Source organism: Biomphalaria glabrata, chromosome 17 (assembly GCF_947242115.1).
Source record: "Biomphalaria glabrata chromosome 17, xgBioGlab47.1, whole genome shotgun sequence".
In the NCBI taxonomy this organism is placed as follows: domain Eukaryota; kingdom Metazoa; phylum Mollusca; class Gastropoda; family Planorbidae; genus Biomphalaria; species Biomphalaria glabrata.
In genome coordinates this window covers 20,548,065-20,836,422 of record NC_074727.1, presented here as the reverse complement: position 1 = coordinate 20,836,422, position 288,358 = coordinate 20,548,065, and the positions used below count along the sequence as shown (strand labels likewise).

Genomic DNA, 288,358 nt, shown 5'->3' with positions numbered 1-288,358 from the left:
TTATCTCCCCTCAGTCTGTTCTCTCACCTAATGCTGGCATGAGACAATCCCAGCAGCCCTCAGTACAGGTAAGTTCAGGCTGGTTTTACTTTGTCTTTTCCTTTTTAGTTCCAGATGTGGACCCCTACAAGAAGACAATGGTGTCCTATATCATATCCATATGTACATTAATTAGTAGCAAATATTTTTCTGAAATTTACATTTACAGTGTACAATTTTAGTTTTACTTGTTAGTGTAAGCAACCAATTAGAATGAGGCAAATCTTGTTGTATTTGTGAAGGCAGAAATATAGTACTTGTAATTTTAATCTCATTTCCTTTATTGTCTTATGTTTAATTTGCAGATTTTGTTAAATATTAAAAAATTTGAGGGCCCACTATCCTAAATCTGGCACTGGCTCTCAGTCTTTGTATTGTATTGTTGCTGAGTGTTTTAGTAGTTTCTTTTTAAAACTAGCATATATTTCTTTGTTATGGATTAATGCTTGAGGTATTTATAATGTATTTATACCTATTAAAGCTCTCTTTTATAGATTTAGAGAATTAGCTTTAAATTGTAAACTAAAATATGTATCTGATCTTAAAGCTATTTTCTTGATTGGATAAGTTGTAAAAATCAAGATGTTATCTGGTAACTTCTATAATTTCTTAACATGTGTTTTTCTAGTATTTCAAAACTCATTTGATCCCACAGGTCAGTCCACAGTATAATCAAGTGCCAATATCTTCTGGGTTTGGTGGTCAGCAGGTCAACATGTCCAATGCACCAGTGCCTTTCCAAAGTGCTAGTGGGGCACCTTCATTCAGTAATAATTCCAGCATGGTTCAGTCCACAGCCAGTGGCCTCCATGAGTTCAGCAGTAATTCCAGCATGGCACAGTCCACAGCCAGTGGCCTTCATGAGTTCAACATGCATGTCATGGACATAAACTTAGAAAGGTCAGTATATAGATACTTCAGTACACATACTAGTTGAGCAGTTTGTCTCATTCTGTCTAGTTCAGAATATAATCAATTCTAGCTGTAATCAAAAATGAATTGAACACATTTTCTTTAATTGTAATAAAATTTAGCGCTTATGGCAAACTCTTTATGATATATAATGTGATTTTCACCAACTTAAAAAAGATATACTTAATTTTGTAAATTTGTTTAAAAGTGAAAACCAGATGGGATTAACTTAAAAAAATAAATAACAGAATTAAAAGTAGATATATTTTCTTTCTTTCTTTTTTTTTTTTTTTTTTTTTTTTAAGTTAAAATTTTACAACAAACTATGAAGAAAAAAAACCTTATCTTACCATTTTTTTTCTTTACTTAGGAGTTGAATATCACTTTTTTTGGACCTGAAATAGAAGTGATTGGATGAAGTTTAAATTTCTCTCTTACATTTATGAAATTAGTCCTAAACTTACAATTTGGTATTTTAAGTCCTTGGTAACACAACACCTCTGATCCATTTCTTCATAATTAACAATGTAATAGTTAGTAGCTTTGCTTTCACAGAATATTTGATATGTAACTTCTTTACAAGAAGAGTTTCATTGTACCCACAGCAACAAGTCTCTGTCTTCTGAGCTTGGACTGGGTGTGGCTGGATCCTCTACTTCTCAGTATGTCAAACAGGAGCTCAGGAACATTTGCAGTGCCAGGTCGGAGAAACAGCAACAGCAGCAGCAACAACAGCAGCAGCAACAGCAGCAGCTCCAGAACATTGACTTTGACAGCTCCTCCAGTGAACTGCCACCTGATATCCTAGAAACAAGTAAGTTTTTGTTTATGGAGGGTAAAACCTTAACCCATTAGCTCTTTCTGCAGTTGGAAACGTTTTCCCATTTTTATCCTAAACCATTGTAGAAAGTTTCTAAAATCAATATACTTGCTTTAAACTTTTTAAAAAAGATTTCTTCTAGTCTCATTGCAAGCGTGATTACACATTATTTTGGAGAATACCGATTTTTTAAAAATAAAATCAGGAATATTTTAAAATAATTTTTCAAATGAACAGGCCCATAGCCACAGTGTATAAGCCTCCGCGTGGGAAAATGGGTATTTTTAAAGCTTTTTTTTATATTCTTATGGTATTAAAAGTATATATTTTTTTAAACTAGACATATCATTGTATTTTTAAAGTTGTTTATTTGTTTATATGTATTAGATCTTAAATTTGATTATTATTTTTAAAAAATATTTTTTAGGATTTTTTTAAAATTTGGAGTTATCCCTCTTTGCTTAGGGCCTGGAGGGGTTTTTGTTAACCGGAAATAGAATCCATTGAGTTAAGAGCTGACTAAAATAAAAACTAAATCTTAGAACATAAATAAAATAGAAATAGATATACACACACTAGTACAAAATTATTATAAATCAATAAGTAAAAAACCCTTTTCAAGCCTTGTAATCTTTGGGGCAGATGATACAAAGATCTTCTGTTTCTGTTGCACACCTTTAATGAAGGTGTCATATGGCCATCACAATGATCAACTGCCTTAACTTTTACCCCAACAAATGTCTGGTAGCCATTCTAGTTGGATGGACTCAGGGGTGCCCTAAAATTCTTTCAAAATGCCAAGATTTGAATGAATCCGAGACCCCTTTGTTTGGAAGCCAAGCACCTTACCACTCAGCCACCATGACCCTTCTAATTCAATAAGTAAATCATAAATATTTCATAAATGTATCTATGCGTGTTACTTGTCTTTTAATTATTTCTTTACCCTCATTTTTTATTCTCACAATTATTTTTTATTTTTATTATTTATACAAATTGATTACAAAGCATACAATGATTTTTTCCAGTTAATGACATGTCAAAGGAGCATGGAGGCCCACTGGGTAATCCTCTGAGCAATCCAATGGGCAATCCCATGGATGAGCAGGATGTGGTCAATCAGTCTAGACGTGAGGCCAAGCAAAGGTACCAGCAGTTTAGGAAACTCTCCATGCAACAGGCAGCACCACCTGGTATGTCTGATTACTGGCAATGTCTGAAAATTATAATGAAATATTAAGTTATGATTGTACCACAGGCAAATTTTTTTTCTTTTTCATTTGTTTGAACTATGATGATTCAGCTGAGATCAACATATTTTTTCACATGGAAGAAACCTTTTGTCTGCTTTGAGGTCCATTAAATGTTAAAACTTTTGAAATAGTTAGATTTGGACTAGTGGTCACAAGCTAATTGAGATGCAAGCCATTGGAATCATTTTGTAGGTAGTGTAGTGCTTATTTCCATTACCCCTTTCCAGCAATGACAACTGTATGGAGCAGAGCTGGCAACCCTTAGGTAGCTTGCAGCAAACAGTGTTACAGAGGCAGGCTATGAGACTGTGAGGCCACTGAGCCCAAACTGTATCAGCTCTTGCTGTTCCTTTTGATAGATCAGCTGCATGGAGGGGGAGGGGGAAAACTGCTGTGTAGGCGACATCATTCTGACCATAGTTAATACCCAGGCATTCATTTCATTTCCATGAGATGATCTAGTTGTTTTGTGACTGAATGAGGCCTTAGAACTACATGGAATAGAAAAGAATTATTGAGAAGTTATGTTATAGTAAAAAAAAATAATTCTATTATGATCGTTGGCATTGATATCTCTTTTATCTAACATGATTTACTTTTGACAACTGATTTAGTACCTTGAGGCTTGGATATACATATTTACAGCTATCGGTTCTGTTCTTCATTTAGTGATTGACCCTACTGATGAAGCTCAGGTCAAGGCCACAAGTTTATTTAGAAACCAGCTCTTGACCCCTGTTCACAACACTTCACCAATGCCTTCATCCGGCAGTAACCAACAAATGCCCCAGTCCACTGGTGCTGCTAAAACTGATGGCTCATCACAGTTGAATATATTACAGTTGGAATCAAGGGTTGGTATTTAACCTTTTTTTTTTTACATTACCAATTATGATTTGAATTCACATAGAGCTGCAATTTCTTTCGCTAGGAGATAATGACAATTCTTTAACTTTTAACCTGTCACAATAATCTTTTAATTGTTCTAAATGAGAAATTGTTTAACTTCACCGGCCCTCAGTTTAATGAGTTAACATTTGTATACATCTTTTTAAAGAAGAATCGAAACAGGATTAGGTAAGACAAGAATTACGTAGAAAATAGATAATTTTTCATTGTCCTTATTTTTTAGGGTTGACTCATACAAATAAAACAATTTATACATTACATTTGGTGGTTAAGTGATAAAGTGCTTGGCTTCTGAATGAGGTGTCCTGGGTTCAAATTTGGGTGAAGACTGGGACATCTGAAATTAGTTGGAGAAAAGTAAAGGCAGTTGTTCATTGTGCTGGCCACATCATACCCCCTGCTAACTGTGGATCACAGAAACAGATGACCTTTGCAACATCTGCCCCATAGAGTGCAACATCTGATGGGGATACTTTAATTAAAAATTAAGATTTAATTTAAATCAATTCTCAAATATTTTTTTTCTTGTTTGAACTTTGATAGTCATAGAGGTGATACAGAAAGCTCATATCTAATTTATTTCCACTTCAGGTTAGGTTCTTGATTAAATACTAAAAAGTTTAATCTATCCTTACAAGTGGACTCAAAGCAAAGATTGTTTTAGTCTTTAAATCAAAACCCATGGACTTCATTTATTGTGTAATTTATGATTTTCATTACGTTTGATACAAAAATCCAAAGAAACTTTCAAAAAATATATAAAAAGCAAAAAAACAACAACATATCAATGCATGCTTCAAGTTACTAGATCTTTACATTTCTGGAAAACCTAGAGTTCCTTAAAATAATTTGTGTGTATGTGCTGTCCCTACAGTTTTATTATGCTGCAAACCTCAAAAAGAAGTTAACTTTTGGTAACCTGCCTTGGCTAACTACACACTTGCCTCTGTTAATCACATATTCTTAAAGGAGACCCATTCCTTTTTATTTTTTTATTTGGCATATGAGAACCGCCAATGCAAAAAAAGTTTCATTATAATTGTCTTAACATTTAATGTTTTTCTTTGTTCTTGTTCTAGACTCCCATTGATGACTTGAGACCCATTGACAACAAAAACAGTCTACTTTGTCAGCTTCTATCAGAATAAGAGCTTCTAGAATTCATTTCTCACCTAAGAATTCTTAAAGAAGGGCTCCAAGACCAATGCTCAAATCCAGTCTCATTGACATCTTCGTCTGTAGGCTCTCTCAGAGATGCCAACTCTAAAAACATTCATAGGTGACTAAAACAGTGCTGAAAGACATTCTTATAATCTTCAGAGTTAAGAAAAAAATGTGTGATTGATGGATATTCCTTAAATTAACCATGACCTAATGGGTCGGTGGAATTAAAAATGTTTTCCACTTAATGCAAGGTCAAATGCATGAACTTTCTTGCATATGGATACATGGATGCTCTACACTCATAGACATAAACAATTATGAATGAGTTTGTTTACATAACCATTGAACACATGGACAAAGAATCGGAAAAACGTATTACATTACCATAAACACATGGGCCCATAAAGGACTTTTCTTTCACACTCCCATGTGACTATTAAACATATCCAGAAAGCTCAGGGAAATTTCAATGAAGAAAACAAATGTATCATTAAAAGCCATAGGGCCAAAATGATGGCATAATGCATTCTTCTTATTTTTTTCTGTTAAAAATGTTTCCTTTTATCTGATGACTTGAAATGACAGTAATTAATATAATCTTCTATAATACTAACACTGATTCATGTGTTTTAACATAAAGATAATTATTATTAATATATTAATGTTCTTTTTTTCCATCTATTCAAAGTTGTGACATAAATTTGCCTTTTTCATTTTAAAGTTGGTAAGCATTTGGGAATGTGTAATGTTGACTTTCAATCTTATAGTTTTTATGCTATCAAGCAGTCTGATTTTACAGCAGTTAGTGATAGATCATCATTTTAAAATAAAATTAGAGAGATCCAATTTTCACTTCTTTCTTTCCTTATAGACTTCCAAAATGTCAATTTGTATACTAGTCTTCACTAGAAAAAACAAAACATTTTGTCTCCTATTTTATCCCTTTTGCACATAGTCAAACATTAAATTTAGGCAAATAAAGTATCTGATTTTCCAATCACAAAAAAAATGGATTAAAATTAGATGGACAAATATCAAACTCTGTAGATCTAGCAAGATAAGATATATAGACTGTGATTTATTTGTATTTACTCAACAGATTACATTACATAATACTCTCTACATATGTATGCTGTATAAACTCTTTATGTCTTATACTGAAAATTTGTTTATATACAATGATATGTTTTGTGAATAAAGTTGGAAATGTAGTATTAATGAAATTTTGTGTAAAATAACAAAATGCTGGCAGATAAAGAAAAATATATTCATTCATTTAAATGTATAAATTGTTAAGACATTAACATTTTTTTGTTTACTTTGATCAGTGTGTGATTGGAGTTGATGAAAACGTTGGGTGTCAGAGGTATATTTGTAATGTTGTCTTAAAGATTCACGGAACACTTTTATTATAACTTGGGTGCAGAATCATAAATTGCGCCCAAATATATATCTATATATATAGTGTGTATAAGTAGTGTACATGTTTTATTTTATTATTAATGGCTTCCTCTTGTGAGATGTATAACCTTAATTATTGTGTTTATGCTGTCAAATAGTGGAGATTTAAATGATAAATTTTTGAAGAATGCTGTGATATGTGGTCTTCTAAAACTTTCTGTCTAAATGAATTCAATAAAGTCTAGACAGAAATGTATACCTCCCCTTCCCCAAGATTTCTAGCAACTATCATCACAATTAAATGTCTTTTAAAAATCATTTTCTTTTAGTCCAACATTGCTAGTTTTTTTTTTTTTTTTTTTTTTAGAGCAAGAGTCACTGAAAAAAAAAAACCTTTGAAATAGCTCTACTGTATTATAGATGTTAAAGCATAATATAAAATTTGAAAATCTGTTTTCTTTTCAGAATTTCTTTTTTGCTGTACATGCTGATTTTATTTAGAACATTGAAGTTGTTTGGCTTATACATTTCATGCCTGCTGATTTGAATGTATTTGTATGAGCTAGTTGATTTGAATCTATCTGTAAGAGTAAATTGACATGATGAGCTTTTGAGGAGAGTTTATAATTTATTTTATGATCTTCTTCTCATAACACTTACATCGCTGACTTCTTATGCTCACCATAAATGTGCTACAATAAACTTTCTGCATCCTAATGAAACATGTTCATCATTTAGAACTCAATGTACATTTGATTATTTCATGTGTGAAAGATTTGTTGATATCCATTTTTACAAATGCTTCTTATGGAATATTTGAGATTTAAGAAACAAACGTAAGAATTCTATTGAATATATAAGAAAAGATTTGTTCAGAGATACACACTAAATGTGAAATATAATTTAGACAAAAGAGATTAATATTAATAGTGTAGAGTTTTAGAAATATAAAATAATCACAAAAGTAAATGGAAAAAAACAATGCCTCAGTTGTAAACAAAGTTATGTTCACAAACATGATACAATGTAGATGGAAGGTTTCTATATCATATAAAAGTTATCAAACATTGTATTCAAACAATAACTATTGACCATTTCAAAAATAATTAAAATTAATGATATTCAAACAAGCAACACCAGTCTTAAAACTAAAATACTGTCATTTTAAATGTTTCAATTCTCTATGGTGTAATGTAGATACAATCATATCTCTTTTTTTTTTAAACAATATGAAGACTAAGCAAAGTTAAACTTTATAGATGCAACAATGAATGCTTAGATAAAATCTAGACTTTCTCCATATCAATAGATCATTGTATACTTTAAACAAATCGAGTTCAATACAAAATGGAGATAGCATGATTTTGTTGAACTATTATCACCTTCTGCAAAATCTATCTTTTCTTTTATGACAGCTGCTATGTACATGTTCCTTTAATTAACAATTTGTGATATGCTTAAAAACAGTATTTTATTACAAGAAATTCTTCATATTTAATAACTAGGGCAACTTGTTATTTTTAAAAAGTCATTTCTTTAGTGATCAACTTTTTTTTTTCAATCTTATTCTGTACAGTAACAAAAACACAATTCTTAAAAAGGCCACTGAAATAAAAAATTTGGTTGGAAAATTGAAAAATTCTAAATGCCATTTTTTTTGCTTGAAATATATTTCTACAAAATTTTGAAATGATCCGTTGAATTAGATTTTTGAAGTAAAACTGAATGCAAGCTTATACGACTTGAGAAAAACCATGATTAAATCAAAACAAAAATTTTTTTTAGAATATTAAAAAAAAATAAAAAATGTTTACATTGCAAAATGAAAAAAAAGTTTAGAAGGGAAGGGAAATATAGATCTACATTGTTGATATAAGTACATATTCAATAGGCATAAAAAAATTCATATTTTCTCTATTAATACTCGAAAATGTCATTTTACCTTTTTCTTTCTCAAATAGACATTTATATATTCTTTTATTATTGACATTTGTAGAGATTAATTTATAAATAAAATAAAATACAAATAAAATCTTGGTCACACCCTGACATACAATTTGTCTAACTTTTGTATAATTTAAACTGTTTTTATGGACTAGAAACATATTGAAACAGTCATTTATAAATCATCCGTTAAAGAATTTAAATAAAAATCTTTATTTTTTTTAATCAGGATTAACTTCTCTGGGATGATTGTCTTGTGCCTTGTCTGTCTTGAATCTTGATGTTACAATTTTCTTATGAGAACAAGTTTTTTTTCTTTATGTGTAAAAATATTCAGTAAAATGAGATTCATTTCAAATAGTTAAAGAGTTTGAATCTTAGGAAATCTACTGTACATACTTAATTTTTTAATAGGAAAAAAAAAATGATTTAAATATCAAATGAAATTGGCATTGGTATTTAGCAATCATATTAAATTTATAACAGAAAAAATAATAGTTTTATTTAAGCATTGCATAATAAATCATCATTATCATAATCTTATTTACTATAAAGAAGTTTTATTTTCTTGCAAAGTTTTTACATCTTTGGTAGTGAGTTCTCATTTTTCCAGCCACAATCCAGTATTGTTTAAAAATGTTAAGTCTGATTTGTATCGCTGACTGTAAATAAGAATCCTATTTGAAAATAAAATATTGAATTAGTTAGTAAATAACTTTACAATGTTATAAACTTGCTTTTTTTTTGTTGTTGTTTCTATATGCCTTTAACAAATAAGAAAAATCCTCTACTTCTTTCAAGGATAGAAACACTTTTTTTATTCATAAAGTTACTAAAAATGTTTCTGAGTAATCTCCCTTTTTAAAATTCCATTAATCTTCTTACTTGAAATAATTTTGTCCTAATAAAAATTGAAACCTGGGGTTGTCATTAAAGAGTCACACTTTCACTATTTGATTATCAAAGCATTTGATTGACAATTCATTCATAATGTCTCACTAACTTGATGAAAATGTCTAACATTTGAAATGAATGTTTTGTTATTCTTTTCCTATCAGTATTCAAGGCAGAAGTAGTAAGTCACAAAGTTAGCAAGTACTAGTGTGTTAATAGTAAAAAAGGCAAACAAACAATATATAGATACCACAAGAATTGAGTCACAAGTACCAAATCTCAGCTTTCCTTTCTTTTCACTCTCATCTTTAGCCTGGATTAATTTACTTCATTAACTTTTACTGTCTTTGTACATCAGGTATATGTACGAATTTATCATGATTTTTACTTATTCATTCTAAAAAAACAAGATCACCTAAAACTGGGGAAAAAATGTTTTACATGCATTTGCAAAGAGATTTATAATTGTAACAGTTTGATACAAGAGGGAGGAATTTGCGACACTGTGGTGTAGATAGGTGATTCCTGTAAATATGATTTGACGTTAAGGATTGTGAGAATGTGAACAAGAGTGAAAGAGGTTTGTGAACAAATAGACACAGATTGATGAATGTAAATCTTCAATGGAATGTCAAAGTGTACAAAGACATACTTTGTTGGTGTATGATTTTATGATGGTAACATTTTGCTTAATGTTTTAAGTTTTTGTATTGGAAAACTTTTGGTTCATATTAGCATATGTAGTCATTTTGTTTTTATTTAGAATTGGGCTGTATACTATGTCATTATCACAGAATACATTGTGTGTGTGTGTGTGCTGTCAAAATACTAACCCATGACAAATGTTATAATTGTGATTCCAGTTCTTTTGGCGATAAATAAATGTGTTGTAGATGATACTTAAAATAAATGTGTTGTAGATAATACTTAAAATAAATGTGTTGTAGATAATACAGTACCTATTCGGATACTTTTGTCTTTTTTTTTAAAGTATAGATCTATGTTAATTTATATATTTTGATTGATTGAGTCAGGTCTGCCTTTACTAATACATAAGCTTTTTTTTTTCATCTTGATGGTCTGAACTTTGCTGGAGAATAAATAAGGCAGTACTGTTTCCTGCTAATCATCTGTATGGTTGCTCCCCCTCCCTTGCTAAATTATAAGTCATGTTGACTCTGGGGCTCTTTCTATTAGATCTATAGAACCACCTATTGTTTGATCATGGTTTGAACTTTTAGGTTAAATGTGTGAACTCTGACCTAACTAATGGAAGTAAAACGGCTAATGTAATATATTTGGCTCTGTGCGTGATTCTCTTTTGGTTATAACGTCTGCTCTGTGAATATTGTAGCATCACAATGAAAAATTCCACATGACTGTTATTACTTATTTTTGTCCATAATATTCTGTCTTCAATGTGTACAGCAGTCGTGACATTGTTTTTAATTCATCAACATACATTTTCATTGTTTTTGTTTGTTCATTTTTATTTTGGTTTGACTTTCCCTTAAAATCTGGCCAACTCAGCTGTAACTTGGTGGAGTGGTTGGTTAATATTGTTGTACTCAATTTGGGAAGGCAATAAAAAAAAAACTAACTTCATAAAATAAAACTTTGCTGATAGTTTTATTATTTTTAACTATAGTACTTTATAATATCATCACTCATAACTTTGTTCTGGCCAATCCTGAATGCCAGTGTGGACAGTTACTTCTAAATTTTCAACACCTTTGCTGGAGAGGACAAAAGTTTTTTTTTTGTTTAATATAAAGAGGCACAAGGTAATGTCCGTTGTAAATGCTTCATAGACTGGCTCAGGTGTCAGCATACAAGAGAACACCTGGCAGTAAATAACTTCTAAAAGAAACAGCTGGAGAACTCTAATTGTCATCATTAGAGCTGAGTCTATGTCTTTTTGGAACTCTAGGCCTAAGGAAGCTTGTCTCCATCTGCCTGTAAACATCTGTCTAGGAAAGATCTAAGCAGATGTAAATTATTACATCCCTATTACCAATGGCTCATATCCCAAGGTACTCGAATAACAAGCGAGGCCAATGGCTGACCACATCAGGGAAACTCCCACTCATTCCTTCTCTGTACCACATCAGCCAAGCATTTGTCTTCCATAAAAAAACAGTCCTTTGAGGAACGGTATGAAGTGGAAATTGATGTTTGTTGGGGATTTCTTCCATCCCTGCCAATGCAATGGACTCAGTCCTTAGGCACCCCAACAGGAGTTTTTTTTTGCTTCCCTATTGGCCTAATTGTCTTCTCTAACCACCGTTTCCACCCAAGCGGCACAGTGAGGTTGAAAAGCACTGCTGGGGCTGGAGAACTCTTACAAAAGCAGTGGGAAGCATACATTAAAGACCAAAATGAAAGCTAGCACCAAATACTGAAGATAGGGAAAAAAATGTGAACTTGAATTGATCCCCAGTTAGTCTGTATTGGATGTGGCAAAATATGTTGGTCTCATCTGGATCTGAAAATCACACTTTTCCTAAAACTTAATTAAATGCCAAACCTAAAAGTCAGCGAAAATACCATTCAAAATTTCTTTTAATTTAGGATAAATAATCTTAATTAGAAATCTAAAATAATAGTTGTTCAAATAACAATTAAAAAAAAAAAATTATTATGTCAAAACTTTAAAGCCATTGTCAGATAATGATTATTGTGTAAAAAAGCAAAAACTCAGAACAATCAAGCAACCCACCATGGCAAATATAATAATTGACTCAAGGGTTATCTTATCTTATATAATACAGACGTTACTTCAAAAAAAAAGATGATTACGTCCTACGCGTCATGCATTTAGTCATGCATATTAACCAATGACTTAAATTCTGCCAAGTCACTGGTTTTCCTGGCTAGCTCAGGCAACCCATTCCATGCTCTAATAGCACTAGGGAAAAAGGAGTATTTGTACAAATTTGTCCTAGCATATGGGATGAGGAATGTGCCTTTATCTTTGTGTCTTTCAGAGTATTTTATTAAATTTTGTTTTTGTATTTGAAGATTATGGTTCAGTGTTTTATGTATAATTGCTACTTTACTTTTGAGTCTTCTGTCCTGAAGGCTTTCTAAATTTAGTGATTTTACTAAAGGTGTTACTCTAGTCAAATGTGAATATTCGTTTGTTATGAATCTCACTGCTCTATTTTGTGTCTGTTCCAGTTTCTTAATGTTTTCTTGAGTTGAGGGGTCCCAAACGGAGGATGCATATTCTATTATTGGCCTAACCAAGGTTATGTTACTCTTGATCCTGGCAACATCATGGCACCTACATGGAAACATTCATTAGAGGTAATAGATAGGCAAACAGGGGAAAGCAACCATAACCTCCAGAGGACTTCCACAGCTCCAGATACATTGCACATGAGGAAGAAATCTTGTCCTACCTGCAATGTTGTATCATGCTGTAGTGATGGTTTTCTCACCATTATTGTGGTGGTACAATATAGGAATATATAGGATTCCATTATGTGGCTCAATCAGTAACCTCTCCATGGTGGAGGTACCATGCAGTTGTTCAATAAGCCATAACCCCCCCCCCCCTCCTCCACAATCCATGTGTTGAAATGATCTGGTAGATGAGGATCTTAACACAGAGTGGTTTGATGGAGAGCCAATCTTTTATTCCTGGCCCCTGAGAAAGAAAAACTTTTTTTCTCAAAGGTTTCAGGCTCAACCCTTTTTTTTTTTTTTTTGGAGGTGCTAAAACATAGAATTGAGTTGCTCAAATAACAGAACAACAAACAAATTTGCTTCCTTTTCAAGACAAAACTGTAAAACTCCGCATACTTGCTGAGACAGTTATAGAAACTTTTCAAAATATTCTATTGTTGATCCACATGGAAACTTGGTAAACAAAAAATACAAAACACATTTTTTTCATGTTTTTTTTTTTAATTTATTATTTATTTAATGGCAACATAGATAAGAAAGTCAACATGTTTAAAACAAAATATTAACAATAAACAGTTTTATTGAAAACTACAAAATAACTTTTTTTCCAGCTTATTTTTGGAGGCATCGTGGCTGAGGGGTAAAGTGCTTGGCTTTCGAACCTGGAATTTTTCATTTCGAGATCTTTTAGGCATCTATGAGTCCACATTATGTAGTATGTGACATTAGTTGGTGAAAAGTAAATGTGCTGGCCACATGACCCCCCCCCCCCTCATAAACAGTGTGCCACAGAAACAGATGACCTTTAATCATCTTCCGTAAAGACCGAATGGGGAACTATACTTTTTTTCTAACTTTTGTAGATAAAAATAAATTTTATAAAACATTGTTTAGTAGATACCTGTACAAAAAAAAAAAAAAAAAAAAAAAAAAAAAAAAAAAAAGGTTCAGTTGTTATGTAATATAAATAGTATCAATCAAGTCTCAAGAAGAGCTAATTATTCTCCTATCAGCAATGTGTGTTATGGAAGCTGTTCAAGGAAAATGTTGGATTCCATCTGCTTTAAAAGATTGACACATTAAATGAACTGTTTCCAATATGTGCTTAGCAGCAGCAGAGCTACAAAAACTTATTTTATAGAAAATACCATAGACATATATAAATAGGAAATCCTGCTGGACCAAAGAAAAAAGGCAGGATGTTTGGGCCAAGAGGCCTTCATCAACAAAGACATTTTCTTTCAACTTATCTGACAGTAAGTTACTCTACTTGTCTTTTGTCTTATGACTTTTATGCATCTGCTATCTTGCATATTGACAGGAGTCCCATTCTCGCTCGGGGGGAGGGGGGCACAGTTCATTTACTACCATAACTCTCATTATTGCAAGGGTTATCTCCCATTAGCTTAGTTCATTTTCCATATAAAACTAAATAAATTAGTTACAACTAATTGATTAACACATTTTTTTTTAATTCATGGGCTGTCAGCGACAAGGAATAATTGTTTCAACTTGATCTGAGAATGATAAGTGAGAGAAATAATGTGTACAAGATTTTGCCCAGACAGACAGACAGACGGAGTGATTTGATATAAGCTTTTTAATAAATAAAAACTGAATGAGATGATGCCATAATGAAGTACAATGTGTCTAATCTACAGGTTCCAAAGACTCACATTATAACATCAAGTAGAATGAAGTTAATAGTTGTAGCTGTATTCTATCACATATAAAGATATGGTCACACTGCTATCAATACATAAACAAGATGAAACAGAAAGTAGTTTAGAGCATAATGCATGGTCCCCAGACATAATGCATTAATTCAAACTCTTAACTTTTGATGTGTTTCAATTACATGGTCCCCAGACATAATGCATTGATTCAAAAAAAAAAACACAATGAACTAAAAAAAAAGTTAAAAGAAATTTTATGGTCAGTGTCACTGAAATAAAAAGAATGTTTTGAATATTTATGAACTAACTAATACACTAAAAATATTTACACACGAAAAAAAAAATATGGATCAAAGCATGTTTGTGGTTTGAGAATAGTTTGTGGCTTGAGAATATGCTCCTCTTGAAATAAGAACATGATTTTTTTAAATATAGAAAAAAGACCACCTAAGATTTAGACATTAAATGTAAATTCTAGTAAATATTTAGATTGAGCTGTAATTTATAAGACAAGATTTTTAAATAGTTTATGATGAACAATCCACTGAGAAGCAAACTAACTGATTATAGAAAAATGTAAATGACAAAATTCTTTCATTTTGTCCTGAAAAGACTATCAAAATCTAGTGGATTTTTCTTGATTCAGACAGTTTAATTTAGCCTGTGAAAGTTTTTAGAAAATATATGGAGCAGTGTTTGATGATACCAGAAGGCAGATACACATGATCAAGGAACAATACCAGCTCTACAACCTTTCCATAGTGCCACAATTTTAAATAAATGATACTAGGATGGTCAGGTTGTAAGAATGTCAAAGAATAAAGAGGTGCCTGTAATTGGGTAGTACCATCCAAAAAAAAAAAAAAAAAAAAAAAAGAAAGATTGTAGTCTCAAGAGATGACTATGAATAAGATGACCCAATGAATGGTCTAATTTAATGTTTAAAATATCAAAGGTTTACTTATATATAACAGTCCAATTCATTTTATTTTTGGTGGGCTAAATATTTAGAATTACTTACTTGTAATACAAACATAGGCAAAATCTTTATAAGTAATAAAAAGTGATACAGAGCAATATCAACTATAAGATTCTCTACCCGATGAGAACCTCAGGCTTTCAAATGCGTTTGGTCCTGAAATAAAAAAAAAATGTAACTTTGACGTTTTAATGACAATATCAAAATTGTACATGAACACCAATGGCTATCAGTCTGATTCTAAGCAAAGTAAAATTTAATTAACATAACTTGACGCATGTTAAAAATTAATTTGTCAAATGTAATGGGTTTTTCAAATCAATTTAAAATTTTCTACAACCTAATCAGCACAATCTAATTCCTTTCAATCTCGTAATTTGTCGTAAATAGAAACAAAATATGTTTATGTTTTTGTTTTCAGACTAAGTCCCTGGCAAGTTCAGGCTATTTTATGTGATAATAGCTTGTTATGTTAATTTATTTTCTTACTCGATCTAGTTCAGGCAAGCTATGGTCTAGTCTTGCTCTAAAAAGCTTGAAACTCTAGTCCTGAGTTTTTATGTTTGTCTCTGAGGTTAAAATTTTGCTTTACAGAAATTTTTTTTTAAACTTTAAGATCCTCATTTAGGTAAAAGTAAGTTCAAGTTTAAAAAAACAACAAAAAAAAAAAAACGATATATATTTTAAACTGAAACTGGCACATTTTGGAAGGATATATTGTTTAGATTTAGTCTAGATTCTACTTTTCTACATGTGCAAAAAATAAATGTATAGTGGCTCAAAATATGAATGCTCTAACCTATATATGTCACAAAGTGTTAAACCTCTGACCTATAAATATAAGAAAAAAACTGTCTACATGCTATAGTTGCAACACATTTTAAAAATTACACAATACAGTTTCACAGGGAAAATATGTGTTATAAAATTGGTTTTAAGCATTAGAAAATTTTAAATTTTCTATAAACCTAAATCACAGATAATACAAAAAAACAGCTTGATATGATACTGTTGATTAGCGGGGTCGGAGGTCAAAGCCCAGAAGATTGTCTGCTATGATGTCACTCAGAGACAGAAGTGTGAACGGCCTGTGTTTGCAGATCTCTTCCGCATGAGGGATGGAGTTGGTGATCCAGAAGTTAGAGAAGGGAGGATCACATTTGATGAAGTTCTTCCAGGACTGGTTGGGAAACACTGGGTGGGTGACATAAGCGCTCACAGATTTGGCCCCTTGCTTGATAAGAACCTGGCCAAGAAGAGAATAAGCATAAGCATAAGTTTACAAAAAGAAAACAAAATCTTAATAAAATACTCAGAAAATTACAAAGATAAAGGCACATTTCTTATTCCATATGCTAGAACAAATTCCTACAAGTGCTCCTTCTTCTCTAGTGCCATTAGAGAATAGAATGTGTTGCCTAAATCAGTCAGGAAAATATAATGATTTAGCAGAGTTTAAGTCATTGATTAACATGCATGACTAAATTGACACATAAAATGCATAAGACATAATAATCTTCTTTTTTGAAGTAATGTCTGTAATCTAAAAGATAAGATAAGCATGTCTAAGAATTTGTGAAGCCAAAGTAGAGTAGTTCATTTAATATAGTTGTATAAGTCTCAAACATTCTTTTTATTATAGATTATAAACTCCAACTGCAATTATACATTGGATTGTTGTCATGGTGGTCCCTGCTCACTATCATTCCCTGACACCCCAACAGGTTTTTGTTAGGATTTAATATTCTTCATATCTGAGGGACTGTCTGAAAATTATTTTTTTTTATTATCACAGGAGGCAGGCAGCTATTTAAACTCAGACCATCTTATTGTCAGACCAAATTGGTTCTTCTTCTTATTCTTCTAGCCAGCTTTATTGCTGCTGAGCTGTGAGCTCTTTGCAGACTGTGCCAAGGAAAAAAAAAGTGTGCTGTTTTGCTGAATAGTCATCCCATATAGGCTGGAATACTAGTGATATTGATCATCTTCTTTAGACCAAATCACAAAGCTGCCAACTCTAAGACCAATAAAATAAAGCTATTTTAGTGACTCATTAAGGCATGCGTATACAAAGAAAATTGAGCAAACTGTAATCTGATGAAACGCTGTCACAGCATTTTCTTTTCTTTTCCAATGTGCTTCTATTTCTCTTATGCTTTCTACATCATCTCTAACATCTTCTGCCATACTGTTGTTTTCATGTAGTGTTGAGAGTTGACAAAGTATCACATGACCCAGTCACATGCACAACCCAAATAACAACAACAGCATTTTAGATCAAGGCCAACTGAATTTTTCTTTGGTCAACTTAAAATAGTTCCACAAAATTAGAATAAATGCAAAACAAATCAAATTAAAAACAAAACAAACGAAAAAAAAAAAAAAAAAGGAGGAGAGATGAGTGATGGGAGCAGGGGGGAATGAAGGAGGGAAGCAGTTCTCAAATGGTGAGCTTCTTAGAACCCTTTGAATGATCAGTAACAAAATAATTTTTAAATCAAGGAGTTGTTTTTTTTCTAGCTAAAGCCTAAAAAAAAAAAAAAAAAAAAAAACATAAACAATATTAAAATTATTTTTTTTTTATATAAATGTATTATTTGAAAAAAAAAAAGAAGACACAAACAAGAAAACAAAATTTTTACTATGAAAATTAGGTTTATGTGAAGCAATGAGAATTGGACACTGACTGCAGAACTAGAGAGGAAAATCCTAGCAAAGGAATTGAGATGCTACAGAAAGATCCTAGGTACCATTGACAAAGACAGCATCACAAAAGAAGATATTAAAGACAGATTTAGTACAGCGATGTGACCCCATGATGACTATTGTTAAAAAAAAAACACAAACTAAACCTTTGTGGCCATATCAAAAGGTCCTCAAGGAAAAAAGAAGAGGAAGACAGAGAAAGTGATGGGAAGACAACATGGATGGGCCTGCCATTGAAAGAGATTCTACCCAAGGCAAAAGACAGAGAGGAATGTAGAAAGATCTTTTGTGGTGCCCCAACAGTCCAACAGACTAAGGGATAGGTGAAGGTGAAGCTATATGTTAAGATTATTAAAGTGTAATGTTCCTTACTTTGGCACATTCTATCAAAGTGCCCCCTGACTGTACCAGATCATCAATGATGACTACATGCCTGCCATTTGGATTCCCTGAAACACACAATTAACAAATACATCATTACTAAATAAACATTTTTACTACATTACTCAAATAGATAGATTATTAGTATTTTTTTAAGGTGAGATCTAAACAAAATATGTGATCAAAAACAGCTAATTGAAGCTGTCCACTTTAGCTCATTTGAGCTGTCCTCATTGGAGATTTACTTGTGAGAGCAAAAAAAGAGACTCCATTTTGCATGTTAAGACATTTGTCTTCTTTCTCCTTGTTCCTCCTCCCCATAAAAATGAAAATCACAAAGCAGACAAAGTGTCAGAAGCAGGAGCAAGCAGAAAGACTAGCTATCTACAGCACTTTAAAGTCTATGTTAAATAGCAATTTAAAAACAAAACAGGCCTTAGGAAAAAGACTGAACTATCTCCAGAGAAACAACCCTGCCCAATAAACTAGCCAATATTAAATTCCTCCACTGGTTGGCATCAGACTATAATTTTCCTAATGAAATGAAACAGGACATACCATTTTAATTTTCATAAAAAGAAAATAACGCTAACACTTCTACCCCACATACCATTTTAATTTTCATAAAAAGAAAATAACGCTAACACTTCTACCCCACAGAAAATGGTGCTCAAACCTTTATGAAACTGTTAAACATCTTCTTTAAGAAAGTCCCAACTTAACCCAGACTGATCCTATTAATAATAATAATAATAATAATCTTTATTGTACGTATGGAAATTTGTCTTACAATTTGTGCATTACACCAAACAAAAAAACATTATAACTATAAGAAACCAAAATGTACATTCACACCAGACTCACTCATAATTTACATGTGACAAAGTTTATATCAGATTGTTCCTATTTAATGATTTGATAGCCAGGGGAACAAAAGAGTGTTTGTGTCTGTTTGTCTTTGCTATCGGTGTCTTGTATTTCTTTTGTGATGGTAAAATCACAAAATCCTGACACAAAGGGTGATTCTTTATTTCTAAGATCTTGTTAGCTTTTTTTATAGATGTTTGTCTCAAACAGCTGCCCAAATGGGGTTTGTTTTTTGCCAATGATTTTACCAGCAGCATTTAGGATTCTATAAAGTTTATTTTTATTTTTAATGCTCAGATTGCCATACCTGGCAGTGATATTGAAACTTAAAATATTGCAGATGTGAGCGTGATAAAACATAGCAAAGGCCTTTTGGCTAACATTAAACGAGGACAGTTTTCTTAGTAATCGTAATCTTTGCTGTCCTTTTTTGTTGATAAAATCAGTATTTGCAGTAAAATTTAGTTTATTGTCTATTACTTTAGCAACACAATATAACCAACATCCTGTATGGCAGTGATGGGCAGCTGAGATGAAATGTATGCTATTTTTCGATGTCACATACTGAAATGGGGGCACAGTGGATGAGTGGTTTAGTGCTTGGCTTCCGATTTTGAATTTCTGGATCTTTAAGGGACTCCTGAGTCCACCCAACTCTAATGGGTACCTCAATTTAGTTGGGGAAAGTTGGTCTTTGTGCTGGCCACATGACACCCTGCTCGTTAAATGTTGGCCAAATAAACAGATGACCTTAACCATTAACATCATTAGCCCTATAGATCACAACATCTAAAAGGGGGAACTTTACTTTATATACTGAAAACGAGCCTACAGCTCTACAACAAAAATCTTCCTAGAAAAGGAAGTCAGGACTATAAAAAAAAGCCTAATTTTTTTGTAAACTATGATGTATTAAATCTCATCCTTCCACTCCTATAGCATAATGTAACCACACACTGCCATCTTAAAATAGAAATATCTGTGGTGCTACCTTGTTCATTACGACTTGGACATAAGTGAACAGAAAAAAAGGTGACTTGCTAACAGTCTTTCATTAGGGACTTAAGATGTTTAAGAGTTCATAGACTGGAAAGATAGGCAGAATATGAGGGCATTACTCATATCCTTTTACTGACCATCTTTAATAGTGACGATTCTTTTGTTTCCTTCGACACGCTTCTTGGCGCAGACTATCAAACGTTCATCGTCAGGAAAATAGGAATGAAACCTTTTGTATGCACCATCATCTGGGAAGGCCAGTGAGAGTTTGTCTTTGTGACGGTGAGCACTAAGCACCCTCTGCAACAATGGAATTGCTGTCTCGAGCCTGAAATATCAAAATTTTATAATCTTATTAATTTTATTTTAATGTTTCCTAGGATCCAATCATTGGCAGTGAACTACAGAAACAAGTTCACTTCACAGGTTTTATTTTTATTGAACCATTCTGGGATAGCGATGTATGTTATTATTCACTCACTCTGTGGTATCTACAACAGGATTCAAAATTTTATATGGCCTCCTTTAGTTATGAAACAACTATGTATCATCTTATGGAAATGAAATGAATGCCTCTGCATTTTCTGTGGTCTTGCCCACACATCAGTTCCCCCGTCTCCACACAACTGATGTATCCAAAGGTGCAACAAGTGCCGATATAGTTTGAGGCCAGCAGCATCGCAGGCTCTGCCAGGGTGTAGCACTGAGTGCTGCAAACTGCCCATCTCAATTGTTTCATTCTCAAACCTAATGAACCAATAACCCTGAGTATTTTCTACTAGGCAAGGAAAGAGCTGCCAATGCCTGATCTTCATTGCTTATCATTATCTACTTTCAAACTTCCTACCTTCAAATTCTGTAAAGATCTCATGAAATATTTGTTTTATTATGAGATTATTACATTCCTTCAGAAATTAGCATGATTAATTCCTAGTCAAAACCTACTGTCAAGACAGCAGGGGATGGAAGTGGTGGGGGAAGGTCTAAATCGAGGCCATTGTCAAGACAGAAGCACATACTACATAAAGAGGCAGCCATCCATTTTAACTAACTAAATGTCATTAGTGCTTTATGAGTCGGAAAAGCAGAAGCCTCATTATGTAGTGGCAGTATCTGAGAACTACTGCTAACTGATGATTTTTTTAAAATGAAGCACTAAAAGAAAAGGAATTCTCTGAAGTCATTTTTTTTTAAAGCACTAAAAAAATGATCTGAGGTCAGGTTTTTAAAAAAATCAAGTATTAAAAAATAGAATTATCAGAGGTCATTTTTTTTTTTTAAAGAAGTGCCAAAAAAATTGTCATAGTTTCATTCCAATTACAATGAATTACAAAAAAAAAATAAAAATAAATGAAGAGTGCTCTACCTTGGTATGACATTATCAGAGAAATAAAACCTCTCCTGTAGTGCATGAATGTCATAGATAATGATTTGTGCTGGTCCTTGAGCACTAAGTGGTATGGATGACAACAGAGTGGCCAGGGTCTTAGGAAACAAGTTTTAAAAAAATTGAATAAATCTTATAGAAGAGTATAATCTTTTATCAATAGATACTACAAGGACTCAAAAAATGACTAAAATACTAAAAACAAAGTACATATGCTGTAGTAATTTTTTATAATATTGTAATATAATTCTCCCAGAAGACAAAAACTGCATCTGCTTTAGATGTGGTAACCATGTAAAGCACAGCTGGGTCTTTGGCGATTTTCCATTATTAAAGGACTTAAGACAATGCCTAACTGTCAGAACAAGAATTAAAAAGTAGCTTTTTTAAAGACACTTTTAAAATGTCTTGACTCTTTCATTGGTCTTGAATAACTGACATGTCGGCATAGTCTGACCTCATTAGGACATTCCCACAATGCACCTTATACATTTCACTTCATTTCGCCTCATGGTTGTTTTATGCATTTTAGTTGTCACGTCAGGAAGATTATTACATCCTAGCCCAAACCTACCACAAAACAATGACAGAAGGTAGTGGGACCAAACAGACAATAGTCCAGAGAGCATACCACATGACCAGGAAACATCCCAACATAGCAGCTATTCCCTATTAAAACTTAAAATATGTTAATTAAAATTAAGCCCATAAGCTTCAGTGTGAAACTATCCCCCACACTCAGTGATGCAGATATATTTCTTATTAATAAAGTATTTGATATTTTCTTTTTCATTCCATTTTTTGTTAAACATAAAAACCATACAAGAAATTTTTTTTCCTTCCTTTTCTCACATATGTTTTGTACCCATCCAGATGTACATTTTCAGGGCAAAAAAAACAACTTGAGAATGATTAATTGAGTTTTGTTTTTAAATTAATAGCAGACAAAGTGTATTGACAAAACATGACTAGAAAGAAAGAGAAAAAAAAAAGAAAAGCTTTAATTATAATTAAATGTTTGTAGAAGATTACAAGCTTAGTGATAGTATAATCCATCACTGATGCTGTCATTAACTTTGTCATGCCTTCTCTTTGTTTATACCTTCTAGCTTAATTTAATTCTAAAAAAAATTATTCAGTTTGAATGTGGGAAATTGGAAAAAGTCTAAAGCAAACAACTAAAAAAACTTAGCATTTGAATTCTGTAGGGATTGCCCTGTTATCAGAGCTTAAATAAAAATCTTGGTTCCACCATCTTATTTAGAATGGGCTCAGGACATTAAAAAAAATCTAGCCAATGTACTTGCTGGCTTATAGTTTTGTATCTACTGTCCCAGAAACACAGGAACCAGAGCAATAAGAATGCTTGCTTTAATGACTTTTTATTGCCATCATATAATACAATCAAAATTATAATAATATAATATAATTATAATATAATATAAATGTATAAAAGTACATGGCTTAGAAACTTCTTTCTTCGTCTCGTTTTTTTTTTCTTTGTGTTTTCCCAATAAAAAAGTTGATAAAAAATTGTTTAGTCTAATGAAAAACATGTGTCATCCGATTGAATGTACAAATATTTGTTGACCTATTTTACTTTCACCAAGAGAATCTAGGCTTAAGAACTGGCCTGTAATTAAGACTGTAGTCTATGGTAGATCTTATCAGATAAACAATAGCCATTGTATGGCGAATGACGTGAGTCAGTGCTGACACAGAGAATAGAGCTGCAAGCTAATTATTAATTGGTCTACTTGTTTTTTCTGAACTCTTCTTCTTCATGGAAAGAGGTCACAAAATTTGTTTTAACAAATGTTCTCAATAATTTTAGAAACCTAACTTAGCCTACATTTCTTTATTCATAAGAAATAAATAAGCTCTCAAAAAAAACTCATGAATCAGTGGTGTAGCCAGGATTGGGGGGGAGGAGGGCCTTAAGAAGGGCTCCCAAATAAGTGTTTGAAATTGTTTTTTGCATTAAAAATGCAGGGGCCCCAAAAAGAGGTCAAGCCCCCCAAATGATGGCTAATTCCTATCTACGCCACGTTCATGAATACATATGAAGATGAAAAGTTCCAAGTCTAATTATTTGTATAAAAAAACACATATTTAAAATTCACTTACTATTCAGCTTACATATTAATCAGCTGTTATTTCAGTACTTATTTCAAAATTTTGTCAGCAATGTATAAACAAAAATCCAAGCACTTCCTAACAATCCAAGTATTCCCAACAATCCAAGCAAGTATCACTAACAATCCAAGTACATTCTCCCTATGCTCAATGCAATAGCTCCATAAAAACTATTGAAACTTGCATATTATATAGGTAAGAAATCTGAAACATCTGTGGGACTGATCTCTCTCTTTTTGTTTTAAAAGTACCTTAACATCTCTGATTGGTCACCACTTGATAGGTTTTTCAAATTCCTTTTTATTATATTTGTTATAATATGTTTAATCATATGTATAGTTCATAAAAAGAAAGACTATAATAATATATAAGAAATGATGAAAAAGTCACTTGGTAAGGTGTGACCTACTTTGGCTGTGGCTATCTGCCCCTCTGTGTCCACTCTTTCCATGGTGCCTGTTGGAAAGTAGGGCAAGATGAAGTGAAAAGACCTAGACAGATACCTGCAGAAGTGTACAAAACAAAGATAGAAATGCTTAGAACAACTAAGTGTAAACTCTGATAATTGAGATGACTTGAAAATAAAAACAAACTGTTGATGACATTTTTTTCTAGCATAATTATAAAGCGAAAAAAAAAAATTTAATTCAGTGGCTCTCAAACTGCATTTCCTAGATTAATGATATTAGCCTTATGACTCATAACCCCATTTAAAGGCTTTTTTTTTTTTTAGCTGCTTTCAATTTTAATTCTCTGAAGCATAAAGTGCATACAAAAAGTTTGGTATCACAACTATAGCTCTTAAATAAGAATAAAAAAAAAAAGTTTCATTTCAGATCTTAAGCCACATTCTTCACATGGTTTGCACTGTGGCATTGATTTCATGACGTAAGACCGCAAAAATGAACAACCCATTGAATTTTCCTCCTTTTCCATTAGAACTGGCTAAACTGGAGTTCAAAGTTCAGGTTTATGCCAGGATTTGTACATAGAGATTTTCAGAGGCAGGGTGTATGCTGTACTACAGTACAGCTGTCACATTCAATGGGCCTTAATGCTTTTTTTTTCTTTGAGGGTTCTTAAATATTTTTTTTTCCGCAGTAATTAAATCAATTATAGACAAAATAAAAACCCAATTTTAACTAAACATTTAAAAAGCAATAGTTCTTATCAGAGTCCAATAGAACAAGATGATTCTTCCTTTACCCAAGCTGAAACATTGAAACAACGTTTTTTCTTTGCAAGGGGTTCCCTGGCATCCAGGATTATGCCTGATAGTACAATATACAAGCTAATGCTCAATTTCTGGTGCGATTCCACAAGGGCTAGTATAACAAGTTGAAATTTTTCATGTTACAGAACATTTGATTTTTCCTGTTGCACCCTGTACTGAGTTGAAATATTTTGTTTTGGTGCTAATGAGATAGTTGTTCAAGGCATAGTTTTTTTATTTAAGTTTTTGATTCACTTGGGATGACACAAAAAAAAAGTTGAATGGTGAATGTCATTGCCTTTTGATGTCAGTGCACAGACAAGAAAACAAAACAAAGACTTGACTCACCTGGGGAAAGCATACAAAACAGAAAGTTGCTCAAAGATTATTTCGGTGGAGTGAAAACTTCCAATGAATATCACTAGGAGAAGAAATTCAAGAACGTTATTCATGAGTGTAAATGTAAATGTCAAGTCAGGACATTGAGATACAAGTACTTTTTTTTTTTCTTATCACTTGCTTCAATTTCAATTACTTTAAAAATTATAGATTTTTTTTTCTTTTTTTAGACTAGGTAAAAAGCTGAGCAATTTTTTTTTTTACAATGGATTATGTCATGGTTTAGCAATCACATTCTTATAATATAAATCTATAACTGCAAAAAGTGCTAACATAAATTTCCATCAATTATTATATTACACAAACATATCATATTACAAAAAAAAAACAACACATCAAACAACATAAACCTTGTGGTGGCACAGATGGGGGTAGTGGTGTGAGTGTAGTCAGCCGACGCAAATCGCCCCAGGCTAGCGCTAGATGAGCGGTCAACCGTGACGAGTTACGACTGTCGGCCGAGACGAGTGTCAACGTCCCGTCTGGTTCTAGAAGGCCATTAAGGACCCTATATAAAGAGCGGAGGTGTTGCAGTCAGAACAGACAGTTCACGACAGAAGGTTCACGAGAGGGGCTCAGAGCACGGTCAACTACAGCACAGTTCAACGGTGTGGTTCTGTACGGAGCATTACGACGGTTCAGTGTGAGTACTGTCAAGTACAGTTGAGACGACTGCCGTCTTGATCTTGGTCTGCGATCGAGTCCGACACAACAAGCCTAGTGTGTGAAGTCAGTCCTGAACTGTTGAACCCAGTGCAAGCCCGGAACGAGACGGAGAGGCCAGTGCAAGAGTCGATACGGTGGTACGTTGTTATCGGAGAGATATTTGTACAGTGTACGTGTTGCCAATTGTACATTATTGGCTGTTATTTATTCAACTATTAAAGTGTTACGTTATTTTGGAGCCCTTAGTTGTCAAGTTCTTTAAGTTGGTGGTGTATGGTGCAGTTTGCAGAGAGCCTGGATAGTGAGATTCGTAACAACTGCTGTCAGAAGTGGGATCAGATCGAATCGGATAGGAACGGATCTACTATGGCTCGTCTGAAACTGCTGTATGAACTCGAATTGAAAGAACTGAAGCAAGAGCTACGTGATCGAGGGCTGAAGACAAGTGGAAACAAGGAAACATTACAAGCACGCCTTTGGGAAGACATAATGGGAGAAGAGGAAGATCCAGACACATATCTTTTTGAAGTAGAACCAGATATGGAAGAGCTCTAGAGCTCAATGCTAGGAAACATCAATTCCAAGATAGATGCAATGAACACCAAGATAGTCGCCATGAACCAACGCATACCTGCTGTGGAGGAGAGAATCATCAATACAGACGTTCATTCAGATGCTAAAACCAGTGAGAGGAGCCTTGGTGGTGATCATGCGAACCCATTGAAACCTGACGAAGCCGTTGAGGGACATATGCAAATCGAGAGATACCAGACAGGTCCGGACCTAACAGACGTTGGTCCAGCTGTGCCAAGACTGGAGAGGAAAGTCCTGATGGTGGTCAAGAGAATCCAAGGCAGCCTGACGTTGACATTGATGGACATTTGCACGATGAAAGTCATTGACCAGGTCAGAAACCAACAGAAAATTGGCCCGCTGCTGAGATAAGAGAGAGAGGTCCTGATGATGAAGAAGAAAGCCGAATGGAGGCTGAGGCAGAAGATGAAGTGGAGTGTTACCAACCTGCCCCAGGAGCATGTCCTCCAGACACGGCTGAAGATGATGACTTGTCCCACCATTCCCTATCCTGTGGATTTGAAACCCATCCCAGTCCTTCTCCGCAAAGCCCTATGAAGTCACCTCTTTGGACAACGATCTTGGTAACCCCAGCCTTTACATCCTATACCTCTCCATGTGTCAAGCCGCTGCCCTCAATACCGAACAAGAGAGCGATGCAACCACAACATCACTGCAGCCACATGAAGACCAACTGGTGGAGAAGAAGAAGGCTGCTTTTGTTGAGTGCAACATGGATGACGATGCGCTCACGACATCAATGCAACCAGATGAAGGCTAACTGGAGGACAAGAAGAAAACGTTTACTAAATTCAATGTGGATGGCGATGAAAGCACGACCTCGAGGCAACCAGGTGAAGGCCAACTGGAAGAGAAGAAGGAAGCTGACTGCAACATGGATGGCTCCATCAAGCTCAAGAGGCAAGCCAATTGCCACCGATCGACCCCCACCTACAGCGATGAAACTTCACAGCCAATGTCATGAGCTTGATTCTGTCTGGGACTGACAGATCTAAGGAGGGGGCAGTGTTATAAACCTGGTGGTGGCACAGATGGGGGTAGTGGTGTGAGTGTAGTCAGCCGACGCAAATCGCCCCAGGCCAGCGCTAGACGAGCGGTCAACCGTGACGAGTTACGACGGTCCGCCGAGACGAGTGTCAACATGACGTTTTGGGAAGGATCGCCGCCGTGAACAGAGCTCAGGAGCGTCATGAGGGATGTAGTCATGTGACGAAGCTAGAAATGTCGAGCGATGTCCCGTCCGGTTCTAGAAGGCCATTAAGGACCCTATACAAAGAGCGGAGGTGTTGCAGTCAGGACAGACAGTTCACGACAGAAGGTTCACGAGAGGGGCTCAGAGCACGGTCAACTACAGCACAGTTCAACAGTGTGGTTCTGTACAGAGCATTTAGACGGTTCAGTGCGGAGTACTGTCAAGTACAATTGAGACGACTGGCGTCTTGATCTTGGTCTGCGATCGAGTCCGACACGAGCCTAGTGTGTGAAGTCAGTCCTGAACTGTTGAACCCAGTGCAAGCCCGGAACAAGACGGAGAGGCCAGTGCAAGAGTCGATACGGCGGTACAGTGTTATCGGAGAAACATTTGTACAGTGTACATGTTGCCAATTGTACAGTATTGGCTGTTATTTATTCAACTATTAAAATGTTACGTTACTTTGGAGCCCTGAGTTGTCAAGTTCTTTAAGTTGGTGGTGTATGGTGCAGTTTGCAAAGAGCCTGGATAGTGAGATTCGTAACAATAAATATCTAAAAACATCACAATATAACATTACACATCATAACATGAAGAACACATAAAATTACCATCTTTTCCAGCCATGTATTTCACATCTTCAATAAATAAGTTAGGATAGCCATCTGCAAATTTATTCCACTTAATAGTGTCTCGAAATTCCACCCTGCGGGGTGGTCTAGTATCCTGAATATCCCTCTGAAATGATAGAATGCACTAAAGAATAAGACAAACTGAAATCAATTGCCAGAAAGACAATCTTTTGCTTCCAAACTTTCTCTGCACACATAACAAGAGTAGGTTTCAATCATGAAGAGCTGAGGACATTATGGATCACAGGTTGAAAGTAGTCTGGCTTAGGATTTTTTTTTAGGAATATTAAGTTTTTTAAAGGTAAAGGATTTCAGGTTTTCTCAAGACCCCTTGTGTTGTTTTTTTTTCTGGTATAATAAAACAGCTGTTGATTCTAATTCACATTCTTTTCATGCAAAAGTAACAAAATCTATTGTCATTGATTCTCAAGTTGTTTTTTAATTAACCATAAAAAATATCGCACTGGGAAAAAAATATTCACATCAATAATCTCTGAGCATGGTGGCTGGTTGGTAAAGTGCTTGGCTTCCGAACCAACGGGTATTAGGTTTGAACATCAGTGAAGACTGGGATTTTGAATTTCAGGACTTTCAGGAGCCCATGAGTCCTCATGGCTCTAATGGCTACCTGAAATTAGTTGTGGAAAGTAAAGGCAGTTTGTCATTAAGCTGGCCACATGACACCCATGGTAACTATTTGCCATAGAAGCAGGTGACCTTTACATCATCTGCCCTATATCAAGGTCTGAAAGGAGTACTTTACAATTATCTACATCTCTAATGAAATAAAGAAACTCTAGCTTATAAACTAAAGACAAGATATTTATTTCAGGTTTGCTGATTTTGCATAGCACAAAAGTAAGAGTTGGGAAATAAATATTATTGTCTTCGTAATATGGATAAAAATGTTCATTCTCTTATTTTATCATATTACTTTATTAACTTAGTATGTCAATAGTATGGTTGTTGGTTTCAATAGACTGAACAAAGTATATAATTTTCAAAGTACTGAAAAAGAACTTACAGTTAACTCTTTGTTCTCTTGGTACATGCATGCTGAGTTATTCTGTACCACTGGTTTGGTTGCAGAATCTGGTAAAGTCTCTCTAGCACCCTTATTGTTTGATGAGTTCTTGTGTTTACTTTTAATGCGTGACTCTTCATTAATGCGATCAGACTGTCCAGGATCGACTTCCTCTTGAAAACCTGTGATATCGGGCAAGACAGGTGACTGCCGTTTCGCAGAATCTGAAGTTTCATCATTAGTATCATCTATCACAGGGACAAAGTTCTTTTTCTGCTTTGAGGCCTTACCTGTATATGGTGATGGAGCATCTTGTAAATCTGATTCATCAGATGTGCCATCCACATTAAATTTGATTATCTTATTTTCTCTTGGATCTGGTTTTGTATCATCAGGAGCTAAAGGGTTAAATCCTAAAATATCATTCATTAGGGATTCATCTAATGCCATGTTGCAGGAAGAAGAGGATGATGAAGAAAGGTTGAAGGAATCACTTGATGACCTTGACCTAGATGTGACAAGCTGGCAGCATTCTGCAATGCGCCTGGCAAGCTTATGCATGCTGGGATGTGCATAGAGTAGCACAACATCGTGACTTGGTCTGTAAATTAAACTCATTGCATCAATAGTTTCTGAAAAAAAATTTTTAATTATGACATCAACCATGATATTGTTTTTGAGCAATATTAATATTAAAAATCATTAGGATATTATAAGCCTCTAGTCAGCTGGTCAAAAAATAAATAAATTTACACTTTTTTTGTGTAGGCCTTTAGGTATTGAGTTTTCAGTTAGAAGTCATGTGACAAAACTTTAAAATGAGGACTTAATAATAAAAATATAGTCATGAGGTATGCATTCTGAACTGCCATCTCAATGGCTCAAACCCTACACCCACCATCCTCTTGGGCTAGGATGTAATAATCTTTAATCCTGAAGGAATATCCAGAAAATATGCCCTTTTATGCTGTAAAACAGAGAGAGTAATTAATGGGTAAAATACACTCTCCCTAGTGACTATAGATTGCCTTTTTTTTTTTTTTAAATAAAAGAGGAAGTTAATTGATGAAGTGACTTCTACATAGATGCTAGGACACATTTGTACAAATGCTCCTTCTTCCCTAGTGCTATTAGACCATACCCTCATGGAATGGGTTGCCTTAGCCTCTGAGGGAACCAGGAAAACCAGTGACTTGGCAGAATTTAAGTCATTGGTTAACATGCATGACTAGATCATGCACATGTATGATGTAGGGCGTAATCATCTTCTTTTTTGAAGTAACGTCTATAATAGTATATTATATAGATTCTAGACATAGATCTAGTCCTAGAGATCCATAGGCATAATGACCATAAATATAATTAATTTAGATCTAGATCTATCAACTATCAATTTATTTAAATTCTAATGAAATCACCAGCCAACCAAGGCTAGTTTGATAAGATCTTAAAAAAACTTAAATCATCTTAATTCTACATCTAGATGTCGACTTAGATCTAGAATCTTATCTAATCTAGAGCTAGAAATAGAATATATAGATCTAGATCTAGTATTCAGTCACTGTTACTGTTAGTGAACTTAGTGTTACCCGACCCGGGCAATTTCCGCAATGAGTCTGATTCACTATCACTATGAATGAGCGTCAATATTTACAAAATTATAATCAAATGGTAACCAAAATTGAATAAAAAAAAAATCTAGATCTACATATAGATCTAAATCATAAATGTAATGTACATAATCAACCTATTTCACTACTATTGTATTCAACATAGAATCTGGATTCTATTTATTTTATTATTGTATGCCTAATAATTGTATCAACTTCTTATTCTACTCTATAAAGCTTACGGAGGGGGTATTATTTGTTTACGTTAGTAAACTACAAAAGCTGGAGCGGATATCAGTGTCTGCTAAATAAACGACACATCTCCCCTTCACCCCCTCCTCTCAATCAAACTATATCTAGGGTAGGGATAGAGTGACAGACGGCTCTCTATGTTTATAGAGGGCCAGGGTGGGGACATTATTAAATTTTTAACAAAACATTATTTGGCCAGTATTCACATCACATAAGTATTTAATTATAATTTAAATTAATTGTTTTAATAAGCTTTTAATTTCTTAGTTCGTGCCCCCCCCCCTTAGCTAGTTAGGAGGTTTGGGGGAGCACCGTAAGCTCTCATCATAATGGGTCAGGGAGGTTTTAAAAATAGAACGAAAAAGAAAAGAAGCTTTAAGATATCTGATAAATACAATGTTCTTTTTTTTTCCTTTGCATTTTTAAAAGTGCAATATGTTAGACTGCATTCATTTTTAATCTCTGTAAGTATATCCATCGCCTTTATGTTTGGAATAGAAATCTACTCTAGAAATTTTAATTAAACTTATTTCGAGTTAGGCCTAGTCAATATAAGTAGGCCTAGTCTTTCATGCAGATCTAGATCTATAACTAAGTATTTTATATACTAGAAAAGTTTCTTTCTAGAGTTAGAACACCCCGCCAGCACCTTCGATCAGAGCAAGCGTTTTCCTGCGTTCTTAGCTTTAGAAATGCATTCTCCTAGTGCCTGCAACGCACATAATATTGTTCTTACAGTAATAACACAGGTCGAAAAATGTCAAACAAAGTTAATGTATGGAGAATGAAACGGACCAACATTGACACTTTTTCCTGCATTTTGATATGCAGAAATACATTCTGTTGGTGTTTAGAGCTAGATCTAGTTTTAAAAAAGGCAGGTCATATAAGGTCAAATAAAGAAGGAAGCAGGACGTGTGGCTTAAACTTTTATGTGATGCACATATCAGGTTGCATACATAATGAACACACATGCCTATAAGGGACATGATCGTTGTAAGATCATTATTTTGTTACGTCTTGTTAAAGACTGTCACGCAGAAGTCGTCAAAAGAACAATGCACGACAGTCGTAAGAAACCTGATCGTTCGAAAGTAGTACAGAATCTCTTTAGCGGGGAGGGGGGGTATTTTAGACTATTATTATTATTCATTGATAATATCGTAAAATGTCTCCAAATAGTGAAACTGCGACCATTGTTTTAAAATGTTTTAAGAATCCAGTCCATTAGCAAACGGATGATAAAACAATTTAATGGGCCTATTACTTATTAAATTGTCTCCTGTTACAAACCTGCCATCTTGAAAGATTGCGCGGGCATTTAATAAGCTTTGTATTATAGATCTCAACTTGTTGGGGAGTCTGGATGATATTCGTCCTTTCGGTTCGTCTGCAAACAAAGAAAAGGTCAAGGATACATCAATAAATTAAACAAACTTTTGTTCCCCAAAGTAGACCTATAGACCTATAATACATGCAAACATTATAATAACAAAGGATGACCACATTATAATAACAAAGGATGACCACGTTATAATAACAAAGGATGACCACATTATAATAACACTGCCTGCACGCGTTTTAACTTCGGCTTGTATAGAGTCAGCGGCTTATATTCATATATTCACGTGTGTCAAGTGAAATTCAATTCATCGCTCTTAATTAGTTAGTCACGCTTTATAGGCCTACTTAAAATTAGAGCAGGGGGTGGTCAACAGTATCTCTGGGAGCCGCATGTCAGGAAAAACAAAACATCGAAAGAGCCGCTAATCAATTGGCTGGTATTGAGTTATGTAACTAGAGGTAAGGGAATTCCTACTCTAATTGTCCAACCCTATGGGAACTTTTGTTAGTGGAAACATATGCTGACAGAAAAGAACAGCACAGCAGGTTACCTCATTACATAACCGCTTTGGAATGAGGATTCAACAAAGACCCTCTAACCAAATCCGAAAGGTCCACCAAACAGGTCCACAAAGGCGCTGTCTCAATAAAATGAGTGGAAAATTGACGATAGATTAACGGGAATATGGAGGAACTCCCGACGGAAGACACAGGAGCAAAGGCGACCAATGTACACCATCTCTAAAAACAATGGTGTTACCTGAAGTTGTAGACTATCGACCACAGAGAAACCTTCAGACAGAAGCAATGGTTAAGAATCTTTGCTTCAATCGTGAGCTCTAGGAAATATTCTTTCACAGTGGCCATAGAGTCTCACGAGACTTGGCGATAACTCCAGTCTTTCAGGGACGTCATCTCAAGTAGACTAACTAGAAGTAAGTTTGAACCTTGGCCGGGGATCTAGGTTAACTTGAACGACCCCTAGAAACATTGAATCTTATTGCGGCACTCACTGGAAATATGTCTAAGTAATGTGAAAGAATACGGTGATGCACAAACAAAGAACCCACAACTCTTTAGTTGGTCAAAGGCCCATTACATCAGTAACTTCATTAACCCTAGCGCCACTACTGGCTATCGCCTGACATTTGCATGTAGGAAATAATGTTTGAAACATAAAGTATAGCTCAAATGTAGCCTGTGTAATTCTCAACATTTTTTGTTACTGTGGTCCGGCTATTTTTATGAATTGAGCTTTCTCTTTGTGAAACATTAATATTTAGTAATAAATGCCTAACAATTTCAACCATTGCGATACACCCTAATGCACTTCTGTGAATGTCATTAAGATATGGGCTTGTTCTGACCTATTAAAGGCCAATGAGCCTAATCACAGAGTTTTGCCCCTTGATAAAGAGTGTACATGTTCACGAATAAAATAGTGCTGCGAGGTGTAAAGTTATTAATAAATGCGATGACGTAAACAACAGATGTAAGAATCATAGCAGACGGCTCCAATACCGATCGTTATAAAACTTGACTAATTGATTTATTTTCAGGTTTTGGTCAAATGGGATAGAAATAAAACATCACATCCTAAGATTAATTGTCATCAAAGTAAAGTAAAGTTCCCCTTTCATACCTTGCGATCTATGAGGCAAATGATGTAAAGGTCATCTGTTTCTGTGGCCCACGGTTAACGAGTGTGTCATGTGGCAAGCACAACGACCAACCGCCATTACTTTCCCCAACTAATGTCAGGTACCCATTAGAGATGGGTGGACTCAGAGGCACCCTTTAAAATCCCGAAATTCAAAATCCCAGTCTTCATCAGGATTCAAACCCGGAACTCTCGATTAGAAAGCCAAGCGCTTTACCACTCAACCACCACTCCTCCATTGTCATCAAATTGACAATAAATTGTTCAGCCCTTATATGATTGTCAAATCCTACACATAAAAGAAACTAATCGAACTACAAGAAAGCAAAGGTTACTTCATTGATCCCTTATTGGAAATATGTTATGATTAAAAGGACTCAAATGAGAACAGACACACCACACAACAGAATAGTTCAATGAATGACTACTACACACGTGCCCCAGTCAACGAGTAGCGCTGATACAGTCTCACTGAGAAAGGAAGAAACGAGTTTTGTGGCGTTAGGTTCTAGCCTTGATGGACAGAAGTCGCCCACTTCGCGAGACTTGATGTAGTTAGGATGGAGCGATTGTATTTTACAAAATTATTTAGATTTTACTGAGACTTCGTTTTGAAAAAAAAAAAAACTCATTCGAATAAGGTAATAATAAAATGTTCATGTATAAAATAGACTACGCAAGAAAATCAAACATATTTTTTTTCCATATACATACTTATTTTTTTTAAATTAACTAATATTGATTACAGTAGAGCGTTTTTTTTTTTTCGGACGTCAGTTATCGGAACCTAAAATACATTTTTGTTTTGTTTTACTGTACGGTATCTAAGTGGTCTTACTGATGTGCAGGAAAAGATCAGCGCTTATTTCTCTCAGTAATGGTAGGCGCCCACGTAAAACACCTTGACTTTGTTTCCTGGAATATTTGACTTGAAATTTATTTGTTTACGAACGCCTCTCTACCCCGTTAGGAATTGTCTTGATATTGTTGGTGAAATGGACCGTTTATAATGTACCGCATTCCAGGGCCGGCCTTAGATAATATGGTGGCCCCAAATAAAATAGAAAACTAAACAGCGAAATAAATTAAATCACACAATTTATTTAAAACCTAGTGTACTCCAACAATAACTCTGGGCACAAGTTAAGCTATTACTTCTAAAAAAATTGTTATGAAGTACTGTCGATGCTCCCACCAATCGTAGGCCCTAGTCAGCTGTCTAGTTTGCCTATGATTAAGGCCGGCCCTGCACATTCTGTTATCCGGACCTGAGATGAACTCCAATTGGTAACAAGGCTGGAAGGATTATTCCTCCCGTAGAACCTTGGAGAGAAACTCTGCTGTTAGGTGTAGTGCCTTTATCCGGACCATTGATTATCCGGACAGACACCGTCCCCAATTAATTCGGATAATCAATGTTCTACTGTACTATACAAAACACAAAGGATAACAAATAAATGTCTTAAAGGCTTCCGACGGTATGGTCATCCTGCTGACTGAATGTTTTTATAAAATACATACTTTTGTTTTGTAAGAGCAGTTTTCGCGCCTTTTAAGCCGCCAGACGGAGATTTTCTTACTAAAGGCTGTTCAAAAGTTGTCTGCTCTTTGTTTACAAATTAGATTTTTAATTTGATTCCACAGTGCTAAAAAAGTGTAATCAGAATGAATAATTAGGCTATACTGGCTATATGGTTTTAAGATATGCCTAGTTTATTAAAATTCTCAATCCCGTATATATAATTTATCAGAAAGCATATACTATGGAAATGTTCAATTAATAAACGTCAATAAATTGAATTTCACTTTTAAGAAATAAAAACAAGAATGAAACAAAATATTCATGTCTTAATAATACATTTTGAAAAAAAATACATCGAAGGAAACTATAAATCTGTGCATCCACTTACATTTAAAAAGACATTCGCTTGCTGAATTCGTTGATCTGACGCTGTTAAACACAAAGACAATACTTCTTCAACTTTTATAATTTCTTATCTCCCTTAGTTATTAGCTAATTCGTTTCATAGACATTGCAAGTGTTTCTTATCTTTGAGAATACAAAAATAACACCCATGACATTTAAAAAAAAAAAAGCAACTGAATGATTATCTACGTGATTAGTATGGTCAAAGAAGCAAACACGGTGTTTGCTTTTATTTGTTTCGTCATTTTGAATCATTATTGCTTTTTATTTGTTTTTGTTCCTTTATGTTATAAGGTTGTTGTTGTTTTTTTGAGCCAAAATTATTGTTTTGCGTTTGTTTCTTTATATTAAATATGAAGAAGTATCATTAAGTCTTCTTGTTCTTCATATGCTATATTATTACTTTTTGTATTTGCCATTCGGCATACATGTTAAAAAAAAAACAACTCATAAAGATTTAAATAAAAATGGCTTGTTGAATGTGAACCCACTTCCAGTATAATCACAAATGAAGTCTCCGGTCCATCCAACGTACAGAAAACAAAAGACTGACAAGATAGGTATTTCCAAAAACATGTTATAATTTTGCTGCACTTTTTAGAATTGCTGAATATAATTGTTTAACTCTTCCGTTTTGGCAACTGAGACCTTTCATTAAGGCGTCCTTGACATTGTGGATTTTGTCTAACTTAAAAATCTCTCCATCTATTCATTCTTCTTACGTTTCTCCATAGGTTCCATTATAGCCCTCACATTTCTCCATACTGCTTTTTCTTCTTCTTTTTACAAAGCTTGTATCAACTCACTCTGTCTGTTTATCTGTCTGTCCGTCTGGTAAAAAGTGTGTACACGTTATTTCTCCCAAACCCATTATCGGATCAAGTTAAAATTTCTCACGATTATTCATTGGCATAGACAATACACGAATCAATAAAAGAAAAAAGTAGCCAATTAGTCAATTAATGACTGTAAATTAATTATTTTGTTTAATACCAACAAGGGAAACTAATCTTTCATTATTCACAGATATGGCAAACTTTTTTGAGTTTATTCCCCTTAAATGATTGTTAACGCTATTTTTCCCTTACGCGTTCTCCCATGAAGTTGATACCTTATTTTACACTCTTCTGTGTGTAAATTCGAAGCTACTAGAAGCCAATTTGTTACTAAAAAAAATAAAAAATCTTCCTGTTTACATTTCTCTGGCAACATCGACGATTAGGCTAGGTGACACTATGCAATACGTTTTGCACCAACTCAGTTTCAGCATCTGTCAGTGGAAATACCCTCGATGTTCCTCTTCAGGGGTCATTGCCAATAGTTCACTCGATAAATAAGTTCCATTCGTAACGAGTAAACATGCTTTACGTCCTTGTATTTTAGGAGTTCACAACACATTTAAACACAGTAATCTTCTTCATTTAGTTTTGTAATTTGAGCAATAAAACTAATTTAGTTAACATATCTCGAATTTCCTTGTCTTCTATTGTAAACCAGTATCGAATCTCCATTTCTGTTCAGTTGTATACCTATATCGAATCCTCTCCTCAAGTCTTATCTGCTGTCAATATCGACCTACAAATTATAAAGGGGGGTAATTCTACCACATTAGTCAAGTACAATTTCTTTCCCTTGTTCAATACCAAACAAAAGAATTAATTACCAAAAGTTAATTAACTAATTTTTTTTTTGTGGCCCCCGAAAGGGGAAAAGACGCTATTACTTTTGTGTGGAATGTCTGTCTGTCCGTCCGTCCCGTTTAGAGCTCGTAAAATAGAAAAGATAGTGAAAATCCGACATCATAATATATAAGACCATTCAAAGTTCTGATGCAATTGCTACTTTTTTCTTTTCTGAAAGCGAAAAATCTAATTTTTTAAATCACTTATGCAAGTAGTTTTTTTTTCATAAAAATACACCACTTTTACAACTATTCATTATTAAAAGTAACAAACAGGTGGGGAGGGGGCTCTTTAATACGGGAGAAGACTCTTTACCATATTTTTAACACATTTATGCAAACGGTTTTAGAATTAATTTTTTTTTACATTTTTATTGCTAAGTTAAGTAAGTTCTGTTATACTAACTACTGCATTTACAAAAAAAAAATGTTTTCTTTTTTTAAAGAGAAAAATCTATTTAGTATGCATATAAGCTGGACATAATTTAAAACAACAATTAATAAGTAGTTTTTCATATTATCGCGTGAACTGCAGCACTACCACATGGTAATAGAACACTTATTTAAAGGAACATTTTTTTTTCTTTTACGGAAATTTAAATTTTTCTCAAGAAATAAACACAAAATATCGTAAATAAAGTAAAGTTACCCTTGCAGATCTTGCAATATACAGGGCCGAAGAAGGACATCTGTTTCTTTAGCCAACGGTTAACGAGCAGGGTGTCACGTATCCAGCACGACCAAATGCCTTTTTTTCCCCAACTAAAGTCAGGCTTAGTCAGGTACTCATTAGAATTGGGTGGACTAAAGGGCGCCTTAATTTTCCGAAATTAAAGATCCCAGTATTCCTCAAGATTCGAACCCCCAGGTTCGAAAGTCAAGCGCTTAACCACGCCGCCACCGCCCAACCCCCCGGTTAAAGAAGGGTATTTTTTTTTATTTCAAGCTACCGTTTTTATATGAACTCACTCTGTCAATTTGGGTGGAGTATTTTACAATTTGGGTGGAGTATTTTACAATTTGGGTGGAGTATTTTACAATTTGGGTGGAGTATTTTACAATTTGGGTGGAGTATTTTACAATGATTTCTGTGTCTCACTTTCCATTCTCGGATCAAGTTGAAACTTTGCACAATTATTCATAGTCTATGACAACACACGAATCAATAAAAAAAATTAGCCAATCAGTAATTAATAAATCAATTAGTTTGAATTCAGACTCGAGCAACTTTAAAAAAATAGCTTTTGAAAAGAGATCACCAATACACACATCCCTCTCCCCCTCCCCCCCCGCCCCCCCCCAAAAAAAAAAACAACAACAAACAAACGGGTCTACAAAAGTGATTAAGCCATAGTGGCATTAAACATTTTATAAACATGAAAGTTGCGTCTAACAAAAACAATTAAAACAAATATTTCCAACCATACCAATCTATTATTGTTAGTTTAGATCTATTTAATAACTAGTTTTACACACCGGCTACAACCGTTGTTTTGTTCCCACCATTTATATTGCTTATTTTTATTATTTATAGCAGCCTCCGATTGATCGTCCCTTTACCACACACTTTTCAGTTTTTAAATTTTTTTTATATATCTATAGCACTGTGCTGGATGTCTCCAAATATGCAGCTAGCTACGTGAAATACTGCACTCATCATTAATCTTCGGACTCGAACAAAAACCTAATAGCATCGTATTGTTAGTCTTACCTTTTTATTTACATGCACATTACGTTATTAAATACGCAGACACATCTTTAGAAGTTTAGACGCAGACACATCTTTAGAAGTTTAGACGCAGACACATCTTTAGAAGTTTAGACGCAGACACATCTTTAGAAGTTTAGACGCAGACACATCTTTAGAAGTTTAGACGCAGACACATCTTTAGAAGTTTAGACGCAGACACATCTTTAGAAGTTTAGACGCAGACACATCTTTAGAAGTTTAGACGCAGACACATCTTTAGAAGTTTAGACGCAGACACATCTTTAGAAGTTTAGACGCAGACACATCTTTAGAAGTTTAGACGCAGACACATCTTTAGAAGTTTAGACGCAGACACATCTTTAGAAGTTTAGACCATCAGTTTCAGGCCTACAGAATAAATCTGTTTGCCGAAAGCCCCATTTGAATGCCCCATTTGAATGCCCCATTTCCTTTCCCCACACACAATTTTGTTTTTGTTTTATATCTTATAAATATATTAATATTTTAAATAAATATTTTATTAATTGTAATTGTTTATTTAATTCCTTTGGAATATAGAAAAATGATAGAGCTACAAAGTATCATACCTTACTCTCTGGAAAAAAAAGAAAAAAGAAAAGAAATAGATTCTAAATCTATCTTTTTTTTTAAATGCTATTAGGATTAATTTTTTATTTGGAGCGCGTCTAAAAGGAAGCGGAAATGACGTAAAGCAAATTAAAAATAAGTTGACCTAGAAGAAAAGAAATGATTTGCTTTAAAAATACGGATTTTCATGCTATTTCTATATATGCTTTTTATACAGGCCTTTAGAGGAAATAACAAAAATAAAATTGAAAAAAAAAAAAAAAGAAATGGTGTAAGGATTATGAATTTGTCAAGACCGTTTCGTGGCTAGCACCAAGGAGGTTGAGGAATTATGTGTACGAAATTTCATGCGAATCCCAAAAGTAGTTTATGAGCGCTCTTAATACTAAGTGAGTCAGTGAGTAGTATTTTAGAAATAAAATATAGATTAATAACATGATTGATTCAAAATAATTGGTGCAATTTCACTCAATATAAGCTTGTTGTTTTTTTGTTTGACTGGTTACTGATCCAGGACATCTCACGTTTGGCTTTTTTGTACCGAATTAAGTTATTGCCCCTGTTTTAATAGGTCAATAAACGTTTCAATTGAAGCTTTATCTCCAAAGCTCATTATCTACCTTTTTACAACAGACAGAGAGAGACCGAGAGAAAGACAGAGAGAGACACACACAAAAAAGAGAGAGAGAGACAGAGAGATGCAGAGAGGGAGAGAGAAACAGAGAGACACACAGAAAGAGATACAGAGAGATACAGACAGAGAGAGGGAGAGAGAGAGAGAGAGAGAGAGACAGTGAAAGAAGGGAAGCGTCGGAAATTGATAGGGCTTACAATCTTTGTCATTGGACTTGTGCTAGCCTACCATTAGCTCCATGAGATAAGCCAACTTTTTAAAAACTACATTTGCAATTCTTGGATTCAACGTTAGGGGAAAAAAAAGATCGTTAGCAATACTTTGTACAAACTGGCAAAACTTTGTGGCGTCATCAATCTCATGGCCACAGACTGAGATGACGCTTTCACCAGGCACACTATGACGTGGCGGGTCAGTTAACTCGGTGGAATTATTGACTCCAGCGGTTCTCAATTGGATGTCATCGTGTAAATGTCTGTTATGTTATTACAGCGCCATGCGCTTACATTATGTTTAACCACTCAAGTTATTAGTATCATTAGTATTCCTTACTTCCGAATGTTCGTGTTTTGTTCTCAATCAACTTCATTCACGTACATTGGAATGTCTATAAGTGTATTATTTATATATCGTATCTATAAGTCTCTTGTCTCTGAGTACGAAAAAAAAAACGCTATAACACAGTGATGCTCAAAATACGGCCCGCGGGCCAGATCCGGCTCGCGACGTCGTTCCATCCGGACCGCCGAAATGTCTTCATGAAGTGAAGAAAATCCCCCCACCCCCCAATTTAATTTTTTTTTTTACCTACGTTAGGGCCCTCGCTGTTTCTCTGATGGAATGGCACCAAGACCTTTAATATTTGTGCGTTTATGAAATGGGACTCTGAATGTAGAATCTACCTGGAAAAATGAACGGATCTTTACTTTTTTGTCGAACATGATAGTAAGCCAACGTAATGAATTTGTAAATAAAGTATGGCCAGTTTTTAAATAAGAACAACGTATAAACGGCATTATGAAACAACTATGACGTCATTCTTGGTTTGAGCTGCAAATAAAAGTTTGTTAAACTACGCCTAGAGATTGGAGGATCGATAGGAATATTTAAAAATAGTAAAGATAAAGATAATCTTTCAATGTCCCATTGTTTCATTTAAGTACTAGATCAACGGATTTCTAATCAAATGGTTTCAAGTCAATTTCATTTCGTTTTTGTACCTATTTGTTGATGCGGCCCGCGACACGAGTGTCGGAAATTAAAATGGCCCGCAGGTCGAATTAGGTTGGGCATCTAGCACAGATAAAACCATTGTCACTTTTGTCAGCCCTGTATCCTTTGGTCTTTGTAAGAGATATTCAGCCATTTCAATATAATGAAAGTGCATACTATTTATAATAGTTACTACATTATTAGTAGTGTATGATTTATATCTACAATTGACATTACAATATGTGTGTAAATATATATAATATATTATAATTTCTTGTGATGAGATCTATAGAATGGTCGGTGTCCAGAACATTTCTAAATGTGATGATAGTCTTTAGTGTAAATACATGTCTAGCCCACGTGTTGGCTTGAGTTAGTCTAAGTCAGTGATTCCCAAAGTGGTCTATATAGACCCCTAGAGGTCTACGAAGACTTCCAAGGGGTCTACGAAAGTGAAAAAGTAAATTGGGGGTCTATGAGATGTCCATGGGGTCTATGACTTAAATTTTCATTTTTTCAAACACTTATAAATGATTTATACCATAGTTATAAATATTAATCTACTCAATCAAAAGTAAAATAGTATGATTTAATTTCAATACTAATCTAAATAGTTAATTTGTCTACATGTAACTAATGTTTAACAAAAAGAAATCTTGATTTTAAAGCGTTGATTATTTATTCCCTTGTTAAATAAGCGATTGTCTATAATAAGAGCCTTTTTATGATCATATGAAACCAATTACCTATAGCCAAATACGGAAACAAACTATAGATAAAACATTGATTTTACCAGCCTTTGGAGTAGTTTTAAAAACTGTTTTACACAAACCTTCATCGGATTTTATGAAACGAATTTCTTTTAGTAACACTACAGTTCAAGGGCACATCCACTGGCGGATCCAGAACTTTTGAGTGGGGGGGGGCGATTTTTTTCCAAACCCTAACCCTAATGCCCAGTAAACCCTAACCCTGTGCATAAAGGTGCGTACAGCATATATATATATATATATATATATATATATATATATATATATATATATATATATATATATATATATATATATATATATATATATGAGAATTTTTAAAAGGCAGCATTTCTCAACCTTTGGCGAAAAACCAAACAACTGAGGATGTGCTATAAGTTTCCCAAGTGGGGTTCGGGGCGAAGCCCCGACGACAAAAGCGTTTTCTTTCTTTTTTCACTGCAGAAAAGTATTCTCCTGACATCTACAACTCATTAATAATCAATGGAGTTCGGGGCGAAGCCCCGACGCCAAAAGCGTTTTCTTGCATTCTTCACTGTAGAAACGCATTCTCCTGACATCTACTACTAATTATTTGTTAATGGAGTTCGGGGCGAAGCCCCGCCGCCAAAAGCATTTTCTTGCATACTTCACAGAAGAAACGTATTCTCCTGACCTAAAACTCATTATTAATCAATGGAGTTCGGGGCGAAGCCCCGCCGCCAAAAGCGTTTTCTTGCATTCTTCACTGTAGAAACGCATTCTCATGACATCTACAGCTAATTATTCATTAATGGAGTTCGGGGCGAAGCCCCGCCGCCAAAAGCATTATCTTGCATACTTCACAGAAGAAACGTATTCTCCTGACCTAAAACTCATTATTAATCAATGGAGTTCGGGGCGAAGCCCCGCCGCCAAAAGCGTTTTCTTGCATTCTTCACTGTAGAAACGCATTCTCATGACATCTACAGCTAATTATTCATCAATGGAGTTCGGGGCGAAGCCCCGCCGCCAAAAGCATTATCTTGCATACTTCACAGAAGAAACGTATTCTCCTGACCTAAAACTCATTATTCATACTATTAAAAAAGGACCTTATGAATAATGTTGTACTTGAAAAATATTCTAACATGAATTTATAGGCCCTTAATACATTGCAAATAAAACTGATTTGTTCCTTGAAAAGATAAGATACCCCACATATTTAGATTTTGGCTTTGAGGATCTCCGCCGAAAAAAAAATATTCGATAAATAATATTCAATAAGATCAAAGTATAATTTGTGAGTTATAGTCCCAAATTTATTTAACTAGAAAAATATCAGATTGAGTAAAGGTTAGAAAAAGGCGACTATGAATACGCCATTTGGGTTTAGAACTCATCTCAATCGTGACTCTTATACTGAAAAATTTCGTTTGAATTCTAACTTTTCGAATGCAAAGTCTTTCTTAAAATAATTATGATAAATTCATGTGAAATTACATAAACTCTGTCTGGAAATGGAAGGGGCGGTAGAGTGAAAACGATTAATCCTCGCTTCTTTAATAATATCTGCTAAAGATTGCATTTGGCATTAAAGAATAGGGGTGGGGCGACTCGATATAAGATTTTAATTTATAGTATATATAAATTATATTAGTGACAGATGTTTTTATTTTGTAATTTCTTAACTGTAATACAAAAAGAAAAAGTATTGGTTTGTCCGATGGGGGAATGGCGATTGCATGTATCCCCCCTCCCACCTGGTACAATCCTTTTTCATTTAAATTTACTAATGATAAAATTTGAGATTAGAGTGTGGTACGACATAATATACAATGGGTTCACATATCAATACGTAGTTTATATTATATAGATATTCAACTAATTTTGTTCACAAACTATGATTCTCCATAAAAATAGTACCACCCCCCACTCAAAGGGCTAGAGTGGGGAGGCCAGTACATGCAATCGCCCCCCCCCCCCAATCTCACCGAAAGGGCCAAGATACCAGAAGGCGAACGACATAATATAAATCTATATATTAATTCAACTAATTTTGTTCACAAACTATGATTTCTCCATTAAAGTAGGACCGCCCCCCCCCCTCAAAAGGTTTAGGTGGGAAGGGCAGTAGAGATAAATCGGCAAACAGGGAACGACATAATACAAAGATCGGTTAAAATATCAATAACAAGTTTTAATGACATATATATTTAATTGATTCTGTTAGCAAGCTGTGATTTCTACAAAGAAATTGGACCGCCCCCCCCCCCCACTCGAAAGTTTATGGGGCGGGGGGGGGGGGGCGGGATTGATACCATCGCCCCCTCCCGACCCCACCAAATTGGCCAACATACTAGAGGGGGGGGCGAAACTATCTAAAAATAGGTTGAAATATAAATAATTAGTATATATTAATAACATCAGTAATGAATTCGTATACAAATTGTGTGAATTCTATACTAAAATTCGTCCGCCCCCCCTTCGGGGGGGGGGGGGTCGGCCGAGTGGGGGGGGGGGGGGGCGATCGCCCCTACCGCCCCCCCCCCCCCCTGGATCCGCCAGTGGGCACATCGGTGGGAATGTGGGATGAGCATTAAAGCTGCATACTACCTAATGGTCTTCAGCTCCATATCTTTTCCCCAGGGCTGATCCACGAAACCTTTCCCATGTTTGGGCATATAGCTGCAAAGCAGCAGAGATTTGTATTCTATTTTCCCTCGGCTAGGTGGGCTGCAAGCCATGGCTAATGAGTCCCTCCTGCTCGAAGCTGGTTTAGGCTCCAGTAACTCACATTTACCCCTTCTCCTGTTAGTGAAAACAGCTCCGCAAGCCCAATATTTGAGCCAAACGTGAAAGATCAACAAATACATGAGAAACTCTTTGCGAAAACTTTTACAATAATACATAATATCCGTAAAAACAGATGATGAACATACAAAAAAAAAAACACAACATTTCCAATGTGCATGGTGATTCCAGAAATACATAGTAATTGTTATTTTAATAGGTTTAAATTTGAATTCTATCAGTAAAAAAAAGATAGATCTCTCTATCTTATGATGTAGCTTTACATTACTTTTTCACTCTTTGACTCACTGCAGTTAGAAATTAGTTTAAAAAGTTAGTTTATGAATGTGCTAAAATGCAATATAAATTTAGCAGGGGGTCTACCGAAAAGCAGAAAACATGGCAAGGGGTCTACGAGACAAAAAAGTTTGGGAACCACTGGTCTAAGTATAGAGCTTTAATCAGAGGCGAGTCATCATAAGTCTTGTGGGGGGATACAGCACGCTTACTCAGATCAGTTGTGTTTGCTGAGAGAGAGAGAGAGAGAGAGAGAGAAAGAGAGAGAGAAAGAGAGAGAGAGAAAGAGAGAGAGAGAGAGAGAGAGAGAAAGAAAGAGAGAAAGAGAGAGAGAGAGAGAAAAAAGAAAAAAGAAACAGAGAGAAAAAGAGAGATTGAGAAAGAGAGAAAAAAGAGAGATTGAGAAAGATATAAAAAGAGAGAGAGAAAGAGGGAGAGAAAGAGAGAGAGAAAGAGGGAGAGAAAAAGAGAGAGAAAAAGAGAGAGAGAGAGAGAGAGAAAGAGAGAAAAAAGAAAAAAGAGAGAGAAAAAGAGAGAGAGAAAGAGAGAAAAAGAGAGATTGAGAAAGAGATAAAAAGAGAGAGAGAAAGAGAAAGAGGTAAAGAGAGAGAGAAAGAGAAAGAGGGAGAGGAAAAGAGAGAGAGAGAGAAAAAGAGGGAGAGAAAGAGGAGGAGAAGAGAGAGTAAGAAAGTACACGAAAGCATGGAACGTGTGCGTCTGAGAAAGAGGGAGAGATCAAAGATTGAGTGATTAGGCAAAGACATAGAGAGAGTGAGAAAAAGAGAGAAAAAGAAAGAGAGAGAGAGAGAACGAGAAAGAGTATGTTTTGAGAGAGAAAGATTACAGAGTACAGGCAGAAAAGGTGAAAAGTGAGATAGGAGGAAAGAGAAAATAAAAGAAACGAAGAGAGAGAGAGAGAGAGAGAGAGATTGTTAAGCCCACCCACTCTGAACTATGCAGAGACGCCTTGAACTCGCGCTAACCAGTAACAACACTCACAGATGTTATACAATACACTACCAGTTATTTTTAATTGCTTTCATCAAAAAACTTTGCTATTTAAGCGTAGGCGGTATATATAAAAAAAAGGGGGATATGTTTAACGCAAAACCCCTGTTTACTTTGTGTTGTTGTGTAGAAAATAAAACTTTATCTTAAGAGAATTACACCAAATTTGAAACAAATATTTTTTGGTTTAAAAAAATCGAATTTCACGCTTTAAGTGGTAAACTTGTAATTCTTTTGTGCTAAACAATTATAAACCATTGAAATATTACTAGACACATTTGTTTGATATAAAAAAATTCTTCAAATCGTAAAACAATATTATATTAACCAAAAAAAAAACGATTTTTAAAACAGCATTAGCTAGTGTTACATTGATTGTACATTTATAACATGAGCACTCCAAATAATACCACCATAGCAACGGCCCGTGCTTTGTTTAGAATACATTTCAACACAGTGGACGGTGACAGGACCAGCATTATCAAGTCTGAAGAAACGGAGGACACTGATCTGGTAAGTTTTTAGGTGTGTGCAGGGGGCGCGGACCGCACCGAGTGACACCGACCCTCGTGACGCTGCTGGTCCACAACCCCATCTTATTTATGGAGAGCCTCTTGCAGAATAGCCCCTATGCATGTGTAAAACTTTTACTTGCATTAGCATAATTTGAAATTCCTAACTCAAGATCAATGTACCGTAAAATGTTTTACATGTTTCGGGTGTTCCTTCAGAGTTCAAGCTAATCTACTTCCTAGTCTGAACCAACTAGAAATTTGACAGGTTACGTACATCTTTGGGGGAAAAAAATACTCGCTAATTACACAGCAAAAACTCTATAATTTTTCAAAATCATCTTAAAATTAATTTTTTCTATTTTAAACACATTTTAGTGGGAATTTCTGCATATATGAATTCAAAGAAACATACCCAGAAACATTTTGCGCACTTTATGTAGAAATCATTCATGCATTATCTGAACTGGTAGAATTAATTTGCTACAATATACTAGAGGCGTAGCTAGCAATGCGCGGGTGGTTCGGGCCGCACGGGGCATCAAGTGTTCCGGAAACATCAAACTAAGGATAACCATTTTTAATAAAAAACAGTACGTTGTACATACATAAACAAAGACCAACTACTCTAATTGAAATGTAACAAAAAAATGTAGCTAGATTGTTACTTTGTTAATCTCCCATGTTGTTCTGTAAATTAAACTTACGCTGTAGACCAGCTTGAATCAGATTGACTAGATTTGTTCAAGTCTCTTAAGGCAATGCACTTTTACTCGCTCACCTTCCTGTAGGGCACATGGTACACGTTGTCACTTCATTGCTCAGTACACTGGATGTATATGAGGGACAAAGTTATGATTGTACGTTGTTCATTGTTCAGTACACTGGATGTATATGAGGGACAAAGTTATGATTGTACGTTGTTACTTCATTGCTCAGTACACTGGATGTATATGAGGGACAAAGTTATGATTGTACGTTGTTACTTCATTGCTCAGTACACTGGATGTATATGAGGGACAAAGTTATGATTGTACGTTGTTACTTCATTGCTCAGTACACTGGATTTATATGAGGGACAAAGTTACGATTGTACGTTGTTACTTCATTGCTCAGTACACTGGATTTATATGAGGGACAAAGTTATGATTGTACGTTGTTACTTCATTGCTCAGTACACTGGATTTATCTGAGGGACAAAGTTATGATTGTACGTTATTCATTGTTCAGTACACTGGATTTATATGAGGGACAAAGTTATGATTGTACGTTGTTCATTGTTCAGTACACTGTTTAATCTAGATCCAGATTTTATAAAATATCTCTAGATCTAGATAATTGTCGTAGAAGTTTATTTTGTATTTAACTATGATTGTTTTTAGTTTTAGTCATTTTGAAAAGAATTCAATAGATCTTGTAAATTTTTATATTGTCGAGACTCAAGAGGCTAAGTATGCTTGAACTTGGCTTGGCTTTGCTACATATGAAGGGGGCTCGAGGTTCGACACCCGACTCGAGCAGAGTTGTGTTTACTGAGCGCCTAAAGGCAGAACGAAAAACTTTCTCCTAGATACCCTCTGCCCACCCTCCCCCCCCAACTGTTACACAAATGAGATTGGACCATAGCGCCCTGAGCATGCAATAAGCATGAAAGTGGCACTATATAAAAGCTTAAATTTTAATTTTTAATGACCACTGAACAAAGAAATTGACCTCAATATTTTGCATTCAAATTATCTTTATTTTTTTAATCACTAACTAGTTCAATTTAATACTGTAATGCAAACAACATTATGGGCGTTGCTCAAGACTGATAAGTCTATGGCTGGTGCGCATAGTTCTTTCTTCGACGAAGACTTTGTCATTTCTTGTTGAAATGGCTGACGGCAGGGATCCAAGGATCCAAATGATAACATTCTGATAATGCTACCTGAAGAGAATCTTGAATATCTTTCTTTTTCTCTCAAAGCACAATCTGGCTCTCGGTGGGCATTGCGAAAGAGTTGAAGAAGAATTGTAAAGACATAATTTAGGTATTTTCTAGGAGTTTGTGAAACTACTAACTATGTACGATCCACTCCTAAGAGAACATGTGCTCCGTACCAAGCTAGTTCTAGTTGACCATATCTCTAGTCGAGACTACTGTTTATTAATGTTTCTACTTCTGGGTCAGTATTTGCTATACTTTGAGTAGATGTATTTTAAAAAAAGGAGGGGGGGGGGATTAGGTTGATGTAAACAAAACATTTTTTTTAAAAATAGCTTATATCAACTTACTCTGCCTGTCTAGTAAACTGTTTACACACGAAATTTTGCACTAATTATTTCTTATACCTTAAAAAAAAAAGAGAGAAATAACAAGGTTACAACGACAGTTTGTGTGGAAACACAAACTCAAAATCGGCCCCCGAAGTGGTCCACCGAGAGTCTTAACCTTGATGATGTCTAAGAGCTGAGCCGAAGGCTCTTCGAGCTCTAAGTTTGAAAAAAAACCTGTTTGGACGCCAAACAGTAAAAAAAAAAAAACCTGTGTGAACACACAGTTCTGTTTGGGAGAGACCCTAGACAATGCCTATGTAAGGCATTGCTGTTGACCGATGCGTTCAGCCCCCGACACATGGACTAGAGACACGGCCGAAGGCCGAGAATGCACCGGGGACTTCTGCCATTTTCCTTCAATGTACCAAGCTAACTGTGCGGGATCCGCCATTTATGTAACGGTCCCTTTGAGGAACAGCGCATGGATTGGTGACGTGTTTGTGGGGACTTTATTACAACCCCGCCCGTGCAATGGGTGGACTCTCGTCTACCCGTGGGCATCCCCACGGGAGTCCTGTGTTGCTACCCATTTAGCCTAGCCAATTCCTCAAATGGCCGTTTCCACGCGGGCGCCACGATGAGGCAGGGCAACGTGCCCGCGAGAGTCTTAACCAGGATTTGAACACGGGACTTACGGTTTCCAAGTGCTTTACCCCTCAGCCACAGCATCTCCATATATTTATTTAGCGTACACTTATAGTTTTTTTTTTTAAATAATAATTATTAACCTAATCCATACATTCAAAGTTAATAACATGTAACATGTAATAAAGAGAAACTAAAAAAGAATAAAAATTAAATAAATTAGCAACACGAAAAAGAAAAGAGAAGACTTTCCTCTCGCAAATAAAAATTAATATCTTCATTGTCATTTGTCATACAAACTAGACATAGATCTAGCTAGATCTAGACCTAGGTTTAGATCTATATAGATTTAGAACTAGATATAGAATCTTGATATAGAATCTATTATATCTAGATTAGAACTCGTATGAATTTACACGTTTAATCTTAAAAATATCAGGTGACCGAGCCTCGCTCGGATGAATAATTTGTTAAGGAAGGATATATACCCGAAGTCATTTTGAGAATATTTTTGTACCAGGTGGCCGAACCTCGCTCTTTTAAATAATTTCGGAAGGTTATATACCCGAAGTCATTTTGGGAATATTCTTGTAATTACGAAAATGAACGATCGGATAAAGACTACTAATCTGAAGAGTTGTTTTAGTGTTCTGTTAGTTCTAATTGTAGGCCTAATTGTACATGTCGATTACAATTAAAGTCTTTTAAGTCCTCCTACAGTCTAGACAAACTACAGCTCACGTCCGTCTTATAGTTTTACAATCCATCTTTTGCGTAAAACTATTGTAGGCTTACTATTATTGGCTTGGAAGAAAGTCTTTGCAATGTAACTTCTCTACGTTATAGGGTAAAACATGCACTTAGTGACAAAGTAAAATGGCGCATTTTTTCTTATTAAACTTAAATCATGGCATTAGTTTTCTAAAGAAACGTTTCCGCGGGGCACCTCTGTTACGCCAAACAATATGCTCGTTACCCATACGGGATACGTGCCCTGCCCAGCCTGACTGTCGGACTATAGGAAGTTCATACCGGCTTTTGCCATCCATCCATCCTAGTGGTGCTATGGCCTGCTTTTACACATCCATCCATTCAGATCTCTCCTTGCCCTAACTCCAAGCTTTTTACCGAGGTTTATAGTTAAATCAAAAGAGGCTGCAGTGTACGCAAACTCGTTGACCGCTAGATGGATATCATGTTTAGTGTGAGCAAGTAAGGCGTAGAGAAGCTGTGTTATGACCATTTCCTTTGTTTTGGTACAGGAGAGGTAGACACTGAAGCATGAACACATGGTAATAATTCACCAGCAAAATAATAATAATAATAAGGCTTGTCTTAGAGTCCGAAAATTAATGAGGATTGCAGCTGTGACCTACATATCTTGCCACATCCAGGGCAAGCATAACCATTGTCCGCGGTGCTCGATTAAGATTTTCTTTTAGCGTCTGCGTCTGTCCTCGGCAGCAAATTTTCTTTTGGTCTCAAATGTGTATCGGCGGCCTTTGTATAGAGGGAATTCTTTAAGTCCGACAGTTACGCTGGACAGAGCAGTATCCTGTATGGGAGACGAATCTCAGACGAACGCATGCCAAAGGCAGTCTTTTTTGGTGAGCTAAAAAGTGGTCGACGTAACACCGAAACCCTTAAAATACCAGCTTATGGCGTAAACTTGACTTAGCTGACATAGAAGAGAGCACATGGTTGCATGCGGCCTCAGAACGAGACAGCTGGAGGTCACCAGCAAAATAAACAATAAAGTAAAAGGTATCTACACCGCTCTACACAATTAAAGTGTAAACAACTTATTAAGCACTTAAAACACAAAAACTAATCATACATCGGCACATTTAATTTCATTACTTTTCTTTTATAGTTCTATAATAAATCAATCTACAGTAAGATGGTGCGCAAATGTTTAATTAGGTCTAATGGTTCTTTAAAACTCGTTCTTGTTTGCAAAGAAATATTTTAGTATACTGCGGTAAGCCTAGTGATGTAAGCAGCGTTTTTCCCGTTTACGTCATGGAAAATTTTCATTCATAAAACATTCTAGCCAAAATTAATTTTTCGATAATGAGGCATTTTCAAACCGATATAACGGTCGACCTCGAGTTTTCCCGATGTGGCCAATGAGTTGAGAATTTTTTTCTCACTAATATGCACATACCTTGAAATTTTAAAGAAAATCGTTAGAGCCGTTTTTGAAATAAAATTTATATATATATATAAATATAAATATATATACATACATACATACATACATACAAGAATTGCTCGCTTAAGAGTAAAAATATCAGGTGACCGAGCCTCGCTCGGATGAATAATTTGTTAAGGAAGGATATATACCCGAAGTCATTTTGAGAATATTTTTGTACCAGGTGGCCGAACCTCGCTCTGTTAAATAATTTCGGAAGGTTATATACCCGAAGTCATTTTGGGAATATTCTTGTAATTACGAAAATGAACGATCGGATAAAGACTACTAATCTGAAGAGTTGTTTTAGTGTTCTGTTAGTTCTAATTGTAGGCCTAATTGTACATGTCGATTACAATTAAAGTCTTTTAAGTCCTCCTACAGTCTAGACAAACTACAGCTCACGTCCGTCTTATAGTTTTACAATCCATCTTTTGCGTAAAACTATTGTAGGCTTACTATTATTGGCTTGGAAGAAAGTCTTTGCAATGTAACTTCTCTACGTTATAGGGTAAAACATGCACTTAGTGACAAAGTAAAATGGCGCATTTTTTCTTATTAAACTTAAATCATGGCATTAGTTTTCTAAAGAAACGTTTCCGCGGGGCACCTCTGTTACGCCAAACAATATGCTCGTTACCCATACGGGATACGTGCCCTGCCCAGCCTGACTGTCGGACTATAGGAAGTTCATACCGGCTTTTGCCATCCATCCATCCTAGTGGTGCTATGGCCTGCTTTTACACATCCATCCATTCAGATCTCTCCTTGCCCTAACTCCAAGCTTTTTACCGAGGTTTATAGTTAAATCAAAAGAGGCTGCAGTGTACGCAAACTCGTTGACCGCTAGATGGATATCATGTTTAGTGTGAGCAAGTAAGGCGTAGAGAAGCTGTGTTATGACCATTTCCTTTGTTTTGGTACAGGAGAGGTAGACACTGAAGCATGAACACATGGTAATAATTCACCAGCAAAATAATAATAATAATAAGGCTTGTCTTAGAGTCCGAAAATTAATGAGGATTGCAGCTGTGACCTACATATCTTGCCACATCCAGGGCAAGCATAACCATTGTCCGCGGTGCTCGATTAAGATTTTCTTTTAGCGTCTGCGTCTGTCCTCGGCAGCAAATTTTCTTTTGGTCTCAAATGTGTATCGGCGGCCTTTGTATAGAGGGAATTCTTTAAGTCCGACAGTTACGCTGGACAGAGCAGTATCCTGTATGGGAGACGAATCTCAGACGAACGCATGCCAAAGGCAGTCTTTTTTGGTGAGCTAAAAAGTGGTCGACGTAACACCGAAACCCTTAAAATACCAGCTTATGGCGTAAACTTGACTTAGCTGACATAGAAGAGAGCACATGGTTGCATGCGGCCTCAGAACGAGACAGCTGGAGGTCACCAGCAAAATAAACAATAAAGTAAAAGGTATCTACACCGCTCTACACAATTAAAGTGTAAACAACTTATTAAGCACTTAAAACACAAAAACTAATCATACATCGGCACATTTAATTTCATTACTTTTCTTTTATAGTTCTATAATAAATCAATCTACAGTAAGATGGTGCGCAAATGTTTAATTAGGTCTAATGGTTCTTTAAAACTCGTTCTTGTTTGCAAAGAAATATTTTAGTATACTGCGGTAAGCCTAGTGATGTAAGCAGCGTTTTTCCCGTTTACGTCATGGAAAATTTTCATTCATAAAACATTCTAGCCAAAATTAATTTTTCGATAATGAGGCATTTTCAAACCGATATAACGGTCGACCTCGAGTTTTCCCGATGTGGCCAATGAGTTGAGAATTTTTTTCTCACTAATATGCACATACCTTGAAATTTTAAAGAAAATCGTTAGAGCCGTTTTTGAAATAAAATTTATATATATATATATATATATATATATATATATAAATATATATACATACATACAAGAATTGCTCGCTTAAGAGTATAGGATATATATATATATATATATATATATATATATATATATATATAAATTTTATTTCGAAAACGTGTGTCAGCTAAGTCAAGTTTGCGCCATAAGCTGGTGTTTTAAGCGTCTCGGTGTTACGTCGCCCACTTTTTAGCTCACCAAAAAAGACTGCCTTTGGCATGCGTTCGTCTGAGATTCGTCTCCCATACAGGATACTGCTCTGTCCAGCGTAACTTTCGGGCTTAAAGAATTCCCTCTATACAAAGGCCGCGGATACACATTTGAGACCAAAAGAAAATTTGCTGCCGTGGACAGACGCAGACGCTAAAAGAAAATCTTAATCGAGCACCGCGGACAATGGTTTTGCTTGCCTTGGATGTGGCAAGATATGTAGGTCACAGCTGCAATCCTCATTAATTTTCGGACTCTAAGACAAGCCTTATTATTATTATTATTTTGCTGGTGAATTATTACCATGTGTTCATGCTTCGGTGTCTACTGTCCTGTACCAAAACAAAGGAAAGGGTCATAACACAGCTTCTCTACGCCTTACTAGCTCACACTAAACATGATATCTAGCGAGCGGTCAACGAGTTTGCTTACGCTGCAGCCTCTTTTGATTTAACTATAAACCTCGGTAAAAAGCTTGGAGTTAGGGCGTGTTGACGGAAAGCCCAGGAGAGATCTGAATGGAGGGATGTGTAAAAGCAGGTCATAGCACCACTGGGATGGATGGATGGCAAAAGCCGGTATGAACTTCTTATAGTCCGACAGTCAGGCTGTGCAGGGCAGGTATCCCGTATGGGTAACGAGCATATTATTCGGCGTAACAGAGATGCCCTACGGAAACGTTTCTTTAAAAAACTAATGCAATGATTTAAGTCTAATAAGAAAAAATGAGCCATTTTACTTTGTCACTAAGTGCATGTTTTACCCTATAACGTAGAGAAGTTACACTGCAAAGACTTCTTCCAAGCCAATAATAGTAAGCCTACAATAGTTTTACCCAAAAGATGGATTGCAAAACTTTAAGACGGACTTGAGCTGTAGTTAGTCTAGACTGTAGGAGGACTTAAAAGACTTTAAATTTAATCGACATGTTCAATTAGGCCTACAATTAGAACTAACAGAACACTAAAACAACTCTTCAGATTAGTAGTCTTTATCCGATCGTTCATTTTCGTAAATACAAGAATATTCCCAAAATGACTTCGGGTATATAACCTTCCGTAATTATTTAACCGAGCGAGGTTCGGCCACCTGGTACAAAAATATTCTCAAAATGACTTCGGGTATATATCCTTCCATAACAAATTATTCATCCGAGCGAGGCTCGGTCACCTGATATTATATAAATATATATACATACATATAAGAATTGCTCGCTTAAGAGTATAGGATTTCTAGACGTAGGCCAATATTATGATCATGAATAGTAGGCCTTTTGTTACCGGGTAATGGCTAATGGTGTACTATGCTGTTCGTATCCGATTCATTTCTTAATGTGATACTATTGTTTACATAATAAATAAATCTGCTCCCATAAGCTGTCAGAAGATAAGTTATTGCCTTAATAATTAAAATTCTGTTCAAATTATCAATACATTTGTAATATATGTATATTATAAATATATCTAGATCTGGGCTCTTTTTAGTCTTATTTAGACTCTCAAGTGTAGGCACCTATAATGAGGATATGTCAAAACTGCGCGCTATAAAAGTAGTTCGTTATTATTTAAACTTATAACTAAAATCTAAGTTCGTATCAAAATTCTTTTTAAAAAACAACATTTGAATCAGTATTCTATTCAATGAGTTAGTTAATAAATGGAAAATATATTTTATAATGATCCATTGGCACTTTTACCATTATGTGACCTTAGATGCAATTTTTTTTTGAACCAATGCGCGAATCTATGAATGAAGCTTGAGTTATTAATGAAGACGTCCATGACCTTTTAAAAAAAAGTTACCTCCCCTGAAGTTTTTCATTGAAAAGTGGTGTAATTTTTTGAAAAATCTGCTTTCATAGATAATTTTAAAAATTAGATGGTTCACTTAAGGAAAAGAAAAAAGTAGCCGTTGCATCAAAACTTTGAATGATCTAAAATATCATGATGTCTAATTTTCATTTTCTCTTCTAGTTTCTGAGATCTAAACAGGACGGACGGACAGACGGACGGACAGACAGGCCAAACAAAACTAATTTCGCCTTTTCCCATTTCGGAGGCCGCTAAAAATAATAAATAACTAAACCAATTAATTAATTAACTATTGATAATAAATTATTGTCTTTCAGTATCGAATAAGAGAAAGAAATTGTACTTGACAGATGTGGTCCTATCAGTTGAATTAGTCCCTTTAATACTTAGTGTAGAGAATATGGTCGCCGCTTAAACGTTTGAAACTAATAAGAAATAACTATAAAACTTTTATTTATTTTATTTTGTTCTTTCTGTTTATGAAAGTGAAACATAGGGCACCAACCAGCTTCCTCTGTTCTAGTAGTCTCCCCAAGTCTTTCCTATTTGCCTGGCAATTGCATCCGAATCTCGGCGCTATGTATTTAACGGTTCTCTTTCCTTGGGTTTTCCAGTTGAGAGATTCTTCTGGATGTTGATGTGGGATAGTCTTGCGAAGGATGTGGTCTATCAGCTGTTGGCGTCTCTAGAGGGAATCCGTTTTCTATATCTTTAAAAACAAAAAAGTGTATACGGTTAATACAGTAATCATTCAAAAAATAAATGTATAGTCCATATTAATCAATCTATATTAATGATTTTCTTTTAATTTTAATGTTAAAATTGTGAAGGCTTTATTATGTCGCTTTGCTATTAGAATATGTCAATGATAATACCTATTATAAGACTTTACAATTATCCATCAATTTTTAAAGGGTCTCTTTAATTCTGTCATTTATCTTTAATTTCCGGATCTTTAAAAAAATCGAAATGCTAACAGATAGATTACTGCCTTAAACCCAAATATTTCAAGGATGATATTTTTAATACCTATTCTATAACATTAAAAAAGCATATAAATATTCACAATAATTTTTTTTTAAGCGTGGATGCTCCGAATAGCAAGATACAAGTTGTTCGTTTCGCATGTATGACACATGTGTCTACAACAGAGAATTATAGATAACCTAATGCTCATCATTTTGAACAATATCTGAATTTTGTTATCCTTAATTGTTGTGAAAACATGAAACTTACTGTTCTGTCTTATATGCTTTTGGCAATGCAATCTTCTACTAAGAAATAAAAATATGTTCAATTTAATAATAGAAAATCCATGTATGTATATATACCTTTCAAACGAGGGAAGGTGTTACGTGGCACGCTTTCGCTCAGGGCACTGTACGATAGGAGCCTAAAGAATCCCGTCAAGATGTCAATAGTAGCAAGAGTACATACGAACTAAATAAGCACAGGATAGTAGCTCCGGCCGAATATTCGGCCTTTTTCACAATCCCGACTTATTCGGTTCCGGCTGAATATCCCTGCTGGATAGTAAAAAGTACACCTTATCCCTATATTTTAATTAATATCAATAAAGTGGACGTCGCTCCATTAATGTCTGCTATGGAATGTATTCAAGTTTATATTTAAAACATGAGAATGTGCTTAAAAAATATATGAACATGCACCGAACGACTTTATTAACTCTTTCTCTCCGTAATTATTTACCACATTCTAGTGGAATCAACGTTGGTACCGTCAGTTAGGAGAGAAAGAGTTAAAAAGACAAGGCTTGTTACTATTAATAGAAATGAAACTTTACGTTGTAAATGCACTTTACATACAAAGCAGCAATGGCTGGGACATTTTTCATTTTGTATGTCCTGACGTTTGAGTGGGTTCGTTAACAGGTTATATTCTTTAATTAAGTCACGCTGTCCAGACGTGTGTCTAGCTGTGTGGGTATATCTCCAGAGGTAGAGATGAACAACTCCCACTCTATTTTAATTAGTCCTTCACATTGAGTGCATTGATAGACAGGTGATCACAAGTCAAATAAGATGGACGTAGTCTTAATGTCAGCATATTGACTATCCATAGAGGTCACTCCTTGCGAGGGAACTGAGTTTGCATACACGGTAGTAGATCAAAATCTTAATCAGGGGGCCATACCTCAAGCCACACCTCTACACGAGTAACAGGGTAATGAACTTGTTTACTTGGAGAAAAATCTCAAATACGGGGCTGGCCTACAGGCCACACCTATACACGGCATGGGCGTAGCCAGGGGGGGGGGGCTCTTGGGGTTCAACCCCCCCCCCCCGAAATGACTGATTTTTGCTTTTATTTTGTTTATTTTAGGTGAGATTTTAATACTAAATCATCACTTACCACAGCACAGCCAAGGCAGTTTTGAGTTAAAAACCCTCTACCAGGGGGTTTTGAGTTTAAATCCCCCTACCAGGGGATTTTGAGGTTTTGGGATTTTAAACCCCAGGGGGTTTTGAGATACAAATCCCTCTACCAGGGGGCTTTGAGTTTAAAACCCCCTACAGGGGGCTTTGAATTTTAAACCCCCTACCAGAGGTTTTTGCAGTTAAATCCCCCTCTTCTATAAAACAAAACAAAAAAATGCAAACAACAATCCCCAAATTCCAACAGCACAGTTGAGGAAGATTTTGATTTTAAAACCCCATCCAAAATTTACGATAACCCCATCTTCAATATACAAAAAGCAAATTACACACTCAAAATTCTATGAGCGTAGCCAAAGGGGTTTTGAGTTTAACCCCCCTCCCCCTTCCAGTTGGGGTTTGAAGCTAAAAAGTACCTCTTCAATATAAAAAAAAGCAAATTACACACTATAAAATCTATGAGCGTAGCCAAAGGGGTTTTGAGTTTAAATCCCCCTCCTCCAGATGGCTTTTTCTTTAAAGTTTAAAACCCCTCCAGATGGTTTTGAGTTTAAAATTCCCCTACAGAGCATTTAGAGTTGAAAACCTCTCTCTTCAATATTATTTAAAAGCAAACTACAGTCACTAAATTTTATGATCGTAGCTAAATGGGGTTTTGAATTAAAAACAAAACAAAACAAAAAACCCAGAGATTATTTAGTTTAAAACCCCTCAACAGATGATTTTGACGATAAAACTTTCCTTTTCTATATAAAATCTAAAGCGAAATACAGGCATGTGATGCCAAGAGCGTAGTCAAGAGAGGTTACAAATTTCTACCAGTGGCTTGGGCTCCATTAATTAAGTGTGAATAGTCTTCTGCCGAAATTGAAAATCATTAAATGTGTCTCAACAAAGATGGCTAAGACAGATTTTAGGAGTCAGTCATAGAGATCGGGTCTAAATCAAATAAATCATATGCCGAACTGGGAGTCGAATCCTTAGTAAGGTTGTGACAGAGCGTCGCATGAGGTTTTGCGGGACATGTTTTCCGACAAAATGAATTACGCAAAATAAGAGTTGCGGAAACAGCTTGCCGGAAAATGCGCCGAACGGCGCGAGAGGGTCTAAGTCAGTAAGAATAGCACATTAGGTTTTTGAAATAAAACTTTTTAATAGCAAGATAATGCACTGTAGATACCTCAGAATATGCATTTTGTTGGCTTTCAATACCAGAAATAGTGCTCGGCGGCGGGGCTTCGCCCCGCGCTGGGGGAGCGCTGCGAACTCCCCCAGATCCCCTTGCTAGCAAGGGCGGGGAGTCTACAATAAACAATAAACGTCTTCCGAAAGGGTCAGAATGTAATAAAGATTAATTATGTACACACACACACACACACATATATTTTTTTTTTGCGGGGGGGGGGGGAAATCCCCTCCCCCAAACCCTCCCCGAAAAGAAATCCTGGCTACGCCCATGATACACGGGTACCGAGTTTGCTTACTTGGAGATAAATCGCAATAAGGAGGCTGGACTATAGAACACAAACCAAATGAATGATCCTTTGGTACACAAACCGCGAGATTTCCTAGCCCAGTAAGCCAGTAACTAGTTTTGATGTACATAAAAGTACAAAGCTCAGATCTCTGTATATTGACGTAATCAGCTCTGATTAGCCAACTAGTGAAGAATTAAGAGGGCTAATAAAAAAAAATGTAAAGGCAGCGGAACCTGATGACATTCCTGCAGGCATTTATATAAGATCAGGAATTTTGTCTTTTCCCCACCATATCAATATATGAAGTCACTTAAGGGAAACCTAAGGGAGTTAAATAACAACTCTAGTTTAAGTGACACAGCTAGGACTATTCCTTTGTTTAACTCTACAGTGACATTTTTTCCCTCCATCAGCACTCACATAGTTCCCGTGACACCCACACACAAATCATACAAAACTCACACACAAGACAAATAAAACCCCTTTTTAAAAAAAAAAAAATATTAAAAGTGCTCCAAACCAGTCCTACCACTGTTGGTTTTGCGTTAAGAAACGCATGCGCAATCCTGTGATCATCGTAGCACGCCGGAAGAGTACCCTGGAGGCCGAATGACCATCGGAAATTTCGGCTTGTCGTTTATTTTTCATTGGAATTTTTTTTTGTCATACGATTTTTTAGACTGTAACAAGCACAATTGTACCCCAAATGGTATACGTTAAAGATACACTGTTTTTTTTTTTTTTTTTTATATCTTATCACAGATTTATTTTACACTAAATAAAATTACATAAAGCTTTTGCTATGTAAATACATCATGGATGTCAGATATACACATGTAAAATTTGATTATAATTTTATAACATTAGCAAAATCACATTAGGGTCTACCTAGGCCTATGAACGAAATAAATTTTACGGTTGGGGGTCACCGCCTAGTGGGGAGTCGCATTAGGGGGTCGCCGGGCTAAAACGATTCAGAACTGCTGCTCTAGTCTAAACAAAAAAAAAAAACATTTTGTGTATACATTGCCAACTTTCGCCGATCAAAAAAATATATCTGTGAAGTCTTAGCTCACTGCCAAATTACACGTTTTTCTCCGTACGGCAAAATTACTGGACGAGGTTTCCCCGTGTCTTTAGGACTTTCGTATTGGGCGGAGTTTCGCCGTACCGTAGGCTATCTAGCTATTTCTCATTCTTCTTTCCTTTCAAATGAGTACTTTGTGATTATTTCATCTATCCCTATTTCTCATTCTTCTTTCCTTTCAAATGAGTACTTTGTGATTATTTCATCTATCCCTATTTCTCATTCTTCTTTCCTTTCAAATGAGTACTTTGTGATTATTTCATCTATCCCTATTTCTCATTCTTCTTTCCTTTCAAATGAGTACTTTGTGATTATTTCATCTATCCCTATTTCTCATTCTTCTTTCCTTTCAAATGAGTACTTTGTGATTATTTCATCTATCCCTATTTCTCATTCTTCTTTCCTTTCAAATGAGTACTTTGTGATTATTTCATCTATCCCTATTTCTCATTCTTCTTTCCTTTCAAATGAGTACTTTGTGATTATTTCATCTATCCCTATTTCTCATTCTTCTTTCCTTTCAAATGAGTACTTTGTGATTATTTCATCTATCCCTATTTCTCATTCTTCTTTCCTTTCAAATGAGTACTTTGTGATTATTTCATCTATCCCTATTTCTCATTCTTCTTTCCTTTCAAATGAGTACTTTGTGATTATTTCATCTATCCCTATTTCTCATTCTTCTTTCCTTTCAAATGAGTACTTTGTGATTATTTCATCTATCCCTATTTCTCATTCTTCTTTCCTTTCAAATGAGTACTTTGTGATTATTTCATCTATCCCTATTTCTCATTCTTCTTTCCTTTCAAATGAGTACTTTGTGATTATTTCATCTATCCCTATTTCTCATTCTTCTTTCCTTTCAAATGAGTACTTTGTGATTATTTCATCTATCCCTATTTCTCATTCTTCTTTCCTTTCAAATGAGTACTTTGTGATTATTTCATCTATCCCTATTTCTCATTCTTCTTTCCTTTCAAATGAGTACTTTGTGATTATTTCATCTATCCCTATTTCTCATTCTTCTTTCCTTTCAAATGAGTACTTTGTGATTATTTCATCTATCCCTATTTCTCATTCTTCTTTCCTTTCAAATGAGTACTTTGTGATTATTTCATCTATCCCTATTTCTCATTCTTCTTTCCTTTCAAATGAGTACTTTGTGATTATTTCATCTATCCCTATTTCTCATTCTTCTTTCCTTTCAAATGAGTACTTTATGATTATTTCATCTATCCCTATTTCTCATTCTTCTTTCCTTTCAAATGAGTACTTTGTGATTATTTCATCTATCCCTAGTCCGTTTGACTAAAAACCGCGTAGTGCACGTCGTACGGCGACCGTGGAGTTCCTTTGTTCTACACTGGGCTGTTTCAAAGCGTCGTACGGCGACCGTGGAGTTCCTTTGTTCTACACTGGGCTGTTTCAAAGCGTCGTACGGCGACCGTGGAGTTCCTTTGTTCTACACTGGGCTGTTTCAAAGCGTCGTACGGCGACCGTGGAGTTCCTTTGTTCTACACTGGGCTGTTTCAAAGCGTCGTACGGCGACCGTGGAGTTCCTTTGTTCTACACTGGGCTGTTTCAAAGCGTCGTACGGCGACCGTGGAGTTCCTTTGTTCTACACTGGGCTGTTTCAAAGCGTCGTACGGCGACCGTGGAGTTCCTTTGTTCTACACTGGGCTGTTTCAAAGCGTCGTACGGCGACCGTGGAGTTCCTTTGTTCTACACTGGGCTGTTTCAAAGCGTCGTACGGCGACCGTGGAGTTCCTTTGTTCTACACTGGGCTGTTTCAAAGCGTCGTACGGCGACCGTGGAGTTCCTTTGTTCTACACTGGGCTGTTTCAAAGCGCCGAACAGCCATTTTACCGTCACGGTAAAATATTCAAGCTCCCATGCCTTTTTGCAAACTCATTAGGTTTTTTCTTGTACAAATGTGTACACGCTATTTCTGCAGCCTCTCATTCTCAGATCAAGTTGAAACTTTGCACAATTAATAGTTGTCCCTGACAACAAATGAGGCTATTTAAAACAAATCGACCATTTGTTTTATCAATTATGCGTAACTAATTAAGAGGAGATAAGCTTACCTTGTGCTAAGAATTAGGTCGTCGCCTAAAAATGTGAAACTAATAATAGATAACTATAAAACCTTCTATTTTTTTTCATTAGTACTTGTCCGCACGGAAGGCTCAAAACTCGGCCTTCTATCATGGAGGCTTTACCCTTCGTGTTGGAATTCAAGTCTAATACCTCCCTCCCAAACTATGATTGGACCATAACGCATTGAGCATTCTAAAATCAGGAAAACGCGCTAAACATAAATTATTGCTAAAAATATTTCCAATGCCACAGATTTATTACACTTAATATAAGTTTTTGTTTTTTTTAAAGTATATTTTTTTAAATTTTAATTGTTTCGCATCTTCAGACGTGCGTTTTTTTTTCTACTTTACGGTGAAATAAGTGTAATGTTCAAAGGACCTTAGATCTACTTCCGCCCGACACTACCCCCTAAAATACCTAAACATGAATATAAATAAAAGGGGGGGGGGAAGACTACTTTATCTTATAAATTAAAGATTAATTCCCCAATAGGTTGGCGCCCTCACATTGCTTACTACCAGATTGACCCTACCCCACCCCATCCAACCCGCTTCACAACATCGCTGTATTGATTGATTCTTCCAACAATACCTATTGACAAAAGATATTGTCACACACACACAAGTCACCGTGGCCGAAAAATCGATTCTGTCACAGTCTCCTGGCGTGGGATCGACTCCATTGTTATTGTATTGTCTTAATTATTAATCGATTACACCCTCAGCGGTCTTTGTTAGTTTGACTTTATTATCAAAATATGAAAAAATATTTTGTCTGTTTTTTATCTATATCTAATCCAAACTTCGAATGAAGGATTAAAACTCATTACGAAATGTTTGGTGCATTTGAACTTTTGGAGAGCTTTTAAAAAGCTGAACTTAAAGTTGTAATTTTTTAAAGAAAACAAAGCACTTTTTTTTCAAAGAGACGAAAAGAAACGAAACAAATGCTAGTTAGTTTTTTTTTATTAAAAAGCCTGCAGGAAATGATTATGAGAAAGTGAAAGTGGTTGTTTGGTTTTGCGTGTGGGAGTAATGGCGGCCCAGTAACTAGACCGAAGATATGCCTTGTAAGAAATGGTCACTTGCTCGGATATTGTTTCACAAACGTGCCAAAGAGAGCCACTGTTGCACTTCGTCCAGTGCCCACGACCAGCTCCCAGTGCTGGACAACGATTTCCCACGTGAAGAGGTATGTGAATTTGTTTCTTTTTTTTTTGTTTTGTTTCACTTTTTTTTTTAATTCTCATTGCTTCCGACTTTTTATTTCTTTACGTTTTCCCCCCGATAACATTTGTTGCCATGGCAATGCACTGCGTAGAGAACACGCATGTAGCAGGCGTGTGCTTGCAATGATTGCCGAGATTATAGACACCCTGTTTTGCATTGACTTTTTTAAATAGCTGCAATCACAGCTATTTGTACAATTATTTTTTTTGTTTCGGAAAACTTTTTAACTTCCGTTTTTGTTGTCAGTCTGTCTTCTACGTTTTTGTCTAGCAACTTGAGGTACAATTGAGAATTTTAATTCTAGAGTAGTCTTAAACAAAAATAATCAAATAATGGGGATCTTCATACTAAAACTTAATCATGCTAACATGCTCTCCATTTCCGCTTTGAATTTCTAAGATCCCACTCAAGTTCTCAAAGAAATAAAATACAGTAAGAGAGAACAAAAAGAGAAAGTGATATGAAAAAATGTTGTGGTGATATAATGAAACCTAAAAAAATCGTTAGAAGATTAAAAGAGGAAGATAGGGAGAGATTTTGAAATACATTAAAAAAAAAAACAATGTCAATGACACCATATTGAAAGATTACAATTGGCAACTAAAAAATAATAATTTATTTGCACCATATGAGTTTATACAATGGACTCTACAGTGCTGAAAAGTGCACGAAATCGTGTATATTGTTAGAGGCCCCGAAAGGGGAATAGCCGCTATTAGTTTTGTGTCGTGTGTCAGTCCGTCCGTCCCGTTTTGATATAAACTAGAAGAGATATTGAAAATTTCGATGTCAAGATATTTTATATCTTTCAAAGTTCTGATGCAGCGGCTACTTTTTTCTGAAATCGCAAATTTTAATTTTTAAAATAAACTATGCAAGCAGTTTGTTTTTTTTTTCATAAAAATACACCATGTTTACAACTATTCCCATTAAAATAAAAACAACATGGAAGACTATTTAGTAAGGAAGGTTAATATGTAACATATCTTTAACACATATACGTAAACGGATTTTGATTTTTTGTCAAATTTTTTTTTCTGTCATTCTAGCTACATAAATTTTTAAACAATTACTTTTTTTTAAGAGAAAAAAATCTATTTAGTATGGATATAAGTCGAATATAATTTAAAACAACAATTAATAATCATTGTTTCCTATTACACGTGAAGAGCATTATCATGTATATATATATATATATATATATATACAACTAACTGAACTAATGCAAAAGTTTCTCTATTGAGACTTTGAATAAGAGATTGGCCCTTTACAAAACAATTGGATAATTCCTCAGTAACATCAGTTAGGACCATAGACTATATATTTAGTCTATGGTTAGGACAGATTCACATTTAACTATATCTTCATAACTATCAGTTCATTGAATACATATGAATATTAAGAATGTAATAATAACAACATTAGTAAATCTCCGTATCCTGCGATATCAAGGGGTTAGTCGAAGTAACAAAACAACAGTATCTGCGACACGAGTACGTCTCTTCTTTTTGTATCGATGGAGATAGGGTTGTAGTTGTTGATAGGGTTGTAGTTATTGATAGTTAGTGGTTCAGAGTTTCGAATGTTCTTTCTGAAAATATTGAAATCTGCCCATTTACCTGCCTGACTGGACCACTTCGGGGGCCGATTTTGAGTTTGTGTCTCCACACAAACTGTCTTTGTAACCTTGTTTTTTAAAATACGTCAATACTTTCGTATTCTGTATTTTTTATTTATTTTTTATTTTTTCGTATTCTGTACACCGGATACACCAAAAAGCTTGCTATTTAAGGATTGCCTCCATGTATGAGATCTCCACTATGTTATAATACTATCAACAGGAAGTTCAGAAATACTTGACGTCGTTGAAGGGCTTTGAAGCAAAGACCAGATCCAGTAAAACAATATGGCGACTGAGAAGGATTTCAGCGTTCAGCATTGAAAAAGGACGTAGTTTCTTCTTGAAGGTTTTTCTTTGGTCGAGATCATTCAGGGTTTCTAAGTAAACATACATTTTGTGCCATAATGTTACAAATCTTATTTTAATTCGATCATACATATTTTTTTTTAGAAAATAATCTAAGAACTCGTAGGAAAAGAGATTGGAGCTATCGTCTGCTCAGATCTAGATCTCTGGTAATACTTAAAAAAAAGGGAAATAACCGCACTATCCATGCCATAACTCGCAATTCTGCAAGACTTAATCTTCCTTTTCCTATAAACAAAAAAACGAATTTAATTAATCACCTCTAATTAATTAACTAATTGTTTTTTTTTCTTTATTGATTAATATATTGACTTCTACAATGAACAAAAAATTTCAACTTTACCCTAGAATGGGAAGTGGGAGAAATAACGTGTGCAAGATTTGTACCAGACAGAGAGAGTGAATAAAAGCTTTGTAAAAATAAAACACACACAAAAAAGAAAAAAGAAAAAAAAAGATCTCGTAATAGATCAAGACTAACAATAATAAATCTGTGAGATTAGAAATATTTTTAACAATTGTTTTTGTTTAGCGCAATTTCATGCTTTTAGCTTTCTCAATGCGCTATAGATCCTATCACTTGTCTAGACCAGTCGGTAAAAGGGGAAAAGGGGGGGGGGGGGCAGCAATGTTACCGTGATCGCTTTTTAAATGCATTAAATAAAAAGATTGTAAGACTTGAATTCGAACTTGAGGGCTCCATTTCTTTCCCTTGTTCGATACCAAACAACATAATTAAGTATCAATAATTCATTAACTCATTTTTTTTTTTTATTAATTGATTCTTGTTTTGTCAGGTGCAAGAAATAATTATGCGAACTTTCAGCTTGATCCGAGATTGGGTGTGGGAGAAATAACGCGTACAAACTTTTTACCAGACAGACAAAAAAAGTGAGTTGATATAAGCTTTGTTTTTTTTTAAAAGCGGCTATGCTATTATTATTATTCATTTTTTAGGTTACATCGTTAGCATATTACAATGCTCGTAATGAGGAATTCGATATCTACGTTTCTCGTGCTAGAACTCGATTACAGATAACGCATATACATTACATCGAAATGCCGAGTATAAATCATTATAGTTAAGTACATTTTCAGGTATCGATCCACTTAGGTGCATGCGCCTACTCAACGCAGACCTCTTCCCTCCCGTACCCATGAGCTTCGATTAGCCTGGAATTTTTTTTTTTCATAAAGGTTAAGTGATCCATTTAAATATCGATGCTGAGAGAATGAAATGGAATTGGGGTAATCGATTTCAAATTTATGAATTGACCATGATTTTTTTTTTCTTGTTTATGTTTTAAAGTACATGTAGCATGTGATGCAAGTAAAAGTGTCCTGTAATCACTGTGTCGTGTAAGTAGCGTGTGATGTAAGTAAATGTGTCATGTAAGTAGTGTGTGATGCAAATAAATGTAATCGCTTGGTCATGTAAGTAGTGTGTGATGTAATCACTGTGTCGTGTAAGTAATGTGTGATGTAATCACTGTGTCCTGTAAGTAATGTATGATGTTATCACTGTGCCGTGTAAGTAATATGTGATGTAATCACTGTGTCATGTAAGTAGTGTGCGATATAAGTAAATGTAATCACTGTATCGTGTAAGTAGTGTGCGATGTAAGTAAATTTAATCACTGTGTCATGTAAGTAATGTGCGATGTAAGTAAATGTAATCACTGTGTCATGTAATTAATGTGTGATGTAAGTAAATGTGTCATATAATCACTATGTCGTGTAAGTAATGTGCAATGTAAGTAAATGTAATCACTGTGTCATGTGGGTAATGTGTGATGTAAGTAAATGTAATCACTGTGTCATGTGGATAATGTGTGATGTAAGTAAATGTGTTATGTAATTACTGGGTCATGTGAGTAATGTGTGATGAAGCTAAATTCATAATTAGTAATTTTAATGTAATTAATTTATAAAGTAAGCAATATGCAGTGCATATGTAATGTGAGTAATGAGTGATGTAATTCATGTGTGATGTAATTAATGTAAGATGTGTGATCACAATATTTTTTTGGATTCAAATAATGTGTGTTGTAAATAATGCGTTATGTAAATAATATGTGTGTAAATAATGTTTGATGTAAATAATATTAGATGTAAAAAATTTGTATTGTAAATAATGTTTTATTTCATAAAAATAAATTTGTGATGTATATGATTTGTAATGTGATTATTGGTCGATTAAAATTAGCTATAAATAAGTTGTGATGTAAATGATATGAATGTAAATAATGTGTGGTGTAAATGATTATATCAAGTCATGTGTAAAGCAAGTGATGTACAAAGTAATTTGAAAGGAACTCTGTTATTTATATTAATATCCAAGAAGCAGCGGCCTTACAGTGAGAGCCTGAATTACTTTCAATTCAAAGGTTATTAAATACACAAACACCACAGCTTCTCAAAGTGCAATCATCCAATGTAATAAAAGTGTATTTATTGAGAGAACTGTTGAACTATCTAAATCTTGAGTTAAACATCGAACCTCCTACCAGCTCGAGAGTTCATCCACAAGCGTCCGGAAGCTACGCAAATTGTTCCGTAAATCCTAAACTGCTACATTTCAATTCATGCTGCTAAATCGAGTATGAAACAATAATTTTTTTTTTAATTAGTTCTGCTCACATGTTAATGAACTAACAAATCGATTTGAACAGCTTTTAAAGTTTGCACAGAAGTATGAGTTTTATTAAGAAGCGTATATCAACTCACTCTGTCTGGTCAAATGTTTGTATACGTTATGTCTCACACACACAATCTCGGATCAATCTGAAATTTTGCACAATAATTTCTTTTACCAGTCAAAACAAGAATCAATAATAAAAATTTTTAGTTAATTAACTATTGGTAATTAATTTTTATTTTTGGTATCTGAAAAAAGGGAAAGAAATTTTACTTGACAGATGTGGTGGTATAAGTTGAATTAGCCCCTTTTATACTTTAGGTTGCTGCTTCAAGTTTGAAGATAAAAGATAACAATACATAACTATAAAAACTTCTATTTTATAAGCGATTTTGCTGGCATAGTGGTTAGTGGATTTGCTTGAGGAGGCTTTATCCCTCGAGTTCGAATTCAGGTCATTCATCAGATCATGGGAGTAGCCAGGGGGGGTTCTTGGGGTTCAAACCCCCCCGAAATGAAATCTTTTATATACAAAACAATTTAAAAAACACAAGGTTCTTTCAGTCTCTTTGAACAGCCTTAAGTCAGGGCGTCCGGGCCGTTTGATTGTCAAAAGAGTTGAGCCGAAGGGGGCGTCCGGGCCGTTTGATTGTCAAAAGAGTTGAGCCGAAGGGGGCGTCCGGGCCGTTTGATTGTCAAAAGAGTTGAGCCGAAGGGGGCGTCCGGGCCGTTTGATTGTCAAAAGAGTTGAGCCGAAGGGGGCGTCCGGGCCATTTGATTGTCAAAAGTGTTGAGCCAAAGGGGGCGTCCGGGCCGTTTGATTGTCAAAAGAGTTGAGCCGAAGGGGGCGTCCGAGCCTGCAGATAGATTGGACAGATAGATTTTAAAGAAATCAACAATATCAAGATAAGATAACCTTCTCACATATTATTTAGAAAAAATATTCCTTGGTTATCTACCCTTCTTGAGGAAAAAAAAAAACCAACATTCAGCAACTATCAAAGGCAGAGTAAAACAATTCATCTCCTTGATTGCTGGATGTATAAATTCACTGTTTTATACACTAAAACATCCTCCATTCTATCAGTCATGCTGGTCATGTTCTTATCTTTAGAGATTCTTACGACCATCAGGTACAAATATTCAACAAGTTCGATAATCGAAGAGTTAGTTCCTCGCACTCTGAAAACATTTTCCTGCATTGCGCAATTTTCGTCTAAAATAGCTGACACGTTATATCACCCTCCCGGATTCCACCCACACCCCTTCCCTACCAACACACGCACATTTTTTTAAAAACATATTGAACGTCGTGGCGGAAGAGAGAAAATGACACATGGTGAAAAAAAAAAAGAACTGTTCGTCAATCTATATTGAATAATCATCCCCTGCCGCGCATAGCAGCGGGCAGGGTTCAAACCCTGGACCATTGAAACGACCAGGCAGGCATCCTGCAATGATGAATAACAGTGAAATGTAAAGGAGTCCAAAGAGGCAGCTATTTCTGGCCATGCTAGAGATAGTATATATATTATTATATATCAATAAAATGTAAAGGAGAACAAAGAGGCAGCTATTTGGCTTGTCGTGCTAGAGATAGAATAGGTAACAGTGCGGGGTCACCTAACAAGAGGTGTCCAATGTAGAGTCAACTAACAAGTGGCGCTCAATATGGAGTCACGTATCAAATGGCGCTCAATGTGGTGTCACGTGACAAAAGGCGCCCAATGTGGGGTCCTCTAACAAGTTGCGCCTAATGTAGATCAATATGGGGTCACGTACCAAGTAACAAGCGGCACCCAACGCGGGGTTAGGTAACACGTGACGCCCAATGTGGGATCATTTCTTACCACCTCGATACTTTTATGTTACTAATAGATAAATATATGAGACACAATGCATTTCGACAGACCGGTAGCTCATAGAATATATATGTCACTATGTAGATTGATATAAGAGAGAGACAGGGAAAGAGAGAGAGTACATTTTGACTTAAAACTGACGGCAGTTCTCTACACCTTGCGTTATCAATACGTAACGCCCGTTGTGCTCCATTTCTGTGGCCAACATTTAGTGAATTCAAATAATAAGAGTCAGCACTTTATAGCCCCATCTCTCCAAGGGGCGCACACGCTGAGACTCTTACATCTCCGGCCATTTTAGAGGCGCAGACATTGAGTCTACATGGCTTGCCGTCCTCATGGGGCGCCTTAGTTTGAAGCCCGCTCGCCTTTCACGCGCTCGGCGTTATCCTGCCCGGGATTGACCTTTACAGTATGCGTTGGATCAGTGACCCAACGTGACGAACCTGGCTTTGGACAGAGTAAAACCGGTAAGTTGAAGCCGGTGATATCATTGTACCCTACCCCCTCCCCCCCTTTTATCCCGTCCTTTGTGTTTCATACTCTCCGGGGATTTCGGGTGTAGAGAGCTTGACCGCTGCGTTTTTGTGCCCAATGCGTTTGGTTTATTAATATGCGTCAATCTTTCTTCGCTCACTGTCACAAACAATCGCACGCGCTCCTACACATACGCGGAGTCAATTAATCTGTCACTTGGGACTTGGGTGGTGGTGGAGAATGGAGTTGGGGGCCTCTCTATATCCCATTGCTATCGCCCATAACTCACCATAAAATCCACGAAGAGGACAACATAAGCTAGCCACTGTCCTTTGGTTACAGAGGATCCTGTAATTTCCCCTTCCGGTGCACCCCTTCCCAATCTATAATATCGGCTTTCATCATTCGACATAATGCACATTGCAGAGAGATGGCTCTCATAAATGAGAAGAGGTAATTCATTAATTTAGTCAAGTGATACCCAATCTACGGTCCGCGGGCCATATCCTGCCCGAGATGTGGTGCTTTTTGGACCATTTGAAAGCCCTGCCCACATTGCAGAAAATGCGAATTAAAGGAAAAAGAGATTACAAAATATTTAAATGTGTTCGTGATGCGTGTTTTGGAAAATATCTTGTGCCCATGCGGACCGAAACTAGTCCAGTGGTGGGCAACTTTTTTCAGACTTTGGGCCTAATTAAATATAAGTGTGATGTGTGGTCGAGATGTAAGTACACATTTTGTCCCCCCGTCGTCTCGTGGGGCTATCAGTATCACTTGCCTTGGCTACCTATCAAGAGGGCTCGTGGTTCGACACCCATTTCGAGCAGGTTTTGTTTTCTGAGCGCCTAAAGGTGGCACAAAAAAACTCCTATATACCCCCCCCCCCACTGGTCCACAAATAGCGCTCTGAGCATGCTACAAGCACGAAAGTTATATAAAAGCTATTAAACAAAAAAGAAAAGTGTCACAGACCGCATCATCACTTAAGTTGTGTCGTCCAATGGAACTAGGCCACTGTGGGCATAACTTTCGAGGGACAGAGGTCACTGTGTCACGGGTCGGATATGGCCCACAGATCATAGTTTGGGCATCACTGATGTAGTTTGTCCTGGAAAGTGGCAGGATGAGACGATTTAGCACCTGAACACGGATCTTTAAAACTATTCATAATATTATTATTATTAATTAGCATTCAGTGGGTATTTAAAAGGCAAGGCGGCATGGGCGTAGCCAGGGGGGGGGTTGGGGTTCAAACCCTCCCTCCCCCCCCGAAAACAAAAATGCAAACGAAAATCTCCTAATTCCAAGAGCACAGTTAAGGGAGATTTTGATTTTAAACCCCCCTCCAAAATTTACGATAAACCCCCTCTTCAATATAAAAAAAAGTTAATTACGCACTCAAATTGTTATGAGCGTAGCTAAATGGGTTTTGACTTAATTTTTAGTTTAATCCCCACTTCAGCGGGGTTTGAAGGTAAAAAATACCTCTTTAATAATAAAAACAAAGCAAATTATACACTCAAAATGTTTTGTGTGTAGTCAAAGGGGTTTTGAGATTAAACTCCACTCCAGTGGAGTTTGAAGCTAAAAAGTACCTCTTCAATATAAATAAAAGCAAATTACTCACACTAAAATCTATGAACGCAGCCAAAGGGGTTTTGAGTTTAAACCCCCCGCCTGGTGAGTTCGAGGCTAAAAAATACATCTTCAGTGTAAGAAAAAAAGCAAATTACGCACTCAAAAATGCTATGAGCGTTGCCAAAAGGGGTTTTGAGTTTAAATCCCCATTCAGAGGGGTTTAATGCTAAAAATGCTTCTTCAATATAAAAAAAAAAGCAAATTACACACTAAAATTATTTGAGCGTAGCCAATCCAATCGGGGGTTTTGAGTTTAAACCCCTCTTCTACAGATGGCGTTTGTTTAAAGTTTAAAACCCCTCCAGATGGTTTTGAGTTTAAGATCCCCCTACAGAGCATTTTGAGATGGAAAACCCCCAACAGATGATTTTGACGATAAAACTTCTCTTTTGGATATAAAATCTAAAGCAAACTACAGTCACTTAATTCCAAGAGCGTATTCAAGAGTGGTTACACATTTTACCAGTGGCAGGGCTCCCTTAATAAACTGGTATAGTGAATAGTCATCTGCCGAAATTGAAAAACACTAAATGTGGCTCAACAAAGATGGCTAAGACAGATTTTAGGAGTCAGTTATAGAGATCGGGTTTAAATCAAGGAAATCCTATGCCGAACTGGGAGTCGACCCTTTAGTAAGATTGTGAGAGAGCGACGCATGAGGTTTGCGGGACACGTTCTCCGACAAAATGGATTACGCATAAGAAGAGTTGCAATGATATTCTAGTACAACTTGACGCCACTCATTCATTGAGGTCCTCATGGCAGGTGGGAAGAGGCTTTAGACATTACCAGTGACAGATTTTTATGGAAACAGCTTGACGTCAAATGCTCCGAACGGCGCGGTAGGGTCTAAGTCAGTAAGAATAGCACATTAGGTTTTTGAAATAAAATTTTTTAATAGCAGGAAAATGCACTGTAGATACCTCAGAATATGCATTTTGTTGGCTTTCAATACCAGAAATAGTGCTTGGCGGCGGGGCTTCAGCTCCTAGCGCTCCCCCAGACCCCCTTGCTAGTATTTGCTGGGAATCTACAATTTTTCCACTAACTCATGGAAGAACCTATTCTAGGGCACAATAAACGTCTTCCGAAAGAATGAAGAGTCAGAATGCAATAAAGATTATGTACACACACACACACACATAAATACATATAAAAAGAAAATTTCGCTGGGGGGGGGGTCGCGGGGGGGGGGGGAAGAAAAAAATCCCCCCAAACCCCCCCCCCCCGAAAAAAAATCCTGGCTACGCCCATGAGGCGAGGTATGTATCATGGAATGTACCAATAAAATATTTTCTATGATTATTGAAATAGATGATCAAATCTTTGGAATTAATATAAAAAAAGTAAAGTTTCCTTTTCCGCCCATGCGATAGAGCAACGGTTAACGAGGGTGTCATGTAGCCAGCACAACGACCAACCGCCTTTACTTTCCACAACTAATGTCAGGTACCCATTTGAGCTGGGTTGACTTAGAGTCTTCAACAGGATTCGAACTCTGGACCAAGCTCTTTACCTCTCAGCCACCTCTCCTGCGGATAGTTTATCATAATGTTTTATATACTAATAAAGAGTGTATTGATTTTTAATACATTCGCCGAAGTTTCTATTAAAATGGAGAGTTCTTATTTTTTAAGGAAAATGTCACATAATGTACAATCTAAAATGAAGCAACTGACGGTTTTGAAAGACAAACTTCTTTTTATTCAAGTTCAAACTATTGTCGGAACTGAAAATGCCTCAGTGGCAACTTGAATCCTCTTTACGATTTCCATCTTTTGGTTATCAACAGTACATTTGTTTAAATTCAATAAATCTATCATTTTAATCGTGCCTTTCATAAATAAACACACTACTCCATCCCCTGGGATTGATACCACGCGGCTAATAGTGTCACCCCACCCCAAAACTTATTCACAAACATTTATTTTTTCCACTTTGATGTCGCAACTTACTGGCTGTCATCAGTTGATATCCGCACCTCTACCATCCCCTAGTGACGCCACTGACTCCATCTAAATCCCCCCCCCCCCCAGAAAGGTTTTTTTATACAACCTTTTCTATCACCCTTTTGATTGCCACAGACCGTTTTTATAGGCGCCCCTGTCCCCTCGTCGCCGCTTGGGGCTATCGGTATCACTTGTCTCCTTATCAGCACACTAAATTATCTGCCCATGTCCAAGCACAAAGGTCCACAACTCTCATGCCCCCTCTTTTTTTTTTCTTGGTCGTTAACCTCCCCTTGTCTTCGAATATGGTCTCCCATGATAATTGCAAATGTATGGAAAAAGCTACGACTCAGCCCAAAATGCTGGTCAGTCCTGGCGTCCCGGATTTATTCACAGTGTCGTGTGATGCTTTCACTTGGATTTATTTCTGTGTTGTTTTTTCTTTCTGTTGGTTAACTAGGTCTATATTTTCCTTACAGTGTGGCTTTATTTTGTTTTATCCCAAACAAATATTTATGTGAAATATGGATAATAAAAAAAACTGGCTATTTGAGTATTATGCATATTTCTATAGATGCCAGTTTGTAATTTCGGCATTATAGGAAATTTTCATACATGGAGACAAATCCATAAATAGCAAGATTTTTGGTGTATCCGGTGTACGCAAAACGGAAGTATTGATAAGCGAAGTCTTTAAAATAAATAGTATTACATTTTTTTTTAAATTTTCAGCCCTAAAAAAATCAAATTATTTCTAAGCTGTTTCGTTTGAAGTACATAATACTTTTTATTGGTAACATTGACGTTTCCATATGGCGACCTTAAGAGTGTTTATTGTGTCTATGTATATCAAAATATCTCCCGTTTTATGTTTTTTTCATTTTCTTACGTTTTTTTAAAGGTTCCATTATATCGTTACCACATTTTTTTTATATCGTTTCGACTTCTTTTTCTTTTTTTTCTCTGACTGAATTTTAATTCCTTAACGAACGTAAGCTGAGCCTTAAAAAAAACAACAACATTGGTTACAAAGACAGAGAAACGGTCCCCGAAGTGGTCCACCCAGTGAAAGGCACATTTGTTGTAGGCCTACTTGTATGTTGATATATTGGTTTCTGTTCTAACGTATTGTTGATATTTTATAACGAGGCCCATAGATTAATCAAATTTGTTCTCGAATTTTCTATCTCTATAAGGGCATGGTGTGGTCAGCACAATGTTTTACTCCTTTACTTGTCCAGAAAAATTCCTTGATCACCCACCAGGGATCGAGCCCCGAACGTTCGGCATTTTGTCTCCAGAGGACTTGTTATTTCCATGCATTGCAATCATATCCTTCCTTGTCTTTCGTTTGGGCAATTAATGCTAAAAATAAATAACTTTCCCATCCACAATCATACCCACAATCCTACAATCCTACAGACAATCATACATGCAACCCTACCAACATCTCAGCCTCATTAGTCATAACCACAATCCTACCCACAGTCATAACCACAATCCTACCCACAGTCATAACCACCATCCTACCCACAGTCATAACCTCAATATTACCAACAATCCTACCCACAGTCATACCCTCAATATTACCAACAATCCTACCCACAGTCATAACCTCAATATTACCAACAATCCTACCCAAAGTCATAACCTCAATATTACCAACAATCCTACCCACAGTCATAACCTCAATATTACCAACAATCCTACCCACAGTCATAACCTCAATATTACCAACAATCCTACCCACAGTCATAACCTCAATATTACCAACAATCCTACCCACAGTCATAACCTCAATATTACCAACAATCCTACCCACAGTCATAACCTCAATATTACCAACAATCCTACCCACAGTCATAACCTCAATATTACCAACAATCCTACCAACAATACTACCTACGATCTTACACACCATCCCAAACTTATTCCTATCCACAATCATATCCACAATCTTAACCACACTAACCACAATCATAACCTTAATCCTAACCACAACCCTTACCATAATGTTAACCCTAGACAGTTTCTTATAGAAGGCCTTAACACTGACCAATAGATCGTTGCCACGTCGTACATGTGACGTGGCAACGAGCTATTGGTCTAAACTGCCCGCAGGTTGTGACGTTGCAGGTCAATGTTCAGGCCTTCTATCAATTGGTCACGCTTAACCTCAATAACCTTAATCCCAAGAAGAAGAAGAACCCTAATCCTAATCACAATCTTAACCACAGTAACCACAATCCCAACCCCAATCCTACCCACAATCGCCTCAGTAAAGAGATAAACGATCATTGAATTGAACTACGATCCTGTCCCCTCCTCGGACTCTCAATGCCAGTATCCTAAGACACTCCACAGCTCTCTTTCCCTGGTCTTTCTTAAGTGCCCTCAGTTTTATCCGATGACAAAACCCCGAAACATAACTTCTTTATTTCTTTTGGCTTTTCGTTTATTCCCCTTTTCGTTGTTTTTTTTTTCTCCCTTTATTGATTTTCTTCTTATCTGGCTTTATTTCCTGAAAAATACCTGGCATATTTTTTCCATCAGTATCTAAGTAGCCTCCCCCTCCCCCCCAACAATAGCCTGCCATTCAAGGGATTTGACTTGCCAGATTGAGAGTGCGAATAACAAAATTCTCCCTGGGTCTTTCCTCCCATTTACTTCTCCCCCACCCCCCCCCCCTCTCCCCAGCGTCCTCGTTTTCCTTCTTCCCAATTATTTCGCGTGGACCAATGGCAGAGGACAATTGACATAATGATGGCTGGACACTCTCTTCATTGAAGTGTCGGGGAACACACGCACACACACACACATATAATTTCATGTGTCAATATTTTCCTATTATTCAAGTGGAATCCTGGTTTAACCGGAGAAGAAACTACAATAAAAAAATTTCTTTCGCGGGACTCTAGTTGTCTCCCAAGTATTTGTCCAAATCTATATTTGAGTTTCTCTCAACTTTGTTGTTAAATGCCAAAGGGTTGTAAAGCTGAATAGTCTTACCGTATTTCTTTTACCTGACAACACAATAATCAACAGAAAAAAAAAAAACAACCAGTTAATTAGCTAATGGTAATTAATTATTTTGTTTAGCATTGGCATCTCGAACAAGGGAAAGAAATTGTACTTGACTGAAGTGGTGGTATAAGTTGTTCGAGATGCCAATGCTAAACAAAATCCACCCACCCACATATCCTTTTCTTTCTCTCCCCCCCCCACCTTTTTTTTCCTAACTGGTCCATACAAGTGATAGGATCATATCATCATAGAGTATTGAGAAAGCTAACAGAATGAAATAGCGCTAAACAAATACAATAGGTAAAAATATTATTAATCGCACACATTTATTGTTGTTAGTCTAGGTATATTACAAACTTAATTACACAACTGATTCAAACTAATTGATATTTGTTTATACTTCTTATAATCTTTTTTTTTTCAAAGTATTTTTTATGTTTTTTCTTGTTTAAAAATCGTACATAAAATTAGCATAGAAATACCGTGAGCAGCCGTTATGGTAAATAATACCTATACTATGTTTAAAAAAAAAAGGGGGAGATTACCGATGCATTTACGATGACAAACGGTATCGGACCCAGATATTTAATTCCAAGAGACAAATCAACTGGCCGTTAAAATTCACTCAAAGGCTTTAGCTCTCTCCTTCAAGTTAGCCCCCCCCCTCTTTGTTTCTCCCATCTCCTTACGGCTGTATTTTATTTTCAAGTCCGGTTTAAAGTGGGAATTAGCTGATGCATTTGAGATGAAAGGAAATGCTCTTATAAATAAAAAAAAAAAAACACCGAAACTTTTAATCCGCTAATAGAAGTCTATTAAATGTCTGTTTAATGTTTCAGTTTTAGAAGTCTATTGAATGTCTGTTTAATGTTTCAGTTTTAGAAGTCTATTGAATGTCTGTTTAATGTTTCAGTTTTAGAAGTCTATTGAATGTCTGTTTAATGTTTCAGTTTTAGAAGTCTATTGAATGTTTCAGTTTTAGAAGTCTATTAAATGTCTGTTTAATGTTTCAGTTTTAGAAGTCTATTGAATGTCTGTTTAATGTTTCAGTTTTAGAAGTCTATTGAATGTCTGTTTAATGTTTCAGTTTTAGAAGTCTATTGAATGTCTGTTTAATGTTTCAGTTTTAGAAGTCTATTAAATGTCTGTTTAATGTTTCAGTTTTAGAAGTCTATTGAATGTCTGTTTAATGTTTCAGTTTTAGAAGTCTATTGAATGTCTGTTTAATGTTTCAGTTTTAGAAGTCTATTGAATGTCTGTTTAATGTTTCAGTTTTAGAAGTCTATTGAATGTCTGTTTAATGTTTCAGTTTTAGAAGTCTATTGAATGTCTGTTTAATGTTTCAGTTTTAGAAGTCTATTGAATGTCTGTTTAATGTTTCAGTTTTAGAAGTCTATTGAATGTTTCAGTTTTAGAAGTCTATTGAATGTCTGTTTAATGTTTCAGTTTTAGAAGTCTATTGAATGTCTTTTAAATGTTTCAGTTTTAGAAGTCTATTGAATGTCTGTTTAATGTTTCAGTTTTAGAAGTCTATTGAATGTCTGTTTAATGTTTCAGTTTTAGAAGTCTATTGAATGTCTGTTTAATGTTTCAGTTTTAGAAGTCTATTAAATGTCTGTTTAATGTTTCAGTTTTAGAAGTCTATTGAATGTCTGTTTGATGTTTCAGTTTTAGAAGTCTATTGAATGTCTGTTTAATGTTTCAGTTTCACATACACATATATTTGGATGCGCCTACATCAACATGTTCTCAATGACCCGAACGTTGTCAGACGTTTGTTTTGAAATAAAGATTGTTACGTCCTAGCCTAGGGCTATTGCAGGAAGACAGGATTGGAGCCTGGGACCATTGAGACGACAGTCCGGAGCGCACACCACCTCAACCAGTCAGCCATTTAGCTTGTCTAACTATACGCTTTAAAGGCTCATTCTGTTCTTCGGACTCATCCTCTTTCTGAGATTTTGTGGTGAAAATAAATGCAGCGTTCACCACTTTCAACTATTATGAAGTCTGATGAACCGTTGGGGCAACACACTTGATCTGTCGAACATCTTTCTCCATTGCTCTCTGTCACGATGTTTGTTTTGTTTGTTTTACTTGATGGTGACACATGCGGATGGGGAGGTGCCGTAATTATAGTTCAAACCTATTTCCAAAAACAATGAAGTGACTCAGTGTTGATACATGTTCTTGAGTTTAACTCTTTTAGACACAGACTAGAAACAATATATATACAGTTTATGTCCAAAGTGGATACAGAATACAATAATGATGATCAATAAACTAAACAGCTTTTTACAGTAAACTAGCGAATTCTGAAATTTAGCTAAGTCGCCGATTAAAAGTTTGAACTAACTATAGAACCTTCTAATTTTATTAGCACTTTGCAGGTACATTGGTAAGTGTGTTGGCTTGAGGAGGCTTGAGCCCTCAAATTCGACTTTAAAAAAATAAATAAAATGCATTTTAAAACCGATCACTGTAACATTAACAGAGATGTCGCTATTTTTCTACCATACCCCCCCCCCTCCCAGACAAGTGAAATGATCATAGCGTACTGAGAAATCTAAAATCATGAAATTGCTCTAAACAAAAACAATTGGCCAAATATTTCTAATCGCACAGATTTTTAATTGTTAGTCTAGTACACATTTATTTAGACGACTGATACAGACGAATTGATAAAACTACGCTTAAAAATACTATTTTTTGTGTTTTTTTTTTAAGTATTTATTTTCTTGTTCATGGCACTGTTCCCCAAGGAGGGTCTTTGCAGTGCAGTATTACGCACATTAATATTGGTTTCCTGAAAATAAGGATAATAAAACTCAGTGGAGTTAGTTTCGAGGGTTCCATGATACTATGATAATGAATGCATTATTTGGGAATGTCTCAACAACATAGTCTAAACAACATATACTTCCCGTTCTGGAGTTAAATATTGTGTAAAATCGAAAGTGTCTAGCAGCGGAAATGGCGCTTTGTTTTGGTTTACTTTGGAATGAATAAAAAAAAATAAAAAATCACACATTTAGTTTGTGCTCCACTCAGCTGGCTAAAGTAGATATGCATCTTTTGTGTCCATCAGGTGGGGGTGGGGCGGTCATTCATGGCTGCTGGTAGTTTGTAGAAACAATCACTAGTTTTTAGGGGGAAAAAAAAGGGGGGTGGGGGAGAGTTGACTTAGGAGGTGGTGGGTTGCAGGCGTCGAGGCAGAGAGAAAGAGGGAGGTTGGAGTGACTTGGAGGAGCGACGGCAGAGTGGTGACTGGTGCTGGAGGGAGGGCCAGTCAGGTGCAGGGCGCCCATAATGACGAAGTTAGTTTTCATTATAATGAAATGTGAGTGTGTGTGTGTGTGGTACCCGTGTGTGAGTGTGTCTGCACGTGTGTTTGGGGTTAAATAAAACATCGTCAGCATCCGGCAAAAGTCCGGTAACTCTAACATCTAGCGACCAACCAACGAATAGTTGGACTTGTGTTTTCCTTTCTGTATTGTGTATCGGTAGGTCTGGCAGAGTTGTGTTGTCACGTGGCTTTACTGCGACTCTAAAACACGAGATATATATGTGCACTAAACTAATCCAGCAACCTGTGTGAGCTAAGTGCGTTACTGATTTGTGAATGTATTCGTAGATTTCGTGGATTATTATATTAATGTATTTAAATATCAATACGAGACTGTTACATACAACTGATTGGATTAGATGTAGATATATATTTAAACAAAATAAGTAAAATTCAATAGTCCTAACTTTATAATTAGAAATAAAGATATCAATGGAATAGATAAACATATAGTCAATATTATATTTCGGATAGTAGGCCTACGGCCATAGTTTGAATAAATATAAAATAATATAAGAACAATCAATATGTTAAACTAGATGGTCAACGGAATGTATGGGGAAGAGTTTAACTTTATATTATTATATTATTATATTGTTATAGGTAAGAAAGATGGGAGGGGTCCATGGCAAAATAAAAAAAATTAAAGCCAGGTAACAAATTAAGTGGGCGAAGCCGGTTGGTATTGCTAGTATATGATATAATATAGTATAGTACAGTGATGCCCAACCTAATTTGACATTACACTAAATGTATTATCAATAAGTTAGTTTGAGAACTAGAACTAAATCCAATCTACTGGGGGTAGCCAACAGTTTTTTTTTATTAAGTACTGAAGAGATAACATTGCCAAGATGTATATTTTCTTTTCTGAGAGAGGCCTGATCAATTCTAAAAAAAACATAGGAAACCTATTAAATATCCCATTCAACTTACAACAAGTATCATTGTCTATGAAATTATGTACGAAGAAAGTAAAGAACATATATTTATTTCTAAATGTGAGTTCTAACATTATTTTGATATTTATTATTTAAAAAGTAATAATAATAAATAATAATAATTAAGGCGTGAACATAGACTTATATATTATATCTAGACTGGAAACCGGAAATACATTCTTATCCGCGACTGATCGCTCGTGAACATTGTGTAGAAAGTTGGATCAAGGCGTTGTTTTGTCAAGTAGTTCAAAGAAGTCAAGTTGTTTTTTTCAACCCTAACCTATGTAACATATAAATTAATTTTTAGATCTAGATCATAGACTTATATATACTATATCTAGACTGTACATTAACTACTTTACAAAACAACGCCTTGATCCAACTTTCTAAAAAATTTTCACGACATTTTTTGTAGTGTTACATAATCTCCATGTCCAGTCTAGATATCTAGATAGTCTATGGGCGTGAATCTTGGCGTACTTGACGTTTTACGATCATAAAGAAGACACCGACCACAAAAGCAGACACAAAACCTCTTCTGTTCCTTTGGCAATGATATCGTAGAACAAAATAAAACTTGCTGTTGTAAATTTCGCATGTAATGTTCAATAGAAACTGAATTAGGAGCGTATACCTTGTGTGCTATCGTACAAATTGTTTGCTATTGTTTTTTTTTTGTTTTTTTTGTATTGCACAATCGTAAAACAGATTTCCTCCGGGGCAAAGTAAAGATTATTATTATTACTATTTGATATCAATACTAAACTAGTACTTGTGCAATTGTGAATAAAGTTAAAGCATTTTTATGAGATGTTTTATACAGAGAGAGACTTCAATATAAACCATTTTAAAAGGACTCTAACGAAGTCTAATTTGGGCTAATGAGTTCCTTTTTCGGGTCATTCTTAATAAACTTTGTTCCGTTTCTATTTAATTCCTCTAATTAAATGAACCTGTCTGCCGTCCGCTTAAATGACAACCTTCAATTTTTGAGACAATGACAATAATTGTGGGCTTAAGTAGTGCTTACAGTAATCAGGCCCGTGCGAGGTGTTTTTACAAAGTTGATATTATCAACTGTGTTTGTCTGGTAAAAAAATTTGAACACGTTATTTCTCCCACACCCGTAAGTTGAAACTTAGCACAATTATTCATTGGCGGTGACAATACACGCATCAATAAACGAAACAATGAATTACTTCAGTATTCACAGATCTGGCTACTTGTCCGAGGAAGGCGCGGTGGCTGAGCAGTAGAGCGTTTGGCTTCCGCACCGGGAGCCCTTGGTGAAGACTAGGATTTTTAATTTCGGGATCTTTGGGCGCCTTTGAGTCCACCCAGCATGGGTACCTGACATAAGTTGGGGAAAAGTCGTCTGTGTCATGGGCGTAGCCAGGGGGGGGGGTTCAATCCCTCCCCCCCCCCCGAAATGAAATCCCTCCCCCGCAGGGGGAGTGGGAACGGAATTAAGTGACTAATTTTTGCTTTCATTTTGTTTATTTTAGGTGAGATTTTGATACTAAATCATCACTTACCACAGCACAGCCGAGGGGGTTTTGAGTCAAATACCCCCTACCAGGGGCTTTGAGTTTAAACCCCCCTACAGGGGTTTTGAGTTTAAAAACCCCTACCAAGGGTTTTGCAGTTAAATCCCCCTCTTCTATAAACAAAACTAAAACAAATGCAAACGACAATTCCAAATTCCAAGAAAACAGCTAAGGAAGATTTTAACTTTAAAACCGCCTCCAAAAATTACGATAAACCCCCTCTCAACATAAAAAAAGCAAATTACACACTCACAATTCTATGAGCGTAGCCAAAGGGGTTTTGAGTTTAACCCCCCCCCCTTTTCCAGTAGGGGTTAGAAGCTAAAAAGTACCTATTTAATATATAAAAAAAATCTAATTACACACTATAAAATCAATGAGCGTAGCCAAAGGGGGTTTGAGTTTAAGTCCCCCTCATCCAAATGGCTCTTTCTTTAAAGTTTAAAACCCCTCCAGAATGGTTTTGGTGTTTAAAATTCCCCCTACAGAGCGTTTCGAGTTGGAAACCTCTCTCTTCAATATTATTTAAAAGCAAACGACAGTCACCAAATTCTATGATCGTAGCTAAATGGGGTTTTAAATTTAAAAAAAAAAAAAAAAACCTCCTGAGATTTTTTAGTTTAAAACCCCTCAACAGATGATTTTGACGATAAAACTTTTCTTTTCTATATAAAATCTAAAGCGAAATACAGGCATGTGATGCCAAGAGCGTAGTCAAGAGAGGTTACAAATTTCTACCAGTGACTTGGGCTCCATTAGTAAAATGTGAATAGTCTTCTGCCGAAATTGAAAAACACTAAATGTGGCTCAACAAAGATGGCCAAGACAGATTTTAGGAGTCAGTTATAGAGATCGGGTCTAAATCAAATAAATCATATGCCGAAAGGGGAGTCGAACCCTTAGTAAGGTTGTGACAGAGCGTCGCATGAGGTTTTGCGGGACATGTTCTCCGACAAAATGAATTACGCATAATAAGAGTTGCGGAAACAGCTTTCCGGAAAATGCGCCGAATAGCGCGAGAGGGTCTAAGCCACTAAGAATAGCACATTAGGTTTTTGAAATAAAACTTTTTAATAGCAAGATAATGCACTGGAGATACCTCAGAATATGCATTTTGTTGGCTTTCAATACCAGAAATAGTGCTCGGTGGCGGGGCTTTGCCCCGCGCTGGGGAAGTGCTGCGAGTTCCCCCAGACCCCCTTGCTAGCAAGGGAGGGGGGAATCTACAAGTTTTCCACTAATTCCAGGAAGAATCTATTCTAGGGCACAATAAACGTCTTCCAGAATGTAATAAAGATTAATTATGTACACACATACACACATATAATATATATATATATATATATATATATATATATATATATAGATAGATAGATAGATAGATAGATAGTTAGATAGATAGATAGATAGATATAGATATAGATATAGATATAGATAGATATATAGATATATACAATTTTTTTCCGCTGGGGGGATTCCCCCCCCCCCCCCGCGAAAAGAAATCCTGGCTACGCCCATGGTCTGTGTACTATGTGCACTATGTGTAATCTGTACAGAAATGTATACTATTAATTTTGTAGAATTAGAATTTTTACCTCTTTAGACCCGCAAACTTTAACAATTTTAGGTCTTTGGACCTTAAGAATTTGTAACCTTTAGGCCTTTAAACCTCCACACCTTTATCCATGGACGTTTGGATCTTTTGATCTTTAGACTTCAAAAATTCTAGAACTTTGAACCTTTGGACCTTTAGTCATTTGCCCTTTAATTTTTTATTTTTTTTACCTTCAAAGTTTGTTTTTTTTAATCTTTAGATTTTTCTTTAATCTTAAGACGTCACAAACGTAGACCTTCAAACCGTTAGGTCTTTTGACTTTCAGTCTTTTGACCTCCGGATCATCTGATCTTTTGACCTATAGAACGCTACATTTTATCCAAAGAAAACACTACTTCTGTTTTTGTTTTTTTAAACCTCTACAGAGAATATCTCTAAATACACGCGCTAATAATGGTGATAGTGTCTCTGACCTGAGTTTGCAATGTGCATGTTATTACCCTGTCCTAACGCAAGGTATCGCGAGACTCGAAAAATTGAGAATCGCTGGTGCAATGTACGTCCCACCATGTAATTGCCTCATAATTTGTGCCTATTATTTCGAAACTTTGTCTGAGACAGTTTTAATGTCACATGACTGTTTTGCAAGCACGTGACAAATGGAACCTTTGTTTTTGTGCCGCGCTGTAGCCAGACGTAGATCTAGATTATATTACTGCGATCATCAGACAATACTGTTTTGACATTGCCAATGATAGTACTGTAGGAGTCCCTCTGTGGTATCTGTGCGAAGTAAGTCTAACTCTCAGTGAAGTTAAACTGTTCCATTCTATTTGTAAGATAAGAGAATCAGTAAGGCCTTTCATTGAATTAACAAGAAAACGTAACAGAAACAAAAAACCGATGGATAAATAAACCAATGGATAAATTAACCTATGGATAAAAAGCAAGAATTAAAAATAGAAATAAATATGTTCAAAATGTACCCTTTTGCTTGCGTAAAAAAAAAATGTGTGTTTTTACACGTTTTATTGAGTTATGTCCCTTGCATTCATAGTAGACAAATTCTCATTTAGTCAGCCCCCCCACACACACACAAAGTAGTAAACGAATATGAAATATTAAAAAATTTCGCTGAAGGAAAATAAAAAAAAAATGTTTAAAAATCTGTTGCAGCTGTTGAGAAAAAAAAAAGACGTTTTTATTAGTCGAAAGGTGCAAATTAAGCATCTGATCGCTTCATTCATTCTTATATTATACTCTCTTTACCTCCTACGCATTTATTGAGAAATTAACCTTTCTAGTGCATACACACTCTAAGAGCAAAACGGTTGCTAACCTTTAGCCTTTGCCTCTTTCCTTATCCTCACCATTCTCCCTTCTCATAGGAAGAAAAGAGTTAACCCATATCGTGTCGTCAACAAATTAACCCCCTCCTGGTGAGTCATACAAAATAGCTTACGCCGCCAGCATGTTAGAAACAAATTAACCCATTAAATCCAGCAACATTCATTAACTTGAACAAGGATCATTCACGGGATAGGCACAATTGAACAGCGGGTTAACAGAGGGATGAATCGAATTTTTGTCAATGTTTTGGCACTGGTTCGGTTCAGTTGAGCAATCGTATTCTGGTTCGGTTTGGTTGACAACTTTGAAATTTGCGGTTGGGTAAACCATTTTTATTTGGAACACAGCCAGCAATAGAACACGCAGTCTGTTTTCAATGTTTCGAATGTTCTTTTAGAATTGAAGAGTATTACATCATACCATAAACCTCCAGCAGGACGATCGTAGCAACGGCGCCTGAAAAAGGGGGGGGGGACAGGGGCGTAGCTAGGGATTTGGGGGCCCTGGGGGATTGACCTCTTTGGGGCCCCTTGCATTTTGACATTCGACATCATGACACGAGATAATGTACCTATAAATACATTAGCCTACATTCAAATTGGTACAGTATATCAGTAAAATTGACAAGAAATAATCATAAAGAATCCTTTAATGAATAATTCTGTTGATTATTGGCGAAATAAAACACAAGTGACAAATCTCCTTTCTGTGCAGCCAAGGCATCTATAACATCATCTATATACTGTCTCGTATTTGTGACTTCACTGACATTAAAGCCATCCTTCTAAGCCTTTCTTGCGTCATTGTGCTCCTGAGATAGTTTTTGATGAACTTGAGCTTTGAGAATAATCTTTCTCATGACGCAATGGAAGTGGCCTGAGTTAGCAGTACTCGGACGGAGGTTGCAAGGTTTGAGTACACATCATTACCATATAAAGCCAGCGTACTCAATATGTTAATTGGTGATTGTGGCACTGCTTTGTTGATGAAAAGTGTTCGTGCACCAAAGACATCATTGAACAAGCGATATGCCTGTATTTCATCTAACAGGAAAAAGCTACACAGTTTTTCATCAGTGTGTCATCATCCATAGACTACAACAGGTGCCTTGGTTCAAGAAGAAACCCAAAGGTGTCTACATGGTTTTCCAGCCTTTGGAATATGCTTCTTGTGGGAAGCGTGGTCGAGAGGCTAAGTGCGCTTGAACTTGGCTTGTCTTGACTACCTAGACACCCGACTCGGGCAGAGTTGCGTTTACTGAGCGCCTAAAGGCAGCACGGAAAACCAACTCCTAGATATCCCCTCATCCCCACTGGTCCACAAATGAGATTGGACCAAAGCGCTCTGAGCATGCTATAAGCATGAAAGTAGCGCTATATAAAAGCTATAATATATGTCCTTCATCTCCATATGAAGTCTGTCCAGCACTTCTGTCGCAACACGTTTGAATTGCAGTTCTATTGACAGTCTTACATCAGAACTCAACTCTCCATCAAGTCTTTTCTTTCTTCTGGTTATTTTTATTACAGTAACTCCATAGCATTCACTACCTTCTTTTGCTTTTTAGATAGGATTGGGTGATCAGTTTAGTCCGTTCCTAATCATTCTGCGGAAAGCATGAAAGGGTTTTAATTTCTTCAGCAGCTTCCCTATTCTCCAGTTCAGACGTTTGTAGTTTCTTCTGAACTAGAAGACAATGCGGAACATTTTGTTTTGAACATTTAAACTCTTTGCGGAAATATTCGAAGATGTTTAGTCCGTTGAAGATAAATATTTTCTCGTTCTGTAGTCAATTTTTTTTTTTTTTAATAACTTTGAAAAGTTAGAACGGTCAAACGGTTTTCCCAGTGTGGCCAATGAGCTAGTAATTCTTTTACCAACGATATACATCCACTGCCAAATTTCTAGGAAAATCGATTGAGCCGTTTTCGAGATCCTTGTCCAGTTTTTCATAGAAGTTTTCATGAAGGTACGAATTTAATATAGGTATTGTAAAAACTAAGATTGAATGCACTTATTCTTTCAAGATGCCTAGACCAGAATCCTGAAACGAAGGGTTACCTGTGTATAAGCACATCTTGACTACCTGTTTGTAAAAGAACATCTTGGCTAGCTGTTTGTAAGCAAATTCTTATTACCTATTTGTAAGCACATCTTGACTACCTGTTTTTAAGCAAATGTTGACTACTTGCTTGTAAACAAATTGGGCTACCTGTTTGTATGCACATCTTGGCTACCTGTTTGTAAACAAAATTGGCTACCTGTTTGTAAGTACATCTTGGCAACCTGTTTTTCAGCTGTAATTGGCTACCTTTTTGTAAGCAAAATGTGGCTACCAGTTTGTAATCACATCTTGCTCAACTACGTCTGGAGTTCTTCTCCTACCCGCTCCCTTATTTTCTCTCTTCATTATTTCTTATGTTTTGTTTTATCGCCTTATTTGTAAACATGACGTCATTGATACACTTTAGTACTTCCATGGACACCCACCCCCCCTCCAACTTCCTCTGTCTTTCCATTTCGACATTCATCCGTGACATCGCCGTAAAACGCGTTTATGATCACGTGGGCGTTGCCGAGCAACCCCCCCCCCTATAAATACTTTCTGGCGGTTGTCTTTCCGAATGCTAGAAATGGTGTCATTGACCTAGGGGTGGTGGGCGGTAGTGGGCTGAGGTCTCATCGTCATTGACCTGGGGGTGGTGGGCGGTAGTGGGCTGAGGTATCCACTCTCATCGTCATGACATGTAGTGAAGGTGGAAGACACACTAAAGCATGTCATCTTGACACACGCGTGACATTAATGACATCAGCCGTGACATGACAGACCCAAAGAACCACACAAAAAAATGATGAGTATCGTCTGAGAGCTCATGATCGATTTGATGGAGCGCTTTGACGCCCCCCCCCCACCACTCTCCCGCCTCTCACCCACGCGCTACCTAAATATTAATGTTAACAAGCAATTATTTGCAATGTGTTTTTATTTTTGAAACAAAGCGCAACACAAAGATGACGGTTTGCCAGGTCTCTGTCTACTCATAGATGTTAGGCCATTTAGTTGCAACGTTAAGTAATATTTACATTATCGTACGACAGTCCTTTATTTTTTTTAGGGCAGGTGGGGAGGGTTAAATATTAGGATGGCAACTTTTTTTTCATTAATATTTTACACGAACTTAAACGATTAGATGCTATTTGTTACTTATCTGTTGTTTTTGTTTGTTTGTTTTTGACGCTTCTCATCTTCATCGTGGCGCCCGGTTGGAATCCTTCGTTAGAGAACACGACTAAGCCAAAAGGTAATCAAATAGATCCCCCCCCCCCCGCTGGAATGTCAAATGGAGCCGAGTTTATTGCATTTGTGGGTATGGAAGGGAACCCCCAACAGCTATGTCATAATTCACACAACGTTCCTCTAGACTACTCTAGAGTGAAAATAGTCGCTTTATGGCGTGCATCCCCATGGTACAGATGTGGCACAGAGAAGAGAAATAAAAGGGTCTCCCTGGGGTGGTCGACCTTAGCCCTCGCTTCAAGCGTCGAAGGATACGAACCTCTGAAAAAAAAAACAAGTATATCGAATTTCATTTACTTGGAACATTTTTAGACAGAAAGATTACTTTTATGCCAGTCAGGTTGAAAGAAGAATCAATTGGCTCAATGCTTCCGGGAGACCTACTCTCAACTGTAATGACAATCAGAAATTTAGTCTTTGGACTGTTCTGTTAACCAATCACATGCCTTGTCTTTTTGTCAAAGGCAGTCTCATTGACCAATCATCTCCCTTGTGTTTGGTCCAGCTGTCTCTTATCATCCTTTGAACTTACGTTATTGGCTAGTTTGTCCACCAGTTTACTATCATCACAAGAATTGTACTCCGTACAGCCCATTTTTCTTAACTTTATTTAGTCCTTCCTATCCTGAACCAATAGGAGTTCACCCCTGGTAGCTCGCGAATGTTATTTTGACCAGTTATCTACGTTCTGACTCCCCCCCCCCACTTCTCCTTAGCGTTTTATCCAGTGTCTCTTCCTTTCTTTGATGTCTTCACGGAAGGTTCTTGTTACGACACAAGACTCTTCACAAATAATAAGACACTCTCAGGTTCTAATAAAAAAAAAACTTTAATATTATCACAAATGACGTAAACATTATATTTTCCAACTCTCTTCATTTCCATCTCTCCCGGCTTCCACTTTTTAACATCCCTTTCATTCAATAACCAAATTCGCACCATTTTCCATTCACACCATGCCGTAACAGTTCTCTCTTCCTTTTTTGACCTGATACTGAATGTAACAACATGCAGATGTGCGATGTGTTGTTATGCCGGGGATTTTACTTGAATTCAATAGTTAACAAAAATGACGATCTAGAATCACAATTAACGATTCTTTGATAAAACAAAACTCTGGAACTTTATTTAAATACAACGTAAGTACAGCTTATGTACAAATTACAAATCAATGAGCATGAAACATATTACAAAGGCTTTTCAAACAGAGCTCTTAGAAACGTGACTGTCTACTAACCAATTATTTTATCGACTGGCGTTACTTTCTTACTCTCGCCAATTCTCTGGCGCTAACTCTTTTAAAAAATGTCTTTATTTATTTTCAAATCAACCAATAGATTTCAAACTTCATAATCACGTCCCTTGGGTAAATCCTGACGTGCTGTCAAGTGTCTAAATTTGAGGGGTAAATCCCGAGGCTCATGTCGAGGGTTTATATTTCTTTTAAAAGTGAAATGTACAAACAATTCTATAATGTAATCTGTGACACTGAACCTTGTAGGAATGTCTCTGCATGTCGGGGGTTTGCAATTATATTGAAGTTCCCCTTCAGACCTTGTGATCTATTGGGCAGATGATGGTCATCTGTTTCTGTGGTCTACGAGGGTCTACGAGGGTGTCATGACGCATGTGGCCAGCACAACCACCAACCACCTTTTCCCCAACTAATGTCAGGTACCCGTTAGAGCCTAGTGGACTCAGAGTCGCATAAAATTAAAAAATCCTAGTTTTCACCAGGATTCAAACCCGGGACCCCGGTTCAGAAGCCAAGTGCTTTAACGCTCGGCCACCACGCCTCAGATTATTATATTATGCTTTCAACAATCACGACACTATAAACTTTGTAATGCATTTTGATGCTTTTCAAGCATCCAATCTTGTAAAGCAACAACAACGACAAAACAACAAAAAATAAATGGAAAATATATTTGAAAATGAGCCATTGATACTAAGCTGCATTTTTTTAATCAATGCACAAATCTATGAATGAAGCTTCATCATCATCATCACTCCTTTGGGTTCCTCATGGAACATAGGGCCTCGACAAAAACACGCCACTCTCCACGGTCTCTTGCTAGCTTTTTGATGGTGTCCCAGCTCTTCCCGGTCTTCTCTGCTTCTTCAAGTACACAGCGTCGCCATGTTCTTTTTGGTCTTCCTCAGCGTCTTGTTCCCTGGGGGTTCCACTCTAAGGCCTGAATGAAGCTTGAGTTATTAATAAAGAAGTATGTGGCCTTTTTTAAAAACTAACCTCATTGAAAAATAATGTAAATTTATTTAAAAAACTGCTTGCATCGTTGATTAAAAAAATTAAATTTTTGGCTTTTAGAAAAGAAAAAAGTAGACGCTGCATCATAATTTTGAAAGCTCTAAAATATCATGATGTCGGATTTTCAATATATTTTTAGTTTACGAGATCTATATAAGACGGACTGACGAACAGACAGACCACACAAAACTAATAGCGGCTATTCTCCTTTCAAGAGACGCTAAAATAAACACACATAAAAAAGAAAACAGCTTTGTTTATTAGTTCCAATGACGACACGCCTCTGATAGCATTCCATTATCTTCCACCAGGGGTGACACTGCTGATTGTGTTAGAAGAAGAATCAATGCAACAGGACTGACACGTCACCCGCAGTTTTTCTACTAGTTCACCGACCCTGCAGCTAAATGTCACGTCCTTGACCTCTGTGGTCTGTGTAACCCTAATCCCCCCCCCCCCCAGTGTAGTCCCATCCACCCAAAACAGCTTCATGTTAAAACAGGTTTTCTCAATCTAAGTTTCTGTTTTGTGTATATGTCAGTGTGTGTGCAAACGCGCGTGCGTGTGTGTGTGTGTGTGTGATCCCAAGGCCAATAAACGGCTCAATTAAGCTCACGACATATGTTTTTTTTTCGTGTCGCCCTGCTGTACGGGTGAGTAGCGCGAGGAGTTCAAAGTGTCGCCGTGTCACCAGATCGCAACAGCTGCTGTGGTAGTTGAACCTGCTGCTATTTATAACTTGTACCTGACTGTCGGAAGGCGAGTGCTTCTTGAACACTGCGCACGCCTCGTGCTTTAGTTCAGCGCTCAACCTTTTTTCCCCCTCCCAAGTACAACTTAGATTGACTTTTTATATCCGAGCACGTACCTGTCGCTCTCCCCCTCCCCCCTTATTCCATTGCAACCCACAATCAATATTGATGTACTTTTGTGTACAAAGACAGACATTTGAAACAATTTGTTTGCCTCGAGCAGCCAAACTTAGCGGTTGAATCCTCCATTCTGTATATCGCATATTCCAAACTGAGTATAGAGTACCACAACCTATTAGTCGAGAACTCCAACCTGTACTTTTAGTACCGGTACTTCAACCTGACAAGAACGCCAACTTTTCTATTGAGAACTCCGAACAATCTGTCGAGGACTCCAACTTCTATGTCTAGTGCTCCAACCTATATGTAGATTAACAAAACTTTCTGCTGTAACCTTTTAGTCATCTGAAAAGAACTCCAAACAACCTGTCGAGGGCTTATACTGTTGGACAAGGAAATTCAACTTTTCTGTTAAGACTTTCAACCTATCAAGAACTCCAACCTAACTTTAACGAACTCTAACCTGTCTGCCAAGAGCTCCAACTTAACTTTAACGAACTCTGCCAAGAGCTCCAACCTAACTTTAACGAACACTAACATGTCTGTCAGAACTCCAACCTAACTTTAACGAACTCTAACCTGTCAGTCAAGAACTCCAACCTAACTTTAACGAACTCTAACCTGTCTGTCAAGAACTCCAACCTAACTTTAACGAACTCTAACCTGTCAGTCAAGAACTCCAACCTAACTTTAACGAACTCTAACCTGTCTGTCAAGAACTCCAACCTAACTTTAACGAACTCTAACCTGTCTGTCAAGAACTCCAACCTAACTTTAACGAACTCTAACCTGTCTGTCAAGAACTCCAACCTAACTTTAACGAACTCTAACCTGTCTGTCAAGAACTACAACTTAACTTTAACGAACTCTAACCTGTCTGCCAAGAACTCCAACCTATCTATTTATCTATACATATAGTACCCCGTCCGTCTGGTATTCCTTGTCAAGTCCTTGTCATACCTACCTGTCGAGTGTCCTCACTCTGTTCACCGAGGGCCTCCAGCGGTAAAGTTTACCGAAAATGAATTTTTATTAGCAATTCCTACAAACGATGTATTCGAAAGCCGACAATTTAATGTATAAGAAAAAACAATAATTCCTTCCGCTTAGCATTTTTTTGGTGCTTAACTTTCTTTCATTCCAATTGGTTGTTTGTGTAGGCCTATATTTCTTCATAGATCTAGAACTTTAATGTAATTCTCTTCTAGGTGTAGATAACTGTCAGAGAGAATGTAAGTGATTATCCTATATAGACTATATGTGATTATCAAATGTGTTTTTACATCTGTATGAAAGTGTGTGAGTGTAGAATAATTTTAAAACGTCTAGATCTAGACCTATAAGTAGTCCTCTATTTTAAAGCAAGCTTTAAAAGTCCTACAAATAGTCGTAATGAATATACGGGCCTATTAAAAGTGTAAGTGTGTGTATATGTTTTTTTTTTTTTGGGGGGGGGGGTGGAGAGGGTTTATAATAATACGCTATGTAAGCAGGGGTTACTCTCAATAATACGCTATGTAAGCAGGGGTTACTCTCAATAATGCGCCCGCTCTAGATCTAGGATTGACAAAATACAAATGTAAAGTGAACTATGAACTACTACTGGCTGTACCACTGCAAGAAGGGAGGGGGGGGGTGTTACATTAAAAAGTGTGTATGTGTTTGGAGACACTATAATGTAAGTAGATAAGAAGACTACAACTGATGGGCCTAAGAAGTGTTTGCGCATACCTTCGTTTATATATATATATAAACACAAAATTTTCCCTAACATTTTTGGAATCTTGTTGTTCCATTGATAAATGTTTGGCTTGTAAATGGCCCATTGCTCTTTAAATCTTTTTTTTGTTGTTTCTTTCGTTTTTAAATGATTCACATTTTTAAATAGTACAAAATAATATGCTAGCTATCAATCTGACCACAACATACACAAGATCGTCCATTATTCAAAAGTCTAAAATCTTAAGAAAACTCTAGTTTAATTTTTTTCACTGTCTAATTGTGTTTTTTTTTAGACATTTGCCTAAAAAAAATTCTCATTTCCTGTTTTCTATTCATGTTTAATCCACACTGCATGCTACACATTCAATAGCCATTTCCGAAGTTATAAATAGAACCACTGACAATTTTCAATCGGAAATGAAAACAAAAAGAGATTTTAAAAAACCCTAGTTATTAACCACTTGAAAAACTTGTCATAAACCAAGCTTTTAATTATTTATAAACGTCCATTTGAAATGGTCGGCTAGTGTCAGCGGGATACCGAACTTCAAGGGACAAATTTAACCCAAGATTTCTTTAACTGGTCGTTTTTGTGAAATTATTATTTTTTTTACAGCAACTATGTTTTTCGTGTGTTGTAAATCTACAAGGCTAATTCCACTTATTAACTAGTAGGTCTATTTCAGGAGTCTTAGGATGTGTTGAACTAAGCAGACGTGTTGAGCTTAGCAGACTATCGCTAAGATTTGAAATTGTTTTACACCTAAAGAGTCGTTCTTAAAAATCTTTAACTCGGTAGTCTGTGAAATCCCAACACACGATCTGAATCTAGATCCATATTTTTATTTTACCAGGTTACACTTCTGAGGCTTAGCAGGCTAGAAAAAAAATCGTTTTTATCGTAAAATCTTTTTTTTTTTTAAATATTATTTTCAACGGGTATCTACTGAATGCTGGTTTGTTTAAATGGACTCGTTTTAATTGCTCAGCATTTTTTTTCTTTGCTTTGTTTTGATAAGTGATGATGTCGGCCAAAGTGGTGGTGATTTTAAAATGTGTTATTAATGTGTATTGTTTCGTTTAAAAGTGAATAGCCGTTTTAATAATATTACTTTTTACATTAGTTTACGTAAGCAACTGATTTGTTTCGCTAACATTTGTAAAACAAGAATTGTTTTCAGAACGTGGGAAGAATAAAAAAAAAAAAAAGAAAGAAAAAAGAAATAAATAAAAAATAAATTACAATGAATTTCATAACACACTAGTTGTGCGCAAATTCAGACGCACGAAAAATGTGTATTTAGTCAAACGAATTCATTAACTGTGTTCTGCAAACATGGTGGCAACGTTTCTTCCGTCAAAATGGTCGAATTCTGTTTAAATCTGAATAACATATTTGAAATACCCTTAGTTGTGAAAGAGTTAACTTTTTGTTTTTGGATCTTTCAGATTTTGTTTAAAAGATTGGTTTTAGAAACAAACTAACATGCTTTTTGATGTTTTCAAGTTATTGGAGATTTACAGAATAAATGTTTTTCCACAGTAATCTGCTTACTATTTTATAATTTTTCTTTTTATTTGGTTCTAAACTGTTAAAAAATGCACACAATTACTTTATGGTTTTAAAAAAGGTTAAAGTTTATCCATAGTTCGGTATTCGTACACCGGATACACCAAAAATCTTGCTATTTATGGATTTGCCCCCATTTTATGAACATTTTAAATAGAACACTAGAATACACACTTGTTGTGCGCAAATTCGAATACACGATAAATGTGTATTCTGGAATCAAACATATTCATTTTCTTTGTATTGTAATTATAATGCATGTGCTGGTTGAGTCAAAACAGTCAGATCTAGTTAAAATCTAATTGCGTGTTAACTAGTGATAGTTTGTTTGAGATATGTATCACACGCCCTTTGAAAACTTCCTTATAGTTCATAACTTAAGCGTTGTAAATGAGTTTAATTCGACTATTGTAAATGAGTTTAATTCGACTATTGTAAATGAGTTTAATTCGACTATTGTAAAAGAGTTTTCTAAATATTGAAATTCAGAGATTTTTTTTTAAATACTGAAATGAAAACTTGATTTCACTCTATTTCAAACGTGTGTTTTTTTATGTTTGACTTTATTCAATACTCATTGTGTTAAAATAAAGGCAACCTTCTAATGCTGTGTTAAAAAACTACAAGTAAAAAGGGAGCGAATTCATGTGTTTCTTGCTGGATAACTCCCACGTTATAATAACAGTACTAAAGAACCAGACTGTGAATGGGAATTATTAAGGACACTGTGCATTGTATTGGTTGAGGTGTTTGACATTGAGGTGTAAGGCGAACTAGACAAACATCAGACGCCGTCATGGCTTCTAGTTCCAGGCAGTCTGGGTTAGAAGTGAGGTCAGAGTCAACTTTCTTTGACCCACTCTTGTCTTCCTGGATGACCCGCGAGCCGGTGCGACGGGAGAGCTACAGCATCTGGGAGGATGATGAGGTATGACTGCCACTAGTTAGATTGTAGCTGTGGTCCCCCTTGTATATATAAAGGTGATGCTGTACAATGTACATTATGTCCTGCATGGGCGTAGCCGGAGGGGAGGGGAGAGGCGGTTTCGTAATTTAACCCTCCCCCCCCCAAAAAAAAAGACCCCCCCCTGTAAGGGGAAGATGGTGGAATTTTTGTAACTTCTTTTTCTTTAATGTTTTTATTGTAGCTAATATTTTAATGTTAAGCCACTACTTGACCAGCGTAGCTATGGGGGCTTTTGAGTTTAAAATCCGCCATCCATGAAGAGCGCAGTCACTAAATTCCACGAAAGTAGCCAAAAGGGTTTTTTGGGTAACCTTCCCCCTCCAGTAATAAACTAAAGCACAAATATAGTTACCAATTTCTACAGTCACTGGACATTATTATGAAAGTGCAGTAAAGAGTAGCACTATAATACACTATAGATGCCTCAGGATATGCATTTTGTTTTAGTTTCAAATACCGAAAATAATGCTTGGCGCGGGGCTTCACCCCGCTCTCCCAGGTCCACTAGATGGCAAGGGTGGGGTTTCTAGTGTCTTTCCATTAACTCTGGGAATAACTTTTCTAGGGTACAAAAAATGTTCGAAAGAATGAAAGATACGAATGCAATGAAGATTGATTACGTATACACACGCACACACACAAAAACACACAAACACCCCCCCCACATATATATATATATATATATATATATATAGGTGTGTATTTGGGAGGGGAACATAATTCACCCCCCCCCCCCTTAAAAAATAGCCTCCCCGAAAGAAAAGCTTTCTTCCAAATACTCACAAGTCGATGAGATTAGACCAAAGTGCACTGAAAATTCCACAGGAGCAGGGAAGCCGCTCTATACAGTAATCATAATATTATTAATACTAACAATAATAATAACCAATTATCTACTACATTGGGATAGACCTATTTTAACTTAATTTTTTAACAAACAAGATTACAAAGAGAGTTTGTGTTACACAAACTCAGAGGCGGCCCCCGTCGAAGTCGGATCCCTGTCGGATCTGCATATTCGCAAATAATATTCAAGAGGTGATTTAATTTTGATGGTCAAAAGTAATAATGTTTCAAAGATTCATTTGCCGTAAATTTAAATTAAATAAAAAATAGTAGATTAGTTTTAGTATATAAAAATATTACAATATTGATCAAAAAGTTTGGAAATGAAAATCTACACTTTTTTTTTACACTTTAAGTTTAGAAATTGAAATTCTACATCTTAATCTAGTCTATTTTAGTCTAAACTAGATCTAGAAATTCTAGACTCTAAAATAATTTTAAAATTAGAATATAAATCCAGATCTAGATATACTGTAATAAAAATCTAGATCTAGTTTTAAAAAATCTAGATTAGATCTAAATCAAGATATCATTCCTTTTTTAAACGCGAGTCACATAACGAGGCTTAATAAACATTACTATACCGAGTTCTTTTTTCATGTCATTTGAAGAATTAATTCCATATAACGTCAGAGGGAAAAAAACACTACGTCACACGGCCTATTTAGACTAAAAATCGCCTTCATTAATAAGAGCCATTTATCGAGTGTTCATAGACTTTGGTGCACCGAGTGCGTTCTTTAAGCATTTCATTTAAAGAATTCATTCCATATGACGTCAAAGGAAAAAAAAAACACTACGTCACACGGCCTAGCTAGAATAAAAATCGCCTTCATCATTACGAGCCATTTATCGAGTGTTCATAGACATTGGTGCACCGAGTGCGTTCTTTTAGCATTTCTTTTAAAGAATTCATTCCATATGACGTCAAAGGTAAAAAAAACACTACGTCACACGGCCTAGCTAGACTAAAAATCACCTTCATCAATACGAGCCATTTATCGAGTGTTCATAGCCATTGGTGCACCGAGTGCGTTCTTTTAGCATTTCATTTAAAGAATTCATTCCATATGACGTCAAAGGAAAAAAAAACACTACGTCACACGGCTTAGTTAGACTAAAATATGTTTTCATTAATACGAACAATTTTTCGAGGGTTAATAGACATTGATGCACCGAGTGCGTTCTTTTAACATTAGCCTACATTTAAAGAGTCCATTCATATGACGTCAAAGAAAAAAAATTCCATTACCTCACAATAGGCTAGTACCGGTACCATATAAAAAAATTTCTTTATTTACACGAGATATTTAACAAGGGTTCATAGACATTGGTGCACTGAGTTCTAATAGAATTTATTTAAAAAGGATCAAAGCCGCATTGTTTTTGCGTTTTGTCTGTCAGTCGGTCCGTCATCTTGATATAAAAAAGAACAACTAAAAGTTATTAAAAATGATTACCCTTTATTTTACGTTTCAAAACATCGCAATAATTTTTAGGTATGAACACAATTGAAAAGTTTATATAATAGATTGTTCCGGATGTTTGTATAAATAGTAAAAGAAAAAGAGAATTTCAGATAAATGTAATACCGTTAATTAAATTTTTTGGATGGTCTCGTATAAAAATTAGATGTACTACAGCCATGTGGAGAGATTTTCATACCTTACTTTGGTGTTTGGATTCTGTTTTCCTTAAAAATCGGAACATAATATTAACGATAATTAGATTTTTTAATGTTTTAGGTAGAAAGTTAAATGTACTGTAAGAGAGTAGTGAGTTAAAATATTTTTCATAAAAATCCGTAAAAACATTATTTCGTAAATGAGAAGATTATTTGTTTATTAATTAGAAGAGGGAGTTCAAACAATTATTTGGCGTTAGTAGATTTTTAAATAAATTCGGAAATTTCTGGCGACGATTTGTAAGAAACAAAATCCGGAACTTTCTTTATCGATTACAAAACTTCTATGTTATGTTTTAGCAAGAAAATTAAATGTCTAAAAAGTAATTTTCAGTAATCAATTCTAGTAAATTACTTTTTTTTTAAAGCCCTGAACAACCTATTGTCGATATTTTTAAAATTTGTTTAAAGATGAAAATACGGAACAATTTGATATTGATGACCAAATTATAGCGACGCATTGTCAAATAATATAAGTGTAATATTAGTAAATTATGCGATTTCAAACAATCATAAGGCATAATTCATGTTTTATAAAACAATATCCGGAACATTTTTACACTTAATGAAATATAAGTCAGTATAGAGATTTTGATTTAGCATTAATATGCTATTTACATAAAAAAACGGAACAACATATTATTGATAATGTGTTTTTGCAACGTTTAAGCATGGAAATTGAATGTAATATAAATTAGAAGAGCAAACAAACATTTGTTGGGGTTGATTAGTTTTGCACAAAAAAATCCGGAACAATCAATTTTTAGATACTTAAAACTATTGAGATGTGTAAATCAGATTTTCAATAGCTTTAAGGGTTCTAGTTTTTTAAATCTAATCGTGACGGACAGACCGACCAACAGACAAAACGCACAAAAATAATCTTCTTTTATTCGGATGGGGGCACTAAACAAAAAATAAATAAAATCTGATTTTTTTTTTAAAGTTTAAGGAATTGGTTTAGTACCTGATCATGTAGCGACGTTACGCTACTGCACGAAAATCGCTGCATATAAAGTCCATTAAAAAAATGTGTGTAGCCTTTATAAACAAACAGAAATGTTTTCTTTTAATTTTAGCAGCTAGTTGACCAGAAAAAACATCTTTAACTATTATTTATATTTGTTGTAAACATTTCCTGTACATTTTAAAAATATATTTGACTTAGTGATATTGAAAATACACAAAAAATGTTCATCTTTGTTAGCATATTGTAACATTGCCTCCCTTACATTTACGTAATTGTTTTAGAATTGGTGTATTTTTATGAAAAAATCGCTTGCATAATTAATTTTATAAATTAAACGGTTTGCTTTTAGAAAACCAAAAGTAGCCGTTGCACCTAAACTTTTGAAGCCGCATTTAATGATGAAATATTATTTTTCATATCTCTTCTAGTTTTCGAGATCTGACTGTGACAGACGGACAGACGGACAGACAGACAGACGGACAGACGGACAGACGGACATTTTGCACAAACCTAAAAGCGGCTTTTTCCCCTTACGGGGGCAGCTAAAAAGAGAAAAATCTGCAACAGTCTCTGGCATAGCAGTACCACTATAACTAATTGTTATATCAACCGAGACTGACCAAGAGATAGTGACCACTATAACTTGTTGTTATATCAACCGAGACTGACCGAGAGATAGTGACCACTATAACTTGTTGTTATATTAACCGAGACTGACCGAGAGATGGTGACCACTATAAATTGTTGTTATATCAACAGAGACTGACCGAGAGATAGTGACCACTATAACTTGTTGTTATATGAACCGAGACTGACCGAGAAATAATGACCACTATAACTTGTTGTTATATCATTATATCAACCGAGACTAACAGAGAAATAGTGACCACTATAACTTGTTGTTATATCATTATATCAACCGAGACTGACCGAGAAATAGTGACCACTATAACTTGTTGTTATATCAACCGAAACTGACCGAGAGATAGTGACCACTATAACTTGTTGTTATATCAACCGAGACTGAACGAGACATAGTGACCACTATAACTTGCTGTTATATCAACCGAGACTGACCGAGAAATAGTGACCACTATAACTTGTTGTTATATCAACCGAGACTGACCGAGAAATAGTGACCACTATAACTTGTTGTTATATCATTATATCAACCGAGACTGACCGAGAAATAGTGACCACTATAACTTGTTGTTATATCAACCGAAACTGACCGAGAGATAGTGACCACTATAACTTGTTGTTATATCAACAGAGACTGACCGAGAGATAGTGACCATTATAACTTGTTGTTATATCAACCGAGACTGACCGAGAGATAGTGACCACTATAACTTGTTGTTATATCAACCGAGACTGACCGAGAAATAGTGACCACTATAACTTGTTGTTATATCATTATATCAACCGAGACTGACCGAGAAATAGTGACCACTATAACTTGTTGTTATATCAACCGAGACTGAACGAGAGATAGTGACCACTATAACTTGCTGTTATATCAACAGAGACTGACCGAGAGATAGTGACCATTATAATTTGTTGTTATATCAACCGAGACTGACCGAGAGATAGTGACCACTATAACTTGTTGTTATATCAACCGAGACTGACCGAGAGATAGTGACCACTATAACTTGTTGTTATATTAACCGAGACTGACCGAGAGATGGTGACCACTATAAATTGTTGTTATATCAACCGAGACTGACCGAGAAATAGTGACCACTATAACTTGTTGTTATATCATTATATCAACCGAGACTGACCGAGAAATAGTGACCACTATAACTTGTTGTTATATCAACCGAAACTGATCGAGAGATAGTGACCACTATAACTTGTTGTTATATCAACCGAGACTGAACGAGACATAGTGACCACTATAACTTGCTGTTATATCAACAGAGACTGACCGAGAGATAGTGACCATTATAATTTGTTGTTATATCAACCGAGACTGACCGAGAGATAGTGACCACTATAACTTGTTGTTATATCAACCGAGACTGACCGAGAGATAGTGACCACTATAACTTGTTGTTATATTAACCGAGACTGACCGAGAGATGGTGACCACTATAAATTGTTGTTATATCAACCGAGACTGACCGAGAAATAGTGACCACTATAACTTGTTGTTATATCATTATATCAACCGAGACTGACCGAGAAATAGTGACCACTATAACTTGTTGTTATATCAACCGAAACTGATCGAGAGATAGTGACCACTATAACTTGTTGTTATATCAACCGAGACTGAACGAGACATAGTGACCACTATAACTTGCTGTTATATCAACCGAGACTGACCGAGAGATAGTGACCACTGACCTTGCAAACACATTTGAGGCCCTAAACATCCCTAAGTACATTCTCGTTATCTGTCAGAGGACAGTATTGCTGCAGACCTGCCGCATCACCAGAAAATTTCCCAGTGGACCACAGTGAATTCTGTTTCCCTTTAACGAAACTCCACCCTGGCAGTGCCAGCGAATGAAAATTAGTTTATTTCTACATACTTATAATAATAATAACAATAATAATAATAATAATAATAAGTACACAAATTTATATAATATTCGTCTTGCTTAGTTAACTGTGAAAGGAGGCTAGGTTTTAAAAAACCCAACCCTAAAAATCCGTCATTTCCCTTGTGTTTCTTGATTTTCTAGCTCTTATATTTGATCTTTACGAGTGACTTTCCAACTTGTAAAAAGCTTAAGAAAAAATAAAGAGAAGCGTTTGGGCCCAGAGAAAAAAACATTATTGGCGCCCCCCCCCCCATTTTCCATGAACATCACATAGAAATACGTACCCCCCTTGCCCACCCTCACTACGCCTTTGGTTAGGGCAAAGTTTTGTTTTTTTCTCTTAACGAGTTACGCTCTAAGAAACAACGAACTTATTAAATTAAACGCATGACAAATACTTCAGCGACTTCATTTGTCTTTAACCTAAGAGCCAGCAACACAGGTGTTGAGTTTAACCACATTTGCCCTTCCTTCGTCAAGTCCTTCCCGAAGAAGCTCATCTTATTTCAAGACAAACGCCGATTTCCCAGAAGAGCTCGAAAGGAATGTGTACGTCATTTCCGTTTCTTGTTTCAAAATCGTCTGGGATATGAACGGAGAGAGGAGCGAGGAAGTAGTAGTCACGAGGGACGCTGGCGGGACAAGTTAGTTGTCACAAATTTGGTGATGTTTAAAACGATGGTAGGGAAGGAGAGAAATATGAGAAAGACGCTTTAATGAGAAGTTGGTGGAGGTGAGTAGAGAAAAGTAAATAATTTAACAGAAAAATAAGACGACACTCTGAGCCTTGAGGTCACGAGTTTCAATCCCGGTCACGAACCTCAATGGCGCCTTAGGAATAGGCAAACTAGGCAGCCTCCGATTGTTGGGGACCTCGCACAAGACTTAAAACATTCTTTTTAGAGAAGAAATAGCGAAACTTGTGCCCAATGTTATAGTACTCTAGGTCTTAAATAAATTGAGTAATTTCATTTTTTCGATATTAATTTTTTATTTTTCTATTTCATTTGGGGCCACCAAATTCACTTTGCCTAGGGCCTCCAATTATCTTAGGCCGGCCCTAGGTACCTAAGTACACCTAATGCAAATGGGTGGATGACATTAGTTGGGGAAAGTAAAAGTCGGTTGATTGACGTGGTCAATAACCTTCGGCTATATGTAAAGATGTGTTTTATACTATCAATCTTATGGACCACTTGGTCTAAAAGCAGTGGCGTAGCTACCAATGTGCGGGTGGTGCGGGCCGCACAGGGCACCAAGTGGAGAGGGGCACCAAAATTCCCCCAGTGTGTATTAATTTCCTATTTCCCTGAGCGTTTCAGTAAAAACGACTATTTGTATGGACACGAACAAACATAAACTACTGTATTTTAAACATGAACTAACGATTTATAAACTAGTCATGTCGCTATTTTGTTTCATCTCCTTGACTATTTCTTCCATACAATGTAAATGTAAGCTCTAGAACAGTTTGAATCTAATTTACTAGATTTATTTCGGACACACGGTACATGTTGTTACTACACTGATCAATGCTCTGTAATATAAAGAAGAAGATAGGCCAACCTTTTTTTTGCTTCATTGTTTAGTCCATTGGTTTAATCTAGATATATAGTTTACAAATATATTTCTAAACTCTAGCTCTAAACAATTGTCTTAGTTTATTCATTTCTTTATGATTCTTTATAGTTTAATTTTGGAAATAATTCTATTGTAATGTCTATATTTTTAAAATAAGCTAACCTTTGTTTTCTACGAGTTTTTTTTTTAACTAACCAGTTAATTTTAATACTGTAACGTAAACAAAATGATGAACAGTGCTCAAGACTGACTAGTCTGGCTGGCACCTCAAAACCCCTTTAAGCTCAGACGGAGAAATCGGCATCTCTGGTTCTGTCCGGTCTGGGTAGACTATAAGGGCCCCATACCCAGATCTTTCGGGGCCCCTCATTACCGACCCATCGGTATAACAGAAAATGGCATCGGATGGGTAGGACTTTAGTGTAGCTGATGCCAAGTTTTGGAGTATGGCAGGTGTTAATCGCCTCTTGGTGGCTCCCTCTTGCCCTATAAGGGACATGTTTATTTGTGAGGCCGGCATTCTCCTCCACGGATGGTAAGTACTAATTCTTCTAATAGGAATTCTATCAGTGGAGAGCCCAGCTGATTTTGACAAATTGGCCGCAAAGTGGAGGAACGATCGCATTTTTATGCGGTTCCTCTTTCTCCACTGTTGCACTAAGATTGTGGTGGGTAGCCTAGAGTCGCCTCTTTTGTAGCGCTCGTAGGCCGTAAGTACCGCCCTCTCCCTCCTTAAATGTAAAGGGGGCACGTTTGTTAAGCTTTCAGTAGCGTTTGTTGGGCTTGTCCGAAAGGTGCCACAAATGAACCTTAGTGCCTGTGATTGTACTCGGTCGAGTGATACGAAGGCAGTTTTACTGGCATATACTTGAACTGTATAGCTGTACTCAATTTGTGATCTGACTGCTCCTAAGAACAATGTGCGTAGCATGTAAGCTTTGGCACCCCACTTTGTGCTGGCCAGCTTTCTTAGTAACGCTAACTTCTCCGAAGCTTTTCTTTCTACTTCCTGGATGTGCTGGAGCATTGACAGTTTTCTATCCAGGGTCACCCCTAGATATTTTGGCGTGTTTTCACGTTGGAGTCACAGCCCACCGAGTTGAACCTCGAATGGAGCCTTAAGAATGTCGATTCCTAGGCTGAACAAAGACCAGGTCGTTTTGGCAACGTTTATCTGAATCTGTCATTTGTCGCAATACGAGGAGATGGTTTGGAGGTCTGCTTGTAATGCCGCCTGTATTTGGTCGGCTTTCTTGCCGGTTGACCAGAGGACAATGTCATCCGCATAAAGCAGTTTCTTTGACCGCAGTGAGGTGCGTTTCTTAAGTCTAAAGAAGCATCGAGACAATTTCAAGTCACATCATTGCCAGAGTCCACCGGCTTCGTGGGAAGCGTGGTGGAGAGGCTAAGTGCGCTTGAACTAGGCTTGTCTTGACTACCTAGAAGGGGGCTCGAGGTTCGACACCCGACTCGGGCAGAGTTGTGTTTATTGAGCGCCTAAAGGCAGCACGGAAAACCAACTCCTAGATACCCCCTCCCCCCACTGGTCCACAAATGAGATTGGACCAAAGCGCTCTGAGCATGCTATAAGCATGAAAGTAGCGCTATATAAAAGCTATAATAATAACTATAGGCGAGCTGTTATTGGGTATGAATTAACTGAACAATTAAAAGCAACAAAGCAAGATGAGACGGTTATCATTGAATCCAAAAAAAAAATGATGAGGCCGACATCCTGGATGATGAAAAAGAAGAAAATACTTCAATACATCAGGTTCTAGAGACTAAAGGACAGCACACAAGCATGTCTTTAGCACACTCCTCAAAAATTCATACTGAAGAAGCTGAACCATCAGACAGTGTAAACAATACTGAAAGCAGGATAATGAACTCTAGACTGAACGACATTGGAGATTGGCCTGATGTCATCACAGATAATATTCGCATACACCATGTTACTCAAGGATCTGAAACAGTTCAGCGTATGGACAGTCAATTCAGAGAGGCGTATAGACATCAAGAATCAGCAAAAGGAAAGGCTAGAAAGCTTTCAAAGGCTTGGTTTTTCCGGCAAATGTCAAACGGCGAGAAAGTTCTTAGAAAGTGGATGTGTTATTCGCCCAAAAAAAAGAATTCTTATTTTGCTTCCCCTGCATACTCTTCTCAACAAGATCAAGTACCAAATCTTCATTTAAATCCAAAGATGGATTCAATGAGTGGTGGAGGTTATCCCCGGAAATAGAAAAACATGAAACCAGCAGAGCTCACATTCAATCATCGCTTGCTTGGAGGGATCTCCTGAGAGTAGGGAACAATATTGACAACAAGGCCCAAGATTTGATTATAGAAGAGACGAAAACCTGGAGAGTTAGTAAAATTACTATCAAAGTACAATCCACTCTTGAGGGAGCATGTGCTTCAAACTAAGCTTTGTTCCAGACCGAATACATACATGTCTCCACAAATACAAAATGAATTTATTACAATATTGGGGGATCACGCTAAAAAACAAATCATACAGCAAGTAAAACAAGCCAAATATTTCTCTATTATTTTTTGACAGTACCTCTGACATCTCAAAGCTGGATCAAACTTCCCAAATTTTAGGGTATGTTGTCATGGATAATGACGGGGTGCAGGTTCGTGAGTGTTTTGTTGACTTCATCGACACAAAGGACAAGCATGCTGCTGGAACCGCTGAGATGATTTTAGAGAAACTGCGTTCGGATGGCTTAGACATAATGGACTGCAAGGGTCTAGGCTATGATAATGCTGCGGTCATGAAAGGTCAAAATTACGGTGCCCAAAAACGTATTCTAGAAGTCACTATTCAATGCCTGCTCAAACCATTCTCTTAATTTAGCAGAAACTCGAGCTGCAGAAGCTGAAGTCAATTCGGTAACTTTTTTTGGTACACTGGACCGTTTACACGCCTTTTACTCAACTTCAACACACCGCTGGGATATCCTCATCAAAATAACCCGAACTAGCCTTAAACGTTTAGTTAAGACCCGCTTGAGCGCCAGAGGAGAAGCCGTCAAGATAGTTAGGGATACATTTTCTAAAATTATAGAAACTCTGGAGACATTAACTAGCAGAGATGGAAATTCATCGACTAGATCTGAAGAAGGTGGATTATTGGTTGCTATTCAGTCTTTTAATTTTCTCACCTATCTTGGACTTTGGGCTCCTGTATTAACTGAAATTAATGATGCGCAAGTCTACCTTCAAAAACAAGGATTGATTGTCTGTCTATTCGAGACTGCTCACTCAAACTAAAAACATTAGAGACATTTTTAAGTAGTAATCGAGAGGACATCGCTGAAGCCAGCATTACCTTAGCCAAAAGTGTGTGTTCAGATCTGAGAATCAGTACAGAACCTCAAAAACGTATTGGCCATAAGAAAAAGATGCCTGGTGAGAAAAGTGACTACTCTGTACTTACACACAAAGAAGAGTTACGAAGGGACATTTATTCTACCTTGGACAGGATTGTTCAAGAAATAATCACCCGATTCGAGCAACTTCATGATGTAGCAGATAGATATGAATTTTTGTCGCCTTCCCAGCTATTAAATCCTCAGGTCGAAATCAATCTCGATTGTACTCCTAGCGACATTGATAAAAACGAATTTCTGCTGGAGCGAAAGAGGCTTCAACGGTTTGTCAAGTTTCACCAGAAGCCTCCGCACTTCCAAAACAAGGACCTGTTGAGCTCTTGTATTTTATTAAAAAATATCAGCTAGATGATTCAGACCCGAATATCGTCACCATGATTCGCATATTTTTTACTATTGTGGTAAGCGTCGCTACATGCGAGAGAAGTTTTTCCCAAATTAAACTGATCAAGAATTACTTGCGATCAACGATGACAAATTTACGACTCACTAATTTGACAATTTTGTCCATTGAACAAGAGCTGGTGGAAAAATTGATTTCGATAAAATTATTGATACTTTTGCCAACAAGAAAGCGCGTAAAATTCATTTGTAGCATGTTTATGTAAAAGTGATTTTTTAAATTAACAATATTTGATTAATGAATACATATTATTTTGAACAAAAAAGTAAGGTTTAGCAATGTTATTAATTAGTTATTTTTTTTTTTTTTTGGGGGGGGGGCATCAAGATGAGGTACCGCACCAGGCATCATATACTCTAGCTACCCCACTGTCTAAAAGTATCATGTACTTTTTTTTTGTTTTAATCTATTTCATAGACATTTCGCTTAACCTTTTATTTATGTCACAAAGTACTAAACAAATCTGCTTTAAATAGTCATAACCATAACCCTAAGCCTAATCCTAATACACTCATCTAGTTCGTCAGCACCCACTTTCTGTCCCAAACGGCAATTGTTATAGTTCTAATACTCAACTTTTCTCAGCCTTTTCGTTCATCATTTGGGATGGGGGGGGGATAGTCAGAGTTTACACAAATTATTGAAGGGGTACTCATATGTTGAAAGTTTGGGAAACACTGGGCTAGACTGAAAGTGGCAGACAGACAGACAGGCAGATAGATAGATAGATAGATAGATAGATAGATAGATAGATAGATAGATAGATAGATAGATAGATAGATAGATAGATAGATAGATAGATAGATAGATAGATAGGTAGATGATGGATGGATGGATGGATAGATAGATAGATAGATAGATGGATGGATGGATGGATGGATGGATGGACGGACGGACGGACGGACGGACAGACAGACAGACAGACAGACAGACAGACAGACAGACAGACAGACAGACAGATAGATAGATAGATAGATAGATAGATAGATAGATAGATAGATAGATAGATAGATAGATAGATAGATAGATAGATAGATAGATAGAAAGACTTTTTTCGTTATATTTTCTCATATCTTATAATTTCCTTACTGTTTCCATCTTCCTTGTCCACTTCGCTAGGTAATGTCTGAGAAAATTGAAATGCTCTAATGTTCAGAAGTCTTGAAGAGACAGCTGCCTTCCTCTCTTTACCCTCCCTAGTAAACAAATTCAAAAAACCACTCGTAGAATAGAAACACTCAGGAACAATTAAAAAAAAAAGGATTGATTGCTCGGTGGGAGGGGAGGGAGGAGAGGGGGGGGGTCCAGTTAGATGTGACTGACGTCTCGGACGTATCTTCAGAAAAGAAGATATATATATAATACGTCCTATTCTAAACCTTCTGCAGGACGGCAAGGGATGTGGCGGCAGGGTTCGAACTAACTTTGAACCCAAATCCATTGAGACTTACTATCAGGCAGCCATCTTACGTCCACATACTTTTAACAATACCTCTATTCAAGTCAGATCTTCACGGAACCAGCAGAAACCTGGATCCAGCAATCTGGACAGCTGATCTCAAAAATGGCTCTAACGATTTTCCTAGAACTTTAACAGCTGGTGTATATCACTGATAAAAATCGTTGACCACACGGAGAAAACTCTAGTTTGACCGTTATAATTTTTCAAATATAAAATAAATAAATGTAAATTTTGCTGGAGAATATATCAAGGCCAACATGGCGTAGTCAGCCGTATTACAGTAATTATGTGAAAACAATACATTTAAAGATGCTTCAATTATATTTCATTTTATAAGTGTTGCTTACATTTTTACGTAAATCTAATATAGACTACATCTAGATTCTAGATCTAGAAGTAGATCAAGACTAGATCTTCAAGAGTTCTCAATTAGAACTTCAGATCTAGTGCTAGATCTAGATATCCATATAATGAACATACCAATAAATCAGTCCTCGCTGGCCGAATCGAAAAATGCGCATGTTCTAACGGCTGACACTGTTACGGATTCGATACTCGAACTGAACAAATACATTTTTACAATAATTTTTAAAAATTATTTTATTGTATTTATAATTTAATAATGGAGGTATTGGCTTAATTTTTTAAAAAGTTTTTCTTGTTATGCAATATGAGTAAACTATAATTTTGTGGTATCATAAATAATAAGATAATAATATAATTTTAACTTGTATTAGTAGTCTTTACGTCTTCTGGTTAATGTAAAAAGAAGAATCGGATTTCTATGAGAATGAAAAGGACATTTAATGGTCATACACTTTTTTTATACAGCCTTTATTATATTTTTTACAAAGCTTATATCCGCTCACCCCGTCTGTCCGTCTGTCTGTCTGGTTCATGACCCGAATAGGGTACCGACTGCCCCTGCCATACTGGTTTGGGCAAGGTTTTTTGTAGTGCTACCTTAATGTTCATTCAATGCACATAGAACATGAAGAGGAAGGCACTGCACAACATCCCACCAGAAAGAAGGAAGAAAGCGATCATTCTATTTGAGCTGCTTCCAAGTGATCAACATTTATCACAGCTTTTGTTTCTGAGGGCTCTAATCCTCGGAGCATGGAGACTCACATTCTCTTTACCGTTACGGCCGTGGGAAGCGCACAGTTTAAAAAAGGAATCCACTGAGAAATGTTGTCAGATTGATGAAGATTTCTATCGTCCCCGTTAAGGGCAATGAACTCGGTTCCATATGATGCCTTTCCCTCAGTGCTTTTTGTGCTGCCTTAGTGGTCTATCCATTTCTTCTCTTTAAGGTTTTCACCAGGGGCTTAGATAGTAGAGAACGTATGAGGGGGCGTTGAGGCTGAGAGATGTTAGGTGCCTTCGCTCTATGTCTCGTCCAAACGGAGGTAACACTCAACACTGGAGTAAGCAAACCGATTAACACAGGCGAAAGGCCAACAATATAAAGCTATTCTACGCTGATGAACGGTGTCGAACAAGAAGTTGAATACGTAATGAAGAGGATCGTCGAATGTAGTATTCTCTAAATTCTACATCAGAAACTATAGCCGACCGTAGTCTAAAGCTGCCTAAATTCTACTGTTTACTTTTTGGTTTACACTTTCCTAAATCCTAGTCTTGTTTTTTAATACTGACGTCACTGACTCTAAGCAAAACTTTTCCTTTTTATGAAACAAATAACTTTTCGCGCCAAAGTCCAAATCATGTCGTAACTGTGGTAAAGCGCTTGGCCTTCGAAACGATGGTCTCGAGTTCAAATCCCGTCGAAGACCTATTTTTCAGGTTTGTCTTATATTATCTTATAAAAATACAGACGTTATTTAGAGAAAGAAGATGATTACGTCAGACGAAGACCTATAAAGAAAACTAATTCAGCTTATACCACCGCTTCAGTCAATTACCATTTTTTCCCCTTGTTCGAGATACCAAACAAAATAATTTATTACTAATAGTTAATTAACTAATAAGTTTTTTTTTTTTTAATTGATTCTTGTGTTGTTAGGTAAAAGAAATAATTGTGCGAAATTTCAGCTTGATTCGAGACTGGGTGTGGGGGAACTCACGTGTACAAACAGACAAAGTGAGTGGATATAAGCTTGTAAAAAAAAGGGTAGAAAACTGTAAATTTAGACCAAAAGTTCTTCATCTTAATCGACGCTGTGTAAGGGTGCAGGGGTGTCGAATATGATTCCAGCTTCTTCTACGTTCTCCCAGAGCGCCGTCGCTGTCGTTAAACCCTCTACTGATAAACTACATCACACGCACATCAAGAGCCGAAGTTATAAAAAAAAGAAAGGAGGGGAGGAGGAAGTATTTTGCCCCCACGAAAGGAGGCAGAGGAAAGAAAATGAAAAGGAGGGAAGGGGAAAACTAAATTGATTCTCTGAATAATTGATACGCCTACCCAGTGTATCAATCAAGGCTGATAATGTCGTGGTCATTACGGTCAGCCGCTCGAGCAATCCGATTGGCCACCACTGGACAGCAGCGCGTGAATACTAAATGACCTCATATGTGCCCAAAAAACCAAACATCATCCCTCTCTGTTTATAAAGGTCTGTAGGGTCACTTGATCGGACAATCGGATGTAAAAGGGACATAAATGCATACATAAAGAGTATAGAGCAAGAAGATTAATCTGTTGTGTGTGTGGGTCAATGATTGAATGGGCAGCTAATAGAGGCAGCTGTGATTCTGGTAGAGCGTGGCTGCTAGGTTATAGTCTTTCTGGGTGTATATCTAGTGAGACAACATGCAAAGCATCATGAGAGATTCCGTATAGGAGTATTCACAATCAGGGTCGTCTTTAGGCCACTGCAACTTATGTGGCCGCAGTGGGCCCCGCACTTTCATAGGTCCCGCACTAATTCTAGTTATAAATTATTAAATTAAACCATTGTAACTTATATATAACATCAGGGTTTGCGCGCCTCCGGATTTTCCAGGGCCTTCTGGAAATCTCCTGAAATTGCAAAATTTACAAGAAAAAATCTCCTGAAATTAATAGAATCTCCTGAAAAATAGACAAATTTGTCATTTTGGGGTGCCTAAAGTACTCGCGATAAAAAAAAAACAAAAATGGCAATTGTCAGCTTTCAATTAATGAAAATTTATTGCAAAGACGAATGTATTTTCTAATACAAAATCTAAATTTTGAAATTATTCTTATCCCTACCCAGACTGGACACCGCGCAAGCCATTTCGCATAGGGCCCGCAATTGTTAGGGCCGGCCCTGTTCACAATACACATGTTGTATTACATTTTGTTTGTTAACAGCGCTTTATAAAAAAAAATATTATTATTATTATTATCCAGTGTTGCAATATTAGTTCTAGTACAAAATATATACATAGGATATACATGTATATGTACACAGAATGCTTCAGATAAAATAATTTCTCCACATTGAATGTATTTAAATTAACAGCAATATACAATTACGGTTGTGCGTTGTAAGCGTGGTTGAGAGGCTAAGTACGCTTGAACTTGACTTGGCTTGGCTACCTATGAATGGGGTTCGAGGTTCGACACCCTAAAGACAGCACGGAAAACCTTCACCCAGATTACCCCTCCCCCCCCACACACACACACACTGGTCCACAACTGAGATTGGACCATAGCGTTCTGAGCATGTTATAAGCATGAAAGTAACACTATATAAAAGCTATAATTAAATTATAATTTTAATTAACTATGCTTTGTTCTTCCTATATATATGTATATATGTAATAGGCGATACTGACTAAACCGAATTTTTTTCACCCTTCGGAATTAAACTTTTGTTATAAATTCTTTTACATTTAGGCTACTAACAAAGCCGCTGCTTGGACTCGCTGCATATGATAGTATATTGTTCCTATTTGGTGTCAAATTTTTCGTAACACGTTGATCTATTTATAAATCAGGAACTATAAATCATAATAAAAAGTTTTTAAAGTAAACAAATATTTAGTATTTCATCACTTAGATCAGTGGGTCATATGCATTACCTGTTACTAGTTGAACACGATGAATCGCTTAAGAAAAAATGGAAACCAATGGAGATGACCTAAAACTACCCAATATGTACCGTAGGCAGATATTTTGTAGGGACCGCTCTGCACCATGTGATGGACCGAATACGTCCTTCGTGTTTTCGAACAAAATGGCGTACAGCAGACGACCAGAAACTTTTTATAAACTAGACTTTTACTGTATCTGCTACTAGACTATTCTACTAAAACATGTCTATTATTGTTTTTGTTTCAGTCAAGAAAAAAAGAAAGAGACTCAGAAACAGGTAAGTTTTTTTTTTTTTTTTTTTTGTTTTTTTTTTTACAAATAATATGTCAGTAAGGTATTTTTTAGTCCAACTTTTACGTCGATAGAAAGAATGTTTCTTTGGTTTAAAAAATACACAGATAAACTTAATTATCGTTAGATTTTTAACCTACAGAAATCTAAATGCACATAAACACGAGTGTTACGTGCGCAGTGTCAATGTGGAATGGTGTTGAAAGGAGAGGGGAACCAATGTGGAATGGTGTTGAAAGGAGAGGGGAACCAATGTGGAATGGTGTTGAAAGGAGAGGGGAACCAATGTGGAATGGTGTTGAAAGGAGAGGGGAACCAATGTGGAATGGTGTTGAAAGGAGAGGGGAACCAATGTGGAATGGTGTTGAAAGGAGAGGGGAACCAATGTGGAATGGTGTTGAAAGGAGAGGGGAACCAATGTGGAATGGTGTTGAAAGGAGAGGGGAACCAATGTGGAATGGTGTTGAAAGGAGAGGGGAACCAATGTGGAATGGTGTTGAAAGGAGAGGGGAACCAATGTGGAATGGTGTTGAAAGGAGAGGGGAACCAATGTGGAATGGTGTTGAAAGGAGAGGGGAACCAATGTGGAATGGTGTTGAAAGGAGAGGGGAACCAATGTGGAATGGTGTTGAAAGGAGAGGGGAACCAATGTGGAATGGTGTTGAAAGGAGAGGGGAACCAATGTGGAATGGTGTTGAAAGGAGAGGGGAACCAATGTGGAATGGTGTTGAAAGGAGAGGGGAACCAATGTGGAATGGTGTTGAAAGGAGAGGGGAACCAATGTGGAATGGTGTTGAAAGGAGAGGGGAACCAATGTGGAATGGTGTTGAAAGGAGAGGGGAACCAATGTGGTATGGTGTTGAAAGGAGAGGGGAACCAATGTGGAATGGTGTTGAAAGGAGAGGGGAACCAATGTGGAATGGTGTTGAAAGGAGAGGGGAACCAATGTGGAATGGTGTTGAAAGGAGAGGGGAACCAATGTGGAATGGTGTTGAAAGGAGAGGGGAACCAATGTGGAATGGTGTTGAAAGGAGAGGGGAACCAATGTGGAATGGTGTTGAAAGGAGAGGGGAACCAATGTGGAATGGTGTTGAAAGGAGAGGGGAACCAATGTGGAATGGTGTTGAAAGGAGAGGGGAACCAATGTGGAATGGTGTTGAAAGGAGAGGGGAACCAATGTGGAATGGTGTTGAAAGGAGAGGGGAACCAATGTGGAATGGTGTTGAAAGGAGAGGGGAACCAATGTGGAATGGTGTTGAAAGGAGAGGGGAACCAAAATGGAGAAATAGAAACAATATAGTGTTTACAGTGTGAATGAAGATTAAATTATGTATAAACTATGAGTTTGTCGTTTTGGTGTTGGTGCTAAAGAGTCTCATCACATAACAAGACGTAACAACGCCCCCCCCCACACACACACATTTCTCTCAAAACCCAACTTATTCCCACACACATTTATCGCATCACACACACCGCATCGGGCACACACACATCTTGTTCGTCCCAAAAACATTGATGTCACATACGACATTACCCCTTTACATGGCCCCCTTACATGGCTCCCTTACATGCCCCCCTTACATGACCCCATTACATGGCCCCCTTACATCCTCAATACTCCCCCCCCCCCCCACGTTTCTCCAAACATCCTTCACATACACACACTCTCACCTCTACTAACCCCTCTTCAGACACACACACACACACCCTTTGCTCAAATACATTACATTCACAGAACTCACTTTCCCCACACATCACACCCACACACACCACACTGACGCGTTTTTCCACACATCCTCGCGCACACACTCTCACACTCATTTCTACCAACCCCTCATTACACAAACACACACACCCTTTGTTCAAATACATTACACCCACAGAACTTACTTTCCTCACACTACTCCCCCCCCCACACACACACCACATTGACACGCTCTTACAGATATTCCCTTTCCTTGTCTCCCCACACACGCGCACGTACATCCCTCACCTGTTGAAAGGGAGGTAATATCTTTTTTGTTCTGTCACCAAATCAAGGGAAACAACTGATAAAAATAGTTGGGTTCCAGCCATACAGTCTGGTATTAGGTACTCGCTTGCTGAACAGTAACTAAAACGGAAAAAAAAGCCCATTCTTTTTTTTTTATAAATATTTTGTGACGATAAATGAGCGCTAGAGACCCAATCTTTATGATATCTAACCATAAACTTTTCAGCAACTCAACAATCAAAGTAAATTTATTCCCTTGGCCTGTTACAGTCTAAATCTCTCCTCCCCCCCTTTTCCTCCTGGAAATGCGTCTGCCGAGTCCGACTTTATTACCAGTTGATTTGCGGCCCCTCCCTTGAGACGGCACGTGCAGTCCGCCGCGCGCGCCTGGTCAAGCGCTGTAAAGATTGGGGGTGAGTGTTGATGCAGGATCAAAGATCATGTGATGAGCGATGACCAATCAAATCGCATTAATCTTTCCCTGTGTTCCGCCCTTGTGCAAATAGAAATACACTAAACATCGTTTCTCTGTACTATTTTTTGTTTCTTGATGTCGTAAAATTGTTTTTTGATTCGTTTGTCACATAAACTGGAAATCGGATAGTCGTAATACCACCCACAATTCCATTTTTATAAAGAGATAGAATATACGCTAAGGGTACAAGAAATGAGGTCAAAGAAACACACGACATTTACATCGTCTGCAAAACAGATCAGATCGCAAGGTTTGAAAGGGAAAATATATAAGCTATACAAGAAAGGAATCAGTGCAAGGGAGTGGCAATGGTGTCAAACCTTCTCAATGCTCCCTACACAATACTACTTTAAACATTGTTTTTAAGATGTCTCACATTTTAATTCCGCCATCTTTGTCAACAATGCGCAGATGTGCAGATCACATGATCTGTGATATAAAACGCAATTGATGAAATGTCAAAATTAATGCAAACTTAATAATTGCGTTCTATGGGGCAGATTATATATTCGTCTTCTGTTTTGTGGCCCACGGTCACCGAGGGTGTCCTGTGTCTAGCACAACGAAAAGCCACCTTTACTTTTACCCAACTAATGTCGGGTAACCATTAGAGATTATCTTCACTGGGATTGGAATCCAAAACTTTCGAAGTTAAGTGCGCTACAACTCAGCCACTACGCTTCCTTACAGTTGTGTACCAATTAGTGAATGTAGATAAATATATCTTTGTATAATATAATGTTCTTTAAAAAAAACCCACAACGACTGATAAGCGGGGAACGACACCAGAAGCTAATCGCACCGGGTTACATCTCTCCTAGTGACGCCTCTGCTTTAGACTATGTCATTGTCACGTCCCTAGTGACACGTCATTGTTCACATCAAGAATTAGAGCAGGGCCTATGAAAGTGCGGGGCCCACTGCGGCCGGCGCGGTAATCCTTTAATAATAAGTTAAAATGGTTTAATTTAATAATTTACATCTAGAATTAGAGCGGGGCCTATGAAAGTGCGGGGCCCACTGCGATCGCATAGTTTGCAGTGGCCTAAGGCCGACCCTGCATGTAAAACCAGGCGTATTCGGTGGATAAAATAAAACAACTGATAATTTAAAAAAAAGAAATTTTAAGAAGATATTTTTAAAAAGTTCCCCTTTCACACCTTTCCATCTGTAGGGCAGATGATGTAAAGGTCATCTGTTTGTGTGGCTCATAGTTAACGAGGGTGTCATGTGGCCAACACAACGACCAACCACCTTTACCTTTCCCCAACTAATGTCAGGTACCCATTAAAGCTGGATAGACTCAGAGGCTTCCAAGGATCCAGGTATAAAAAAATCACAGTCGTCACCAGGATTCGAACCCGGGACCCCCACCCACTCAGCCACCGCGCTTCAAAGATAACATAAACGTAAAGAAAAAATGTGTTAATCATGACTCGCTAGGTACCCAAGGGAGAGGCAGACAGGAGTTAAACAGCAGACATTCAGCATACCAACTCAATAAATAGAACTAAACAGTTTTTCTTAAAACAATTAATCAACAATGACTTTATCAGAAAGATCAACAATAGATGACAAACTCTAGAATCCCGTGGTCTTCATTTACAACAATGTGAACAGAAATACAAATTGATAAAAAAAAACCTGTTTGTATGATCAAAATATAAACACCATATCGTATTTTATAAAGTAGCCTACTCCCTTTCAGACCACCACTTGCTATTGCACAGATTTCTTAAACATTCTGAATCGTATGTTATAAGGTTTTCACTTTTAGATCTTACGATCTATGGGGCAGATGATGTAAGGGTCATCTGTTTCTGTGGTCCACGGCTAACGACTGTGGCATGTGGCCAACACAACGACCAACCGCCTTTACTTTCCCCAAATAATGTCAAAGTTGGATGGACTCGTGGGCGTCCAAATAGTTCCGAAATTCAAAATTACAGCCTTCACCAAGATTCGAACACTAGACCCTTTTGAATGGATGCCAAGCTCTTTACCACTCAGCCAACATGCCCCCCCCCCCGAATCATTGTACGTCATGTTAACACTAAAAGATTAGCATAAGGCTTTTGTGAGATTCAATATTGCAATCCAGAAAGTATCGCCTTGAAAATGCCAGTCCCTGATGTGACCTCTAGCATGGGCAAATAATCTATCCCAATGTATTAATACACCTGATAGAAACTATGACAAAATCAATGCGCAGACTCCGCACTATGGTGACATCACGTTTCGTTGATTCAACTCCAGTGGATCTCACGATACGAAAGAGACACTCAACTTGTAGGTTGCAAGCTCCGTCTGCCACTGTTACAAAGTTGTGGTACAACGGCTATCTTTTATTTTCTGAAAGCGAAACAAATTTTTTTTTTAATTTAATACTTATCTCGTTTATTCCTAATTCCCCCCCCCCCAAAACCAGTGACTCATCTGAGCTCATCCATTGTCTTCCGAGACAGAAGGAGTCATGTAATACAATACATAATTTTTAAAACTATTTACTATTAATAGTAAACTAGTTTGTTTTTTTAAAGGATGACTATATCAAAGAAGGGAAGTAACATCTCATACTACATTTTCATAAAACGGTTTTGCTATTTTCTATAACAGTATTATAACAGTATTATACAATATACTTCTATTACCACCTTTTGTATGTTCTGTGATAAAAATTATGAACAATTTAAGGAATACGTTTCCTTGTTCTTGTTTAGTTACATTCTGCATGTATATAATCCAAATATATTTATTTTAAAACAAAATGCAATGAACACTCTAAAACCTAACCTAGGCATGCACCCGCACTGCTTCATACATTATTCACGCCTGGAATTAAATACTCCCACGACGAACCTAAATAAGGTCGTAGGCCGAGACAATCATTATAGAAGGCCTGAACACTAACCTGCAACGCCACAACCCGTAGGCAGTTTAGACCAATAGCTCGTTGCCACGTCATGGGCTGCTAACTAAACAACAAGAATTACTTTGCGCTACAAACAAATTAATTTAAAAAGGTGATTTAGCAGAGCTAAAAAGAACAAAATAATCGGGCCTTAAACCTTTTAAAATCCTCACAATATCACTTTCCGTAGGCTATACACCAAATAAAGGCTAATTTATAGTTTGTTGCCATTCATAAAAATCTCCAATATTGTAAACCAGTTTTTAAATAATTTATATTCGCTGGCTTGGACATGTTCGCCGGATGGAGGACAAACGCATCCCGATAGTCATCCTCTATGGACAACTCGCGACTGGCTCAAGAAAAACTGGTCGCCCCCACCTCCGTTACATAGATGTAATAAAACGGGACCTCAAATCAATGAACATCAACAGTGACCATTGGGAAGACATAGCTCTAGACCGCTCCAGATGGAGAGAGAACATGGGCCTCAGCCCTGGAAGAAAAAAGGACAATGCGAAAAATGGCCAGCTCCTCTACCATCGAAGCAAAAGCCACCTTAACCTGCGATATTTGTGGACGGGAGTGTCACTCCAAAATAGGGCTCCACAGCCACAAGAGGAAGTGTGCGAGATGAACCATAGTCATTCTACGACTGAAGGAGGCCAATATATTCGTGTTGAATACTGTCAATATCAAGAAACAGTTAATACAGTAAACAAATTGCGGGTAACATTCTTTGAAAAGTATATATTTGTAATTTAGACGATTAGTACCACCACAATTTAATCACAAAGCATTTAAGTATGTGTAAGAAAAAGATGCACTTCTCCATGATATAAGTATAATATCATAGCAGTGATAATGCCAACTGTCATATGCTCAGATCCAAGATTATGGACTAGTTTGTTCGGTTTAATTTTTTTCTTATCAATCGCTATTAGAAGTCTGAAAAACAAACAGCTTGACAGCATTTAAATCCATTTTCAACATCAACAACTAGAATTAACAGAGATCGAAACGCTGGGCAAAAATAGATCGTTCGCTAAGGATAACTCTTGAACCTTTAAGATAAGATAAGAAAGCGATTAATGCCCCTGCTATGTTTTATGTCTTTTTTTTTGTTTGTTTTATTACGATCAATCTTGACATGGATAAAAGATAGTATTACGCAATGAAGGTTTAGAAAAAAAATCCAATGGGTGAATGAGAACTAACATAGCTATTAATGGGCTGAGAACAAATAAAATGGCACCATTTCTTTCAATCTTTGTATAACAATTATTTCCAAACGTCTCCACCACCGCCATTATCTTACAATTAGCCAGGTCAGGAGAAGGTAGCTCATAGCATTACAGAATACGCTGCCAAGCTGGCATCTAGTAATACTATTTAGGCAGTGAATACACTTTCTACCTGGCAATGACAGATTGACCAGCGGTTCTAAAGATGAATCTATATAATTATCCCAGAGCTGCCAATTTGCTTGACGCTTTAATCCTGTCACCACATTAATAAGATAGTGTCTTTTTTTAAAATAAATACGTATATATACAGTGCCGGTACCCAGTGTTGGCTTGCCTAACCTTTAACTACCAGTTCGCACCTCGGTGCAAGGTAAATCACAACTGCATTTTATATTTTAATTCTTATTGCGTGAAATTAAAAAAAAAATCATTCTTAACAAATTAATGATATAGAAATAATAATAATAAACGTTAAAATAGAAGAAAAGAAACAATTTTTCCCCACATCGAAAAAGGTGCTGGTACGCCGTACCATATATTGGCGTATATATCTATATAGTTGAATCGATTTTGTCAGTGTAGGATAGATAAAACGTTTCTAGAACCACTGCAATAGACCCTATATAAAAAGGGAATAGTTGTTGAAATAAATACACGTGACGCAAATAGTTCAATTCTTGAAGAAATACGAATTGTGGATTTTCAAGATCTATTTTCGATTGTAAACAATGTCAAGGATGCTGCTTTAATAAGACCACTGCTAAAAACTAAATAATAGAAATTGGTCTTGTGCTACAAGCGAAAGTACACACAAATCTGTTTTTACAGCTTTAAAAAGGGCACACAAACTAACTTCAACTTTAAAATTAGTAACATACTTTTTTTTTAACAATACCTTTATTCAAATTAGAACTTCATGGAACCTGGAAGGTGGTCGGAAGGTGGAAGATGGAGGTTGGAAATACAGAATTCCGAAAACCACTGTGATACAACTCTAATACATTTAACACATTCAAGTGTCATTTTAAAAAAGATCATGCGGCATAATTATCCAAACAAACAACGAAATAGTTTCTCCCCTGAATTTTTATCTTTATTTTTTTATGTAGTTTTATTTATTTATTTTTTTATACATTGGTAGAAACACATTGAATCTCTGGAACCACTTCAATATTATACTGTGTTTTTAAAAAGATCAAATGATGTAAATAGTAAAACAAATAACGAAATGGTTTCTCCCCTGAATTCTTGTCTTTATTTTGTTGTATGTAGTTGTATTTATTTATACATTAGTACAATGCATTGAATATCTCGAGCCACTTCCGTATCTTGTATTTTGTTTTTTAATAAGATCAAATTATGTAAATAGTAAAACAAATAACGAAATGGGAATGGTTTTTGTCCATGAACATTTAACTGTATTTTTCAAGCGAATTTTTGGTTTGTTTGTGTGCAGGGTAGTGGCAGATTTATAGAATGAAACAAACGGAGGGGGCATATTGATACAACCGAAAGACCGTTGAGAATGTTTAGACACTTGTTAAAACTAGTTTTGTTTGTCTCCCCCTGCCACCCCCCTCCTTTCTCTCCCGACATTTTTCTTCTAATAGTTTTAAACATGCGATTCTGAAGGAGGTTTTCGCAACGTGAGTGAAAAGTCAATACGCGGCCATGACTCAGAGAGAAATCGTTCCATCTCGTTGTGAGCCAATACAAGAAAGAATACACATTGTTGCAGCCCCACACCGCTCACCTTTCATGCACATGCATCGCAACAAAACTTCTTTCCTGCGCCACCCTCACCCCTGTATGTCTTGATCAATTTAATGAGAGACGTGAAAAAAACAAAAAACTGTAATCACCTAGTCCTATGCTAAGAAAAGCAAAGTATTGATACCGCAGGGGAGATCACTCTGACGGAGGGAAACCAAAAGTTCGGATACTTATTTTTCTTTGTGCAAGAGTTACATCCTTTGATAATTGTCAACATAAACTTTTGTTTCTAGACGAGTGTATCGGTGTATCTTTTGTATTTTTTTTTTCTTTTCATTGCATAGGAATTTAATTGTTAGAGTAATCTAGTTAACGTTGCCGTCATGTGACTGCCGTATTAGATTAGATTAAATTAAATTGACTTTTGTTCTTTTTTTTAAATATATAATTTTTTAAAAAAAATTAATATTCTTGTAAACTTAGCAAGCTGACATGAATTTTAAACATGCGAAATCTTTTGGTTAAAAAAAATGCGTTCAAAAATACGAATGTTTATGTGCTGAAATTCTAACTCACATGTTCGCAATTAGTTGCATTAAGATTTTTGTAGCGTCACCTAGTTAGTGGGAACAAATTGGGGGTGGGGAGAGGAGGTTAGATCTCTCTCTCTCTCTCTCTCTCTCTCTCTGCATCCAAACATAACTTATCCAAATATATCTTATTCTTATAGATCTCGAACTGCTCTTAATAAATAGACATATTTATATATGTCTACATCTAAATCTTATCTTTACATTTCACACAAGTTATTAATTATATTTCATTTCTAGATGTTTGATAACTAAACTGCTTGCCAAATATCCTGTGCGATCATTGTATGGTTAGGATTTCTGATTTACCTATTGTACATATTCATTGTCAATTATGGGCACTATTTCTCTCGGTTACACGCCATCTCCCGTGTCAATAGTTCCTCCTACAAGTGATGACGTAAGCGTGAGTCACGTATCACAGGTTGTCGACCCTGTTCTTGTAATTGCCTCACCATTTGTTTCTAAAGTGTCCAGATGTTGCCTAATTGCAATACTGAAAATATACACTATGTTTCAGCCACTCTAATCGTTACAAATATCTTGTAGAATGCAGATATGGTTTTATGTTCCCAGTTTTTTAATGTTCATCCAGAGGTTCTCAGCCTGTGTGAAACATGGTAAAAAGTTGTTGTTTTGTGTGTGTGTGTATGTTTGGGTGTTTTTGAGGGGCTGATTGAAATCCGAAATGAGGCATCGAATTGGAAAACAGAAGGAGGTTAGGAAATAATTCAGTCTTTCATTCAGGCTTTATTTGTGTTAAAACCGTTGATAGGCTCTCTAGTCCACACCTCTATTCGCTAATTTGATTGGACCAGACCGCATTTAGGGTGGCTCAAGGAAAAGTGACTCACCTCAAATATTCAGACGTCTCACTGGAGGCAATTTTGGTTTGAAGTTTCCCCTGACACCAATATCGTTGTCACATGAAGAATGAGCAACTGTCCTGCTAGTCTATAACTTGTTTGACTTACCCACATACTAGAACTGATGCTGGAAGCGATTACCGTCCATGTCTTTGCACTTCCGGGCACGTGACAGGAAATAGGAGGCAGGCTACCTTCACGTGGGTCGTGGTGGTTCCACATACATTTCCATTCCATTAGACATAGTTCATACTAGGCAGCGCTGGTTGCCTGTGAAAATCTAAGTTCAGTAAGTCCCTACTTTAAGCATTTGTGCAAACAGCTCAACAGCCCTAATAAAAGCTGTATGATATGCTGATGCGCCCCTTCTTCAAGTCCCTTAGTCATATCATACAATTTATTAATATACAATATCAATACTACATCTTTAACTAGATCCAGTATTTTAGTGTGTTCCATAATGTTTTGAAGTCTGGATCTATGTCACCAAACTGGTATTTCTAACACTCGAAGCAGATTTATAATTGGGTGTAACCAGAATTTTTTCTTGGGGTGGGGTGCAATTCGGAATTGGGGCGGGGTAATTTTTTTTTTAAATCTATCATTCAGCGTAAAAATTATTATTTTTAAAATCTATCCTTCATTAGTTATTAAGAGCGAAGTAATCGCTGTTACAGAAAGTTATCAGCCTCATAAAGGCGGAATAGTATTTAAAAAAAAAGAAACGAAAACTTGTTTCTGTTAGATGTGCTTTATCTAGAATGTGATTAATCTATGTGCTTTATCTAGAATGTGATTAATCTATGTGCTTTATCTAGAATGTGATTAATCTATGTGCGTTATCTAGAATGTGATTAATCTATGTGCTTTATCTAGAATGTGATTAATCTATGTGCTTTTTCAAGAATGTGATTAATCTATGTGCTTTTTCAAGAATGTGATTAATCTATGTGCTTTATCTAGAATGTGATTAATCTATGTGCTTTTTCAAGAATGTGATTAATCTATGTGCTTTATCTATAACTAGTCAACCGGCTATTTTGCAGGGCCGGCCATAGGCCACAGCAACCTATCCGACCGCAGTGGGCCCCACACTTTCATAGGACCCGCGCTAATTCTATGTGTAAATTATTAAATTAAACCATTTTATAACTTATAACAGATTTTTCGTGGCCGCCTGATTTACCAGGAGCTCCTGGAAATCTCCTGAAATTGCAAAATATATGAAAAAGACCTGGAAATCTCCGGAAATTATTAAAAATCTTTTAAAAACTCATACTAATCTCATGAAATATATAGACAGAAATGGTCATTTTGGAGTGTCATTCAATATGGAAAACGCCAATCCTACGGGCGATAAATAAAAACGGCATTATGCATTAGCTGTAATTGTGTAATCTGGTGAAAGAAGCTTCTCGCGCCTCAAACTAATGAAAAATTAATTTAGTTCAACAATTCTCGTAGATAGATTAAAAATTTTGAAATTGTTGATATTGAGCGTGATCTATGTAGGAAATAAAATTTTCATCATACACTATATGACTTCGCTACACGCAAAGCTCGTAAAGTTCTTGGGATAACTCTTTCCGCAGAAATAAAAGAGTGATCTTTCCTTTACTTCTTCTTCTCGTCCAAACTCTTGAGCGAAGAAGAGAATTATATACATTGATGTAAGAGAAAAAAGCGGTGATTATAAAGCAAAACATTTTTTAAACGTAAGGGCTTCAACAAACATGGACAAATATGTTTGAAAGTGGATTAATGGCGAATATAAATAATAGCTGGATGTAAAAATGACAACAAACCGAAGAAATATCATTTTATGTGCATTGAAGAGAGAATGGGGTAAGACTAATTGTGTTGTCCACCCATGAAGAGTTTGTAAGCTAATAAGAACTGAAGCTGGCTAATGGGAAGAAAAAAAAAGCTTGGGTATTTCATCTTTAAGGCCAACTAGAATTCATGGGCCCAAATGGGTGTTATAATGAGGGCAGTTCCATTAAATAATGCTAAGAAAAGTATATATTTTTGTCATGAAAATAATCGCCACATATCATCTCTCCCTCAAAAGCTACGGTCTGCGGGCTTTTTCAGTTCTCGGGCCAAAGGTATGGAACTCACTCCCCATTGATCTCAGACAGACAACATGCTACACCACTTTTAAGAAGAACATTAAGACCTATCTGTTTAAAACTTTTTTTTAGATTAACTGTCATTTTAGCTGTCGTGTCTGTGTTTGTAATGTTATTACAGCGCCTTGAGCCTACATTTTGTTTGTTAACAGCGCTTTATAAATAAATAAAATTATTATGATTATTATTATTATCTGTTAATAAATAGCTGAGAAAAGGAAAGTATATTGTATATATTACACCACTTTAACCTCATTTTGAGCACCCAAAACCTTTGCCCATGGCATTTTGTAGCTTCAAAATATGTGTTTCTATTTTTAACACCGTTTAAAAGATAGACTAACCGTACTTTTAAGTATGAATATATATTGTCAAATCCCCACCGCGACATATGTAGAAAGGCTAATAATAGATTTGCCGAGACTATTTCAAAAGAGCCTGGTGAAGATGGCTTGCCAGTCAATGAACGCAAGCATTGAGAATGTCGAAGACAACCGCAGTGCTTTTATTTCAGAGAAACTGAAATAGTCTCTGCGCAATGAAATTGATTTCTTGACGATCAAAACTAGAGAGGCTAGAGAGACAGAGAGAGAGAGAGACTAGAGAGAGTGGCTAGAGAGAAACGAGAAAGAGACTATAGAGCAACCGGAGAGAGACTTGAGAGAGAGACTAGAAAGATACTAGAGGGAGACTATAGTGAGACAGAGACAGTGGCTATAAAGAGACTAGAGAGAGAGAGAGACTGAGAGAGGGAAGAGAGAGAGAGAGAGACAGTGGCTATAGAGATAGAGAGACTAGATAGATACTGAAGAGAGTGGCTAGAAAGAGACTATAGAGAGAGAGATTTGCAAATGGAGACAAGAGAGTGATTAAGAGAGAGAGAGAGAGAGAGAGTGATTAGAGAGAGAGAGAAAGAGAGACTAGATACTAGAGAGAGAGAGCATAGTGATAGCTAGAGTGGCTAGAGAGTAGACAATGACTAGTAACCCGCCATGGCAAATATAATAATTGACTCAAGGGTTATCTTATCTTATCTTTTATAATACAGACGTTACTTCAAAAAAGAAGATGATTACGTCCTACGCGTCATGCATTTAGTGATGCATATTAACCAATGACTTATATTCTGCCAAGTCACTGGTTTTCCTGGCTAGCTCAGGCAACCCATTCCATGCTCTAATAGCACTAGGGAAGAAGGAGTATTTGTACAAATTTGTCCTAACATATGGGACGAGGAACGTGCCTATCTTTGTGTCTTTCTGAGTATTTTATTAAATTTTGTTTCTGTATTTGAAGTTTATGGTTCAGTGTTTTATGTATAATTGCTACTTTACTTTTGAGTCTTCTGTCCTGAAGGCTTTTCTAAATTTAGTGATTTTACTAAAGGTGTTACTCTAGTCAAATGTGAATATTCTTTTGTTATGAATCTCACTGCTCTTTTTTGTGTCTGTTTCTTAATGTTTTCTTGAGTTGAGGGGCCCCAAACGGAGGATGCATATTCTATTATTGGCCTAACCAAGGTTAAATAACATTTTAGTTTTATGTTCTTATTTGATTTATAGAAATTTCTTTTAATAAACCCTAACGCTTTGTTTGATTTTTTTTTATAGTTTCATTAATATTTGGATTCCATGACAGTTTTTCATTTATTATAACACCTAGGTATTTTGCGATTTTAGTCTGTGTTACTGGTTTACGATGAATAAGATACATTCGTAATTAAATATATGCGTTTCACAATTCATTCAAAATACACACAATAGGAACTACTACAGAAACATATGTCGTTACCATACTAAACAGTATGAATTGAAAGTCTGAAGTGCCAACCGACACAAATCAAAATGTACTTTAAACAACACTGATACGATTGGACAGTAGATCTAGGAGTAAGAAAGGCATACAAAGAAAACTGAAATGACCACCCACCAATAAGCGAAAAGAAGACAGAGCTGACCATACACCGACATGCAGAGATATCCGAACTGACCACACGCTGACACGCAAAAAAAAAGAGATGTTTTCAAACTTGCTGACCATTTCTATAAACATCTTTCGGTAAAGATAATACTCTAAAATCTAAATCAAAGCTTTCTTTACAACATTGATACCCCACTATCGACATTAGGCATACATTGCGACATCCTTTAAGAAGACTTAGATATACATTATAGCGTTGGAGTGGAAAGGGGAAGTGGGGTTAAATGTCATGTGATGTCGTAATGTACCCTTGCAAGAGTCGGAGGTGCAGCTCTCGTGCTAGTGAGTCAATCATAGCAGAAACGTTCTTTTTGACGCTTGTCACTAATAGATGCTTTTGTATCGATACCAACGATGTATTTACATAATCCAACTACTACCTATCGATATGTCGAAAAAAGCACTAATATAATATAAGTTTTGTATCGATACCAATGATGTATCTACATAACCCAACTACTTCCTATCGATAATATAATATTTGTTTTGTGTCGATACCAACGATGTACTTGATAATTCAACTTCCGATTTGTAAGTTGAGTTATCTCTACAGATCTATCTAAATAGATATTCCACATGTATTACTTATCATTGCTTCTACTATAGCGTTAACGTTATAAGTTTTTTTTTTTTAAGTGCGTATAATTAGAAGTCGAAGTACTTTTTTTTTTCAATGAATAGTTCATTTTAAAAATTATCTCTTTTAAAAATGCCTTTATGTTTTAGACATAATATAAAGAACATTACAGGATTTAACAATCTTTTTTTTTCTATGTGTCAACTTTGTTGTGGTAAATTTTGAGGCAACATAAAATATTTAAAAGTGAAAACTATTTGTAGTATTTGTAGTCTTATAGTTTTGCTGTACTAGCAAAAATATTTAAAAGTTATCGATATTGTCAGATTTCCTGCTTGTAATTTTTTTTCACAAACGTTTCAAGGTGCTAGATGTATATACTACACACGACCTGGCCAGTGATTGATTTACCTCTAATAGGCAACATAAGCTGTAGCATAGGGCCCTCACTTTCTTGCCCCCCCCCCCCCAACAAAAAAAGGTTCTTGGAATATTTTCAATCAAGCAAAGAAATAATTGCCTGATATTGCAAACAGCTGTGTCTTGTTTCTAAAATCTTCTGTCATCAGCAATGTCTTGTTTCAAAAGTTTTCTGCCAGCAGTGTCCTTTTTCTAAAGTCTTCTGTCACCAGCAGAGTCTTGTTTCTCGAGTCTTCTGTCACCAGTATGTGATGTTTCTAGAATCTTCTTTCAACAGCATTCATGATTCTGGCGTCTTCTATCACCAGTAGAGTCAAGTTGTTCTCTCATGCATACTTATAGATAACTGATGTATACCACACACTAAGTTTTTGATTAAGTATTCAGATAACTGATGTAGACCACACAATTAGTTTTTGATTAAGAATTCATCTGCCGGCTTTGTCCTGATCGTTCCATACTAGGTCAGGAGTTAATCTCTGACGTCACAACACTGCGCACTGTCCTTGTGAACTTATGGGACATGTGAATAATGAATTGACTGGCCCGATGTAGATCTACAGACTCACTGAAGCTTAGCTGATTTCAAACATAGATTTATCTCGTCGCTTGAAAAGTGGGCGTTGTGGCCGAGTGTTAAAGGGCTTGGCTTCTGAACCAAGGAGTCTCGGGTTGGAATCCCGGTGAAGATTTTGAATTTCGGGTTTTTTACGGCATACTGAGTAAACCCAACTTTAATGGGTATCTGACATTGGTTGGGTAAAAGTAAAGGCGGTTAGTCCTTCTGCTACAGAAATAGATGACCTGTTTTTTTTTTAATTTTCTGCCTAACATAGCTGAAAAGGGTTATTTACTTTTAGTTCATAGCTAGAGTATTACTTTTAAAAATTGTGTGTAGATCATCGAATAGTTCATATTACAATATTAACAATAAAAAAAACCCCAGAAAACTTCAGAGGTGAAAAGCAATACAGGGTATATTTATATAGACAATACTGCACTTTAACTCTGCATAATTTAAAACACAGCCGTAGAAAGATCGTCTTTTCAATGGGGCAGGTACATACAAAAAGAGATTCGCTTCAAGGCTAAACAACAATGAACTATGCCGGGAAATTTCAGAATCGATGTCAAGTTGTACTTCAAAAATATTCGATTTCTTTCCCTTTTTTTTTATAAAGAGAATTCAATAAAAAGATCAACAAATGAATAGAGGAAACGATTTTCTTGACGACTCTGCACTATCGATACTATAGAAAATCGATTTTTTTTTTCTCTTTTAATTTTTTTTTTTTGCGCATTGCATTCACACATGGAAAAGAATACTACAAGGAAGGTCTATGTTTGTGTCTGTGCGTGCGTGCGTGTGTGTGAGAGGAGAGGGTTAGCAATGGTGGAATGGATATCAAACATTTGAATTGCTCTTGATGCCTTATATGTTCAAGTTCTAGAAACTAGCGTCAGAGTCTTGTGTCTTTGTTAAAGCCTGATGTCTTAGATAGTCAGGTGTCTTTGTTAGGGTTTGGTGTCTTTGTTAGAATCTGTAACATCGAGCTGGTACATGTTTTTACATGTCGGTACACTTATTTCAATCCAAAGGGAAAAAGTTACTTTCAAAAACGCATTCGGCTAAAGATTTGAACAAACTCAAAGAGAAATGTTTCCAAACGAATATTTGTACACAATGGACCTCATTCACGTGATAATATTGATAAAACAATGAAAAAAAACGTATCACGTGACAGCCTTTATGGATTACGTAATTTGTATAGAAGAGATAGAGAATCACGTGGCTAAATGGTGTTTGTTTACGATTGGTGAGTGAGGTCCATTAGTAAAATCAGTACATTTAGAAACTCTTCCTGGCAAAAAGTTTGAAAATATTAATTTTAAACTTTTAGAACAAGGAACGAAACAAAACTGGAGGAGACAAATCTCCCTTTTCTCAGATACAACGTGTCCTTTATATTTATAATGAATAAGTCCAAGAGAGAGAGAATTGGGTGGTGCAAATGGGGTAACCGTTCCAAGGTCAACTTTCGAAAAGGTTTCATACTTCATCCCAGAGGTAGTCTATTTGAGTTTTTGAACTTATATATTGTATTCAGTTCTGATAAAATTAACATTCTTTTTACAAAATCCACTCCGTCTGTCGGGCAGGGTTCTTTTACATATTTTTCTCGCACTTCCCATTCTCATCGACGATGAATAATTGTGCAACATTTTAGCTTCATCCAAAAATAGGAAGTGGGAGAAAAAAAATGTTCAAAATTTGTATTAGACAGACAGACAGACAGACAGGGTTGATATAAGCTTTGGAAAAACAAAAAACATAGTAGATTCTATTTCTTGTAGATTATACGTACACTTTATTATTCAGCATAAAAAGAAAATGGAAACAAACTTTAATTTGATTGAAACCCTCCCCCCCCCATAAACAAAAAAACAGACATTTAGACAAACGTCTACTCGTTCTTTTCAGGTGAGCTGTGTTACTTGGGGACTATAGTTCGACTCATCACTTCCCCGCGGATTAACTTGCGCAGGGATAATAAAATAAACAAATAAATAAATAATAACTACAAAGGGAAACGAAAGTAGGTCGGGAAACTAAAAAAAACCAACAACAACCGAATCTATATTGCGCCCCGAGCTGTTGTCACGTGAGTATAGCAAGGTAGAGGAGAGAGGGGGGGGGGGGGGTTTGAACGAAGGTGGAAATAGAGAGTTACTGGTTTATTAGTGAGAAAGTGGTTGGAAATGAAAAAAGGGGTGGGGGGGGGGGAGAAGTCGATGAAATTGTTAAAAATAGTTGACACGGTAGAAAACCGTACAAATGTGTTGCGCCAGGTAATGTCTTTGTTCCTTATTGGTTCGGCTTGACAGTGCGCGTGGATGCACGTGTTCACGTTGAATTCATTGACTGTCACGTGGGATTGTTTGTGTTCAGTTGCGTGTGAAGTTTTGCATATATGGCCTCGTTCCCACTCCAAGACGTGCAGTTTATTTCACAGTGTGTTTACTAATTGTATTTAGGTAGATCCGTTTATAATTGGAAGGGAGAGATTTTAACATTTCCTTCGGATTTAATTGTTCTAATTAGAAAATCATTGAAATTAATGTAAATATGTAAATATCTTAACGCTTTTTATTTAAGTAATAAATTTAACTTCAGACATTGTTTTAAAAAGATAAGAATTAGCTACATAACATAGTGCATTTTTACGACAGATGTTGCTGATTTTTACTAGTATGATAATCATTTTCTTATGCTCGTATGCACGTATACCAAACATATAGTGTATCCATTTTTATATGTAATTTTTAGTATTTATTTTATCACAATAATCTGCTCTTTGATTACGAAAAGCAAGGTAGACGTATAGCTCGCAGTGCCTAAAGACAGGTGTTAAAGTGAAACCTGAAAAATAACGTAAGATGATTAAGAAAAAAAGGGTGGAAGAGAATTTGAATAAATAGATTGAATATACAATGTCTAGACGTTATTACATTGTTGACAAGTTCATAATAAAATGAAATATCTTCAACAATCTTTAAGACAACTGTATATTTATGTAGTGCCAAAATTTATTTTATATAAATATATATATATATATATATATATATATATATATATATATATATATATATATATATATATATATATATATATATATTAGGGGTGCACCGGATAGTCCCTCCGGCTCCGGCTTCTGCCGAATATCCGGCATTTTTTACTATCCGGTGCTATTCGGCTCCGGTCGGATATCACTACCGGATAGTAAACCGGATAGTAAAAAATACACCTATTTAATATGCATAAAGTGGACCTCGTTCCATTACTGTCTGTTATAGAATGTATTAATGCTTTTATGAAAACAAAATAATGTGCTTAAAAATAGAGCCATTATGAATATGCACCAAACATCGTTTATTATAAAGACAAGGCGTGTTAATAACTTAATATAAATAGAGATGAAACTTTACATCATAAATGCGCTTTACATACAGAGCAGCAATGGCTGGCACTTTTTCAATTTGTCTTGACCTTTGAGTAAGTTAGTTAACATGTTAAAATGCTACATTCCTTGACTACGTCATGCTGACCAGACGTCTGTCTAGCTGTGTGGGTATATCTCCAGAGGTAGAGATGAACAACTCCCACCCCCTTTTATTTGTTTAGTCCATCACATTGAATTTATTTATAGGCAGGTAACCACAAGTTAAATACGATGGACGTAGGTTTAATGTCAGCGTATTGACACTCTCTAGTGGTCACACCTTTCGAGGGAACTGAGTTTGTTTACTTAGTAGTTAATCTTTATTAGGGGGGGACTGGACTACAAGAGCCACACCTCTAAGGTAACCAGGTATATTTCTAGATGAACATCTCCCTCCCCCTTTTATTTGTTTAGCCCATCACATTGAGTTCATTGATTGACAGGTGACCCCAAGTCAGATACGATGGACGTAAGCACTCTCTAGAGGTCACACGAGGGAACTAGGTTTGTTATTGGGGGGGGGGACTAGACTTTACATTATAAATTCGTATTACATACGTAGCAGCGATGTCTGGCACACTTTAAAAGCTTGTCTTGACCTTTGAGTGATCTAGTAACCATGTAATATTTCTTAACTATGTCAAGCTGATTGTCTAGATGTGCGGGTATATCTCCAGAGGTAGAGATGAGCAACCCCCACCTCCTTTTGTTTGTTTAGTCCATAACATTGAGTTCACAGATAGGCAGCTGACCACATTAAGCCAGATGTCAACGTGTTGACACTTTCCAGAGGTCACATCTTATGAGGGAACTGAGTTTGTTTACTTGGAGAAGAATTTTTATTAGGGGCGGGACTACAAGCCAAATCTCCATAAGGTTACTCTGGTATGAGTGTGTTTATTATGAGATAGGTTGTCAATCAAGGGTCTGGACCACAACCCACACCTTTTATACTATTGGCAGGGACAATAAGTTTGTTTACTTAAAGTCTCAATTAGGAGGCTGGACTACAAGCCAAACAGACACTGACCAGGGGTATCTTTAAAGGGAGGGCTCAAGAAACTCAACACGCTCAACTTCTTATTTGTTTAATCCATGACAATGTATTGATAGACATTGACCATTCTTAAGCCAGAATGGATTAACGCAGATTGTTGAGAAACATTGACACTGTCTAGAGGTGACTAGATGATGAGACTAAGTTTGTTTACTTGGAGAGAAATGTCATTTAGGGCGCTGAACACACGTTCGTTGCACAATAAAATAAAACAAATGTGTGCGTGTATGTATTTTTTCCCCTTGTATTAAAACTTTTAGAAAGAAAAATAATTTCATTGTTTTAATCTATTGACTTAATATATTAAGGAAAACCTTACAGTAAAATTTAACATCGCAGAAAATAAATTGATCTAAAACACCACAATTAGATCTAGCAAACAAAGAAAAAATATGCTGGAATATTAAGAAACACTTGACCTCTGTAACTAAGGTACAAATATAATTTATCTATAGGCCTATGCTTGACTGACCATGCCAATGTGTTATCTTTTTTCGCCTGCACACTAAACACTATTGCGAATGCCCAAGAACAAAAACGCGTGATGGTCAACACCATCATCTATACACACTACACTAGGACTACATGCTCACTACGTCTATCTGACCAGATTGTTACTATCAGTCGAACACAGAGTCTATTTATGTTTTTTTTTTGGTACGGAGGTTGTGAATGGATTTTTTTTTCTTCTATAGTTGATTTTCCTGATTTTCTTAGATCTATATAACAGTAGATCTAAACATAGATACCAATAATAGGCCTACAGACTACAATTAAATCTATGCTTCGCAACATTTAAGGCTCAGGCTATGAGTAGGTATAATAGATGTTCCTGCTGTTAATAAAATATCGTTTGCCGCAAATGGATTAATAAATATATGACCTACAACGCTTCAGATTCCAACTATTAACTAACAGCTATCAGTATTAAGCCCTTGAAACCAGAACCAGAAGCAGTCTTTGGACTTAAAATTACAAGTCTGATGACCAGTTGTTGGTCAGAAATTCTTGAACACATACATTCAACCACCATACAAGCCAGATGAGAGATTTACATTAGTAACTAGTTCAATATATACTAACATATTTTACATTGACCCTCCAACACACAGCCTTTATGGTTGGTGGCCTCGTAGATGCTACACAGATTAATTTTTGTTTATAAATACTGTTAAGCTTGAATAAATCAATCAGTAACAGAGTTTAAAACAATAAAGTATATAAAAGGAAAAAAAATAATACCAACAAATATAGGTATGTTATTTAACAGTTTCGTAAAATGCTCAGCAATACAAGCTATTTACAAGACACTTAGGTATTCGGCTCCGGCTCCGGCCCCGGCCGAATATCAAATTTTACTATCCGGTCATATCCGGCTCCGGCCGGATATCAAAAAGTACTATCCGGTGCACCCCTAATATATATATATATATATATATATATATATATATATATATATATACATACATACTTCAAAACGTATCAATACTTCTGTATTCTGTTTCGGATGCACCAAAAGTCTTGCTATTCAGAAATTTGTCTCCATTTTTATCGGCCACCGAAAGGGGGATAGATGCTGTTAGTTTTGTGTGTTCTGTCTGTCCGTACGTCCTTCAATCCGTCCCGTTTAGATCTCATAAGCTAGAAAAGATATTGAAAGAAGAAAAGATATTTGGATATTTCAAAGCTAAATGCAACGGCTACTTTTTTCTTTTCTAGAAGCGAAAAATTAATTTTTTAAAATTAACTATGCAAGCATGTTTTTTTTAAATGAGATACACCATTTTACAAATATTCACGATTAATCTATATATTTATTTCTCTTCATGGCTCAAGAGTTGGGACGTAAGGAAGTAAAGGAAAGATCACTCTTTTATTTCTGCAAGTCTGACGGACTAGAGTTACCCTACGAAAAAAAAGAGGGGGGGGGGGGGAGAACAAGTAGTATTCACCCGTCACAAAATAGCAGGGCCGGACTTAACCGTCGTGACCTAGAAGTCATGGAAAAATCACTCTTTTTTATTTCTACCCCACGTAGTTTTGGAGGTGAAAAAAAAGAGGGGGGGGGGAGAACAATTAATCTACTCTGTATTCACCCGTCACTAAATAGCAGGGCCGGACTCAACCGTTGTGGGGCTCTATGTAAAACGGATTTCACGGGGCCAAGATTGGGTAGGGATACGGATAATAAGTGAAATTTAATTCGTCTTTGCATTTTATTCATTCTTTACTACGTACAAAACTACTTTAAGAGCCTTGCGTGTAGCAAAGTCATACATTATATGATAAAATGTTTATTTCCTACATAGATCACGCTCAATAGCAAGAATTACCAAATGTTTCAATCCATCTTCGAGAATTGTTGACCTCAACTAATTCTTCATTAGTTTCTGGCGCGAGAAGCTTCTTTCACCAGATTCCATAATTACGGGTATTGCATAATGCCTTTTTTTTTCATCGTGCGTAGGATTAGCATTTACCATTTTGAATGACACCCCAAAATGACAATTTTTTTGTCTATATATATTTCAGGAATTTTTTATGTTTTTTTTTTTTTTTTTTTTTGAGTTTTCAATAGATTTTTAATAATTTCCGTATATTACCAGAACTTTTTCGTATATCTTGCAATTTCATGAGATTTCCAGGAGCTCCAGGTAAATCAGGAGTCTGTGGGAATTCTGTTATAAGTTATAAAATGGTTTAATTTAATAGCTTACATCTAGAATTAGCGCGGGTCCTTTGAAAGTGCGGGGCCCACTGCGGTCGCATAGGTTGCATTGGTCTATGGGCTGCCTTGCAAAATAACGGCGTATGCTACGTCGTGGGTCGACAGGTAGTAAAAAAAAAAAAAAACAAGACAGTAGGCTATTTAGTTGGGGAGGTGACCATTTATTCTATTTTTAACACATCTATGCAAACATGTTTACATTGTTTCGTCAAACAAAACGTTTGTTAAAAAATTACTAAATTAAGTATTTTCTGTCAAACCAGCTACTTACATTTTAAACAAATTGTTTACTTTTTTCTAAGAGAAAAATCTATTTAGTATGGATATAAGTTTTTGTTGTGTAGCCTAGTTATGCATTGAAATAAAAATGGTTTACACCACATAGATCTATACTGTGTTAGTCTCATCATATGATCAAATTAAAACTCTCGTTTGACGAACGTTAAAAAATGACATCGAAAACTGTCGCAGGCATTGGGGTGTTAAGGGTTAACATTATACGTATTTATGTATTTAGTTGAAGCTAACGAAATCCTTGTTATGACTGCCTGGGTTCGATTCTCATAGCTATCCACTCTGCCATCCATGAATGGAGTTACTAGCAATAATGGCTTCATGAATGATAGAATTCTTTCAATTTTTGAAAACTATAACTCTAAAACTGCTTATCCCTCGTCCTGTTTTTAGCCCGCAATAAGCGTGTTTTAAATGGTGTATGTGGGAGAGGTATATTAAGGGTTGGTGCTAGATGGCGATTAGTCGATAAAAAAACCTTTTTTTAAGTCGATACTGTAGAAAACAAAACAAAAAAAGCACTACAAAAATATATGTTGTGTCAGGTAGTTTCTTTGTTCTTATGTCTTGGCCTGACAGTGAGCACATAATTTATATATGCACTGTGTTTTGTATTGACGTGCTTTTAGTGGCAGGTGGTGCTGCATTGTACCTTGCAGCTCGCGCATGTCGTCACGTTGATAAAAGAGTAGCTCTTCTTGTAAGGGCTTCAACACTGCGAAAGTTTGGCTCCAGTTCATAAAAACTTTAGCACGAACTTACCTAATTTAGCACAAACTAGCCGAATTTATTTAGCACAACAAGCTGAGTTTAGCACAAACTAGCCAAATTATCTTTGTATACGTATTCTAATGTTTTTAAATGTAATTTCTTTAAATAAATCTATTGGTTATTAGCTGTTCCTAATTTCGATAGTTAGAGAAAACAGTTTTAAAAAACAGCTAATCAAGTTAGGCGATTGTGGTTATAATGTCTGTTTCGTATAGCTTAAAATAAAGTGTTGATTAATAAAACAAAGTGTGGATTAATTAAATTAGGCCTTAACTATTGTTTCATTTAGTTAACGTGTGACAATTATCGAGGACTGGTTATTGTGGAATTCTGTTGGAGTTTACTCGTTGCTATGGGATATATAATCCGTCAACCTTAAACAATATGACTTAACAAATTCAGTTTGAGATTAACTAAAAGTTTACTTTTGGCTTGGAACTCAAACAATTATAAATATATTAATACTTCGTTTTCTTTCGGAGATTACTTCGAAGTGATCCTCATTTTTAATGACTACGTCACTTGGCGAGTCACCAAAATTGGCGAAAGACCGAGATCTCGGGCGAGGGTGGTGCTGCGCTGCCTCCTCGGGTGCTTGAGGGTATGCGCCGACTACCTCTTCGGCTGTGAGGAGGATGAGCAGGGACACAGGAGAGGCAAGGACCAGGAGGATTACGCCAGCAGCCCCACGGTTACTACGCCTTCGGGGTGTAGCATTGAAGATTCGGAGGATACGCCTCTGGTGAGGAATAGCTCAGACTGGCTACCGACCTACAGAGGTAGAGTTTCAACTTGTGCTTTTGTTTGTCTTTAATATATATGCACACACACACATAAAAACACACAAGCACAAATATATATCTATTTATATTTTATATCTATATAGAGTAAAGTGCGAAGTTCGAGCGCATTAAGCCCCCTGGCAGCAATTTTCAAGTTTGGATTTTTATAGCACCGTAACTGTCTGACCTATGAAAAAAACTGATGGTATCTCTGAATTCCTCGTCCTTTTTTCTATAAAAATAGATTGGATTTAATGTATCACTAGGCTTAGTTAAAATTAAATACGAAGTCAAAGAGGTGTAGGGTAAGTATCGCGAAGCGTACTTTTCCTTGAGCGGATTTTTCCCCAGTTAGTAAGCTCGATTGGGTTGTTCGAACAGATCAAAGACATTAAGACAATATATATAAAAACTTGTTTTAATATTTAATTTTTACTATAAAGTCATTTTCTTTTTACTCCAGCGCAAGAACACCATCCATTGCACCATTTCCCACCCTCCACAACTTCAAATAGTCTCTTTGAGCTGATGAGCCATCAGACTTAAAAATAGCCCTAAGCCCATTACCCATTTCCTTCACTACCGGGTAGTAAAAAAGAATAATTCCACACCTCCTAAGTTTGACCTCACCATGAACTTAGTCTTTACAAGGAAAAGGAAATAGTATGTGTCGGAAGTGAAGAAAAAAGGTGCATGCGCAGTAGCAATATAGTAGTAATTTGGTAAACATTCAAATAAAAAAGTTATAGCAATAAAAAGTGAACTGTTCGAACCTCTTGTCAAATCGGGACTGCTCGAACTTCGCACTTTACTATATATATATATATATATATATATACACACTTGTATAATACATACAATATATAAAACATATATATATATCTAATTTATAAAGCAGAAAGTAAGGCGTTTGTATGTATGTATGTATGTATGTATGTATGTATGTATGTATGTATGTATGTATGTATGTATGTATGTATGTATGTATGTATGTATGTCCAGAATAAAAATCAAAACCTTTTGAACAATATTGATAAAACTTGGCTTAAAAGTCCCTTGGATCATGGCGGAGACCGCAGTGTATGTTTAAAGTCCCTCCCACAACTGGAGGGCCCTAAAAATAGACAAAAGTACCTAATTGTATCTCTCTTAAATGACGAAACTTTTTTAACAAATCGGGTAAACCCGTTTTCATAGAAATTTATATTGGATATAAATATGTCGGATGAACTGGTAAACCCATTTTCATACTCTACTTTTATTTTCGTAGCAGAATAAAAAATGTGAAGGCAACATTCTCCAGGTTCAACATAGATCTAAATCCAATCCATTAGATTAGTAATACCCAAACTAAGATTAACGCGGATTAACATAAAGTGAAAGGAAGGAAGCGGTGCTCGTCTGTATACGTGATTGCCTTTCATGTTTAAATGTGTTGTCAATGTCGTTGTTGGCCTAACCTTTTAAATGTAAAGAATAACTTCTTGTTCCTTCTCAACTGTAATACTGTAAGGCGACATATTAGATCAGGTGTGATGATCACACTTGCCGGGGATTATATTATCAAACTTGATAATTCAATAAAGTAAAGAAACATCTCTGTATTTCCTTTCAAACTTCTTTAATAATACTTCAACTTTCACATAAAATTAACTTCTCAATTTAACAACAACTTGTCTTGATACTTTATAAATAAAACTTAAAGATACATGAAACATTCACTTAGTATAACTTCAACTTCAACTAATAAAACTTTAATTAATGGACCCGCTAATATCACAAAACTTATAACCATTACTAATCGAGGACTAAGCGAGGACCATAGCTCTACAAGAATCACTACTATGCGAGGACCCCGTCTAACTGACTTTTCCTTAATTTATACCTTTCTTAATCGTACATTCCAGAATCATGGAAACTTCTCCCCTAATTATTTTAGTAACTTTGACCTTCTAGAAGCTGACGTGTGCTATTTTTTCCCCTTAACCTCTTTCTTTGATTGGATACCTAAAATTAACTTGTTTACGCTGGGCACTTGCACTGGTTTGACCTCGCTTCTAGAAACTGGTTGAAATTGGTCACAGACTCGACTCGTGACATCAGGCAGTTGTCCTCGGCGCCGGGTATATTGATGCCAGTTTTTTGTTCCGATGTTGTTGGTCGGTTGTTGGATTGTAGCACCAAACAGCTAGTAGACAACTAAACCGCTGTAGGCGTATTTAATTCTTGATGTTAAACTTAAAATAAAACTTGAGCCAACATTTTGATTAAATAAAACTTAATGTAACTTTTATAACAAATATACATAGATTCAACTTGAAAGTATGTAGAAACAAGGTATAACTCACTATAGAAACACGCCCTCTCTCTCTCTCTCTCTTCTCTCATTTGTCAACCCTTCCAATATCAACCACGTGACTTATGTTAACATAAATTACGACAGACCAGCTCGTGGTTTCATCACTGTTGTTGAACTGCTAGTAGACAACTAAACCGCTGTAGGATTACATTTTAACTTACAAAACTTTAAAATTTGAAATAACTTGAAATTGAAATAAATTCAGTGTGAACAAAACTAGATATAATTTTCATTTACAATATAGACAAATTCAATTTGAGATGAAATAAAAATGAAACCGATATTGAAAGAAATCTTAACTTGCTATAATAACACGTCCTCACACCTTAGACATCCGAGTTTCATCTGGCTTACTTCACACAGGTTACGAGAGTGCCGCTTATCTTGCATCATTCTACAAGACTAACATGAAGTTAGTGCTCTCTCTGTCTACAACTCATACTACACACACATACACACAAACACTTCATAACAACCTCCCCAGAAAAACAACCGTTTCACTTTTCTGTCGTTACCTTGGAAACACACACATATGCACTCTAGTCCCTGTGGAGTGTCGCCTGAGAATGCCTGATAAGAAACCTCACGAATGTCCAGGGTCAGGGTGCATCTTTCATCCAAATCGAAATTCAAAACAACGCTTGCTTAATGAGACCTGTCCCAGAATTGTAACTATTTCTCACTAGTGTACTCTTACATTTGTTCCCTCTCAAAGTCATGTCGTGGTCTATTCAAATGTACCCCCCCCCAGGATGCCCTCTAGTGTATATGTCAGGGCACTAAGGGAGTAGTCCTTCATGACACTCTCCCAATCGGAGTTCGTCCCTGGCATTGCTTTCGGTGCCAAGGCAACGGGAAGGAAGGGCCAAGACCTTGACCTATCTCGTAAGCTAGGGTCAAGTTCCAAGGACATTCCCAGCCACGCCCTGGACGCTGGCACGTAGAACGATTCTGTCACACTGTTTCATATAGGAACACACACACACACACAATGTACTCTCGAGCATCACTCAAGTTTTCATCAGCCCCCCTCCCCCGGCATCCTCCCAACTCCAGACTTCCGTCCCATCCAGTTGTTCCTACTAAATAAGTAATATCAACAAACTCAATCTTTTTGATGCAACTGTTTGGTCCAATATCTTTCTTTGTCCCCTCCCTCACACACACACACAACTCTGATTAGACGGTAGATATGGTTAATGAAGTTGATAGATAGGGTTAATGAAGTTAATAGATAGGGTTAATGAAGTTGATAAAAGTTCAAGGATTCTCAATTTGTTTTTTCTTCATGGCACTCTAGGTGTATTGGGGACGTTTCCAGGGCGCCTTATGTCACATTGGCATTTAGCCAATTAGCCATTATGTCACTGTCAAGTTTTGTCATCTTATCATTGTGTCACTGTCATTTTTCGTCACCATGTCATAATATCATTGTAATGTGTCGTCACTAAGTCGCCTTGTCCATATGTGACGATCTAACTCTTGTCACTTTCAATAAAGTCTTTTAAGTAATTTTGTGTTTCGAATGAGGGGAAAAAAACTTTGAGAAGATTTGCTGCGCCTCTTGAAGAAACCAAGGATTCCCACTACACCAAGGCATTCTATCTATCTATCTATCTATCTATCTATCTATCTATCTATCTATCTATCTATCTATCTATCTATCTATCTATCTATCTATCTATCTATCTATCTATCTATCTATCTATCTATCTATCTATCTATCTGTCTGTATGTATGTATGTATGTATGTATGTATGTATGTATGAATGTATGTATGTATGTATGTATGTATGTATGTATGTATGTATGTATGTATGTATGTATGTATGTATGTATGTATGTATGTATGTATGTATGTATGTATACTGTACTTTAAAAAAAAAAATAGGTGCCGGTACTCAGTGATGGATTGCCTAACTTGTAACTACTAATACATTAATAATAAACGTTAAAATACAAGAAAAGTAAAAAATTTTCCCCACATTGAAAAAGGTGTCAGTACGCCGTACCGGTGCGAACCGTCACAAAAAAACAAACACTGTATATATGTATGTATGTGTCTGTTGTTTGTCTTGATGTCTTTTCTATGTATGCATACATATTTGTATGTGTGTATGTATGTATGTATGTTTATATGTATGTATTTATATATGTGCCGCAATGTCTGTCTATCTTATTGTCTGCCATTATATTCTAGCTGGTCATTACGTCTTTCCATACGTCAGCAACAATGTGTGTCGCCCAACTCATCAATATTATGACGACTCCTTTCTGCTTTTCAGTTTGTTAACTCATTCACCACTAAGTCCAAGAAAGAAAGGCTAAGTTAAGCTCAGAAGCAGAATTGTTATCATTATCTTTTTAGTGCCTCTTTCCGCGTGTTCATGCTTCGTTACCTCTCCTCACCCTCCCCCTTTCTTGTGTCCCTTTTCCCCCCTTTCATGTTGATAATGCATGCGGGTCATGTGACCACAATAAACAACGAGTATCGACAAAGTGTGACTATACCAGTGTCGGAAAGGCGTGTTCCGGCATGCAGTGGTGCTGTCATCCTTTACCACACAACAGACTCCAAAAAAAAAAAAGGGGGGGGGGGAGCGGGGGTTGCTGAATGAAGGTGTTCTAAATAATGAAGAAAAAAAAGGAGGGGGGGTGGTAATATGGGCTAGGAAAGGACGCTTCCAGCGAAAGATGAATAATAAATGACAAAGGTTTTTTTGTATCTCACACGAGACCTCCCTCTAAACCACCCCCTACACCACCGTTTTCCATGCGGGATTATTATTCGCTGTGAGAGACGGGCGGACGGTGGATTGTTTCCCTTGCGTGACGTACGCGAAACTATGGCGAACCATTGTGGCCATAATTCATCTTCCCATTCACGTCCTCCCCACGTCCCCTTTCGTCTGACGCAAGTGGTGGTAAATAAGCGATAATCCTTTTGTACAGAGTAGGGCACGAATCAGATGGACATTCCCGGGCAGTACTACAGCCCGATATCTGAAATGACCGAGGTCAACACACGTTAAACAATTAATTTAAAAATAAATAAATAATTGATTCCTACTTTATGTTCGAATAATATAGTGACTTAGCAGAATTTAGGTCATTGGTTAATATGCATGACTAAATGCATGCCGCGTAGGACGTAATCATCATCTTTTTTTGAAGTAACGTCTGTATTATATAAGATAAGATATATTAAACTAAACATTATTTGTCATACAAATGTGTAGCGTGAAAATCGAAACCATTACATCCGCATTATAATATTTAGTGCGACGCGCTATCAACCTGGCTAACCAGCCATAGGAAGTTTTAGCTCATAAAATAAATGATTTACTTTTTTTTCAATAGTACACCACTCTTATTTCCGTTTTATTGTCCAAGAATAAATCAATTACAAATACTGACTAGAACTTTCCATACTTTTTTGTTTGGAAATTCGACCATTAAATCAATATATATATAAAGTACTAGCAGTACACACCGGCTACGCCCGTTGTTTTGTTCCCAGGCTGATAATTATAACCGGAACACCTTTTTAAAAAAAAAGACATTTTAACGATCAACCTAACACATTTTTTCGCCCTTGAATTGTGTATTAGTTGAAATGAAATTTTAAGACCTGATCTCCATTTCATTTTCTGTCTGTCTCTCTCTCTTTTTTTCGTTTTCTGGAACCCCCATTTTGTTTTTTTTTAACCTGCGCATCGTAATTTCTCCGGCATTGACTTTTGACTTCATTAAGAAACACCCTCTCCATTATGCTCCCCGACACATACACGCACTCTTTTGACTTTTCTTCGGCTTCTCAATTTAATCTATACCATATTTTGACCGTGACCTCCCCCACCCCTCTTTTTTGGTTAGTTTTACATTTTTTTTCTTTTTTTTTTTTTGCAACCTTTAATTTTAATGCCTGCATTGTACGGTATTAGACACCGAATACCTTTTTTTTTCATACCATCAGTTTTAGGCCTAGAGAAAAAAAAAATTCCGAAGGCCCCAATTGAATGTGTACGAAATTTCATGCGGATCTGTACGACGGTATAAGATATCTTTTGATCAATGAGTCAGTCAGTGATATTTTACAAATATATAGTAGATTACTAGAAAAAAACAACAACTTTATATTTTTATCCCTTTTGTGGAAGTTCTTTTTTTATGGATGCAACGGGACTGTAGCCCCGCTTGTCTTTATTTAAATCCGGCCCTGGGTATTATTTATAAGTTATTATTACTTTAGGCTACAAAAAATCTAAAAACTGCACTGTCTTTTCTTTTTCAAACTTAACTACCTCACGTTTCATTTCTTTACGAGAGCTTATATTGGAAATCTCATTTCCGACACAAATTAAATATACGTTTATGGATCTTTTTGTCATTGAGTTGGCAGCACTTGCCGCTGTTCCTTTAAATGTATTTAAGGCGAACGAACTAAATCTATTTCCTACAAATTTTCACACACTTTTCCCAAACAATATTTACAATATGTGTACATTCGAAGAATCTGCTAATTGCTCGCACTTTGTCAGGAATAACAAATGTGCTGAGTAAACTGTCGGCAAAGGGTTAACACTTAGCCCCAGAATTGAAAGTGTTAACGGCAGGCACACGTTGTCTAGTTTCATTGTTACATCACACGTGCATATGACAGTTGGAAAATGCAATGTGTGTTTCTGTATCGTGTGGTAGATGCGTACAATGTTTTTTGAACAAAGAAAAATTAATTCCAGTTGGCAGCACTTTTAAGAATTCTAAATCAATACGAAACAAATATTTGACCATTTTCAACATTGATTTTAGAAGTATAGGCTTTCTTTGGAAACTTAAGAGGGCCACGGAACAAGTAAAAAAAAAAAGATGTTTTTGTTAAAAGTGAATGAGGCCTCTTATTGTAGGTATATGAAGAAAATGAAGAATATATGTAGTTTCTAAATATCAATGGAGGAATTGAAAAATGTCTGTCTGTTTTTTTAATAACAATGGAGGAACTTTAAGAAAACGTCCATTTCCTATATATCAATGAATGAATTGAAGAAAAAATCCAATTTATATGGGCTTTTATGCGTAAGGAAAAGGTTCAATTCCTGAAGGTCTATAGAAAAATAGAAAAAAAAAGTCCATTTTCTGAATGTTTACGTAGTTAGTGAAGCAAACTTTAGGAAACGTCTAATTTTCAAGTTACTAACTAGAATGTCAACAAACATTAAATCAATATACAATATATATATATACTTCAATGGCACAAAGACTTAGACTAAATTGTCTAATTAGAAAAGCATCGTATATCACTCGAACACAGCTACCATCTCTTGAAGAGCTTTTCCATGAAAGATGCCTATCCAAAACACTCACGATTCTTAAAGATAACCTGCACCCATTAAACCACTGTTACATAAGATCTGAACGAAGTGGTCGTCTCCTTTCCATTAGGACTAAAACAGAAAGATTTTAAAACTCATTCATCCCACTTTCGGTCAAAGTGTTACAAGATCACTTGTCGTCATCGAGAAGTACATAGAAGTCTAATTTATGAAGCGATGGTTTTGAGTATGTATGTGTTTCATGTGTGAATGTTGTTCGTATTTGCATCTATATTGTTAATGTTATTGTACAGTAGATACGCTGAGGTTGTCAATTGTAGTCAAACTGAATTCCTATTTGATAGGATCAATAAAAATTATCTTATATATATATATATATATATATATATATTAACATGAGTTCAGCAGCGAATGCCTACAAATTTTGTTCCTCTTACTCCCATGAAGGTTCACTATTCAAAACTTGTTCAAATGTTTAGGTCAGTAGCTTGCTTCCAAAGCCGCTCCCAATGAAGCTGTGAATGAAGAGCAGAATCCAGTCATTGATATCCTCCACTTTTGTTTCTGTCTCCCTAGCTCTTTTTCACCTGGCAGTGTACCTGGTAGGATTGTTTAAAAAAGGCTTTTTGATCGTCCAGCCCCCCCTCCCACCGCCCCCATTGTGCCCAGCGCCCCCCTCCGAGCGCACCCCAATTTCACGAAATCGCCCCACCCGGAGTGCACTAGCACCCCGTTGAAGACCACAGTATTAGAAGAACTCTTTATTTTACATGAATAGATGTTGTGACTATTATTATTATTAAGCTAATTGTCCGTCTGTCTGTCTGTCTGGTTCAATCTCTTTTGTGGACCAGTTTTAAGGGGGAGGGTAATAGTGTGAGGTGAGCCCCCTTGTAGTCCGTAGACACCACAAAGAAATATTTAAAAACATTAAGATTGCACACTTTGCTTATCACTTCACATGGTTGAATATGTGGACAAACATTTTTCTTTTGTATAATTTCGTTGTGGCTATGTTTTTTTTTTTCAGATTTCTGTTTTTTTGTTAACCTTTAAGGTGGACATTGTAAAAGACCCAATCGATGTGTTCCCGTTGTTTGCTTTGATTATGTCATTGAACTAGACTGATTGATTTCAACAAACTTTAAAAGATACAAATACAATTTAAAAAAAACGTTGCTGGATAAAAAAAAAATTAGTCCACACAGTAAAAGAAAATAAATTTTTAAAAAATTACAATTCAATAACGAAACTTTCCCTGGTCGATTTCCTCTCGGTCGATTTCGTTTGTCGTTGAGTTATTCTGTGAAAAGAAACGACGCTACAAAAGAAAATGGCTCTGAGATTTACCCAGAGACATATCGACATTAGTATACTCATAGGTTGAGCCTGTGGCAATGTAGCAACATAAACCAAACGAAAAGAAACAAGAAAGGTTTATGTACGGTATTTTTTTAAAAGAGAATATCTTATTGTTAGGTGTGTGTGTTCGTGCAACGTTGGGTGTAAGTTTACGTGTTGGTATATGACTTTTATGTACATTGAAACAAACTACTAGTAATAACAACTGAAGCATCGGGGTGTTTTTATGTACACAGTGCAGGATTTAAGGGTAAACTACTAGCAATAACAAGTGAAGCTTCGAGGTGTTTTTATGTACACAGTACAGGATTTAAGGGTAGGCTCCTCAAGATAAATTTTAGTATTCCCTTGCGTCACCTCATTTTCTTGCCGAAAAAATGTCCGAATGAGTTTGGTATGAATAATAATGCTTCATAGTTAAAGAGATATTATTTCGCTATCTATACATTTATTATACTTTTTGTATATCAGTTTAGCTCCCTAAATATCCCTATATATTAGGGCGAGCTGGCTGAGTGGTTAAGCGCTTGGCTTCCGAACTTTGGGTCCAGGGTTCGGATCTCGGTGAAGACTGGGATTTTTACTTTCGGGATCTTCAGGGCGCCTCTGAGTCCACCTGGCTCTAATGGGTACCTGACTTTAGTTGGGGGAAAGTAAAGGCAGTTGATCTTTATGCTGGCCACATGACACACTGTTCGTAAACCGTTGGCCAAAGAAACAGATGACTTTAATATCATCTGCCCTATACTTTACTTTACTTTTTATTCCTAGATATCCTAAATCATATTTGGCACTGACATATATTATCTAGACTTACTAAGGGCCCCATATCTCAAACTGCTTACGGCTTTTTCAAGCGTAAATCCGGAGCTTATAGCATAAACTGTTTATTTAGACGAACTCAAAGAAATAAAAGTGTACTACGTAACGCAGCAATAGTAAGTAACATCCTTACAAAAAGTTGACTAGAACATGTGACACTTAGACTTGGTAGCTACACACAATCCCTCCAGACTTCTCATTGGTGAAGGTGAACTAGATTTTCTTCTACATCTCACACCAGAGTATTCCTTAGTGGGTGGCAAGTGGGGCAACCGTCCCAAGTGCAAGCGTCTGAAGGGGAGGGGGGCCCTGGTTGGAGATTCCCTTGTCACTGTCAGTTCTCCCAGCATCTAGATAATACTATATGATATGATAATTACAATGAAAGCTCTTAGCATGCCATTTTTGGTTTCTAAATACCGTGCTGTAAGTAATTACGTAAGGTACTATGTTTTGTAACAACAATAAGGCCTACAGTCTTAGAGGCAGACGAGCCCAACAGATTGATATATATATATATATATATATATATATATATATATATACATATAGATATCGACGCGTACGCATTTGGTTCCCGGGCTCGCGTTTGACACTCACCCGGGGCGTACTGCTAAGGCAGTTGACCTATGCTCAGTCACACAATCATTACCAGAGTTGGAGTTGACCTCAGTAACGCAATCATTATTAGAGTTGGAATGGTACTATTCTGATCTGTTACCATCATTACAAATTCGTCATTGTCCCTATAGACAAAAAATATTTGAACAAACTATATTGTCTAATTCTATACAATCAAACAATATCTACTAAAATACTATGAAATAAGATCTTAACAAAAAAAATGTACTAAATGAAAGTGTATCTTGTATTATAAATTGCACACCTTCCTTCAAAGGAGAAGATAATTACGTCCTGCGTGCATCTGTGTGTTTGTAGAGTGTTAAATGGTTAAACTAAACAAAAAATGATCGCTCTCCTGGCTGTTTTAGGTAACCTATTGACCTATTCCATGATTTGGCATTGAGAAGGCAAACATGCTTATATGAATTTGTCCTACCATATGCAATGAGAAATGAAGCATTATCTTAGTCTCTTTCTAAGTATTTATTAGTTGTTTTTGTTTGTTTTTAACCATAACCACAAAGGTATTATAGAAAATCATGCCAAGACGTAATAATGTCTAAGAAAGATAACTTGCGATTTTGAACGATTTGTTTAGCTTTTAATGAGTTACTCACCTTGTTTTGAGCGACCCTAAATGCAAACAGCAAGCGATATTCATTAATCGATTAATAAAATCATTTCAAAGTGTATTCCTCATTAATTTAATTCAAGGTTTTAAATCTAAACATATTGTTATTTTCAAACTAAGATTACCATCTAAAAACAATTTTACATTAAATTATTATTATTATTATTAATTTACATTAAAACTAATCTACACAATTCTTGTGAACCCTTTTATATATAGTTCAGAACATTTACAAGTGACTGTTACAAACGGCGAACTCACTTCTAGGTGCAATTATATGAACTTATGCAGCAAGTGTTCTGCGCAGCCATGAGAAATATTTCAGTCTTCCTTTATCCTCTGAATCGAAGACCTACACCTTTTTTAGTAAACAAATATTTTACATAAGATTAGAAATATTATGATTGAAGAAACGGACACATACATGCCATAAATTCCTGCTATTACATTTCTCACTGCTCTTGGATCCTATCACTTGTCTGGACCACTTGGGCAAGGGTGTGGGGAGAAAGAAGGAGGTATCTTAGGAAATGCTAACGTGATGGCTCTTTAAATGAATTCTTTAAAAACAAAAAGTTTTATGACTTGAATTTGAACTCAAGGGCTCAAGCCTCCTCAAGCTAATATATTAACCTCTACGCCAGCGAAGTGATTATGAAAATAGAAGGTCTTATAGTTAATATTATTAGTTTCAAACGTTTAAGCGACGATCTAATTTTCTACACAAAGTATAAAGGGGATTAATTCAATTTATTCCACCACATCTGTCAAGTATACTTCCCTTGATCACTACCAAAAAAAATTAATTACCAATGGTTAATTAACTTATTGTTGTTGTTGTTTTTTTTGTTGTTGTTTTTATTGATTCTTGTTTTATCACGTGCAAGAAATAATTGTGCAAAGTTTCTACTGAACCCGAGATTGGGTGTGGGGGAGAAATAACATTGAAAACTTGTACCAGACAGACGGAGTGAATTTACATCGTATCTGTAATACACATTTTGTGCACTCTTAAAACTGGATATGACTTAAAAGGTAGTTTGTGTTAATAACATTGCTACGTAACATTGGGCCTCGAAAGGCGTGTCTCTGTTTCGAAGACGGTGAGTTGATATAAGCTTTGTACAAAATGACAAGCGATAGCACAGAGATGTAGACAAAAATACTTAAAAGATAATTGAAACTTGAAAACTTGTACTATTTGTTTCTTTGTTGTTGTTTTTTCCAGAAATCAAAGAATTGTTTCGTATCTTTGACAAAAATCATGACAACACAATATCCAGCTCGGAGTTGGGTAAGATGTTGACTTGTATGGGGATGGAAGTCTCTGAGGAAGAAGTGGAAACCTTGATGAAAGAGCTCGATAAAAACGGTAAGTCCTAATTCTGTTTGAGTAATGCCATGTAGGAGCTTAGCCCTAATGTTCATTTCACCTCATCTCTGCCTGTGATCCCGTCAGGGTCATAGGTCACCAACCAGCTTCCTCCAGGCGTCTCCATTCTGGGCGAGTCTCTCCAACTGTCCTCATGTCTTGCCCATCTGCTTTCAAATTGCGGCGCCATGTATTCCTGGGCCGTCCCCTCTTCCTCTTTTTTTTTTTTTTTTGGGGGGGGGGGGATTCCAGGGGAGGGCTTCTCTTGTTATGTTGGATACAGGCTTGCGAAGGGTGTGACCTATCCATATCCAACGTCTCTCTTTTTTTTTTTGGTAGTCTCGTCCATGCAGCAGGCATTGGCATAAATGAGAAATTGTCCTGCTTTTACTCTGTTCTTTATTGAAATTGCATTTTATCCACGAACCGAAAACAATCTTTTATATTTTCTGGTTTAAATACACAGACTTATAAATAACAGAAATATGACAGGTACTTATAACCTCTTTAACGAACAGCTGTTTGTATATTCAGAGCTCTTCAATAAATAATTACTTGAAATATCAACTTGATCGTAAAATGTGTGAGGAAGAAATAGCGTTAACTCTTTCTCTCCAAACTAACGATACCAACGTTGATTCCACCAGAATGTGGTAAATAATTACGGAGAGAAAGAGTTAACAATTATTTACAGGGACTAAACCCAACAAATTTAGCCATTTATGTGTTTACTGACGTATTAGTTTCCCTTGTTGCTATTAAACAAAATAATGAATTACCAGAGGGAGTTGATGTAAACTTTTTAATTAAAATAGGATACTTCTCTTAGTAGTTGTACAGCCTTAGGTTTGTTCCTTCTATTCTCCTAAATACTGTACGCCTGACTTTTAAAGTTTAACAAAATGTTTTGGGATCCTCCTTTGTCATGTTTCGCCCTCCATTTTGTCCCAATGTTAATGGTCCATTGAATATTATTATATTATCAATCAATCATCACAATGACCATCGCCAAATTATTTTAACACTTGCGCAAGAGTTAACCATTATTAGATGTATAAGTGTCATTAATAGATATAGAAGTGTCACGTGATAAAACGTGTCAAAGCGAGACTATTCGTTATAGAAGGCCTTAACTCTTTCTCTCCGTAATTATTTACCACATTCTGGTGGAATCAACGTTGGTATCGTCAGTTAAGAGAGGAAGAGTTAACACTGACCTCAACGTCACAACATGTGGGCAGTTTAGACCAATAGCTCTTTGCCAGGTCGTACAGACCTGTGACGTGGCAACGAGCTATTGTTCTAAACTGCCCACAGGGTTCGACGTTGTAGGTCAGTGTTTAGGCCTTCTATAACAAATGATCTCGGTCTAAGTCGCTAGTAACAATAAAGTTGTTTTATCAGAATATTTATTCATAACACAATGAAAACGTATAGTAAAGGTAAAAACGCAAGGGAGCTAAAACACAAGACAGTAACGATAATTCGGATATTTCTAGATGTATTCTTAGCTTGCAGAGCATAAGGGGAGTTAAAAGTGTGGGGTCTTTGTTAATTGTGCTTCATTTCGGTACCATTCGCGATAATTTAATTTTAACACTAATTTTTATTGTGATCTTCTATTTAAAATAACGGTTGTGCTATTTACAATACGATTCAAGTTTTTGATGTTAAAATATTCAAAATTTTAATTTAATAATGTTAAAATATTCACTATGTATAACTTCGAGTAGAGTTAATTTAATAGGTTATATTTATTCACAAATTTTTAGTCTCAGAAAGTACAAACAATTACTCGGCTATAAAATACTAAAAACAAAGTTCAATAAGATAATGGCCCACATTTCCAAAGATCTTCAATAAAAAATAAAGTACAATTTGCTTTATTGATAACAGTATCACAAGAGGATACTCATTTTGTTTACAAAGCTTATATTAACTCATTCTGTCTGTCTGTGTGAATGGTAAAAAGCAGTGGCGTAGCAAGCACCCGTGGGACCCCAGAAAAAAAAAATAGGACGATCTGGAACAATTTCTACCAAAACACACAATTAGTCACCTCTACAATATTGGAGGCGCGATGGTAACGCGCACCGCATTCGAACCGAAGAGACCCGGGCCCGAATCGTCGTGAAGACCAGAATCCCCAATGCGTACCCGACATTAGATGGGGAAAAGTAAAGGGGCCTTGTCGTTGCCCTGACCCTATGACATCCTCGCTAACCATAGGCCATAGAAAAAGTTGACATTTTCATCATCTGCCCCATAGATCGCAAGATAAGAACTTTTCTTTACTATTTCGATAAACCAGATGAAAGCAATCCGTACTGTTATTGTATAGATTCTAGCAGATAACAAGGGTTAAGTGTTTTGAAGTTACAGTTTCGTGTAAAGTTTGGGACGTTTTGGTGGAGCTTTTTAATCATTTAAAAAAAAATTTTTTTTTTTTACTTTGATATCATCTCCAAGTTCTCATTTGGAATAGACAAGACAATTTATAAAATTAGACCGATTGGTGAATACATTACTGGTAATTAACTATTTTGTCTGATATCAATAAAAGAAATTATTCCTTCAGTATTCAAATATATGGCTAAATTTGTAGGGTTTTATCCCCTTAGATTATTCTTAACGCTATTTCTCCCACACGCATTATTGGATCAAGTTGATACTTCAAACGTTATCTATTGTACCTAACAAAACATATAATTATTGGTAATTATTTTTTGTTTGATAACGAATAAGGGAAATAACGTCTATATTATTGAGAGATAAAGTTGTAAAGAAGGAGTTATTCCCCTTACATACGCTTTGTTTTTTAGTAGGATTTTTTTTTTTTATTTTGCTTGTTGGTCTCCGACTTTTCAGTCTCTAAACGAATAGTCTAGAATAGTCTAGATTACCATGTTAACTTAAAGATCAGCAAAATCTTAGTGAAAACAAATGATGTAGTAAGTTTTGTACCATGAAGTACAAAATCCAAAAGCTGATTTGACATTTTGCGTGTAGCCTTATTTTGTTTCGCAATTATTTACATTTTTCTTTGTTTTACGTTTCGTTATAGTCTTCCTTGTTTTAGAAATACAGTCTCACTTCCACCCTTTTCTCTCTCTCTCTCTCTCTCAATCTTTCTCTCTATCTTATTTGCTCTGTCTCATTTTTCTCCCTTTTTCTTATTTTATTCTATCCCTTTTCTGTCTTTTTATTTTATCTTCCTTTCTTTCTTTTACTTTCTTCTTTCTCTCTCTTTTTCTCCCTAAATCTCTCCTTCTCTTTTCCTCTCTATCCTTTTTTTTCTTTCGTAGTTTAAACTTTTCAATTGAATTTTTCTCTGATTGCTCTCAGACACTTGAACCCGTTTCCTTGACCTTTCACCTCCGGCTCCGATCCACTTCTAGACCCACTTCTCATTCAGAATGCACATCAATCGTTACAAGCTAGCACTCACCTATGTAATCTATCAACTCGTTAGAGAATGGCAGGTCACAGAAGAATCTCGGTGAAAACTGAGAGAGAGAGAGGGGGGGGGAGAGGTGAAGGGAGGATGTACATATGCGAAAAAAGAGAGAGAGGGAGGGAGATATTTTCAATTTCACTGGACTCAAGTCTGAAAGAAAACAGGAACAGTTTAATAAGTAGAACATAGACGTAGATCTTGAAGCAGCTGGTAAGCTAACAATTATGAACAGATTATTTACAAAGTAAACATAACCGGTGTTAAATGAAACAACACTCTGGATTTTTATTCTCTTTCTGTATCATAAGTTATGCATTATACGTTTCTTGTGTCTATGTGTGAAGCTATATTACTTGAACAGTTAGAGACGTAAAATGTAATAAAATTCACCTGTCCAATATAAAATAAAAAGATTCGTTTATTTCCTTCGTTATTGAGTGACATATCCAGCTATATTCATAATAGACTGTCCATAAAAATTTGAGCCTAATATCTATTCTGACTCTTTGATTAAAGGAAACGATTTTACAAAGGGGTCATTAATGGGAGATTGACTATTCACAAATCCCTTTATCCGAAAGTCGTTCATTATCAGGATCAGGATAATCCTTTTATCACAGCCGTTTATTGTGGGGTCATGACTCTATCAGCCAAGCAAGGTTCTCCCTGCCTAACAAGGCAGTTGGGTCGATTCCCACGAGGCATTATTCTGTATTCCTATAGTATACCGCCACTAACCATGAGTAGTCTGCCATGGCAGCGTGGCTCAAAATATACATGAAGCTCGTTGGTCCAAAATAAAAATAAATAAAGATTCGATTTTTCCTTCAAGAACAAGAGACATATCCAGTGCTATCCAGCCATATCCAGCGCCATCCAGCCATATTCAGCGCTATGCAGTGCTATCCAGCCTTATCCAGCGCTATCCAGTCATATTCATCGCTATGCAGTGCTATCCAGCCTTATCCAGCGCTATCCAGCCATATTCAGCGCTATGCAGTGCTATCCAGCCATATCCAGCGCCATCCAGCTATATTCAGCGCTATGCAGTGCTATCCAGCCTTATCCAGCGCTATCCAGTCATATTCAGCGCTATGCAGTGCTATCCAGCCTTATCCAGCGCTATCCAGTCATATTCAGCGCTATGCAGTGCTATCCAGCCTTATCCAGCGCTATCCAGTCATATCCAGCTCGGTTATAGCCGGTTACAGCTCGGACGATAGCCCTTGTCCAAGAAAAGTTAGTATATTGTGCTCAATGTTCTCGTAGTCTTATACTCTCCCATTTTACGCGATCAATGAGGACAAGTTGAAACGTGCTAATGATTATGACATTCTTTTTTTTTTTACAAATATCAACCCAGTCTGTCTGTCAGTCTGTCTGTCTGGTAAAAATTGATAAACATTATTTCTCCCACTTTGAACAATTATTCATTGTCGAAGACTATACATGATCAATCCAAACAATAATCAATTAGATCATTAATTAAGGTAATACATTAATTTTCATTTATATAGAAAAAGGGAGATAAATCTTGTAGTATTGATAGATATGGCGGTAATTGTCCTTTTTCCCTTTATATGTTTTGTTGAAAAAAAAATGTTTTTATATTTTGTTTGTTTGCTTTAAAATAAAAAAAAATGCTCACAGAGACAGAGTTAGTTTGTTTTATGTCACCCATGGACTTTGGTCAATGAATGCTTCCACTTTGTTCACTGAGGTAATAGTTTGTTTTATGTCACCTATGGACTTTGGTCAATGAATGCTTCCACTTTGTTCACTGAGGTAATAGTTTGTTTTATGTCACCTATGGACTTTGGTCAATGAATGCTTCCACTTTGTTCACTGAGGTAATAGTTTGTTTTATGTCACCCATGGACTTTGGTCAATGAATGCTTCCACTTTGTTCACTGAGGTAATAGTTTGTTTTATGTCACCCATGGACTTTGGTCAATGAATGCTTCCACTTTGTTCACTGAGGTAATAGTTTGTTTTATGTCACCCATGACGCTTTCTACATTCTTATTATACCTATCATTTATATCAAACTTTAAATAAAAGGTGGGAGACGTGGTCGAGAAGCTAAGTACGCTTGAACTTGTCTTGGCTTGGCTACCTATGAAGGAGGCTCGAGGTTCGACACCCGAATCGAGCAGAGTTGTGTTTACCGAGCGCCTAAAGGCAGCACGGAAAAACCTTCTCCCAGATACCCCACTACCCCCACTTCTATAAGTATGAAAGTAGCGCTATATAAAAGCTATAATTTAATTCAATTTTAAAAGGTATCATTAGATGAAGATAGACTTTCTTTTCATCCTTAAAAATGGTAATCGGTTATTTTCTACTGATGTTCCTTTTAAAAAAAACAACTATTGCGTTGAACGCGTACCCATGTGTTAATCTAGTCGTGTAGGAGTTGATGTCGTTCTGGAAACGATGCACGCTTAAAGCTAATTTAGCTACAATATCAACAATAAACCTGTACAGTATACTGCTGTTGTTTGTTTTTTAAATCTACCAGCAATAAGTTCTGTATTTTTTGCGAAGAATGTAAGGCATTTTTTTCTGATATCATTTTTTGTTTTAAACTTTCATTTTGATTTCTATTGTACGTTATCTTATCTTTTGGTAACATCTCAATTTGTGGAAAAGAAAAAAAAACATACAAAACATTCGTTTTTTAAGGGGGAAAGTATATTTAAAAAGCAAGAAAGAAATAGTGAGTTCTTTTTCTATCCCAACACCGCCAGTGTTTGACTTGCCCCGTGTACCTGTGCTTACGTCACCATGGAAACGGCATTCTACCTGAGGCTGCAGTTAATAAAAAAAGCTGTACATCCACCGGTCGTGTTCAATGGTAGCAGGTTATTGGTGGTAAAACACTTTATCCTGCCGCTGCGGAATACTATAGGGCAAAAATAGTGGGAAAAATTCAGTTAACCCCCTTTGACTGCTGGGATTGCCTCCCATTTTTTCGTGCATATTTTTGTTTGTTGAGTTATCGTTCTTTGCACTTGGCATACTTGAATGCCGGTCTAGTGTGTCGTGGTCACACAAATCGTTGTGGGTTACACTGTGTTTGTACATTTGTGTGATGACTGCGCGTGGAAGTGAATATCATATACACGTCTGAAGGCTTCGCTTCACTATTTGACTAGTTCAGTTACTGGGGCTTCGCTTCACTATTTGACTAGTTCAGTTACTGGGGCTTCGCTTCACTATTTCTCTAGTTCAGTTACTGGGTCTTTGCTTCACTATTTCACTAGTTCACATACTGAGTGCACTTTTTTTTGTTGGTTCTGAACCCCAGGGAACGGAAAGATCGAGTACCGTGAGTTCAAGGCGTTTATGCAAGACGAGATGAGGCGGAGCGAGGAAAACCCAGAGGAACAAGAGAAAGCCATTCGCATGGCCTTTAAGGTGAGTTTAAATCTCTTTCTATGTTTTGTGGACGCCTCGGGACTTTGGTCAGAAAACATCATAGCTCGAGCCAACTGCAGAGGATGAGAGAGACTAGGGATTTGAACCCCCGCAACATAATAACGATAGTGCATGCTACAACCAATTGTGGTTTGGTGAATTGATTGGCCTAAATATATATATATATATATGTATACGGGGCGCGGTGGTCGATTGGTTAAGCGCTTGGCTTCCAAACCTGAGGTCCTGGGTTCGAATCCCGGTGAAGACTGGGATTTTGAATTTCCCTGAGTCCACCCAACTCTAATGGGTACCTGACTTTAGTTGGGGAAAGTAAAGGCGGTTGGTCGTTGTGCTGGCCACATAACACCCTTCTCGTTAACCGTTTGCCAAAGAAACAAATGACCTTAACATCATTTGCCCCATAGATCGCAATGTCTGAAAGAGGAAACTTTACTTACTACTTACTTTTACTTATATATTATATATAGTAGTTATGGTAATAATGGAATAAAGGCGCTTGTATTCCGTCATCGAATCCTGGTGAAGACTGGGATTTTAGAGCGCCTCTGTTTCCATCCAGCTCTAACGGGTACCTGACATTAGTTGGGAAAAATTAAAGGCGGTTGGTCATTGTGCTGGCCATATATCACCCTCCTTAACCGTCGGACACAGAAACAGATAACATTTACACCATCTACTTTTCAAATTCATAAATCTGAAATAAACATTCTTTTATAGTAATTTACTAATAGTTGGGTGTGAAACTGGATCATGGTCCACTTAAATCTAGATGTTCGTCTAATTTGGCTCATGGTTTGGGTTACCTGACGTCCGGCAAAAAAAAAAAGACATGTCCTCCATTTTTAGGGTCGTGCCCTCAAAGTATAGAGTGAAACTGTCCTGCTTTTACTCTGGTGTTTCCTACAACTGCATATTTTATTTATCTAAGCCAGTCCTTCAAATTGCTTATTTTTGTAGTACAAACATAGAAAACCGGTCCAATCTTCGTGAACAGGTTTTCTTTTATTCAAGACCATTCAAAAGAAACCGGTTACTCAACGGAGAAACACAATATAGACTATATTTTCCTTGAGTTTTATGCTTTCAGTCTCAGTTTAATAAACCAGCAATGAACAAACATAAAATATAAATCACTTGTCATCATTATCATGTTTCCATTGCATTCTACATGGAACTTAGGGCCTCAGTAGAAACACGCCACTCTCCACTGTCTCTTGCTAGTTTTTTAATCGCTTTCCAGCTCTTTCCTGTCCGCTTGGCTTCATCTAGTACACTGCGTCGCCACGTTCTTTTTGGTCTTCCTCTACGTCCTTCTGCATCGGGGCTTCTATTCGAAGGCCTGTCCAGCTCTACTGTTGGTATCTTTTCTAAGCGTGTGAACAATCCATCTCCATTTGCTCTTGTATTTTGTCGTACCAGTGTATTTTAAGATATTTCGCAGACATCTGTTGATGAAGGTCTGTCTTGTACGAATAGAATATTCACTTGACTACATATAGTATTACATTGAATAACTAAAGCACAGAGGAGATATTGATGATTAAGAAATATCCATCAAAGATGAACAGTGAACAATCCTGGAACAATGACCCAATGACAATGATATCTAGTTCTAAGAATCTTATGAAGTAGCGTGCAAAAAAACGTTACTGGATAGTTTACGTTATTGTTAGTCTTCTCTTCAAACTTCTGAAACTTAAATCTTCACCATCGATTTTTACAAAACAATATTTGTAAATTACATTTGTTTACTTCAATATTTCTTCAAGGTTTTCGAGATGATTAAATCTAGCAGTATACAACATTTTCTCCCCTTTTACATAAACACAGAAAGTGACCCAATAGCCCCTGGTCAGCTCTCTTCTTTTGCTTGTACACAGAGTCGTGACTAGCCCGATCTTTCTCTTCTGGCTTAAACACTGGAATGTAAAAATCTGAAATGTAAAGTCATCATATGTTGATTGACACACTGTGGATAAAAGAGAACAAAATATGACAGCCATTTTTCTTACAAAATGCAATGAAATGAAAAATACCGTTCATAGATTTCCACACGTAATCTGTTTGCTCAAACGATGAACTAATGGGAAAAGTCGCTTTGAAAAATGTTGATCTTGTAGTTTTCAGCCCATGGTTTACTGACATGTTTCTTCATAAGGATCTACATTTTTAGCCTAGTTTTTTAATTTTATTTAGTCTTGTTTCTTTTTTTTTTCTTTGAAGGGCTTTGTCCTACATTGTGTATGGTGTCTGGTTTCCTTCATCTTTGGGCACTGAAACTGTTTGCTGTTTACTAACAATTTTACAAAGTAATTTCAATGTATTTATTTCTTTTTAATGATATTCCATGAGGCATTAACCGTCCTGTCTGCCTATATGTCTATCATACTGTCTGTCTGTCAGACTGCCTGTCTGTTACCTTTTAATTTTTGAGTTTCTTATTATTTGTACATAGGTTCAGTATGTAAAGGCGCATGCAGAGGCGTAGTGAGGGGGGGGGGGCAAGATATATACAACAAGTGGCAGAGACAGCTATTTCATGTCTTTTGTTATTTTTCCTTTATAGTATTCTAACAAATTATGTCCTGCCTCTCCAGCCTTACCCACCCCTTTTATTTCCCTCTCGTGTTGGCTTTCTATTGTGCTTTTATTTGCTTCGTATGCTTCTGTCCTAGTTATCATCATTTAATACGATTGGATAGAAACTTGGTCAATGTTGCGGTTCTCTGTACCTTGTTTTATAAATGTCAGGTTTTATAAATGTCAGGTCATATACAATAGCGTCTGTCAGTCTATATCAACGTTCCATCGTTCTCTCTTCTCTCATTCTCCTTCTCTCTCTCTCTCTCTCTATCACTCACTCTCTCTCTCTTTCTCTCCTTTGTTTGTCCATTTTTTTTTATTTCGCTCTCTCGTTTGCTCGCAATCTCTCAATTTAACAATCTTCTCTTGGTCTCTCCCACCTCTCTCTCTTTCTCTCCTCGTTGGAGTAGACTGAATAGAGCAATCAATACCTACAAGGTAAACTTTCGTTCTGAATTGGTTACACTCTCTACACAGCTATTTATACCTTCATTGGAATGTTGAGAAAATAAACCAATATCTGCATTTAAAAAAAATGGAAAACGTTGGTGCCCGTTGGTTTAGAAAATGCTGGTTGACCAATAATAACCCAACTCAGAGACAATAAAACTGAATGGGTCTCTTCGAATGCCAGTCAATCCCCGTGAGTTTATACAACTTAAGATACAAGCCAAGTGGAAGACCGCGAACAAAAATGGAAGAATAAAAGGGAAATAAAAAGAGTCGTGAAAATTAATTAGAGGCGCAGAGTGCCACGATCAACTTTATAAAATTAATAGTAAGTTAAGTTCCCCTCTCAGACCTAGTGATCTATGGGGTTGTTGATGTAAAGATCATCTGTTTCTATGGTCGACGGTTAACGAGAGTGTCATGTGGCCAGCAAAACGACCAACCGCCTTTACTTTTCTCCAGCTAATGTCAGGTACCCATTAGAGATGGGTGGACTCAGAGGAAGATCCAGAAAGTAAAAAATATGTCTTCACCAGGATTTGAACCCGGGACCCCCTGTTAGAAGCCATGTGCTTTGCCACTGAACCACCACGCCTCCAGACCTAAATAATATTTACTACGTTTTCTATTGGCTAAATGTCTTCAGTCCTACAATCTAGAATGACCGTGGTCCATCTCATAGGATGAGAGCCTGGGCATTTTGTAATGCAGTTCTCTCCACGCAGCTGATAAGTCCATTAGAAGTAAAGTTTCCGTTTTCAGACCTTGTGATCTATAGGGCAGATGATGCTAAGGTCATGCGTTTCTTTGGCCAACGGTTAACGAGCAAGGTGTAAGGTCAGCAGATCGACCAACCGCCTTTACTTTCCACAACTAAAGTCAGGTACCCATTAGAGTTGGGTGGACTCAGGGGTGCCCTAAGAACCCCGAAATTCAAAATCCCAGTCTTCACCTAGATTCGAACCCAGGAACTCAGGTTAGTAAGCCAAGAGCTGAACCACTTAGCCACCGCGCCCCTTTCATTAGAACGGCAGATACTTTTTGGCATCAGAAACTTCGCAGCTGATTTTAGGTTTAGCTGCAAGGCATCGGGTTTTATACAAGCATTACGCATTAGCTGCGCCCATTGATTTGTTTCAAGGCTTTATATTATATTGATTATTATGGCCGAAAGATCCCTAGGGATTTTTAATTTTGAGCTTCCAATAATCAGGTCACATCTTAACACCCCCCAACATACTTTTAGCCCATGAATTATTGTAGCTGTTACAATGAAATGAAACAGCCCGATCTCATTCTCTTTCCATCTCTCTCTCTCTCTCTCTCTCTCTCTCTCTCTCTCTCTCTCTCTCTCTCTCTGGAATCATAATTTATTTTTCACCCTGAGAATCGTAATTTCTCTGATATAGCCTTTGAGTTTTTATTGGTTTGGAAGGACCCGCTTTATAACGCCCCCCCCCCATCCTTTTCGAAACGCATGCATTTGGCCCGTGACTTCTAATATCACTTATACGCCCATCCCCGCCCTCTCAAATACAAAATGTGTCCTACGTACCAATTTTTATTTCACTTACATCTGTCTATAATGTACGACTTATTTCCCTTTTCGATATTAAACAAAATAATCAATTACCAAATTACCAAATAATTAATTCACTAATTAGTTAATTTTTCTATTGATTCATATATTCTCTTCGCCAATGAATAATTGTGTAAAGTTTCAAATTGATCAGAGAATGGGTGTGGGAGAAATAACTGCTCAAACTTTACATCAAACAAAAGTACCCATTAGATGAGGTCGTCCTACAGCAGTGATGCTCAAAATACGGCCCGCGGGCCAGAACCGGCCCGTGACGAGGTTCTATCCGGCCCGCCGAAACGTCGGTATAAAGTTTAGAAAATCTCCCCACCCCTTTAAAAATTTGAAGGTTGAAAAATGTATCTTTACCTACGTTAGGGCCCTCACTTTTTCTCTGATAAATTGGTACCAAGAGCTTTAACGTTTGTGCCTTTATGAAAAGGAAATTAAGAATCTACCAGAACCATTGAACGAATCTTTTTTGTGGAACATGGAAATAAGCCAACAAACTTTTTTTTATAAAGAAAGTCAAGCTGTTTCAATACACAACATATAACAACAGCATCAAAAAACAATCATGACGTGGAGGATCCATGGGAATAAAAAGAGACAAGAACATGTATTAATGGCGAAGATAACTACTAAGTTGCTCACAATTGAAGTAGAGAACTAAAGCCATTTCCAGACACGTAGAAAAAAAATAGATTAAGGTTAAACTTCAAATATACCAAATTATGAATGTCATTACTAGATCCAAGAGTTTTTAATGAAATAGTTTCAGGTCAATTTCAAGTTGTTGTTTGTTTTTTTTTAAACATTTTTTGGTCATATGGCCCGCGACACCAGTGTCGGAAATTAAAATGGCCCGCAGCTTGAATTAGGTTGGGCATCGCTGTCCTACAGCATTTATTATTTTTAAAAAAAGATATTACGACATCAATACACAACATTCTAAAGTCTGAAATAGATTCAACCTCAATCAGTATGGTATGTTCTAAAATCTAAAAAAAAAAATTAATAATCCCAATACACTGCATTTTCAGATCAGAAAACAAAGTATTCTCACTACACTATATCATGAGGTCAAAAACTCTTAAAAACTCAATTAAAATTTCTAAAACGCCATACAGAAGAAGTAAGCTAAAGACTAAATAAAATAACTTATAAAAAAAAAAAGAAAGAAAGAAATCCCAGCCAGGAAAATTTAAAATTGATAAAGAAAAATTATATTTTGATTTAAGACTTAACCATGGTGAATGTTTAATCAAATGCATGAAAAACATCAAGATTAATCAAGAACACATTTTGTTTCATATTTGTACAAAACTTATATTAGCTCAAGCTGTCTTTCTGTCTGTCTTTCTGTCTGCCTGTCTATGTGTCTGCCTGTCTGTCTGCCTGCCTGTCTGTCTGTTATAAATTAGTAAAACGTTATTGCTCCCACTTTTCGTTCTGGGATAAAAGTTGAAACTCTGCAATTATTCATTGTCCCTAACGAAATATCAACCAATCAAAAAATTAACCAATTAATTTAATAATTAGTGGTAATTAGTTAATTAAATATGTTTAATATAGAAAAGGGGAAATAAATCTTACAGTATCGGGAGATATGGCTTTCCCTTATAATACCTTTTTGAAAAAGTATTTTTAAAAATATTTTGCTGGTTACTGATTGTGTATCGTAAATTCTGTCAATTCGCCTCAGTTAGTATTATAATACACCAACTACATGACGTAGTGATGTAATAGTCTGTACAGCCAGATGAGTCAGTCTGACTTGTTTCAAGTTGCTTATTTTAATTTACTGGTGTTTGTTGTTGTTTGTACATACATTTCAAGAAGGACACATCTGTTTTTCTCTTTGTTTATTTGTACCAAGTGAGTGTTTGGGTGTGTTTGTTTTTTATTACTATTTTTGTTTTGCATTTTTTTAATGTTTGTATTTAGTCTACGTACGGAATGTTCGTAATTTAGTTCGTTACGCGCCGGTTATGTGCTCTTTGTTTACACCTGGATCTTTAAGATTCAGTTTACACCGAAAGACATTTCTTAAAGCAAAATACGGCTTTGTAGCTAGAAACCAACGAACAAGTATTAACACCAGTGGCGTAGCTAGAGTGGGGAAGGAGGAGAGAGAATTTGAAAAATCCCCCCCGGGCCCCCACTTGAGGGGGGGGGGCCTTAATGAGTGTTTTTACATTAAAAATTAAATATTACGCAAATTGCAGGGGCCAAAGAGGTCAAGCCACCCCCACCCCCGCACACACAAGAGATGGCTTGCTTCGCCCCTGATTAACACCCAGCGATTCAATGTCGAAATTTATTTCCAAAGGAACTCTTTACTCCAGCACATCAAGAGCACAGGTATTGCATAATAATTTTTAGCGTCATAGCTGGCGCGGAGTAATCTCTTTCAATATCGGTTGCATTATCTGATCTTCACTATTGACCTTTCCAAAATAGTAGGGCAGATTCTGGGCTAGAGAGTATGTAACGCGGGTGACGCAATGTTATATAGGAGGCATACGTTATATATTTGGAATCTATTTATAGCTTGGTCAGGACAAAATCATCATAAAAAAAGAAGAAATGAGGACGAAGTAGTCATAGGTTAAGGTAAAAGAAATCCGAAATTAACTGACGAATGTCTAGACTGCTGGTTCCAAGACAGCGACTCTCAACTTGTTTTTCTCCAAAGTACCCTTTGAGTAGAGTTTGTATTACGAAGTCAATCCCTCCGGAATAATAGCAACTCGCCTCTTTTCATTGTCTTATAAATTATTTTTATGCATATTTATGCAAAAACATATACACCGTTTTTAGAGCAAAAGAAAAATGACAATATTACGCGGACCTGTATGTATGTTCAACGCAGTCGCCCAGATCATCCAGTATAAGTGTAATTTCCTTTGTTTCCATGTACGTCTACTTTCAAGTTGAATCAATGTATAAATAACTAAATATTAACTTCTTGTTTCTTTACATAGAAATATGTCTTAAAAGTTTATTGAAATTTCTACAATAGAAATTCAATACGCCTACCTCGGTTTAGTTTCACTAGCTGATTGGAGCTACAAACCAACGACCGAGCAACAACAGGGGGGGGGGGAACTCTGCTTGTGTCTTCTTTTTGCTAAGCCATTTTTTTTAATAAACTTTTTCATGTTTGTTCTTTCCTTCCCAGGTGTTTGATCAGAACGGTGACGGCGTAATCGATGCGGCAGAACTGAAGACAGCTATGAAAAACCTCGGGGAACCGCTCTCTGACAAGGAGCTGAACGACATGATGAAGCAGGCGGACATCGACAAGGACGGCAAGATTAACTATGAAGGTAACTGGTTAAGTGCCAGTGGATGGTGAGAGATTTCGTGGCCCCCAGGTGCGCTTCAACCGAGACCAATCGTCATAGAATACCTGAATACTGACATGCAATGTCACTATCTGTGGGCAGGTTAGAAAAAAAATGTGTTGCCACGTCACAGGCACGTGGCTACGAGCTATTGGTCTCAACAGTCCAAAGGTTGCGACGTCGCAGGTCAGTGTTTAGGCCTATTATAACGAATGGTCTCGCTTCAACAAGCTACGACTATTCTCCGAGAGTGGGTACATGAGAAGGGGCTAAAATCATGCTACGGGTGTCTGGCAGTATTTGAGGCGCCATGTACGAGACAATGCATGGTGGAGGCTAGAAAGGTCGTTAACAGAGAATTAAAGCGCAGTGCAGGATGTACACTGACCCATGGCTGTATACTCTTTGCCCAGTTCAGTCCAAATGTTGATACCAATGATAGCCGTTGTCGAACTGTTGTGAGTCAGCAATAACTATGGTGCATGACTTGCAAGAAAGTCTGCAGCACCAAGAGCTGTATTTGCAGTTTCACTTGAATGCATGGCCGCACTATGCTCAAATAGCAGTTTCTTTCCAGGGCACTAGGGTAGGCCTAAGCTTTCCTGTCCTGTTGCCGATCGGAGATCATCTCAGGTGAGGGGTTTCGGTGCTTCCACCTGTTGACTGGATCGTTCGCGGTTTCGACTTCCACTATTCCAGAATATTGTAGCTTTTCTTTGATGTAGTTTATTCAACTAATGTTGGTTGAATGTGTGTCATCATCTAAGTACTACCATAAGCAGCAAAGTAAAAGCGATAAGATGAATGAATGATCAATGTTACCTCCTTTTTTCCAAAACTTAAATTTTATTTGTAAATACTGTGGTTTTCATTTTGCATGTTTTTATATATTTGGCAAATAATTGAAGTCTATTAAAGTCTGACAAGTGGCTACACATGAAATACAGACAGACGCAATAAGATGGTCGTCAATGTTTATATCCATTTTATGTGCATAAAAACATTCAACAATATCTGCAGATGTAGTGCTCTTGTTCCCAGATACTATTCTAGGTATTTAGTGTTTTCACAATAATCTAGCCATTTATTTTTTTTTGCGTGATTTTGCTATTGTCGAAAAGGGTGGCATGTCCTTTTATTTATCATTTATTAAACGGCAGCTGCTCACAAAAGCTCGTGCCCTTTTAGACTGATATTTGGGGGCAAAAGTGGAGGGCGGACAAGAGAGAATCAGATAAAATCACTTGGTAGAAGGTTAGAACAAAATGATAACTACAGGCCAGTACAGGGGCGTAAACGCATTTCACTTTCTAGGCAGCAAGCACAACGGCACCCTGGCGATTAGACATCTTTGATGTAATTGGGCTCAGAAAATTGGATTAAAGAAATAACTAAAGCTTCATAATTCATATTTTATTTATCTCTATATTAATGCGCTTGTCAATGAAGAGCACAAAAGTAACTTACTAACTTACTAAAAACAGGAAATCAATGGGATTTAGTATTTTCTCACTAACTCGTAGGCGGCCCCAGTGGCTCAATTGTTCAGTGAGCAATGCGTTTTGATAATCTCGATCCAGACAAAAATGAAACCGAAATCAGATTTTAATAACACTTTGAAAATGATTAAAATACGTATTTTCACTTATGTGACCTATTGTAGTATTAACTGTTTACTTAAAGTACTAAGTGTACTTCCAGATTAACAAAACTAAGAACTAAAAACGATCAATAAACTTACTACTACCTTCCTCCTTAAAAAACTGTACATCTAAATCTTGATTGTCTGCAATCACGTCACATGAAAATAATGCACCCAGCCCAGTATTGACACTTCAAGAGCTCGTACTTGTCTGCTTGTGACTTGTAGACTGAGTGATGGAACAATAGGTACAATGTACCCCACGTGCCCTTACAAGATAGTGGACAAGAGAGCACGCTGAAGATGCGCAATACAAATGTAATAATAATAATAATAATCATATCTTGTTGAAGACTGAAGTTTTGAGTTTCAGGACGACCTGATTCAACCCAAGTCTGGTGGGTTTTTGACATGAGTTGGAAAAGCAAAGGTGGTTGGCGGTTGTGCTGACCACTTGACACCCTCATTAACCCTGGGGCATAGGAAGATAAAAACTGATGGTATTTACATCACCTGCCCCATAGATTGCACTAAAAGGTCTGAAAGGGGAAATAATTTGACAGTTTCCCTTAAACATTATCTATATCTTGTGTGTTTCTGATCTTAAACTAAAACCTTACACAGAATGGTAGAGTTATCGATTTCGAAGATCAAGGATGACCCGATAAATGCAAACCCAGTTACGACCCACATTTTCCCACACCTAATGCAAAGTTGTCTTGCTGAGGTCTATTAAGTTTTCTTTACACTCTCCAACCATGGAATATCATAAGTGCACACTTCACATGAGACTATGAAGAGCAGCTTCCGGTATAACCTTCTGCTATATCCACCTGATGCCTCCTAGGCTATATCTCTCTCTGAATCATCCCCCTCCGCAACACACACACACACACACTTAAATTTTGATCACGCAGGTCAGGGCGCTCTGCTCCAGCTTCCAAGTACTGAGCGTGTTGAAGCATTATTTATAAAGCCGGAAATTACTTGTTCAACTTGTAGATCAAGTCAAAAACACAATGCCATGAATAAATAGAACGCATGAATAGTAACAAACATGTTTAAAAATGAATAGTAACAAACATGTTTAAAAATGAATAGTAACAAACATGTTTAAAAATGAATAGTAACAAACATGTTTAAAAATGAATAGTAACAAACATGTTTAAAAATGAATAGTAACAAACATGTTTAAAAATGAATAGTAACAAACATGTTTAAAAATGAATAGTAACAAACATGTTTAAAAATGAATAGTGTTTTTTAAGTTTTTCTTTTTTGTTTTTGTTTGTTTTTTGTTTCATTGACCTAGTAGAACATTTAACTTGTCCGTATCAAAGACACTTGTAGAACATTTAACTTGTCCGTATCAAAGACACTTGTAGAACATTTAACTTGTCCGTATCAAAGACACTTGTAGAACATTTAACTTGTCCGTATCAAAGACACTTGTAGAACATTTAACTTGTCCGTATCAAAGACACTTGTAGAACATTTAACTTGTCCGTATCAAAGACACTTGTAGAACATTTAACTTGTCCGTATCAAAGACACTTGTAGAACATTTAACTTGTCCGTATCAAAGACACTTGTAGAACATTTAACTTGTCCGTATCAAAGACACTTGTAGAACATTTAACTTGTCCGTATCAAAGACACTTGTAGAACATTTAACTTGTCCGTATCAAAGACACTTGTAGAACATTTAACTTGTCCGTATCAAAGACACTTGTAGAACATTTAACTTGTCCGTATCAAAGACACTTGTAGAACATTTAACTTGTCCGTATCAAAGACACTTGTAGAACATTTAACTTGTCCGTATCAAAGACACTTGTAGAACATTTAACTTGTCCGTATCAAAGACACTTGTAGAACATTTAACTTGTCCGTATCAAAGACACTTGTAGAACATTTAACTTGTCCGTATCAAAGACACTTGTAGAACATTTAACTTGTCCGTATCAAAGACACTTGTAGAACATTTAACTTGTCCGTATCAAAGACACTTGTAGAACATTTAACTTGTCCGTATCAAAGACACTTGTAGAACATTTAACTTGTCCGTATCAAAGACACTTGTAGAACATTTAACTTGTCCGTATCAAAGACACTTGTAGAACATTTAACTTGTCCGTATCAAAGACACTTGTAGAACATTTAACTTGTCCGTATCAAAGACACTTGTAGAACATTTAACTTGTCCGTATCAAAGACACTTGTAGAACATTTAACTTGTCCGTATCAAAGACACTTGTAGAACATTTAACTTGTCCGTATCAAAGACACTTGTAGAACATTTAACTTGTCCGTATCAAAGACACTTGTAGAACATTTAACTTGTCCGTATCAAAGACACTTGTAGAACATTTAACTTGTCCGTATCAAAGACACTTGTAGAACATTTAACTTGTCCGTATCAAAGACACTTGTAGAACATTTAACTTGTCCGTATCAAAGACACTTGTAGAACATTTAACTTGTCCGTATCAAAGACACTTGTAGAACATTTAACTTGTCCGTATCAAAGACACTTGTAGAACATTTAACTTGTCCGTATCAAAGACACTTGTAGAACATTTAACTTGTCCGTATCAAAGACACTTGTAGAACATTTAACTTGTCCGTATCAAAGACACTTGTAGAACATTTAACTTGTCCGTATCAAAGACACTTGTAGAACATTTAACTTGTCCGTATCAAAGACACTTGTAGAACATTTAACTTGTCCGTATCAAAGACACTTGTAGAACATTTAACTTGTCCGTATCAAAGACACTTGTAGAACATTTAACTTGTCCGTATCAAAGACACTTGTAGAACATTTAACTTGTCCGTATCAAAGACACTTGTAGAACATTTAACTTGTCCGTATCAAAGACACTTGTAGAACATTTAACTTGTCCGTATCAAAGACACTTGTAGAACATTTAACTTGTCCGTATCAAAGACACTTGTAGAACATTTAACTTGTCCGTATCAAAGACACTTGTAGAACATTTAACTTGTCCGTATCAAAGACACTTGTAGAACATTTAACTTGTCCGTATCAAAGACACTTGTAGAACATTTAACTTGTCCGTATCAAAGACACTTGTAGAACATTTAACTTGTCCGTATCAAAGACACTTGTAGAACATTTAACTTGTCCGTATCAAAGACACTTGTAGAACATTTAACTTGTCCGTATCAAAGACACTTGTAGAACATTTAACTTGTCCGTATCAAAGACACTTGTAGAACATTTAACTTGTCCGTATCAAAGACACTTGTAGAACATTTAACTTGTCCGTATCAAAGACACTTGTAGAACATTTAACTTGTCCGTATCAAAGACACTTGTAGAACATTTAACTTGTCCGTATCAAAGACACTTGTAGAACATTTAACTTGTCCGTATCAAAGACACTTGTAGAACATTTAACTTGTCCGTATCAAAGACACTTGTAGAACATTTAACTTGTCCGTATCAAAGACACTTGTAGAACATTTAACTTGTCCGTATCAAAGACACTTGTAGAACATTTAACTTGTCCGTATCAAAGACACTTGTAGAACATTTAACTTGTCCGTATCAAAGACACTTGTAGAACATTTAACTTGTCCGTATCAAAGACACTTGTAGAACATTTAACTTGTCCGTATCAAAGACACTTGTAGAACATTTAACTTGTCCGTATCAAAGACACTTGTAGAACATTTAACTTGTCCGTATCAAAGACACTTGTAGAACATTTAACTTGTCCGTATCAAAGACACTTGTAGAACATTTAACTTGTCCGTATCAAAGACACTTGTAGAACATTTAACTTGTCCGTATCAAAGACACTTGTAGAACATTTAACTTGTCCGTATCAAAGACACTTGTAGAACATTTAACTTGTCCGTATCAAAGACACTTGTAGAACATTTAACTTGTCCGTATCAAAGACACTTGTAGAACATTTAACTTGTCCGTATCAAAGACACTTGTAGAACATTTAACTTGTCCGTATCAAAGACACTTGTAGAACATTTAACTTGTCCGTATCAAAGACACTTGTAGAACATTTAACTTGTCCGTATCAAAGACACTTGTAGAACATTTAACTTGTCCGTATCAAAGACACTTGTAGAACATTTAACTTGTCCGTATCAAAGACACTTGTAGAACATTTAACTTGTCCGTATCAAAGACACTTGTAGAACATTTAACTTGTCCGTATCAAAGACACTTGTAGAACATTTAACTTGTCCGTATCAAAGACACTTGTAGAACATTTAACTTGTCCGTATCAAAGACACTTGTAGAACATTTAACTTGTCCGTATCAAAGACACTTGTAGAACATTTAACTTGTCCGTATCAAAGACACTTGTAGAACATTTAACTTGTCCGTATCAAAGACACTTGTAGAACATTTAACTTGTCCGTATCAAAGACACTTGTAGAACATTTAACTTGTCCGTATCAAAGACACTTGTAGAACATTTAACTTGTCCGTATCAAAGACACTTGTAGAACATTTAACTTGTCCGTATCAAAGACACTTGTAGAACATTTAACTTGTCCGTATCAAAGACACTTGTAGAACATTTAACTTGTCCGTATCAAAGACACTTGTAGAACATTTAACTTGTCCGTATCAAAGACACTTGTAGAACATTTAACTTGTCCGTATCAAAGACACTTGTAGAACATTTAACTTGTCCGTATCAAAGACACTTGTAGAACATTTAACTTGTCCGTATCAAAGACACTTGTAGAACATTTAACTTGTCCGTATCAAAGACACTTGTAGAACATTTAACTTGTCCGTATCAAAGACACTTGTAGAACATTTAACTTGTCCGTATCAAAGACACTTGTAGAACATTTAACTTGTCCGTATCAAAGACACTTGTAGAACATTTAACTTGTCCGTATCAAAGACACTTGTAGAACATTTAACTTGTCCGTATCAAAGACACTTGTAGAACATTTAACTTGTCCGTATCAAAGACACTTGTAGAACATTTAACTTGTCCGTATCAAAGACACTTGTAGAACATTTAACTTGTCCGTATCAAAGACACTTGTAGAACATTTAACTTGTCCGTATCAAAGACACTTGTAGAACATTTAACTTGTCCGTATCAAAGACACTTGTAGAACATTTAACTTGTCCGTATCAAAGACACTTGTAGAACATTTAACTTGTCCGTATCAAAGACACTTGTAGAACATTTAACTTGTCCGTATCAAAGACACTTGTAGAACATTTAACTTGTCCGTATCAAAGACACTTGTAGAACATTTAACTTGTCCGTATCAAAGACACTTGTAGAACATTTAACTTGTCCGTATCAAAGACACTTGTAGAACATTTAACTTGTCCGTATCAAAGACACTTGTAGAACATTTAACTTGTCCGTATCAAAGACACTTGTAGAACATTTAACTTGTCCGTATCAAAGACACTTGTAGAACATTTAACTTGTCCGTATCAAAGACACTTGTAGAACATTTAACTTGTCCGTATCAAAGACACTTGTAGAACATTTAACTTGTCCGTATCAAAGACACTTGTAGAACATTTAACTTGTCCGTATCAAAGACACTTGTAGAACATTTAACTTGTCCGTATCAAAGACACTTGTAGAACATTTAACTTGTCCGTATCAAAGACACTTGTAGAACATTTAACTTGTCCGTATCAAAGACACTTGTAGAACATTTAACTTGTCCGTATCAAAGACACTTGTAGAACATTTAACTTGTCCGTATCAAAGACACTTGTAGAACATTTAACTTGTCCGTATCAAAGACACTTGTAGAACATTTAACTTGTCCGTATCAAAGACACTTGTAGAACATTTAACTTGTCCGTATCAAAGACACTTGTAGAACATTTAACTTGTCCGTATCAAAGACACTTGTAGAACATTTAACTTGTCCGTATCAAAGACACTTGTAGAACATTTAACTTGTCCGTATCAAAGACACTTGTAGAACATTTAACTTGTCCGTATCAAAGACACTTGTAGAACATTTAACTTGTCCGTATCAAAGACACTTGTAGAACATTTAACTTGTCCGTATCAAAGACACTTGTAGAACATTTAACTTGTCCGTATCAAAGACACTTGTAGAACATTTAACTTGTCCGTATCAAAGACACTTGTAGAACATTTAACTTGTCCGTATCAAAGACACTTGTAGAACATTTAACTTGTCCGTATCAAAGACACTTGTAGAACATTTAACTTGTCCGTATCAAAGACACTTGTAGAACATTTAACTTGTCCGTATCAAAGACACTTGTAGAACATTTAACTTGTCCGTATCAAAGACACTTGTAGAACATTTAACTTGTCCGTATCAAAGACACTTGTAGAACATTTAACTTGTCCGTATCAAAGACACTTGTAGAACATTTAACTTGTCCGTATCAAAGACACTTGTAGAACATTTAACTTGTCCGTATCAAAGACACTTGTAGAACATTTAACTTGTCCGTATCAAAGACACTTGTAGAACATTTAACTTGTCCGTATCAAAGACACTTGTAGAACATTTAACTTGTCCGTATCAAAGACACTTGTAGAACATTTAACTTGTCCGTATCAAAGACACTTGTAGAACATTTAACTTGTCCGTATCAAAGACACTTGTAGAACATTTAACTTGTCCGTATCAAAGACACTTGTAGAACATTTAACTTGTCCGTATCAAAGACACTTGTAGAACATTTAACTTGTCCGTATCAAAGACACTTGTAGAACATTTAACTTGTCCGTATCAAAGACACTTGTAGAACATTTAACTTGTCCGTATCAAAGACACTTGTAGAACATTTAACTTGTCCGTATCAAAGACACTTGTAGAACATTTAACTTGTCCGTATCAAAGACACTTGTAGAACATTTAACTTGTCCGTATCAAAGACACTTGTAGAACATTTAACTTGTCCGTATCAAAGACACTTGTAGAACATTTAACTTGTTCGTATCAAAGACACTTGTAGGATATTCAAGATAGATGATCTCTCGAAAGGGAAGTCCCATTGTTTTAAAGATTTTAGCATATTGGTTGTAGGCTTGGCTTCCTGGTCGTGTGGTAATCGCTCTGGACTGTAGTTAGAAAATCCCGGGTTCGAACCTTGCCCGTGAGAAGCCATTAAGAAGCCAGTAAAAAGCCATTAAACTTTGATGTATGTCATCTCACACTTTATTTACTTCATTCGCTTAGCGTTGTTGTGTACGATACATCGTCCATTTCACTGCTGATCGTAAATATCTGCACGCTGAGTTTTACAAGTCTAATTTATATTGAGCGAACGATGCAGACAGTCTAAAATCACATTTTTAGTATTGAGATATCTCCGTACAGCGGACAAACGATAACTCTTCTGTTCGGCAGATTTCCAAAAAAGACTCTGAGAAGGTAATAGATAACCAACGAAGGTAAGCAATGTCTGCTGATGTTTTGCGAAACAATGATGACTTTGATAACTAGGTCGCCTTCAAAAAGTTTATGCAGTTACAGGAAAAATGTTTCAATCTCAATCGGGACCCCTGATTTGAAAGCCAATTGCGGTCACCTTGACCCTTAAGGTGAACACCGTTTGATGGCGGAAGTCATTGGGACTACTATGGATATGATATGCATGTATTTCTATGTCTATGTTAAGATGAGAATCATGCAACTTTGACATTCAAGAAAGATTACAGTGAAGGTGCTTTGTTGACAATTGATTTGAAAAAGTCAAAAGAGTTTAATGTTACAATTATGAGTGTAGTTAGCTGTAAAATTTGATATGAACACATAGACTGAACACATGCGTGGGACTTCCTATGAGTGAAACAATACTGCAATCTGTTTACATGTCTACATCTTGTGAAACGATACCGCAGTCATTGATCAAGATACAGGTCTACATCTTGTGAGTACCAAACGGGAGTCATTGATCAAGATGCAGGTCTACATCTTGTGAGTAACAAACGGGAGTCATTGATCAAGATACAGGTCTACATCTTGTGAGTACCAAACGGGAGTCATTGATCAAGATGCAGGTCTACATCTTGTGAGTACCAAACGGGAGTCATTGATCAAGATACAGGTCTACATCTTGTGAGTACCAAACGGGAGTCATTGATCAAGATGCAGGTCTACATCTTGTGAGTACCAAACGGGAGTCATTGATCAAGATGCAGGTCTACATCTTGTGAGTACCAAACGGGAGTCATTGATCAAGATGCAGGTCTACATCTTGTGAGTACCAAACGGGAGTCATTGATCAAGATACAGGTCTACATCTTGTGAGTACCAAACGGGAGTCATTGATCAAGATACAGGTCTACATCTTGTGAGTACCAAACGGGAGTCATTGATCAAGATGCAGGTCTACATCTTGTGAGTACCAAACGGGAGTCATTGATCAAGATGCAGGTCTACATCTTGTGAGTACCAAACGGGAGTCATTGATCAAGATACAGGTCTACATCTTGTGAGTACCAAACGGGAGTCATTGATCAAGATGCAGGTCTACATCTTGTGAGTACCAAACGGGAGTCATTGATCAAGATACAGGTCTACATCTTGTGAGTACCAAACGGGAGTCATTGATCAAGATGCAGGTCTACATCTTGTGAGTACCAAACGGGAGTCATTGATCAAGATACAGGTCTACATCTTGTGAGTACCAAACGGGAGTCATTGATCAAGATGCAGGTCTACATCTTGTGAGTACCAAACGGGAGTCATTGATCAAGATGCAGGTCTACATCTTGTGAGTACCAAACGGGAGTCATTGATCAAGATGCAGGTCTACATCTTGTGAGTACCAAACGGGAGTCATTGATCAAGATACAGGTCTACATCTTGTGAGTACCAAACGGGAGTCATTGATCAAGATACAGGTCTACATCTTGTGAGTACCAAACGGGAGTCATTGATCAAGATGCAGGTCTACATCTTGTGAGTACCAAACGGGAGTCATTGATCAAGATACAGGTCTACATCTTGTGAGTACCAAACGGGAGTCATTGATCAAGATGCAGGTCTACATCTTGTGAGTACCAAACGGGAGTCATTGATCAAGATACAGGTCTACATCTTGTGAGTACCAAACGGGAGTCATTGATCAAGATGCAGGTCTACATCTTGTGAGTACCAAACGGGAGTCATTGATCAAGATGCAGGTCTACATCTTGTGAGTACCAAACGGGAGTCATTGATCAAGATGCAGGTCTACATCTTGTGAGTACCAAACGTTAGTCATTGATCAAGATACAGGTCTACATCTTGTGAGTACCAAACGGGAGTCAATCACGTTTGCGAAGGGAAAAAAAAAAGGCCAAGTGTTCTGCTCGAAGCACAATATATTTTGAGATTCTCCCGTATTTGTATCAGTTCATTAACATGAGCAACCCCAACCACGACGAGGTTGTGCGGTGGCTAAGTGGTAAACCGCTTTGCTTCCGAACCTGAGAGTCTCGGGTTCGAGTCCTGGTGAAGTCTGGGGAATTTTTTTTTTTGGATCCTCAGGGACTCCTCTGAGTCCACCCAGCTCTAATAGGTACCTGACAGCCTCGTAGCCCACAGATTCATATGGCCTTTACATCATCTCCCCAATAGACCGCATGCTCTGAAAGAGAAACTTTACTGACTGACTATTAAATTGCGCTATTAATTGGAATGTCTTCTTATATATATTTTGTGTCTTTAGTCTCGCTGATTACATCTGAATACGTTCGTAAATCTCCAAAACTGTTCTCTTCTGTCCGACATCTCTCTTTCCCTCGACGTTTCCCCACACTCTCACAGATCAAAAGGATCTCCCCCGCCACCCTTTTCCCTCTGTAACTGACAACGTTGGCTGAGTTATTGAATCATAATCTGCACTTGCTGGGATGACCTCAGAGAAGGTCGTGACGTAACTGGTCTAAATATATATATAAATCTCCACGCCACATAGTTCTTTTTTAGTGCGCGCGACAACTGTTTTGACGTCACAGACCGTCTGTCTGATGTGGAAGTACTGGAACATTTTTTTTTTCTTCTTTTGTTGATCTAACCTCATTTTACCTGGGTTGTGTTGTGTTTATTCTGGGTATTTTCTTTTCTGGTTACTATGTTCTTTCCTGTGAACAATTATTTATCCTTTTCTTTTCCTTCACTTTTTCACTTTCTATCTCTCTTTCTCTTTCTTTTTTTTTTCTTTCTCTTTCATCTCTTCTTTTCTTCTTTCTTTTATTTTTTTCTCTTTGTTCCTTTTTATTGGCTTCTGATCTGGAAAAAAAGACTATAAATGTTTTGTGCAGGCTGCCTGCCAGTCTGTCAGTCACGTTTAGATTTCAAAAGCTAAACGCGCTATAAAAAAAAATTCGAAGTCACCATACATGCAATGTGTAGCTTTCGGTCTTCTGAAAGCAAACTCTGGTCAGGATGGTTGCCTGATATGCACTTCAGACAGTTGTCTCGATGGTCTCGGGTTGAAAACCCGCCAGCCACCATCCCCCACCACCCAGTGGGCAGTTTGGGGCTAGGATCGCGGCTATGATGTAATAATCTTCCAATCTCAAGAAATATCCGAAACATATACAACTAATATTTGTAAACAATAATTTAAATTTAATGAATATTAATTATGAAGATGTAATTTAATAAAAAGGAAAATAATAATTGTGTGCTCATATTTTTTTAAATAAGATTTGATAAGTAGTTTGTGTTCATAAAATCGTTACGTAACGTGGAGACGCAAGTGTGTCTGTCTACATGTAGAGAAAAGAAAACATTAAAATGTCCCGTAACCTAAGTGAGATCTCTCCAACGGTCTCTTTCAGAGGCTATCTGCTGCCAACTACTTCCTTTCAGAGCGATCTCTCCTACGGTCTTTTTCAGAGGCTAACTGCTGCCAACTACTTCCTTTCAGAGCGATCTCTCCAACGGTCTCTTTCAGAGACTATCTGCTGCCAACTACTTCCTTTCAGAGCGATCTCTCCTACGGTCTTTTTCAGAGGCTATCTGCTGCCAACTACTTCATTTCAGAGCGATCTCTCCTACGGTTTTTTTCAGAGGCTATCTGCTGCCAACTACTTCCTTTCAGTGAGATCTATCCTACAGTCTCTTTCTTTTTCAGTAAGTGCAAAGCTGATCATAATGGCGCCTCCGGGGAGACACACCTTTTACGCCTTTAAGTTTAGAGCTCTCGAATCCGTATGTGAAGGTTTCTTATGAATTAATGAATACCCAAAAGGTACTCCAATAGAACTACTATAATAGATCACGAGTGACATATTCATTTATCAAATATGAAAACCACTATTGTAATAGAATGTCATGCTCAAATATACTGAAACCCCGCCCAGTGAGCTGATTTGTTCAACACGTTATTATTAATCTTTTTTTTTCACTGAATCTTTCGTGTTTTCTCTCTATATATCTCTCTTTCTCTCTCTCTCTCTCTTTCTCTCTCTCACACACACACATCTAATTCATTTTTAGAGGCCCCCGAAAGGGGAAAAGACTCTATTAGTTTTGTGTGGAACGTCTGTTCGTCTGTCCGTCCGTCCCGTTTAGATCTAATAAACTAGAAAAGGTAGTGAAAATCTGACACATAATATTTTAGACCATTCAAAGTTCTGATGCAACGGCTACTTTTTTCTTTTCTGAAAGCGAAAATTTTTTAAATCACTTATGCAAGCAGTTTTTTTTTCCTAAAAATACACCCCTTTTACAACTATTCATTATTAATAGTAACAAACACGGGAGGCTCTTTAGAAGGGGGAAATAGCATTATCGTATGTTAAACATATTTATGCAAACGGTTTTAGATTTTTGTCAAAAATTTTTTATTTCATTTGTATTGCTAAGTTATGTAAGTTCTGTCATACTAACTACTACAATTACACACAAAAAAGTTTTCTTATTTATTAAGAGAAAAAATCTATTTAGTATGTAGGTTAAAACAACAATTAATAAGTAGTTTTTCATATTATCGCATGAACTGTAGTGTCCATTACTTACCATAGAACACTTAACCAAAGGGGAAAAAAAAAATTTTTTTTACGGAAATGTTTTTTTCTTGAGGAATAAGAGATTGACCCTTTACAAAACAATTATATCAGATATTCATTATAAGTCATCAGTTAGGCCAGGTTCACATCTAACCTCACATTCACTTTCACCTATCCATTGGTCTGCTGGACCGCTGGGGCACCACACAAGATCTGTCAACCTTCTTTCTCCATTCTTCTCTGTTATTTGTATTTGATAGAATTTCATTCTGATAATATTAAAACCTGCCTTTTTACCTGCCTGGGTGGACCACTTCGGGGGCCGATTTTGAGTTTGTGTTTCCACACAAACTGTCTTTGTAACCTTGTTTAGTTATACAATGATCCGTCACATACTTGTACAGCACGAACTTGGTGTTTCAACAGTTTGAGTTCATGTCCTTCTTTCGGCATTCATCGATTATAAAGTGAAAATGTCCGGCTTTCAATTTGTTCTTTATTATATTTTATCCAGCGATCGAATGCAAACCTTCATTTATCTTGTTCTAACACACAAACTCAGAGATTAGAAAATCGACAAATTTCTTACAAACTCTTTTTATAAACAGTTGTTCATGTGATCAAAGCTGTTTAAAATATACTTGACATTGGGAGCTCCTTTTGCATTCCTGAGCAAAATGCTTATGTTAAAAGAGAGTCCATTGAAAGACATTTTGCTCACAATTGGAAGAAAATATGCATTAAGTTCCACACCTATGTTTGCGCGAATGATAAAAAGCTCACGTAACTTTGATGCAAATATAACAGTATCAAAAGCACATAAGCCTCGTGTCTATTACAAAGCTTCTATCAACTCACTCTGTCTGTCTGTCTGTCTGTCTAGTAAAAAGTTTGAACATGTTTTTTCCCACTTCCTATTCTCGGATCACGTTAAAATTTTTCATTGAACCTGACAGGACATGAATCAATTAAAAATTTGTTTGATATCGAAATAAGGGGATTAAATGCTACTTAATGAGAGATGATGTAAGTATGGGCTTAATTCCCTTATTACGTTTTTTCTCCCCCTTCTCATTCTCGAATTAAGTTGAAATTTGGCATAATTATTCATTGTAGTTGACAATACACGAATCAATCAATCCAAAAATTAAATAACTATAAATCGTTTAGTACTAATTAATTAATTTTGTTTTATATAGCAGAAGGGGAGAGGTTCTTTCCCTTAGATAAGCTTTGTTTTTAACAAGTATTATCTTTTCTGTTGTTTGTTTAAAGTTTTCTTTGCCAATTTTTTTTTCCTACTTTGTAAGGCCATGTCCTCCTATGGGTGCCCATATCTCTGGTATCCTTACACGAACAGAGCTATATGGGCACCCCAGTGTTGAGGTGAAAAACAATTCATTATAATATATAATATACATATATGATAAACATTAAAGGACATGGAAAACGCACAGATTAACTTTTACCGCTTTTTCTTCTTTTCAGAATTTATAAGAGTCTGGTCAAAGTCTATGAAATGACGGCTGATCAGAGTGCTCTTCCCTATATCCCAATCCTTGCTGGCAAAATGGATTCGTTTCTTCTAACCAGATTTTTATTCAACGCTCGGCCAGCTAAAAAAAATGAAGCAAAGCTGCACTGGTGCGATGAACAAAAACCTGAAAGGTGCTTTACTATGTGTGCCAGGACGATTTCAAGATCTTTAATTTGCCAGGAAGAACGAAACTTCATTTTTTAACTTTTTTTTTTCACTGTATCTATAAATTTTTAAATACTAATATACAAGACACAAACTATTTATACACAAAAGCCTAATGTATACTGCGGGAGAGAGGTATCTTATTAAAAATGTATTATTCATATTGTGTAATATATATGTTGTCTGTTGTACGAATGCCACTTTGAATCAATATATTACTCTGTCTACAAAAATTAATAATTGCTAACGAAAAGTCTAAAACTAAAAATATCGCAAAAATTTAACTTGTTTTATTTCACTTTAAAGACACCCTATGCCATTATCACCAAAACTTAGTAAAGTATGCCAATCATTTTCTATTAATTGAATATCACCTTACAAGTAAGAAAATAACGGGTTATTTTTCAGTAATATGTAATGGCATTTTCCAAATGAAAATTAAATATGAGTATTTAGTGGTGAAAAGTTTATCTACAAACATTTATTAAGAGCTATAGACTAATGTTAGTGGTGATTAAACTTTTTTTTTCATCTTTTCTGCTAAATTTCATAATCTTTTATGATAGCAGAATTGGGCAGACAACATTTTTACAGAATTCCATTTGAATTGTAATATATTGTTACAAGGGGAAATTAAATTAATGATTTTTTTTATTATAGATAAGTAAAAAGTTATGGAACCTGGACGGCAAGGTAAACACCAGCTGCCAAAGAGTTAATGCTGTGTTAGCAAAAACAGGTTAACCCTTTTCGTTTCACAATTTCTGTATTGTTTTGTGAACAAAAAGAAACGTACGGTCGAGCAGTGTCGGTTTTAACTATAAGCAAACAGAGCCTCATTATAATTGGTGTTTATTTTTAAACTAAGATTTTTTTCATCTTAAAAGGGATGTACATTTTGTCTATGAGATTTGTTGAGGCCGCAGACGTTTACCAGGGTCCTGCCCTTTCTCACAGATTTTCTATTGCAGCACTGGAGCTTTAAAAATCAAACATAACAAAAACAGCAAACAACAGACGAATTCTGCAAAAGGTGATTAACAGTTTGTTTACTTTAGACACCAAGCGCCATCATTCCTTTAACCTATTTCTCCCCCCCCCCTAACTTTTTTAATTCTCTAGAAATAAAATTTTTATCATACAAGTCTACAAACACACTTTTGGTAGCCTTGACACCATCTCATTGTTATCGTTTACTTTTTACTTTTTGTGTGTGTGAAATTGTTTTTATCGATTACTATCTTTGTACAGGCGGGATGTATGTAAACCTGTTGCGTCACAATGACGTTACTAAATGTTTTAGTGACGTCATCCTATATTAATATACTTTCATTCTCAGGCTAAGCATTATGCAATTTAGCTTACGTGTTATATGTTATATATAACATTCTATCTATCTATATATATTTAAATAAAACTATATCGTATCGTCCATTTTTTTAACTTTCGCTTTTCTGTGCATAGGCTTGGTTCCTGTGCCTGTCTACAAGGACGTCTCCTTTTGGTGAAAATGAGGCATTTTGATACATCAATTTTAATACGTAGATACAAAGTGAATATGTTGATTGTTCTAACATTCTAAGTGAAAAGCTTTACGCAAAGTTTAATTTGGACCTAAGCTACTAAAATGAGATTCTAAAATCATTAGGCCTATTATATTTCACTAAACCATGCAGAGAAAAAACGACAGAACTAAATCTACGGGCACATAAAACACACACTCTCAAGAGCAAATACTTACTTACACACACACACACACACACCTATATAGACACATTTATACTATCGGATCGTATGAATTTCACTTATTTATTAATATAGACATGGGAAGATTTACAATTTATTGTGTATTTTTCGGTCTTAATTTAGTGTTTTTCTATTTCTTTAGGGGCTACCCTATTCATTTCGCCTAGGGCCTCCAATCGCCTAAGGCCGGCCCTGGTTTATATTTATACACGCATACACACAGAGAGAGAGAGAGAGACGGAGAGAGATTCATCGCACATAGTACCCACACTTTCTTGACTTTCAATAAGAAACAAAAATAAATGTATCGTCACAGCCTATTGCCTCGCTCCCCCCCCCCCCTCTCCTTTTTCAAATCATCATATTTTCAAAGTTTTTAAAAAACTAAACATTAAGGCAAATTAATACTAATAAAGACAATGTTCTTATCAAGACCATTTTATCCCATCTTGAAAGTTTGTTTCTTTTGGTGCCCCCAAATCCCACGTTGGTTGAAAGTCTGTGAAATGATTTTCTGTCATTCAAAAGCAAGTTTGAATTCTGGCTTACTTTGGTCTATGTTTGTTGTATAGATGTCAACCAGCCTGAAGCTTAACACTTCTTGTAAATGTTCATTCATTGGTTTACACTTTTAAAATTTTGCAAACAAAAAAAATGTATGTCCTTTTTATGTATAAATATTGAAATATATATTTATATGGATTCACTTATCAGCTTTGATTTTTTTTATCCAATAAGGTGTATGTTTTGTTTTAGATTTATTATTCTTTAATTTCCATGTTTTCGTTTCATTTGTATTTAATCTTCTAATAGATTTCACTTTAAGCAAGACAGTGTGACAAATTATTATTCTACATAGGCCTACATCGTGGGTAAAAAAAAACAACTAATACAAACATCAGAGGCGTAGCTAGGTTGTGGGGAGGAAGGGGGGCGAAAGAGTGTTTTTAGATTAAATATTAAATATTACGCAAAATACAGGGGCCCCCAAAGATGTCAAGCCCCAGGCCCCCAAATTCCTAGCTACGCCACAGACAAACATGGCGGCATTCGCTAATCCGGTAATAGTGTATTTAGCTGTAGTTAGATGGATGACTTACTTTACTATACCTGTGGGCAAGTTATAATAGACCAATAGCTTGTTGCCACGTCACAGCTCGTGACGTCAGACCTGTGACGTGGTCTAAACGTGCCCACAGATTGCGACGTCTCTAGACAGTGTTGAGGCCTTCTATAACGATTGGTCTCAGCCTACTTCTGTCTCTTGGCGGACTTCTGTCTCTTGGCGGACTTCTGTCTCTTGGCGGACTTCTGTCTCTTGGCGGACAGTTCCAGTAAAATCTCATGCGACTTTCGGATGAATGGATTTCAAATCTATTCCTCCATCAATGGCATTATTTTGTAAAGAAAGTATATCTGGACCTTGATCTAATTAGACATTAGCTTCAATTAAATAAATAACTCTTTCGTTTTATTTATAGTCTTCTGAGCAGAATTAGCAACTAATCCTATACATTTTAAAGTTCTAAATAAATACATATACATAGGCTACATATAATGGGCCAAAAGAATTTGAGCAGTTCTAGTAAAATAAAAAGACCATGCGATGATGTAAAGGCCCTCTGCTTCTGTTGGCCCCGGTTAACAAAGGTGTCATGTGACCAGCACAACGGCCAACTGCCTTTTCTTTTCCCCAACTAATGTCAGGTACCCATTAAAGATGGTTGGACTCAGAGGCGTTCTGAAGATCCCGAAAATAAAAATCTTCACCAGGATTCGAACCCGGGTCCTCCGGTTCCGAAACCAAGTGCTTTATCACTGAGCCTTTAAGTTCTAGAATCCAAGTTGCACTCAGATCAATACATTTTAGAGAATACAGAAGTAAAACAAATAAATAAAACTTTTGTAAATAATCTCCAAAAAGAAATATAAAACTAATACTACAGAGAAGAGATATGTCTAGGGCTACATTGAGGATTTTTTACGCTAAAAGTTACAGTTAAAGTTTCAGTGATATGCTCTTTGTTTACACTTTCTCTCCTTAATTATTTTTCCTCGATTCGATGGAATTGTTCATTTGTAACATGACTATTTCACTACCTGTTATGATTAAGCTTCACTAACTTTGTTGTTTGTTATCCAAAAATGTTTTGTTTAGTATAGAACTAAAAGGGATTGCATTATCTTTTTACATGACAAAAATAACGTTTATAAAATTAAACATTAATTTTATTTAATGAGGTCAAATCAACGATGGGATCGTCAATAAGGAGAGAAAGAGTTAATATCCTTTAAGCACTAAAATACAACAAAAAAGCTTGCTATGATTATCAATGGATTATTAGCATTGTTATATGAAAATCTCCAAGAAATACATTTAAATAGAAACTAACTATTTCTAATATAGGTCTAGTAATATATAATATATACATACTAAAATATTTAATAAAAATTAAATATGCAGTTTAATGTTAGTATTACAAAACATTTATTTCGTTAGGTTCTCAAAGGTTTGTGTAATTCTGACAGACTTGTTACACAACAGCTTGTGCTGGTGGTGTCTCAACATAGGAAACGGAAGCTGAACCTTTCTTTTCACTATACTGGACAAGGATTCTCCTAATAATAGTTTGCAGTCTGAAGTGTGTTCGCTGGTATGTGCGTTGAAGTGCAGACTTGGGTGTAGTCTCAGTCTCCAAAATAACTCTTCGTTTCTGATGTCTTGCGCGAGTTGCGGGGAGACGTATCCAATGGTCAACTAGTTTTGTATGGAAGCTATGAGGCACTACGCACAGCAGAGTTCCTTACCACAGGAGACCTAGTCCTCCCTGCCTTGTCACCAATCGGAGTTCATCTCAGATGTCTTGATAATGATCTTTGAGTTAAAATCTTTGACTGGTCTTTGAATAAAACCTGGGACTGGTCTTTGAGTTAAAACCTGAGACTGGTCTTTGAGTTAAAACCTGAGAATGATCTTTGAGTTAAAATCTTAGACTGGTCTTTGAATAAAACCTGGGACTGGTCTTTGAGTTAAAACCTGAAATTGGTCTTTGAGTTAAAACCTGAGAATGATCTTTGAGTTAAAATCTTAGACTGGTCTTTGAATAAAACCTGGGACTGGTCTTTGAGTTAAAACCTGAGACTGGTCTTTGAGTTTAAACCTGAGAATGATCTTTAAGTTATGAGGCATGACCTCTTGGCAAGATGGCTGCTCCCTGTTTACTGTAATCAGAGATGAGTTAAATTTTTCGTTTTGTTGTATTAAATCAAACCAAATTCATTAAAAAAGCTATTTAACTAATAAACTAATATCTTTAAATTATATATTTAACTTAATTCAGCATTTTTTCCACTAATTAATTCAAATTAACAATTCTTAGCTTAGGACTATTTTGTCTCACTAATCCTTATAAATTATAATTATTAATTAATAATTATAATTATTATAATTTATTAGATCTAGATCTAGTCTATATTTATTATTATAATAATTATATCCTTAGATTTTAGATCTAGTCTGTCTAGTGTTAGACTTAGACTTTAATTAAGGCTTTAGATCTACTAATCATCTACTAATAATACTAATAATAACTAATAGTAATATTCTATGTAGTTAGTTATACACGTAAATATATTGATCTAGAATTAGATCTAGAATCTAGATCTAGTCTAGGTCCACATTTTGAATTTAATAAACCATTTGATTTGATTTAATTGTCATTGTAAACTAGCTTTCACTTTAGATTTAGACTTAACTTAGGCATTGTAAACCTTAAACTAGATTTAGACTAGACTCCTTTAAAAACTCAAATCAAGAACAGTCATCATGAAATTGCTCTGGCTATTTATCCTAATAATCACTAAATGCACACTAGCTGAACACAGAACTAGATCTACCTTTGTCAACACTAAACTTAAAAAGGAAACAACAGTCATAATCAATCATCACACTTTAGAACAATGCAACTTCAAAAATAACCTAACATACACATCTATAACATTAAAGAAGATTACCCATCACAAATGGAAGTTCTCAATCAGACATAGCAGAAATAAATACCTATCACTGTTAATATTAATGGCAGGAGATGTAGAGTCAAATCCAGGGCCTAGATCTAAAGATAGATGCAACATCTGCAAAAAAATATGCACCCTGAAACAGAAAGCCATTCAATGTGACACCTGCGATGAATGGTACCATGCATCACGTCTCCATATGAATACACCTGTGTATTATGCCTTAGGCAACAAAGACGCATCATGGCACTGTGTACCGTGTGGGTTACCTCAGTTTACATCAGGACTGTTTGATTCCTTTGATGCGGACACTTCTAACCCATACAACATCCTAAACACCATCCCGAACCAAACTCACCAACCACTAGCCAGATACACTCCTGTTAAACCTAAATCTACTAAAATTAATACAACAGCCTCACTAAACAAACCTACTAAAGAAGTAATACCAAAATACCTTAAAACCTTAGTTATAAATTTTCAAAGCATTAGGAACAAAACAGCAGACTTAGAAATTTTATTAGAATGTGAGAAACCAGACATAATTGCAGGAACAGAAACTTGGCTGCATCCTGAAATTTGTAATGCAGAAATTTTCAATAGTAATTATGAAATTTTTAGAAAAGATAGGGCTGATAATCATGGAGGAGTTCTTTTAGCAATAAAAAACACTCTTATAGCAGAAGAAATTACCTTACCTAACTCAAAAAATGTAGAATCAACATTTTGTAAAATTAATACCACCTCAACATCCCTAATAATTGGCAGCATTTACAGACCACCAAATTCTAGTTTAGAATACATGCAGGAACTATGTAATCAGATTACTACACTTAAAGAGACAAATAAAAATGCAGTTTTTTGGATTATGGGTGATTTCAACCTACCTGATATAAATTGGAAAACACTAACCATAGATAAACACCAAAACCTTAAGGACATAAATGAGCTTTTCATAGAAACTTTACACAACCTAAGTTTAGATCAAATCATTAAAAAGCCAACTAGATTAAACAACACATTAGATCTCTTCTTAACCAACAGACCTGGATTAGTAGTTGATTATGAAATTATCCCTGGTCTATCAGACCATGAGATCATAAAAATACACAGTCAGATAAAAGCAGTAGCCAATACAAAACCCAAAAGAAAAATCTTACTCTGGAATAAATGTAACCTAACACAACTACACCAAGCTGCACTAAACTTTCAACAAACATTCTTATTAGAAAAAGACATTAACCAACCAGTCGATGACCTCTGGAATTTCATTAAAAACCATCTTAAAAGCATAATAGAAAATCATATACCAACTAAATACACATCAAACAAAATAAATAAATGCTGGTTTAATAATAGACTAAAGAAGCTTTGTAAACAGAAGGAAAACCTCTATAGAAAATTTAAAGAAACTAATGCAGAAAGAGTTTACAAAAAGTATATAAAAATTAAACACTTAACCCAAAAAGTAAGCAGACAGCTGCAGAGTGAATACATAAACAATGTAATATCTAAAGATAACAACAAAAACCTATGGTCATACATTAAGTCTAAGAAAATGGAAACAACAGGCGTAGCGCCATTAAAAGATGAACATAACATAATACATAATGATAATGAAACTAAAGCAAACATTCTAAACAAATACTTTGCATCAGCATTCTCAGCCCCAGGAGACAAAGACATATTACTGAATTTGAACCAAGTAGACAACATAGAAGATATAGTAGTACAAGAAATTCAAAAACTATTAGCCAACACCAAACCAAATAAAGCTTCTGGACCTGATGGTATTCCAGCTAGATTACTCAAAGAACTAAGTAATGAGCTAGCCCCAGTGTTCAAAATACTCTTTCAGGCTTCACTTAACCAGGGCAGAGTACCAAAGGACTGGAAAGAAGCTAATGTCACCCCCCTATTTAAAAAAGGAGAAAAATCTGACCCAGGGAACTACAGACCAGTATCACTTACCAGCATCACATGTAAAATCCTAGAACACATAATATGTAGCAACATCATAAACCACTTAGACAAACATAATGTCCTCACACCATACCAACATGGCTTTAGGAAATATAGATCATGTGAAACACAACTAATAGGACTAATTGATGATTTTTCAAAAGGTTTGATAATAGTGAACAAATAGATGCTATCTTACTAGATTTTTCTAAGGCTTTTGACAAAGTTCATCACCATAGTTTGCTTAAAAAATTAAAATATTTCGGCATTAATGGTCCACTGCATCAGTGGATTAAAGACTTTCTGATAGGGAGAGAACAAACTGTAATAATAAATGGCTCTAAATCAACACCGATAACAGTAAACTCAGGTGTACCTCAAGGTACAGTCTTGGGCCCACTACTATTTTTAATTTACATAAATGATTTACCAAATTGCATTAGTTCAGGAACAAAAGTCAGATTATTTGCAGACGATTGCATAATATATAGAACAATAAAAACAACACAAGACACAGATATTTTACAAAGAGAATTAGATGAATTACAGAAATGGGAATCAAATTGGAGCATGTCTTTCCACCCAGAAAAATGTCAGTTGTTAAGAGTAACAAAAAAAACTAAAACAAATTAATTCCACTTATCTTATTCATGGCAAACCAGTATCACAGACTAAAAACGCAAAATACCTAGGTGTTATAATAAATGAAAAACTATCATGGAATCCACATATTGATGAAACTACAAAAAAATCAAACAAAGCATTAGGATTTATTAAAAGAAATTTCTATAAATCAAATAAGAACATAAAACTAAAATGTTACTTAACCTTGGTTAGGCCAATAATAGAATATGCATCCTCCTTTTGGGACCCCTCAACTCAAGAAAACATTAAGAAACTGGAACAGACACAAAATAGAGCAGTGAGATTCATAACAAACGAATATTCACATTTGACTAGAGTAACACCTTTAGTAAAATCACTAAATTTAGAAAGCCTTCAGGACAGAAGGCTCAAAAGTAAAGTAGCAATCATACATAAAACACTGAACCATAATCTTCAAATACAAAAACAAAATTTAATAAAATACTCTGAAAGACACAAAGATAAAGGCACATTCCTCGTCCCATATGCTAGGACAAATTTGTACAAATACTCCTTCTTCCCTAGTGCTATTAGAGCATGGAATGGGTTGCCTGAGCTAGCCAGGAAAACCAGTGACTTGGCAGAATTTAAGTCATTGGTTTAAATGCATGACGCGTAGGACGTAATCTTCTTCTTTTTTGAAGTAACGTCTGTATTATATAAGATAAGATAAGATATCTTAGACTGGTCTTTGAATAAAACCTGGGACTGGTGTTTGAGCTTAACCATAAGAGTAGTATTTGAGTTAAACCCTTAGACTGTTCCTTGAGTTAAATCACGAGACTGGTGTTGAGTTAAACCTGATACTGGTCTTTGAATTGCATCCTTAGACTGGTCTTTGAGTTAAATCCTTAGACTAGTGTTTGAGTTGAAACTTAAAACTGGTCTTTGAGTTAACATTTCCAGAAGAAAGCTTAACTAAACACTTACAGTATCGAATACCTTGAGAGTCCCTGGAGGAATAGGTAATGGGTTGAAGCAAGATGCAGAAAAAAAAAATAAGCTCAACCTAACTACACCACATGAAGCATGCAAAACAGGTGACAGGTTTCTGTGGGAGTGGAACGAGCTGCCAACTCTCCTCTTTCTCTTCAAAACCCACATATTTTTTTTAGCAAACCTTTAACATTACCCTAGCATAAGTTTCTTGGCTCTCCTCGAGTTGTCACTAGTACCTCTTACCTTCAACATAGCACTTAGGATACTATTGTAAGGATTATCCAAGGGTATTTTTACAAATCCCATCACTAGCTCTCTACCTTTAGACAAACGTTCAGCCAAAGTGTGTGTGTGTGTGTCGGGTGGCTGGTGTATTCAATGAATAACATGTTGTTAAACATTATAGAATTCGCCAAATACACTTATTTCAGAATGTTTAAATCCTCGATTTATATCACAAACTCTAATGTACTCTTATATTCCTTTATCGATACAGATCCGACTTGGTTTTGTTATGAAATTCGTCGAAACAAATCGTCCAAGTTACATTTAAAATTTCTGTCTATTTTTTAAATTCTGAAAAGCAGATATTAAGGACAAGTTTAGCATATTCTAATACTCGCAAATTATTTTAAAAAAAAAAAGACTTTTTGCTCTCCACTGAAGAAAAATATTTTAAAAGAAAGGCTAGAGAATGAGATTGTCCGAACATCAATGTAGTTGTAAAAAAAAAAGTAGACGATAATGTCTGCATTTTATAAGATAAGATTGTGCAAACATCGATGCAGTTGTAAGAATAGCGAATTAGACAAAAACGTCTGTATTTGATAAGATTGTCCAAACATCGATGTAGTTGTAAGAATAACGAATTAGACAATAACGTCTGTATTTGATAAGATTGTCTAAACATCGATGTAGTTGTAAGAATAACGAATTAGACAATAACGTCTGTATTTGATAAGATAAGATTGTCTAAACATCGATGTAGTTGTAAGAATAACGAATTAGACAATAACGTCTGTATTTGATAAGATAAGATTGTCCAAACATCGATGTAGTTGTAAGAATAACGAATTAGACAATAACGTCTGTATTTGATAAAATAAGATTGTCTAAACATCGATGTAGTTGTAAGAATAACGAATTAGACAATAACGTCTGTATTTGATAAGATAAGATTGTCCAAACATCGATGTAGTTGTAAGAATAACGAATTAGACAATAACGTCTGTATTTGATAAAATAAGATCGATGTAGTTGTAAGAAAAACGAAGAAGGAAGAGATGGGGACAAGTGGAGTATGTGATACAAAACAAAAAGTTGTAGACAAGGAACCAGAATGCAGACAGTCCTGGCATGTGTTTTGAGTGCAATTTGACGTCAAGTTAGGACGTTCCCTTCTTATAAAGAGCCTCAACCCCAACCTTGTTATAGCTGAAATGGTTGGGTAATATTGTTTCGTGCAATGTCGGTTGTTGTTTTTTAGCTGTGCTTGATACAGTAAAAAAAAACACGAGACTTGTACATTGCACATTCAGCCCACTCACAGCCGAAGTACATCTTAAGACTTCTGCATTGTACTTTCAGTCCACTGTCATTGACAGTTGAAGACCTATAGCACTGCTGGTAGACAATTAAACCGCTTTAGGCGTATTATATTTTAACTTCTAAAACTTAAAATAACATGAATAAATTCTTTGCAAAATTAAATATAACTTTTAATACACAATATAGACGATTTAAGCTTGAGATGAAATGAAATAAGATTATATTTTAAACAAATCTAACTCACTATTAAAAAAATCGGACACTCTCTGTCTGGAGTACTTAACAGAGCGTACGACAGTTATTCTTATTATTCTTATTCTGCATTGAATCTGCATCATTCTATTAGACTAACATTAATAGATGCTCTCTCTCTCTCACTACAACTATAGCTTTTATATATATATATATATATTGTTATAAACCTGGTGGTGGCACAGATGGGGGTAGTGGTGTGTGTGTAATCAGCCGACGCAAATCGCCCCAGGCCAGCGCTAGACGAGCCTGGCGAGTTACGACAGTCGGCCGAGACGAGTGTTAACATGATGGTTCGGGAAGGATCGCCGTCGTGAACAGAGCTCAGGAGCGTCACGAGAGTTGTAGTCATCTTACCACCTAGAAACGTCGAGCGGCGTTCTGTCCGGTTCGAGAAGGCCAGTAGAGACCCTATATTAGAGCGGAGATGTCGCAGTCAAGACGGTTGAGAAAAAGGGGCTCAATACAGCACGGTTCACGACAGGGCTCAGAACATTGTCGACTACAGCACAGTTCAACGGTGTGATTCTGTACGGAGCATTACGACGGTTCAGTTCGGAGTACTGTCAAGTACAGTTGAGACGACTGGCGTCTTGATCTTGGTCTGCGATCGAGTCCGACACAACGAGCCTAGTGTGTGAAGTCAGTCCTGAACTGTTGAACCCAGTGCAAGCCCGGAACGAGACGGAGAGGCCAGTGCAAGAGTTGATACGGCGGTACGGTGTTATCGGAGAGATATTTGTACAGTGTCCGTGTTGTACAGTATTGGCTGTTATTTACTGACATTAAACTGTTACGTTACTTTGGAGCCCTGAGTTGTCAAGTTCTTTAAGTTGGTGGTGTATGGTGCAGTTTGCAGAGAGCCTGGATAGTGAGATTCGTAACAAGATATATATAGCGTTACTTTTATGCTTAAAGCAAACTGAGAGCGCTATGGTCCAATCTCATTTGTGGACCAGTGGGGGGAGGGGGTATCTAGGAGAAGGTTTATCCATGCTGCCTTAAGGCGCTCAGTAAACACAACTCAGCTCGAGTTGGGTGTCGAACTTCGATCCCCCTTCATAGGTAAGTCAAGCCAAGCCAAGTTTAAGCGTACTTAGCCTCTCGACCGCGCATCCCACTAACAATAAATACTCCCTTTCCATATCACCTAGGAACCCCCCCCCCTTCCATAACAACCATTTACACTAATTCACAGGAAAGCTCAATCTTAAGACTTGTACATTGCACTTTCAGCCCACTAACAGCAGTAGTGCATTGTAAATAAGACTTCAACATTACACTTTCAGCCCACTAACAGCAGTAGTGCATTGTAAATAAGACTTCAACATTACACTTTCAGCCCACTTACAGCAGTAGTGCATTGTAAATAAGACTTCAACATTACACTTTCAGCCCACTAACAGCAGTAGTGCATTGTAAATAAGACTTCAACATTGCACTTTCAGCCCACTAACAGCAGTAGTGCATTGTAAATAAGACTTCAACATTGCACTTTCAGCCCACTAACAGCAGTAGTGCATTGTAAATAAGACTTCAACATTACACTTTCAGCCCACTAACAGCAGTAGTGCATTGTAAATAAGACTTCAACATTGCACTTTCAGCCCACTAACAGCAGTAGTGCATTGTAAATAAGACTTCAACATTGCACTTTCAGCCCACTAACAGCAGTAGTGCATTGTAAATAAGACTTCAACATTGCACTTTCAGCCCACTAACAGCAGTAGTGCATTGTAAATAAGACTTGTACATTACACTTTCAGCCCACTAACAGCAGTAGTGCATTGTAAATAAGACTTCAACATTGCACCTTCAGCGTCATCATGCTCAACTAGTCTTAGATATAAAAATATTGCATAAACATTTACAAGTCTAGTCGAAAAAAAGCACAAGAAAAAAATTATAAAAAAAAAAAAAAAAGCTTATCCGTTGGAAGGAACCGCTTATTACTGCTTTCTGTCTGAAAATTACAGGGTTTATCTCCCTTTCTGCTATATAAACCAAGATTAGTTAATTTGTTGTTTGTTTCTTTTTTTCTCTCCCTTTGGACGTTTGTGGTATAAGCCATGTCGATACGTCATTCCCGGTGACAGCTTCTTCATAGAAATAAATTAGCTATATTTGAGGAACTTTTTGCGGCTTCTGTGTCTTAATCATTTCCAGCATGCTATTCATCTAGTGAGAGGAGCGGTGGCTGAGTAGGGTACCCGAGTTCGAATCCTGGTGAAGACTGAGAGTTTTACTTTCGGGACCTTTAGGGTGCCTCTGAGTCCACCCTAGCTCATATAGGTAACTGACATTAGCTAGGGAAATGTAAAGGCGGTTAGTCATTGAGCTGGCCACATGACACCTTCGTTAACCGAAACAGATGACGTCTACATCATCTGACCCATAAATCACAAATTCTGAAAGGGGAAACTTACTAGCTACTTCATTCGTCTAGTGATTCTAGTCAGACAAGCCAAACGGAACAGCGCGTCATTATGCACCGTTGGACAGAAGATTTGAGTAAAGCTGGTGGCCCTTAGATTGGGCACTGCCACTATTGGGCGCTGGTTAGGAACGAAAACTTCAGCTGGTGATTTTAGTTTACATTAAAAGATACTAGAGTTATCGAACTTTAGTGTGTGTTACACAAAATAAAAATGTTTCAGACAGCATTATCATATATGTATTTTTGTTTCTCTTTTGAATGTGATGCTGGTTCAAAACTAAATACTGGGAAAACCAATAAACTGGGTGTTGTTACCGGTCGTTGACTTGTAGCACCAAACTGCTGGTAGACAACCCGTGGCAGGCATAATATATCTTAACTAATAAAGCTTCGATGAACTTGAATAACTTCCTTTTGTGAAAAAACTAAATCACACTTTATTAATAATCTAGACAAAATAAACTTGTGATACCTGAAATAAATGTAGTAGACTTTAGAAATAATATCTTTTAACAAAATCTAACTCACTGCAATAACAGTCTCACGTTCTGGAGTCGTCTGTCCTAACTAAAGGCCTAATGACGACAATGCCACCTATCTTTCATCAATCACAACCAATCGCTAACCTCTTCTCACCGTCACCATAGAAGCACATACACACACACTCCATAACACTGGGTGGACTCAGGGGCGCCCAAAGAGCAAGAAATAAAAAACTTCCAGTTTTCACTCCTGTTCGGATGCCAAGCGCTTTTCCGCTCAGTCACCGCGCATACACACCAAAGATATTATACTATTTTTCGTAATTATTCAATTTTTGTTTAAAACTTCCAGGATAACTTTTTTTTTAGTCATTTTAACAATAGTTTGGATTTGGATTTTTCTATCTAGTTCTATTAGAATTATTTACACGTTTTATCTGAAAACAAAATTAAAGACTCTTTTCGGAAAGAAATAATGTGTGGTTGATTACAAATATTTTTGTCTAGTCTCTCTCTAGTATCTCTCTGGTCTTTCTCTCTCTCTCTTTTTTTTTATATCTCTTTTACAAACACACACACACGTACCAGCCACACACCATATGGACACAAACACACACTTTTTTTGTAGTTTAAGCTAATTTTAGATATACGAGTAGTTTAAGGGTTCTTTAACCCATTCGGTTATTATACCATTAATGGTTAACGCGACATTTAACGCAAATGTAGGCCTATATAAATATAACAATCCATTCCTTAGGGTTAGCAGAGTTAATAGAAATAATGACTGCTTCAAACGTGGAAGGGGTTAATGCAAACAGTGACTGCTTAACGCAAGGGATAGGCTGCTGATGTCGAAGGTGCCACTAATGCTTCCATGACTTGAGGTACACTGTTAATTAAAATGCTAATTAAAATAATTGAACAGACGCTAGTCAGCTCATTTCATGAGTTTCAAATTTAGTCTTGCTCGAGTGAAGTGGGTATCTAATAAGTTTAAGGCTTTGCGTACTTTATTATTACTGGTATTTCTATGTCAGGTAATCTGTTTTTGTTTTTATATTAATTAATTAATGTATAAATAAATAGATATAAATACATTAATATATGGAGCAGTGCAGTGTGTTCTACTCGATTTCAACCTTTGTCTCTTAAACTGATCATCTCTGTTATAATAAGGGTGTCTGTTGTTATAAATATCTTCCGCTTCTTTAGACCTGTTAAAGGCTACTATTTCTTCTATGTCTCAACCTCTGTTTAATTTTGTATCAAGGGGTGCCACTTTATACGCCCTTATTAATTTTACTATATCGACTACAGATTTCGGTTTTCTCTCTAGTAAGAATATTTTCAATTCATCCTGACTCTCATAAATAACTTTGTCTATTATAAGAAATGTTTTTAGTTCGTCAAAAGTCTTTTTTTTTAATTTTTGTTGATTCTGTCCAACTTTTCCTTCTCTATGTCTAACCTCTCTTTCTCCATAGTTAGCTTCTCTCTCTTTATTTTCTTCAACTATCCCATAGTCTGTTGGACCGTTGGGGCACCACACAAGATTTGTCAATCGTCTTTCTCCATTTCTGTCTTTTGCCTTGGATAGAACCTCTTTCAATGACAGGGAAGTGCATTCTTTTATGTTGTCTTCCCATCGCTTTCTCTGTGTGTTCTTTTTTCCTGGTACTGTTCCCTGAAGGAATGTCTTGTAATGGCTAGATTACAAGGTCTTCTTTTTCCTTATCCTTAGATAACTTCTCTTTCTCTCTTTCTTTTTCCTTGGCTAACTTCTTTTTCTCAGGAGCCAACTTTTTCCTTTCTATCAATCTTTCTTGTAAATACTTTCTCAGTTCTTATCCTAATAAGTTCAATAGTCTCCCTTCTTACTTCAAAGCCAGTATCTCAGCTTTATCCACCATGTGTGTACTTTTTTTTATGGAGTTATCTGACTTTAGCAATTAATTAGATTCAATTCCTATATACTTAATTAATGCTTGAAGCCAACAATGTACACATCTAATTGCAATGTACTGATATTATGCATTTACTGTCATTATGCATTATGATACAAATGTTTTTATACACTCGTGAATATTCTTCTTCCTGCTGGTATAGCTTTAGCTCTTAGTGTATATTCTCCGCCACTGATGTGTGTCTTTATTTTGTTAAATAATTAAGTGTGGAGGTTCTTAATTAATATCGTAAGCAGGCCTACGTAACGAAATTAAATATTTAACTTCATTGTACGTGTAGATCTATACTTCTTACTAGTTAGATATGCCACTTAAATAAGCGACTAGGCCTATTCTATTCTGACTTAGGCTATCTTATATATTATAGACGTTACTTCAAATAAGGAGATAATTACGTCTTATGCATTTCACATGTCAATCTAGTCATGCATTGTATCAATGACTTAAACTCTGCAAAGTCGTTGGTTTTCCTGGCTGATTTAGGCAACTCATCCCATTCCATTCTCTAATGGCTCTAGGTAAGAAGGAGCACTTGTCAAAATTTGTTCTAGCGTATGGAATAAGAAATAGGCCTGTATCTGCGTGTCTTTCTTTTTATTTGACCAGGCAACTTGATACATTTTTTAAAGAGCAATCTTTTTTACAACGTGAAGAACGTCTAGATCTGCTCGTAAAATTAGATTTATAAAATGCTCTTGAAATCTGTCAAGATGGCGAAATTGCATAAATTTTCATCATATTGAGAAGATGGCTGAGATTTTTTTTTTCAATCAAGAAATAACATCTGCCTTCAGTGCATTTCAAAGAACGTTTTATTTAATAAACCTTTCACAAAAATCTGGCAGCATGACACATTTGCACTTGATATATTAATTTTTATTTTTTTTTTAACAGTGCTGTATTGTTAGAATAGAATATTTTTTTTTAGTCTCAGCGATCTATAGCTAATAAGGCTTTATTCGAGTCTGAAGATTAATGAGGAGTGCAGTATATCACTTGGTTATACAGACCCATCTACGACCTACATATTTTGCCACCTTCATTGCACACATAAACGTTGTCCTCTGGTTGTTGCTTTAGGTTCTTTTTTCGCCGTCAACATTTGCAGTCCTCGGCAGCGGATTGTTTTTCTTCTCGTCTTGAATGTGTATCACGCGGCAATCATGAAGCCTTTGTAAGAAATCTCCAGCTGTCTCGTCAGGGATCCGCCTGCTGCCAGGTGCTATCTATAACTAAAGGTGTATATTAATAACTGGATTAGTGGGTTATATAAATTTATATGTAAAATGTCAAAATCTTAATTGGCCTGTTTACCCATTTAATCTAAAACGTTTATTGCAGTCTTTTAAAACGGTACTGTAACATTGGCATGACATTGGCCTACCATACAGTATGCAAAGATCCCTGAGGAAAAATTAGAAGCCAGTGACCCTAAGTCAGCTCACTGTCGGATCCATGGGGGGGGGGGGGGGCGGTAGGGGCGATCGCCCCCCACCAACTCGGCCGACCCCCCCCCCCGAAGGGGGGTCGGGCGAATTTTATTATAGAATTCACACAATTTGTATACGAATTTATTACTTATGTTAAAAATATATACTAATTATTAAATATCTATATGATTAAAACTTGTTTTTGATATTTTAACCGATCTTTATATTATGTCTTTCCCTGTAAGCCAATTGATGGGGGGTGGGGGGCGAATACCTCTACTGCCCTTCCCACCTAAACCTTTTGAGTAGGGGGGGGCGGTCCGTTTTTATGAAGAAATTATAGTTTATTAACAAAATTAGTTGAAATAATATATACATTTTATATTATGTCGCTCCCTTTCTGGTATTTTGGCCGATTCGGTGGGGTAAGGGGGAGGGCGATTGCATGTACTGCCCTCCCCACTCTAGCCCTCTGAGTGCTGGAGGGGGCGGTCCTATTTTTGTGGAGAATCATAGTTTGTGAACAAAATTACTTAAATATCTATATAATATAAACTACGTATTGATATGTCACCCATTGTATATTATGTCGTACCACACTCTAATCTCAAATGGTATCATTAGTAAATTTAAATGAAAAAGGGTTGTACCAGGTGGGAGGGGCGATACATGCAATCGCATTTCCCCCATCGGACAAATCAATACTTTTTCTTTTTGTATTATAGTTAAGAAATTACAAAATTTAAAAAATCTGTCACTAATATAATTTATATATACTATAAATTAAATTCTTATATCGAGTCGCCCCACCCCTATTCTTTAATACTAAATGCAATCTTTAGCAGAAATTATTAAAGGAGCGAGGATTAATTGTTTTCACTCTACCGCCCCTCCCATTTCCAGACAGAGTTTTTGTAATTTCAAATGAATTTATCATAATTATTGTAAGAAAGACTTTGCATTGGAAAAAATAGAATTCAAACGAAATTTTTCAGTAAAAGATTCATGATTGAGATGAGTTCTAAACTCAAATAATATCTTCTTAGTCGCATTTTCCCAACCTTTACTCAATCTGATATTTTTCTAGTTAAATAAATTTGGGACTATAACTCACAATTTATACTTACATTTTCTTGAATACTATTTATCGAATAATTTTTTTTTCGGCGGCGATCCTCAAAGCCAAAATCTAAATATGTGGGGTATCTTATCTTTTCAAGGAACAAATCGGTTTTATTTGCAAAGTATTTAGGACCTATAAATTCATATTAGAATATTTTTCAAGTACAACATTATTCAAAAGGTCCTTTTTTAATAGTAGGAATAGTGAGCTTTAGGTCAGGAGAATGCGTTTCTGCAGTGAAGAATGCAAGAAAACGCTTTTGGCGTCGGGGCTTCGCTCCGAACTCCTTTACTGAATAAAGAGCTGTAGATGTCAGGAGAATGCGTTTCTGCAGTGAAAAAAGCAAGAAAACGCTTTTGGCGTCGGGGCTTCGCCCCGAACCCCATAAGAGAACCTTATAGCGCTGCCCCAGTTGTTGTTTTTTTCGACGAAGGTTGAGAAATGCTGCTTTTTTTATTCTCATATATATATGTGGGGGGGGGGATGTGTGGTGTGTGTGTTGTACGCATGGGGTTAAGGTTTACTTGGCGTTAGGGTTAGGGTTTGGAAAAAAATCGCCCCCCCCCCCCCCCCAAGTTCTGGATCCGCTAATGACAGCTTGCATACTTCTTATAAAATTGTGTATCCTCCTGAAGTAATTGTGAATCTCTGCCAGCACCTTCATTTCTCTTTATACTTGTTGATTTAAAATTAAGATTTTTTTTTTGGGGGGGGGGGGAGAAAGACCTACTACAGCACATTTATCTTTTAAAAGTAAATAGTAATCTAGTAACAGGCTGTCTGTAAGGCTGGATCCAGACCAGGTTCCATAAAAGTTTTCTCTCTCCTTTGTCTTTCTAATGAAAAACACTGCATCAACAATGACCTACATTTTCTCCCTCATTTTGTTAGGCACCTAAGGACCTCTCACCTGCACAGGTCACTGATCCTTGCAATACCCTCAATCTCACCTTCACAGGTAAGTGCTCATTACAATAACATCAGTCTGCCCATTTCGATACCATTAATCAATCTATCTCTTTTAACAAGTAGTCAATACAATGAAAAAAAAACAACAGCTCATTTTTAAATAAAGTATGTTTTTAATTTTTTTCCAAATTATACAAGCACCCCATAATAAATAAAAAACAAAATAAATGAACATTGACATTATTGATATATATGTTTTTCTCATATAATAAATACAAATTTATATTTACATTATTGTTATAACTGTGGAAGGAACTTAGAGACAGTTGTGAAGAATTAGAAAATACTGTAAGTTTGTTTTTTTTTTATTTTATCTGCAGGGACAGAATCTTTCATGCTTTACCCCCTCATTCTCAATTTTAAAGCAAATTGAAAAGAAAATAATTCTTTTTAGTAGTCAGTTGAAAGATATAAATTGTATACACCTACAACTGTAGATGCCAACCATTTATCAAGTTATTACCTTTGACTTTCTAATTGTGCAGGTGGACATTAGATATACTTTATAACTTATCTTATAAGATAAATCAATGGAAAAAAAAAGGTAACACTATCTCACAATATTTGTTTTTTCATTTAATTTTGTTTGCAAAGAAAGTTTATCCAACCCAAATGCTTAATTTTTCTCATATGTGAAACAAATGTTTGTTTTTTTCTCTTCTTTATCAAGAAAAAAAAATTACAGTGATACAATGATATTATGCTTCCTTTACAATGAAAATTATTTTTTTTAACTACTATAAAATAACATTTACAAATGTATCCACACCTATATTGGAACAAAACAATAGTAAAAAAAAAAAAAAAATTTCCAAAGAAGCACAACATGGAATTTAATAATACATTATCAAGAATGTGTATCTGTTATAAGCCCCCCAATAACTAATCCAGTAAAAATGTGTTTCTTACATCAGATTATTTTGTATGTTGTATTTGAAATCTAATTATAAATCAGAAGCAGACACAGCAATTATTTCAAGAATGAATGCAGTGAATAAACTTTTAAAGTCAACCCATATACTCAATAAGTTAATAACTTGCAAGTTCTTTTACTTTGAATTTTTGTTTCCTCTTTAGGTCCCAAGGTCGGAACTTAACTTTTTTTTTTTACTCTAAACCTTTAAATGATTAAGCTCATATGTAAACTAAAAAACTAAATGAATGAAGGAAAGTAACTGCTCAAGAACATCTGCAGAACAAGAACACAAACATCTTGAACATGTTGCAAATCAGAAAATGATCAAAACAAAATGTAGACTAATAGATTAAAAGCATGCAGAAGGAAATGGGAAATTCTACCTTGGCAGTGGACCCAAAGGCAGGCAAAACAAAATTGTATCAAACATATAAAAGCTTACCACAAAATCTGTAAGTTAACAAATATAGAAAGAAAGCCTCAGAATGTTGCAGCCACATGTCAAAATACATTCAGAATTTCTCCATTGAGATGGATGGAAATATATTAATTTAAAGGAATAAAATCATATTTACAGACATTTTCTTTTTCAGTAATCACTAGTTTGTCTTTCAGATATTTGAATCGCATGAATTCAATAATTTCTTGGCTAGTTCAGGCAACCCAGTCTATACTTAATGCATCAGAAAAGATCAACATGGGGGCCCACATGGTAGTAACAATAATATGACAATCATAATTTATAAACATTAGATAGACATGCTTCTGAGTAAACATTCATGAATAGTTCAATGTGTTGTTACAATTAAAAGTGTCCTATCATCATCAGAATGCTACTCAAGTGTCCAATATGGGAAAGGACTTAGTGGGAGACTAAAACATAAAAACTTGTTTGATCTATTCAACACAACCTCAATTAAAGTATGCATGCAGTAATAAGGGAATGTAAACAATTGTATAACACCTTGTCAAACCTTATAATATCCCTGCAATCAAAAATCATTTTAACAATCTTCTTTACATTGAGCTTTTCAAAATGTATCAATTGTAGTTGTAGACTTGACAAGTTATTCCTGAAAGAGTTACGTATTGAGTTGCTGGCTATTTTTGTTAATGTTCTGTACACTGCTGCATCAAGGGAAACATTTAATAGAACTATTCAAACACTTTTAATATCACAAACACATAATCATATAACAAATACAAGGTGTAATAGACACAAATTTTTTTAAACAATTGTGAATAAAAAGTAACATAATAATGTGAACATAATATTTAGGTTTGTATATATAACATGTTAGTTGCAAGGTTTATATTAAGAAGTTACTTTCATTAGTTTTAAAAGCAATAAAAGTGTAAATGGAGATGAATAAAGTGATTATTAACAAGCTGGTTAAATGGAATGAACAAGTCTGTATGTGGAACATTCGAACTAACAATTATATAGGTCATGTACGCAAAAGCAACCAGATAATAGGCTACACCAGATGCTTGTCAGGACAGAAATAAATAAAAACCACTGTGAGCTCAAATTACCTTGCACTCAAGTAATTAAATTAATACTGATCTTCTTTTTGTAAATTACTTTGCTTTCTCTAACATTAAACATATTTCACAGTCTAAGAAAAAAATTATTTTTTTTAAAAAACAAAACCTGATTTTGTTGTTGGGTGACAGACTCCATGAGCAGTTGTAAATTTAGATTCTAAACTGGGAAACCTTTTCCCTGAAGTCTATTTTTAGCCAGCCTGAACAAAGTCACAAACAAATCCAACCAATAGGGTTCAAGTTCAAACTCGTACTGGGGTGAGATGGAGGCTGGGTGAAGTCCAGGGATCTTGGTGTCTGTAAGGCTGCTCGAACTTGGGACTGTGGCAACGATGTGGCCTGGCATGGTCAAGTCTTGCTCCTCAGACTGTGTCTTGAGATCCAAATGTTCTAGTGTGACATGGGGACCATCTGTGGGCAGGTCTGAGATTTTCTGGGTGTCAATGAAGGCAGCCACCCTATCCTTGGTAGATGTTCGAGTCTGCTGATAAAAAAAAAGCATACAAAATAATAGATAAAATGTATCTGTTCCCTCTTCCATTTTAGTTCAACTTGTGTTGCTTAGTCACAGACTTTGCACATGATGCTGCAGTTGAAAATATCCTATGATGGGCAGTGTCGGTGCGTAGGTTATTGCATTCTAGCATCTCCAATGTTTATTAAGTGCACAATTTTTGAATGCACTTTCTTGGTTGCTTGGCTTGTAAGCTTATGGAGTGATTTTGTTATTATGCTGGTGTAACGTTGTGTGTTTGAGATTCTTCTGTGTTCCCCTGTTTAGGGTTAGTATTTAAGGCATTACTGCAGTTGTTTCGCTGCCTTAGTGTTTTGGGACTAGAACTTTCAATTTGTCTTTTCTTACAGGGAGTTAGTTATGGGATTATCAAGATTTACATTGGAGTTTATTATCGGCAGTGGGCCAGTGTTGAACGTACTATTGTTTGGCGTTGTGTGATAGCAAGGTGCAGAATTATTGTTTAATTACTATAACCACAATATTCAAATATTTTAGAGTCAATGTCATTATTCCATCAGTTGTCATTATTACTTATATTCATGTCATTAAACAATTAACAGTGAGTCAATTATTTATTGTGAGCATGAAGGTGCCTGTTGAATGTCAGGGGTCCGGGCAAACGAGCTAAGGCTTTAACACAACCCTGACAATGGGCAGGACATGTCTGTATATCTGATAAGTTGACTTCCTAAACAACTATTTAAGAAAGTTGGAAAGGAAGGGGTTTTCAAGGCCTAATAAGAAATAAAATTATATCATCTAAAGCTGTATAAAGGAATACAGAATCAACACTTATGTCTAGGAGAAGCCTCTAATGGAGTAGAGCCCTAATGTGGGTGTCTGTGACTATAAGTCAAAGAGAACAGTCAACATAAAGGAAAAGACAAGCAGGAAAACATGATGCTAATGCAGACAAAATAGCTAGAAGCCCATCCTACAGATAGACTAATTGTAATCCACTTTTCTAAGCAAAGATCAGGGCTAGCAAAGACATTCCTTCAGTGAACAGTACCAGGAAAAAAAAAGGCAAAGAAAGTTATTGGAAGGCAACATAAAAGAATGGATGGGCCTGTCAATGAAAGAGATTCTATCCAAGGCAAAAGACAGAAGAATGGAGAAAGACAGTCGACAAATCATGTGTGGTGTCCATACAATACAAAAGACTAAGGGATAAGGGAAAGTGACAGCAAAGATCAGACTAAACAGTCATCTTCCTGTTCATATGAAATGCAATAGTGCATATTTTTTTACCACAAGGAATGAGGTTCTGAATAGGTTCTGACATGATAATGTTAGCTTAAATTTATTTTTTTCTTGTTAAATAATTTCCAAGTGTACATTCTTTACATTATCTGACTGTTTAATTTCATTCAGATTTACTACAATGTTCGGAAGTTAACATGCATAAATGCCAAATATTTGAACTTGTGTGCTTATTAAGTAATTTTAATATGACCAAATTTTCAAACGCTGGTTTAAAGTGCCAAAATGCTATTACGACCAGTTACCAAATCAAACCAGCCATTTATTCAGACAGAATTCTTAAGTACTAACATATTTTTGTAACACTAAAAATGTTCATATAATAATAATAATGTCCCAATGTGGTGCATGCAAATATCCAGACTTTATTTAAAAAACTGGCGTTTTGAGGTTGTTAAAATCAAAAAGTCTATCTTGGATACTGTACTTAAGTATTTATTATATAATATCAAATTGAAATCCTATTTTGTTTTGTGACATAAAACTTGTTTGATCCTCACCTCCAAAGCTGAACTTCTATAGACCTGGTCCACCCACTGCAACACCAGCCGACCACCAGACTCCACAAAATCCACCTTGCAGTCCAACTCTGAAATGGATAGCGCCTGCAGCTGGGCATCCTCGTCGCAGTTCACCACCACAAGAACATCAGGGGTCAGAAGCAGCACAACCTTCACCTCTGCTTCCATGAGATCAAAAGTCACAGCAGGAGCGACCAAAAGAAGCTCTGGAGTTGGAAGCTGTGAAAAGTTTTTCCTGAAAAAGAAATAAAAATATTCACACAAAAAATGGACATTTGTTAGGTGCTCCCAAGCTGTGTCTTATACAGATAAGTCAAAAAGGGGTAACACTCAAATAACACAGGTGAAACATCTTCTCCCCTTCCTATGACATGATTAAGTATTTGGCGCAAAAAGTTATTTATTTCATAGAAAGGGAAAGTTTTGCTTAGAGAATATTATTAGTGAATATTAAAAACAAGACGAGGATTTTAGGAAGGATAGCGAGAGTAAACACAGAAGACTTTCAGCAGCCCAATTAGGAATTTGGAGCAAAAAGTTATTTGTTTCATAAATTGGGAAAGTTTTGACAATGACAAGATGAATTAAAAAATACGACTAGGGTTTAGGAAATAAAAACAGAAAACTTTTGAAAGCCCTAGAGTAAGGTTGGTTTTAGCAACTGAAGTAGATATTCAATGGTTCCCCTCATTAAGTATTAAAATTCTTGTTCGACATCCTTTACCAGCATCGACTATCTTATATTGTTGACCTTTCACCTGTGTTATTTGATTTCATTATTTGAGCCACTTACACCAAATATTTAAAAGGCCCATCAGGTAAGTCTAGTCTTTTTCTGACATTTGGCTTCTCTAGTCTTGTTGGCAACTGGCCAAGTCCAGTACCATGAAGTATACCTAAAATGAAAGAAATATTTTTATTTTAAATCAGAAGGAAAGTTTGTTTACAGATAATGAGAAACACAAAACGGCTACTAAAGTGCTATTACTATTTCATGAAACATGGTTTTCAAAAAACAATGCTAAAATTTCACATGACTCTAATTGTTGACTGACTGATTTCATAAACAGAACTCATGCCTTGCATTTCTGGTAGACCTGGAGGTCTTTAATTGGACACTGTATTACAATTTTTGATATAAAAATTTGGATATTCTTTATCTAGATATTTTGTTTTAACTACTTTAAAGACTAGGGGGGTGCAATGGCTGAGTTGGTAAGTGCTTGGCTTTCAAACCTAGGGTCCTGAGTTCAAATCTCTGTAAGGATTGGGATTTTGAATTTCTGGATTATTTAGCCCTGCCTTGAGTCTACCCAACTCTAATGGGTACCTGACTTTAGTTGGGGAAAGTAAAGGCGAATGGTCATTATGCTGGCCACTTTGTCTTTCACTTGATTATCCTACACACCCTTCCTCAAGAGTGACATTTTATTTGACTATATAGCTTCCTCCATCCAACACCAAATAATCCTGGAGCTTTCTGGGCATGATGTCTCACCCCCCTTAACCCTTTTTGTTTTTCGCTTCTATCTTTGCATGTCCATTTTAACTGAGACCAGGAAAACAAATACAAACAAGCAAAAGAAAAAAGAATACTTTTTAAAAAACAAAGCTTATCAAATAGGGAAGAACTGCTAATTACTGACATTTATATCAAGATGGCAGGGTTTAGATCCTTTCTGGTATATAAAACAAAAATATAATAATTTGATTATTATTAATTGATTATTTAATTGGTTAATTTTTGTATTTTCATCAACTATGAATATTTATGCAAAATTTCAACTTGATCCGAAGTGGGAAAAAAATGTGAGAAAACGTATAAGGGGATTTAATTCATATATACATCCACATCTCTCATTAAGTAGCATTTATTCCACTTATTTTGAAATCAAACAAAATAATTAATCACCAATAATTAATTGACTAATTGGTTAATTTTTTTATTGATTCGTTTTTTGTCAGGTACAATGAATAATTGTGCAAACTTTTAACTGGATCCAAGAATGGGAAGTGGGAGAAAAAACATAAAAAAACATGTTCAAACTTTTTACCAGACAGACAGAGCGAGTTAATATAAGCTTTGTAAAAATAATGACAATTACTGGAAAAAAATTTAACTACACAAAAATTAATAGGAAAAAAAGGTTTTGGAAATTTTTTTTGAGTACTCTTGATCATAAAAGGTAATTTACATAATTTGTAAGTACACTTACCCTGACCAGTCTGAGAGACAAACTCTGCCGCCCCTCCGATAGGTTTAGTAAACACCCCCACCAAGCCCTTGCTCATGCCTGCCACAAAGCCAGTAGCGGCTGATGATGCTGATGATCTCCTATCATCAGGAGATCCAGTGGAAAGAAGAGTCTGAATGGGTTGGTCAGCCAGGCCAGCCACAGCACCTGGTTTGAAAATTAAACTGCTTTCATACATCTTCTTCAATAGAACATGTTCTCCACACAATCATTATATAAGGCAGTTGAAGTTAACTAATTTCAGAATGTGAGTGATAATTTATAAAATCATTTGGACACATTTTTGTACATTTTCTTAATGCCTATTTTTTATTTTTACAAAAATGTTATTGGAATTTTCTAAAAAGTTAGATCTACATGATTAATGGTTATTCAAGCTATGACAATCATCTTGCCATGGAAAGTCTACTATATTATTAGAGAAGTGAAACATCTCCTAAATCAAAATTCATGAAATTATACATAGAAAAGTTGTTCTCCAAGGTTTGAATTTCTCTGAAGATTTATCCATTTAACCAAATCAAGAAATCTCTAAATAGGAATCTTAATAGGAATTTAAAGAATTTTTATCTTAAAATGGACTGTCCTCTGATCCAAACATTAAAAAAAAAAAAGAAATATATTCAAGCTGACATGGCTGCCTGGTTGTGTGGTTTTTACACTGGACTGTTGTTTGGATTTATTGATGGTCCCGGGTTCAAATCCTGCCTGCTCTCAACCCCATCATCCTACAGGAGGTTTGAACTAGGAAGTAAATTATTTTCAACTCTGAAGGAACATCCGAAACATATAAAACATTTTACAAACAAACAAACATTATTTTGTGAAAGTGGATAAGCCCTTCATCACACACCCAGTAGGCTAAGTCCAAAACCAGTCAGCCCTTGCTTAAGTCCATCTGATACCCCCACTGGCCTGTTCCTACGGTTCTCTTCCTGCCTTGCCAGATGAGACGTGTCAAAGGAGAGGCGATCCATGTTCCTGGAAACACTGGAGGCAAAGTTGGTCACAGATGTAATCATACCTGGAAGAAAGTTAACAAACATGATATATTATATGTTAGCATGTTAGATAGATGGGGTGCCAAATAGGATTATCTTAGCCTCTGTTATCTAATTTGAAATATGTTCATTTTCATCATCTATGTTATAGATATTTATTCCCAAAAGAGAAAAGAGACCATTGTTTCCTAATGTCCAAACTTTCTACAAATACTGGTAACTCAAAAAAGACCATGAGCTACCCCAACTAACTGCACAGCAAATAATAAATAATAGTCTACAAAGCATTACGCAATTAATTCTTTTGATTGTTTTACTTACTAATATTAACAAAATGTAAAAGACAGTTAGAGAGACAGACAGACAGATATTACTATTTTGAAATTTGCTCTTCAGCAAATTTAATTGAAGAAAAAAATTTCCATAAACATGTTTAACTTAAAAGTTAAAAAATTAGAAAGTGAATTTGACAATAAAGTGCTTTAAAAAATCATGAGTTAGTGACATAGTTTCTGATGAAAAAAAAAAAGTTTGTTTAGCACCTGTAAACAAGAAAAAAAAATTTTAAACTGAAATTGAAAAGAATTTTTTTTTTAACCAAAATTATTAATTTACCAGCAGAGACATTTCTGACCAGGCTTCCTATCCCTCTGGATAGTCCAGTCAAGAAAGCCCCAGGTCCACGAGTCAGGCCGGAGTAAGGCAGAGTCACTAAGTCTGAGACACCAGTTCCTATACTTCTGACCAGTCCAGTTGGGTTGCCCAGTATCTCTAGTGAACCAACCACAATACCTGAATACAAAAAAACAAAACTAATGTATGTCCAAGCAAAACAAATAAAAAATAAAACAGAAGCATATGCTAAAGGAAATATTTAAAAAATGAAGAGCTCCTATTTGTAAACACGGTAATGTCTTAAAGAGTAACTTATTAAACACAGCAAAGTTTTCAAGAACATTTTTGTTTCATCATTTAATGTAAAATAAATTGACAGCTGTCTCATCCCAAAACCTTTTGACAAGTTACCTTCCTTTCTGATACAAATATTGTTTGTTCAAGTATTCCCAAACTAGATAGATATGAAGTACACTGACAGTACTAGCATGAGATACACTATCTTAAAGCTTTGAAAACACATTCAATCAAACAAAAATACAAATCTATATTGAAATTGGTTTTCATTCATATTTTTAGCACAATTTTTAACATTATTTTTCAGTTCTGGAATGAAATAAGAGTATTTTAAAATTGCACTTTTCTTCCAGAATGTCATAAGATACAAATTAAACTACAATGGTCTTCATCAGGAAATAACTTAAGTAAAAGAAATGAACTTCATACCTTTTTCTTCTCATCTGGACTCCCCCCCCCACCCCCACCCCAAAGGAAAAGGCACATGAAAACTCATAATCTTCAGCAGGACAAAGTCCAAGAAAGGCTTAGTCCAAGGGCATTAACTGGTCCAATTTTGAGATTGTTCAGTCATGCTTGAGAAAATGCTAGAGTGAAATGTATTTATTTACAAACTCTTTCTCAATTGAAACTATTTCAAAGGTGATTATTTGATTATTATTACCATGACCAAGTCTTAGAAATACACATTTTTGTGTTACAACATATACTTGTTTAAGGGAGGTAATTAGACTAACCTGCTCTAAATGTAGCAGTAACAGCAGAAACACAGAGCATAGTTAAAGCATGTAATATTTAAATCTAACAAGACATACACATTTTATATTAGAACATAATACTTTTTTTAAGATAGGTAATTAGACTAACCTGCTCTAAATATAGCTGCAGAAGCATAGTGCATAGTTAAAACATGGCTAAGTCTAGGCAAGGTGGAGTACACATTGGATCTCTCAAACTTCCCAACATTCAGTGGAGTGTGGTCAGAGGCTAAAAATAACTTTAAGGAGGCGTGCACGCTGAGAAGCATTTTGATAGGCTGAAGTGTCAGTTGCTTGATTCTGATTGGATGGCACAATGTGTAGCTGTTGAGTCTGACAACATTGGGGAGCTTCCTGTGTAAGGCTTTCTGAGAGAGAGCTTCTCTAAAAGAACCTCCTAGTTTACTAGGAGCAAAGTTCTCTAGCTCTTCAACTAGCCGATACACAAAAGTGTCATCTATATACAAGGAGAAAGGTTTCATAAGAATGTCTACAGACTCAATCACAGACTGCTTCCACGTTGAATCAGAAAATGTCACAAGCTGGAACTGTAAAAATGAATCACATTTCAACAAGGCATGCAACTCCTGCATAGACCTGACTTCACCCATGTCCAAGGGTTCTGAGCTTTTCACCTCCGAGTCCTTTTGTTTCTGGGGAAGGAATGTCACTGGAAAGTCATATGCCCCAGCTCCATATTGCTGGTTGTCCATTTGAAGTGAACCAGCACTAGCGATGTAGCTTGTCTTAGTGCCACTGTCATCAAAGTTTATGGCATCAGAGTAGCAGGCAAAGAAAAAGTCATTTAAATGCAGGCACATAAGTTCTGAGAGTGAGTCCTCATTCAGCTCATCTTGAATGACGAGTGTTAGGGATCTGCAGAGAAGGCCCAGGCTGAGGCTAATTTGAGGACCTTTGTGCATATTGCACTTTTCAGAAAATTTTTTGAATGTATAGAGATTTGAAAGTTTAAACATAGATGGAGCATCTTTTGAAAGTTCTGTAGCCATGGAGGTCACTTCAACAGAATAAGTTCCTCCTGTCTTTTTCATCTTGCTTGGCTTTGACTTAGGTTGTTGCACATCACTTTGGTCTTTGATTCGACTTCTAATTTCTTTGGCAGTGATCTCTGCCTTACTGACCGGTCGCACAATCAGATGGGTGACCATTCCAATGTGCTGGATCATGACCTTTAGATCACAGAATCCAGGAAGGCGGACAAAAGCATCCATATTGCCAGTTATTTGCGTAGCACTGCTCCAATCAGAAGGACCTGAAGAAATTAACATAGTATAAAGAAGTTACCAGAAACTCTCAAACACACTGAAAAAAGTCTTCAATCATTCACACTCAATCATGCGGAAACCTATATGGCTTTGAGATTTTCTTAGAGACACACAAGCTTAAGGAAATGACCAAATGGTTCTTTATATGTTTAAAACCCAGGAAAACCTACAACTTTTAGCAATCACACTACAACACTCAACATTACATAATTTAATCATACATATAAATGCTTAGATACAATACATATTTGTACATCATTGACAGTAAAACTTCAAAATCTAAATCCATAGGTCTACAAATATTTGTCTGACATAATATGATAACATTCATCACTAAAGAAGTTGTAGTATAAATGTACTTCCAATGAGCTATAAGTATAGCTTTGTGAGTAGGGGATTAAACAAGAAAGAAGTTTCAATACATAACAAAAACTTAAAATTATTTTTTTTAAATAACTTCAAAATTATATATGATTTCTGAATCAACAACCTTAACTAAGAATAACATTTTAAAATACCAATGGTAGGTAATCCATGCAGATGAACATCGATGGCTCTAAAGTGAAGTTTTGGGATAACAATAGACTCCCTTGTCAAGAAGTCAGAGTTGACAACAGGTGGTGTATAGTGAGCCCATCCTCCTGGGGGCAGCCAGGGGAGATCACTGACTAGCTCAACCTGCTCTTGAATAACTGCCCCTGGGTAATAAACAACCAACAAAATACATTTAATGAAAATGTACTGCAAAAGATTTATTCTTAACTTATTGTCATATTTTTTACATTTCCTGCATTCAGCTAGAATTAGCCTTATCCTAAGGGATAAAATGATTCATCTAGAAAATAATATTTAACAATATAAAAATACAATATGATAATTATTATGAAGAATTTTCTTCCCAATATTTCTCATTTTTGTGTATTTTATTTCAAAATATGAAAGATGGATACAAGTCGAGGAGAGGAACTAAAGACACCAAGCTTCAAGAGACATGTATTTTACCATTTCCAATAAGTTTGTCACACATCTGTCCGAACTCTAGGCCAAATGGACACAAGTTCTCAACTACACATGCTGGACTGTGGTCATTGTTAACAACCACATAGGTGACACCATTCACCAGTTGGGTGACCACACACACAGCATGGGTGACAGGGGTCCATTCCTCTGCACCACTCTGGTCTGGGTGTCTATAGACATCTGGAATGCTGGTAGTGGCCTTGTGACCATCCTTGGAAGAAACCAACCTCACCGGAGAGCTCCAAACCCAAGGTTTTGAAGAACTGTAAATTAAATAGATGGCACAAACGTTTTTTAAAAAATACTTTTATTAATTAATAACTAACATTGATAATAAGATTATCAAAGCTTTATGTCGATAAAAAACATCAATTTCCAGATACGCTGCACAATAAGTTATCATAACACATTATTGATTGAAGTCTCTATATTCAAAATCCTTGATAATTCATGACTGCCTCAAAAACTTAACTATTTGTTTATAGTAATTTTACAATTCGACTTACCTGCCAACATCTTTGTCCACAGCAGAAAAGGACACATAACAAACAAATGTTTTTTCCTGTTCTTCTGACCCACTGATATGATCATTACTGTCTTCAGATCTGGACACTGCGGTGGTCCACTGCAACAAGGGGTGTGGCACATGTGAGGAACCAGAGCTTGAGCTTCCACAACTGGGGCCATTCTCTGCATCATTCTCAGCTGCATCTTTAGTCTTGCCATGGGAGACAACTGTAACTGCTTCAGTCTCCGACATGCTGATGGGGTTTGGGTTCAGGGGCAGGGCCAGCAGCTTGACCTTCAGGCTCATGCCAGTCTGATTGGACAAGGCAAAGCGTTCACGTACACAAATGACCCTAATGTCATGTTTGATGTCAGATGTCAGTGTGATAAAAATCATCTGAAATGAAGAATTTCATGAGAGATGTTTTTAAAAAGCCTGACCTATACAAAAGACCTATCCTACTTCCAACCACTTGAAACTAGCAACCCTTTCTTTTCTGAATGACCCTATGGTCACATCAGCTAAATTTAGCTAACACCTTCTATAGTTATATTGAGTAGATGATATAGAAATAAACTTTGTGTGTGTGTGACGTGATCAGTATTAGAAAAAAGTTATGATTAACCAACAAAAGAGCTAGTTAAAAAACAGAAATAGAAGACTGAGCTCTAGTTTCACCTCACAGCGCTGTGTGTCTTGAAACATTATTTGAAATGAAGCATGAACGTAGCCATCCACAAACAACACTTTACCAATTTCATCATTGTATCTGCGGTAGTCTTGACTCTCATCTGTACATAAAAAAAGGTAACTCACAGCTGCTACAGTTTATTTATATATTTTTTTACATTTATTTATTATACATATATATATATAAAAGGATGAATGCATTATCAGCATAGTAATGACTTATCTAGATCTAAACACAAATCTATAAATAGCAAAAGCCTGAACCTGTATGTTTAAGGACATACATAACCCTTAAAAAAAAAAAAGCAATTGAGCACTACAACACTAAGACAGCACACTACAGACTACAACACTAAGACAGCACACTACAGACTACAACACTAAGACAGCAGACTACAACACTAAGACAGACACTAAAACAGCCCACAACAACATTAAGACAGCACACTACAACACTAAGACAGCACACTAGGACAGCCCACTACAGCACACAAAAATTCTTAATTTCAATGTAGAGTTCTAGTGGTTACTATAATAACTTAATTATTTGTATGTTTCTGGTAAATGAGCCCTCGAGACAATTGATAAAGAAACATCAGAATGTAATTAATGAATCTATATCCACCAAAATCTATTATTTAATTGTCAAGGTCTTTTTTTAACTTGTATTTTACTCACTAGACATGGTGATAACTTTCTGTTCAGAAACCATGTCTTGATACTTGATGGCCAGTTTAAACTTGTCCTTAGAAAGTGTAGATAATAAATCAATACATATAATGTCATGTCAAAATTACAAAAACAATGTAAATATCATGGATATATATATATTTACAAAATCATAAAACTGATTTCTAAGTAAAATGTTAAATGTTGTACATGTTTTGGATATTCCTTCAGAGTTGAAGATAATCTACTTCCTAGTCCAAACCTCCCACAGAACGTTGGGGGATAGCAGTGGGCAGGGTATGAACCCTAACAGTCAAATCAACCAAACGACAGTACAGTGGGCATACTGCATGACCAGGCAGAATTTTGTGAAGCATGACATGTTGACTATAGTGATAAGAATGCTGAGGTAACAGACCAAGAGTTCTTGGTTTGAGTACTATTGAATGACAAAATATTTACTTAGGATTTGATGGCACTCAGCTATTGGAATTTCTTCTCATTTATAGCAACCCCAAATATTTTAAGTATGAATACCCAATCAATATACATATTAGTTTTACAATAAAATATAACTTGCATTGAAAAGGAAAACACATTAAAGATAAAAAATTAATCAAATATTTACTTTTTGAAGAGGGGGAGCCATGGTGTGCCCAGACTTTATGCACCACATTCTATCCTCAGTGCCAGCAATGACAATATCTAGGTCAGTGTCATTGTGGACCAGGAAGACCGGAGTCACTTCAACCAGCAAGGTATCGCAGCCTGGAATGTACTCAGAAAGCCGAATGTTCAGATCAATGCTGGGTTGTGGTTCCAAGTTTTCCTCAAAAGTAGCATTGGAAGCCAAGCGTGATTGGTCAAGGCGAAATCTTTGAGTCATAGTGTCACTGAAATAAACAAATAATGTTTCCAATACTTTTTTTCTACATAAACAAAAGTTGCAGCTTTTTTTTAACTTACTCTACTGCTCATTCAAAGTAATTTTAAAATCAGTTGTGGCTTGAATGCCTCTAGGAAAGAAAAAGCTCTAATTTGGCAAAGTTTAAACAAAATAATTCAATGATACCAAAAATGTAACCGAATGGTGTGGTATGCCATTTAAAATGTCATCACAATGTTGTTTTTTTGTATTGCCAGTCTTGAATTTTTATGTTTAAGAACTATTAACATGTGGAAATGGATAATGAGAAGACAGAGAATTTTATTCAAAAAGAGGATATATTTTAAAGTTCATAAAGTGTCATACAAAAATAAAAGAGTACTCACATGTCAATGTTATCTGACTCCTCTGTCAAGTAAGGCCAGCTGCTGTGAATGGTGTCCATTCTCTGCTCACATATTTTCTCAATGTCCACACTCGCCAACTGTGAACGAGTCAGCTGGCTTATCAAACCAGTGGACAGCTTAATGGCTGGGTCTGATAGCATCATGTCATTGCTAGACAATGAGAGATATAAAGAGTTGTTACAAGCACAATTTTATTTTTTTTTGTGCCAAGGTATCAAGTTGTGCTTTTGTTAACGGAGTTGCAATAATTTATTTTATTAAGATGATAAGCTTTAGAAGAGTTACGATAATGAGTTTTATTAAGATGATAAACTATAGCAGAGTTATGATTGTGCTATTTATTAAATTGATAAATTTAAGCAGTTACAATTACGCAATGTATATCCTTAAAACAAAACTAAGCTTTAAAAAAAATCAAAATAAATAAGCTAGTGCAAGGCAAACATACCAACAACTTTGTACATGGAAAAAAAAAATTTGAAAACAAGTTTTTCGAAAAGATCTACAATACAGTATAGGTAGTCAGCATGGAACAAAGTTCCTACTAAATTCCAGTCAATGTCTGAAGATCTAATCAAGAATGTTCCAGTATGATCTGTGGGCATTCCCTTGACAGGCTGCATTGGAACAAAACCATCCCATACATCCAACTGCCTTGGTAACTGCCTTGATTTCCTACTGCAAAGTTTCAATGTCTTGCCAATGTCTTGTCACTTGCCCCAACTCATTAGGTACTTTATCATCCTTTTCCTGGTCTTTTGTTTCTCTGCAATTTAAGCAACAATTGCAGCATCTTAATCTTCATTTTCATTGGAGCATTGAAGCCCATTGTTGATGGATAAAGGTACTTTGTAATTTTCAACCATTTTGATCTCTACATTTCCAACTTGTGGCTTTTTTTTCTTATTTACTCTCATGTTCTTTGGTTCAATTATTTGTTATGGCAGTCTTCATTTCCAACATTTGGTATATCTTTCTTAATCACTCTTATATTCCTTGGTTATGGTAGACGAAAGAAAAGCAGGTAACATTATACATATATAATAGGATTGGTTTCAGAAAATGTGGGTTTTGGCCTTAATAAGTGACTGGTCCAATGAACCGGATTCAACTGTATAAAGAAAATACTTCATTTATTGTTTAATAATGGTTTCATTGAAAGCTTTGCAGACTAATGACATACCCAAGTCTGAAAGCCATTTCATGAGTTACATCCCCTCCAGTGCAGTGGAGCTGAAATTCCCTTCCTTGGCTATACACCTTCATCTCTTGAGTGTGCTTGGGAGAGTTTAAGTGAATGTACAATGGGCAAGGCAGGTGAGTTCGTACTACATACAGGGGTGTCAGCATTATCTAGAGGAAAAAAAATTAACCATTTAAAATTCTGTTTAGAAAAAATGAAATTGAAATTATGGAGATTTTGTTACACATATTGCTAATGTTACATTTCTTTAAAAGTTTACTAACAAATGTTTGTAAATAGTGCTACTAACTAATCTAAAAGTTTTATTTAACCCTAAAACAAACATGCAAATAGATATTCTTCATGCCAAAGTCTAATTAAGCTCTAAATAACCAGTAGTCTCCACAAAGATAACACAAATAATTATTACCAAGGGGAAAAAAGATTGGGAAAAAAAAATCTTTTTATCTTTCACAAACCAAAAACAATCTTTTAATTATTTAAAAAATTAAAGTACAAAAAAATGAATTGAAAAACAATGTGAAACAAGTTGAAAACAAGGAGAATATTAAAATGGGATTAAAAACAACAACAGTACAACAACAACAATGGTGGACAAAGACAGGAAAAACATTCAAGGCTCTTACAATAGATTCACAAGGTGTAATTATTGTTTCAACAGCACCATGGGGTAGATATATAACAAACAATCGCTGCTAAGCCCTAGCATGGGGGCTGTGAATGGTGTCCATTCCACCTAACTCTAATGGCAAAGTGGTTAGTAGTTTGTGCTGACCACATGACATCATTGTTAACCATCAGGCATGGAAACAGATGACCTTTACATCATCTTCCCCAATAGATCACTAGGTGTGAAAGGATTTTAATTATAACTGCGATAGAAAAAGTATTTTGTCATTACCCTCTGGAAACAGTACATAAGCTGGTGGGAATGTATCTTACAAAACAAAAAGATTATTGCTAAGGTTTTGGACACAAAGAAGAACTTTCAGCGCTCAAAGTATCAATCTCTAGAGGGCAAAAAAGGTGAGTTACTGCCATTTTCCTGATTATTACATATATATATATATATTATATATATATACAGATAGTAGTAAGCATGATTATGTTGTATAGGCCTCAGATTTGTGTGAGTATAATCTGGATTAATATTCTGTTTTGATGAATAAAAAAGAGCCCTATCAGCATAGCGTATGTCTTTCCATGTTAAAAGGATAGTTATTGTTTTATTACCAAGATCACTGAGTGATTGACTGTATAGTAAGTAAAATGAAGAAGATTTCTAAATTTTGCATGACAAATAGGTGTAAAGAAATCATTTTATTTAGTACTTAATATCAGATATAAGTTTGGGTACAATAAATATTTGTAACAAATTATGTATACAACTACTCCCGATTATTAATATGACTACTAGAATAGATTTAAAATTCAATGAATGTTTAATTATGTAATGTCATTCAAAAGAAGAAAGAAAAAAAGCCCTAAATAAATAAATAAATATCCTTTTATTTGTATGGTTCAAGTGTATGTCAGACTGAAAGTGTTTTGTAGGTTTTACAGGTTTCAGATAATACTTTAGGTAAATTGCTCCTTTCAGAACTCGAAATGATTTACAGGTCATCTGTTTATATTCCCCAACTAATGTCAGGTCCTATCAGGAGCATCCTAGAAATAAACAAATTCAAACTCCCTCAGTTCAGAAGCCAAGTGCTTCACCACTTGGCCAAAACTCCGCCCACCCCCAATGTTTCTTCAGAATTAAAGATTATTCAAGATAATTATATCCTAGCCCAAATGTACCACAGGGTGGTGGGAATGGCAGTATGCAGGGTTTAGCCCAGGACCATTGAAAAGATATTTAAGAGCAAATACCACGGCCATCCAGCTGTTTAGTTTTGATAATTATATGAATAGTCTGATAATTCACATTATTAAGTGAATATTTAAAGATAAGCAAAAACAAAATTCCAATAAATAAATAACTAAAAGAAAACTAATTTCACCAAGATACAAAGCTGTATACAATTTAGCAAAAGGGTCATAATTCATTTAAAATTATTGTCCCTTCACAAAAGAGTACATTTTGTGTGTTTTTATCAGGAGACAAAAACAAATACTGTATTAACTACATATATCAAACAAACAAAACAGTAAATAAAGTAATTTTGTCTATTACAAGTAACTGAAGTGATTTATGACTTATGAATTCTGGTTGAAGAACAGCAGTACATTTTTTGATAGAATAAAATGAATAAGTCTCACAAAGGCTATTGAAATAGGACACAGAAATGGAAAACAACACTAACAAGCACAACATTTAATTAGTGAACACAACACTTAGTGAACACAACACATAGTGAACACAACACTTAGTGAACACAACACTTAGTGAACACAACGCTTAGTGGACCCACAGGTCAACTTTAAAAAATAAAATTTTAGAACAAAACTGTCAGCAACCAAATCTTACTTTAGAATATAGCAAAAAAAAAGTAATTAGAAATATTTGGTGAATATCATATTCCAAATCCCCCAGTACATGCCCTACTGCCATAGGTTCAGTGAGGGACAAAGATTAGTTTGATCATGTTTCTAATAATTTTACACACAGAAAATTGGAAAGAACAGAGGCACTGCTCTTTTGATTTGAGAATCTATTATATTGCTACAGGATTATATGTACCTTGTTCCCTCTAGTTCCTGGGGCTATTTCCAAGAAATACTACACAAACTTTTAGAAATAGAGAAATGAAATTTTTAGCACCTCAGGAAAGCCACAAAGAATATCTAATAAGTTCATTAACCTAATTTATTTACTTTAGAAAAAAGCTTGCATTTTTTAAACTTTTGAAGTACCTGAGTGTCAGTCTAAAAAATATTACTGGCAACCAAAATATTATTATATATTATATAAATATACTTTATAATTATAATGCTTTTAATGCATAGAAATTGGAATTATTTTTTTTATCTTTTCTCCTCTAAAAAAAAAGTGATCAGTCTGTCACGTTTTCTTGAGGACAGTGTAAGGAGCTTACATAAAACATCTATTGGCTATCCTTTTTTTGTAGGTAAATATTTAAAACATGCAACCAAATAAAGTGCAGTGCAACAAATGCACAAATTTAAAAGTTATAATAAAACCAGAAAATAAGACAAATATTTTGTTCCAAATGTTTTGTGTTTTGAAAAAGGGAGAGGGTGTCAATTTTGCCAAAATGCAAGTGTTGTCCCCAAACAAAAACTTGTCTTCAATGTCTTATAAAAATTGGCCAATCAAACATTTACTATCAATTCCAGTTATATCAAACTACACAGGATAGTTAAAACATGTGGACAAATAGCATAATCCTTAATTAAACTATATATTTGTAAGTATATTTTTTTAAATGCTTGAATATAAGTGAGTTTGATATAAAAAGAGCTGACTGTAAAGCATGGATCCCAATGTGTCACTCACCATCCTAGCCGTGGCAGTCTAATGCAAAAATCAGCATTGGGAATGGGGTGAAAAGGATTAGTGAAATCTATGTTTAAAAAAATGTTTCATGTGTTGAAGTTAGATGAAGTCGCAGGTCTTGAAGGACAATGAAAAATGAAATAATTGAACCAAAGCATGATTAGATAGTTTTTAAATACCACACATATACTATGATGACATGCTTAGATATAGATACATGTTGCCAGCAAAGTACAAAATCCCCTATTTTATGTATGTTTTCAGGCAAAGTAGGAATTAACTTCCTGATCCGGATTTTGCACTTTGAGGGTAACATATATACAGAAAGAACATAGAAAACACTAGTAATAAAATTAAGAAATAAAACTTTTCTGCTGTTGCAAAATAAATGGAATAATTATACTTCAATAGTGAAGAATTTAGAACTAGGCCTGTGGCCATTACCCTTTTACACTGCCAAATCAAACTCAAAACACTTAAAACAGGTTTTGCAAAGTTTTTAATAGAAATTGTTGTATGTCAACAATGAAACCTCTGACACCATTAGACCAAGGATAAAGGCTCTTTTAACTGATTGGTTGTGTCAGTAATAATGAGTCTTTACTACAAACTACATCTTCCAAACTCTGTTCTTCAAAGACAAAAAAATACTGAGTCCTGTATGCATGCATCTTACAGCTTGTGTTTTTATAAATCTGTACAGCCTCCTCCCTCATATTACTTAACCTAATAGTAAATCCAATACTATTTACACATGAAATCTGATAAAAACCAAATGAAGATCTAGTTTATCAAAGTAATACATATATTGATCTCATGATAACAGCTTCCACAATTAACAACTCATTCTCTTAAAGAGGACTAAGCTTACAATCCAATTAGAATACTAAGGCTTACAGATAAATATGTCCTAATAGAGAGATTTAGAAACCGTATGAAAACACTTTTAATGGCTTTATATTCTATTTCTTACCAGTTTCAACATTTTCCTTGGTACACAAGTATTGTTTCATAAAGTTAATTAATTATGAAAATAAAAAAAATTTCTATCAGTATTTTCTTTTACTTTTCATCTTTTACTTTCAAACTGATGTACAAATGTATGAGAAGGAGATACTTTATTTATAAATAAATATATTTATTTATAAAAATGGTTGACATGAAATTGAATATATATTCATATATCACTATAGCTCTAATGTGGCAAAGTGTCATTGTCTCATAAGTCAACTTACCAGTTTCTGAGGCATGCCATAAAAATGTTGACAGAACACTCGACACAGCACATGGAAGTAAGCACTGCTATCTGGCAATGGAATCTGGAGAGGGAAATAGGAAGCAATCTTTAATCTATCGAAGCTGCAAAAACAATACGAAATAGAAAAACAATATACAAAGGTTACCTTGACCATTTGATTGTCCTTCATCCTCTCACCACTGAGGAAAATTTCATGCGACCAAGAAGTTGAGAAGCCTGCCAACCTGAACTGTACAGGGTTGACCATGACCTCATTGGAGGTGAGGGCTGGGAGGTGTTCACCTGGCTCTATCACATAGTGTTGGATTTGACTTTGTCCTGTCCAGAGACACCAATCTTAAATTATTTATAGTGATACCATGTGTGAAAATAATAAGAATTTCATATATTTATATATATATATATATATATATTATATATATATATATATATATATATATATATATATATATATATATATGTATATATATATATATATCACTCTCACTCATTGGCCTCCTTCAGTCATAGAACGATTATGGTTCATCTCAGAGCACACTTCCTCATGTGGCTGTGGAGCCCTATTTAGGAGAGACACTCCCGTCCACAGATAGCGCAGGTTAAGGTGGCTTTTGCTCCGGTGGTAGAGGAGCTGGCCGTTTTTCAGATTGTACGTTTTTCTTCCTGAGCTGAGACCCATGTACTTTCACTGTCCATAACTTTTTTGGTCACTGTCTCTCTCCATCTGTTGCGGTCTAGAGCTATGTCTTCCCAAATTGTCAGTATTGATGTTCACTGATTTGAGGTCACGTTTTATTACATCTATGTAACGGAGGTGGGGGCGACCAGTTTTTCTTGTGCCAGTCGCGAGTTGTCCATAGAGGATGACTTTTGGGATGCGCTCGTCCTCCATCCGGCGAACATGTCCAAGCCAACGCAAACGGCGTTGTCTGAGGGCTGTAAAGATGCTGGGAATACCTGATCGCGCAAGGATCTCAGTATTGCACACATTTTCTTTCCATATGACATTCAAGATCCTACGGAGACATCTCAAATGGAATGAGTTCAGTTTTCTCTCTTGCTTTGCGTAGGTGGTCCATGATTCACTGCCATACAGCAGTGTACTCATAACGCATGCCTTGTAGACTTCCATTTTGGTCACCGTAGTTAGCTTATGATTTTCCCAAACTCTTGGCCTGAGTCGAGGCAGCCTTCCCTATGCGTTTTTTTATCTCCTCTTCTAGAGACAGGTCATCTGTAATTGTGGATCCCAGATAGCAGAATTCGTTTACGGCGTCCAGCTTGTTATCGTCAATGAGGATGGAGGGTGGTGCTGTAGCAAGTGGTCCCATAACATTTGATTTCTTCGTGCTAATAGTCAAGCCATATTCTTTACATGCCTGAGAGAAGGGGGACATTAGTGACTGAAGTTCCTCTTGCGTGTGTGCCACTACCGCTGCGTCATCCGCGAATAGCATATCTCTTAGGAGGGTGGCTCTGATTTTAGTTTCGGCCCTCAGTCTGGTAATATTTAGGAGTTATAAAAGTTTTATAAATATAAAAGTAGAAAATAAAATTGCTTTTTTAGGTTGTTTAAAAATGCATAGATTGCACATTTTCACTAATTTAAAAACTGATACTATTATAGCATAACTTTTTTTTTTCCCCTTAACAATAAGTTTCACACAAAACTTCTCAAATCTTTTTTTTTATTCATCCTAACAGATTACATGGGCAGAAAGATTTAATGATTTGAGCTTATGAAATAAAGGTAAGCAGCTAGACCAGGGAGAGTCAACAGGAGCTTCTAATTTCTCCAGCAGAAACAAGTGATCCAGGTGGAAAGTTCGGAGCAGAGGTGGAAAGTTCGGAGCAGTTTACAAGATATCTGCCAGAACCCAAGATCTTCATGCTGTTGCTTTAGCTTAAATAGAACCTGTCTGCATAAGTGAACTCATAAACATTTTGGCTTACTTATACTGCCTAAACACACAATAAATATGTGAAATCTTTCAAAGTTAGACTTAATCTGTATAAGTTCTGTTTCTAGCCCTTGTTTTTGTTAAGTTGATACCTATGTAAGATATATAAATCATAGATAATATATAAGTTCAGTCCAGTCTCTTTCAGAGAATATGATTAGTTGTAAAATCGAATTATTAAAGCTATATGCCATTCTATTTTTATTACAAAGCTTATAACTCACTAGGTATGTTTGTCTGTCTGGGTGGATTCTTTTACACTTTTTTGTCTCCCACTTCCCATTCTTGGATCAAGTAGAAATTTTGCACAATTATTCAATGAATCCATTAAAAACAAAATCAAGTTAGTTAATCAAATAGTCATAATTAATAATTTTGTTTTATATAAAAATGGTAGATAAACATTGTAATATTGAGAGATGGCAGCATTTAAACAGCGCTCTCCCTTTACTCACTATGAGCTTTGTTTTTAAATAAGTATTTATATATTATGCTTGTTCCATTCCTTGCCTGCTTAGGATTTTTAAGGGAAACAATTAACTATTTAATAAAATAAATAATCATATTTTATTTTTAAATAACTAATTTCTAACTAATTAAAACCATTGAACAGGGCTAGATAAAATAAAAAAATTACTTATTAACAAATGCAACAGTGAACAAAGACTTAATTAAATTGCATTAATTCTTCTCACTTCTTTTCTAGTTACCTGAAGGCTTGGATTTAGAGGAGTTAGCCCCTAGACTAACCCTCATGCTGATTGGCTGGGACAGTCGATTGCAGACAACAAGCTGTCCACATACAGTAATCTATGTCATAAAAAAATATATAAATCCTATTTATTCTATATATTTATGAAAAATGAATTTAAATCTAACATTAAGAAAAAAACACAATAAATATAAAATGCAGTTTCTTTAGCCACTGACCATTACCTGAGTCTGAAGATTAGAAAGTTTTGTCACTTTGATAATGACAACATAGCTTTGTTCCCTGGCTGTAACACTGTGAACTGACGATCCCTCTTTGTCCACAGAGAATGGCTCTGTCCACTTCCAGGCTGGTTTGTCCATACACAGGTGCAACATCTGAAACATTCAACAATCAACAATTTCAAGTTAATTAGTCCAGCACTAAAAACAGCTTTAGACCTCAACAACACAAAAGATTATAAAATAGTCACCGCTTGTGAATAGACCTCTCAGAAAAATAGCAAGCAAAGCAGAGGATGATACCAGAAGAGTTGTGTCATAACACTTAGCAAATTAATGTGGACAAACAAAAGATTTCTAGTAAGAATGTTTGTCAATCATACAAAACAAAACCTACAGGCATAACAGATCCATACCCAGTAGAGGAAACACAAAAAAACTAATTTTAAATAAACTCAAAAAAATATATTTTCTAACAAGCAAAAAATTTTTTTTCTGAAATAAATAGTAAGAATAACAATCTAGAAAAAAAAAAACTTTTTGTGTACAATAGTTCCACTAGCAAAAGAGACTACAACATAATATGCAATGGGATACTTATAAATTAATTACATCATAACATTTATTCTACAGAATCAATAGCAATAACAACATGACAGGCAACAGAAAGCTGCTGTTTTTCACTTAAGATAAATGTAGATAGATAACCGGGTAACTCTTAATCTGACTAAAGCAAGGCAAGCTGGCCACACCTAATGAAAATGTTTTAATTTTTTCATTTTCATCTCATGCAGTATATGTAAAGAAGTCTTTCTTCTATATCTATATAAGTCAATAAGGCAGATTATAAACTATCACAAAGCACAAGGACCAACTTTCTTTATTGTCCCCTAATAATGGTCCCAATAATGGATACACTGATTGTTAGAAACTGTAACAGAAAATCTATTTACCTGCGGCACTGTACAAGACCTCCAGCTGTAGCCATACATCTCTCTTGAATACAATAAAATATTTTCGTCTGTACCTGCCTAGAAAGTATTCAAGAACCAGCAAAATATTATTTGAATATCATTCAAATGTTGCCTTCTTTAAAGTCGTTAAGTGAGATATCATAAGATGTCAATATAATAGGATGAGTGGAAATATATAATTGCCAGAGATTTGTAGAATAAAGTTTTGCTTCTTGTTTTTAATGATAACTGATATTGTCCATTGTCTTTGTTACAGCCCTCTAATATATTAATTGAATGGAAACTACACTCACCACTTGTCTAGGAGTCCCTCATTGTACATTTTAACTAAGCCATGAATAGGAACACAAATTTTATTGTCCTTTGATCATCTCTCACACTTGCAACTTTACACTTATAATCAATCACTGATACATTCCCATGGACACATACACAGTCAAACTCTGATTATACAGTCTTCATGTCTAAAGGAAGTATACACATTTGTACATGACTATTTGCCACAATAATTTGTGTCAGCATCTTTTTTTCAACTATAACATCTCATTCGGACATCTTCTGGCCCTTTCAGGAGCTACTTGCTGGGTTTTCCCAATCAAGTAATGTGTCATCTAAGTTTCTCATTGAAGTATTTCCAGGGAGAAGCTTTGGCTCTCTTTACCTTTTTGAGCCCATCGACCTAATTGGAAAGATGGTCCACCCAATGAAGCTTATAGACAAACTGTCTGTGCAATGTAGATACATTTATAAGACTGAATCTGGTCCTTGTTGAGACTCTTAGATCTATGAGAATAAATGTAACCTTAACCCCACTCTAAAACACAAACACTTTAAATAATTGAACTCACCTGTCAAATAATTTAACTCACATGTCAAATCATTTATCTCACCTGTCAAATAATTTAACTCACCTGTCCAAACCTTAAAGCTGATGCTGTATTGTTGCATACAATGTAGTGACTGAAGATCAAGTGAGAACCAGAACCCTGAGGGTTAAACTGAAAGCATACAAATATAACAGACATAGTGCACATGACATAAGAGACAATTTCTATTGTACAATAGCATGACATAGGCTTAAGTCTAAACTAAAAGGCAATCATAGCTTAAGGTTGAAAATCTTTTGATGGAATAGGTACTCTTCAAGATTGAAGAGCACTTTGTACACTTCCCCATTAACATTACCTTGATTAACATTTCCTGACACCAAAAAAACAAACAACAGACTTTAGAAGCCTCTAGGAGACTCTAGCTAAAGAGCATGCTATCAAGTCAGAACTACAGATAAGATTTATTTGAATGACATAAAATGTAAATTATTGTAAGCTACCCACAGAGGACCAGGACAAGACCGCCATGTTGAGTGTGTGCACAGTACTCTTGCCTATTTCAACTCTGAACTTGTCACACAGAAGGAAGCAGTTGATTTCTTGTTTCTGTTGTAGGAGAGCATTACCATGAAATTATTTATTTTTCTACTTCTTCTACTTATTTATAAACAGTTCTAAATTCTAATAGTCAAGTCAAAAACAATGGTAATAACAATCTATACAATCCCCCAACACATTTTAGAATATATCAAAGTTTGTTTTTTCAATCAATTTTCTTCTAACTTCAATTGCCCAAGGACTCACAATGGCTGAGTGGTAAAGAGCTTGGCTTCCAAACTGGGGTCTCAAGTATGAATTCTGGTGAAAACTGAGATTTTTAATTTCTGGATCTTTCAGTCCAGCCAGCTCTAATGGGTACCTGACATTAGTTGGGGAAAAGTAAAGTTGTTTGGACGTTGTGCTGGCCACATGACAACCTTGTTAACCATGGGCCATAGAAACAGATGACCTTTACATCATTTGCCCTAAAGATTGCAAGGTCTGAAAGGGGAACTTTCAATTGCCCAACAGAAATTTCCTCTAAAGGATGTGGGTGACCTCTTCTGAGCTACTGACTCTATAAAACATTTTTTTGCCTACTGACAACCAAAGGGATGGCCTAGGACCACTCTTCCCTTTGTCCCATTACAGCCCAAACAGATGACTACCTTGCTGGTGGTGTTATTGATATCCAGTGACAATGACAGAGCAGCAGGAGTTATGACAGTGTCCATTTTAAGGTATCCATACTCCAGCACATCCAGGCTGGTTACAAAAGACACCTATAAATAGAAAACATTATGGTTTCAATCTAAAACAATCTGTGACAAACTGAATAAGTTATTGACCAATTTTATTTCTCAAACAAGAATTTGCAGATTTTTGTGTATACACTGATGACTGATAATATGAAATCTCAAGATCCTATCATTTGATCTTGACTCAGAAATGTACTTTTGTCCCCATCCCCCCCAGCTCTCATAGATAGACAATGTTTGCTGTAAAATATTTAAATTGGTTGTTATTGTACTGTCTACTTAGCATCTTTGTAAACTATTGGACACAGAAGTCAATGAAATTTTCAGCACTGAAGCAAAAAAAAAAAAATGACGTTTGGTTCTTGTCAACAAATGTTAATTATAGTTTGACCAATTTTATCAGGAACCAATGAACTAATGAAATAAAACATGCTAAGAATGCTATATTAAAATAATAACCTAGAAAATAAAAATTCAGATTAACATGCTCTTTCTAATTGTAAATGTTTTAATAAAGCAAAAACAAGTATAAAATAAAGAAAAACATATAAAGGTTGCTTTTTATATGTCCTAAAGTATATGAGAATATGTTGAAGGAATGAATGTGAGAGAGCGGCTCTACATATCCATTATATTCTTACCCAGATTGCTATCAGACCATTTCTTTATATTTACTATTGGTAATCCCATTACCTTGACACCTATGCTCGTGCAGCATGATCACGAGGTTGACAAAGTTAATAAGAGTTTCCCTAGATCCACACAGGGAGATACCCCAATTTGACATTATGTCATTTGGGTGTACTCAAGCTTTTAAAAAAAAAAAAAAATTTAAATCACCTTCATTTTAATTTCAGCTTCTACTCCAGTTACATATGATGATGTCCCTGTCAGTTTGTCAATTTTTAAAACTGCAAACACCTGTTGCTCAGCTAGGTCAGGTGACATGGAGTACAGAGACAACTTACCAGGTGTATCTGATCAGAGAGAATTAATATAAGTTTCTTTATGGAGAAAATTGATTCAGTTTAGATGTTACCTTGTTACATGCAAACTACAACCATGCAAAATAAATGGGAGATAGAGTTTGATAAACCAGGCAATACAATACATTAATGAAAATGAAAGAAGCCTTTAGTAAAAACTTTACAATGGATCAAAACATTAAAAAACTAGATAGTTTTATCAACTACACACTAAAACAACAAAATACAAGATTTCTTGACATTCTTATGCTCACAAACTGTCAGGCCTAGAGTAGTATAGTTCAAATCTCTAAGTAATATGCTTAACTACATTATACATAAATATGCTTGAGAAATAATATATCTTTTTTAAAATTTCAATGGTCCATCCCTCGCCATCCCACAGGAGGTTTGGACTAGGATGCAGAATATCTTTAACTCTGAAGGAACATCCGAAACATAAAAAGCTTTTTACAAACAAACATGAGCAGATGAAACTTTCAGTCATGTCCCATGTAACAGTACAAACTGCAATGCCCACAACCTTTCATTGAGTGGTCCTCATCATGAAATAAACAATAAACTAATGGCAACAGATTGAAGGTAACCCCTGGCAAAGATGGTCGACCATTTAATACAAGTCAATTTTGTTTGATTTATGTCATTACCTGAGCCATTGTAGTCCAAGTGATGACAGAGCTGAAGATAGGTTGCTGGTATAGACATGGTCACTTGAAGAGTTGGAATGATGGAAGGTAGAAAAGCAGAATCTACACACATGCATGCAGCCAGGGAAGCAGGAAGCACAGCAGCATCTGACTTCTTTGTCAAACTACATCAATCATTGAAAAAAGGCAGAGCTTGGTAATATTGGAAATACTTAGCTTGTTTAACAGCCAAGACTATTAATAATGTAATAAGTTAGTTTGGGATTTAATGCTGTTAATGATTTAGTTATATTTTACATATCTGGTACATTAAAGTACAAGTAATATTGTTAAAGTTGTTGAAAGCTAAACAACATGACCAGATTGTAAACTTACCCTTCTTCCTCCCCTTGTGTGAACTGAAGCAGAACAACCCGCCACATCCTGGCACTAATGCACATAGACTTGTTGGCACGCCTGGGGTCTGGCAAGTCCACTGTGACTGGCTCGTTCTCTGACAGACTGAACCTGATGAGATCATTAAATCTTTCATTCATCTCATCCCAGTACTGAAGGACACATGGAACCTGCGAAAATGTTAGCAGACGTCAATGTAAAGAGGTTAACAATGCATTGTTGTTGAACCTCATGTTCACTACATGGTGAAATAATTTCTAGCACAAATTCAAAAGTCAGAAATATTTTTACAAAGCTTATATCAACTCTTCTTTGTCAATCTGGTAAGATGTTTGTACTTGATATTTCTCACACACCCATTATCAGATGAAGTTGAAACTTTGCATAATTATTCATTGACAAAGACAATATATGAAGCAATAAAAAAATATTTACCAATCAGTCAATTAATTACTGGTAATTCATTTTTTTTAATCAACAAGGGAAATTAGTTCTTCAGTATTTAGAGATATGGCTAAATATTTAGGGTTTTGTCCCTGTAGCTAATTGTAGGCCTTATTTCTCTCACACCCATTCTCAAATCAAGTTGAAACTTTAATTATTTATTTATTGTAACTGACAAAACATAAAATTAAATTTAAAAATTAAATTAAATTAAATTTTCAATACAGGGGAGCATACTGGTTGTGCTTGTCTCTTCAATGCCACTATAATCCAAGGACTGAGAACTGGCCAAAAGGTAAAATGGGACAGGAATACAGTTGGAACAAATTTAATGTTCAACACAGGGGAGCATACTCACTGTGCTTGTCTCCTCGTGGCTACTACTCTCCAAGGACTGAGAACTGGCTGACAGGTAAAACGGGACAGGGATCAGATGCATGGCAGTGATGACCCTGGGGTGTGAGTAGCACCAGGTCATGCAGCTGTTCTCCCCAGTGTCCACCCCGCCACTGCTGAAGACTATCTCATGAGCATTCGGCAGCAGGTTGGAGCATTCTGTCAGATTGAAACATTGATGAACAAAGGCAATAAATAGGTTTGAGACACATTTAGTATAGTTTTACATCTTACTTTTAAAATCCTATTATTTCTATTTTCTTTCACTTCTAGAAAGTTTAAAGATGTTCACAATATATTTAATGTTTAATTTCTTGTATATACAAAAGACAAAAGTAGATCTTTTATTTTTAATTAAAGAAGATAAAAATGACTTATTAGCCAGGTACATCATAAATCTAACATTTCAAAAGATGAGGCCAGTCAACTATAATTTGGACCAGAGAGTTTTTGATACTTTATAAGTCTGTTAGCCAAAGGTGTGAGTAAACGGGAAAGTGTATAGGGTTTAAAGTTGAATAAAATAAAGTGACCTGAAAACTTTTCAATCTGACTTTCAGATTATAGCCTCACATTTAATGAGTTCAAATTAATTGCGAAAAGTTAAACTGATAACAAAGTGTTCACTGTAAAATTACTACTAAAATAAAATAATAATACAAATATTTTTTAATAGTGTAGATAACCTTTTGTAAACACAGAAATTGTACAAAGTAGTAAAGATTAAAACAACATATAAAAGTAATATAACAAACAGAGTTTCTTACCTGAGCCATCAATAAACTGGAACTTTCCACACCTCAGGTCATCATGTGTTCTGTCTTGTACAAAATCTTTAGTGAGAGACTCAGCCTCCTGGCTCTGCTTTGAACTGACAACTTTCTGCTTTTTTTCAGTCATGAGATTCTGGATAAAAATATTTAAAATATTCAATAATTAAGTCAAAAAATTACTGGATTAAAAATGTAGAAACTGTTTTTTTAAGGAATAAAAAAAAAGTTGCAAAGAGTGAAGTATTTAAATCACACTTTCTAAAACCCTTCTGATAGTTGTTAAGCAGGACATTACAAGATTGTACAAACACATTGCAAGATTTTACAAAAGAAAAAAAAAAGAGAAAAAACACAAAATTTTTAGATATTCTTAGGAGTAGAATGGAAAAGAGTTATGGTTATAGCTATTTGGTAACGGAAAAGGAGTCTTACGGTGGTGCGGTGGCTGAGTGATTAAGTGCTTGGCTTCCAAACCTGGGGTCCTAATTCAAATCTCGGTGAAGATTTTGAATTTCTGGCTTTTAGGGTGCCCTTGAGTCCACCCAAGTCTAATGGGTTAAGTTGGTGAAAATTAAGCAGTTGGTCGTTGTGCTGGCCACATGGCAGCCTGCTCTTTAACCGTTGGCCATAGAAACGGATTACCTTATCATCTGTCCATAGATCATAAGGTCTGAAAGGGGAACTTATGGACAAACGGAATATGTCTTGCTGAAGAAAATAATTTAAATAATAGGTATTTGATGTACTGCAAATCCATAAGGCTAAAAAAAGGGAAAGGGGGGGGGGAAATAAGCATAGTCACTTGGTCCTTGGGAATTCCTACCCAAGACATGCCAGTGGTGAACTAGAACATGCGCCTCTGATCTACCAAATAAACACTGCAATAAGCAGAAGAAAGGGAGTATAGAGAACTTCAACTATACATGAGTAACAAGTAGAAGAAGTTAAGCAACCAACCTTCATCATATCCTGCAACTGCTTTACAAGTTCTGTCAGACTGAACAAATGTTCTTGGCCAAAACTCACAAGTATCACGCCTGTCTCTATGCCAAGAAATATCTACAATCATGGAGCACAAACTCAAAATTAGCTTAAAGTTAAATATGTATTAATGAAATGAAGGACACTTGAAGCACAGCCAAATGTTATAAAAAAAAAAATCTTCCATCTGGATGTTAAGCCAGATTAATCAATATTTTGTGTGTAGATAGGATTATTATGTGCCTTTGGCAGTATTTTGTTTATTAAGGCTTGGTTTCTAGGGTTTTAAACTATGTAATTATAACTGCTAAACAAGTTGTCAACTATTGAACCTTTACTGAAGTATCTTTTTTATTGTCAATGGTTTTTCTTGAAGCTGACGGGAATCAGTAACAACTCTTTTTTGTATCTTCTAAGTGAAACCACAAAAACTTTCTCAGGGCTTAGTGTCTCACTTTATGACAACATTTGTCAGCAGTGCCAGCAATGCATACTGCAAGAATCCAGAAAACTCTATGCCTTTGCCATGTAACACTGTAAGAAATTGTAATGCTAACATTACCTGTGGGAGATACAAGTCTCCTGGTGAAGGTATCCATGATAGTCCTGCATCTACACTAACTGTGAGTGGACCTAACAAAGACCGCCATTTCTTCTGGTAAGCTGTCTTTAGCACAAGGTCTTTGAGCTGCAGATGCCCTGACACAGGTGTGTTACCTTCAAGAAGGAAACAGGTTGTCAAGTTTATACAGTTTTAGCAAAATTTGTTTCTTATCTTCTTATTTAATACAGACGTTACTTCAAAAAAGAAGATTACATCCTACGCGTCATGCATTTAGTCATGTATATTAACCAATGACTTAAATTCTACCAAGTCACTGGTTTTCCTGGCTAGCTCAGGCAACCCATTTCATGCTCTAGTAGCACTAGGGAAGAAGGAATATTTGTACAAATTTGTCCTAGCATATGGGACGAGGAATGTGCCTTTATCTTTGTGTCTTTCAGAGTATTTTATTAAATTTTGATTTCAGACATTATTTGGACAGAAAAACATGTAAATGATTTTGGCCCACAAATTGATAAGGAAGCCTGTACAAAATAACCAGGTGGTGAAGTTAACACTGCTGTGATATTGCTTCATACATAATGCTTACAAATGTTATGAGAAAATACCTGTCCCTTCTCTAGTCAAATCAACTTCCAGGTCCAGCCCTTCACTGGACACCACTGCCCCCACTGTGTCAGACATCTCAAACACTAGAACAATTTGACAAGTGCTGACCTCCACTCTCTCAACCTTGGTCAGTATACCTGGAAAATATCACAACTTTATCTACAGATTCCTAGGATAGTATATAGAACTAGAAGATTAAAATTAAAACATCACAGACAGCTTTATTCATTAAAAGATTCCTAGGATAAAGTCTAAAGAACTAGAAGATTAAAATTAAAACATCACAGGCAACCTTATTTGTTAAAAGATTCATAGGATAGTCTATGGTAAATTCACTGTTCTACTGACCATTGCTGGTGTTGTGTTGTCTCTTGCTGTGTGTCTCTTCCTTATCTGTTCCTTCATTTCCTATTTCCCAACTCTCTTTATTTGTTTCCACAGATGCAAACATTTGTGTCACTTGTTGAATGAAAGCAATTGTTTGCTCCACAGCCAGCCGGCTCAGTTTGAAGCGTAAGGGTCTATCAAGCTGAACATTTATAGTATCTGTCAGAATAAACAAAAAATCAACACATAGAAAAACTGCAATAACAGAACCTTGCATGCTGGGATACATATGTTTTTTTCTTTTTTATATCTAAACATAACAATAAGTGGACTGGTTGAATCAAGACGTATATTTCACTTTTACAATATTAATTATCTATTGTTTCTCTACGCTTGTTTGAATTAAAATAATTAAAGAAAAAATTTTTGTACTATTTAACCATTGGCTGCGTTAACAGGTGAAATGTATATCCTCTGCCCTTTAGACTACTGATGCTTTCATTATTTCTGTCAATCTCCCAAGTCTATCTGTCTCTAATTTTGTATTCAGTTTGAGAAAACTTCTGAAGTTTTATGTTAGTTCACAGAAATTCTAACATTATTTTCAAAGATAAGACAAAAATGTCCAGCCAGTTTTTATGCTAGCATGTTGGGCAAAGGATGTTTCAGCATGTTCTGCTAAGGATATGTTTCAGCATGTTGAGCTTAGGATATATTTATTTCAGCATGCTGGGCTGAGATTAAATGTAGCCATTTTATTTAATATATACATATATATTCCTGTATTTGAAGTATACACTGGTACATTTGCATTGAGTTTTTAAATTGGATTCTTGTGTTTCTCTACTGTAGATGACAAACTAAACTCTCACCTGGTACTGATGGCTGGATGGAGAATCTGATGGTCAGCAAGGATGGTGGTATGCCAGTGTAAGGGTGGACCTGACCAGGTCTGGTCTCCATCCAGTGGACATTGTAGTCAGAGCAATCAGGCAAAGTGTGCAGTTCATCAACTGAAATGGTAAGGAGATATAAAACGATAATTAACTTCTATGATCCATTTTATGAACAATTTTAGTTTGTAAACATATGCATTTTTTTTTATACTGAAAGAATTTTAGGAAAATACTTCATTGCACAAAAACATGGAGAAGAAGATTGACTCAAAGTGAGAACTCTAACAAAATGCCAGAGAAAACAAGAACAAAACTGATCAGCAGTAGTGATGTACCAAAAGTTACTGACTGTGATATATATATATATATGCTAAAGTTAGGCTAGGTTCCTGTATAAACAGCATTTATTTATTAATAGTAAGTGAATGGTTGTACTCTGCCAGATTTGAAGATTTTTTTTATTTAATTAACCAATCAGAGCTTATGATCCTCATACTATCTTTCACACAAGCTTTCACTTTCCAAGGAATCAGCAATCTCAAAAATCTACCAGTATCAAAATCCCATGAAATATAGTGAATGTATAAATTTTCATTTATTTTGTGATTTTATTGTGATTATTACTCTCTAAAAAAATAAAAACTATAACTATGTAATGTAAAATAACAAATTTCAACTAGACATTATATGTCTATGACTCTGTCATGCAAGATATTCAATGTATATAACTTCTAGAGATAAGAATTCTGATGACTTTGTACAAGCGTTAAATATAAACAAACATACCAGCAGTGATATGCTTGTCTGAAGACCCTTTGATTAGAACATCATAACATGATCCTTCAATCTTTACTTCCTTCTCACTGTGGCTGGAAACAAGACAGTGGGGCTGCGTGACATACAGGTAGACGAAGGGCACAATACATACACTCCCCTTTGGTAGAATTCTTTTCAAACTGTCCTCTGCATGGGACTGAAATAATACAATAAGAGGGAAGAGATTTAACACAACAAATCATTTTGTTGTATGGAAAATGATGGTATCAAAATTAAAATGTAAACATTGCTAGCCACCTTAGTAAAGGGAAAAGCCAAAATATTTTTGTGAGGTCTCTCTGTCTGCACTTCTGTCTTTACCATTAAGATCTCAATGCTATTGAATATATGATAACAATTTTTTATAGCTTGCTAAGCTTATACATAAAAAAATCTAAGACCATTGTGGTAATGAAACAAAACTTGCGCCATAAGATCATTGTCTAAAATGGATATTTATGGTCAAGAGAGTTACCTTTCATTAGCATTTGAATTACTTAATCTCAACTATGCGGTGTTACTTTGGACTGTTAACAACTTGTACCCTTTGGTGTCATTTGTCCAGTAGTCATTCTGGCTTTTCAGTTTTTATTTTCTGCAACCTTCAAAATCTCATGTAAAGTTGATTAACCTTCTCATGCTCTTTTTCCTTTAATTACTTTTTTTTTCTACCAATGTTCCTATTACCTGGTAAAGTGCCCTGTAGGAAGACTACTTTGGCAATTTTTTTAAATGTTGCCATTTCACCAGAATTTATGTAAACATTAATACTTTTTGTACAAACTTACTTTCATAAAATTAAAGGTCCCATCATCACCAGGGTCAAAGTTGTTGGTATCCACATCATCATTTTTATCTGTGCTGCTGCTTGAAGATCTTCTAGGCTTTCCACTCAATATGTCCTCCAAGTTGTCTTTGGCATTGTACTCTTTTCTATTTCTGGTAGCCCCCAAGGCTCCTGCTGGTCCATAATCAGTCTGCTGATTGTCAGTGAACACCGGCATCTCTAAAGTAAACTTCTCTTCCAGAATCTAAAAAGATTATAAGATGATGATGATTATTTTTGTGTTAGAACTAAGTGAAATGTGTGGCTGAATGGTTTAAACCCCTTTGCTATCTATCAAGGAGTTGGAGTTTGAAACCATATCATATTCGCTGAATGCCTAAAGGCAGCTCAAAAAACTTTTCCCAGATTTCCCATAAAAGAGGGTTGACCATATCACTTCAAGCAATAGCATCAAAGAAGCAATTAGAAAAATAATAATAAAAATGTTTGTAAAATGTTTTACACGTTTCAGAGTATTCTTTCAGAGTTGAAGATAATCTACTTCCTAGTCCATACCTCATGCAGGACGATGGATAATATTAATTTAATGACTAGTACTGATAATCCTCTAGAAGATTTTTTTTCTCAATAAAAAAATTGAAAAAAAAAAAATAGTTTTTATTTTTTTAACAACCATACTTTGATACTTTATTTTAAAATTAAATATATTAATTAAAATATGTCAAAATAAATATATTTAGATAATGCTGTTTTAGATTGTGAAGTAATCAACAGAATATAAAATTACCTTGTATGTGTAAACACTGCAAGATATTCTGCTTGCCGTCACCAAAATGTCCAGTGGAGTTGACAGAGACAACATATTAGTAGTGCCACCCATTTCATCTTTAGTAAGACCTGATAACTTCTGCTCATCTGTCCTCACAGACACTGGTTGTGAAATCTGGCGCAGGCCACCTAGTCGTTGAGCACCCTTGTCAAAGGTCAAAGTGGACAGGTCACTCTCGACACCACTGTCAAAGCCTCCACCACCTAAAAGAGGCTCCTTCTTGCTGCTGTGCACCAAGAGAGGAGAAGATGTAATACCTGGTGGCAAGGTTGGATGTGCAGCTATGGAATCTTGTTTGGGAACAAAGCAGAGAGAAATCTGGCCAGCAATATCACTGATAAGTTTTACTTGGCTGGTACTGATATACAAATCTAGATCAGATGTTAAGTTGAGCTCAGTTGACAGGCCACAGATAAGCCAAGCCTTCAAAAAAATAATGTTAAAATCCATTAATTCATTAACTAACTTATTAATCTTTATTATTAATTAAATTTAGATTTTTTTTTCAATTGAATTTTTTTTTAAAATTCCATATGCATATATAATGGGCTTTAAACAGAAAACAATTCAGTTTAATGACACAAAATGCCCAGTGTCACAAAATCAAGCTGTGAAATTCATTTTAAACTGATTGATCTTCAAAATCTGCAAGCAAAGTACATTTTCGACTAGCCAGCTAGGCTTGTAAGTACTAAAAGTTACCTAGCATACTGTAATTTTAAATATTCAGAAAATGAAAACATTACTTTGTGTGTTAGTCATTAGCTCGACTAGCAGCTTTTTAAACTCATTTGCTCAAGACAATTAAAGGTTATCTGGGGTCACTGTCCAGACAAATACATCCGTCTTAAAATAAGGATCTTCAGTGAACAATAAAACTCACACAGCCAAAAAGCATACCTTTTTATTTAAGTCAGATTCATCTCCTTGTGGTATATAGGATATAGGAGGTGCCACCACTAGGCTAAAGTCAAATGGAGTTGAAAATGGAAGGAGCTGGATCTCTTTTCTTTCATGCGATGGACTGTAAAAAAATGTCCATTAAAAAAATGTTGTTTTTTTCAAACAATTCTTTCTCTATTTTCAATTTAATAAGTACAAGAGAAAAATATTTTTAAAGCCAATATTTAACAAAGCTACAAATCCTATAAATCAGCCCTGTCTCTCTCTTAGTCTTAGCAGTTATTAATTATTTTCATCATTTCAAGAATGTTTTATTATCTGTATTGAGCCAGTTTTCCATTAGTCTTACAATTTTCCTGCAATAAATTTTACTATTTCTTTAGATAATTTCAGTTTATAGTTTTGAAAAAATTATTTGCACAATTAAAAATTATCTTTAAAACTTCTAGTAGATAAAAAAAATTAATTAAATTAAAAAGATATTTCTAAAGGTGGTGGCCCTACTTTAAGAACTTTTGATTGAAGAAATGACTGAGCTTTTCTACTTTCAAAAATAGGGATTTAAATATATAAAAAATCCAAACCTGTCCATTAAGAAAGTGTTCCAGTCCAAGGCCGGGATCTGAACCATTGAGTTGGTAGAAGGCTTCCTGAGCGCTGCTTGACGCATTTCATAAATCAGCTCTTGCCACACTCCTGTCATAAATAAATGGCTTACTTTTAAATTTGTTATTAATTAATGTATGAACATTTGTTATTGATTAGGCGTCACAAAATTCCAAAAACAAGATTAAATTGACACAAATAGTAGTTAAAAGTTGACATATCAGATCTTGCGATCTATAGAGCAGATTCCCAAGATCATAAGGTCAGGTTAAGGTCATCTGTTTCGTTGGCCAATGGTTAATGAGCAGGGTCTGATGTCTCCAACACAATGAAAAAAACACCTTTACTTTCCCACAATAAAGTCAGGTACCCATTAGAGCTGGGTGGACTCAGGGGGCACCATAAAAATCCCAAAATTCAAAATCCCAGTCTACACAGCGATTCTAACCCAGGACTTTTCTTCACTGAGTAAAGGGGATTCCCATATCAAAGTCTAATTTTTTTCTAAATTTTATTTTCCTTTTCCAAACCAATGTATTAAATTGTTGTTTTTTTTACAACACTAAACTGTTTATTCAAGGTGTTGTGTGAAAAAAGCCAATATCAGGTTGCACAAACATGTGTACCAGTGAATCTACAAATTACCCGGTAGTAAAACAAGTGACAATATAATTCTTCTTGAAAGAATCTTGATTTGCTGATGAGTTTACTCTCAGAGTCTGGGGCTCAGTTAAAAAAGAGTCATAAAAGCCATTTAGAAATATTTCAAGGAGAGTTTGAACTAACTGACTGTTATACATAATGAAGCTACCTGAAGAGAAAGAAATAGCGGTTTTATAGATAATGAAAGCTATCTACCCGAAGAGAAGGAAATAGTGGTTTTATAGATAATGAAAGCTATCTACCTGAAGAGAAGGAAATAGCAGTTTTATAGATAATGAAAGCTATCTGCCAGAAGAGAAGGAAATAGTGGTTTTATAGATAATGAAAGCTATCTGCCAGAAGAGAAGAAAATAGTGGTTTTATAGATAATGAAAGCTATCTGCCAGAAGAGAAAGAAATAGTGGTTTTATAGTTAATGAAAGCTATCTACCTGAAGAGAAGGAAATAGCAGTTTTATAGATAATGAAAGCTATCTGCCAGAAGAGAAAAAAATAGGGGTTTTATAGTTAATGAAAGCTATCTACCTGAAGAGAAGGAAATAGTGGTTTTATAGATAATGAAAGCTATCTGCCAGAAGAGAAAAAAATAGGGGTTTTATAGATAATGAAAGCTATTTACCTGAAGAGAAGGAAATAGCAGTTTTATAGATAATGAAAGCTATCTACCTGAAGAGAAGGAAATAGCAGTTTTATAGATAATGAAAGCTATCTACCTGAAGAGAAGGAAATAGCAGTTTTATAGATAATGAGAGCTATCTGCCAGAAGAGAAGGAAATAGGGGTTTTATAGATAATGAAAGCTATTTACCTGAAGAGAAGGAAATAGCAGTTTTATAGATAATGAAAGCTATCTACCTGAAGAGAAGGAAATAGCAGTTTTATAGATAATGAAAGCTATCTACCTGAAGAGAAGGAAATAGCAGTTTTATAGATAATGAGAGCTATCTGCCAGAAGAGAAGGAAATAGTGGTTTTATAGATAATGAAAGCTATCTACCGGAAGAGAAGGAAATTCCTCTGACATCCATTTGGTACTGTCTATCTTCTATTACAGAGCCAGGTTGATGTGTCCACCCAGCTTGGACAGCGTACATGAATACATCTTTCTGCTGTGCTGTCCTAGAGTATTCAAAGAGAAACATTAAAATGCAAAAAAATATCGTCACAGAAAAAAAAATGTTAGCAGACATTTAGAAAATGACATAAAGTAGATATAATAAAACAGAAATTAAACATACCAGAAAGGAACAATCATTTTAACATTGTATTTTAACATATATTTGATTTGATATAAAGATTTACTGATGTCTGGGTGAACAATTGTTTTGAAAAATACAATAGAGGCACATACAGAAAACTTTGCTGGATCCAAATAAAAACAAAGGGTGTTTGGGACATGAGGCCTTCGTCAGCTATAAACAAATGAAGAAGACAAACACTGATCTCTTCATTATAGCTATTCAACAATATGATAAGACATTGTGCAGTCATATCTCAATATAAACACAAATTAATGCTTTTTTGAATAGCTGCCTTGTCATGTTGTATGTCCCTCATATTATTGCCCACTGTCATTCCCTGCTCTCTAAAAGGAGGTTAGGACATAAATGTAATAAAAACTTTATTTCTGAAGGATCTTCCAATACATTATTATTAAGATGAAAAGTCAGAGAATACAAAATATGAATATTTTTGGCATAAAGAATTGTTAGAGTTTCTAGAAGCAGGGGTCAGGGCCAAGAAGACACAGAACAAACACAGGTTAATTATAATCATCCAAACAGGGAAAGAGGTCAGGGAAAAAAATGGCATACATTAGTTTCTAGGTCATAGTCCACTAGTTAAAGTTTTATCATTAAGTTGTTTAAATGATAAGTTCAGTTGAAGTTGTATTAGTAAAAAGTTTAACATTATCAAGATATTTAAATCAAATTGATATTGAATTGAAAGTCTATGTCTTTGTTTAGTTTGAAGAAGTTTACTATAGAAGTCAGAAAAGAACACAGACGTTGCTTCAGTTTGTTGCCAAGTTATTTATAGACATTTCTGGCAAGATGATAAGATAAGAAGAAATATCAGGCAATAAAGAAACAGAAATCATCACAAGAGTGACTTCTGGTAACACATTCATTTTATAGTATTAATGGACATTAATTAACTCATCAAAACAAGCATGAACATAAATCTAAGTACTAACCTGGGTAATGGGTTTTCAGCATGAGGTTGTATCAAGCAGCTGTTTATCTGAGCAACCACAAAATCATGATTCATAGCGCAGCAGATATTACTGGCAGGTTTACATTCAGCTCCATGTGTCTCCTCACAAGCTGAGACTTTATCCTGAGGGTTTTTAGAATCTATACTGTGTGCAGCCCATGCAGAACTGCCATCTTCAGATCCTACATTTTGTGATGCTTTGTACATATCCTTAGTGTGATCATGGTCAGATTTGAGTAAGAAAAGTCTTATTTTTCCAAGGTCTGCATAAATTAAAGGTAAGTTGTGGACACTGGTTGACTCTGCAACATTTGAATTTGACTGTACCGGGAGTTCTAGTTTGACAGACGGTGGATGGACAAGTTTTTTCTTTTCTCCCTTCACCATCCCATTGAGCAGCCCAGTGATGAGCAGGATGACCTCCGGTCTGAGAATGATGTCAAAAGGCTCTGACTTCACACAAAACTCTGACAAGTATTGGTGGTAATACATTTCCATGGATTCAAGCTTATTACAACTCTGGTATTCTCCATCACTGGTAAGCCCCATGGGCGATTCCAGTTCATTCACAGGGGGCAGCTCAATGTTGGCCCTCCTCAGGCGTTTCTTGACATTTTTGCAGAGTGCACGGGTGAAGGTGACTGAGAGGACCCCATGCTTTTTGTCTCCCCTGGATGAGGAGTTTTCAGGGTGCAGGGCTTGCTTTAGGGAACTGGCTTCACTTATCCAGGTCTTGTTGGTGGCCAGGTGCAAATTGGAAGGCAGATGATGGGAGAAGGACAAGACTATACCGTCTGGATCAGTCCAGCACCAAGTTCCTCCACTAAGGAAATTAAAGGAAAGTAATCAAATAAAAGCTGTATTGCATGTGAGAAAAACAATAATACATTAGATGAGTTATTGTTTTTTTAAATAATGTTACATGCTGAAAATACAAGTAATTATGGGTTATAAATCTGTTTGAAAAAGTTCTGTTGAGATAAAGGGAGAGAAATACTGATTCTGGAGTCTTTTCATTCCAGTCATTTCTTTTCATTCTATAAAGTACAATAGTGGGATGCAATTTTTTGAGACCTTTTACCATTTCTAACTCCAACGATGCTGCTTATCTTCATATCCTAAAGACGCAACATGATCATTATAAAATTATTATATATTGTCTAGCATATATGAGTATAACTTGTAGATATCGTGAAAAGTTTTACAAAACCCAAGATCATAAGGTCAGGTTAAGAATATAAAATTATTATATATTGTCTAGCATATATTAGTATAACTATTATATATCGTCAAAAGTTTTACAAAACCCAAAATCATAAGGTCAGGTTAAGAATATAAAATTATTATACATTGTCTAGCATATATTAGTATGACTATTATATATTGTCAAAATTTTTCCTACAAAACCCAAGATCATAAGGTCAGGTTAAGGACCATTCAATAATATTATAGGGTAGATTTAAGGATATACTAAAATTCAAAGATGTCTCCAAAAAGGCTATTTGACAACTCCATATCCCATAAATAGAAAAAAGAAACAAAAAAAACACCAACCTTTTCACAGCATGCTGGATGCTGATTGACCCCAGAGTCACCTTTGCTTTGCTGTAAACACTTTGAGAATCCATGGAGAGGTCAAAGTGATCCATAAAAACAGACAATCCACTCTCTGTTATTTTGTTGTTGTTGTTTTTTTGTTATTTGTGGATTTAGAGAGAAAATAGTAATACGGTTGGGGGGTGGGGGAGTGGGGGGAATTAGAAAGAACTACGGCAATCAGACACTAGTTTAAAAAGTATTTATATAAATAGTTACAATTAGTTAAAATGCATCCTTACTATATCTTTATAATGTTAAATTTATTGTTTCCTAATTGATGAATGTTTAAAGAGTTACTATATAATGTCATGGCCTTTGTCTGGTTTGAGAACACTCTTTATATTTATTATACAAGCCTAATTGTAGCTGAGAGTAAAAATAATAGCAGAACTTTGAGTAGGTCAGGTATTGGGAGACTACACATGAGAAAATTCATTTATATGAGTAGCTTCTTTATTTGCTTCCTACTGATTAGTTGACATTGCTGAGTCATAGAACAGGTTCATATCTCTATTGAAACTGCCCTAGGTGCTATATTATCTCCATGACTAATTTCTCTTCTAGAGATGTAGATTCATGTTTCAAGTTTAGGCTAAATGCATGAGTGTATGATTGAATACAAAAGAAAAATTTATTATTTAACATATTTTTTTTAAGAGTGAGATTTGTTCTAAGTTTATGTTGTTTTTTTGTTTATTTTTTATATTTTTATTTTACTATTCCACTGGTAGGGTAATACTGACCCAACTGTGTAAATGGACATAAGCCATACAAAGTAAACTGCAGTCTGGGAAACATCAGCTGCAGCCATAGGGTTAGCTTGACCCCAGCCTCCTCATGGTCATCAATAATGTTCTCATGAAGTGGACTGCCTTCATGAGAGAAATCCTCGGAGATGTCTGTGGTCACATGCTCAGTCACATCAACTTTTGGAAGAAAGACATTAGATTTCATATTCAAAAATCTAAGCTCCCATTACACTAATAATTGGTTTTTCAATTTTGTATATCAAACCCAAAATAATATTCTACCAATACAATTTTGTATATCAAAATCAAATAATATTCTATCTATAGTGATGTATAGGGCAGATGCTGTAAAAGTCCCCTGTTTCTATTGTCGACGATTAACAAGGGTGTCAAGTGGCCAGCACAATGACCAACCGCTTTATCTTCTTAACTAATGTCTAGTATCCATTTTCAAATTAAATCCAGAAATGAAAAATCCCAGTCTTCACCATGATTTTAAGTTTGTTTGTTTTTTTAATTACCTACCAAAACCTTATAATATCTAATAAGTTAATTAGCCCTACACAAAAAAATCTCAAAGCTTTAATGTATCATTCATATTTTTTTTAATTGAATATATTCTACAGAACTTAATATTAAAAACTTAACAAAATTTGAAATAGGCAATTCAGACAAAATTATATAAATGTATTCAAATGTCAACAAATTCATGGGCCTCATTCCATTATCTTCTTCCTAATGTAAACATCCTTCAGAGCTAGGTCTCAACAAGTTCAAGTTGCAGATGTCTTCCTCTTGCCAGCTTAGATTTAACCTGGATTGATTGACATTCATCTATCCCAATGTCAATGATGACGGCAGAAGTACAAATGCTTTGTTGGTAGTTTTCTTGGCATCCACAGTACAGTTCATGCTAAACTTCTGGATGCAATTATTGAGCTTTGAATTTCCCTCATGAGCACCAGCATACAAGCAGAGGTCTTTAAGGTCCACAGCAACAGGCTTGAATGCAGAACCAACATTGTAAAAATTGGTCCGGCTCATTGAGGTACTTGTAGCAGATACATCAGGAACAAAAGCCTCAGGCACATAACAGACTTCTCTAGTTTCTTCATTTTTCTTTTTCCTTTCAATTTGGTACATCCCATTGAGATCATCGCAACAATTGTCATGTTTCTCATCTTTAAAGTCACACTGCAAGACTTGCCCACAACAGTCACAGATGGTGCTACAATCCCCAGTGCCTCCATCACCACTGTTTATGCAGCCACGAGTCCTGACCAGGCAACTTCACCAACGAGTGTACTGGAGACTGCTCCTTCACCAACGAGTGTACAGGAGACTGCTCCTTCACCAACGAGTGTACAGGAGACTGCTCCTTCCCCAACAAGCGTACAGGAGACTGCTCCTTCACCAACAAGTCTATTCCTCCTTTCACTTGCAACACAATTTTATCACTTTGGTCTATTTGTCCTTGCTTCCCCAATACACAAAAAGAAGTACATAAAGGTGTCCAACTAATTCCTAAAATCACAAAGCAACTCATTTTGAAATCACATTCACAAAACTAAAGTTTTTGCAATGAAGAAGTGATAGTTAGATGACAAAAAATTGCATTACAGCTCTGAACCAACAGTTTGAGAATCAAGAGCTTGGAAATAGTTTGAAAATCAAGAGCTTGGAAATAGTTTAACAAACAACAGTATGAGAAAGGACAAATCTCTACCATACCTGATTTGATGCTCTCAATTCTCTGTGTCGATGAAACTGACTTCTTGTGGCTAAAGGATGGGGTCAACAAGGTCTTGTCCTTGTTTGGTACAAACTGCCTAGTGCAGTCTTTGGTCATCTTGATGGTATTACTGACCACATTCTGAAGCATTTCTGATACAGTGGCACACAAGTGTAGCTGAATAAGAGGGAGAAAAAGTCAAATAACACTACAATGAAATTGTGAATAACCATGACATCAGACTTGTCGTCAAGTTCGTTCATCATTTGGTTCACACTAAAGCTTCTAACTCCATTTCAATGTTACTGTATTAACTATACTGTATAAACTTTGCTAGAATAGTATTACTTCTACCTGTTATAAAGCTAGCTAGACTGTTAGTAAACAATACAGTAATTTTAGTTAACAAGGATAGTTAAAATTACTGTTAATTACAAGCTCAAATAGATAAATGCACTATTAATTATAAAATTACTGTTAATTATTAGTTCAAATAGATAACTGCATTATTAGTTATAAAATTACTATTAATTAAAATCTCAGATAATTGCACAATTAGTTAATCATTTGTTTAACAATGCTACTATCTTTGTATAATAATGGCTCTAGATTCTTTCATGCAGGGACTAAGAATTAAGAAAGTAAGAAATTAAGGTAAAGTCATACCTTAATGGGTTCTAACAGTCACCCAAGAAAATTAAAAAATTCAGTGACTAAAAATGGTAGAGGATATGTGACCATGCCTGACCTGAGCAGCAGTTATGTCCAGTTTGGGCTGGCCTACATCCACATGAAGGCACAGCGCCATGGTGCTAATAACCTCAGATGTTGGGGGATTGTATTTGCAGGTAACTGCCAATGTAGACATGACATCCACAGGGTGTACTAAAAATAGTGGATCACTCCGACCAGACATTAAGGAATAAATGCAGAAGTTGCTAACTTTGACAGACCAAGGTAACTTTTCACCTGCAAAAAAAAAAATTTGTTTTTTTGAATAATAATATCAAACATTCCCACAACTTACAAAAACAAAACATCTCAATTTCATTTTTATATGTAAAACATATAGAAAGGATAAAAATAATAGTTCATTTAAAACACACCTATGAGTGAACCTTGAATGGATCTAACAGGCACATCTTGGATGACATTCATTGGTTTTGTCATAGTGCTGGTCACTGTGATTGAAGGCAGACAGATGACCAGAGTGTCAGACAGTCTCCCAGCATGGCGTGCCTGATGGACAATGGTCAGGATGTCTGAACTGGACTCAGTGTTGGGGACACCAGTTTTGGGCAAGAATATGGCACATGGTTTCAGCTCCATCTAGAATAAAAGAGGAAAAAGAGTCCAATGTTGTTACATGCATAAAATTGTATTTGTATAATAGTGCAAAACTAGAAAAACTAATTTATCCAAATAGCGAAAAAAAAATGTATACTGACAACCAGAAACAGAAATTCTTTTTCTCATAAATTTATAATAAAGTTTGGATGAACGAATACAGAATGATTATTTTAAATAAAAAAAGATTTCCTCAAAAATTACGTTAGTCAAGCACTTCTCAAAACATATTTTAAATGCATGTATACAGTAAATAAGGAGGTGCTGTGGCTGAGCAGTAAAGCACTTGGCTTTCTGAGGGTCCTGGGTTTAAATCCTAGTGAAAACTGGGATTTTTAATTATGGGATCTTTGAGCACCTCTGAGTCCACCCTGCTCTAATGGGTACCTGACATTAGTTGGAGAAAAGTAAAGGCAGTTGGTCATTGTGGCTGGCCACATGACTTCTTATCTTATCTTATATAATACAGACGTTACTTCAAAAAAGAAGATGATTACGTCCTACGCGTCATGCATTTAGTCATGCATATTAACCAATGACTTAACTGCCAAGTCACTGGTTTTCCTGGCTAGCTCAGGCAACCCATTCCATGCTCTAATAGCACTAGGGAAGAAGGAGTATTTGTACAAATTTGTCCTAGCATATGGGACGAGGAATGTGCCTTTATCTTTGTGTCTTTCAGAGTATTTTATAAAATTTTGTTTTTGTATTTGAAGATTATGGTTCAGTGTTTTATGTATTATTGCTACTTTACTTTTGAGCCTTCTGTCCTGAAGGCTTTCTAAATTTAGTGATTTTACTAAAGGTGTTACTCTAGTCAAATGTGAATATTCGTTTGTTATGAATCGCACTGCTCTATTTTGTGTCTGTTCTAGTTTCTTAATGTTTTCTTGAGTTGAGGGGTCCCAAACAGAGGATGCATATTCTATTATTGGCCTAACCAAGGTTAAATAACATTTTAGTTTTATGTTCTTATTTGATTTATAGAAATTTCTTTTAATAAATCCTAATGCTTTGTTTGATTTTTTTGTAGTTTCATCAATATGTGGATTCCATGACAGTTTTTCATTTATTATAACACCTAGGTATTTTGCGTTTTTAGTCTGTGTTACTGGTTTGCCATGAATAAGATAAGTGGAATTAATTTGTTTTAGTTTTTTTGTTACTCTTAACAACTGACAAATGACATCCTCGTTAACCATGGGCCACAGAAAAAGATGACCTTTACATCATCTGCCCTATAGACCACAAGGTCTGAAAGGGGAACTTTACTACTACTTACTTTTATAGAGTAAATCACTTCAATAACCTTTGTGATTTCTGTTACTAGATCTACTTTACTATGTAAAGCCCAAAGGTTCACATAGATTAAGTAGACTTACTAGGCTTAGAGCAAGTCAAGTGCACTCATTGTTTTACCTGGACATGAAACATTCTAAGGAGAGGGAAATACTGAGCCAGGGTCTGGCCCAATGTCTTTTTCTCTGGCTCTTTTGGTTCCTTGTCTTTTTCTTCTGTGGTGGATGATGACCTTCCTTGTGGCGGCTGGGAGGTGGATGTCTGCTGGCGGCTTATACCTGGATGTGAAGGGGAGCTGGTGGAGTGTACTGAGGCTGGCAGAGGGAAAGAATGAAGATTTGTATTTGATTGACTCAATGGTCCATATTTAATTCATATTTAAAGATTATAACGAGACTATTAATGGACCTCATTCACCAAAACAAAAGGTCATGTGATGTCCATAGATAAAACAACGTAAAATACAATCATATGATTTTCATGTTTGATTCGGATTAGGTCATAAGTTGTATAGAATAGATAGGGAAGCACAGCATGACTCAAGGGTGTTTGTTAAGAATTTGTGAATAAGGCTAGACAATTTAATGCTGTTGTCAAACTCATAGATTAACAAAGTAATCTTTTTAAAAGAGAAATGCTCTAGTTAATAATATTTTTTTCTATTGGAAACAGCCTCAAGCCTTTTAGAAGTTATACCTGATTGTTTAAGCTATCAATCTAGTAAGTTAAATGCATACCATTCTTCAGTGGCTGAAGCTAGAAGTCATTTAGTGTATCATGTAACTGGCGAATGGAACAGATGTTATTTAAAGCGCGAGTTTGAAGGACTCAAACTGAGAATCCTTCATAATCACACTTTTTTTTCTACTCTTTATCCAACAAAAACAACTACAATGCTTGGGAGTTATAAAGACAAGATGGGACCAGTGTGTTTAACATGAGTTACAGTTTTGGTTTGAAATGTATAATCTTTAATTCCTGAATGAAAATAAACATTGAAATTCACAATCAACAAAAGCAACAGACCTACAAGTTGTCATGTGCCTCATCACATTCATCAAAGCATTTTCAGTGTTTGAGTTACAGGAAATCTACAGTGAAGTGCAACATTCGTGTAAAATTCATTTACAACAGTGCACATGTGTATTACTATTAATAGTAATAATAATCATTTTATTTATAAAGCACTGTTAACAAACTAAATGTAGGTTCAAGGCGCTCTAATAACATTACAAACACAAGAGCTAAAATGACAAACTTATCCAAAAAAGTTTTAAACAAGTAGGTCTTAATGTTATTCTTGAAAGTAGTGTAATTATTATAATTATTGCAATGAAGAAGTGATAAGAAAGGCACTCATATCAAAACCACATTCACAGCACCAATAACCATTATAAGAACAAAAATATCTGCTAAATGTGCAATTACCTTGAGAGACGGCATTCAGAGGAGAGGTCATCTGAGCAAGTGAGAGGTCAAGGGTGACTGCAATTTGTTCTGTCTTGTGCCCAGGCCTAGGTTGAGGGCAGTAGTGGAACCATGAGATCAGGCCAGGGTCCAGCCAGAAACATAGGCCCTGACAGTCTACAAGGGCCAGAGCTTGAGCTAAGAAATCAATTTTAAAAAATCAAATTTATCAAAATTATTTTATAATACTGGTTCACATAGCTTAAATAATTTACCTTTATTTTAAAGTTTGAATGTTTCACCTCTATTATAAAGTTTAAATGCTTTACTGCTACTATAAAGTTCGAATGCTTTACTGCTTAGAATATCTCTTTAAAGTGATCCTCAATGGGCAATCTGTGACAGGCACCACAAAAACTGGTTGCCCAACAGTTATGTGAATATAATACCATGTCATCTTAAGGGAGTGGACATAGATTTTGAAAATTTGGAATAGGTAGCCTTAGAGGTGAGAGGTAGTGACAGGGAAAGCTATGGACAGCAGTAGAACCTGCTGGCTGGTGATGTGGAAGGGAAAGGATATCACAAATAAAAGTATGAGAACCTCTGGTATAGAGAATAATACAAGTGCAAACAACTTATATTTTCTACAGTACTAAAAGTACCTTCACTGACTCCTGTGTGCTTTGGTTTCTGAAATGTAGCAGTAATACAGTCACAATGTAACTCTGACTTGTCCAGCACAGGCTGCTTGAAGAGCTCTGGGTTGCAGATCTTAGAGGTATCGTTGGGACCATATAAGATGGGAATTACTGACATTTTACCTGCAATGCCTGGATATTCAAAATATTTGTCACTGTCACGTATCATTGTCAAACATTATTTTATTTCATTATTATCAAAATATGTCTTGGGTTGAAGTTGAATTTCAGACCTAATTAGCAGGGTTTTCCACAAGTTTTTCCCAATCACGCAGCGAGCATGCACCTTACGCTTGACAGAAAAGTATTTGATTGGTTAGAGATGCGAGCTAGAGAACAAGAGACGTTTTAGTCACATGACAGTAAGCTGTAATTTAATTGGTTGTTTGTCCGAGACTATAACGAGATCCTGAGATTGCGTGGTTTGGCTCAGGCGTAGGTAGATCTTCATCCAAGCAAGACGTTTATTGTTATTAAGTCTCGTGTGAATATTCAGAAAGTGTAGTCACTTAGAATCCAGTAGTAATATTTTGAATGTTTCATTTAGATACAGTTTACTTTGTAAAATACTGTACATATCGTGTTTCCAAGTTTTAAATTAAAAGTTTCTGTATTTGAATTGAGAGGATTTTCTTCATTGAATCTAATAGTCGATAGTTAAATAGATACATCATATATAATCCCCGGCAAGTCACAGAAGTTCATCTAATCAGCTGACATCTTCAAGAAAGGTCTAATATATTAGCACCTCCCAGCACCTTAGATGAATTAGCACTACTTAGCACCATCTTCCAATAGAATCATCGGCATCACGGTTGTGAGATCTCAGCACCATCCGACAAAGAGGCAAAGTTTATTCAAGATCCCTCCTCATCAAGATCCAAATGACCGTGACAGTTACTGATCAAGCACCAAAAAATGTGTTACATTGTTTATTTCTATTATAATCTGTCAACACAGAAAAGCCTTAAATCTAATTGTCTTGAGGATGATCCTAGTCTAGAGATAAAGAAATCTTTCAGCCCTAGATTGCTCCATGCTCTTACCTGGACTGTAGAGGAAGACATGAAGCAGTGACAGACTGCCCACACACGCACTGACCAATGGGCTGTTACAGGACTTGAACTCAAGCCCACTCAGTCCAATTTCAAGAAGAGGATAACTTTGATGAGACGATTCACCTACAGGAAAAAAAAAATAAAGTTATGACTTAAGATGCACTACAATAGATTGATTTCAGGAGAAATCAGGAAAAAACAATAGCTAAATAATTATTACTTTATCATAAAGTGATTGATTTTATTTTAAACTAAACAAAAAAAAAAGATGACACAAATAATGTTAAGTGGAGCTGGTGGCTTGAGTTGGCTACATGAGGGAGCTGGTGGCTTGAGTTGGCTACATTGGGGAGCTGGTGGCTTGAGTTGGCTACATGGGGGAGCTGGTGGCTTGAGTTGGCTACATGACACTTTCATAAGCCTTTGTCCACATATATAGATTAATTCTACATTACCTGTCTCAAAGCATTTGGAATGTGTGCATGTAAGTGCCTTTAAAATTGTATTATTTAATGGAAATAAATGCAAAACTATTAAACATGATATTCATATATTCCAACAAAAAAAAATGGGAGCCAAATGGATAACAGACTTCAGATGGCTTAAAATGGCTTTGTATGTCATGGTAATAATTATCTGTAGGATTCTATTAAATCAACAACTTGGCAGAGTTTAAGTCACTGATCGACATGCATGACTAGATAAACACATGAAATGGGTAGCCCATAATTATCTTCTCTTTTGAAGTCACATCTGTAATCTATAAGAAGAATGAGGAATTATTTTAAGAGCGCTCAAATTAGATCCATTAAGTTACAAAAAGCTGTGTTTTACTAGATAGCTGTTTTTCTATCCAATACTTTATAGTATGCTTTATAAATTCTTTCTATCCATGCATCCCCATCACACAAACAAGGAAATCATTTTGATGCTTTGTGCTAACCATTTATTTTGTGCTAACCATTTAACTCTTTCTCTCCATAATTATTTTCCATGTTCCGACAGAATTATTTGTTTTGCTGATATGTATTTCGCTACCCTATTATGATTAAACTTTACTTTTTTGTTTTATCAGAAAATGTTATATTTGGTATACAATTAAAGGAGAATACACCCCTGTTTAGATAAAATGAAAAAAAAGTTTATTTTAGATAATGGAATTTGAAAAAAAAAAATATTTTCACAAAACTTAATATATAGCATATATAAAACATTTAAATTAATTGTATTGTATCCCATGTCACCACCACTTGATAAATTAATATAAAAAATACAGCATTTTTTAGCCCCCTCTCTTTAAAAACATAATTTTTGGTAAAAACACATTGAAAATGAAAAAGAACATCTTTATTTTTTTCAAAAGGGATTCAAGATTAAATTATAAGCAATTAAAAACATTTTAGGGGAAAAGAAAACAGAAACAACTAACTTCTTAAGCAGAATGGGATAAAATCCACGATGGTATCATCGATGAGGAGAGAAAGAGTTATCACTCTAAGAAAATCCCCAGCCCCACCTTGATGGGAGCATTCCAAAAATGTACATTACCAGACGGGGGGAAGAGATCATCCAGAAGGGAATCATTCAAGACTGGATCATATCCCTGTGGATACATGGAAGACAACCAGGTGGAGACAATCCTACAGCACATCAGAACACTGGCTTTGTTTATATTGACTGAAGCATTGGGTACTTCATACATCCATTCTTTAACAGGCAATGAGGAGTTCATCCTGGTAGAATTTAGGTCAACATCATTACAAACTCTAGACAATAACAATATCTAAACAAACATTCTCTTAAAAAGCATTAACAGTTAATTCTGGACAGATGGACACCAAAATGACCAGAATGTTTAAATACCAAAATAACCTTAATTTTAAAATGTTTAAAAGAATTCTACTCAATGGTTAATACATTTTCCCACATAATCATTGTTCTTAAAAAGTAAAATATTTTCTCACACTATCAGTCATAATAAAAATCTTATCTTTACAAAATGCTTTTATTTTAAGCTGTACTTTTGAAAAGCATGTGAGTATAATAAGAAAAGTATTCAAATGCTTACCAGAGTTTAGGAAGCACAAGAGATCTTAAGTACAGTGCAAAACTGCAAGGGGAAAGAATTGTTAATGTTCCTGAAACAGTTCCATCCACTTTAGCCCTTTGCAACCCAGCTTGAAAACTAAACAACTAAATAAAAGAAAAAAAAAATTGTTTTAAAGCATAGAAGCTAAAATACTAAACTATAAAACCAAACAAGTACATATTTATAACTTTAATTGAGTAACAATATGAGAATACAGGTCTTACACTCTGACTATAATTACACAATCATTACACAAAATACCAAAGTTCTGTCTGATTAAAAAGTTTGCAATGTAATTTTGCTAAATTTTAAAAATTATTTTAATCTAATTATCCACACACACACACAAAACATTTTATATAATTTATCGGCACTTTATTTTGTATTTAATAATGAGGAATATATATTAACATTTCAAGAGAATTAGCACTAGATAATTGAATGTCATTACTTGAGAGTCAAGGTCAATAATGAATGAAAGCAACCTGTGACATTTGGCTGAGGCTTTTGTTCATTCCCATCAAATGCAATGAATTAGGTTCCATATGGCCTACAGTCAAGCCTGTTTTACTTATCAATTGGCCATTTCATCTCCTGAATCAAACGTTTCCATTCTGAGGCAAAGTTGAAGCTGGAAAGATTGTTTTTCCAAAACGCAAGAAACAGCTTACTAAAGATAAGTATGATGAAATTCAAACAACTGACCTTGACCTGCAGATGAGAGTGACAATGATGGAGCAGGTTGCTGGATGGCCCAGCAATGGCAGTTACCAATTTGACTAGTCGACCGGGATACATAGGCTTAGTGATCTGAAGGTCAAACCTGCTGGTGGAGAGCACTATGGCAGGAATGGGAGGGTTAGGATGACCTTCTTCTGTGCCCTTGGCATCCTGTAGAGTAAATACTTAGAAAATACTACTACTTTATACATAGAACAACAATTAACTTAAAATAATAATTCAGATGTTTTATAGCCATTTGCATTTTAAAGATGTTCATTCACTACAAACAACAAAACCTCTATAGAATGGGGATAGTGAGCATACCTATGCCTTAAGTTTTACAGCATTGAAGTAGAACAAACTAAACTATAAAAAAAAAGTATGTGCTACATATATATAATTTTAATTGAAGAAACACATTTTCATAAAAATTCCATTACAGTAGTTGTATCTACCCAGTCATTTGATGATAAAGTTTGCAACTTAGATTCAGTTAAAATAGAAACCAATATTATAAGAAGTTAAAAATTCCTGTGGAAAATTGCAATATCTAACTTTTCACTGGGAAATTAATTCAAACGGATTGTTTTGTCATGTGCTGTCACAAATATTTCTTACCCTTTTCTTTTGACGATACTTGTAGTTCTTCTTAGCAACGTCACAGTAGGAATGCTCAGCCTGTAAAATGGTGACAGTGGGGTTGATAAACATCATGTGAAGCAGAGTCGTGGGAATGAACTCTTCCAGTGACTTCACTTGGTCCTCTGATGGCTTGGGACGCTCCTCTGGAGTTGTTGCCACTGATGATGGAAATAAAGGTTGGCATCAATACATGTTTTGGGAAGCTTTTCATGCATTAGAGGATCTACAACATATGGAACAATTATAAAATGTATCGACTGGTTTTGATCTACTGCTAGGAGTTGTGTCATATAGGCACTATACTTAAAGTAAAACTCACCAACTCATTGGGAATTAGCAGTGGGTTTTATAGTTTAAAATAATCCTAGATCTCTATATTGAAAAATGTTTTTAATTTAAAGGGTAATATTCGATACAATTGTTAGAAGCATAAAATATAAAAATAGTATCACCCTAAAAATTGACAGCACAAAGAGATAGGACAAAACAGACCCTTGGTCACAGAAACTGGTTAAAAGGTAAGCAGCCATTCACCATAACATTCTAGCATAGCCAAAGTGAGGTAAGGTCAGAAGCTAAGAATCATGTGGAAACCTCTTGATTGTTGAAAGACAGCCAGACAGAAGAAGGAACAGTTGCAGAGATATGAGCTAACCAAGGACATTATTTATTCTTATAACCTCATTGTGGATCTCTAAGACCCTGGTGTGTTTAATGGTTATAGCTTAACCTTGTTTCCTTAATCGAGTTCCCATAGGTCACCAACCTTACTGCCAGAAAAGCATTCTAACCCAGAGAAGTTAGAGCTCCTGAGTCCAAAGAAGGTTTTGTTTTTAGTTGCTTTGAAATATTGAGGTGAATGAAACAATGAAACCTGTCACCTTGTGGTAGGACTGCCATAGGAACAGTTGAAGCTGTGATGAAATATAGTTTTCTTCTCTATTTAACCTAAACAATAAAACTGACAGATAAACATTGGAAAGTATTTGGGGGGGGAAGGGGCTAAGTGGTTAAGTGCTTGGCTTCCACCTGGGTTCGAATATCGATGAAGACTGAGATCTTGAATTTCGGGATTTTTAGGGCCCCCGTGTGTCCACCAAACTCAATGAAGACTGGGATCTTGAGTTTCAGGATTTTTAGGGTCCCCTGAGTCCACCAAACTCTAATGGGTACATGACTTTGATTGGGGTCATTGTGCTGGCCACACGACACCCTGCTCATTAACCGGTGGCCAACGAAACAGATGACCATAACATCATCTGCCCTATATATCTCAAGGTCTAAATATTTTTTTTTTGGGGGTGGGGGGGTACATTTGTAGTTGGTGGAGTATAATGGGGTAAGATAAGATTCTATAATCTATTGAATGCACTTAATCTCACCTTGTTTTGAGCTGCCATATGGCTGGTACTGATGATTAGTGGCACAGTGGATAAATTTGGACACACGATGGTACAGTGTGGAGGAAACGTTTAGATGGGTGTGGCCAAACACAAACCTCAGTGTAGAGAACTCCTTGAGGAAGACAGTGTCAGAGTTGTCTGTCTCAGACGAATGGCTGCTGGCTGAAACAAGATATGTGGGTTACTTCCCCAAAGATATCTCAAACATTTACATGGTTTTCACATGAAAGGCTGGTTGGTCATGTGGTATGTGCTCTGCACTGTCATCTGGTGGTCCAGGGTTTGAAACCTGCCCCCCATTGTCCTACTGGAGGTTTGGATTAGGATATAAATATCTTCATAATCTGAAGAAACATCTAAAACATGTAAAACATTTTACAAAACAAACAACAAAATTAATTTACAAATGAGACTCAAAGACTTTATTAATCCTTATTGGAAATTTGTTGTGATTGCAAGAACTACAAGTCAATCCTTTACATTCACCAGTTCTGTAGTCAGAATGACCACTTAGGCACCACCAGTTACATCAGTTTTCTGTCAATCTATTTTTTTATTCTATCTACTTATTGTTTTTATTTATCTGCATCCCTTATCTTTTCCTTATAATTCATCTTGCAGCATGTTTTTGCAAGACCCAGCGGAGTTATCCAATAGCAATTAGTGCTTCTATACTGTCCACATCGGCCTCCAGCAGAACATGAGTTATTTGTAATGTAGTCTTGCCAGTGTATGCCCATTATGGAATGAAAGCACCTATGATGGCAGCTTCAATTAGCCTTAAGTGCCTTCAATAGAGCACCCAGGTCTCAGAGTCATACAAAAGTGTGGTGAGAACTACTGCTTTACAAACATAATTTTAGTTGCTAGGTGAAGAGACCTATTTCACCATGCTCTCAGTTTGAGGTGATCAATAATGCTGTCTATTTCTCTGAACAGAGACACAGAGAAGGGAAGATACATATCAAGGAAAATACAAACCTTGCAGCTAATCCATTTCAGAACAACACTTTTGGAGACCCAAGGTTCAAAAGTATATGATAAAAAACATGAGATGTTCATGGAATTCTTACCTCCGTGTCTGATGTCATTGTTTTCTAATGAGTACAGATTGTCTACCCAGAATGCACCAAATCTCTGCAAGGCATACTGCTCAGTGTAAACCTGCCTGTGCTCGTCTGAGTCCACTATGTAATGCCTAGTGTCCCTGGGCACATCATCAAAGAGAGAGTTGGAGATGTAGTTGAGTCCAATCTTGTTGCTGAGTTCCTCCCCTCCACTCAACAATGTATTACACTGTAATGCATCGAGATGAATGTATTATTAAACAGGCTTTATAGCACTAGGCTAAATTCTCTATTTAAAAAGCATTTTGAAAATGTAGTTCTCCCTTTAATTTCTTCCTCCTAAATATTTTGTAATTGAAAAGACTGCAGGTATAGATATATTAAAATTGTTCTACAGGAGGATATGTACGCTTGAGCTTGGCTTGACTACTTATGAAGGGGGCTCGAGGTTCGACACCCGACTCGAGAAGAGTTGTGTTTACTGAGCTTCTAAAGGCAGCACAGAAAACCTTCTCCCAGATACCCCCTCCCCTTACTGGTCCAATAATGAGATTATTTATGCTATCAGCATGAAAGTAGCACTATATCAAAGCTATAATCTAATTTATTTTTTAGGTCCAACTTTTAAACTAGGTACTGTCTTAGACGATAAAATTTAATTTCAATGCAAATGATTACTAAAAAAGGGCAACAAAGATTAAATTACTAAGAAAAATGTCCTTCATTAGTGTTATAAAAAAGCCTTGGCAATCATCTGGTTGATACAGGGGATGAAGTGACCAAGGATGAAATGACCGGGGAATGAAGTGACTGGGGATGAAACGACCGGCGGGAACCATTATTATTATTACTATTAGTTCTATCAAAATACTGATCTCAAAGTTCCGCCATACAAAGTAAACAAATTTGACTTTTAAATTTTTTTTTAAACTTTGGTTTTAACCTAAAATGGCCTCCTCTAGTCTAGATCAATTAGGTAGGGAATTTTAACCTTATCTACTAAGATCTAATCAATCTTTAATTTGTAACCAATCAATTAAACACAGTAAGTTATTATTCTTTATTTAAGAACTTATTAAATAACACTCATCAACATATTGGGAAAGAAAGGTAATACCAAAAACATTGCTTGTATTGTATTTATAAAAATAAAAAACTCAATTCAATTTGAATCAAAACAAATATTTTCACAGGCCAAAGTTACTGAATCTAGAAGTAGCTAAAAGACTTACCCTGGCTATCTTCTCATCTGCCACATCACAAATACAGTTGCCACAGGTAGTTAGCTTCAATGAAGTCAGACCACACTGGATGCTGCAGAAAAGGAGACCCTGTAGAAGCACCTCCACTCCAACACCATCAATACTGAGTCTCAGAAAAGGCTGAAAGTGCATCTTCCTGTGGGGGAGCTCAGAACTGTCTTTAGACTTCTCTGTGAGCTGTAAATAAATCATCATAGATAGTTGGTGAAGGCTTCACATAAAGGAAAGATGCCACAAGCTCAAGTTTTGTTTGTGTCAATGGATGAGTCCTAGTACATAAACATGAGTAGTCATTCTAATAAAGATTGTCAAAGTTACTTTGAAGATCAAGTAAAGCTGATCTAGTTCTATGGCCAATAACTTACTAGAGTGTCATATGCCAAACAAAATGATGAACTGCCTTTCCTTATCCTAACTGATATTAGGTACCAGGTATCAGAGACTCAATAGCATTCTTAAAAATGATTCCTGATGCATACGTAACATTTTGCTCAAGTTTCTAACGTCAAAATTGTAAGCATAGAAAGAATTTTTCTAAATTATTTTATAAACTTATTTTGCACAGTACTTTTTATCATTAGTCAACATTCTCCAAAGCTCTCAACCCTCACAGCATTGACTCAGTCAATTACAATTTACAGCAATCCCTCTTTTTTTTTCTTCATTTCCTAGTTGTTGTTTTTTTTTGTATTCACAAAACATGAACATTCAGTATTATAAGACCAACTAATGATGGAAGGCTACATTGCTGCAGTGTGAGTTTATCATTATAATTAGTCTTTCATGCTTGATACATCATAATGAGAAATTAGAATGTGATTTCATTGTCTTTGGATGAAACAAAGTTAGTGTTTACAACCAGTTCCTTTGGTTTTTAAGAAAAGGTAATTAAAACTTAACAGATGAGAGTTACCTTAAAAACAATAGTTCCATGATGAATGTAAATGCCGATACATAAAATTAGAGGAGATGGCCTCCCTTTGTTGCCTTGCTGCTCTTCACCACCTTCCATGTCTTCATCTTCTGTGGGAAGAATTTGTGGCACATAGGACCAGGCCCAAGATGCCCAGCCCTGGTCAGAAGTCTGTTCAAGTTTATCATCTGGATTTAAAGTGTAAAACAGTCTGAAGTCATTCAAAAGAACAATGTGGATTGAGCACATTCAAATGCAAATTTAAAATGCTAAATATTTTATGAAAATGTAACAGCCAGCCTAATGACCAACCCTCTTTACTTTACTCTTACCCTCTGAAAATGTCATCAAATGAAGGGTAAAAAAAAAAAAAGAAATTAGCTACTCAATTACCTTGATGACTTTGACAAGTACCTTCAGACTTAGCATCTAATATCCAACTAGCGAATACTTACCATAGTTATGAAGAGTATTTTTTCTGTGTATATTAATTTGTCAATAAGTCATTTACCATATTTTGGTTCTATATCCAAAACTGTCTGATCCACAGAAGAGCTGTCCTCGGTTGTGCTTCCTGCAGTGGATGTTGGGAAATCTAGTGACCCATAGTACATGGCTATGCACAACTCTATGAAACGTATGAACATAGGTAGCTGGGTGTCAGTCAGTGAAAGATTTAAAGTATCACAGAACACGTTGAATCTGGTGACCTGATCAGAGCAAAAGAATGGAATTGACATAGATAAAGAGAAAGATCTTTGTTGAAAAATCAGATAATATTAACTAAGAAATAGATAAAGAGAAAGGTCTTTGTTGAAAAAAAAATCAAATAATATTAATACAGAAATTGACAACTTTTCAAAAGTTAACACATTCACAGAAAAAGATCTCTATTAATAAGTCAGACATAAATGAAAAGAATGATTATTGTCAAAAAGTCAAATAACATTAAATACAAGGCAAAATTTTAATTTTCAAGCTACAATCATATTAAGCATATTACAAATAATTGTGAAAAAAGTTCTTTATATTTCAAACTAAGTTTTACATTGATTAGCTTTACAGAATTGGGTTATTTCAAACAAATTGGATTGTTTCAATGTGAAAAGCTGTCTACACTTACACTTGGTAGCTTTGAGGAAACAGAGTCATACTCCATGACAAGCCTGCAGCTGACAGCACAGCGGTAAGCCATGGGCTCCTGATAGCTTTCAATGTGGCCGCTTGCGTTGGTTTTATCCAGACAGACTGTCAAGTCAGCAAAATTGACAACTTTCCTGAGAGCCAGGTCATCAGAAGTCAAGTCAACAAAGGCACTGTTCCATTCCTTATCCACGCTAAAAAAAAATAAACACTAATTACAAATCTATTATTTCCTGAAACTGAGTTCCAACAGTTGAGTCAGGGGATAAAAAAGTTTCATTTCTAAGCTTGAATTTTGGCTATTTATATTCCTTATTAGTGAATACTAGATCTGGTAGAGTCATAACTAAAATGTTAAATGAAATAGTGTTTTACAAGAAGAGAATTAGCTTTTCTAGAAATGCCAAACCTGATGAATTAATGCTGCTGGAAAACTGAGTTGGGAAAATGTGGCACTGGATAGATCCACATGGAGAGTGAGCATAAAGGAAGGGTCCCAGATAGCCATTCACAACAATAGATACCCAACCTGTGACCGCAGCTGTGTATCAAGGATTGGCCTCTTCAGTCACATAAGAAGTTGGAAAGGAAAAAGATCATCTCCCGAGATATAAAATGCCACAGAGAGAGAGAGAGAGAGAGAGAATATATATATATTTATTTATTTATATTTATAAATATTTTTGAATTATTAATAAATTCTAGAAATCAATACCATGAACTCATTAAACATGTTGTCAACCAAAGCTTGCATGAGACTGAACTGTAATATGACCATATTCAGATAGCATAGTCAAAATAAAGCTTGTTAAGTAGAGAAAATTAGTTCATTAAATTCAGTTACAATTTTTTAACAAAAATAGTATAGAAATGAAGAATTATTCATCAATTTCTCTTTGAAAATAATGACCAAAAGTCACACTACCTATAACATTCAGCAGACTTGACATTGACAGAGAGAACTATATCATCCTCAACAAACTTCAGGATCAGGTTGTTGATGATAAATGTTACATTGTTTATGATCCTGTTGACAATGCTTTGTAAGTAACCAGGGGGCAGGTCTTCTGTTGGTTGGCTCCGCCTCTTGCTTCTGAAAAAGTTAGTTATAATAATTTGGTCATCAATAAAATACAATTCTTTTCTTTAAGTTTTTTTTTTCAAATATAGTTCTAAAACCAGCCTAATTTCACCATTTCTAGGAACAATGTAACTGATGATAGAAGGATGATCATCAAGTTAAACAGAAAATTATTATTTCCAAAAAAGATCTTAGCTCAATAAGTTTTGCCTAGTAGCTAAGCACTACTCCACATCAAGTACATTTCATTTACGATAAAAATATTATGATAATTTAGTAAACAAGATTTAAAGAAATAGGTTTTAAAAAACAAACAAATACATGGCACACAGAAACAGTGCAGTTTAACCTTACATATGTTACTCACTTATATTAAACAACTAATTATTCAATTCACAGAACTTTCATGTCGTGGCTTAAAGTCAAGCAATAGATTTACTATAAATATAAATATTAATCTCATTACAGGGCTGCCTTTAAGCTGATTTGACTGATTGCTCCAAGCATGGGGCCAAAAATTTACATTAAGTATATCACTTTCAGTCACAGCTCTTGTCAAAGACTTTTAAAATGTGAGACTTAAAAGGTTAACATATTTCGTGTAGGTCTATCATATGATTATCATAACTTTAATTAACTGTGTTTGAGTTGCTTCCCATGTATGTTGTATAACAAATATTGGTATAACGATCTAATTAACAGTAATATTTGCTATTGTAAAAAAAAAAGAAAGAAGAGAAGCCTTGCAAGCATCCATTAAATTGGGCCCTGCAATTCGTAAAGCCAGCCTTGTCTCCTTATTTTCTGAGTTACTTAAAATGTACTTAACCCATTTAAAAAAAAAAACATTAAATTCCTTTTTACTACTTATGTTTTGTATTAAAATGTATGTTGTCAGGATTGGATTAACACAGTAATCTTTTCTCAAACTTACTTTGCTTGGGGTGACTTTCCCTGAGAGGATTTCAATGGTGACCTGGAGACACCATCATATGCAGTGTCTCTCACCTGAGACACAATAACAAAACATTATTTATTAAATCATAAATGTAGCACATTAACTGAACAGAAGACTCATTTTTAAAAAAAACATGAGCTAGGATGAATAGATTGAAGATGTCTTTCCTCTTTCATTCTTCTTAAGTACCATGGGTAATGTATGCCAAACTAGCTTTTTAAAATAATTTAAATCAATAAGAATAACCAGTTCAAAATGATAGGATTTATGAATACATATTATTTATTTAGATTCTACTTTGCCAGGTAAACATTCAAAAGTTGTTTTTTATAGAATAGCTTTTGAATAGCGCAACTTTCATGCTTATAGTGCACTATGGTCCAATCTCTTTGTAGACGTGTGGTAAAGGGGTATCTGAAAGAAGGTTTTTGTGCTGCATTTTGGGGCTCAGAAAACACAGCTCTGTTCAAATGGATTTAAATTTGAGCCCCCTTAATTGTAGCCATGCAGATAAACCCAATCCAGTCTATTTCAAGTTTGAAAACAACCAGTCTTTCGCCTAATGAAAGTTATAACTTTCTTTAATATAAAAATAAATGAAAAGAAAAAAAAAATGTTAAATGGAAAATAATTTTTTTATACAAAACAATAATCAATAAACAACTTTGAAATATAGAAAATAACAACAAGATTAAAAATACCCGATTTCCCAGATGGGGGCTTAAACACTGCAGGTTTCCATTAAGTTTTTTTTTAATTTTTTAAATGTAATAAAATAGATAAATATATTTAAGGTTTATACTAAAAAAAAAAAAATGTATATACATTCCAGAAGCGAACCGTGTTATCTTCATAGAGCATTGTAAGAGTCTCTTGCTATTGTTCTCATTCTTAACAAAACATGATGATCTCTCCTTATAGAAGAGTTTAAAAAATAATAGTGTTCCAATGCATCAGGCTGTATTGGATGAGTCCTCTCAGCCACACATCCCAAGTGTTTGAAAAAAAAAAGTTTTTTTTTTATGCTATAATATAAAAAAAGCAAAGTACCCCTTTCAGACCTAGCGATCTATAAGTAGATGATATAAAGGTCATCTGTGTCTATGGCCAAAACTTAAGGAGGATGTCATGTGGTCAGAACAATGATAAAATATCTTTATTTTCCCCAAATAATGTCAGGTACCTATTTGAGTTGGATGGAGTCAGGGGTGTCCTAAAAAATCCCACAATTCAAACAATCCCAGATTTCCCCGAGATTTGAACCTGAAGCCACTTGGTTCAGAAGCCAAGTGCTTTACCATTCAGCCACCATCCTTAGGTTTTATAAGTTTCATATATACTAGTGATCAACATAGGGAAGTTCTAACTGAAATGTGTTTTAATTTATTTTTATTTTGCTACATATTTAGTATACCGTTATCTTTTTTTTTTTTTTAAAAGATTACTGCACAATCTATGCCTGTGTACATCTTGTATTGTACTAACAGCACACATATTGTGCATACCTTACTATGTAACTTTATTGTCTATACCAGTGATGCCCAAAATACGGCTTGTTGGCAGACATGGTTCCATCCAGCTGGCCCAAACGTCTGCACAAAGTGTAGAAATTCCCACCCCTTCAAAAAAAAAAGGTTAGAAAATGTATCTTACCTACTTTAGGGCCCTCACTTTTTCTCTGATGGATTAAATTTGTATGTTTACAAAGAAACTGCTAGCGACTCTTAATTAAGAATCTACCAGGAAAAGTGAACAGCTTTTTACTTTTTTGTGGAACATGATAATAAGCCAACATATTTTTGTAATAAAGAAAGTGTGACTGTTTAAAAAAAAAAAGCATATAAACGGCATTATAAAAATATTTACCAAAAAGATACCAGAAAATAAGTTGATGGAGCAATAACGTTGCTCCCATTTTAAGAAGAGAAATGAATCCATTTTCTGATGCATAAAAACAAAAACTTTCAGATATCCCATTAGTTAATGTATGTACTAGATCTACAGGTTTCTAAAAATAATTGTTTTAGGCCAATTTCGTTTTTGTACTTTTTCTGTCAGGTGGCTTGCAACACGAGTGTTGGAAATTAAATTGGCCAGCAGGTCAAACTAGGTGGGGCATCACTGGTCTATACATACCTTTAGAATGCATTCTACGGTGTTTATGGTAATGACTACAGGTTCAGATCCTAGTTTAGTCCAAGGTACATGTAACCTCAACTCATGGATGTGACCACTCTGAAACATGACTGGTAACTGCAACACCTGGACACCCATCAACAAAATTATATAATATTGGTTAGCTGAACCTTTCAATGCGATGAGAATACAGAAGAAGAAAGGGAAGTTTCCTTATGAAATTATTGCAAGATCAACTTAATTGTAAAATATATTGGATAGACTGATAGACATAATGGGGATTGCCTTACATATGAACAAACCTAGACATAAAGATCTATGAGAAAAGTTTACAGTTTAACTATTATCTTCAGCCACCTACCTTTTCTAGTTCATCCAAACGTAAGTCCAGATTATTGAGGACAGCATCGCCTCCCCAAAGACTGAGCTGGAAATCTTCTTGGCGTAGCTTGACATATTTATCAAGGTAGCCCATCAAGAGTGGCGTAATGTAAGACTCCAACTTAAACATTGTATAAAAATCTCTGTCCTTGCTTTCTAATTAAGTAAAAATGTCCTCAGTAGAGTTTCATTTTCTGCATCTCTAGACTCTATAGAATCTAGATAGAGCTATAGACCTCTAGACTAGACTCTACATTATATCTTTAAGAGTAAAAAAAAAAAAAGTAAAACATCTTAATCATTGTAGTCATTCATGGAACTCATAATATCAAAATAGATATATAGAGTAAAGTGCTAAGTTTGAGCAAATTAAGCCCACTGGCGGCCATTTTCATGTTTGAATTTTTATAGCTCTGTAATGAAAAAACTTGAGGTATCTATGTTGAATGTTTTACATGTTTCGGATGTTCTTTCACAGTTGAAGATAGTTTACTTCTTAGTCCAAACCTCCCATAGGACAACAGGGGATGGGAGCAGGCAGGGTTTGAACCTGGGACCATTGCTAAGTCCGAACAACAGTCCAGAGCAAAAACTGCATGACCAGGCAGCCATACTTTTGTCTATAAAAATAGATATGATTTAATTATCACTACGCTTAGTTAAAATTAAATATTAGGTCAAAGAGGTGTAACGTGAGTATCGTCAAGCGTACTTCTATCAATTGAATTCCCCCTCCCCCCGGTTAGTACGTTGGATCAGGCTACTGGAAGCCACAAGGAGATTAAAGAAAATATATCCAAACCATGTTTTAATCTTTCATTTTCACTACAAAGTCATTTTCTATTTACTCCAGCACAAGAACATCAGCCAGTGTCACTTTTCTCATGATCCACAACTTCATTACTGTCTTGTAACTGACATGACACCAAGGTCATTCGACATAACTGAGTTACTTGTAGATCTAGCTAGCCATGCTAGAAATAAAAAAATGCCTCTGTTTCGAGAATAATTTAGGAAGGGGGGGGGGGGGGGGAAGAGTGAAAGAGGAGTGACAGGTGATCTCATATTCTTTACTAACAGAAGTTAAAAAAAAAAATTCCACGCCTATTGAATTTGACCTCATCATGAACTTTTCCTTTATAAGAAAAAGGAAATATTTTTAATATGTGTCAGAAGTGAAGAAAAAAGGTGCATGCACATTATCAATCCTTTTGTAAGCTTTCAAATAAAGAAGATTTAGTAAGTAATAATAAGGTGAGCCGATCGAGCCTCTATACAAATGGGGGCTGCTCAAACTTAGCACTTTACTCTATTAAAAAATAGTAGTAGTATTAGTATTAAATAATTAGTTATATAACTTATAACTAGATCTAGATCTTAGTTACAGGTAGGTAGATTGATAGATTCTAGAGACTAGATATTTGTTAATGTTATGACATTTTTGTTACTTCCACTTGTGACTTTTGTACAGACTTTTAACACTTACACTAATGACTAATAACAGACAGTTGTACGATTACAATTTACATTGTTAATGATTCAAATGATTGTAAGGTCGTTATTTAGTTATTAACAATAACAATATATAATAATTATTTTATTAATTTTTGTATTATATGAATAGTCAAGATTTCAGTCTACAATTAAGCCTTAAAAGTTAAATTAAGGTATAATTGAAATAACTCAGTATTAGTATAAGTCAGTATAAGTTTAATTATTTAAAAATTATTATTATAATCTTAGAATGATGAATTCAGTAGTCACTAGAGTGACTAGATTAGATCTATCTGAGTATCACTAACTGACTAAGTCCTAAGTCAGTAGTAGTACTAGTAGTAGTCTAATTAATTCTAGATCTTTTTTCACCATTATTATTATTCATTATATTTCATATATAGATTCTTAGTCATAGTTGATGATAGAATCTATAGAGTCTACATCTGGTCATAGTCATGGAGCTATAGATTTAGTCAGTAACTATTACCTATGATACTATGAAGTATGATCTATCTAGATCTAATCTGATTAGATTTCTATCTCTAGATCTATAGTATATAGTTACTAGTTCTAGGCTTAGACTTTCTAGTTGCCAGCTCACTTGTTTATAATTTCATAATAACCTCCCCTTGCTTTTGTTCTCTTGATTTTTATTTCGCATTATAAATTTTTTAGTTAGAGTTATAATTTAATTGGGGGGGGGGGGGAAGAATAGGAGTCAATGCGACATAAAGATAATGAAATTTCTACGTAAAAGGTAGATCTAGTTCTAGAGTATATAATTAAATTTGGCCTCATTCTATTAAGCATTGGTCCTTAAGACTTGAACATTTATTTTTAAATTAAATTTATTAAAAAGACTCAATTTTTCTTAATTTTATTTAATGACATTTAAAAAAGAATAATAAAAAGCTAGAATAATAATATTATTTCATTCAGTGCACTATGATCCAATCACTTTTGTGAACCAGTTTGGCAGAGGGTGGGCATATCTCAAAGAAGGTTTATATGTGCTTCTTTTTCAAAGATATTTTTTAAAGTTGTTTTCTGAATTTGGAATCAAGGTCTAGAGCCTCCACATTGGAAGGCTGACATGTTAGCCACTAAACTGCTTAATTACTTATAAAAACAGAAAGTTTTATAGCCTAAAAAAATCTGTAGCTTAAATTTTTTAACAAATGACCTAATCCTCTTCTCTCTGCTTAGTACATGTCTATATAAAACAAAATTAATTAATTATGAATATTTGACTAACTAATTATTACTGGTACTTGTTTTTTTTTTAATTCATGTATTGTCATCAACATTTAATTTAAGACATTATAAATTAAGTGTATCAATTAGTTTGAATCAGTCATGTAATTAAATTTGTAATAAGCCTATGATGAAAATCTATAAAGAGGACTAATTAAGCTTATATCACCACTACAGTCCAGTACTAATTATTACCAATAGTTAATTAACTAATTAGTTAATTATTTTTTTAGTGTTGTTTTGTCAGGTAAAAGAAATAATTGTGTGAAATTTCAGTTTGATCCGAGACTGGATGTCAGTGAAATAACATTTCCCGTGGCTACCAGCCACAGCTGTGACCTACACATTTTGCCACATCCAGGGCAAGCATAGCCATAGTCCGCCGGTGGTCGGTTAAGATTTTATTTTCGCCGTCTGCATCTATCCTCGACAGTGGATTTTCTTACCTAATTGCATTAGCTCAGGAACAAAAGTTAAACAATTTGAAGATCAGTATAATTTATAAAACAATAAAAACAACAAGGTGCTGACATTTTTTTTAAAAAGAATTACATGAATTACAGATATGGGAAACAAATTCGTACATATCTTCTGCTCAGAAAATTGCAAATTATTAGAGCATCAAAAAATAAAAAATAATAATAATAAAACTACTAATCTTATTCATGGTAAACCAGTAACACAGACTAAAAACTCTAAATACCTAAGCATAAAAAGTAATCATGGAATTCTCATATTGAGGGTTTAAAAGAAAATTTTACAAACCAATTAGGAACATAAAAATAACTTGGTCAGACCAATATTAGAATATACAGCCTCTGTTTGAGACCCCTAAGAAAATATAAAGAAATTAGAACAGATACAAAATATAGCCACAAGTTACAGCTTAGTCAATCTTTCAGTTTTCTGAGGTCTCTGATGCTTTATATAAGTTTGTCACGCTTGACTGCACATTTTGTCAGCACAGGTGTCTAAAAGTAGGTCAAAAGTAAAAAGTGTTCTTGATACTGGAGAATCTTCAAGTTGACACCTTGACCAGCTTGTATATAGATCTGTCTGGCATGAAAGAATATTTGAAGAAAGGGCCAAGAGTTAAAGTGATTCTGGAAACTATTAACCAACTATTATCTTAGATATTTGAGTGTTCTGTCTCATTGGCTGCATAAAAGCCTGTGATCTATGAACCAACTATTCATTGCACCCATCCAAACTGACAAACATGAACATCCCCTGCTCCAGAAAGACTTATGTGTATTGTTATTTCTGACTGTTATTTTATTTAATGTCAAATGCTATTATTAAGTCTGGTGTTTTAGTGAAAATTTAGTAGGCACCTTCTCTTAGATAAAAAAACAAAAATCTCATTTTAAAATAAATACAACAAGAAAGTTTTATGTTTTATAAAAAAATATTTATTTGAAAATCTTGACAAAAGTTTACATATAATTTAAAATTGATAATAAATATTTTCTTCCAATAATTGCATCAGTATATATAACATAAAACACTCAATACTTTTTACATTACTCTAAACAAAAATCTATGCATCATATGTTTCTTTCAGTTCAAACATTTTTTCTATTCTAGTGTTTCTCACTACAGTTTCCAGAGCTGGCCTGTGCACAGAGTGCAGATGATTGTAAGGTTTTAATAGCCACATCTAGCCGAGCCAGAACATTGTCACGCCCAATCACTGACATCAATTCAGCAACTGGAGCTCCTTGCTGAAAGAAAAATTATAAGCCTGTCATTTTTTGTGTAGACCGATTTTACAAGGGCATATAAAATTATCTTCTTTTCTGAAGGAACATCTATAATTTATAAGAACATGAAATAACCATAGCACTAACAAAAGCATATTGATCAGACAGCTATATAATCAACACAATTCTATTAATTTGTAATTTCTAAAAATAATATGTTATAAAACATCTTTCATGTTCATACTGATTTTTCTACTGTAATACCAAAAAAAAATAATTTTAGATAAATATTCCTAGGATGAATAAGAAAAAAGAAGAATCATCAGTAGATCAGCTACACAGAAATTCAAATAAAGTGGCTTTATCCGAGGTGGAACTGTAAAAGAACAATCTCATGAATAAATCTCAAAATCTTATTCTTTAATAGGTATATAGGATGTAATTATTATATCTGCATTTAAAAGATAATTTAAAAATTTAGGAAATGCTTAAGTCTAAAAAGTTTTTGTAGTGGAAAGTAAAGGCAGTTGGTTGTTGCATCCTCATTGAAGTCCAACAAGTTTTGGTAGTGGAAAGTAAAGGCAGTTGGTTGTTGCATCCTCGTTGAAGTCCAACAAGTTTTTGTAGTGGAAATTAAAGGCAGTTGGTTGTTGCATCCTCATTGAAGTCCAACAAGTTTTTGTAGTGGAAAGTAAAGGCAATTGGTTGTTGCATCCTCATTGAAGTCCAACAAGTTTTTGTAGTGGAAAGTAAAGGCAGTTGGTTGTTGCATCCTCATTGAAGTCCAACAAGTTTTTGAGGTGGAAAGTAAAGGCAGTTGGTTGTTGCATCCTCATTAAGTCCAACAAGTTTTTGAGGTGGAAAGTAAAGGCAGTTGGTTGTTGCATCCTCATTTAAGTCCAACAAGTTTTTGTAGTGGAAAGTAAAGGCAGTTGGTTGTTGCATCCTCATTGAAGTCCAACAAGTTTTTGTAGTGGAAAGTAAAGGCAGTTGGTTGTTGCATTCTCATTGAAGTCCAACAAGTTTTTGAGGTGGCAAGTAAAGGCAGTTGGTTGTTGCATCATCATTGAAGTCCAACAAGTTTTTGTAGTGGAAAGTAAAGGCAGTTGGTTGTTGCATCCTCATTGAAGTTCAACAAGTTTTTGTAGTGGAAAGTAAAGGCAGTTGGTTGTTGCATCCTCATTGAAGTCCAACAAGTTTTTGTAGTGGAAAGTAAAGGCAGTTGGTTGTTGCATCCTCATTGAAGTCCAACAAGTTTTTGAGGTGGGAAGTAAAGGCAGTTGGTTGTTGCATCCTCATTGAAGTCCTTAGCCTTAGAAACTGGTGAAACGTAAATCAGTTGCTCCTTGGACCACAAGGGTTCAAAGGGCACTTTACTTTTTACTTTTCTTAGGTTTGTATTTTGTATATGATATTAATTCAGATTATCAGATTAATTTTCATCAGGGGATGAAAAAAATCCAGGCCTGTTTTCAAAGAAAACTACAAATCTTTGTATCCAAGTCTGTTGTTAAAGAACATTGTCATACCTTTCAATCCAAGACTGTTTTTTTAAAGAACATCTCATTTCTTAAGTCCAGTGGCCCAAGACTGTTTTTTAAAGAACATATTCATTCCTTTTCTTAAGTCCAGTAGCCCAAGACTGTTTTTTAAAGAACATATTTATTCCTTAAGTCCACTGGCAGTGCCACCAACTTTTACCTCCCCAACCTTTTATACTCAAATTACAATTACTGGGTAAATATTATAGTGGGGGGTGTGGTAGCTGAGTGGTGAAATGCTAAGCTTCTGAACCAATGGGTCTAAGGTTCAAATTTCAAATCTCTGTGAAGGCTTGGATTTAGAATTTTGAGGTTTTTAGGAGGTTCTTCAGACCACAGAACTCTAACGGGTAACTGACATTAGTTGGGGAAAGGCAGTTGGTCATTGTGCTGGCTACATAACACCCTATTAGCCATAGAAACAGATGACCTTTACATCATCTGCCCTATAGACAGCAAGGTCTAAAAGGGAGTACTTTACTTTATAATAACTGAGACATAGAAAGGGAAATCAAAGCCCTAAATGAATGAAGCCAAAACTACAAACTTTTAGTCCAGTTAAAACTTGTCTTATGGTGGTGAAATACTTTTGAGGCTTTAACTGTTGTTTCTGTGCCTGCTGTTTCAGCACATTTCCCAGGTGAGATATGCTAAAATCTGTCAGTTGTGTGACCCATTTTTCAAAGTCCCGCAAAAGTGACATGAGATTGGCATCTGTGGCAGCCAGCTCTAAGAGACTTGACCTGGAGGGAGTCACCCAAAGATACTCCATCTCCTGTGTTACAAAGTCTGAAAGAAAACTGGTTCTAGCCTGAAAATAAAGATGAATAAGGATACAAAAAAAGTTAGAGCCTTGATGATGATAAATAACTATTATGATAAGTGTTAGATTAAATGAAGATATCAAGCAATAATGATTAATGGGAGTACAAATAAAGAAAAATATCTATAATATTAAATGGGAGTTCTAGTAAAGATAAACAGCAATAATGATAAATAGGAGCACAAATAAAGATAAATAGCAATAATGATAAATGGAAGCACAAAGATGAATAGCAATAATGATAAATGGGATTTCTGTGGGAAGTTGATTTTTTGTTGGGTTATTACTGATCACATGAAAACCTCCTCAACATAAGGTCATAGAAATGGTTAACTTAGCGCCACAGGCCCTGTAAATCTAAAAGTTTTGAAAGAATTTTTATTGGCTTTGTAGCAGGATTGTAGTCAGCTTCACATTTAAAGTTTATAATTACAAGATTTTTAATTGCCTTTTTTTGAGTAGATCTGGTTTTGAACTTCCTACATAGTACAGTGCTTGGTGAAAGGAATGGATGTCACAGTAGAGAAAAGGAATGGAGAGAACACTTCTCTCCAAATAACAAATAGTTTACCAAAGTAAGGGACAGATCAAAAGTAAAGTTATTTTTTAGATCTTGCGATCTATACGGCAGATGATGTAAAAGTCATCTGTTTCTTTGGCCAATGGTTAATCAACAGGGTGTCATGTAGCCAGCACATACCAACCAACTCTACTTTCCCAAATAAGCCAGGTGCCCAATAGAGCTGGGTGGACTCAGGGGCACCATAAAAAACCTGAAATTCAAAATCCCAGTCTTCACTGATATTTGAACCCAGGACCCCAGGTTCGGAAGCCAAGTGCTTAACCACTTAGCCACCTCGCCGCCCAAATCAAGTTAATGTTAATATCTACTCACATCCATTAGACTCCATTTGATTGTGTTGATAATATAACTATCACTAAGTACTTGTTCCCTCAGTTTGGTATTTTCTAGCCTGAGAAATACAGAAAATATCGAAAATGGCAATGTCACTTAACTTTAAGTGTGTTAGCTAGCCAAAATATCCAAGCTTCATCCATGATAATTTGAAAACCAAAACTTAAATCAAAAAAACATGAATAAAAGAAAGAAAGAAATGAACCTGTCATTGAACTTTATGACAACCAGCTTCCTGACTTGATCAGCTAGTCTGGATACAATGTGAGAATCACTGGAGTTGACCATAGCTTCAATCTGGCTCCTGTTTGCCTCATTCAAGCTAGTAGGACTAAGTTTCCCGGGGTTACTTTTGATTTTGCTGATATCAAACTGCCAGAAACATTGATAGAAAAACCGTCATGAACAAAATGTTTCAAGGAGGATGGTTAGTTATAGAAATATAATACTATGTAAATTAAGAGATCAGCAAAGGACAGTACTTACACTTTCCCACATGTCCTGCAATGATCTCCCTGCTGAATATTTATCAAAGCCTCCACCTATGGTTGTTATGAAGTTCAAAACTGATTGAGGGAAACAACCCAATTCCTGAAATGAATGTTTAATTAAATAGCATAGTTTTCATTATCAATGATCCTACCTTTGTTCCTTTTGTACACTAATTTTTGTATAAGTACACAATTTTGGGACGCACTCAAATTGCTGTGTTCAATGTTTACAATCTATAGAACACCAGATTTCATAATTTGCGTATTACATATTCATCATCGGCGTGTGGTGATGCGAGTTCGTTATAATTGTGCTAATATTTCTTGGCGCTATATTGTCAAACAGTAAAGACAAATCCAATAGTAATACGAACATTTATTTACACAAGTTTAAGTTGACAATCAATGTCTCACTAGTCAACACTGTATCTTACTTCCGACTCCACACTCTACATGCATCCTTGTCAACAAAAACACCCACGTGACTAACTGTCCAGTCAACCAACGGGACAGGTACACTATATAATTTCTTCAGCTCACACAGGGGCACTTTTCTTGACCCTGTGTCATGATCGGTCACCCATATCCTACAATAACTGTGTCACCACACAGTGTTTAATCAATATTTAATATTTGTGATTGTATTACTGTCAAACCACAGTAACAATATTCAAATTAATCTGTTTATTACACTCTTTATATTGTCAGGTCAATAAATATTTGTAAAAAATGTATTTATCTAATTCTAGGCATATATTATCAAATTACTGACATAAATGAGACTTTGTTCATAAAGACTCATACCCTGTAATGCTCCACATGGATGTCTCCTTGTCTTTTGGAAAGTTTTGTTCCATCACTTTAAAGAAAAGAAAACAAGCTTAACATGAAATGATGCAAAAGAAGAATTATTAAACTTCACTCTATGAAAGATTTGCACTGAAATGAACTGGCTAGCACAATAACTGACTATCTTCACAGCCACAAAAAGTTTACATAAGAACAGACAGAAATGAGAATCTTATTTTTTACCCCATGTAAATATTTTTTAAAGCATGCCAAACTTATAAACTTATAACCATACTGCCATGCAGCTAATAAAAGCAATCATTTCTTTTTAAGTGTGCACAAATTAATTTTTCTTATACCTGAACTCGTTTTGGTCTTAAAGACATTGGCATACTTACAGAATCACTAAACAAAAGTACATTAGACAAGCAAACCACTATAACAATAATTAAAATTACATTTCATTGGAGCATTTGCAAATATTTCACACCAGTTCCCAGATTTAGAAAGTGATAAGTGTGATAAAGAAGGCAAAAGACAGGGAGGAATGGAGAAAGATGCTCAACAAGTCTTGCTTGGTGCCCCAACAGTCCAACAGACTAAGGGATAGGTAAGGTAAGGTAAAGGGTTATATTTATAAATCATCAATTAACTGACTGACTTTAAATATTTAAATTCTCAGATTTAGAATAAGACCAACAATAGGTACTATATTTAAGAATCACCAGCTTACTGATTGACTTCATATGCTTAAGCTTCCAGATCTAGGAAGAGACAACCTATATTTAAGAATTACCAACTTACTGATTAACTATAAGTGGCAAGTGCCCAAACTTGGGTGGTGACCAGCCAAATGCTTTGTACAGAAGTATATGTTTAGGTGTGGATGATAACCACTCCTGAAGGAAAAAAAAAAAACAAAGCAATCAGACATTTATAAAGGCTAATCAAGTGTCTACAATTAGGAGATCAAAGAGTAGGTATGAAGTATGAAGAAAAAAATAGAGTTCCAACCCAAGTGAAGGTTTGGATTGTAATCTGATATTTTCAAGTGGAGGTTTGGATTGTAATCTGATATTTTCAAGTGAAGGTTTGGATTGTAATCTGATATTTTCAAGTGAAGGTTTGGATTGTAATCTGATATTTTCAAGTGGAGGTTTGGATTGTAATCTGATATTTTCAAGTGAAGGTTTGGATTGTAATCTGATATTTTCAAGTGAAGGTTTGGATTGTAATCTGATATTTTCAAGTGAAGGTTTGGATTGTAATCTGATATTTTCAAGTGGAGGTTTGGATTGTAATCTGATATTTTCAAGTGAAGGTTTGGGTTGTAATCTGATATTTCCAGACATCACTAAGTAGGCCCAACAATATAAGATACTAAACAATTATTTGAGAAGCAGAAGAGTAAAGGCCTTGATCTTTGGTGAAAAATAACTTTTGGATGAAAAAAAAAAGTAATAATACTATTGCTCAAGAAACATAAGGTTATTGAACAATGTTTCCAGGTTTTTTGCCCTTAGAACTATTTGCTCCTCCCTTTCTTTCACTAGGTCCTTCAGAACTTTCCCCTGCATAGTTACTTCCCAGGCTAATAAAATTGGCAAGAAAAACAAAAGAGAGAGAATTATTACAGTGATAAAGAACAGAAATTAAATGAGGCTATGATAACTATTTCCTTTATTCCCATGCTGGTCATTAAAACTACTCTGTTTCTTGGTTGCCTTGTTGGGTGTTGGATCATCAATCCACTCTGAATTTGTTTTTTTCTTGTCCCCTCTCTTTCAACATCACTACAATCTTTCATACTTAAACAAGAGCTGTCACATCAAGCCGTAACTTTGTTAGAATGTTTGATTAGATGTTTTGGATTGGTAAAAATTAAAGGCTTGGATGTATTGGTAAGAATGTAGTGCATGGTTGGTTTGATTCTGTAGGAATATATTTATTGGTTGGATGAGATGCATAAAAGAATTGTACAATTCTATTTTAAAAAAGAAACTTACTGAACCTCTTAAAACATGGCTAACTTTCATAAGATGATCATCTACAACGTTGGCAAAATGATAAGTGGGGTATCCATCTGATTTCATCAGAACCTGCAGCGTAAATAAATAAAAGCCATAAATCCCAGCAATCAATACATATTTTTAATCATAAATAAATGGGTGGAACATATCATAGTTTTTGACATCACAATTTTATAACACAAATTATTTTATTCCTGGCTGGAATGCATGATAATTTTATGTGAAATACATTACTTTATACACCCCTCTCTAAAGTCACACTAAATATGAATTACTGATGATAGTCCACAAAATGATGTATCAGAAAAATATTATTTTTTAAGTAAAAAATGTGTTTCTTTCAACTTAATTATTTTTGTTTCTGACTAGAAGCGACTTTCACTGCAATCACAATAACACAATGTCAAAATGCTTATGTAGATTATTGAAACCGTTAAATGATTTGCAACATTTTTATTATGCATTATAAGGATTTTTTTTTCAAATCATAAAAATTAGTTTTTTGATAAAATTATAGGCATTAGCTACAAAGGTAACATTAACTATTAACTTACAGGGTCACCCTCAATGTCTATAATATTATGAGATGTTGGGCCTTTAATCATATCATCCCATGGGTCAGGAGTTGGTTCAAGCTGTAGAATATAGTAAAAAAAAAGAATTTCTAATAATTACTTATGATGAAAATGTACTACAGATAAAGAGAAGACACTTTCAGATCACTGAAACATCCTTGATATTTGAAGCTGTGAATTAGTATTACATAATCACAATGAAAAAAAAAGATAAGCAAAAAATAATTTAAGAGATGAATAACAGAACATTACACACAAATGCATTGAGCTACCATTCATATGACACAAAAAAAATTGTAAGTGAAACAAATACAAGACCTTACATACAAACACATACTATTGACAGAATGGTCTTTCAATAAACACAAAAAACAAGAGGTCACATTCTATCAAATGAAAGGGAAAAAGAAGACAATCTCATGACAATTAAGATATCAGAAAAGGAAAGTCAATGCTTTATCACTACACAATGTCATAGCTTAACGAAAAACAAATTGCTTTGGAAAACTATCACAACTACTAGTCAACCAACCTGCTTTAAGAGTATAAAACATCAGGAGCTATGGTATTGGGGCAAAAGGAAGACCAGGAAAAATGTAAATTAACAATAAAAGAAATGCAACAAGAATTATGACTCATCAAGTATTAGTTCAGCAACAGACTGCCTATTTCCCTTTCCTCAGTATAGAAGCAGAAAGATGAGGTAAATTAAACTAAGTAGCCTACCAATAGGTATATAAAAAATGACTTGCAAATAAAAGTGTTACTTACTTTCAACCTAATTACATATGGAGTGCCTTGATCTATCAGTTCCTCCACCTCCTTTCTAGTGACTGACCGACACCGGTTGTCATATTTTGAAGGTTCATTGTTCTTAGCAGCTTCTTTCCGCATAAGCTCTAGACGTCGAGATGTACAAAAGCATGGATAAGCCCACCCATTGTCCAACAGAGTTTTGATATTCTCCTGATAAATACTCAATCTTTGAGACTAATGAAGAGAAAATATGATAAAACATGAGTAGAGTTATGTCCACAACAGTCCTCAGCCCATGTGAAGTAAAATTTACAGACTTCTCTTGACAATAATTTATGAAAGCACTGGTATTAAACTGATACTACTACCAAAGCACACCTGGAAGTATCTATTAGTGCATTCATTAATAATTACGAATGTATATATATAAGCTATTTGGTCACTATACACATGCATGAGGAAAACATAAATATGACAGAAAATAGTTTTACCTGAATGTAGGGACCAAAGCTTCCACCAGGTGTAGGTCCTGGGATAAAGGAAGAATAGAGGTCATCTCAAAAACTAACACTGGAACTTACAATATTAAATGTAATTTTTCTTTTAAATATCAACTTATGTAAAGATGTACATAGTTTTCTACCTTCATCTGGATCAAGTCCAGCCCAATGGAGTGTTTCTTCTAACTTTTCAATCGCTCCTGGTATAGCACGGCTCTGAAAAATATATTTTATTTTTTAGATGTTATGGAGTTAATCAGCTAAAATTTATTACAAAATTATGACTATATAGATCTAGACTAGTCACTAGACTTGACTAGATCTATATACTTACATGGCTGTCTGAAGCTAAAACTTAAATAGACTCTAAATAAGTAGAAGGAGGCGCGGTGGCTGAGTGGTAAAGCCTTTATTATTATTATTATTTGATTTTGGAAATAATAAATGTCTTGCCAACATCCCACCCAGAACAGAAACAACATCATCAGCTGTGGTATGTCCACAGAAAATGTAATGAAAGTTATCTTTTAATCAAGTAACAGCTTGACTGTCATCCCAAAACCTCAAACAACCATTTTTAGCGCCCCTCCGAAAGGGGAAAAGACGCTAATAGTTTTGTGTGGCCTGTCTGTCCGTCCGTCACGTTTAGATCTTGTAAACTAGAAAAGATCTATGTGAAAATCAGACATCATAATATTTTAGACCATTCAAAGTTCTGATGCAACAGCTATTTTTTTCTTTTCTGAAAACGAAAAATCTAATTTTTTAAATCACTTATGCAAGCAGTTTTTTTCATAAAAATACACCACTTTTACTACTATTCACTATTAATAGTAACTAACACGTGAGGCTCTTTATTAGGGGAGACAACCATAAACCATATTTTTTAAATCACTTATGCAAGCAGCTTTTTTCATAAAAATACACCGCTTTTACAACTATTCACTATAAATAGTAACAAACACTTGAGGCTCATTATTAGGGGAGAGAACTATAAACCATATTTTTAACACATTTATGCAAACGGTTTTTTAATTTGTATTGTTATGTTAGGTAAGTTCTGTTATACTAAGTACTATATTTACACAAAAAAAAAAAAATTATTATTTTTTTAAAGAGAAAAAATCTATTTAATATGCATATAAGTCAGACATAATTTAAAACAACAATTAATAAGTAGTTTTTCATATTACCGTGTAAAATGCAGTGCAATTGCTGCTGTAGACCACCTAACCAAAGAAAAATAGTGTTTTTTTTTTACTGAAATGTTTTATTCTTGAGCAATAAGAGATTACACGACCATTGGCCCTTTACAAAACAATTACATCAATTAGATATTCATTATAAGACATCAGTTAGGCCAGGTTCACATCTAACTTCACATTCATTTTCAACTATCCTTTGGTCTGCTGGACCGCAGGGGCACCACATGAGATCTGTCAACCTTTTTTTCTCCATTATTTTCTGTTATTTGTCTTTTATAGAATTTCATTCTGATAATATTGAAACCGGCCTTTTTACCTGCCTGGGATGACCACTTCGGGAGCCGATTGTAACCTTGTTTTTAAAAGATTTATTAAAGAACATTACAAATGGTTGCTATTCCATTTTTTTTTAAATAAGAAACATTCTTAGAGATGCCTTCATAATGTGTATTCTCAGTAAATGTATTAGACCTATTAGCGTTGTTTTCTTGGGTTTTTTTTTTCAAGTGCAATTTCTTTTTCTATTTTCGTTAAATCTACAGTACATCTAGACTCTTGATCTAAGTCACTAAAATTCACAGACTTTTCGTGGACGTGAGAGAATTATCTTCACTAGATTCTAGTAATTTAGCATAAATCTAGACTCTAGATCTATCTAAAGTCACAAAAATTCTCGGACTTTTCACAGCTGTGTGAGAATTATCTTCATTGAATCTACTCGGCTAGATCTAAGTCACTAAAATTCGCTGATTATTCACGGGTGTGCGAATTATCTTCACTAGATTCTCTAGTGATTTAGCATAAGCTTAGAATCTAGCGTATTTCTAGAGTAATATAGACATTAGATGTATCGAGATCATTAAATTGACTAAAATTCACTAAGTTTTCATGTTAGGTGCAAATTATCTTCACTAAATCTAAATCTAGAGATACTATTTCTAGCTAGATGCTTTATGGACTTTCCACGTGAAGTCACTTTTATAACAAGAAGATTTTAGGCGAGGGAGGACCCAGAGGGGTGTAGCCTTAACATTAGGCTGGTAATTGCTCTACAAACTAGATCTAGCACATCTTCAGTTGTAACAATGAACAAAACAACCATTCTTGCGCTGCCTTCAGGTGAAATGCTTGCTTGTGCCAAGGCCATCTTCAATCACGAGGTCGCGCTTCACAAGTGGGTGAAAGGCAATGCAGACAGGTCACTGGTCAGCTCATTAACACAGCCAGCCTATTTCGTCACGCGATCAGAAAGCCTAGTTATGCTGTTGTTTTTTCCCACCACAATTTTAACAAGAAACAAGCAAAATTCTATTTAAAAAAATATTGGGTAAAAATTTTAGGACAGTGGACAAAATTTTAGGAGAATTCTGGCAATTTTAAGGAGAATTTTAGGATTTTAGGAGACTTTTCATTTTTTAGGAGATTTTAGGAGCGCTACGAACCCTGGCGGTAAAGCACTTGGCTTCCGAACCAGGGGTCTGGGATTTTAAATTTCAGGATCTTTGAGCACCTCTGAGTCCACTCAGCTCTAATCTCATGACAATAGTTGGGGAAAAGTAAAGGTGGCTGGACACATGACACCCTCATTAACCGTTGGCCACAGAAACAGATGGACTAAAAATCAAGTAATAAAAGTAAAATACATAATTTTTAGATGCAGACTACATCTGAATTTATATTCCAGATCTAGTCTTAATATTTATGAAAAATCACCTGGTCTGTGTCTTCAATTCTCAAAATAAACTTTCCTTTTTGTGCATGGGCAAATAAATAATTGTATAAAGCTGTTCTCAAACCTCCTAAGTGTAAATACCCAGTTGGACTTGGCGCAAATCGGACCCGAACTGTGTTCTCTAATTGATCTACGGAAAATTTTCTACATTTAATTAGTACAGGATTGCGTTTAATAATACTACAAAGAATTTTAAAAGTTTTTGGAGAATTTTTCTGCAATGTTTTGATTATGGGCGCAGCCATCTTTGTTACTACAAAATTATTACCAGCAATTTAATACAAATTTTGTATTTCATATAGACCTAATCACAGACATATATAAGTCTGTACATTTAATTTACCGATAACAGTTAGATCTTTTTTTTCTCTAGATTCTAGATTAGAATTTAGACTAGAATTTTATATTAAATATTAAATAAGCTCTATATTTGTTAAATATAGATCTATTTTGTTCCTTTTTTGTAGACTAGATCTTTATCCTAGATTCTGTTTCCAATATCAATCTCGTACACACAACAGAAATCTTTTTCTGTTGCGAGTTGTAATTATAATATGTTTTTATGCCTCGCGAAATTTTTAATAAAAAAAAAAAGCATTTTAAATTTAGTTTAACGAAGTCAAATATACGCAGTGGCGTCACTAGGGGGTGCGATTTACCGAGTGAGTTCTTTTAGCATTTCATTTGAAGAATTTATTCCAAATGACGTCAAAGAAAAAAAATCCACTACGTCACACGGCCTAGTTAGACTAAAAAAAATATCTTTATCAATACGAGCCAGTTGTCGAGGGTTCAGAGACATTGATGCACCGAGTTACTTTTAGCATTTCATTTAAAGAATTTATTCCATATGACGTCAAAGGACAAAATCCACTACGTCACACGGCCTAGCTAGACTAAAAATGTCTTTATCAATACGAGCCAGTTGTCGAGGGTTCAAAGACATTGGTGCACCGAGTTATTTTAGCATTTCGTTCCATATTTATATTTTAGATCTAGTACTAGTATATATAGATCTTAAGAGTGCTAAATCAGAAGTTTAGTTTAGGTAGATATACATCTTCATTCTAGTTCAATTTAAGTGAAAATGTCAATAGCTCTTTTGGTAACTGTGCTGGGACATCGAGCAGACATTGCCAAAGTACAAGCTCTATACCTGTTCTTTTCTTCTTTTTTTTTTTTTTTTTTGCAATTACAAAATCAATACAAAAAGTTTATCTAAAATCGCTCGTCTGATATATTGTACATATTCAGTAGTTGTCATGCCGTGATGTGTAATTTATCAATAATGGGCTATTAGTTTGTTATTAAGCTAACAGCAATACATGGTCGTGCGGTTAGCGCGCTGGACTGATTATCTAGACCGTCCCGGGTTCATACCCTGCTCGCTGCCATCCTCCGTCGTCCAGCGGGAGGTTTGGATAAAGAAGTAAATTAACCTTAACTTTGAAGGAACATCCGAAACATGTAAAAAAATTTTACAGGAAAACAAAATTTACAACGCCAAATGAATCTTTAAAACAATATTTTTGACAATCAAAACAAAATCTCGTCTTGAATATTCCTTGCGAATAGGCGGATCATACAAGGATCCGACTCTGACGGGGGCCGCCTCTGACAAACTCTCTTTGTAATCTAGTTAAATTTTGTTTTTGTATTTGAAGACTATGGTTCTGTGTTTTATGTATAATTGCTAATTTACTTTTGAGTCTCTTCTCCTGAAGGCTTTCTAAATTTAGCATGGGCGTAGTCGAGGGTGGTTCGGGGTTCAACCCTCCCCCCAAATGAAATTCCCCCCCACACACACACACAACAGCAGGGGAGGTGTTGGAATTTAATGACTGATTTTTTGCTTTCATTTTGTTTATTTTAGGTGAGATTTTAATACTAATTAATACTAAACCATCACTTGCAAAGGGGATTTAAGTTTAAAAACCCCTACCAGGGGGTTTTGCTGTTAAATCCCCCTCTTCTATAAAACAAAACACAAAAAAAAATGCAAACGACAATCCCCAAATTCCAAGAACACTGTTAATGAAGGTTTTGATTTTAAAGCCCCCTCCAAAATTTACGATAAACCCCCTCTTCAAAAACACAAAAAAAAATGCAAACGACAATCCCCAAATTCCAAGAACACTGTTAATGAAGGTTTTGATTTTAAAGCCCCCTCCAAAATTTACGATAAAACCCCTCTTCAGTATTAAAAAAAAAAGAATATTAAAAACTCAAAATGAGCGTAGCCAAAGGGGTTTTGAGTTTTAATCCCCCTGCAGCGAGATTTGAAGCTTAAAAAAATATCTCTTCAATACAAAAAAAGCAAATTACGCAATCTAAATTCTAAGAGTGTAGCCAAAGTGTTTTGAGTTTAAACCCCTCTCCAGAGAGGGTTTGAAGCTAAAAAATACCTCTTCAATATAAAAAAAAGCAAACTACACATTATAAAATCTATGAGCTTATCAAAGGGGTTTTTAGTTCAAACCCCCTTTCAGCGGGGTTTGAATCTAAAAAATACCTCTTCAATATAAAAAAAGCAAATTACGCCCTCAAAATGCTATGAGCGTAGCCAAAAGGGGTATTGAGTTTAAACCCCCCTTCAGACAGAGGGATTTGATGCTAAAAAAAATACCTCTTCAATATAAAAAAAGTAAATTACACACTAAAATTCTTTGAGCGTAGCAAAGCCACCGGGGGTTTTGAGTTTAACCCCCCCCCCTAGCCCAGATGGCTTTTTTTAAAGTTTAAAACCCCTCCAGAGAGTTTTGAGGTTGAAAACCTCTGTCTTCAATATTATTCTAAAGCAAACTACAGTCACCAAATTCTATGACCGTAGCTAAATGGGGTTTTGAATTTAAAAAAAACAACAACTCCAGAGATTTTTTAGTTTAACCCTTCATACTTTTCAACAGATGGTTTTGGAGACAAACTTCCCTTTTCGATATACAATCTAAAGGCTAAAGCAAACTACAGTCATCTGCCGAAATTGAAAAAGACTAAATGTGGCTCAACAAAGATGGCTAAGACAGATTTTAGGAGTCAGTTATATGGATAGGTTCTAAATCAAGGAAATCCAATGCCGAACTAGGGGTCGACTCCTTCGTAAGGTTGTGAAAGAGCCTCGAGTGAGGCCTCAGAATATGCATTATGTTGGCTTTCAATACCGGAAAAAGTGCTTGGCGGCGGGCTCCGCAAGGGTCAGCAAGGGCGGGGAGGTCAGAATGTAATAAAGATTAATTATGTACGCACACATACATACATACATACACACACACATATATTTTTTTCCGCATGGGGGGGGAGAAAAAAATCCCCCCCCCCCGAAAAAAATCATGGCTACTCCCATGAAATTTAGTGATTTTACTAAAGGTGTTACTCTAGTCAAATGTGAATATTCGTTTATTATGAATCTCACTGCTCTACTTTGTGTCTGTTTGTGACGATACGAAACTTGCATGCAAAAGTTCATTTGAGTTTTTCCCAGCAAACCATGAGAAACTTTAATTTTTAACTTAAAACAATTATTTTCTTGTCCACCCACAGCTAATTTCTTTTAGAATTTATCTCCCCTCGCACTGATTCTCATGGGACGAACCTCGACGTAAAACATTAACTAGCTTCTCTAGAGCTAACTTTTAATTTTTGACCGCTGTACAGGTGACCAGCACTCAATAGTCGCTGCACCAGCGCTACATGCCCCAACTATATATAGAGAGAGACCAAAGCATTCAAAGTTAGGCCCGTTAGAATTCATTCAGTCTCCCCTGTTAGGAAGTTTAGTTGTGAGGATTCATTAGGGACAAACGGGTAAGTGTAAACATTTTACTATACTCATTTTATCTTATAGGAATGTGTGAGTACACATTAATACACAACCACGTTCCCCGTCATTACATTATGACTTTATTATGTATGTATCTTGTACTATTTTATGTCGATGCTATATCTTCATATAGTATTATTAATGCCGCTATGGTTGTCTACATTTGAAACTATAGTTATTGTATTTAATTTGTTGTGTTTCATCCATTCCTGTATTTTAGTGATTGATGTAAACAATACCCTTTAGTGAATCTAAGTACTGTCTAAGAACTTAGATCACAGTACTCTAAACTTACAGAGCCCATGTGAAATTAATCATTTCACATTTCTGTTATATATCCCTCATACATATTATCATGTCTCACACCCTTGTGAACTTATAGTTCCTTGAATGAATGTAATTTTGATTAATTATATCAAACCCTTATACTGTATCTCGATCCCTAGTATTTTATTTCATCTTATCCTTTAGTATATAATATGCTCATTCCCCATTGTGCTATAACTGATTACTTATCGTCGTAATCAAATTTAATGGATGAATCTTGACTAGTATCATCCTACATTGTATGATATCACGTTTATTGTGGTTATCTTACTGGTATCTTTTTGTTATTGAGTTATATGCATGCTTTAAGATTTTATACTTAATTGTCTTAAATGCCCTATTGGGATTGATACCAATGCTTGCATCTGAATGATTGCAAGGCATATGGGACTCCCTACTCTATGCCTTGTCTGTCTTATCCCCAGCCCGATTGCTACACACGATTGCTACCCCCGATTGCTACACACGATTGCTACACCCGACTGCTATAACCACCAGATCTCCACCCAAAGCTGTAACCGGAGCAGACCACACCAGATACTCCCCCCCCCCAATTACATACCTGTTAGCAAGAAGGCATTGCCTACTGTCCTTGGCCCTAACATATTACCCAGTGTCCACAGTGCCCTATACTGCCCAGTACCCGGCCCAAACTGTCCACTGCCCAATAGCTATTGCCTAATGCCGACAGATTAGAGCAACCTTCGCAGCAGAAGATAAACTGGTGTTGAGTTAGCACGGCTCTCTACGAGCTAGAGATCACAGCTGAGAGATCGTCCCACTACAACTTAGTCTGCAGCACCAACCATCTCTACTGCTTAACAGGCAGCGGCCTCACGCTAGAGCCCTAGAGCCAACCTGCCTACAGCATAGAGAACATCCCGAGCCGACGTCCTAAGACAGAGCCGGATGACTCATCCTTCTGAGTGCCAGTCCTACGACCGCCAGAAGACGACCCACGGGCTAGCAGCTAAGAAAAATAAGTAGCCAGACATAGGAACATTCTTCTCCTCCAATCACTCAATAATTAGCAATCCATGATAAACAGTTATGTTAGATATTAGCACCTTCATTTCATTTCTTAATTATAATTTTATTTGATCATTTTTCTTTTGTAAACTTTCATTCATTAAATTATTTTTATTTATGAACTTATAATATTGGTCTGTTCTTACTGTTAGTTGCGGTGTGCCTGTACAAAATCTTATATGTGAGCGGGATAAATTAATAAAATCTCCCCTATACCTAAACAAACAAGCCAAAGTATTAACTAATTAACATTTCGTCACATATTTCCAGTTTCGTAATTTTTCTTGAGTTGATGGGCCAGAAGATGCATATTCTATTATTGGTATTAATAGAACAAACAAAAGATTAACAAAGTTGGTAAAAACATGTATTTTTCTTAAAATGATAGTAATATTGCCAAATGTATAGAATCATGTGATTTTTGTCAAAGAAGAGTTAAGGGTAACCTAGCTAAAACACTATAACAGACCTTGCTTTTTTTTTTGTAACGGTACGCACCGGTACAAAGTACTGGCACCTTTTTCAATGTGGGGGAAAATGATTACTTTCTTGTATTTTAACGTTTATTATTAATTTATTACTAGTTAAAAGCTAAGCAATCCATCACTGAGTTCCGGCAGCTATTTTCTTTTACAAAAAAATCCCTAATAACAGATATTATAAATATAAATTAATTCACAAGAGAAAGCTTAACTTAATTTAGACCTATACATTACAACAAAGTACACAATGATAAATTAAGTATGCACATTATCAAAAGGACGATGTAATAATATGTTAGACCTAAACATTTAATACATTATAAAATAATTACAAAAGAACATACAATGCAAATGATGTATTAAGGCTATGCAATGAAGTACAGCACTTCAGCATACAGTAGTATATTTATCTCTACACTGCTACACACCACACAGATGCTCT

At 35.7% G+C, this 288,358-nt stretch overlaps 5 protein-coding genes across 31 annotated transcripts in view; 2 read left to right on the top strand and 3 right to left on the bottom strand.

The window, feature by feature from the left end:
* Positions 1-10,805, top strand: part of LOC106056285 (uncharacterized) — a 176,670-nt gene extending 165,865 nt beyond the window's left edge. For all 10 annotated transcript variants that reach the window (XM_013212958.2, XM_056015473.1, XM_056015475.1 and 7 more), the window contains 6 exons: positions 1-68; positions 695-939; positions 1,557-1,765; positions 2,800-2,964; positions 3,694-3,878; positions 5,013-10,805. The exon at positions 1-68 is cut by the window's left edge and continues 60 nt beyond it. In XM_013212958.2, the coding sequence (XP_013068412.2) occupies positions 1-68; positions 695-939; positions 1,557-1,765; positions 2,800-2,964; positions 3,694-3,878; positions 5,013-5,081 (941 nt within the window). In that variant the 3' untranslated portion in view covers positions 5,082-10,805. The remainder of the gene's footprint in view (positions 69-694; positions 940-1,556; positions 1,766-2,799; positions 2,965-3,693; positions 3,879-5,012) is intronic.
* A 2,422-nt stretch (positions 10,806-13,227) lies between these two features.
* On the bottom strand, positions 13,228-36,509 carry LOC106056283 (uncharacterized). Of its 10 annotated transcripts, XM_056015489.1 has the most exons (11): positions 36,375-36,509; positions 32,754-32,850; positions 29,889-30,230; positions 29,599-29,780; positions 28,554-28,680; positions 25,440-25,512; positions 24,288-24,381; positions 21,722-21,840; positions 20,493-20,683; positions 18,481-18,557; positions 13,228-16,648 (listed from the first exon to the last, which is right to left on the bottom strand). In XM_056015489.1, exons 2-11 carry the CDS (start codon positions 32,779-32,781, stop codon positions 16,418-16,420), a joined length of 1,464 nt encoding a protein of 487 aa, XP_055871464.1. In that variant the 5' UTR covers positions 32,782-32,850; positions 36,375-36,509; the 3' UTR covers positions 13,228-16,417. The 10 variants fall into 10 exon arrangements, with proteins under 10 accessions (XP_055871464.1, XP_055871454.1, XP_055871458.1 ...); XM_056015479.1 differs by having other exon boundaries at positions 29,599-30,230; XM_056015483.1 differs by lacking the exon at positions 36,375-36,509 and adding an exon at positions 35,986-36,003 and having other exon boundaries at positions 29,599-30,230.
* A 10,774-nt stretch (positions 36,510-47,283) lies between these two features.
* Positions 47,284-184,781, top strand: LOC106052086 (neo-calmodulin-like). Of its 7 annotated transcripts, none has more exons than XM_056015374.1 (7): positions 75,763-75,880; positions 97,511-97,845; positions 115,060-115,090; positions 152,001-152,144; positions 158,912-159,021; positions 166,842-166,989; positions 182,116-184,781. In XM_056015374.1, exons 2-7 carry the CDS (start codon positions 97,714-97,716, stop codon positions 182,148-182,150), a joined length of 600 nt encoding a protein of 199 aa, XP_055871349.1. In that variant the 5' UTR covers positions 75,763-75,880; positions 97,511-97,713; the 3' UTR covers positions 182,151-184,781. The 7 variants fall into 7 exon arrangements, with proteins under 7 accessions (XP_055871354.1, XP_055871353.1, XP_055871349.1 ...); XM_056015376.1 differs by lacking the exon at positions 75,763-75,880 and adding an exon at positions 81,743-81,761; XM_056015375.1 differs by lacking the exon at positions 75,763-75,880 and adding an exon at positions 81,825-81,947.
* A 17,155-nt stretch (positions 184,782-201,936) lies between these two features.
* LOC106052085 (intermembrane lipid transfer protein VPS13B-like) lies at positions 201,937-268,532 on the bottom strand. Of its 3 annotated transcripts, none has more exons than XM_056015226.1 (65): positions 268,434-268,532; positions 266,430-266,710; positions 266,069-266,194; positions 263,909-263,982; positions 262,819-262,986; positions 261,874-262,087; positions 261,262-261,460; positions 260,751-260,938; positions 259,808-260,014; positions 258,582-258,804; positions 257,488-257,670; positions 256,082-256,263; positions 255,446-255,631; positions 254,720-254,844; positions 254,200-254,384; positions 252,640-252,774; positions 251,558-251,725; positions 250,914-251,090; positions 249,606-249,799; positions 247,946-248,168; positions 247,588-247,808; positions 246,839-247,016; positions 245,102-245,284; positions 244,314-244,428; positions 242,740-243,582; positions 241,540-241,661; positions 239,861-239,972; positions 239,274-239,397; positions 238,332-238,796; positions 237,546-237,788; positions 236,728-236,914; positions 235,918-236,058; positions 235,067-235,264; positions 234,718-234,855; positions 234,107-234,261; positions 233,521-233,622; positions 232,558-232,696; positions 231,753-231,949; positions 230,930-231,120; positions 230,555-230,718; positions 229,762-229,898; positions 228,832-228,945; positions 228,128-228,229; positions 227,705-227,791; positions 226,773-226,850; positions 225,823-225,975; positions 225,597-225,696; positions 223,071-223,243; positions 222,903-222,986; positions 221,668-221,685; positions 218,184-218,353; positions 216,980-217,150; positions 216,336-216,600; positions 215,717-215,783; positions 215,027-215,139; positions 214,347-214,744; positions 213,823-214,103; positions 213,339-213,518; positions 211,644-212,807; positions 210,480-210,656; positions 209,717-209,887; positions 208,825-209,010; positions 207,402-207,504; positions 206,588-206,843; positions 201,937-204,791 (listed from the first exon to the last, which is right to left on the bottom strand). In XM_056015226.1, exons 2-65 carry the CDS (start codon positions 266,577-266,579, stop codon positions 204,465-204,467), a joined length of 12,600 nt encoding a protein of 4,199 aa, XP_055871201.1. In that variant the 5' UTR covers positions 266,580-266,710; positions 268,434-268,532; the 3' UTR covers positions 201,937-204,464. The 3 variants fall into 3 exon arrangements, with proteins under 3 accessions (XP_055871201.1, XP_055871202.1, XP_055871203.1); XM_056015227.1 differs by having other exon boundaries at positions 201,937-204,788; XM_056015228.1 differs by lacking the exon at positions 221,668-221,685.
* Positions 268,533-269,923: 1,391 nt separating this feature from the next.
* On the bottom strand, positions 269,924-282,520 carry LOC106062664 (probable glutamate--tRNA ligase, mitochondrial). The gene is made up of 13 exons (XM_056015345.1): positions 282,243-282,520; positions 279,468-279,540; positions 279,316-279,353; positions 278,840-279,058; positions 278,048-278,128; positions 277,470-277,562; positions 276,268-276,362; positions 275,479-275,533; positions 274,670-274,774; positions 274,389-274,555; positions 274,163-274,241; positions 272,992-273,255; positions 269,924-270,924 (listed from the first exon to the last, which is right to left on the bottom strand). Exons 1-13 carry the CDS (start codon positions 282,504-282,506, stop codon positions 270,784-270,786), a joined length of 1,674 nt encoding a protein of 557 aa, XP_055871320.1. The 5' UTR covers positions 282,507-282,520; the 3' UTR covers positions 269,924-270,783.
* Between the last annotated feature and the right edge of the window lie 5,838 nt (positions 282,521-288,358).

Excerpts from the sequence above, each read along its gene's own strand:
- LOC106056283 (XM_056015479.1), bottom strand. The coding sequence starts at position 32,781 with ATGCCCGCGCAATCTTTCAAGATGGCAG. Across the intron at positions 21,841-24,287 it reads GGCAGATAGCCACAGCCAAA|ACCCTGGCCACTCTGTTGTC; the intron begins GTAGGTCACACC and ends TTGTTTCCTAAG. Across the intron at positions 20,684-21,721 it reads TCTGATAATGTCATACCAAG|GCTCGAGACAGCAATTCCAT; the intron begins GTAGAGCACTCT and ends TTGATATTTCAG.
- LOC106052086 (XM_056015374.1), top strand. The coding sequence starts at position 97,714 with ATGGCTTCTAGTTCCAGGCAGTCTGGGTTAGAAGTGAGGTCAGAGTCA. Across the intron at positions 152,145-158,911 it reads GAAAGAGCTCGATAAAAACG|GGAACGGAAAGATCGAGTAC; the intron begins GTAAGTCCTAAT and ends TCTGAACCCCAG. Across the intron at positions 166,990-182,115 it reads CGGCAAGATTAACTATGAAG|AATTTATAAGAGTCTGGTCA; the intron begins GTAACTGGTTAA and ends TCTTCTTTTCAG.
- LOC106052085 (XM_056015226.1), bottom strand. The coding sequence starts at position 266,579 with ATGTTTAAGTTGGAGTCTTACATTACGCCACTCTTGATGGGCTACCTT. Across the intron at positions 262,987-263,908 it reads GGAAAGTCACCCCAAGCAAA|AAGCAAGAGGCGGAGCCAAC; the intron begins GTAAGTTTGAGA and ends TAACTTTTTCAG. Across the intron at positions 235,265-235,917 it reads CATCCAGCCATCAGTACCAG|ATACTATAAATGTTCAGCTT; the intron begins GTGAGAGTTTAG and ends TTATTCTGACAG.
- LOC106062664 (XM_056015345.1), bottom strand. The coding sequence starts at position 282,506 with ATGGCTGCGCCCATAATCAAAACATTGCAGAAAAATTCTCCAAAAACT. Across the intron at positions 279,541-282,242 it reads GAATTGAAGACACAGACCAG|AGCCGTGCTATACCAGGAGC; the intron begins GTGATTTTTCAT and ends TATATTTTTCAG. Across the intron at positions 274,775-275,478 it reads TCCATGTGGAGCATTACAGG|GAATTGGGTTGTTTCCCTCA; the intron begins GTATGAGTCTTT and ends CATTCATTTCAG.